The sequence below is a fragment of the Anopheles funestus genome, chromosome 2RL, assembly GCF_943734845.2.
Source record: "Anopheles funestus chromosome 2RL, idAnoFuneDA-416_04, whole genome shotgun sequence".
NCBI classification, from domain to species: domain Eukaryota; kingdom Metazoa; phylum Arthropoda; class Insecta; order Diptera; family Culicidae; genus Anopheles; species Anopheles funestus.
The window spans coordinates 62,511,356-62,799,713 of NC_064598.1; the positions used below are offsets into that span (position 1 = coordinate 62,511,356).

General features: G+C 40.3%; 19 protein-coding genes across 31 annotated transcripts; 8 read left to right on the forward strand and 11 right to left on the reverse strand.

The window, feature by feature from the left end:
- Positions 1–14,946: 14,946 nt before the first annotated feature.
- Positions 14,947–16,750, reverse strand: LOC125775131 (FK506-binding protein 5-like). Its single transcript, XM_049445643.1, has 2 exons — positions 15,410–16,750; positions 14,947–15,303 (listed from the first exon to the last, which is right to left on the reverse strand). The coding sequence occupies exons 1-2, from the start codon at positions 16,584–16,586 to the stop codon at positions 15,167–15,169; spliced, it is 1,314 nt and encodes a 437-aa protein (XP_049301600.1). The 5' UTR covers positions 16,587–16,750; the 3' UTR covers positions 14,947–15,166.
- A 633-nt stretch (positions 16,751–17,383) lies between these two features.
- On the reverse strand, positions 17,384–24,414 carry LOC125775123 (protein bangles and beads-like). 2 transcript variants are annotated; one of them, XM_049445626.1, is made up of 3 exons: positions 23,766–24,414; positions 17,771–19,633; positions 17,384–17,679 (listed from the first exon to the last, which is right to left on the reverse strand). In XM_049445626.1, the coding sequence occupies exons 2-3, from the start codon at positions 19,629–19,631 to the stop codon at positions 17,606–17,608; spliced, it is 1,935 nt and encodes a 644-aa protein (XP_049301583.1). In that variant the 5' UTR covers positions 19,632–19,633; positions 23,766–24,414; the 3' UTR covers positions 17,384–17,605. The 2 variants fall into 2 exon arrangements, with proteins under 2 accessions (XP_049301583.1, XP_049301582.1); XM_049445625.1 differs by having other exon boundaries at positions 23,488–24,413.
- Positions 24,415–25,835: 1,421 nt separating this feature from the next.
- On the reverse strand, positions 25,836–29,982 carry LOC125775121 (SWI/SNF-related matrix-associated actin-dependent regulator of chromatin subfamily A containing DEAD/H box 1 homolog). Of its 2 annotated transcripts, none has more exons than XM_049445623.1 (6): positions 29,422–29,982; positions 27,503–28,950; positions 27,287–27,433; positions 26,898–27,203; positions 26,280–26,781; positions 25,836–26,189 (listed from the first exon to the last, which is right to left on the reverse strand). In XM_049445623.1, the coding sequence occupies exons 1-6, from the start codon at positions 29,483–29,485 to the stop codon at positions 26,056–26,058; spliced, it is 2,601 nt and encodes an 866-aa protein (XP_049301580.1). In that variant the 5' UTR covers positions 29,486–29,982; the 3' UTR covers positions 25,836–26,055. The 2 variants fall into 2 exon arrangements, with proteins under 2 accessions (XP_049301580.1, XP_049301581.1); XM_049445624.1 differs by having other exon boundaries at positions 27,503–29,173; positions 29,422–29,981.
- Positions 29,983–30,275: 293 nt separating this feature from the next.
- LOC125775133 (glycoprotein-N-acetylgalactosamine 3-beta-galactosyltransferase 1-like) lies at positions 30,276–36,443 on the forward strand. Of its 2 annotated transcripts, none has more exons than XM_049445646.1 (6): positions 30,276–30,686; positions 31,792–32,403; positions 33,382–33,780; positions 33,853–33,991; positions 34,067–34,445; positions 34,516–36,443. In XM_049445646.1, the coding sequence occupies exons 2-6, from the start codon at positions 32,385–32,387 to the stop codon at positions 34,810–34,812; spliced, it is 1,233 nt and encodes a 410-aa protein (XP_049301603.1). In that variant the 5' UTR covers positions 30,276–30,686; positions 31,792–32,384; the 3' UTR covers positions 34,813–36,443. The 2 variants fall into 2 exon arrangements, with proteins under 2 accessions (XP_049301603.1, XP_049301604.1); XM_049445647.1 differs by lacking the exon at positions 30,276–30,686 and adding an exon at positions 31,352–31,675.
- Positions 36,444–45,884: 9,441 nt separating this feature from the next.
- Positions 45,885–73,792, forward strand: LOC125775114 (dual oxidase). The gene is made up of 13 exons (XM_049445602.1): positions 45,885–46,837; positions 60,930–61,013; positions 67,697–68,251; positions 68,330–68,733; positions 68,805–69,082; positions 69,159–69,326; positions 69,399–70,368; positions 70,441–70,644; positions 70,713–71,022; positions 71,090–71,213; positions 71,281–72,364; positions 72,441–72,569; positions 72,634–73,792. The coding sequence occupies exons 1-13, from the start codon at positions 46,747–46,749 to the stop codon at positions 72,760–72,762; spliced, it is 4,530 nt and encodes a 1,509-aa protein (XP_049301559.1). The 5' UTR covers positions 45,885–46,746; the 3' UTR covers positions 72,763–73,792.
- A 10,048-nt stretch (positions 73,793–83,840) lies between these two features.
- LOC125766137 (dual oxidase maturation factor 1) lies at positions 83,841–106,185 on the forward strand. 6 transcript variants are annotated; one of them, XM_049431816.1, is made up of 10 exons: positions 83,841–83,954; positions 85,272–86,016; positions 100,324–100,532; positions 102,068–102,125; positions 104,154–104,508; positions 104,577–104,788; positions 104,866–104,945; positions 105,003–105,124; positions 105,200–105,430; positions 105,505–106,185. In XM_049431816.1, exons 3-10 carry the CDS (start codon positions 100,368–100,370, stop codon positions 105,545–105,547), a joined length of 1,266 nt encoding a protein of 421 aa, XP_049287773.1. In that variant the 5' UTR covers positions 83,841–83,954; positions 85,272–86,016; positions 100,324–100,367; the 3' UTR covers positions 105,548–106,185. The 6 variants fall into 6 exon arrangements, with proteins under 6 accessions (XP_049287773.1, XP_049287772.1, XP_049287775.1 ...); XM_049431815.1 differs by having other exon boundaries at positions 83,864–83,970; XM_049431818.1 differs by having other exon boundaries at positions 83,869–83,941.
- A 640-nt stretch (positions 106,186–106,825) lies between these two features.
- On the forward strand, positions 106,826–122,077 carry LOC125766105 (tyrosine-protein phosphatase non-receptor type 14). Of its 2 annotated transcripts, none has more exons than XM_049431744.1 (7): positions 106,826–108,629; positions 116,550–119,914; positions 119,978–120,196; positions 120,332–120,508; positions 120,588–120,747; positions 120,815–120,978; positions 121,076–122,077. In XM_049431744.1, the coding sequence occupies exons 1-7, from the start codon at positions 108,545–108,547 to the stop codon at positions 121,202–121,204; spliced, it is 4,299 nt and encodes a 1,432-aa protein (XP_049287701.1). In that variant the 5' UTR covers positions 106,826–108,544; the 3' UTR covers positions 121,205–122,077. The 2 variants fall into 2 exon arrangements, with proteins under 2 accessions (XP_049287701.1, XP_049287702.1); XM_049431745.1 differs by lacking the exon at positions 106,826–108,629 and adding an exon at positions 112,688–113,681.
- A 1,074-nt stretch (positions 122,078–123,151) lies between these two features.
- Positions 123,152–124,272, forward strand: LOC125766141 (30 kDa salivary gland allergen Aed a 3-like). The gene is made up of 4 exons (XM_049431826.1): positions 123,152–123,320; positions 123,400–123,693; positions 123,751–123,923; positions 123,994–124,272. Exons 1-4 carry the CDS (start codon positions 123,212–123,214, stop codon positions 124,189–124,191), a joined length of 774 nt encoding a protein of 257 aa, XP_049287783.1. The 5' UTR covers positions 123,152–123,211; the 3' UTR covers positions 124,192–124,272.
- Positions 124,273–124,627: 355 nt separating this feature from the next.
- On the reverse strand, positions 124,628–128,376 carry LOC125766117 (ATP-dependent zinc metalloprotease YME1L). 2 transcript variants are annotated; one of them, XM_049431787.1, is made up of 8 exons: positions 128,110–128,376; positions 127,411–127,975; positions 127,030–127,339; positions 126,622–126,935; positions 126,147–126,537; positions 125,912–126,077; positions 125,656–125,839; positions 124,628–125,578 (listed from the first exon to the last, which is right to left on the reverse strand). In XM_049431787.1, the coding sequence occupies exons 1-8, from the start codon at positions 128,146–128,148 to the stop codon at positions 125,250–125,252; spliced, it is 2,298 nt and encodes a 765-aa protein (XP_049287744.1). In that variant the 5' UTR covers positions 128,149–128,376; the 3' UTR covers positions 124,628–125,249. The 2 variants fall into 2 exon arrangements, with proteins under 2 accessions (XP_049287744.1, XP_049287743.1); XM_049431786.1 differs by having other exon boundaries at positions 126,622–126,938.
- Positions 128,377–129,229: 853 nt separating this feature from the next.
- Positions 129,230–150,924, forward strand: LOC125766104 (protein MON2 homolog). The gene is made up of 8 exons (XM_049431743.1): positions 129,230–130,567; positions 143,481–146,345; positions 146,410–146,835; positions 146,911–147,659; positions 147,738–148,160; positions 148,244–148,735; positions 148,801–148,883; positions 148,952–150,924. Exons 1-8 carry the CDS (start codon positions 130,448–130,450, stop codon positions 149,191–149,193), a joined length of 5,400 nt encoding a protein of 1,799 aa, XP_049287700.1. The 5' UTR covers positions 129,230–130,447; the 3' UTR covers positions 149,194–150,924.
- On the reverse strand, positions 149,979–154,127 carry LOC125766121 (translation factor GUF1 homolog, mitochondrial). Its single transcript, XM_049431792.1, has 3 exons — positions 153,430–154,127; positions 151,585–153,358; positions 149,979–151,516 (listed from the first exon to the last, which is right to left on the reverse strand). The coding sequence occupies exons 1-3, from the start codon at positions 153,480–153,482 to the stop codon at positions 151,391–151,393; spliced, it is 1,953 nt and encodes a 650-aa protein (XP_049287749.1). The 5' UTR covers positions 153,483–154,127; the 3' UTR covers positions 149,979–151,390.
- Positions 154,128–154,211: 84 nt separating this feature from the next.
- Positions 154,212–161,214, reverse strand: LOC125766108 (cullin-associated NEDD8-dissociated protein 1). The gene is made up of 8 exons (XM_049431749.1): positions 160,416–161,214; positions 159,751–159,920; positions 158,866–159,532; positions 158,530–158,788; positions 157,061–158,462; positions 156,105–156,994; positions 155,878–156,024; positions 154,212–155,774 (listed from the first exon to the last, which is right to left on the reverse strand). Exons 1-8 carry the CDS (start codon positions 160,449–160,451, stop codon positions 155,629–155,631), a joined length of 3,717 nt encoding a protein of 1,238 aa, XP_049287706.1. The 5' UTR covers positions 160,452–161,214; the 3' UTR covers positions 154,212–155,628.
- Positions 161,215–161,482: 268 nt separating this feature from the next.
- LOC125766151 (Golgi phosphoprotein 3 homolog sauron) lies at positions 161,483–166,901 on the reverse strand. The gene is made up of 4 exons (XM_049431844.1): positions 165,868–166,901; positions 164,666–164,912; positions 163,889–164,064; positions 161,483–163,761 (listed from the first exon to the last, which is right to left on the reverse strand). The coding sequence occupies exons 1-4, from the start codon at positions 166,069–166,071 to the stop codon at positions 163,513–163,515; spliced, it is 876 nt and encodes a 291-aa protein (XP_049287801.1). The 5' UTR covers positions 166,072–166,901; the 3' UTR covers positions 161,483–163,512.
- Positions 166,902–167,202: 301 nt separating this feature from the next.
- On the reverse strand, positions 167,203–168,182 carry LOC125766157 (uncharacterized). The gene is made up of 2 exons (XM_049431853.1): positions 167,960–168,182; positions 167,203–167,746 (listed from the first exon to the last, which is right to left on the reverse strand). The coding sequence occupies exons 1-2, from the start codon at positions 167,972–167,974 to the stop codon at positions 167,255–167,257; spliced, it is 507 nt and encodes a 168-aa protein (XP_049287810.1). The 5' UTR covers positions 167,975–168,182; the 3' UTR covers positions 167,203–167,254.
- A 1,744-nt stretch (positions 168,183–169,926) lies between these two features.
- LOC125766140 (probable ribosome production factor 1) lies at positions 169,927–171,227 on the forward strand. Its single transcript, XM_049431825.1, has one exon. The coding sequence runs from the start codon at positions 170,055–170,057 to the stop codon at positions 171,186–171,188; it is 1,134 nt and encodes a 377-aa protein (XP_049287782.1). The 5' UTR covers positions 169,927–170,054; the 3' UTR covers positions 171,189–171,227.
- LOC125766153 (methyltransferase-like 26) lies at positions 171,215–172,154 on the reverse strand. 2 transcript variants are annotated; one of them, XM_049431846.1, is made up of 2 exons: positions 172,005–172,154; positions 171,215–171,959 (listed from the first exon to the last, which is right to left on the reverse strand). In XM_049431846.1, exons 1-2 carry the CDS (start codon positions 172,114–172,116, stop codon positions 171,286–171,288), a joined length of 786 nt encoding a protein of 261 aa, XP_049287803.1. In that variant the 5' UTR covers positions 172,117–172,154; the 3' UTR covers positions 171,215–171,285. The 2 variants fall into 2 exon arrangements, with proteins under 2 accessions (XP_049287803.1, XP_049287805.1); XM_049431848.1 differs by having other exon boundaries at positions 171,215–171,925; positions 172,005–172,152.
- Positions 172,155–174,681: 2,527 nt separating this feature from the next.
- LOC125766126 (uncharacterized) lies at positions 174,682–176,735 on the forward strand. Its single transcript, XM_049431801.1, has 3 exons — positions 174,682–175,593; positions 175,664–176,159; positions 176,231–176,735. The coding sequence occupies exons 1-3, from the start codon at positions 174,923–174,925 to the stop codon at positions 176,645–176,647; spliced, it is 1,584 nt and encodes a 527-aa protein (XP_049287758.1). The 5' UTR covers positions 174,682–174,922; the 3' UTR covers positions 176,648–176,735.
- Positions 176,736–176,858: 123 nt separating this feature from the next.
- LOC125774927 (trypsin 3A1-like) lies at positions 176,859–179,012 on the reverse strand. The gene is made up of 2 exons (XM_049445298.1): positions 177,700–179,012; positions 176,859–177,665 (listed from the first exon to the last, which is right to left on the reverse strand). The coding sequence occupies exons 1-2, from the start codon at positions 177,948–177,950 to the stop codon at positions 177,029–177,031; spliced, it is 888 nt and encodes a 295-aa protein (XP_049301255.1). The 5' UTR covers positions 177,951–179,012; the 3' UTR covers positions 176,859–177,028.
- A 10,013-nt stretch (positions 179,013–189,025) lies between these two features.
- LOC125766135 (lachesin-like) lies at positions 189,026–240,935 on the reverse strand. Of its 2 annotated transcripts, none has more exons than XM_049431813.1 (11): positions 240,799–240,935; positions 238,277–238,586; positions 227,365–227,471; positions 224,259–224,475; positions 221,635–221,793; positions 221,192–221,320; positions 203,264–203,414; positions 202,986–203,128; positions 193,216–193,371; positions 192,818–192,922; positions 189,026–191,984 (listed from the first exon to the last, which is right to left on the reverse strand). In XM_049431813.1, exons 2-11 carry the CDS (start codon positions 238,380–238,382, stop codon positions 191,902–191,904), a joined length of 1,356 nt encoding a protein of 451 aa, XP_049287770.1. In that variant the 5' UTR covers positions 238,383–238,586; positions 240,799–240,935; the 3' UTR covers positions 189,026–191,901. The 2 variants fall into 2 exon arrangements, with proteins under 2 accessions (XP_049287770.1, XP_049287769.1); XM_049431812.1 differs by having other exon boundaries at positions 238,277–238,680.
- Between the last annotated feature and the right edge of the window lie 47,423 nt (positions 240,936–288,358).

Consider the following 288,358-nt stretch of genomic DNA (forward strand, 5'->3'; position numbering starts at 1 on the left):
TCCGCGTGCGATAATGATGAAACGGTGTGTTGAATTTAATATAATGCGCATATGTATCGTTTTGGAACTTTGTGGCAATTCTGTTTTCCAAACTTCAAACATCAACCAGTCTAATTTACTAATTGAATTGTAAATTGTACACGTAATAGGCAAAAAAGCACATCATCCAGAGGCTGTGCGTATTCTACAACTTCTAGTACTTCAGCTAAAAAAGACAATAACAACATCCTGAAAAGTAAATTTTACACATATAAAAATGATAAAGAAATATCGTCTGACAGCTGACTTAGTTGCAAAAGCACTGTAGAGTAAAATTAAATATAAAAATTAAAAATAAGCGATTAAATATAAGAATCCGAATGAAAAAATGGTATTCGCATTTCCGAGAAATATATTACACCCCATAGCCGCCGTTCGTGCGCTCTAACATCATTTAAAAAAAGTTAGGAGAGATGTTCGAGCACAAATTTTAGAACATTCGGAATTAACTGCCGAGATTTAACTGCGGCTTAAACCCACGACTATGAGCTTTGCTTTCGATCGATCATACAATGTACTACTAAGTACAAGAATGCACTTACCCCAAGATATTTTTGTTATGTGAAATTCAAATGTAGAAAAAACATATGTATGTACATAATTTATTGCAATACTTCCGACATTACTGATTAAAAGAGTTTTACTTACCTGGGTAAACAATAGTTTATACGCAGGACACTTTACTTTCATAAAACAGAGGAGAGCATTAATTTCGGAAAATAATACTGTTTCTTCGCGACCCCTTTTTCTTTACACATTGACATTTTTCTTTCACTTACACGCTTCAATGCACTGTGAGATATTTAAAACACCACATTCGCCTACAATGTGGCAAAAGTTTGCAATACACTAATTCATACACAGGTTACTCATTGTACGCAATAAGCATTAAGCCCACTGAGAAATAGGCATCAATTTTTGGCACCATAAAAACAATCACCACTTGCAATTTGTTTTTCTATGGACAACGGATGAGAGCCGTTTTCCATATCATGTACCGATTTTTTTTTAAATCTAAATTTTATGAACTACTCGAAGCTAGCACGGAGGTTACGGAAAAAACAACCACCACAAGTTTATGACAAAACTCGATGGCAAAATGCATTAGACAACACAAATACGCATAATTTGTAAGCTTCCGCGCATCGTACACGCACTGATTGTAAATTTCCTCAATCTCACACACGTACCCTCTGGCGTTGGCGCAGGTAAGCGCGAGATGGAAAAAAAATTGTTATCACTTAACCACGATCGGTGTTTCATCGGAAACTACATTTACGACTTATTAAATCCGAAAAACGGTAATAAGGAGGTAAACACACTACCTCACTACACCTTCTTCAATTCATTACGAAAAAACAGGTGGATTAAAAATGAACGATAATAATTTTGCATTTGCTTCGGAAGTTAATACTGGTACTCATCGCGAAGCAATCTTTCCACCAGTGGAATAACATATCGACCAATAACTTGACTGTCATGGCGGATTGCTATCGCAACGCATCACATTTTTCAACCCGTAATACGGTGGGAACAATAGTCATGGCAACCGTACAAATCGTAAGGAAAACCTCGAGCAGTAGATAAAAAAATGGCGAATTTGTATCGGGAAAGAAATATTTTTTCCACTGCGATCGAAATAAATATCTACTGCTTCGACCCAGTAGATACACAGTGGAAAGTTAATTTCACGTGGAGATTCGAGAGCTGAATTTGTTTTAAACGAATTTTTTATGTCCATTCTATTGGAAGCATGTAAATTTCAACGTAACTAATTAAATTTACATTTAATTAAAAATTATGTTTTAATGTTAAAGCGACCACGGGTAGATTTTGCTGCTAAAACAAACAAAAAATTGTTCACAGGTTTATTTAACGTTTTAATAGTCAAGGAAATGAGTATGTTCCAACGATAAGGTCAGTTGTTTCACCATTTATTCTAAGGGACTACCGAAGGTTCACAGGCAAAAGCGGGTTTTCGTACAAGCGGACCAAGCGGCAGCGTGGGACCCCCGTCTTGAAGAATCCTCGAGCTCAAGTATCAAACGAATTGGTTCTGGTCAGGGGCAGATTAAGCTATACGGTTAAGAGCGATAACTGAGAAGATGCTTGGGGATGCGTATGTCATCGTATTTTTTTGGGGGAGGGAGGAGAGAGTTAATGCCTCAAAAAATTACTCCCATCGCCCGGTCAGCACTTTTGAAATTAGTTCACTACGCGGTCAGTATTGCCAAAATGTGGCTTCTCGCGAACGGATATAGTGGACGAATGCCAAATAAACCTAGTTGATTGAAATTTATCAACAGCGCTACCATCTTCAGTTTTGAGGCCCCAACTTCCATTTAGCTTTGGGCCTCCGAGAAGCTTGATCCGCAACTGTTCACAGGCACAATGCCTATTTATTGCGCCGTATCGATGATTGAAGCGAGTCTAGCCGTTTGCGCATTTGCCTACGGTGTCCTGCCAGATTTTTCCCAAGATTATCACTATCACTCATGAAAAATAAAACATTTAACTGATTTTAATGCACTTTTCCGAATCATTACACGTTTTCTTCAACCAACTAATGTCGTAAAATGTAAACATGTAATTGCAAACTCTAGATTTCACAACTAGCGTAGCTACTAGATGGGTAGATACATATTGGTTGCTTTAATTTTATCGACCCGAAAGTGAAAAGCGTTCGCGATGCCATTTCGAGTAGATAAAGTTATTGGTCGATATAGTAAAACCAGTGGAATTGATTCCACTGTTTTTAACGACTGCTTTGCCGATACCAGCCACTGTTTGTGATTTTTGGACTGCTTGTGGTTTTGGTATTGAAAACAACACATCGATCGAAATGAACAGGTATCACGAGAATATACGCTAACACAAACCAAGCCTACGTTGATAAATATTTTGTACACGTGCAAAAGAAATCTTCACTGTTTAACATCACATAAACACATGAAGGACTATCCATTCTTTATATGGCATAAGATCCTTGAGGAAAGAATGTAACTTTTAGGCACCAAAAGCAAACAATTACATATTGCAAAATTTTCACACATTACCGTATGTCTTTTTTTATACTTAAACGAATTGCTGTCCGATCGCTACTGATCACAATTTGTCCTTTTCTCATTATCATTATCTCTTCTGCTTCGTTATCACGACACACCTACACAACTATAATTGACGAAACGGTTGGATGTGAGCTTCTCTTATTCTCTCGCCCACACTTCGCTCCTCCTTGAGTGACGAATGATAAAAGATCAATCATCAAGATAAAAGATCAAATCCGATCTAACATTTATGGCACGGAAAATGTAAAAATATAACTCCTTTTTAATAACATAAATCACTACTATTGTGATTAGTAGGAAAATGCTTTATAGGGGCCATTATGCGGCAATGAATTAATTAGAAAAGGGCCCCCTTAAAAATGAGATAAAAACGTTACTATTTTTTTTGTTATAATAGTAAACGAGGATAATGTCATTGGAATTTTTTGTCAATTGTCAAATTTTGTCAATGACAGAAGACAGTCATGGACAGTGCTGGTAGTGTTATTTTATTCCTTATTTATCCAGCCTATATTTTGAACGACTTATTTTTATTACTTTAGCACCATTTAAATGTGTCATTTAGATGACGCAGCTTAATTTATTCTCCACTATAAAGCGTTAGAGCACTAAATATCAACGAAGATCATGAAAACAGTCCCCTCATCGATTTCTTTCTGATGTCGTGATCGTATGGTTAGTGGACAATGTTTTGGAGTGTGGTTGGCATCCAAACACCGAAAATCTTCTCGTCGATTTGTGCGAATGGGATGGTTTTTACCTAATGAGTTGTGATCATCACAGCTGACCGCCTGCAGGCGCCATATGTCCTTCCACGATTGGAACATACGGTCAAAAGCGAGGAGCTCGTGAGTTTAGCACAAAGTTATCATAATCGTTAGCTGCTGTTAGTGGTGGCAAAAACGCTAAACACCATCAACGAAACGAAACCTGTCGTTCTGGAACAAACTGTTTGCGATTGGTGACTGTTTTCGGATCGATTCGCTTACCCTACCGAGCCACAACCACCAGCGGCGTTACGAGCTTTTCGTCCTGGTTTTCACTAATTCAAACTATCCACAATGAAGAGCTGTAACAAAGGTGGAAGAAGACACTTGAAACTGGTGAATGTGAGTTTCGCAAACCCGCTCCAAACCCCATGATGTGTGTCTTCGCCGTTAAAGAATTGACGCGTCGAAGCACGGCAAGAGACGCCAACCTTTCCGCAGCGAATATATGTATCGCTTCTATATAAATAACCATAAATATAAAAATTCATAACGAGATCTGCGCATCGTAAAAAGCGAATCGAAAGCTCACATAAAAACAACCGCCAAAATGCCACTTAGTTCGAACTCCTATCGTGTGGCGAGCATGTGTGTGCACCATTTTACCGCCACGTTTGAATCAGCTTGTGCCATTTCTGCATTGCTGCACACTATTCTTTGCAAAAGCCACCCCGAGACCACTCCCGGGACAATTCGCATTTGCAGAGGAAAACAAAAGAACCTTTGTTTTGTGCGATGAAATAGATTGATGGCGCATCACGAGCACGCTTCGAGAAAGGGGAAAAGCGGAAAAGCAAGGAAGCTGCTTGGGTGCAGGACTAGAGCATAAAACATAACAAACAACCCGCCATGTTCTGCGCATATCATCGTGTTACGATCGGTGGCGAAGGAACAACATTCGTTACAAATGTTTTGGAGCCACCAGCAGAACGATTCTGCAACGCTAGGTACAACGCCTGTCGGGAAAGGGAGATAACGCAGGTGGAGGAGATTGGACACAGTAAAGAAGGACACTCACTTTTTTACGGATGCTGCTGACGGATGGCGATGCAACGATGCCAGCCGGAGAGGAAGTGATTTCGCTGTTATTGATTTCGATTTGATTGAAAGTTGTTACGGGTACCGGCAAGAAACTCAACCCCCAAAACCGGACGTCTGGGAAACCTGAGAAGGTTCCATTCCTTGGCCAGTACGGTAGGTTGTGCATCCAAGCAGCAGCAACCACCCTTCAGCAGCATTTCGTCAGCTTCTCGCACTTTCGTTCGAAACAACGATAGAAGGAGAGAATGCACTTCAGCAGCGTAAGTTGCGCTAGAGTGGTCGACAAACGAGAGCATGGTCGGAGTGTCCTGTTGCTTCGGGCAGGACCCATCTTGTCTCTTCGAAAGACATTTCGTCTCCCAGTGAAGCAATCTGCACGGTGGACCATTATTCATCAAACGGCCAGAAACTTGTGACGAAGACGACGGCGACGATACGGACAGGTCGGTCATTTCCTGCAAATGGGCAATCGTGTCTTTGGAACGAACGGTTTGCACATTTGTGCCTTGACTGGACATTGTACACATGTTGTTGGATTGCCCACATAAGGTGGGCCGAAAGGAGTTTGTGGTTGGATGGTAAAAAGTATAAATAACATAATAAAAATCGGGTCCAATTTTTATCTTTTTGAAAGTTCCGAGAAATTATTGAAAAACTGGGAATATTTTTTAATCCAGCTGAAAATAAACGCGTCCAAGCGGCTGGGCAGCATTTGTAAAGCAACGAACACGAATAGAATAAATAGACATTTTTTCAAGATTCTTCACTGCTCGGAAAAGGAATTAGAGCTAAAAATATAAAATTTTACTTTTAGTACGAACAATGTTTTAGGATTATGGTTATTATAATTATCACTAAGATGTTTTTGAAATCGTTTGTTTCATTCTGTATATAATTTAGTAGTAACTGATAAAATTTCGAAATCAATTTTTGTACTGAAAATTTGTAAATACTGATGAACAATAGACCTAACGTAGCTAACGTAGGGCAGTATAGTTGCATATAGTTAATTTCAAAACATGTGTTGTTAATAACTTAAAATTGTTGAACAACAGGTCGTACTATACTCGAGCAGTACAATCGTACCCTCTAGGGGGTCTTAAAATAAAAAGGATGAAATCGTACACTGATTATGGTCACACGAAAAGGCGAATGAAGCCGACTCAATAACGCAAGCGAAAACACATAAAATAAATGTATAAAATTAATGGTTTCATTCTTTGGATTGCCTCTGAGCTCCAACTGGCTCAGGCAAAGTTTCAACAAGCTCAACACTCAGCGGCGATCCACGAAAGCCTCCAGTAGCTTCACATGTCCAACACTAAATGGGCCTTGGAATGTTCGAATTTATTATCGCACCTTTTCGCAATGTTTGCAAGATTGGAAGCGATTGGCTTCAAGGCGTTCCGCTTCTCGTCAATACTCAATACCATGGGGTGCTTAATGTTGCTAATGTGTAGAATTTTACAGTTTCGTTTTCCAAAGGAAATGTATTGTCGTACGAAGTATTTAGTTTTGCTCCAGTTTTATTACTTCATTCAATGTGGAGGACATTCTAGATACCAGCCTAAAATAAGTGATCATCGAAATGTCCTATGAGAAACTCGTAATGGTGATGATGATGAGGTTGCAAACTATTGAATCGATTAAAATGAATTTCATAATGGGTGGTAAAAATCCGGATGGTTCTGGAAAAGAGTTTGAATTTCATGCAGTCTCAATGTCTGCAGATTGAAGCGACGAAAGACGATAAATGTATTGTGAGCAGGGCTGAGTTGCAGATAAAAGACAAATAAATCAAGGAAATACTATCCCTCTGATTGAGTAGTAAAACTATCACAGAATGTCAGAGAACAAATCCTTAAAAGAACAGCAATGTAACTTAAAACAGAATTATTAACAAAGGATTCCTTCGCTACGAACATTCACATTTTCTTGCATTGTTTGTGTGTGTGTTTTATGGAAAGGCGTATTGTCGGTCATCAGGAAATATAAATGCGAAAACATGCCAGCATAACCATGAGTAACATATGAACGTGTAAGACGTTATATTATTTTAAAAAAATCAATTACCCAGGTGGCCTTTGCTTCTTTTTTAGTTGCAATTTACAATGAAGAACATAACATGACTTCCAGCATCTTTCATTTCGGGCTTTGATTCAGAAAAGAGAAGATAAAATCAGGTTAATGAAATGTGGTAATAGGGAAAAGAAAAACACATTCAGTGTGCGATAACTAATTAAATTCGAATTAAGATCGATGCTTTTCGTTCCACCGGAATTTAATAGTTTATGCTTGTCTCTTCATTTTCTTCTGCACAGAATACCAATGTTTCATATTTGTTAAATGCTTGTGGAAATTGTCTGCGATAATTTTACAGCAAGTACAATTCAAAAAATATAACCGATGCACCTTATTTTAAATGCAGAACAGACATTGTATATAAAAGCAATTTGCTAATTTGTTACATTTTCAATTGAACCATCGGTGAGGCCGGTTCTAATCCATTCTGGCAGCAATGCAAATTAAATTAAATACCTATAATCCAACGCACCGAGCAAGTCATCAACACTTCAGTTTAGCTCATTACCTTCACTCTCGCTGCCACCGAAGTTGTGCAAACAGAGTGTCCAACACTAGAGAAATGTTGATTCAAAGCCAAAGAATAAAAAAAAATCACTTAGAGCGCAATTTATTGGTCAAACCGGGCTCGAAGCGGTAAGTGAGCCGAACGAAATAACAATTCTTATAAAAAGAAAACAATTCTTCATTACAGCAGCCTTGCAGCGAATTGACGGGCCTGGTTGGACATTACCTTCCAACAACCTGCCAACGCTTTCTTCTTTAGCTTTTTCGCTGCCCTCGGATATCCCACGGTTACAGCACGCATCCGAAGGGCCCAGACCTTTAACCGTCAGTTGTTGCCTTTTGAACGCAGTAAATCCCAACGTTCTGCCCGAGTGACATGAGAACTTTTAGCAGGTGTAGACATTTTTTTATGCTTCTCCCGGTCAAACCTCGGACAACAAAATAAGGATCACGCTAGGAAATCTAAACCGCAGCACTATTCCCCTTATAAACATACCATACCATTCTGAACGGTTTAATTTCGATTTCGAAGGTGAACCCGACACATAAGGTAACCTCGTGCCAGTGTTGAAGGAAGCGAAGCAAAGGGAAAGACAAAATCCTGCTCCTTAGGCACGGTCTAGCGATGGGCAGAGATGGATCTTGTTGTTATTTCCTTTTTTCCCGCACAGATGAAACCCGAACGCATAATAGCGATTAAACAGCAAAAAAACTGGAGAAACAGAGAGAAGAATAAGAAAAATTGAGTCACCTGAAGGCGCATCGAAAACAACAAAGTGTGAGAAGGATCCAACGCAACGGATCATCAACAAACGATCAGTAACAAAGAAGTGAACGCTTTTTTATGTTTGATTTTTATTTGTAGCGAGGAATATCGTGGGCTGGAGACAATTTTTTTCGAAAATCTGGTTGGATATTGAAGTGAATAGCCTAATTAAAATGAAAAAAGTTTATGAGAATATTTTACTCCAAAGAACAGGGTGCAAAGTTTAAAAAACAATACTTAAATAGCCATCTACACGCAATGACACGTTACAGGTTGTGAAGATTAGTTAATCTATTTTTTCTCAATACCAAAAACACGATCATACTGATAGCTACATGCATGCCATCACCTTTGCCTAAAAATTATCGTAACTTATCCTCAATGGGCATTTTTGTTACCATTTTTTGTTCACAAAGTTCGCTAACAAATAGCTTAAAAATACTTTGACCTTTTTTATCCAATTTCACTCTAAGCATGGTTAAGATGGGTTTGGCTTTTGATCGACATTTTCCTATGTTGATGGGTACTCTTCGCTCTACACAAGACTATCCTGATCTCTCGTTTTGGTCTGATGCGCTGTTGGGTATTAAATTTGAAACATGTTTTTACCGAAATCCATCCTACGCCACCAGTTGGCTGTGGTTTAAGCTGCGCCAGTGTCGATCACGAATCTCTCCCCAGAGATGGGACGAAAGATCCAGGTTTGTCGCAGGACCAGTTATTGTGAGTCCTAGGATTCAGGGTCAGTGCGGAGAATTCGGTGCGTTGGCGAGAAGTGAAGTGGAGACGAATGTTGTTTTAATTGGGCGTAGGAAGAAAAACAGGACTCGCAAGGAGGAGAAAAATGCACCGAAAAGTTGTAGAAATATGTGAATAAAAGAGGGAGAAAAAAACGGTTAAAGGATCATTTGGTAAGGGAACTGATATATTCGAAATCGGGAGGGTACGGTTCGCTCGACGGTTTGATTCCAAGCTTGCCAGCCGTTAGCCGCTGGTGAGAAAAGGAAAGAAAAAGGATGAGGATACCAGACAAAAAAAAGTCCAGTGGCATAAGAAGCTAGAGGAAGGTGATACAAACGAAAGAAAAACAACCACACCTTGTGGGAAGAAAAAAAAGCGTTACCATGGTGGAGGAACTTGACCGGGATCGTTTGCTCCGGTGTATTTGTTGTGCAATCGATCGCATGCCTGCATCACCGAGGACATTCATTCCCATTCGCCGGTGGTGTTGCTGATGATTCTCTGGCTAGACGGTTCCTTTGTGTAGCATATAATTTTATGATTTGTGTAATCTTCCCCGTACCATTTCTCGATTTGTCGGATTGCTTTTCATCGATCTTGCTCTCGTGGTACATTCTATTGGGTTCACCGTTTCGGTGGTTCATAGCAAGTTTTTAAGCCACCTGTGCTACCAGGTAATTCTGGTTCTGGATAGGATCAGGCTCGGGTGGGAACGAGTTTCGATGGGAATAAAATGCATTCACAGCTGTGAAGTAAGCAATTAACCTTTCCGGTGCGTTTACTCTTCTGTCGTAAGGAAGAAACAAATGAAATGTATCGGTTCAGGTGTGATTTGGGAGGGTATTTTCCCATTTCAAACCCACAACTTCGTTCCAAAGTAAATTTATTGCTCTACGCCATTGAAGACCGTTAGTGTAGAAGCTGATCAGTGAAATCGAATAGAATAACCATATTTTCGAATAAACCTTTGAAAACAATTCAAATATAAGCAAATATTGCCAACACTGTTGCTTGATAACAATTGTTTTTCCAAAAGCGTCTTGAACATAAATTGTTACTTAAATATTCAAATTCATGTGCTCCGAATCTTGCCACACTGTTTAAAATGTGATTTAAACTATTCGTTTAGGCTTATGTTGTGGAAGTATATATTTTTCTTATGCTAAGAGAAAAAAAGAAAAAAATGAAAAGTTATGGTAATTTCTTTAAAATGGGATTTAAAATTTTAAAATTTTGATGTTTTAATGTTTTGGTCATGTTTTATATATCATCTCATATTATATTAATAAAAAGAACTTAACATAAAGCAGATGAAAATCAGATCTAAGATAAACATTGAACAAAATGCTTCTTTAATGTTTTATACAAGACATTAATGTTTATTTTATATTTCATGATTACGGCGTGAAATGTACGTATGGTACATTTTATTTAATATTTTTCAACTGGGAATAAATTCCCAAAATAATATCTTCCTTCCGTTAATATTCAAGGTTGGCACACGCTTGTTGTAACGCTGCCTCGGTAAAGATTGAGTTAATATTGTCTGTGCCTGTTTGGAACGATGAGTGACAGAATAATTTCAAATATTTGTTCCATGCAAAACATTTATAGCGTAAGCATCCATTTACCACCCGGAATTTCACTCACTCCGAGCACTGCAAAATGGGCGAAAACTCGTACGAAGAAAGGAATTTGTACGATTCGGTGTATACAGACCAAGAGTTCTTGGGAGAAAAAAAAACGTATTACATTCGACCAACAGGAACCCTGTCACACTAACAGAACAATTACTAGCTAAAGCTTGGCATGCCATAAACAAGCGGTAATGGGTGACCCCTTACTGTAGCTCGAAGGAACCATGTGATGAGGTTCACTATTGTAAGCCGTATTTCAAAAACATCTCGCAAACTCGCTTGTATCGGCCAACGTCCGAACCCCAAACAACGCCGTCAGCAAATGCATCCAGCCAGCATCACAGAGCGGCCAAGGGTCGTCCCACGCGCTCGCGTTCCGATCTCTGCGCCAAGAGCTGCGGAATTGAGACGCGTAGTTTCCCAGCGCGTCACGCGTTGAGCTAATGACGACGATGCAACAGTTTCGCCTTCATTGACCTGTTTTCGTATTTTTCTACTACGTATTCTCCTCTCTCCAGCTGGAAACGACCGTCCCGTTTCGAGTTCCGACCAGCTGCGCGCAATGATTGTTTCCTGAGCGCTACGTCACCCTCCGCGACACGTCGCTCGCAAGTGTCAGATCCCGGGGTGGAACGATCGCCGACAAGATCTACGAATCAGTCTATTTCCAGCGGGTGTCATTTGCATGTAAACAATCCGCAACGCACCGCAATCTCTACCGTTCGGCTTGCTAGTCCACTGGAATCTCCCAGATGCAATCTGCTTCCATCCAAATCAACTGGTGCATTCCTGCCGATGCAATCAACGGTGTGGATTACATCAGTTAAGCCGATGATTAATCTGTTACAACGCTTATAGACAATTGAAACTAGATCAGAATCCCCGAATGCATGCAGTTAGTGCAATATGGCTGAAGATCCACTCAATCATTCGATGCATCCTACGGTCAGTAAACGCAAGTGTTGTGGAAGCCCTCCTCCATGCATGCAATCGATGCATTTACAGATTAATGCTAATCGTAAACTGATAGTGTGGGGAGGGGCAGACTACTGATCACTCTTGTAATGCCAGATGTTCTGCGACCCGGCTGGGGTTGAGGTCGTAATCGGTTAGTGCAACAGGTGCCTACGATTGCATCATGCAAATAGTAGCAAGGCCGAAGGAACAGCGAGTATAAAATATGGAACTAAGCAAGGACAACAAAACTGGTGCATGAGCGAATTGATGAGGATCAGTGTATACTCATAATAAAGCTGATATTGGACGTTGGTATTACAACATTGTTTGCTGCTTGTAGCTACGGCACTAAGGAACTATTCGAGGGTCCTCCAAAGTGGGCAATATGAAGGATAACTTGGGATATATTTCATATGGTGTTTTTTTTTTGTTGCTTGTTAAGAACGGCCAGGCCGTAGTAAGACTTATTTTATCACGAGGCATGATAGTCAGTCCTTGCTACGGGTGGACTGTCCGGATGAGATTTGATACCCAACCCAGCCGTGTGAACCGGCGCCGTTTATCACATACACTACCGGGACGCCCCTTTCATATTTCATATTTTATATGGTGTTAAAAGACGTGAATTACTAAATATTCAATACGACAGTATACTAATGTTATAATTCCAAAGAAGTTATAATTCTAATTATGTTGACTGCTAACTTGACAATACGGCCCAATGCCGGCATTATTGATAATAAAGTTTACTACTAACATCCATAAACTCACTATGAATGTACTTCAGGTGCGTAAGCTTGAAGATGAACAAATAAATCTCTGCACACAAGCATAACAGGCGGTTGGGTCAAATGAAAGTGAATGTGCAATGAGGTGGCGAAAAAAACATCATCATCAGACGACGGTTGGGAACGCCGGCATGTACATCTTTGTCTTCACTTGCTTCGGATTGCGCTTGGCTCGTTAAACGCACCCGATGGCGCAGTTCTAGGAAGTCTCGTCCCTGTAAGCAACTTCACGGCAGAACCTCCCATTCCCATTCGGACGTGCCGTGGTCATCTGTTTCAAACACACCCCGAGGCGCGTAGATGGCGCCATCTCCGTCAAGTGCGCACTAAGTTACGCTCCTGGCACAGGCGGCTCATCGATTACTGCGGCCCAGTGCGATACGACATGGTGCAAGTATTTGCGACAAGTTCCGTGCAATTGAAGCGCAATTTTGCACTTTACCGCGTTTCATACCAGACGAATCAAATCAGCGACCGGACCGGCTGGTCCGCAGGAATGAACTGAACCGAAAGTCAAGACCGTGCGACTCCTGCCGCAACTGCGTTTGCGCGATGACATTGACGCTCTCCTGGGAGTTTTGTGAGCCTGTGCGGACAATTTCCCGGAATAAATACTCCAAGTACCGGCAGAATCAAGTGTACAAAATGCACGGGCTGATCGCTGATCGGAAGTGTAGCAACGGTGCGAAGGGTGCAGGCTTACTGCAAGTGAGCATTTGCATTAGGAATGCATCGTATGCTGGATGAAGATTCGGTAAGTAAAAGTGTGTCTGCCGCACCTAATTTGTACGCCGGAATATGGAACAATGCAAGCGGGAAAAATTTTGGTACATTGTACGCGATCCAAAGCGAATGTGAAAAGAATGTCGTCCAGTAGAAAGGATGCTGGAATCACATTTGAAGGTAACTTTAGATGAGTTCATGAAATGTGATTAATGTATAACCAGTTTTTTTGTTTCTTTAACTAATTGGTTGTAGTAATCCAAGATTTTTTTCAGAGGTCAAGCATCTTAGAATCGGTTCGATAGAAACTATTTTATAAAGTGATAATAGTGATACCCACGGACTCACCTTCATCGTTTATTTGATTATGTATAATCTTGTAAAAAAAAATGTTTGCGTTAAAATTTTACCTATTAGGGATCTCTTGTACGATCGGCTTGTTAAATTAGCTAGGATTAAATCAATTTACAAATAGATAAACACTTGAAACAAAAGAGGTTACATCGTAAATGAGAATCCAAATCTTTTAACCACAACCAAATTGTAAAATTAAGTAAATTGTACAATATTTTACAGAGCTATCATTGATCGAGCTAATTGGTGAACAAAATGAAGTAGCTTGAGACATATAAATGCTTTAAAACTACACATATTTGTATCATTTTTTGTTTGTGTTAACAATTATTTCATTGTTATCTTTTCTGTTAATAGCCGTTGTATCAATTCGAATAATTTTAAATTATTCGAAAATTGCAAAAGTGATGTAGTTCGATTATTTCTTTAAAACCAAGTTTTAAATTAAAAACTATAGTGGATTAGTAAAAACAAATAAAAAATAATGAATACAATTATTTCAAGTACTTTTTTAATAATTTATCTTGTGTTTGACATGCTTATACGGTGCAAGGATAAAACCATACCGATATTGGATTGTGGCCGAACTGTATAACACTCATAACACTGTTGCGCCTAACATTATGCAACACATTGTTCACAGTGCATTGTGATCAACTTCCATACACATAGCTGGTTATGCTCGATTCAAACAAAATTTTTGAGAAATTTTTTTCCTTCAAACCACAAACATAACTATTTGATTTTATATTGTTTTAATTTTTAATTTTTGTTATTTGATTCCGTTTTAGTTCACTTCTGAAAGTGCCAATTTAAACTCTAAATGCATATTTAGTATGTTTAATTGTTTATTGATGTAAAAAACTACTATCAGCTTTCCTTGTTTTCTTTGTGTGTTTATTTGAAACCAAATAAATTATTAATCAACCTGAAATCGTCATTTTTAGTCATTCATTAGACAATAAATTAGAGAAAAAAGCATGTTCTTTTTTTATTCGTGTAGAATGGCCTGGCCGTATTGATTAAAAAAACTTCTTATTAGCAGCGAAAATTCAATTAAGGAAAATGGTAAATCGCAATTTCGTGTTTTCCGACTCATATACTGTGCGCTTTTAGTTTTAACCACCTTGTTGCCATTCTTCGGATTCATTCAAGCAATACATTCGCGTAATTTGCAGATTGTTTATCTACAAATCCAATTCTAGTAATATGTCGTTAATAGCAATACGGCCAGGCCGTTGTTTAGGAATAAAAAAATAGGTCGTTAATAGCGTATACTGTTTTGGAAACTGCAGTACGAATTCCGACGTTACGCCTGCAGAGCAGAAACATCGACCTCCCATGACTAATGCATTCTTGGCAAGTACTCAGCGTAAGTCAACGACAAAACCTGTTCTTGACCGCGAGATGCTAATGTGACGCATGACGGGTGTTGTGGACTAGTTGTGCATGTACAGTTTATCTTAGAACCAAAGCTTGATCGATTGTTTTGCTGTTTATTATAATCGGTGGCTCTTAGTGATGTATTTCTAAGCTCAATCACAGTATGACCAGCTGAAAATTGCTTGTCAACGGTCTATTAAATATATCCAAAACGTTATCTCGCTGCTGTTTGGTTTTAGACTGAATTCCGGGATTTCCCTGTTATTAACGGTGTTCGCTTAAAGGCCAACATAGAAAGCGCAGAGAGCACGCGTCAATGCCAAGAGCTGCGGTGAAATCCATGACCTTGAAAACCGTCCGAACCGTGGATTTGATAGTGTCGCTGACGATCGTCACGATGCTGCCAGCTGGAGCGTTGCGGAAAACCCTGATGTTGCCATTGATCGTAACCTGAAAATGAATGAAATCAAAAGCAACAAACGAATCTCTTTAATCGTATCCATAACTGACCTCGTCCAATCTGAGAACAAGTGTCACATACTGAACAAAATTTTACCTGGGAATCGCTGTTGACCGATCCAGGGCAACTTTTCGATTAGCAAGTGTAACTGATCCTTCGTAAGGGAAGGGCCATTAGTCGTCTGTGTGTCATTTGGATCTACTTTCAACTGCACTTGATCGTCATCTTCATTACTTTCAACCGACTTGGAATCGTATCGTTCCGGCAGCGTAGAGGGCAGGACCGTAGAGTACTGAGGTGTGTTGGGTTTTGGAGGTTGTGGACGAGGTTTCTCATCCCTTGCTCTCGATCGCTCCTCGTTTGCCAGATCGTGTATAAATCCATCAACATCCTGAGCGCGATGGTTCAAGTCCTTGTTGGATTCGGTTGTCGGGAAGCGCAGTTGACCGATCCAGGGCAACTTTTCGATTAGTAAATGAAACTGATCGCTGGTAAGGGGAGGACCAGTAGTCGTCTGTGTGTCATTTGGATCTACTTTCAACTGCACTTGATCGTCATCTTCATTATTTTCGACCGACTGAGGTGGGTTGGATTTTGGAGGTTGTGGACGAGGTTTCTCATCCCTTGCACTTGATCGCACCTCATTTGCCAGATCGTGTATAAAGTCATTAACATCCTGAGCGAGCTGGTTCGAATCCTCGCTGGACTCGGTTGTGGATTGATCTTCGTGTTCTGGAACCACGATAGGATTAGTCGTTAGTTGCTCTTCCGAAGAGTTATTTTCCACCGAATCGATCGTGGGTGCTGTAGATGCTTTCGGTAGGAAGGTCGTCACTTCGTTTGTTGTTGGAGACGTAGTAGTAGTGGAAGTTGTGGACGTTGAATCGCTGGATCTTGTTGTGTTTTGCTCATCCTCCTTAGGACTATCTGTTACCGGATCCAGCAGATCATCTTGAGGATCTTCGGTTAATTGTTCCTCTTCCGGATAATCTTCAGTTACGGGAAGTTCGTGCTGAGGATCTACCGTTGGTAGTTCATTTTCAATCGGATCCACCGTCGCTTGCACTTCGCTCTGTTGATCATCGTCATACGCTACTGTTTGTTCTTGTGCGGTGGTAGTAGAAGGGGAATTTTCCACGATAGGTTTCACCACGGCCTGGAGTTCTTCATCGCCCAGCAGAAAGTCAATGCTTCGTTGTGGCGCAGATTGTATTCTAGGCACAAAAGCACTGCACAACAGCACTAACCACAACACCAACACCGAATGGTTCATGATCACGTCGACTAGGTTCGTACTTCACACTGGCTTGCTTGCAATCAGAAGTCAACGCCTTCACAAAAAACACCTTCACAGCTGTCTATTTCCTAAGCGCGTTACGAATCGTACCACCACCGATCACTGGAACCGTTCGAGTAGATTTGATCGCAGAGACAGGAAATGCGGCACGTTTTTATAGGCAATCGTTAATTTATTCTCGATCGAGCAAAATGCGCGACGAATGCTGACGATTACTCATTTACTAGAGCGCTAAGACTAGTGAAGATCTAGTGAGCAGCACTAGACAATGTGATTACTTGTGGCTTATGAAAATCGGAGAGATACAAAAAAAGAAAAAATAAATTGTAGGACAGTTAATTTCTAGTCATGATTCTTGCATAATCAAATCATTGCACATTCATCTAAATACAGTTAAATACAATTGAAATTATAAAAGCAGTATGGAAATATTATTTTTGTAATTCAACGAAAAGTTCGTCACAATTGTTGTAAACACGAAACAAACTCGTTATGAACATCGCTTAATCATTCAAAACATGTTGATCTCCCACGGGATATAGGATCTCCCACTTTTTGTGATAGTTACATGGAAACCATTATACGCTGATATATTGCTCTCAAGACATCGAAGTTGCATATTAATTGTGATATTGTGCCTTTTGAAGGGCGTTGCGTTGCTATTCACGTACTAGAACAATTTCAGAATCCTACAGGAACTGCCATGTCATGACAACAGCTGTAGGAACAATGCATCTGATTGATGTACGAAACAAACCGACAGTACCCGTTCATACATGAAGATTTCGAACAATACTTTATTCGGCCTGATGATGTCACCTTACTAAGCTATCACTTACGTCCTATGGTTTAATCTTACGGCCTAAAGACGTTAGTTGGAATGGGCATCACCGGGAAGTAGTCGGCATAATTGACTCCTCGTTAGTGTGATGCTTCCTTGAGCTGCATTATCTGCAATTATTGGCGGTAGCAGCTAACGGCTAAACAGATTGCTGTTATTCGTTGTCACTGCCTTGCTTTCGTTGCGCTTCCTGCAGCTTCAAACGCTTGCTGTATCCTTTAAGGTTTGCTGTTGAAAGACGCAAGAACAAACACAACGATCGTTAACAGCTGGTGTGCATTAAGTGTGTGTGTTTATTGCACTAAAACGGTTTACTTACGCGGAACCTGTTTCTTGGCCTTCTGCTTCGCCGGTGTTGGAACGAGCTCTGGTTCCGTGGTAGTAACGGGGCTGACGGTGGTGGTGTCTTGTTCCGTGACGCTGCTTACGGTTGTACTGATACTGTCACTCTGATCCTTAGCGTCTTCCTTGACGGTATCCGAGCGTTCACTTGCACCCGGCTTAGAACTCCCTTCAACGGCTTTTGCCTGCTGTTCCTCTGCCTTTGCTGTCGTTGCCGGCTGTGGCAGTTCCTCCGATGGAACAGCCGAACGAACTTCTGGCGCGGGTTTGTTGGCTAGTGCTGCGTTTACTTCTGCTACAGTAACTTTCTCGGTAGGTTTATCAGTGTTCTCAGCCACTGCAACAACAGTGGTTACGTCTTCATCCTTTACACTTGGTACCACAACTACGACGGTTTCAGTAGTGGCCGATCGTGCGGAGGATTCTTCCTTGCTGACATCGACAGGTTTAGCTGTGTCTGGTTTAGTTTCAACAACAGCTTGCACGCTCTGAACCACACTCGGACTACTGCTGGTCACTTCTTCTTTGCGTGTGGAAGCTTTCTCCTCAGCCTTTTCATCATTTTTTACTACCTTTTCAGTTGTGGCAGAAGGAGTAGTAGTTGCCGCTTCCGTACTTTTTTCTTCCGCTTCCGTCACTGGGACATCCTTCGGGAGCACTTCCTTCTGGTCGGCACTCTTGCTGTCAAGCTGCACCTCTTCCTGAATGACTGTAACGTGGATTTTGGTAACGGCTGGCTCTGCTTCAACCGGTTGCGATACCTTCAGCCCTTCTACAATAGGAGCAGCACGGACTTTGGTAGGCTTGGCTTCTTCTTTACCCTCGGTTTGTGGCTCGGGATCATTGGCAGTCAATGTTGGTTGCGTAACGCCTGCAGCAGTAACGGGTACAACCTCTGGTACAGCTGCACTAGATTCCTTAGTCTCTTCGACAACTGGTTTCTTTTCTTCCGCTGGCTCGACGGCAACTTTTACGACTACCTGATCGGTGACCTTTACCTCTGGCTTGACATCTTTCTCAGTTTGTTCCACCGGGAGAACGCTTGTTGTAGAACGCGCTTGTGATGGTTCTGGTTTTGTCTCAGTTTTAGGTTCCGCGGCCAATTTTCCAGTCTTTTCTTCAGTTACTGCTTTTACTTCGGGAGCCACTTCCACCGTTTGTTCGTTCTTTTTTACTTCTACAATTTCCTCCTTTTTGTCTTCCACTTTCACATTCTCAACCAACTTCGCTACAGAATCTTTCTCTTTCTCCACAACTTTCGTTTCTTCCTTGACACTCTTCTCAACTGGGGCAGTTTCCTTCTCCATCAATTTAGGTTCGACAGCTAAAGTCTCGGGAACAGCTATTTTCGGTTCGGCAGCAACAACAGATTCCGTAACTTCAAGTCGTGTTTCATCTTTGTTCGTTACAGTTGTCGGAACAGTCTCAGTAGTAGCAACGGTGACAGGAGCGTCCTTGGGTTTTCCATCTGTGGGTTCTTTAAGGGGAGCAGACTTCACTTCCTCTACTGGAACAGCCGGCTTTGCAACTTCCGCGTTAACTGAGGCTTTCTCATTCAACTTTTCCGGGACAGTTTTTAATTCCTCCGTTTTACTTTCAGCTGGTTTTACAGCTTCCTTGGTTGCTGTAACCTTCTTTTCCTCAGCGAGATCTTTGGATGATGAAACTTCCACCGGGCTGTTTACCTGTTCGGCTTTAGTTTCTATGGGCAGGTCACTGGAGTGCTGTGCAAGTGCACTGTTTACAGGGTACACGGCAAATACTTCCTCCTTCGGGACAGGAAGAGCATAGCACGTGGCAATAGCCACGGCTGTTGCAATCACCAGGCAAAGCTTCATGGCTGAAAGGGGACAAGGGAAGCAATTAAATAGATTAATCAAACAGAGTAGAACCTTCCATGCTTAATAGAGGGTGCACTTCATTCATCTTTGAAACTGCATTAAATCTTTGCATCATTAGTGAATCATCATTCCGATGACCTACTCACAATCACGTGCATGCTTAGGAAATCTAAATTTAAATCGATCGTAATATTCTCTACCTTATTGACAGTATTTCACAAGAAAAGCAAATCAGAAATTCGATGTGTGCGGTTTGTGGACTTAGCGACAACTCAATATTTATTCCATCCGATCGAAACGGACGTAAGCGGTTAAATTTACTCGAAACGAAAATAACTCACAAGATAAAAGATCGACCGTGCAGAGACAGCTGTTGAGCCTGCATATGCTAATTGGATTGCTATCTGCAACCCGTCAACATTAGTCACATTCTTCTGGAGCACGCGAAACCTGTTCATGTTGGGCTCGACGCAACAGTGGACGAAACTGGCTTCTGCACATTCGCCATACACTTTGCCTGTCACCATTAGCATTCACTGTCAGGGTGCTTAGGCGTTATGAGATGAGGATCGTTTGTATTCCGACGTACGGTAACGAGATGTTCACAGCATCTCCAATCCGAAGTATCTCCTACCTAAAAAAAACATTATCGTAGCCTCCCTATCACTGGCCTTGGCCTATAATTGGTGACTTATTTTCACAGCGGTACTTTGTTCGCTAAAGTTCACTAGGGGGGAAGAACCTCTTTGGAAACAGGTTACCAGCTGTTGGATCACTATCCCATCTACATTAGATGCAATGCCGCAAAACTCTTGTCTTTAAAGAGGAAATAGGTGTGGCTCGGACCATTCGATTTTAATGACGGAGGGTGCTTTGGCGTGCTTTTTTAAATATCTAGACGATGATGTTTTGGATGACAGCATAGCGTCGATTATGCACGGGCCAGCTACCGTTGTAGCTTACGGTGGCATAAGCGGCATATGAGAATTGCCCCGAATTAGATACCCCATAATGGCCAACCGTATGCTCCACCCATTCGAATTGTTTTGCGATACTGAGAGTGAATGTGAATCTTCCTTTCTACTGGGGCTTGGTTTCTACGCGCATTGAGCCCCTTCCTCTCAACACGTAACTGCAGTGCCGGTTCAGAAGAAACCACACACCACCATAGAGAGGTGTGTATAAGTTTAAAGTTTTTTTTTTCAATTTCACTTCAGTTCAAACCACCTAACGGTTGGGTTGGCTGGTACGAATCGGCGTCACACAATTTGTGAGTGATGCTGCCATTTACGGGGCAACACGCTAATTACGTCGCGTTGCGCGTTTGATCAATTTGTTATTCGCTGCCGTAGAGAGTTAAATGCCCAGAACGTGACGTGCACTGGTGATGGGAATAGCTAGCGGCAAAAAGACGCATGAGGCGTGTATGTGTGTATGTGGGATGAGGTATGTTATGTTGTTTGGGGTTGTGCAGACTGCACCGATTGACCGGACCACTCACCCGACTGCCGTGTGCATTACGTGTGTACAAGAAGAACACCCAAGATGGGCAATGTCTTGCCGAGGCTGCTGCAATTGCAAAGCACCGAAATCAAAACGAGGTCGAGCGAGATGGCGTTTACCGCTGCGCTTCGAATGGTTTCGGCACTAATGGAAAATCGTTTGGTTTGGCACTGGAACCGGCCAACACGGCCAGCCACCATTCGTCGATCAAAGGGACGGCGGTGACCTTAGAGACGGTTCGGTTTAGCACTATGAACGGTATAGTACAGGGTACCCGTGTAGCGTGCCCATGCCCCAAACGATCTCACTGCTTTGTCGATGGACAATGGGTTTAGGATGCAAGGGAAGGTTACGATAAGAAATTCCATCCGACCAGCTTCAAATCTTTCTATCTCCGTGAATGCCATTCAGATGGTTTGAAAATGCAACGCAGTACGTTCCACCGATGCCCGAGAAATGAGACCAAACTACGGTGGTTGGGCGACCTTGTGAAGTTCACAATCGGAATTCATTAAACTTCACTCGTATACGAACTTCTGGCCTGTGACTCCAGCGTCCAAAACATGGGACAGGAAATTAAATGCCACACAGAAGCTTCTTGAACTTATTTATACCATATGAAACAACTCTGAGGAACCGAGCTAATCTTATCGTACCGTTTAGAAATGATTCTTTTGTTCCGGTTCGTCGCTTACGTTGTGGATCACGCCAAGCACCGCGGATTTGATCACAGCCGGACGTTAGAAGATTTCACTGATGAACTCCTCTCCCAAGACCCGTGCTTAAGCAGGCTATAATTAATGAATTCCCAATCCCCAACGATACCATGTTACCTAGCTAAGAGCCTCTATATATAGAGGTTTTTTTTAACAACCTCACGGTGGCCTTCCCATGGGTGGCGTGGAGGACTAATTAAGTATGCAGATTTTTTCTCCACATTTTTCGAGCCCATTCTTTCGATGGAGCCGAACCGTAACTTCTTTTCTCGCACACGCCTGTTTGTGTGTGTGTGTGTATGGTTTTATATGAGTACGCGTCAAATGTGCCTTTGGGTTTGGGTTTTATGTATTTCGGCAACCACGCGAATTGTTGTTTGAATAATAATAATCACAGGAAAAACAACTCGTGCTGCCATTCTTAGTTCACCGCCAGAGCCACCGAAGCCACGATATAAATGGAACCAAGCAATCATGTTCTACAGTGGGAAGACAGGAATTTACGATGCTGTTTTTTTGAGTGTGTGTGGTTGGGATTAATGTTTGGTCAAACGCCTGGTCAAAAAATTCACAAAACCCAACGAACCGTATCAAGCAAACATTAATTTTCAAAACGACAAGAAACACAATTTCCTGTTGGTGATTTTGAGCAAAGCCCGACTGAGTTTTCTTTTACCTACAACAAATTAAATTCATAAGAATTCATTCTTTGTCATGAACTTTGCTTGTGTGAACATTTTGCTTGTGTCAACCAGAAGGGTATACCAATGAAAAACAATATTTAATTTAGCATCATAAAAATATTATTAACATTCCGTAGATACAACAAAAATCGCTTTCAATTTCTTTTGCAGAAATGCATCACATGCAATAATGAGATAACTTGAGATAAATGATAATAAAAAAACATGATCATCCCATCAGTACCACTTTCACTGACACTTCCTTGCAAAGCACACGCGATACGATGGGACGATTTCCTTCTTCCAAAACAGGTCATCAGGCCCCGTTTCCATCGGTGCCTTTGCGTCCTCGACCCGTTCGATTTCCCTTTCGATGACCCACACTCGGCACGACCATTAACGCGAGCACACACGATGATAATGGAGGGAAACATTTCATAATTTCTCCGAATCCAAACGGGCCGCTCTCTGCGGCAAGATTACGCAAGGTGCATCGCGTCCATCACAACACACAACACCAAGCGACGAACCCTCGTTTTGTGCAGGTGTGTCCACAGTCACCCAAACCATTCGACGGAAAGCAAAAGCACACACTCCCTGAAGGTTTCAATCAAAACCTTCTGCCTGCGAAACAATCCAAATAGCATTGGAAGGATCGCGGGAACAAACGACCAACAAAAAAAAAATGGATACCACTAATCACTAACCATGTATCTTCGATTGAGGTCAACATGAAAACAATCAACAGAAAGCCCCCTTGTTGACTGATTGCTAAAAATATGATCGGATTACGGGTGGAACAAAACCAACCCCCCGGCAAGGTGATTAGTTCAAGTTTGCATCCGCGCGGTATTACCGATCGGAATGAATTTAACGTCGAAGCCCTTCATACATTTCAGGGGCATTCCTGGGCGGACACACAATACGAATCACTAACCGACTAATGCCTACCTGTGCGTTGCAAGATGCTAAGGGCGCAAGGTTTTGTATTGTTTTTACGCTCGGTGTTTGAAGAGCAGGTTTTGCGCAGATCACGATCACACTGTAGATCAACTACTACTACAGACTACTAGGGCTTTGAACACCAGTCTATGGATGTGAGATAGAAAGAAAGAAGAAAAAACAACAACTAAAACCTGTTCTCCAGCGATCTACTACGCCGAACTGAACGTGCACCACTATTTTCTGAATGAGTTTCAAACGCACACGCACCACCGTCGAACACTAACCCTCTGCGCGTAGATATACACAACGTTCCCCGATGCAGCCGGATGGGCTCCAGCTGTTTATGCTACGGTCACTTTCGATGGACTAAACCTGGCACACATCTCGTGTTCAGCTTTATACCAGCCCCGATCTTGCTCCCTTCTTCGCTATGTTGCTTCTCTGTTGCTTTTCTTGTACCGATGGAAGGGGACGCAGGGGACGATGTTAGCGCAAGGCGGAAACCAATCTCTGGAGGAGACAAGATTTTGGCAAAACACTCAAATGCAAGATCTGAAGAAGAACATTCAACATGCGCCGCAGAAAACGCACGCCAATAATACCGATCGTCGGGCGGATGCGACCCTTACAATGGTAGAAGAATATTTTCCCGTTTTTTGCATTGAGAATTTATATGGGAGATTGAATCGATCGAGCTTTTCGTTGAGTGGTTTCTAGAGCATCCGCTGATTCTTAACATATTTGTTGTTGTATAACGAACCATCGCAGATCGCGAACATGTTTGCTCTATCTAATCACCATTTTCGTTTTTGCAGCGAACGTTTGTAAGGGGTGTTATGCATTCTAAAGGTAGTTGAAGATCTTCGAAGGCTTCAAAAACCCCAAGGCTGTACGATGGCGAATCCACTCCTCATCGAGTACGCCCCGGGGTTGAGAGCGAACCCAATTAAAATGATTCCTACAGCCATTTCGGGAGCCATTTGGGCGATCTTCAAGACACGAATTGGCACTTCGTTCGGTCGAGAAGCGAAGACGACTCGTGAGGCGTCTTTGTACATCTCCAAAGTGTGGGTCAATGACACCTCTTTTAAGCCATAGACAGAGAGACCCGCGAAGACTCGCACGAGTAATCGAACCATTCTGGCAATACGCTCTACCCGTCACAAACGAACCACGTGCGAGGGGCAGCAACGATGGGGAGGTCACTAGCCACTGGTTGATCTTGAACTTGTTTGTTGGCGGCTCGTGAAGAAATTGGACAGCGCCGAAACGGAAGTTGACAAGATACACATAATAATGGCCATTCGGTTTTCATCGTTTAGAAGCCCCAAAGGGAAGCAAAGACGTGAGAACAAAGCACAGCGCGACTGGCGATAGCGCAATTACAAAATGTGGCTTCATCTTCGTTTCCTATGGGCGAAGGCTTTTTCCACGCGCTCGCATTGAAGATTTTGACCATTTCCTGCGTTTTGCGAGGTTAGATCGCGTGAGATCAATCTGGGATTGCTGGTAGTAAAAGGATAGCATACGCTGGATGACCGACCGTCGAGCGATCTGGGAACGTTGGTTTTGATTTTTTTTCTTCTTCTTCTTTATTATGCTGGTTGTGCAGGGAGCGCGAGCTAATATATGCAGCACGATGCTATAACACGACTCCAGCGCGGGAAAGAAAAGCGAAAACATAAAACATTTCGCATTAATAACTCCGCTCGTGTTTGGTGTTTTTGCTTTATGGCAATCATTTTTTACGTTCCGTTCACGTGTCTTCAAAGTGATTGCAGAATCCTTAACATTTTAACCTAAAATATTGATCAAGTAAAATTAGTGATAACTTTACCGTACCCAGGTTAACTCACCTAATTAATCTTCATTAAATTGTATCTAATTTTATAACCCATATTAGAATTGCATCATTAAGATTGTGCTTGGTTTTATTTCCGCATACCCTTTAGAGGCAACAATAAGCATCAATCTTTTTCGTGCCTGCTAAATATTCAGAGTACATATCTGCATACCCACAAATCCCCAACGAACTGTTCAGTCAAAGGCTTTCCGTACGGCCTATTAAGCCACCGCAAGGTTATAAACTTTGACTGACATTTGCTTTTCCGTTATACTCAAACAGTATTACCTGCAGTAGATCGTACCTTGAAATCGATCGATATGTTTACTCACCCCATTAATAGATTGGATCATCGCTTTAATTTGGAAATCATTTCGTCACATTCCGTCTCTGCACACAAATGACAGCAAAGCCAAGAAAGTATACTTGCATTTCGTTTTCTTAACAAATGGTTTACTGATATATTTTTTTACCATTATTTAACTACGCAAAACACACATTCTCCCATTCATTCGATCATCGTATAAATATAGCTTATAAAAAAATGTATTCTTCAGAAATTAAGTCAATTCCGATTACACACATTAGCCGAGCCGTGAACTGTTGACGTTCATTCGTAAAAAGATACTTACAAGCATCTACTGGTTATTTTTTCAACAATCAATTTAACGAGGTTCCCGCCAACAAAAAAGGTAATTCTAACATGAACATTTCTTCCATGCGGGAAGTAATTAAAACTCCTCTTCCATCGGTTTTTTCATGGGAGATTCGTTTTTCAGTATTGTTTCTGCCTTCTTCTCGTCCATGCTCAGCGCCATCGTTAACAATCCAACCATGCATTTGTGATCGTCCACCGGATTATTGCCTTCAATCGGGGTTAAACAGAAAACGAAAGATTTAACCAATGAGGAAATATTTAAAACAAACCTCCCCCTGTTGGGGTGGCTCCACTTACCATTCTCCACAGTAACATCCTTCTCCAATTGTAATTTCTGCTGCGCAATCGTTAGCATGCCTTCCTCGATCGTACCTTCCGATACGAGCTTGTAAATCGTAACGGGTTTCTTCTGACCCATTCGATGAGCGCGATCCTCTGCCTGCTTGTCATTGTACGGATTGAAGTCAATGTCGTGTATGATTACAGTATCAGCCGCGGTCAAATTAATGCCCAAACCACCCGCCTTTGTTGACAGCAGGAATATGAAAAGATTTGGATCTTGCGTGTACCGATCAATCAGTTCCTGGCGCTCGGTGACGGCCGTCGCACCATCTAGTCTCAAGAAACCGTACTTTCGAATGTGTAGGTACTTTTCCATAATATCCAGCATCATGGTAAACTGGCTGAAGATCAATACACGATGCCCTTCCTCCTTCATCTTCGGCAATAATTTATCCAGCTGGCGAAATTTTCCCGAAGACGTAATCAGCTTCTCAGGTAACCGCAGGTCATACAATGTCTTGAAAAACAAAAATTACGGAATGAAAAGTTTCTTGCATCCATTCTATAATTTCGGTTCGGACGATCAACGTCTTATCTAAACGTGTTTTATAAAAGAAATATTTCATAATTTACCGTATATTTGTCGCGCATTGTGTATAGCTTGAAGTCGGATAGGTATGCAATGTCGTAGAAAATTTCATCAGCATTGTTACCTTTATAGTCCGGATCGGTTGCTAATTTTCTTGCAATTTGTCGCACATCATCGTCGGAGTAATAATACCTCAATAGCAAAGGATGATTGGCCAGTTTTCTTAATTCCATCATGATGGACATTCCGCTAATTTCCGTATTTTCCTTGATAACTCCAGTAGCCTTTTGATACTCGTTTACAACTTCATTATATTTCTCCTTTTGTGAGTCGATCATGGGCGTTTTAAGCTGCAATTTGCATACGTTTAGTTTTCCGTAATTAGGTCCTGGTTAAGGTTAAATCCGATAGATCACGTAGGATATCCACTTACAATAATGTCCGTTTTGGGAGGCAGCATCTGTAGCACATCCTGTTTGAGACGACGGAGTACAAACGGCTTCATTATCAATTTAGCGCGATCAATTTGATTTTTTTCAAACGAAGTTAGTTGCTCCTCGATATCACCTTTGGTTGGTTTCTGTAACAAAAAAATATTCGTTTACTGATGCCAAAAAATCTAGTATGTGAACATTTTTAAAATTTTTACCTTGCCCTGAAACATTGCTCTAATATCATCCAACTTGGTACCGATTAGCTTGGGCATTACGAAACAGAGCAACGACATGAGCTCGAGCAGATTGTTCTGTAACGGTGTACCCGTCAACAGGATGCGACGCTTGGCATTAATACGCATAAGATTTTGGTATCGCTGCGAATGAACATTCTTCAGCATATGTGCCTCGTCGAACACAACGTAATCGAACTGCGTTACGCGCCACATTTTTCTCTCTTCGCCCGATGCACCCATCATGTGGTACGTAGTCAACACGACGTCTACCTCGTTGATGCCATTTTTCGCCCAGTCTACGCGTATCATACGACGATCGGCTTGATTTCCGTAATATTTCAATATTACCAGTTCGGGGCACCATTTCACAAGTTCCTGCTCCCAGTTGTCCATGGTAGAAGATGGAACCACCACCAGAGACGGCCGTTCTTGATGACAGTTTTCTTTCAACCATGCCAGGAACGCAATGATCTGAATTGTCTTTCCGAGTCCCATTTCGTCGGCCAGAATTGCGTTCATATTGTGGCGGTGCATGATGGTAAGCCAGTTCAATCCAACGAGCTGATACTCCGCTAATTTCAGTCCCTCCCCTATATTTCCCGGCTGCTCAACCAGCGTGTCGCCAGACGCTATCGCTTCCTCCAACTTTTTAACAATTTTCTTACACTTTCCCATCACCGCTACTATATTGTTCCGACGCGTTAGGTACTCTTGCGTGTTGTTCAATATATCGGTTTGCAGGGATCTATGAGATTTCAATTTTTCTACCAGATTTTTCCAATCCTTGAATGGGCGTAATTCTAACAAAAGCTCAATTTTCTTCATCGATAGCGATTTAACACAATCTAACTCATGCAATGCAGCAGAATTGAGAAATTCTAAAACGCCTTTCCGTTCGCCCGTCAACTTTCCATGGCTATACCCTCCGTGCCCATCGCTATCTTCATCGCTATCGAATACGAGCTGTGTAGGACGGTCCGAATCGTAATCACTTTCATCTTCACTCTTGTTTGATTCTTGGACGCGTCTCTTTTTTGCGTGCCGCTCATTTTGACCAGCTCCATTCTGAGCCTTTGGTTCAGATGGTGCTGGTTTTACGGGTGATGGGCTTACAATAATTTTGCGTTTGAAAGCAGATTTCTTGAGTTCTGCAATTGCTTTGTCGACGTCCCATTCGTTGGACATTAAAGCTGTTTGTAGCAACATTGCATCAATTTCCATGCATGCGCGTCGAACTGTCTGAAGTCGCAATTCTTTCTCTTTCACAGTTAACGCAGCAGCAGATGTTGTGGTCCCATTGTCTTTTACGGCTCCCACGACCGGGATCGGTACAGGCTTAATCGGAATAGATGATGTATCGCTTTCGCTGTCACTGTCTCCCATCATCTGAATTCGCTTCCGTCCAGGAATAAGAGACAGTTTCGAATCTAAAAAATCGCAGTTTAATAAAAAAAAAAGTTAGATGTAGAAGGAGTTTTTACGTGTTTCTGTTTTATGTAACGATGTGCAGGAGGGATTAAGCCTTAATATTGGCCTATTAGAATCTTGAGCCGCACATAGCAGGAAATTGAGCCCTTGCTATGGAATATGATCGATGCGGATTGGGTTTGATTGAATGTGGCCGCTACATTTAACCAACTTAATTTTAAACTGAAAAAAAGACAAATGAATAAACAAATTATCTGTATCAACGAAAAAATACGGATTTTCCACTCAAATAAAAATAATATCAAGTTACCAAAGTAATGCAAAAAACCAAAAACGATACAATTCTACCATGTTTTAACTGTTTTTAACATAAACAGCTAATTTCTGATTTCGGACAGCTCCTTTCCATAAACATAAATATATAGTAAACCTTTTCACATTACTAGGCCAGCACTCCCACACAAGCCTACCTGCGATTTCGGTACCATCCTCAATCCCATTCTGGGTACACTTTCGAAATCCTCGTAGTGACATGATCTTGGTTGCCGTGGCGACGATGCTTGCTTGGCGTGCTTTTAGTGCAGGTGGTAAAACGTTTTCCGTAGCACGTCGTTATTCCGCCAAACGTCTCTTTAACCCGCACACTCCAATGTTTCTGAGCACAAATATTACCAACACAACAAGAAGCTATGAAGAGGAAACGAAAAAACTCTCACGGACCGAAAGCCCCAACTTTACATGGATTGTAATCGGTTCTTTCGTTCATAACATTACATCAAATGAAGTTAATACACCAAACAGTGATTGTACATTTACACAAGAACTAAATTTACAGAAAAATACATCAATTCACTTTTTCTTCTCGTACACAAAACGCAGCTCGATCTCGTTTCACAGCTTGCACCAACTTTTTTTTATTCGCAAAGCCGACGCTTTTTGACAGCTGATCGTCTTTGGTGGTGTGCGTGAGCTTTTGTAAACCAATAAACATTTTAGAAAGATTACATAGAATACGAACTAGCTAAATAAATAAAACAATTGTAATAAAACGAGAGACCTAAAAATAAACATATTACAACCAAAACATGTTAAACAGTCGTTAAACAACCTTAAAATAAAGGTTTAAAGATAAAATAAAATACTAGTAAATACGATTAGGTTGTCGTTTCGGTAAAACGATTAGGATACATTAAATTAAGATCACATTTTGTACATTGTTCCCATGATAATTATGCTATCGTAAGAAAAGCATAATTTTGGAATTGAAATCAAAATTTCTGTTTGTACTGAGAAAAGGGTCATGTCTTTCAACACTCGAAGTAGTGTACCTTAAACCCATAGCGCTGTCAGCCGGACACTTGGAATGACAACTGAATTTGGTTTTGTTTCTAATTTTTTTCTTGAATCGGCAAAACCGAAGTTGTGTTGTGTGTTTTTCGGAGTGCAGCTGGTAGTGGCTCTTTTTCTTAATATGATCGCTTAAAATAAATGGTCTGATCAACTAAAACGTGAAGAATCTTTCCGAATCTCATACGTTATAAGAATGTTGCATTCGTTTCCAGTGAGTGCGAAAAGTGAAGCTGTGCACAGCATCTGGTGAATGCATGGGCGAGATTGTTGGTCATATCGCGATTTGGCTTATCACCAACGAGCTTCCTGTGCCGCTGCTAGTTGCAAGGATTGTTGTGCAAAATAAAAGCTAACGACAGAGTCGCGGTCCTACGTAAGCTAGATAGTAAGTTTGTTACTTATTGTGTGGTATTTATCCTGAGTTAAATGAATCCTTGATTAATGTTTTCCCGAGTCTGGTTCTTTCAATCCCCTGGATGCTCAATTAGCCTTTATTGATCCAAATTGATGATGCTTGAAACATGAAACCTAAACTGGCACCAGCAGCGTGTCGTTTCCGGTTGAATTTGCTTGCTGTGGGCAACAGTTTATGTTTAAAACGTTTTCTTAACTTTGTCCAACTGTAGGATTCGTACTGTTGTGTTGCTAGAGGGTATTTTTCATAGTTATAATCACTCACCGTATATGTGTAAACAATGACTGTGTGACCGTTCTTCCGGTTTGCTTTTACATATATCAGAACTCGCCCTTCTGGACATTGGATAATTAATAAACCAATTGGCGTTACTTTCTTTCTTAATCTCAACTGATTTCAAAACAGTGATACATTAATGTTTATGTTGAGTGTTTTTGCTGACCCTGATGTTTACGACTCATCGTGGGTGTTCCCCGCTTATTAAGCTTCGGTGACATCCGCATATCACTACGCCAATCCAAGTGTATCGATTTAGAGTTGAAAGTTATGTTGTGAAAAAATTTGAAAAATTATCTCACTGAAGAATTAATGACATTACGATCAGTCGTTAAAAGTTTTGACCCGAGCTAGAACTCGGCTTGGGCTGTGCTAGAGCTGTTAATCCACACCGCATTTCAATGATTGTAATTTCCCGCTGGTAGCCGTCTATGTATCCGGCATCAGCATAAACCACGATCGCAATGTTTCGTCTGTCCATTATAAGTGAACAATAGTTCACCTGCATAAATTAGCATGTTTGAAATTTATCGGATTTTTACCCTTTGCTCGTTCCCGGTTTCGTAGTCAGTTCAGGCAGAGCGGGTGTACAGAAATTATTTAATTTACATTCAAAAAGAACTGCGCGATCTGGTCTACTTCTATCAGCAATGGTTCGTTGGAGTGTCGGTTGGTCCACAAATGTATGTAATATTATGCCGTCATCATGAGGGTTCTGTACTATTCTTTATGATGATGGTGATACCGTTGGCATTGTCATTGATCGATATTTAATGTGTGGCTTTTATCTCATTTGCAGGAATACTGAACATCGTACAATTTACGATTGACCGTTGGTGATAGTGTACATTTGAGCTCAAATTCGTGAACAGATGGTGGATTGAACAAGTGAAACACGTGTGGAATTGTTGGTGTCAGCAAATGATAATAACCCGTACCGTGAGCGGGATCATTTAGATTTTCGTTTACCACTCACCCATAATTACATTACGCGATCATTCCGATCCCCTCGGTGCTAGTGTTTCTCAGTTTTACTAAAAATCTCTGTGTTCTGTTGTGTATGTAAAAAAAATATCAGTACTAGTGCATTGGTGGTGCGATCAACGGGGTTGATTCAACGAATAAGTTGGTGATATTATAATGAAATTAAGCAGTCACGCTGCCTAGTACAAGCTAGTCATTCAGTCATAATGTTTTAAACTTTTATACCGTGGTTAGTTTCGGACGCAAACGTGTGATTTGTTCTTCAAAACATAGTTTATACATTGCAGTCACGGCAGACGATCATGGCAAAATGAGTTTGCAATAAGACAGTGTTTTAACCAAAAGTTTGCTACTTGTGTTCGAAGTGGACTTATAAAGAAGACCCAACGGAAACCATTTCTCAACGCTATGAAAATTACAGATTTAGGTATGTATTCTAACAAAAATCTAACAAACAATTTAAAACTGAAAGATTTTGTTGAGTTAAATTTAATGTACAATTTTAAAGCAATGTTGTTTTAACGAAGCGTAAAATCCAAAAGTTTTATAATTTGTATATGAGCAATATTTCAGTTTTAAATTATTTATCTTAATTCAGCATACGGAAGTATATAATGATAGTATTCGTCATAATTGATTTTTGTCTTTATTTTCACTACAACCTCAAGAGGTCTTGGGGCTGTGAAGGCAATTTTCTATGATTATACTTACCCGTAGCTAGTTAGTTAGACATACGGGCGAACGGTCCGGATGGTACTTCCTCCACTATCTGCACCATCTCATGGGCCGCCTGCCTGAGTAATATCATAACTTAAATTTAGTGCAACATTTGTCACGTATGAACTTGCGATTCAATGCCAATTATTCAACTCACAGTTTAAATATTATGTTAATGGTTTGTCACGTTCTAAAGCACTTTTTCGATGCGTTTCAAACTTCTGTGTGCTGCAAAAGGCTACGATGCAGTGTGAAACTTTCCAAATGTTATCTACAAAAAAGCAGATGGTTTACTCAGCTATGTCCCACATATCCGTCTTAAATTTTGCGACGTTTACAGAACCAGATTCCAGATTGTTTATAAAACTTGGTGTATAACGTTGCAGAAAGCACTAGTCGGTACCATAGCACATGTTTACGTTACCAGTAGAAAACATTCTTAACAAACACTAGCGCGCCAGGCAAATTCTGCCTCAAGTGATTAAATTACACAGCTGCTGCCTAACCCAGTTCCTGCGTGACTTTAATATCACCTGTACTGAACCTTCGTTGTACTGTACAGTTGCTCCACATTGATTCGCCGAATTCGCGATACTTGACATGCAGAAAAGCATCCCAACATGTAGATAGACAGTTTTGCAACAAGAACAAAGTAATAATACATATGTAACATCCCCATCTATTGCAGGGCCACGAAATGGCAGCCATCCGCGGACATTCATTACGTTGCTTTTCGGCACCGTACTGGGCTTCATGTTTGCTACTTTCATCTCATCTACAACGATGCGACAACCGTGGATGCCCGAAAGTTATCGTCAACGGGAACCACCGTCGATTGTAAGTGATCCACACACAGGCAACGAGCTGCGGGAAGCAGCCGGTCCGGAACAAGATGTCGGACAGCATGCAGCCCACGAAGAGGCGCATGCACATGAGAATGCTTCGCTTGCGCACCAGTTACAACGGGAGGTGCGCGTCCTATGTTGGGTGATGACCAATCCGAAAAATCATAAGACGAAAGCATTGCACGTGAAACGTACGTGGGCCAGTCGATGCAATAAGGTGCTTTTCATGAGTTCCGTTGAAGGTACGTTTTCTTGTTGAATAGTTTTGTATTGAGAAAAGTAACGTTTTTCTCACCATGGTCAACATTTTTTAGATCCCCAAATAGACTCTGTTGCACTGCCGGTGGGTGAAGGTCGGAATAATCTATGGGCGAAAACGAAAGAAGCATTTAAGTACATCTATCAACATCACCTGGATGATGCTGATTGGTTCATGAAGGCAGATGACGATACGTATGTAGGAGTGGTTGTGTGAAATGTGAAAAAGTATTTATTAACGTGTGGTGTCTGTTGTGTTTTTTTTTTCAGATACGTGATTGTGGAAAATTTGCGGTACATGCTTTATTCGTACTCACCTAGTCATCCGATTTATTTTGGGTGCCGGTTCAAGCCCTACGTAAAGCAGGGTTATATGTCTGGCGGTGCGGGTTATGTGCTGAGCAAGGAGGCAGTAAAACGCTTTGTGGAAGATGCCATTCCTAACCCCCTCTGTCGACAGGATGACGATGGTGCCGAAGACGTAGAGATGGGTAAATGCATGGAGGCGGTAAAAGTGCTGGCCGGCGACTCAAGAGACTCGGTTGGACGAGGAAGATTTTTTCCATTCGTGCCTGAGCATCATCTTATCCCAAATCATGTGGACAAAGACTTTTGGTATCTGAAATACACGTACTATAAACCGGATGAGGTATGGATACACGAAACACAATCAAATGAAGTAAGCTGCTACTAATAACGTTTTCTACTTTCTCGCACAGGGTCTTGAATGCTGCTCGGATAACGCCATCTCCTTTCATTACGTGTCTCCTAATCAAATGTACGTGCTAGATTACCTGATTTATCATCTACGGCCGTACGGCATTGTTGGCCACTCTCAACCTCTACCAAAGAAGTTCAGCCTTGGTGATCTTGTACGGGTAGATGATCTAGGAAAGACCACCACGAAACCATCAAACAAGCAACAACGACCGAATAAACACAGCGGTCAAGCAGAGAATGAAAATCAGAAGGACGTTACGTTTAGTGATACTGAAGCTAAAGAACCAAATACCTAATAAGATCTAGTTATAGTGCTAGGTTCCAAATTGTATCATTAAAAGAGATAAAGCTAGTGGAACGAATTTGCACCGCGTGTGTAAAATAGAGATAAGCGACACTACTTGCAATGGATGATTGATATGCGTGAATGCGTGATTTGAAGTGGTTGCGGTGAGTGAATGGGAAAGTTGTTTTTGCTTAAAACAAAAAAGTCATTTCGTTATGCAAAAAATCTTTTGTAAAACAAAGAATTATACAAATGGAAAGAGTCCTCAATATTCGCAAAAAATATCATTTAATTTGCTGACCGGTTTTTTGTGTTTCCTAATAGGATAATTGCTGTTATCGGTCTCTTATCACCATATTTTATCAGATTGCTGCGAATACATAGATCGTAAAATTGTATCAACTGCTATGAAATGATAGTTTAAGTCTTCAAATCAATTCAAACATCTGCGAACTAAGTCATACCACTCATGTATACCCCCCACATCAGTAGGGTATCTATCGTTAGCTAACTCTATCTAATGTTGTAGTCAATCTCATTTTCAATTTTCGGCATTTAGTATGGAATTTTCAAACGAATGATGGAATATTTGCCATCCATACAGTTTTGTTCCTTTGACTAGACAAGTTGATGATTATTTTCAGCAAGACTTTTGTAGGTTGCACGATAAAATGGCTTACTGGTTCCTTTTCTTTTAATCTTTTGCGTTCTGCGAAACTTCCAATGTCCATTACCAAATTGTTTACAAACATTAGTATATGAATCTCGAGAAATCTCGAAACGATAATGAGCATAACCAAATATTATACTTAAGTTTACATTATGGAAACTAATCTAATTTACTTTGGGGCATCCAATATGAATTATGTAAATTACCTGCAAAATATGTTGAAGAGATCGTATCATACGTCTTAGTCAGCTGAGTAGAACCACTATGTTTTTATATTGCATTACTATGATATTGATAGGTTAACGAATGTGCTCTCATGTGTTTAATTGCTTATAATTTCTTTATCTTTATACTCTTTGCTTTTTTGTAGTTGCATACGATCGTATATATCTTAATGATCAATGTGACTATTCGTGTTCTATAGGAAATTTGTTTTTCATTTTTGTAGTTGTAGTACAAGTTGCTATACAGAATGGACTCAATTTATGTCCTACAATACTTCGAAATCTTTACATCTTTCATGATATGCATTCATTCCTCAACTAATGTATATCTGTGTAAAAAGTTTTCTTTATGTTTGCCACAGTTTGTTGTAGTGTCATCATTCGATCTCATACACAAACAAAACCAAGAAGAAAAAAAACAGCAAAGTTGCCATCACATTCAGGAATATTAGTTATGTTAAGGATAAGATGTTTCTTTTAAAGTGTTCGTTTTGTTTTACATGTTTCAGATAAAACAATAAATCAACACAATGGAAAAAATGAATAGCAAAAGTGACGATTTACATTAATGTACGAAGGTTTAAAAAAACGAAGAGGGATGTGGATTAATCATCCCGAAGAATTATCAAAATACTCCCTGAAACAGAACAAAGCGTAGCTGTAAGCTCTGACGCATGGCAAAGCATATTAACTTGAATAAAGTAAATTATCAAATACTAAAAAAAGGTCGCCTATGGACAAACTGAACGATTCGTAAATCGTTGCCTATATTAGCTGCCGTTACATCCGAAACACCTCAAGCAACGTATTCCACAATTGTGTTCACCTCCGTTAGGTTAGTAGTTAATGGTACATTCGTTGTAACGACAACGTCGATTAACACTGCAGACAACTCGTATATCACCGACGGCGTACGATTAAGTGACGGCCTAATATACAGCAAAAACGCAACGATTTGTGAGTTGGGTCTGGTTGACCAATTGCCTGGAAGCCCTAACCGCAAGGAAGAATAATACAAAGTGCGAGTTCGTTCGCCTTCTACTGGACTGAAACATAATCGTTGGTGTTATCCATCATCACAAAAACAAAAAAATATCTACAAACCATTTTTGTAGTATAAGGTTTATGAAACCTAACTTTAAAATTTTGCATTTAGCGATACTTAAAAGAAACCTGTATGCTAATAGCATAATGCATGCGTCTAAAGGCTGGTCAGTACAATAAAAAAAACCATTTTTTTAAGCTGGTGGTCTCAAGTTCTGGTATAAAATTTCGTATCGCTTAATAAAAAACGAAGTGTATAGCCCAAGTAAATTAAGCATGAGTTCAATATTTCGGTATCCTCCTTGACGAGATTTTTTTTTAAGTTGTATGATTTTTAGTTTATACTGCTTTAAACTCAATAAAAAATGAATCGTTTTGCATATAACTTTGCAGAACATACTGTTAATCCATCCCTTGACGTTTTTTAAGGCTGTATAGTTTGCGAACTGTAAATTCTTCTATCATAATATTTTTAAAATTGTGACAGTCGATAAAACTTCGCGGGCGATCACTTGATGTGCACATTTCAATCATAAATATTCCTAAATCCAAGAATTGCGGTTACATTTAAAACACACAAAATTGTCCCTTTTTGAGCACCCGATTCATGTTCATGTTCATTGTATCTCACGGATAACTTACGGATCAGTTGTAGAACTGATTTTCTCGGTTTTTATCATATTGTTGTGACTCAGTAAATAGTGATGGCCAAAATAAAACGAATAAAATTAGAATTGATCAATCGCTGCATGATCCAATTTCGCAGCGCAACATTATTTTGGATTTTTCTAATTTAAGTTTCTTTTTCTCATTCTGCAAAAGAATCATTTTTGCGTGTTTCCTTTTGGGAGACATCGATATCTGCTGGTGTTGTAAGTTTAAAAATATACATTCACCTGTCGTTTGAAGCATAACATTTCATTGCCGGTAGATTCAACAACTGAGATACTCACTCTAATGAACGACTCGCATGCGTAGCTCTCAGCAGCAGCAATCAACACGCCAACCGGCTTAAGTCTAAAAAATCTCCTATTTCGTGGAGGTTGCTGGTTGATGAGTTTCCCTATGTATGCGTGTGTGAACCTGCGCATAGACTTAGGCCGATCGCCTAAGTACTCGAGTTTCTCAAATAACGAGTCTCACGCACTTTATTCTCTCCATCTCTCAGCGGGTGAGCGCGATCGTACTCTGCGAGTGATGCGAAAAGCACCCCTAAAACTAGCAACATCAACGAAGCTGGACCGAAGTCTTCGTTAACATCTCGGTCCGTTCGGTTGTGCTTTCGCTTTTCTTGGCGACTCTCTGATCGCGAAACTCGACAAAAGTGTGCGCCCGCGCACAACTGGCACCAATCCGCGTCGACCGCGCTAGTGCTGGTGGGTCTTGTTGGAGGGATTTGGGGAGACGTTGTGTATTTTTTTTTACTATCGTCGTATTCTCGTTTTCGTTGTTTCGTTTGACTTTGCATCGATTGAACGCGCAACGAGTCTAAGTGGCTGTGCCGAGAAGAAACCGTGGAGTGGTTTTTGGTGGTACCCCGTGCCTATACTATTGTGACTGTCGCAGCAGTCTCCATCGCCGTTCCGTTTCATCCTTTCCCTCATGTCTTTTGGGGAGGTCGTGTGCATCGAACATCTCCCAAACTTAAGTGTATGTGTGGTGTGTAGAAGAGTGCCATTTATTTGCCTTGTGCTCGTTTCTGGTGTTGTTTTTTTGTTATTTTCCCGTTACCCACCATTCGGTGTAACCCGGGACACCCCTCGGGGGCAACAATTTCAAGTGCTTGGGCTGTTCGCTTGCTACGATTTTTGCGACTGAAATTAAAAGACAAAACGATCCGGTTTACAGTTCCTTATTCGTTTGAAGCATTAAGGAAGCTGCACATATTATTGCTAATTGCCCAAAAAAACCCAACCTTTGCACTTCGCACAAATAGCTCCCATTCAAATGTATACGCAAGTTAAGTTACTTTAGATACTACCATCGTATTTTGCACCCTTACACAGAGGTAGTCGATCGCAAGACCGCGCTTGAACAGTGTGCAGCCATTGGAAGCTTTCGAAAGTTGATCGTGGCGTGGTCGGGATCGTAAATGTTTTATTTTATTTCTATCGCTTACTTGCTGTCTTCCTATCACATTTTTATCGATTGAAAGAATCCTCTAATAGCACTAAAGGCACCTTTTCTCCGTGAGCCATTTCAATTTAGTGTTCATATTGGTAAAAGTTTCGTACGTGGAAGGTAAGAAAGAGAGACCGCATACCGCGTGTGTGGCATAGCTTACTGTGTTACTAGTACTGAAAAGTGAAAACATTCCCCGCTCGATACCAACACCACTGCAGACGAGCAGTTTGCATACACTATGCGCGATGTTCCCCTTTAATAGCGCGCGTTAGGTGAGGTTAGGGTTTGTAGCTGTACCCGGCGTTCAAGTCGTTTGGGTTTCTCTCGGTGACGCTGCTACCCCGCGCTGGTGGCATACTTTAGCTCGATTAAGCAGACGAGCAACTAGCTGATCGTACACGAACAAACCGATAATGGAAGTTAATCAAAACTCATCATCATCGTCACCGTACAACGCCACCTTCGACTGCAATCATTGAGGTTGAGAGCGTGCGATGGAGGTCGTCCGTTGCGGTTAAAGAATTTCCTCCTCTTCGGTATCTTCCGTTCAGCATGCTTCCATTGCCAGCACCGTGCGACACCGAGGGCACAAAGAAGCCGCATTACATAATGGCAATGCGACCGGAGATAAAGCGCAACGCAATGTGAGTATATGTGCAATAATTAACAAACGAAGACACCCTAGCAGCGTTGGTTTCTACCATCGAGTAGCAATTCTTTCGCATCCAATTGTCCTCCAGCGTCCGCACCTTACCATCCAAAGGTTTACCGTCTCACCTGGGGCACGGTCACTTTTCCACCACAGTTGGACTTTTCATCGACGCCTCATCTTTGGGTCGTTCATTGAACACGCGACTGACCGACTGGCCGGTAGTGAAGGCTGTGAAAAAAAAAGCTCGCGATACTATGTACAGGAGGGGTTTAATCCCCCACCCCATCGTCACCCTCATCTTGTTCGTCTTGGCCACCCTACCTTTGCGGTGATGATGAAACAATGATGAATTGCAAAAGACTTCTGTTGTACTGTTTTGGTGCCTGCACGTCTTGTGCGCCTTGCACAGCAGTACACGCAGATACGGAACGGCAGAAAGTGGCACCCCTGTGGCACAGCGTACGACTTGTTCGCTCACTCTCGCTCTCGTGAAATTGAGCTGTATATTGCAGTTCTTTTGCAGCGAGAGTGTTGCTCGTAACGGAATGTTGCTGGTGCGGTGTAGTAAAGCATAAAAATGAGCTGCAGAAAAATGAAATCGAAAGTACTGTGCCACTCAGATGGTGCTCACTTCTTTCCAAGGAGCTCAGGTTCGCATCTTTGCAAGATCCGACACACCGCTCACGCGTGCTGTGCTTGAAGATGAGAAGCTGTGAATAGAGAGAAATGGGAAGCCAGAGAGAATGAGAAGCGTTCGTACGACAGCAGGAAGTAAATGGCTAGAGAGGAAGAGAGTGTGCAGGTTGTTGGGGTTGAATTTTTGTCACAAAGGAATAAAAGACTTCAACGCACGAACCTGCAGATACGTACGGTAAAAAAATAAGACTATTTTACCATAAAAATTCTGTAAGTTGCTTTTAAATCCTAGATTAATTTTATCCTTGTTTGATTTAGTAAAATGTGTTGAAACACTGTTGTTTGTTGAGCGTGTTTCCGGTTTGCATTTTCAATCCGCTAATATTTTAAATTAATGTAAATTACGAAAGTGCCAAAAATTTCAAATACTTTAACACTTCTTACGATGTTACAAAGTGATGTAAGTTTCATACAACTTTGTGATTTGTTAACATGGATTGTTTGTTAACATATTAACCTTATTTTATAAATTGTCATCTTTTTCCCCGACTATTTAGAGTGATATGAGTATAGAATTTTGCAAACTAAAACATTCTTAAAGAAAGTGTTTTTTTTTTACAACCATGATTTGCTCATGCAATGTGTCTGGAGAATTCGCTCATCCGGAGTAAATGTTTGTTTAACCGAAAGCGTTCGACTTTACCTTTAAAATCGTGATTCACATCACGAACGAACTGTAACATTAGTTGCCGTTGATATCACGCATGCCGTTGTTTGCCGTTTCCTGATGAAAGTCAGCTGTGAGCCGTGGCGTAAATTTTACGTTCAAACTCGCATACCACTAGCAAATGAAAAACGCTCACAGATACAGCTTAAACTACCTACCAAACGGGTTGCTCGTGGGAGTGCCAAAGCGAGTTGAAGCTCTTAATCATAAGACCCAGAAGGAGATACGCTCACGAGCTTGCTGGAGTGGTTTGCGATCGGCTGAGCCATACGATCGTCGTGTTGGTAGTGTCTTCTACATGCGCGTAGTATGCGAAAGCGTACGTCGCACAAAGCGTGTGTGCAAAACGGAACGTGAATGTGGTTTTTTGAAAGTAAATTGCCGCTACCGCGTCGACGTGTCGCATGCGAGTCGATGATCCAGTGATCAAGTGGCCGGTTCGGCAACCATGAAATAGCATGCGCAGAAGGTCGCCTCGTCGTCGATCAGGCGAGTTTGGTCGCCTGTCGATCATTAGGACGAGCTGTGCGCGATTAGCGAAACATCTTCTATGCCGTTAAGCTTCCTTCGTCCATGAAATATTGTACATATCGTCCCATCAATTAATACAACCGTGGTTTTCGTTCATCTGGTAGACAACCTGCACCAGTGACCCCTTTTCTAGTTTTTGAAGCAGGTTGAAGTGTAATGTTTCCGAGCACGGCTACCATTCTAAGTAAATGTGGTCAGTTACTTACGCTCACGCACCATGGCCTAATGCATGTAAATTAGTTTCCATTGAACCTCGATTAAGTGGTGGTAATTTCAGAGGTATTTTATCACCAACCAGATTCCACTATTTCGTCCCCCGTAGGCATATTACGGTAGGACACTTGGACACTTGTTCAATGAAGGCGGGACGAGTCCTCAGAAGCGGAGGGAACCTCTTGTACCTGTAACGCATAAAAACAAAGTGCATTGGTACAAATCCAAAATGCGTGACAAGTTGGAAGAAGCATGCCGTGACACACGGTACAGCCATCAACAATACCAATACTCTGTCTAGGCTAGACTGGTATGAAAACCAGCAGCCAGTATGAGCCAGTTGGCGCAGTAAAGTTCAAGAAAAATGTAATTGCTTGCCAAATGAGTCAGTTGAAGGTTTTCATTAGGCTACTACGCGGTGAAGTAGCAAATAACCAGGAATCTGGAAATGCGTGTAATAAGTGACACGGCTAAGCGAACTATTTTACTTTTTATCTGCCATCGAAACTTAATATCCCCAGTGTGGTACAAATATTCACCATAATGTGCCATTTTTCACCCACAATTGTTTGTTCTATTGGTTGTAAACCTTTCCCCGAAATATTTACAATAAATTTGTCATGCTTTGAAATGTCTTTACACGTGAAGGACACCCCACATACTCACATAGTATACCGATCTTTAACATCTGTAAAATAGGCAAACACGATCGACAAACTATGCGAAACGGATCTGTTTTGTATAAATACAATGTAGCTGACATGTCTAGTCGCTGTTGTGTGTAACGATCGTTGTGTGTTACGAAAGGTGTTATAATACTGCTTGAAACGATTTGCAGTATATCTACGCAATCTGACCTTACTGCCAATAGTTGAAACTGTCCGCAAGGACGAAGTTATTTGTTCGATACAGAACAGATCCGCTTAGACACGCCAGATCCCTGGGTTGGCCCGTGATTCATAGCTTCACATTCGTTGATGAATCAGAATATTGAAATATCGATCATGATCGTAAAAAATCGAACAAATCTCCGTTCAGTTTTGCTTGACAAGTGTTATTAAACCAATAAATTAACTCGTAAATTTTCTTTTGAGATTAATAATTTTGAATAAATTAACCAAGAATAATAATTGTATTAAGCAACATCTGTTGAGACAATTTTATTTTTACGGTTTATTTTACCAACTTAAAAAAGTTCTATTTGCAAAGATTTTTTGAATAGCTTGAATATTCCACAAAAAAGACCCCAAAGAGTTCTTTAAGCCTTCCTTCCCAAGACTAGTATCATTTAGTGCATTGTTTGTTCATTTTTTTACCCTCTCGGTGGAGTACAGTTTCGCCTGTAGCTGTTTACGATAGGTAGCTTTGTTTTATTGGTCTGTTTGCTTGGTTCGAACTAAAGCCTTCAGTCCGGATAACAATCACATCCCAGACCTTGGAAGACGAGTCGTTTTTCAGTGCTTTCCATTGCGCAGCGATGATTTGTGCTTTGTTGATACTGAAAAAGTGAGGTAATTTTAATTGTACTTCAAACAACATGGCCAAAGCAAGCAAGTTTGCGTTGTTATTTTTAGTTATGTATGAAACATTTTGTAAAATTATTTATCAAAATCATTGGTTTTTAAAAAGTTATGGTTTTATTTATAAACTGGTTGGTGTGTATTATACAGTAAAATGAATCGTAATTCTATCTCAAGGAACTACTTAATGTAACAAATAGCTATACAATCGATGCATTGATTCATTGCGGCAAGTATAAGAGAAATGGCTACATTTCAGAATGATGAATCATCAAATGGGCCGTACACGCATATCTGAATGTATCATTCATGGCACGGTAACACAAAACCATCAGTAGCACACGAAAGACTAGAAGGCATTAAGCGACGAACCTTCGAATGGATGAATGAAGAGACATTTATCGAAGCGTGTGTAGTACTTCTATCCTCCTGCGAATGAATCCTTTGCCAGTATTAATTGGTTTATCCAAGACCGGCTGGAGGTAAATATGTATTTCGTAAGCAAGCGTGTATAGAGTTGTTCACCTACACACAATTCGCGTGACAGACCATTGCAATAAATTGCAATCGCGTGGCTTCTACCTCGTCCCACTCACGGTTCATCATTTCGTGCGATGCATACTTTTCTTGGCAAGAGCACTACTGGAGCATTTTATTCCTTGCGCCACAGTCATGTTAACAAAACGGTAATGAGAATTTGAGAATGATCTTTTAATAAATTCTGTTCCCAACTTCTGGAAAAAACGACATATTAAGCAGTTTTTAAGCTTCAATTCAATTTATTTGTAATTTGTCAATTCAATTTCTTTATCTATGTTTTCTTCCTATCGGTTTGATTGATTTAATCTCTATTTATATGAAATTGATTGAAAATTTATTCGAATTCAATTTAATGTTTCTATACATTACCACACGACACTAATAAGCACTTTGGACATTTAAAGTTATGGAAAATTAAAATTTAAAAACAAATCAGTCTACAGAACATTGGCAAGATTCACAAAAGGTTGTCAGTTTGATGGTACTCAGTTCAGCACTCAGCCGATGACGATGATGTATATCATCAATGCATAATTTAAACCATAATTACCATAAACATTAGATTTTAAGCAACACGTCACCCGCCCTTTTGAGTTGTTTATGAGAGATGAATAATTTGGCTGATTATAATCACAAAATACATTGCCGATCTTGGTATTGGCTAGGCCGGATTCATGTGCTTCACCATTCATAATGGATGGTTTATTGTTTTCTTCGTTGTTCGCTTCGCCGTGGTATATTGTAACCAATTTTGGAATCCATCTGAAAAAAGTGAAACGATGGATAAAGCATCAATTTACCACACATCCTTTCAATTATTGCGCAATACAGTTGTCAACCGCGTGTCTGACGATGCGGTACGTTCAAAGTGCTTTTCTAACGACACTTGAACTCGTATAAAACCCTGATTACCTCATTCCGACCCACGGCATAAACATTGCACATGGTCATGCGCAGAGCCAGACAAACCGAACGTTTGTCTATGTCGTGTTGATGCTTTTTCATGCATAAGTGCATCCTCACCACCTGTAATTGTGGATGGATCCGTAATTATACATGTCAATTTCGTTACGACCGTAACGCAACTCGGTGATTTGTTCAGTTATAACGCCTCTGCTTAGAAAAATTATTTAAAATGTTGATTTCATAAAAAAAACGATTCAACAATAAAAACCACCGAAACAACAAACACTAGCATCTAATAAAAATAGGTGACTTGTAGAAAGCTAGTTTGAAGCGGCTTGTGACAAAAAAGGAAGTTTCGTTAAAAAAATTAGCACTTCAAATGAAACGACGGCCATCAGTGCTATTGGCCTCGGGCTCAGTGCTGTTGTTGAAAATAAAGGACAAGATATGTGAAGGATTTATTATATTTGCGATAGGCTCGCAGACATTCAGTGAACCGTGGTTAGGCTTCAATTTCCTCTATTGACCTCGGTGATTAGAAAATCTTGCCTCAGGTGTACATACAGTGAGGCACAAGCAGAGGCACAATGAGATTTGACTCGTGGCACTGAGTAACAAAATAAAAAAGAATCCAATTGATCGACATAATGAATTGTTTAAAATGCTTTAAACGCAATTAAATGCATTATTGTTAATATATTTTTCTACAACGTTTTGTAAATTATTACCCTTAAAAATGCTGCATACATTAAACAAGTTTGTGTAAACTTTTGTACTTATTCTATATTGTTCGCTTTTCTTTCTTTCTCAGGTATCTCCATCTGATCATGAGCTGTCGGTAACACACAAAATTTTTCATGTGTTGCTTTCCTTCTTTTATCGCAACACACCAAAGGTGTTCCGAATCGTGTCATCGACGTGCGGCCTTGATATAAATTGTGCGTCGTCTAGTCCGGCTGCACCTGTTGCCTGCGTTGTTGCTCCTTGTGTTGCGTGTTGCCATTTTCCTCTCACTTACCCTTGGTCTTCATCGAAACAACGAAACAGCTCGAGTCCGTGTTCACCCGAAATCTAGGAATGCGCATTTTTTTGATCACCATAATGTTTCAGTTTCTTACATGTTTGGCTTCATTTCCGAAGTGTTTATCACGAAGTTGTTCGTTCGTCAGTATCCACGATACATTGGAATTTATATGATGATTTTTTTATTCATACAAAACGGTAACTTTAAAAAAGCGTGTTTTAAAATACACAGTTAAAGTTACGGATAATGTGAAACAAAAAAAACAGTTGCAAATATAAATCACGCTAATGTAAATTAATCACCTTTTAAACAAGTTACCAAGATTATCAGTATAATTATTCCTGTCAAATCAACGCTTGTTAGTAGTTGTGTGCACATCCGACAATGGACCGCATTTATCCCTTACATACCATTTAGATGTGCATACCTTTAGTCATTAAGTTATTAGACGCAAGCAGTGTAATTTTTATGGTTGTATGTTATTTGTAGTTTGTGTTTCGTGAAGAAAAAGGTGACAATTGCAAACCCACAATTTACAATCTGCAAGTGACGACTCTTACTTTCTATTTCACAACGATTGGTTTGATTGCCTTACAGTAGTACACCCTATGTGTTTTAATCCGGTTAGCTTACGTCGGGAATAAAGGTGCAGTAAATCGTACCGACGGTAGTGTTACTAGCGGTAGTATTAGTGCGAATGTAGTGTGCACGAGCCGATAAAATTCAGTGCGTGATAAGTGTGTTCAGCGGCGTTTTGGCAGCCATCATCGCTACCGATGTGTTAAAAGTGAAAGGAAGAGCGAAATAATTTGATCACGGCCCCGAAAGAGGAAAGTTAACGCTTCCTTTTCGCACACCGTTTTCATTGTTCAAGTGGTGTAACATAAAGGAAGCCCCAAAAAAAAAACATCACCGATTGCATCAAAACCCTACCATCGAGCCACAATTTGTCGAGGGGTTAGCGAATTTCGACGTTAAAAACAACCATTCCGCAGGTGGTTCGATACTGCTGGTGGAGTAAAATTGAAAAAAGTCAACGAAATCGATGCTGCCAAACAGTGAACAAGAGCAAATGATCCTTCTTCAATGAGAGCAGTCCCCGGATCCGAGCAACTGAAGCAGGAGTTATCACCATGAGGACCCTCGACCGACCAGCAGCCAGTCTGCTTTGGTCAACATGCCTGTTGGCCTTGCACTTTACGATACCAGCCACCGATGCCGCCGGTAAGTGTTCCACCTTGCAGTTTATTTAGTTCGAACGATTTTGGCCACCTTCTGTGGTCGTAACGCGTATTAAACCGCTACCAACGTACAAGGATTATCGATCCGTACGGTCGGTTGATCGTCTGTCGGTTCGATTACGGCAAATGATGCAATTAGCTGAAAGTGACATTAATCGAAACGAAATGGTAGTTAAAGTGCTTGCTGACTGTTTGTACATCGACGAGAGAACCAAGCTTGGTGCCATTGTTGAAATCGAATTTACGCACAAAGTTTTAACGCACACTCACTCACCCAATGTGTATCGTTTTAACGCCGACAAGTTTAACTTTTTTTCAATATCAGTGTGTGTTTTCAGATATTGCTTTTTGCTGACATTGATAGCGCATTTTTTTGTATTCACAACCAACCAACCAACTTGTGTTGTAGTACTGAATATATTTAAAATAAAATTAATTTAATGATCGATAAAAACATGAACCTAAAACAAGCTGCTTCAAGGTGCACATTTCTCATTCATCGAAATGTCTGGGAACATTACACTTTTGACAACCGTGATTTTTTTTATGATGAGAATGAAAAGGCTTACACTACGGTTGTAAAGTTAAATTTGGCAAATTGGATAAAATTTCATTGCGTTATGAAATTTCGTGCGCTTTCAATTCCATGTGTGCATTTCTTTCATGATCAGAGCTTGACATTTACCAGGATATTAAAATCTACCTTCGAATGAATGTTTCACATTTCAATCTGAAGAAATATGAGTTATCAGCAACCGCCCAACACATTTTACCAGTCAGTAAAAAAAACAGTGTTATTTATCGTCATACAGAACTAGTTGAAACAATTGACAACATGCTCGCTCGTTAGTGATTATAGATTATAAATCATTTGTGTTGCAAAAGTTCGCTTAATTTATTCGTTTTCGCATTTCGGAGTTGAAAGTTCATTTCGGTATTCGTGAAAAGTCATAATCCCCTCCCTGTGTGACATATGATCCAAAGAGTAAAAAGATTTCTGTAAGACCTTTTACGCTTTGTTTCAGAACATCCCAGTGTATGTAAAGTACATTTATTTGCCTTGCATTTACGATGCATTCCATCGCCGATTATCCCGGATGTGTACGGTGAACGTTTTTTTTATCAAGATGGATTAACCCATCGACGGCAATTTATGTACTTCTCGTATTCTTCTGATGCGTGTACGATTGCTTTATGGAAGGCTACCCCGTCTGTAACTGTCTCTCTCAACAAGAAAAACAATCGAAACCAACTACTAGACTGTCGTACTGAGCAGATGTTCGAAGTAATCGGATGCAGTGCCTTTAATCGAACTGCATTGATACATGGCTTGGCAGTACAACAGACAGTACAGATATTATGCAATTGTTCAACAATGTTCCTTCGTCAACAGACAGCTTTGAACATCATTGTACTTATCGGAAACATCGCATGTCATCGTTGCACGTTGGTTGTATTTAATATTAATGCACTTTTTGATTCGAATTAATTGACGTTTTGTTGTTAATTTTCTAGATGATTCGATCATCAGTTGTCCTTCACAATATACTTATCGTGTAAAAATGCTTGGCAAAAATGTGTGTTTTTCTTTGTTCAAAAAATCACATACAACAAGAAAGTTCAAAGTTGCAACAATGTTCGCTGCGACGATCGATGATGCATCGATCCGTGGAGAGACCTGCGTCGGTGCATGTCACCACGCAGTAAATCATCAACCCCATGTCAAATCGAAACGTTCGGTTGGTTATGCATACACAACGTCCATTTTGACCGATGGCTATGCAATTTAACACCTTGTAAGGCACAAGCCACAAGCGATCTCGGCCAGCGAAAAGAGAGCTAATTAAGGTTTGCAATCGCAAATAAACGTCGTCAGCTGTTTCGCACAGTGTACCATCATTCTGGTGCGTTTGGCGTTCTACATATAGATATAATTTGAATTCTAAACGACCGGTGCGGACGAGCATCATTATGCGTCGTCTAATGGGATCCCATCGTTAGAATGTCGCTGCTGCTCACGTTTGTTGACACCTTCGTCATTTCGATTCGCCGTGTAAGAAGGGATCAGTTGCACTGCGCTCGGGGGGATCGACTTAAGAGACTTTTGTAATAATTATCATTAACCGCCAATTACTCACCATCAAGCAGTGCAAACGTGTTTAAGCTATGATTTATGGAACTGGCTTACACGGCTACCTGGTTTGCTCCAAGGTTGACATTGTTTAATCTGCAAAGGAATCTTACGTTCGGAATGTTAAGTAGCATAACGCATCGTTTACATAGGAAAAGTTGTGTTTCGACTATGGAACGATATGCGAACATATTTGCAATAGTAAGCTTGCAGTTTGTTCACACTGTTGTAATGCTTACTTTGAAAAAAAGTTCTTTTTTAGGTAATTTTTATGTGATGAATTTCCCAGTCGTATTGCTTGGAGACTGGATTTTAAAGGTTAAACTAAATTAGAGAAAAATTCAGTTCAAACTCGACCTGCGATTTAAAACGAAGATGATGCACGGATTTCCGTTGCCCGAAAGAAGGACATCACTTCGACTGGCCGTGACAATAATAACTACCTTTCCAACGTAGCACAGTGTTCAAGCTAACTTGAACCGGATGGAACAAATGGTCGGAAGAGGCTTCGGTGAGGTTTAGAAAATTTATGCTGAACAGCTAGTGAAGAAGCGTTTGCTGCTTCTGCTGTAGCTGATACTAAGTGTGATGATATAATTGGGCAGATATCTTGATTCGTTAGCTTCCAGCAAACTGTAATCGATCCATGTGAGGAACGATCAATCTTACTGACATTCACCGACTTATGCCTGAGCATTAATGCAGATCTGATGGATTGCTATACAGCAGATTGGCGGCTAATTGGGAACGGTACTGGAAACGGTTGGCCGTACCTTCGAATGCTTTGTCCCGTTGTTGTTGTCTAACGGTAGGGTAGAAGTCCTTCGACCGGAAATCAAACCAACCAAATTCTAGAGAGCCTATCACAAATCTTGCGATTATGATCTACTCAATCGGTCGTGAAATGAAACTGAAAGAGATCTTTGCAATTTCCTGGTTGCAGCTAATCATTTCGATCAACTAATTGGTTCCCACCTGATTTTGAAGCTGCATTAAGCATTACCCTGCTGCCTAAGCTATTCAAATGGAATAGTTTTTTGTCTTCTCTCTTACACCAAACTGCAACTCATTTGTCTTCATTTGCCTACCAACATTTCCCACGCTGTACAGTGCTCCATAGCCTTGATCAAACATTTTTGTGGGAGCTCGGTTGGGACATAAATACTTCACTTGCTGACCACTAAACCGCATACGTCATTGGTAAACGCGCATCCGGATCGATGAAGCTCAAGGCTTTGGACTACAAGACAGAAAGCAAGGAGTTTGACTATCGTCCGATAGTTTGTATCTGAGCATTGACTGATCACGACAAGGACACGAACAATGGCCAGCTTACTATCCACATGTGATTAATACAACTATTAATCTACATTACGAATGCGTTTTTTGTTAGCTTTTACCTAATGAAAATTACAACGCGTTAGTGTGAAGCTGACTAATACGTTACATGAAAAGGCAAGGTTACATGTATATGTACTGTTGTGTCCAAAACACGATACTCGTATTGCGTTGTGGTAGATGTAAACAGATAATCGAATTCCTAAGGCGTTCTTTTTCGCTTTACATGATGTACTGTGTTTATTGAAATCCTTGTAACAGCTTTTCCTTAATGATTTAAGCCGCCTAAACTGATGTGGGATACTTCTTGAAGTCTTGATCTAACATTCAAGATAAATAGCACATTCAAATTAACGTTGATGAGTGTACACTTAGATAAAAGGTTAATACAGATCATTTCAAAAATATAAGACCACACTGTTTGTTGTGGTTTTTGCATTTTGATATTTGAAAAAGTAGATGAGTTCATAACGATGTCCTAATAAAGCATGTTGTCTTTTTAATATGTAGTCTAAGGCTGCTAATATGGTTTAGCGTATGTTGAAGGGCAACGAAGCCAATCCGTCGGACATCATGTTATTTCATTATTACATACATTATTTATACATTCTTACATGAACATGTCCTAAGTAAATATCGCACTGTAATGTTGTTAAGAATAAACAGTACATTTTCACATCAAACACAAAATATGCAGATTCGAAAGCTATAATTAAATTTATTCCATCCATTGGCCTTTCACCAGAGCATGTCTAGTTTTGAACGAATGCTGCAACGAGAGATAAAAAAGACACTTAAATATTTAAAATTAAATTGAACACTTTATTAGACTTCAAACATTTTTTTTTTTTTTTTTGCTCGGTTAGAACGGCCTGGCCGTATCAAGACTTATTTTACCACGTAGCAGGATAGTCAGTCCATGCTACGGGGGGACGGTCCTAATGGGATTTGAACCCGGTCCCTGCCGTGTGAACGGGCGCCGTTTTTCACATGCACCACCGGGCCGCCCCACTTCAAACATTTATATGAAATTTAAATTTCATATGATATAAATAAATGATCGCAAGTTGATCAAAACTCTTGGTACTGGCGAACCACACCGTTATCAATTTTGGCTTTGTATTCATATACTTTATTTTAATATCATGTATTTTTGAAGAATACACTTCTTTTCATGTATTAAGTACACGATCTGTTATGATTCATTACATTGAACAATCCAGAAAATTTCAGATGTCCTAATGTTTTGAAAAGCACTGTAAAATCTTTGTTGTGATATATTTTGATGACGACCCTCGAACTGGTCGTCAGAAGACCATCCTATGGTCATTTTTCTTCGTCTAAACTATCGTGAGCAAACGGCAGTTCAGGGTCATGGCTACAACAGTGTGACTAATCTTGGTTTCTGAAGTATTTACTCTAAATCCATCGATACTTGAAGCGATCAATATCAGTAGCTCGTCTTTGAGTTGAAATTAGTTTGAGTGTATGTCTGTTTTACCTTCTTGCCTTTGTTATTACTTTTCATCATTGCCCTTTAGTCCGATGGTGCATAGAAAATCACAAAACCGTGGACAAGATGTGAAGGTTACTCCGGTGGCTTGAAGACGCGTTGTCTGCGGTATGCTGCAATTGTTTATTCAAATTAGTTGCACATTCAACCAGGCCACATAAAAAGAACGAATTGCCAACAGCACGTCACGAAGTATAGAAGCTTTGCAGAACGGCTTGATGAATAGCATTAATCAATGAAGCTTCTTCAATTCTTACTTCTAAGGCAAAATTTAACGAAGAAATAGAATTGGTGGTGAATAGTATTCGATAAAAGAAGCTTACTAAAATGTGTCCGAGTAAGATTTTCTTTCTTACCGGTCATCTATATCAGTGGTCCCCAACCTATGGTCCGCGGACCACTTGTGGTCCGTGGCCTAAGTAGAAGTGGTCCGCGGAAGAAATTTTCGATCGTTGGACCGATTATTTTAACACTTTTCGTTTACCATTTCAAGCGTTTTTACGTGACGAAATCATTCTACGCTCCTCGATGTGTTAGATTGTGGACAATTATAATTTTTACTAATGTTTTATTTCAAAAATCGGCTTAACAACGATATACATACATTACGAGTCCGTTCATATGCGGCACATGTGGGCCGCGATATACTTATGTCGAACAAAAAGTGGTCCGCGGTACTAAAAAGGTTGGGGAGCACTGATCTATATGACCAAATGTTGATAAAATCTTTACGTTTCCATAAAATGGGTAAATATTTGTTTATCGATGATAATCTTTTATTAATATATTCTCCCAAGGTCAATATTACCATAGAGTCAAGTTTGTTGTTTGTAAGATTTATGATAGTTCACCGAAACTTTAGAAAGCACCTCTTATGGTTCGTTGAGCAATTAAAATTTCCGTGTAAAGTATTCACGGGTTTTCAGATACATTAAATATATACACCTCCTAACATTTAGGTATTTTATTGAAAAATTTAATTAGTTAGGTTTTTATTTATTTATTTTAGTAAATTGTTATATTGATTGCAGTTCATTAAAGTAAATTTAATATTCACGTTTAATTGGCAATACTCTTTGCGTAGAGCAATCTTTTCCAATTTTGATTTTTTTCCTTATTCCTTCATTGTACTTCGCCACGATCTTTTATGTGTGCTTATTAAATTTCCTGACAGGCTCACTGCTCCGCCCAATAAATGAATACTTAATTATACGACCCAAAGATTAGCTCTGCTCATTATGCTATCCTGTCTTGCGGGAACGGCTTAAATCTCTATCCAATTAAGTTGAGCAAAAAAGTGCCCACTCACTCAGAAGTTTCGGGCATTCGTTTGGGATTTTTTTTACTCCAAAATAAAACACCACTTATTGAATTATTTGGACATGCAAGAAGAAGCTGACCGAAAGATGGAAACAGAAAAGACCGGTGTATGGTACGAATAACAAACACGATTACAATGTCGACTTTAAATTTCACTCATCCATGCGAATCGATTCGTCCATTAATAGAGCAAAGAACCTAGCCACGAGTTGCCAGTGTTCTCGTCGAATAAGACAGGGTGACCTTGAGAACGTTTACTAGAGATGTACATTCCATCCAGTCGATCCTCTCGACACAGGGATACTGGAACGCACGTTTGAGAACCGTGACCTGTCAGACAGGATCGTCCGTCTTTGGTTAGCCACATCCGGGCTGGGGGATCCGAACCGGATTCGCACGAATATGTATCGGCATCTCGCACGTCGAGAGTACTTAACGCTCATTCCTTTTCGTGTTGAAGCGTGTAGCACGTGTAAAGTTGGCGCTGTTTGTTGAATAAAAATAATTGAAAACAAAACAACAACAAAAAACCCACACAAACACAGCACACCACAAACGTTTAGAGACCCGACAGCATTAGCGAAACACCAACGAGCACATTGGTTGATGCGCCAAGATGTACACGATAAACGTGCACTTGCCAGTTAAGGAATTGCATAACCCGGGTGCACCGGATGGTGGCAAACCGACGCGAGAATGCGCTGCCATTCCGTGTGCGCGTTGTTTAATTGTGGCGATGAGGTAACGCTCAGGGAATTGTTAATATCTGTGCAAGGCTTTGCGGAATATCGAATATGCGAATACGAAACAAAACTGAAGATATTGGACATTCCGTGAATTGTTTTTGCCCATTTTGTATGAACAAATACAGATTCAGGTGTAATTAGCAAATTATCTGCACCTGCTAACAAAATAGCAAAACTGTTGTGCAATCGAGAATTTATATAGTTTTTTTTGTATTCTAAGAGTCATGGTTTCAGTATGGACTCTTAAAACATCGATTGCGTTAATTCCTGAGTTCAACACTGTTTAAAATTCTCAACACTACGTTGTCAGTACAGTTGGCCGTTAAGGACAGAAAATTTTAAAAACATTTTATACCTAAATTAAATTAAAACTTTTGTGAGATAATAGTATTAGGTATATTAATGAAATTTATGACTTATGATAGCGCAACTCAAAAACCATTCACATTTAAATGAAATTCACAGAAATAAAAGTTTGCCGAAGGTGTCAGTAAAAAAGTCAAAAGCTCACTGACATTTGTAATATTTGAAAGCTTTCTTAAGAAATACGAGTGAAATTGTACATCGTATTAAATTTTTAATGAACAAACGTTCAACACAATGCTTATACACTGACTATTTGGAGTAGATGAAGTAATACAATCATTTAAAGATTCATAGCTACACAATGGCCACAATCTACAGACTTGAAGAAGACAGTAAAATGACAAATTCAATCTCTACAGCAGCTGTACATAAATGCTAAAAAAAAATCCATAATGCTTTGTCTTTTCTTTTTGAACTCTGTGGTGTTGGGCGGCTCTAAAGTATTTGTCGCGCATCGTCCGTAGCTCGTTAATTACTCCTTTTAACGATTGTCTATGATGGCTATAAAATAAAAAATAAGAATCTTATCTTGCTCTATTCTAGTGTGGTATGGCACATAAACTTAAATAAATCTTTTTGCATGAGTATGGGATAGAACGTTGACAAATTTTAAGTAATTATTAGTAAAAAAAATGTGTTAAATTAGCATTATTATTAATAGAAATAGGTCGCCCTTCATGTACCAATAAATAATATACCCTAATGCAAAGCGACATTTCGATCGTAGCATTGCAAATCTTCAGGACATTACCACTGACGGGATTGCTAATAATTACCGTTCTCGCAGCATCCATCTGTGCCACCTGCTGCACATTTTGGCCTTCAGATGGTTTTTAATTAACTTCGTAATGCACCACCATGTCCGAAGCCGTGCGCAACTGGGAGCTTCGTTGGAATTTGTCCACAGTTATGACAAGTATCTCGATTAGAGGTATTTTAACGAACGCCGGTCGAAGGTGGACGGAACCGGATCTGTTCACCTAATGGTGGCACATTTTGTCTGTATCCCTTTCCCTTCGTCTGCTACCGTCCAATGTCTATATATGGAAGTGTCATTTTTTGCCTTATTTTTTGTCTCTTTCTAGACAAAAGTAGACTTCTACGTCTAATTGAATAGAAACGTAAAGCTCACCGATTCAAACTGGCGGCACATAAGATCTTTCTATTGCATCTTTGCACACCGCAAATCGAACCGTTGAATGCGTTGCCATGCGTGAATCAGGTAAATCGAACGCAGTGGCATACTGTACTGTATTTGCGAACAGTTGTGAATGTGCCCCGTTCCTTTACGTGAATACAGATCACTGCAAAGGCGCGCTGACCTATACCCTTCGGTGGCACTTTGTAAGCTGAGCTTTTTCGCTATAAAGCATCACCTTCCCAGGGCCGTGTAAGGGACCGAGCTATAAGTGAGTGTTGGCATAAAAAGCATTCACCACACTCCTTTTTACGAGACCGATTTAATGGTCGCACAATAATAAATGCGCTGAAACATATTTTTTTATACCACCAGCTATCCTAATAATTGAGACATAATCGTTGATCTTAAGACGCTTCGGGGGGTGGTTTGAGTATGAATTGGATTTATTTTATCGACCGGCTCATAATGATTAAGAGTTGAATCTTTATGATTTCTTTCGGATGGTGGAATAACGAGAGAGTCATCATTTAGCTCATACCGCAACGTCGTTTTTACTGTATAGCCGTTATTTATTTATTTTTGAACTTTTGAGCTTTTCGAGCCTTTTCTTTTATATTTAGAGACAATATAAAAATCTTATCAGTAACATAATAGTTTTAATAATAATTCGATCATGTTAACAGGCAAATATTAGCTAGGTTTAAATTTCCCTATGTTCAACATCAGTATTTATAAGATTACGATAAGAGGTCTGGGCCTTCTGTGTTAAATAAAAAAACATCGAAGTTCTCGCCATATGCAAGATGCTATATGGGACCATCTAAAAAAAACAAATTTGCCGGCAAGATCCATCAACTCTCCACCTAACGAACTCGTCCAGTACAATAGCCATTTACGTCATAATGTTGGCCACTTCCAAATACAAAGAACCGGACCTTGCGCATGTGTGTTCTGGGTAGCTCTAGGGGAAAAACAGTCGAAAGAAGGCGGGTTAAAGCACGTGTTGATCTTTAACACCTCTCGTATCTCGTATGTGAAAAGTTATTTTCATCAATATGCATTCTTTATCCTCTAAAAAAACCGCACATACTCATGTAGTGTATGGATCTACTTTTCCATTAGATTTTAGAATGTATCACATTCCATCGTGGCAGCTGAATGTGCGTCCTATGATGTTGGATTGAGTCTAATCATCGTCATAGGTCTTAACGGTTGGTATGGTAGCACGCGACCACCAAACCACTCGATCGACGGAAACAAGCGAGATGTAGCTATTGTGCGAAACCGTTGAGAATACGTTCGCAATAGCTTCGTGATTGACGGCAATTCAAATTTTATGATACGCGAGATACTTCAATCGTTTTAGAATTGTACTGTGAAGTTTGTGTTGCTCGTTTCCTCATTTCATTCTTTGAGTGCCTGTTGAATATCGTGGGATTGAACACAAGATTTATTGTTCATGTTTTTCCGCCTTAATCTTTGATTGATTTCCCTTCGTAATGGCGTTTGTTTAAAAAGACTTCTGCATTTCGATTCTAGCGCCGAGCAATATTTGTGTAAAAAAAGACATAAAACTAATTTTATAACCAACAGTACTAATACTTACGGGTGGTCCGAATGTTATCTGTGGATTCTATTCCATTTTCGAGGAATTGAAAATCTAGCTGGTAGATCCTAGAACCCTTTAGCATTGGATTGACTATTTTCTTCTAGAATTTCGCTGCTTCATTAATTTCGCTGTCAAAAAACACCTCATTCGAAACCTATTTTGGCTATCTTCATTATGCCTTTTACGATCGTGTTACAACCGTTGAACGACCAACACGTCGTCCAATCTGTAGCACCTGATCAGTCATTCTTTGATGAATGATCACAACACCAGAAAGCTTTGCTTTCGTGACCGGTCACTATCGTACGATCAATTTGGAACGTTTTTCATGTTTTCACCGCGAGGTAGAGAAACAATTTGCGCTATCGCAAATTATCCCCGGTGGCAGGCGGAGAAAACAATCAGTAGATATAAAATAAACTGGTTTAACATGTTCTTCGTTCGTACCGAAATTTTCTGCCACATCTTACGCACTAAAACGTTCCAACAGATTTATTCAATTGGTTGGTGGGAGTTGCATCGTGAGCCTATGCCTATAACACTGCTCCCACGCTATGTGAATCACTTGTTCAGCGTTAAACTCTCGCCCACTGGAAATATGGTGTTGTCTACTCTAGCTATTCATCTCAATTTTAAACACCATTTCTCCATATATGAGACAATACAAAATGAAGGATGTAATGCGTGCAGAATAAAGTTTCCATGAGTGATGCTTTGCTTGTTTTGTGCAAAAAAGTCTTCTCTGTCGGATAGACAACAAATTCGAAATAAAATAAAAAAAAATCAATTATGTAGAACTATTATGTGGTTCAGGTCGATATACATAGCATATAGTATCGATCCATCTGTTTCAACCAGCTAGCCTGGTTCGTGACGACGAGTCTGAACTCGTGCAATTATCGCGTATTAAGTGAAAGGCAAATCTCGAACCAGAACCTGATTCCATGTTTCATTTGACCCTTGGAAGCACGCTGTGTGGATGTCCACAAAACTGTACGTAGTTGGTGTATGCTGCTGCTACCAGGATCGTGTCGCTACGCATGCAAGAATGACCCGACCGTACATTTAAAAATGGTTGAAATCGTTGCCCCACGGAATCCGGTGCCACAACTTGTCCCCGATTCTACACGCCCAATCACTTGACAGGCTTCCAAACTATACCCTAGATTTGCATGCGTACATCGAGGTCTGCGAGATTCGTCCACATGCAGAACTATTCGTCTGGACCGTACAGGACCAGATGCGGGACAGGACCTGTGCCATTGGTGTTCGTTAGTTTACTAACTGTTTAATGGATATAAATCAACCGACACGATCCAGCGCGCATACTTGCGTGAATCGATTGGAGTATTCACCAAATACTCGGTACCAATCCAATAGACTATTCCTGCCTTACTTATTGGAACGTGAACGAGAGCCAATTTGGAGCTGCATTCGTAAAACCGAAAGTCATCATAGGAGAGCCTTGTTTGGAACGAATGTTCTGACAATCTACAGTTGATCATGTGAGCAGTACAGTAGACTGATATTTTTTTCTTTCTTTACTCACAAACACATTGAGGGCTTGGGGCTATATTATTCGTAGGTATCTATCACTAACGATGGGAGGACTTGCTCGCGGTGATGCCAATTTTAAGGTGTGATTTTGGATAAAAGCCTTCAATCCTCGCTTCTCACATAATGCCGGCGTGACAAAGCGAATGGGAGGAGATCACTGGTGCGGTTGGATATGAGCGAAATTGATTCTTAATTGTTCACCGCCAAATGAGACACTGTTGCCATTTTGATTGTGTCAATATATTTGCCTAACAGGATTTATAGCAGTTACGTTTTGGTTTCGAATGTATCAAAATATTTTTAGTGTTTTTTGTTTTACATACATTGTTTAGGTTGTTTTATCAATTTTTCTTAATTTCTATTAGAACGGCCAGGCCGTATGACTTTATTTTATCAAACTTATTAGCAAATAATTTAAAATTACTTATCCGACATTTAATGTATTTATTTCAATTTTTAGTACTGATTATTCCAATAGAACATTTGTGACATAACCTGAAGAAGCTATTGTAAATTTATTAATTTAGCTGATGGATCTCCAAATTACGGTCCGAGGGTGGCGTCTGGGCGGCCCTTAATGTTATATTCAAAAAAATGGCAAAGACTCTGTCTTCTTTAAATAAAGTTTCAATATTTTCCTGATGATCGGATTATTACAATAAAAGCTTATAAAATAGCGGTTCATAATAATTGTATTAATGTACTAAATAATATGTTTATGGACATTATTACCACGAGAGCAAAGCGAAAACAATTACAATCATCCGTGAAATAGTCAAAATGGACCATTTCAAACTCAAACAAAGTCTGCAGCTTCAAAACCAAATACCCAGTAACGATTGTTGTCGATAGATTTGAGACATTTATCGCAACAAATCTCATATACGACAAAGTGTTTAACAGTTATTGTGTCCCAAACTGCATGTTGCAAAGAAATTATTCTCCAATTGGTATTATTTATTTCCTTTCTTAGATCCTTGTGATTGCTCTTTATCCTAGCTGTAATTGCTCTAATAAAAGGAATTCGTGATGTTGTGAGAAACTATGAGAATTAAAAAAAATATTTGTTTGCTACAGCAATAACTCAAAATTAACTTTTTTTTTTTTGATTGCGTCGATTTTAACATCCGTTTTATTTCCTTTGTGTAAGACGAAAATCCTCTCAAGTCAACGGATACATTAATTCTCACGTCTGTGGAACTGCTACTAGTGTGCCTTATCCCGGATATTACATACTGCTAGGTGGAATACTTTTTAAACCCCGGTAGCACCTAAGAAGGTATAAATACAAAAGTCGTAATTAAGCCAATCCAAATTGATCCGCCACACGAAGTTCCCAAGCACAGTACCAATGCTTATACCAGAATATTTGCAAGATTTTCAAGCGTGTCTTCAGACGGTTCGCCATTGTTCTTTTTGTTCTTGCATTATTTTTTTTTAAGTTTTACGATTTCGCAAGCCTGGAGGCTTAAGATAGTCTCACGAAATCTGTCGTGTTCCATCTGACTAATCAAAATTTATCCCACCTCAAAGAACGGAAAGAATTATTCGTTTGTCCGAGGAACGAACGTGCCCGGTGATGAAAATGAACTTAAAAGATCTTGTGCAAATCAAGCACACCGACCCAAAGCCCAAATCCCGAGGGCTCACCACAGATGAGAGAATGCTGGCAATGGACACATCAGTGTGAGGTTATTAAAATCCGACTACTAAGGTCACCCCTAACTATGAAACCGGCCATCTATGCTAAAATCCAGTAATCGGACCATTCAACCTTTTCGGACGATGAGCGGTCAAAGTTGGGGTTACTCGCTCACTGTTGCGAAAACATATAAACTTTAGTTTGGAAGATTTACGATCAGATAATGCGAAACATTAATCAACCGATATCGGTGACATGGAACAGTAAATTGTTCCTTTTGTGGAGACATTGCCAAAATATTATCCATTCTCTGCACACCTTGCACATACCACGGCGAACGATAAGACTCGATCCCTTACAGAGTAGGATTAGGTTTGGTAGTTACGTGTGCTGAACAATTTCATGTTTACTGCTGTAGCGATGAAGATAAACTGCTTATACGACTTAAGAAAAAAAAGGATATTTTTCCCATATTGAGTCATCGTGAGTGTCCTGAGTGTTGCTCAATTCGCAAAGGTATTACCCTTTCCTTTCACTTACCTTGACCCGTTCTCACGATCAGATGTTGATCGTCGGGTTTACGGTAACCTAAGTTTTAACCAGCAGCCATTTGCATGTCGTACCGGCTACATCTCGATCGAAAAATCTAAACTGACCCATTCTGCATAAAAAATGTCTCAATTTCATTATGTTTCCTTTTTCTCGTTTTCAGAATCCAGTTTGATGAGCCATGTCGAAAAACAGCGCTACGACGGATGGTACAACAATCTGGCCCATCCAGACTGGGGAGCTGTCGGTAAGTAGTACGCGCACCACCTTTTATTCATAATTTTGTGATTTATCACACACGGCTAACTGACAACCCGCACGTAGCGCAATCACAGCGGGGGTTTCCATAAAATTGCCCTAAAATTGTTACAAAAAAACACAGATACACCCCAGTACGGACTTATCGTCCGTTTCAGTACAAACATTCCGTTGACAGTTTGGCTTGTGCACTGTACTTTTACGATTCCCAGACTTAACAGGGTGCTTTCATATGCCTGTTGTGAACCGTAAATGCAGATATATTGCGGTATGTCACAGAGAATTGTACAATTTTCGTAGCGATCGCTCAATTTTTGAACACTCCCTCTCAGCGGGATATCTGCATTGAGCTGTAAAACCTCCCGCGTAGTTTCGAAATGGAGATTGGTCCGTAAATCCGAATATTATGTTTGTTTTATTACATTTTAAGCCTCGTTCACTTATATTCTCAGGTCTCCACTTTTGATTGGAATTTTCGCTGATCAGTTAATTCGCCTGAATGTAGATGTAAATTTTAATTATTTATGATTATCGGTCATCAATGTTGGGCGAGGTAACACTGATCACGACAATTGATTGCATCGCGCTACGATGCGGGCACTTAAATTGTTCTCAATTTTCCCATCGTTTCGTCTGACTAATTAGTAAACGTTGCCGTGTAGTACTTTTGTACTGGTCGCAAGTCATGTATGTGAATATTTTGTTTACACAATGAAACACAAAATCCGGTAGATAGTGTGAAAATAGGAAGGCTCGATTGTGCTGGTATCGGAAACAGTCTCTCGCACAAATCCGATACCAAATCCCATCTATACTATTTTCCTGTAGCAAGTACTGACTATCTGGATAAGTGGTAAGATGAAGTCTCGTAAGCCTGTTATTTACTGAATCTCAAAATACTAAAATTAAGCTCAAAAACATTCCTAGCTAAGTGATACAATGTTTTTTTATTTATAAATATTTAATATTTATAATTTTATTATTATGATTTTTGCCCTATTGTCACCACCGCTTGGTCTAATATTTAAGTAAAACTATATGGTATTACAATTTTTATATTCAAACAAGTAATTAATATTGTAACCAATGTCATTAAATCAGGTGTCTCAAAACCGTGCATCCAGGTAATATAGTTGAAATACCACCACAGTCTGGTAATCAGTTTTGATAATAAAAACTAGTATCAACGTCTGAAAAAGAAAATTGTTTTTCTGCTCATTTCATACTTCTCATAGTCATACCACACATAATCGATTAACCCATTCGCACAACAAATCTTCGTCCATCCACTACTAGCACAATACTAGTGGCACGTGAGCACAACCCACCGGCAAAGTCACGCGACCTGCATGTGCATGATGCCCTGCAGTGTAGTGCAAAATGTAGCAAAAATGTTACCTGCTGCTGCCTCATGCACACCCTCATGTCACAAACTTCGGTCCGTTAGCAAAGGAGTTGCTCCAAACCATGCATCATTCGATGCCATGCTAGTCACCGGCTGTTTGACGTGCAGGTTCGATCAGTTCAAACGCCCATTATACTTGGTAGAGTACGAGGATCGAAACGGCCAAGCTGTCTGAGTGTATTTATCGGGGGGGGGGGGGGTTAAAATTCAGTGTGACTTAATTGGATTAAGCATACCAACAGTGCAGTGGTTGTTAACTTTGTCTCTATCTCTAAACCCTCTCTTTTACGCGCATTGACATTAATACCCTTGGTGCATTCTTGGATCCGTCTTCTGCTACGGACCCCTGGACAGCTTTTAACCACAGCTCTGCAGGATAGATGAATGGGTGGATGGATGGATGGATGGATGGATGTATGGATAGATGAATGGTTTGCCTTGATATGGTGCACCCTCCTTAGTGCACTGTGCTGACTAGCAATGGGACGGTCCATGCTTCTGAAACTACTGACGCAGCAGGAGGTACCGGCACTAACAACGTCCTACGGAGCTCGTTTTGTTTTGTGATCGGCAACAGCGGCAGCTACTAAATTATATGAATAATACCTCACAGCGCGTGCGTGTTCAAGCATTGGTGACACGCAGTCCTAGTTTTGATGAATGGTTCAAAACATTGTCGAGGCACCTGTCGCAGGGATACATATTGACGAAGGAATTTAAGCGAAACAATAATGTATATATGATATCTATACGATGTTTTGTTATACATTGATAGTACAGTTATATGGCAGTATTTGTATTTGGTCTCATTACGCAAACGTAAACGTAATAAATTTGTTAAATTAAATTTCATATTGCGTACAATAAATTTTTATTCATGAATATTTCCAAACTTTAAAGTTATAGACAACCATGTTATACAAGGTACTGTGATTCAAAGCAAATTATAATGATATGATGTTCTTCACTTCCACAAAACAGTAGCTTAATTTTATACGAATATCGAATATAATATAACAAGTAAATCACGTAACGTACTATCTTATAACATCCTAACGTATTATCTTATATATGGGCGACCCGATGGTGTGTGCGATAAACGACGCGGGTTTCACACGACAGAACTGGGAATCAAATCGCATCCGAACCGTCCCCCCGTAGCAAGGATTGACTATCCGGCTAGGTGATTAAATTATGTGTAGTAAGCCAGCATTGGTCGGCATGACATTCCGAGGTCATTAAGCCTAGAAGAGACTATGTTATAACGATCCTCTTCAATACGCAACATAACTATCTTCTTCTTGACGTTACGACCATTTCTCATGCCTGCCATTTCTGGCTTATTACATTTATTTTGAACGTAGTCGGTGTAAGTTCTTACTATGCGGGATGCGGTATGTCCGGATAAGCTATGAAACACCATCGTCACTATTCGCCTACAACTACCTGTAACTATACGAATGTTATTTTTAATTAATCTTAGAACTTACTCATCGGCCACTACATCCGCTTTCCGGTCTATGCCCGCAGAAGTCCGATAAATCCCTCACGGTCAATCACCGTCATCATCCAATCCGATATCCACCTTTCTGGAGAACGCATCAACTCCATTATTCCAACTCTGGAATAATATTATAGGGAATCCTGCACTGTTTTTCCACACATAAATAGCCAAACATTCTTCTGAGCTTTCCCTGTGATACCCACGTTTCGCCAGTTATGGACAAATTCCATTTGGGCAAGTCCATCTGGTCCAAGTATTAAAGTGATGACAGGTGTTTTGAGAGTTACTGTTTCCTCAGACTGTACCTTTTGGCAGCCAACAACCTAACACGTATCTCAGCATCACTGTTGTTGTCGGTTCTGACCTTTCACTCAAGATAGTTGAAATTTTGAACTACTTCAAAAGTCACCTCGAGGTGACCTATCTGTACATCACTCCTGCGTAAGTCTAGATTAGTTAGCAAGGCCGCTGATGGTGACATCATCAATTTGTTTTTTGCCTTGTTTATCTTAAACCCATGGTTTTCAGTAGTCTGCACTATCTTCTGATAACCATAACCATAAAAGAGCCGTAAACCATTTATATATAAATATTTCATCAGTGTTTGGCAGGATCTGTATTGACTTATAGAAGATGGTCCACGAAATGTCCACCTCTTAGTCGCGGTTGACTCCTCTCCTTGGTGCAGACATTTCGTGGTAACAAAGGGTGAGAGTTTTCCATCCATCAACACCTAACAGGTGACGTTGGTTATTATCATTCCTACAAGTCTGATAAGCTTGGCCGGGATTCCAAATGAGCTCATTGCTTCGCATAGTTTTACCCTTCCTATGCAGTCTTATTCAAGATCTGTCGCATGGTGAAGTGAAACTGAGAACCCATAGATAAAAACGATTTTGAACGAGTTCTGAAGAAATGTGTGAATAACTTAATAATTTAGAGATAAAGTATAAACTTGCAAAAATAAATAATATACGTATTTTTTATATATATAATTAAATATAGATAAAAATACATTTTGTTTTACTTTTAGTACATTACAACTTTTAGATTTCATTATCTTCTTCTTCTTGGCTTTAACGACCTTACAGCAGGTCACGCCGGCCATTTCTGGCTTACTAGACTTATTTTTACCACGTAGCCCGATAGTCAGTCCTTGCTACGCGAGGACGTTCCGGATAGGATTTGAACCCGATCCGACCGTGTGGACTGGCGCCGTGTATCACATGCACCACAGGGCCGCCCCACCCCCGCAGATTTCGTTATTTTTTATGATTTTTTGTTTTTGTTACAGGGAAGATATTTTTAAAATTCTTTGTATTCCAATTTCTTGTATACGGATAAGAACGGTCAGGCGATACATCTTAATAAAAATAATATTTTAACTTTGAATTGCTGTTTAACGTGCTAATCGCGAAATGATGAGTGTTTGAAACGATCATTGATTTATTTTTTGCTAGATTTTTTTTTTATGTACAACGTTTTTAACAACCATCACTACCCTTACAGTGACCTTGCTTTAGCAGATCTTAAAGGTTTAAGCTCTTAAGCGAGCGAATTCCTTTCCTGTGTGATGCGGTTGGCCGGCAGCTCCGCTCATCTGGATAGACGTTCAAATTCTGCACCAAGCTTATTGCATTATGAAACAATTCACCCGGTCGCAGTCATTTATAAAAGTCTGAAAGAAATAATTGATGGTCTGCTCGTGGCTGACCTCGAAATCAAATTTAAGCTCATGTTGGACGTGCAACCGATATGACTGGTTGCATGTAGATGTTTTGTTTTGTACTTCTTTTTTTTTAAGCAGACAGCTTTCTCAATTCCTTTCGGCGGGACTTTGTGCTAAAATGCTTATTTCCATCCAATGATCAATTTACCATCTTGTGTGATCGTATCGATTTCTTCTCACCGTCAATCGACAATACAAAACGTGTCTTTTTCTTTTCAGTTGATTGCTTCCATATAAAGAATACTGTATTGCCAAAAATGGTATCAATGCATTGACTGCAGTTTCTTGAGTAGATGAAATAGTTGACATTTTTATTTCTATTGTGTTTCGTACCTTATTGGATAGTTTTGATGGATGCAATCAAGGTTCATTGCGATCATGAAAAAAATCCTCAAAAATACTACAAAAAATCTTCTTTTGCACTCTGTCGTTGTTACTGGCTTTTACGTGTATATGTAATTTGAAAAAAAAGTTTTTTTTTCGAAAAAACTCTCACTTGTTTTTTTTTATTCAAAATTAAACATAACACTTGTATGTAGTTAGATATTTAAAATTGTTTTTGCTCCTCAATTAGTGAGTTGTCATTAAAGTTCATCCTGTTTAGTGGACGATAAACATGCATTATGCATGTTTGTTACGATTTTGACCCCTCAGGTGCCAATTTACTCGCTCGAAGTTTAATTATTTTTATCACCTTGCTGACACATTCGACGCTAATCTACGGCATTGATCTAGATACCTGCGTGTCTGATAAGGCCAGCACTATTGAATATGTAACAGTGGCAAGAGTGTAGAAATTATACGAGAATTTATATCGCGGTTAGAAAAAAACGCAAGCCACATACACATGTTCTGCATTACTCATTTCCTTTTTCTCCATGTTTCAATGTAGCACGAACGAGGTGTGATTAATGCAGCGTGTTTTAGACGATTATAATGAAGTACCATCATAAAGTTTTTGTGTATAGTAACAAATGTTGACGGAGCGGAAAATGAAGTTGTTTATGCACAATAATACTTATACCATTGGTCCACACGTGTTTCGCTTAGAAGTTATGACACGAACTTACAGCATAGTTTTGCATATGTTCTAGCAGATTTACAACACCAATTATCGTTGCATAGTTTAAGGCTGTGTTCACCGCGACGTCGGTATCTGTTTTCTTTCCCCTTTTCTTGGTTTGTTCTAAACTGTTCTTCGGAAGTTTCCCCACGTTAGTTACATTTTGTAGAAATATTCAAATTATGGTCCGAAAACAGACAGAAACGCGTGTCATACCAGCCATAAAGTAAAACCCACCAGGCAGCTTAAAAATCCAGGAGCCAGAGTGCATTTGCACTTTACGCTAATAGCACCCTGTTGCTTAACCGAACCAAAGTGCCGTCTCCATCATCAGCGGAGGAACCGTTAATGGACAATTTAGGAATAATTATTATTTATGAGCTTGCCATTGACATTGAACAGCTTCCGTTTTGAACTTTTTGCTGCCTCGCCATCCTGACGGCTTCACGCTCACTTAGCGAATGTCAGCCACTTGCTCACTTCCATAATTTCAACAGCACTAAAGAAATCATCATGCATTAAGCAAGAACTATCCCTTAAAATATGCTAATTAGCGCAAGGTACAAGCAATTAAGCTGAGCGTTACAGGGAAAGGTGATACAAATCGGTGTTGCAGCATTGTTTTGTATTTTGTGAATGGTTTTAGAAGTAGTTACGCTGGTGTTACCATTCTACGATTTGAAATGGTTGGGAAATATGCCAAGAAAAACGATTTTTTATGTTTACTTTGGCATTTTGCTAATTGCTTAATTTATATTAGATTTTTGCTTTGATAAAAAAGTAGTAAAATCGTAGTCAGTTTTAGTAATACAGTCACATTTGTATTTATGGAGACGCCCAGTACTAAGAAAAAATTTCATAAACATGAAAAATGAAAATTAATATGTAATTTAAGTAAAATTGTATTTGATGCACTTTATTTAATTCATAAACTTTTTTTATTAATAACGTTTATTGTTTTATTTTTACAGATAATCACCTGACAAGGAAAGCCCCATCGGCGTATTCGGACGGTGTGTATGTGCTGGCAGGTGCTAATCGGCCATCGCCTCGCAAGCTCAGCAGACTGTTCATGCGTGGCACAGATGGTCTGCCATCGATGGAAAACCGTACCGCTCTGCTGGCCTTCTTCGGTCAGGTGGTGACTAACGAGATAGTTATGGCGTCCGAATCGGGCTGCCCGATCGAGATGCACCGTATCGAGATCGAGAAGTGTGACGAGATGTACGATCGAGAGTGCCGCGGTGATCGATATATCCCATTCCATCGTGCGGCCTACGATCGCAATACGGGCCAGAGCCCAAATGCGCCCCGCGAGCAAATCAATCAGATGACGGCTTGGATCGATGGAAGTTTTATCTACAGTACGTCGGAGGCATGGCTGAATGCGATGCGTTCGTTCCAGGACGGTGCACTGCTGACGGACAAGCAGGGTACAATGCCGATAAAGAATACGATGCGGGTCCCACTGTTCAACAATCCTGTGCCGCATGTGATGCGAATGCTTAGTCCGGAACGACTTTACTGTGAGTAGCCTAAATGCTGTTCAATTTGTTAATCAAATAAACAATAAAGTCTCTTTTTATTCTTTCAAAAATCAACAGTACTAGGTGATCCTAGAACAAATCAAAATCCAGCCCTACTCTCTTTCGCCATTCTTTTTCTGCGTTGGCATAATGTTGTGGCCAAGCGAGTTCGCCGTCAGCATCGGGATTGGAGTGATGAAGAAATTTTCCAACGAGCGCGCCGCGTGGTGATCGCTAGTCTGCAAAACGTTATTGCCTACGAGTACTTGCCTGCGTTCCTGGACAAGGAGATACCACCGTACGATGGTTATAAGGCGGACACTCATCCAGGTGTAAGCCATATGTTTCAGGCGGCTGCATTCCGATTTGGACACTCTTTGATTCCACCAGGACTGTTTCGTCGCGATGGTCAATGCAACTTCCGTCGAACAAATATGGACTTTCCAGCTCTTCGACTTTGTTCTACATGGTGGAATTCTAATGTATGTTGGTTATTCAACAAAACAAAACAAAAAACTAAGTAGTTCTCATAAAATTGATTAACTTATTTCAGGATGTGCTGGACAATACGCCGGTAGAAGAGTTCATTATGGGTATGGCATCGCAGATTGCCGAAAAGGAAGATCCTCTACTGTGCTCGGACGTACGAGATAAATTATTTGGTCCGATGGAGTTTACGCGGCGAGATCTTGGCGCTTTGAATATTATGCGCGGTCGTGACAATGGGCTTCCAGATTATAATACGGCACGTGCAGCTTACCGGCTACCGAAGAAGAAAAATTGGCGTGACATCAACCCACAAGTGTTTGAGCGGCAGCCTGAACTGTTGGAGTAAGTGTATCACTGATGTCAATGTTTACGCTGCAGAGGTTTCTTTATAACGCTTATCGATTGCTTAATCCGACAGGCTGTTAATCAACACGTACGATAATCAGCTGGACAACGTGGACGTTTATGTTGGTGGAATGTTGGAATCCGATGGAAGACCCGGTGAACTGTTCTCAGCCGTTATAATCGATCAGTTTGCCAGAATTCGTGATGCCGATCGGTTCTGGTTTGAGAATGAAGATAACGGGTGAGTAGTGTGTGTAGTGTAATAGCGTATTTCAACCGTTAATATGACATTTGTTTCAATTGATTATTCTAGTATATTCACCAAGGAAGAAATAGCCGAAATACGGAAGTTTACGCTTTGGGACATCATCGTCAACAGCACGGACATCGAAGGGGATGAAATTCAGCGTGATGTTTTTCATTGGAAACAAGGTGATCCTTGTCCGCAGCCTGAGCAACTGAACGCAACTTTACTGGAGCCATGCAACTACCTCGAAGGATACGATTACTTCTCCGGTTCGGAGCTAGCGTACATCTACTCATGTGTCTTTTTGGGTTTCGTGCCCATCCTATGTGCCGGTGCCGGATACTGTGTGATCAAGCTACAGAACAGCCGACGACGCAAACTGAAAATCAAACAGGAAGCCATGAAAAACACTGCCAACAGTAAAGTGTCCGTGGAGAAGATGGTAGCTCGCGAGTGGTTACATGCAAATCACAAACGACTGGTCACGGTGAAATTCGGACCAGAAGCGGCAATCTACACAGTCGATCGCAAGGGAGAGAAATTACGCACTTTCAATCTGAAGCACGTCGATGTGGTGACTGTGGAACAATCGCAAGAAAACTACAAGGCAAAGAAACCTTACATTCTGCTCCGTGTGCCAAACGATCATGACCTGGTGCTGGAACTGGAATCGAACTCCGCTCGCCGGAAGTTTGTGAAAAAGCTGGAAGATTTTCTTGTGCTGCACAAAAAGGCTATGACTTTTGTTGAATCGAACCGTGATCTGATGCTGGCCAAGGCCGAAACTCGTGAGCGTCGTCAGAAGCGACTTGAGCACTTTTTCCGCGAAGCTTACGCACTGACATTTGGTTTGCGGCCAGGAGAGCGACGTCGCCGCTCGGATGCATCGCTGGATGGTGAAGTAATGACGGTGATGCGTACCAGTTTGTCGAAGTCAGAATTTGCAGCAGCGCTTGGAATGAAACCCGACGATATGTTCGTTCGGAAGATGTTCAATATCGTTGATAAGGACAAAGATGGAAGAATATCCTTCCAGGTATGTGCTGTAAGATAATATGCTAACTTAAAACGTAACTTTCAACATGGATGTCGTTGTTTGTATTTTAAGGAATTCTTGGAAACCGTAGTACTGTTTTCCCGGGGAAAGACTGATGATAAACTAAGGATCATATTCGATATGTGTGACAACGATCGAAACGGCGTGATTGATAAAGGAGAACTAAGCGAAATGATGCGATCTTTGGTGGAGATTGCTCGAACAACGAGCGTTACTGATGAGCAAGTAAACGAACTGATCGACGGCATGTTCCAGGTATGGATCCGACGGCAATATTTGATTAAATAATTGGCCATTAACTTTTACTTTTTTTATCTCCTCAGGATGTTGGTCTAGAGCACAAGAACCATTTAACCTACGAGGATTTTAAGCTTATGATGAAGGAATACAAGGGTGACTTTGTTGCGATTGGATTGGACTGCAAGGGTGCTAAGCAGAACTTCCTCGATACATCCACCAATGTGGCTCGCATGACGTCGTTCCAAGTTGAACCGATTTCAGATTCACGCCGTCACTGGGTACAAGAAAAATGGGACAGCTATACGACCTTCCTTGAGGAGAATCGTCAAAACATTTTCTACCTTTTCCTGTTCTACGTAATCACCATCGTATTGTTTGTGGAGCGATTTATTCGTAAGTATCACATTCGTTGCTTTGCTGTTTATTGTTCGTAATCATTATGCCTTGTTAAACTTTTCAGATTATTCATTTATGGCGGAGCATACTGATCTGCGGCATATCATGGGTGTCGGAATTGCAATAACACGAGGATCTGCTGCTTCATTGTCATTTTGTTACTCGCTTTTATTGCTCACGATGTCGAGGTAGGAATGTCAATCATATAATGATGTATTATTACATTATGGTAATAATCATTTTTTTCGTCCGCAGAAATCTTCTCACAAAGCTTAAGGAGTTTCCCATCCAGCAGTACATCCCGCTCGATTCGCACATTCAATTCCATAAAATCGCAGCCTGTACTGCGTTATTCTTTTCGCTGCTGCACACGGTGGGTCACATCGTGAATTTCTACCACGTATCTACACAATCGATCGAGAATCTCAAATGTCTCACGAAAGAAGTGCATTTTACGTCCGACTATCGACCCGACATAACGTACTGGCTGTTTCAAACCGTCACTGGCGTCACAGGGGTAATGTTGTTTGTTACCATGTGCATCATATTCGCTTTCGCCCATCCAACGATTCGCAAGAAGGCGTACAAGTTTTTCTGGAACGCACATTCCCTGTACGTGGTTCTGTATGCATTGTGTCTTGTGCACGGACTGGCACGCTTGACCGGTGCGCCTAGATTCTGGCTGTTCTTTATTGGGCCCGGTATTGTGTATACGTTGGATAAGATCGTCTCTCTACGCACGAAGTACATGGCACTGGATGTTATTGAAACCGATCTGTTACCGTCGGACGTTATCAAGATTAGGTTCTACCGTCCGCCGAATCTAAAGTATCTTTCCGGCCAGTGGGTGCGGTTATCATGCACTGAAATAAAGCCCGAGGAAATGCACAGCTTCACGCTCACATCGGCACCGCACGAAAACTTCCTCAGCTGTCATATCAAGGCGCAAGGTCCATGGACATGGAAGTTGCGCAACTACTTCGACCCGTGCAATTACAACCCGGATGATCAGCCGAAGATACGCATTGAGGGACCGTTCGGTGGGGGCAATCAGGATTGGTACAAGTTCGAGGTCGCTGTTATGGTTGGCGGTGGTATCGGTGTAACGCCATACGCATCGATTCTGAACGATCTTGTGTTTGGTACCAGTACCAACCGGTACTCGGGAGTCGCCTGTAAGAAAGTGTACTTCCTGTGGATCTGCCCGTCGCACAAACACTTTGAATGGTTTATCGATGTATTGCGTGATGTGGAGAAAAAGGATGTTACAAACGTACTGGAGATCCATATTTTCATCACTCAATTCTTCCACAAGTTCGATCTTCGAACTACCATGCTGGTGAGTAATAATGGTTTACAAACTTTCTGGCATAACTGGAAGCAATTTCTTTTGACACAATCTTTTATTTTTCCAGTACATTTGCGAAAATCACTTCCAACGTCTTTCAAAAACGTCCATGTTCACCGGGCTTAAAGCGGTGAATCACTTCGGACGTCCTGATATGTCCAGTTTTCTCAAATTCGTACAAAAGAAACATTCATATGTGAGTGCATTTTGTCAATAGTGTAGTTAAGAGCATTAATTATATCTGGTTCTACCAATTGTAGGTGTCCAAGATCGGAGTCTTCTCTTGCGGACCGCGGCCACTCACAAAAAGTGTTATGTCGGCTTGCGACGAAGTGAACAAGAGCCGCAAATGGCCATACTTCATACATCATTTCGAAAACTTTGGGTAAACAGTGAAGCTTTTAGTACACCGTCATCGTTCCGTCCTCATTACAATATCCATAAGCTATCGGTTAACCATTACGCACATACACATTCTCCAATCGATCAAAGAGGAGATTCATTTGCTCACTGTAATTTCGGAAGCAAAAAGTGGTTTGTCGATTATTTTTATGTTATAGTTTCGAGTGTTTGTCTGCGTTTATGATTGTATGTGAAGCTTTCGGTGGGCTGCATCGTTAATGCGAACGATGGAGCATAGCAAATAGCAGTTTCAGTATTTACAATATTCTCGTTCGATTACTGCCCCATCAAACGAGTCCGTTTTGTTCATTTTAATGTTAGTTGTAGAACGTCCAGCTTTTGATCGCAACATCTCCAGATCACTGCCTTAAAGGCATATTTATTCCACTTCCATATGGAAGAAAGTATGAAACACTAAACATAGCTACGAGAAACTGATCAATAGTCCATTCAGCTCACCAACGGCAATCATTTTGATTAATATGGTTTTGTCCATTCGAAGTTCAACAACAAAAATTAGTAATAGGTATCTCTACAGGCGTATGCTGCATACAGATCGATACAAGCAATATTCACACGGTAAAGTACCATTTCATAATGCGTGATATTACATATACGAATAATCGCAACTATTTGCTAGCATAAGAAAAAGATTGGGCTAGTTTCGGTTTTGTTCGCAGGTGGCTTCTATTAGGAAAAGTTTCGCTTAGTGCAAGTAATTGCTGTTCTAACGATCTTACGCTGGTTTACGTTTATTCTTACCAACTGCCAGAATATGTACCTTTTGCGTGGTTTGTACAGCTTGTCACAGTACAGTGTAGCCGTTTGGGTTTTTGTACCGTTTTATTTTCGTCAATATGTATGTTGCTCAAGCTCTTTTATGCTGGCCTTTATGGAATAAGTCATTGCTGTCTTTGGCAAATAAGTAAACAAACAATGTAAATATGCATTACAATCATTGCTGTATTTATTATACTGTGTACACAACCGATAAATATAAGCATTTCAACAACAGTACCATAAGAATTATTGTGTTTTAATAATTATTTTCTTTTTGGTGGTAAGTTATCACGATTTATCTTGTGTAAAAAGTGTATTTTTGAGAAGCGAAATGTTGTTACATAACAATGTAATAAATACTAAATTGTATGACGAAAATTTTTTAAATTTTCATAAAAAATCTCGTTACTTGTACATTCACAATCTATCTCCTCTGATCATGCTCAGTATATTCACGATATTTCCCGATAATTTTAAGCATATTTGGCATCACTGTTCAAAGCTCATATAATAATAAAGCTTTACAAACTTGCAAAAGCTTCTCACTGCTTCTCACCTACTCAGTGAGAAGATCAGTCAAGCTAAAGTGAGAAGAAGTTAGTCACGGGTGTGATCTTCTCACTAATAAATAAGCACAATAAAAACTATCTTTCCTCACCCATAATGCTACTAATGCTATCACACAACAAGAAAGATTAACTTATTGAACCTTCACCCTATTTTCTGTTCATTTGACATTTACTGTTGTACATTTTTCTAACTTTACTAACGATTGCATTCAACTCAGCTACATACTCTGCCCTACGCCCGATGATGCAACATAATTATGTCGCGATGAAGAAACCAACCAACAAAACCATACACTTAGTGAAGCACTGTGCCCTTAGGCCCAGGAATTTGCTTCGCTACTGACTTGAGGCAACAGGGAGAAACACGTGCTCATCGCGAACCGGCACGCAAAGGGCTTCAACCGCATCAAACTTATTTTGTACCCAGTTAGCCCTAGCCATGTACTTTATCGTACTGCCATTAGTTGCAACCATCATCGCTATTAACGATCGGTCGGCATCAGCGGTCCGGCCGCGACATGACAATCAACAGGATCTATCATCTATTGGTGCATCTGTCCTAGCTGACATTTCGCTCATGGTTTGCGACTGGAATGCTGATTAAGTGTGATATTTGATCTTTCTTAAAATATCACACCTTTCGTTCGTATTTGCAATAATCAACATTCTAGAAAAACAAATTCACAAAGAAGCTTAAAATTAAAGGTAAAATTAAATTTTTGGTGTCTTCATTTTTTTCATATTTTCCAAATAAATGGAGGATATCTATAACAAATGAAGGACACTCCCTATTCGGGATATTGAAAGGCACTTAATCAGCAGTTCAATCAACAATCATTGAATATAACGGTCGGTGTATTTATCAACTCGATAAAATCTTGATCTTCGTGACCGTTGAAAAAAAAGCATCATGACTATTTGCATGAATGCCCCAAACCGAAACACAATGCATTTTGCAAAAAGCAACTTTTTTTTGCGCTGTACAGCATAACAGTGTCTTGATAAAAATCTTCACGTTGTCTACTGGTCTTCGTCTGTGGTATCCATTATTCAATATGTTTTTTGATTCCAATCACAGTTTTAATTGCTGTATCCGGGGAGCGCGTTACATACATACAATATACAAAAAATCTAATCTTCTGTTGAAGACGATCTGTGTAAGAGATGCTGCATTGCGCCATGCAACAACCACTCGTAAAGAGTATTGAGGGCAGCAGCAGTTTAGTGGAATTTTATCACACGCATGCACATACATATAAGGTAGCAGAATCTCCGACATCATAAGCCGTACTTCGCCACAGCATCGTTTAAGAGTTAAGAAAAAGATGAACTTAGCAGTCCCGGTCAACTTGCAGTAAATAAATGTAATTAATATTGAACCGAAGTTTCGTTCGGTCTCTCCAAAGCCAAGCACCAGTCGCGCGAAACATCGGGAACTGTGCACACTTTTGCGTCGTTCACAATGAAGTGCCAATAGACGGCTCAATGTGAACATGTCCACCCGGAGGCAAAGGAGCCACATGTCAACTAGCTTCATTACTATCGAACATCAGCCTATCAACCGTTGGCGCATCATCTAACCTGTACGGTGGGTACGTTCCATGGCAACCCTGACCTCCCGCGTAACCGATGGGACACGTAAAGTTGTGCCACCGTACGGTGTGATGAGCTTCCATCTCTGATCGAATCACTCACTGATTGACCTCTGGTGAATCGTAGAAGCAGAGGTTTCAAAGAACAAATCTGGCGAGAAGCATAGACCGTATGTACTATCCGGTTTTAGAAGTGCCTAGGTGTCATAGGTTTAGATTTAGCATAGTACACATCATTCTTATTAAGTTAACTTATTTTAAATCTTAAATAATGAAATATATCCGTCACATCCATCGTGAAAGAAATCTCACTCACAAAATGAGTTGATGTGAGAATCGTTTAGCTACTGGTGAAATGTAAATATTGATCGATAACGTTGATGCTAATGTTGGTAAAGTTGAAGCATCATCCCTGCGGTCATCGACATCGACATAGCATATTAAATTAGCAAACAGATAATTAGTTTGTTAAATATTTTCTAGGATGTTGAACCTTAAACTAGTGTTTATTCAATTGGTAAATAATGAAGCTGAGAAAGTAAAAGTCTTTTTTTAGGGGGATCAACCAAAAACAAGAAATAACTTCTTCCAAAGCATATTGTTAGCTATAAAGCCAGCTTTCACCAACATTAAGCAATTCAATGAGCTCAACTTCGATAACACAATTAACTTTAATAGAAATAGGTCCTGCTTTGAGTGTTAGTGTCTATCTAAAATGGTTTCTTCACTTGTGCTTACAATTAAATTTAACTTAGTTTTGGTGAGTGTAGCTATCATAAGAATTAAGCAACTTGTAAAGAAATTCTGTACTGGTAGGCAACAAATGACAAACAAATAATGCCATTTATATCCCATACCAATCTCATCTACACTCATGGACGATTCAGCGCACTAACGAACCACACGTGCTTGACAGATGGACGGGCATTAGGACATCTATAAGCTGTCTCCCGGGAATCAATCAGACCGGTATGATTCCCTGCCTACAAATGATGGCAGGAGCTGTACCATTGCCTTCGGTTAAACGTTTTCATTGCGCAACCATCTCATCCTAAAACGTATGTCCGTACTGATCGGTACTGATCATCATCATTGGCATCACCATCGCATCGCTCATCAGACATGCGTTGATTTGCTTGCGATGCCGCACTTACCTTCGCATGAGGTTTGATGTGCTTTTTTTCAGCCACCACCAAATTCGTGGCTTGTCAAGTGGTATGAAATCGAACCGTGCTGTCAATAGGAGCTTTTTGTTACGATCATTCGCCATGATCGAGGTACTGTTGATGAACCTGATTTGATCGCCACCTCCCATCTTAAGCAGGGGCGTTTCATCTTCGGTTACAGGTTGATTGGAACGACTTCAAGAATCGAGACCTTATACATCGTTCGAGCGAATCCTACGCCCAGTATATGTGCGAGAGTTAGACGATCGAAATCGTTCAAGTCGGGAAAGAGTTAGGAGGCTGAGGGGAAGATTTGAGATTAAATTATTTCGCGAGTTCAACGGTCGCTCAAATCCGGTTTGTGTGTGAATGTTTTTTTTTCTTTTCAAATTTTACCGATGAATTATATCCATCAAATCAAACCGGCTGTTGCATAAACCACCGCTCATAAATCATTTGCCCAAAAATGCTCCAAAAGCGAGAGATGATTCTATCTTTTTGTGACTAGAATGAACATTCATCTGGACTACTTCCAATCCTTCTACATCTTTTGTATTACTGGTTAAAAGACCCAACAGTAGTCGGCAATCTTAATATCTACCCAGCAGCACGTCAATTGCCCACGCGATACTTCAAGCGCAAGGAAAGGGACATGTTGAGTTTCCAGCATTAAAAGCCTCCCTCAAGGAAGCCTTTCACTTTGCCGTTTTAATACACAATCACTTGTATAAAAACATTTCCTTCGGCGCAGTAAAGCGTTTGATTAAATTCTAATGATCCGGTTGACGGCGTACTGAAGTAGTCCAGTCTATTTTTTGGTTGGTGATTGTTGAAAAAACAACCCCGCGCTAACCTAAGAACAAGCTGATGATAAACGCGATACGTCGTTGCTATCCAGGAAATCACTCGTTTGGTTCAATGTCGGTCAGAACGGAACCGACCGCAGTGAAGCGAACACGCAGGCACGTTGGTAGATCGGCTTGAAGGAATTTCTTAGGTTCAAGGACAATTTGTTTCTACCTTTTGCCTGTGTGCCTTTTGCCGGTTTACCAACTACCGAGGCGTAATAACTTCAAAGACCAATGGAGAATATGAGATTGTTTCCATCCCACTGAATGAAGGAAAAGAAGCAAAGACGGAGGTTTTTAAAATCGGTAAACATAATAATTATTAGACATAAGATAAATTATAAAATTTTAAAATTAATATAAATGTCGATTATGAGCATAAAAAAAAGTTTTCCAGTTACTGGATAATTTTTTTTCAATGTGCGTGAAATTAGTTGAAATTTGCTTTACTTAGCACGCAACTCTGTTTATTTATTAAAAACCTTACCAATCAATTCATAATTTATAGCTTAAATAAAGGCGAGAAAACAAAGAAGACCAATTTAAACACTTCAAGCCCTTCCCTCTAAGTCAATTTTATCCCTTCGTACGATCGAGATGTCTTTCCAAGTGTAACGCGGTTGCTTACGGCAATGCTTCCCATCAGAACACCATGAGTCACCAAATGTAGAATGAAGAGTAATCAAGCTTACTTATCCTTCGGAATGGAACGGAACCTACGTTTGCGTTATGTTGCCCGATAAAATCAAAATCCACCGTGACGGGACTGAATTGGATTGCTGTACCGGTCGACTATGCAATTGTGATTCGCTTCCGTCATTCTAACGGTAGCGCATGAGTAGGAAGTGTTATACTAGAATGAGTGCCGTTTGCAACTATTCAAGCGTAAATAGCTACCGCTTGTAGTATTTACATTATATTTCTGCTGGAATTTATTAATAATTTTATTGACTTGTAATTATTATAATTCTTTAAAAAATTGCTTTCCGGTAGGACACAGATATCTAGACAAATTATCCAATGATTATCTTATCTTCAATCTTTTCTTATCTTCAATCGATGCACTTTATCTTTTGGTGAATTGTAATGAGCAGAACAATAGTATAAAGAGTAGGCGAATAGAAGAAATATATCAGGGACAATAGTTTTAGGAAGACAAGAATAAAAGGAGCATCGGATGAAAAATTAAAAATTAGCAGATTACATCATATTTCTCTAAAATGTATGAAATTTCCGAAGCATGTGTTGTATATAAACGTTTACATGCAATTATTTTATATTTGTACCTTTTTCCAGAAAAGTATGACTTATAAACAGTTATGAGTCTGTAAAGTCAAGGTAAGTCAGAAATGGCAGACCAAGACCTTTTGAAATTGTAGAGCCTGAAAAAAAGTAGAAGAAGAGGAAAGAGCTAAATTGTACTATTAATCAAAAGTTTGTGAAGATATGATAACAAAAATATGACATATTCTTAGCGTAATGTTAAATAAATAAAAAACAAAAATATCAACAAAAACATTTAAAAACACTTCGTTCCATCCATTAAAGTTTACCCTTTTCAGCATATAATTGAAAATAGTTATATTTTCGAGTTATTCAACGGTTAAGTGCAAACCAACGGTAGTAAATATGTCGTTAAATTTTGCAGTGATTACGTATCTGGTGTCACCGGCAGCACTGGTCACTGACAGGTTTGTGAATTTCTCTCGCAGTATACGATGTTATGGGATTTCATTAAAAACTTTAATTACCGCATGATCATCACCAGTTCAGTGAGAGCTGTTGTCATATGGCCCCCTTTGGAACCATTGGCCCACCTTGATACGGTGTACCACCGGGAACAACGCTGGTGGAAAGAAATCTCTCACCATCTTTTAAAATGCAGTAAAACACCCCAGTCCATGGTGCGAAAATGGTCGCATCGGTGCAATGAACAGCCCAGCGGTGTTTGGTGATGTTTCCACTCCATCTTAAGAAGGGCTCTCCAAAATGGTTTTGACCACTGGTGGCTTCCAGCGAGAAAGAAAGAGAGAGTGGATATGAAAATGCAACACTTTACTAAAAAAAAACAACATTCATCCCCAAACAACCTGCCCAGACGCCAAACAAATTCAACCAGCTTGCGCTTGAGACGGGCACGGTGTGGAGATTTTTATACACGTTTTCTTCACGCTTGCGCAATAGATTGTGTCTTGCGCCCCAATGCGCTCGAAGAACTGAAGATGAAGAAACTCCGGCAACGCACCACGGGATCTTTTCTCAGCCCGGTTTAACTAGTTTTGGGGGATTGGTGGGTAGCGTTTCCCAGGTCGTCATCGGTTCAGGTTAGGCCGGTGAGTGTGCTAAATTTGAAGAGTGCGCCGCATTTTCGTGCATTCGGGCCCAAGGTGCATGCACCGTTGCATCAGCTAAATTTACGTGCCTCATCTCGAATGTCGTAGTAGTGACTGTTTTAGGATAGGTGTGTTATCATGATGCCCAAAGCTATTGCTTTCTGCAGGGTGAAGTATGTGAAAGCAATCTTAAATACAATTTTCACACAAGATGCCTTGATTGAATCCATACTATTTGTGAGAGATTTTGTATTCTACATTGTTTACACAACAAACTTTCACTTTACTCCACCGATAAACGTACCGTGTGGTCTTGCATATCATCTCAAACTGGACGAACACAACGGTGTTTTTTTTCTCAGATTGAAAGTAATCCGAAGAGAAAAATAACACTACACTTCGTCTTTCAACAATTCTTGACATGGTCGTAAACATGTTTCTAATGCCAACAGCCGATACTTTCATACACCAAGCCCGGAGATAATGTAAAGTGCTAAATATAGCTCGATAGATACGGTGTGCAGATAAAAATAAGCTCCGTACTTGGTGAGTAGGCAGCTTTACTTGATAGTGTTGCAGTAAGAGACAGCATTAAACACAGCAGCATGGAAACATTTACTTATCGATCGTTTCAATCAACCCGAACGGTAATCTAGTATCTTATACATAGGAAACTTATATAAGTTAAATAAAAAAATAAACCTAGCCGAGATACTTAAGAAATCATCAAATAATATCTATTGCTTAACAATCCTGTGTTAGCAAATCCCACCTAAAATTGGAAGCTTTTTCTGATAGTTTCAGTTTTGCAGAATCATATCCAATTTACTTTTTGCTTGGTTCATAAAGTTCACCTTCAATGGCCAATAGAAAATTGCCTTGTTCCCATGCATCAACTGGATCATGTTTGAAGCATTCCTGACCATTTTCTCACGTTGATCCACGTCCATCGGCAACGTGACAAATTTCAGCAACCGAATGCGATTAATATTGCCACGGATCTCACCAGCGAACCTGGCGAACCTTTACCATATTACTTTTAATGAAAACATATTGCGGTATGAAGCTACGGCACTAGCGTCAATATCGCTCAGCGGATCAACCATAGCATCATCTTCATCATCATGAACATCATCGTCGTCATTTTCATCATGTGGTTGTCACGTTTTTTAGTTTCGCTGTCGGTTTATTTCATGTTTTCCATCATCACCGTGAAGCATGTGTCTGATTCTAGAAGTGTTTAAAAACGTACATAAAACAACACTCGCGTTGTTGATGCCCAAGGACAACTATCTGTCTGATCGGGATTTAAGTATAGCTTCATTTAAATGAGTTGGATTCGGATTTATTCCATGAGCAAGCTCATCAAAGTCTACTTATAACATGAAATCGTTTATTTAGAAAGCACATTTATAATGTAGAAAAGAATATTCCTTTTTGAAATAATAAGTGCTTCTAACTTCATATTCCACAGATATACGCATGAATTGATGATGAACACATCACAAACTAACTACAGCTGATAGTTAAACACGGCACTTGTTTCCGCTTAGAACTGAATTGATTACGGTACACTGCACCTTAGTACACCTTTCTCCATACGCCAGTTGTATCAAGGTTTTGCAATCGAAGTTCAAAGCCGTTCATAAGTGCGTCTGGCCCTAGGCAAGGTTTCAGTGGATCTCCTTGAATTGGAACACAATCTACAGTTGCTCGCTTAACTCCGTTCGAACCGTTCAAATCAGAAACTGCAACCGTTCGCTACTCGTGATTCGCGATCGACACGAGTATCGCCATTCACTTCGTAATCAGCCGCGGGTGTAGATCATCTTACACATGCAATCAATGCATGCCAGTGCAGATAAAATAACATGTTAATCACGTGCAAAGGGTGAGCTAACGCTATGTATGAACAAAAGACTTCTACGCTTCCCGTACTCACGTAAGCGACGAACCTCTCTCTATACATCGTTACAATATACATGTTCTATATATTATTTCGTATTGCAGATTTTATCATATTTGCGATGCAATAATTAATTTGTGGGCTTTGCTTTTATACAAATCGTGGAATAAGAAATTACTTATCAAGCAACTAATGTCGGAATTGAAGTTTTCTTCAACCATCTGACCTTGAACGTTCCATACGATGTTTTTGTGTAGTCTTCATCCTCGTGTTTTATAGACCAATCTTTACACTCAGTATACACATACCATTACCATCAAGCTATCGACAAGAAATGTGTCTTGTGCTTGGTGATCGCGCTTGAGTAAAGTTTCCCATTGACCATTGTGCCGGGTCATTGCGGTGACCAGTGAAACGTGACGCAGAGTTCAAAAACCAAGTTGAAGGACGCCAGGACTTTATTGGCCCATTGGTACAGTAATGTGATACACCCAACTTGTTTCCTTCTTTCGAAAGCAGAGTGTCACGGAAAAATGTCGGTAAACGACAAGGACACCTGTTGGAAGGTGTGCTCGCAAACATATCCTTTAAAGTGGCTTCATTTTTCGTTTCATAACTGCGGACACTGTTGTGTTTGACACGGAACATTATAAATTGAGCACCACATGAATGCTAAGGAGTCTTAAGCAATGTCAAATTGATTGAAAAAAATAATCAAAGCTGATTAAGTTGATAACACACATTCTTAATTGATTCATAAAGCCTTTTACGTGCAATGCTAATTATACATATTTGAGATGCTCATAACAACTCAATTTGAATTGAGATGCAAAAAAATTCAATACTTTTTTTTGAATGTACCGGTAGCACAGAGCTCTATACTATTTAATATTGAGTCGAAAATTTTTTGTATAAATTATTTTTATAAATGAAAATTTCAGGTGTACAGAAATGTGATATTAAAATATAGTACCACTTTTGTTTAAGCAAAAATCTTGTTATAAAAAAATAAAGTAAACTATCATCAAACACACCAAGCCATACTCATTTACTCCGAACAGCATTAACCAGTTCTCACCGTCGATTTCCGACAACATTGCTCATCTCAGTGCTTACGCTCAGTGTATAAACATCAACAAACACAGACGTGCAAAAGACTTGCGCTCCCGACAAGATCGAAACCCCCTACGGCAAGGGCCACAATACCAGATTGTGACGTCAGCGAATTACTTCTTCGAACAGAAACCTGCAGCACATTCCACACGCGCAAAGCCCCAAACTCAACAACAGAGCACGCGGAAAAGCTTTCCGTTCCAGGCGCCTCCATCGGTGTAGTTGTATTTACCCCACACCACTACCAACACGGTCGCGTACGTTCGTGACCGATCGTGACCGAACACGGATGTAGCCGTCGCCGTCGCCATCGTGATCATCGGCGGTGTCAGCGGTAGCGTTGGTGGCGATCTTTGCACGTTCACTTGGAGTAGTTCCGCAAATTCCCAGGACGCACACCACGTACGACGGGGCAGGCTCCAATTGCTTTGTGGTGTGGCAGGCAATAGTAGTGGTGATGCTTTTGCCCTGTCGCGTCGGATCAACTCGGGTCGATCACGCACTCGGCCGCTCCACAGACGATATAGCATCACTAACACTTTCGTCTACGGTACGCAGCACGGTGCGGACGTGATCTTTTTCCGCAAAAAAACAACACCGACAACACGCCGTACCGGGGATTGCCGTTACCACCATCGGTTACGTTGACGGTCTCCACCGTAATCGCAACCAATGCTACGGACGACGAGCGTAGAGCAGTCGGATGGCGGTTGTAGTTGTGTGGTTTCGTGTCGGTTGTTATTGCTGGTGGTGGATCGGGCCGCTCTGAGCGTGAAGTAATATTCCGCACAAAACATTTCGTTCGAGATGGAGCATATTTCAGTTTAAACAGAACATTCGCTTGCGTCGGAAGCAATCGGTGTGTAGTTTGGGTTAGTTGGAGTTTAGGTTTGTTAATTTTTTTTGCATTGTGTTTTGATAGCAAGTTTTGTTCATGATCATATGGCAATAGCAGTGAAAAACGAAAGTTCGGATACGTTTTGTAAATTGTGTAAATACGATTTGACACGATAAACTATGATTATTTTTTGTTTTACTGATTGATAACAAAAGTGTTGAATGCTGTAGTGTTGATCTATCTATTGGATAAACGTTGCGTAAACATTTAACTTTTTGAATCACAATCTATCATACTTTCCTACCCACTGGATACCATTCCACTGACACACTTATTTCCGGTCTGGTGCACTCTTCCGGACCAATATTCCTTCCTCGATGCAACGCGGCCACTGTAACACGGTCCCGCTTGTGCGGTTTTTATCATCCGTACGTTCACTTTCCTTTATCCGGTTTTCCGGTGATCACTTTCCTGCTTACCAGACCGCTCATAGATTCGCTGGCGATTAAATAATTTCACCAAACGATGTAACATTGCGTGCCAATCATGCAAAGCCAACTTTAACACAACCGTGGATCGGCAAACCCGTTATATATTACTCAACACGGCCAGTTCGGGCGCGCAATTTGTCTGATTTCGATTTTCTGGCTGTTTCCTTTCTCCGTTTTCCGTTAGCAAAACAACTAAAAGGCAAACCAGTGTGATAACTCTGTGGCGGATGAGGTTGCTTTTTATCTTTCTACCACCATTCTGCTTGGGGAGTTGAGACGAAGAAAGTGAAAAAAGCATAGCTGAGAAGGAAATGAATATCATGCAGTGACGCGTTGTTGTGGGGATGAAATCGAAAACGTGATCATAGAAAGTGAAAATGCAAAAGATATGGGAAACCATTTCGGTAGGGAGCTATGTGTCAAAGATGATGCTACGGCTGTTGGAATATATTACGTGAATGAAGTTTGCATACTGATCGTGTATTGTTGTATGTTCGTGTAACAATATTAATTCAGTTTTGCACAGTGAAGTTATATTACTCCTTCACATTTAAACATTAGTTCGCATTTAGATGATGATCCACCATCTTTCAAAGTTATGTACATAATTAGGGATAAAATTAAGCGTTAGCAAGAGTCACTTCACGACTAACTCTGATTAAAGTTATTGCTCTCTTTATGTGCCTCTCTCTCTCCTTCTCTCCCTATGTCTGATCTGAGACCGCAACAGGTGTTTAGTAAAATAATTTGCGATCGTGCGTTTTAATGTGTTACCTTCTCATGCCAGCATCCAGCACGGAGACAAGTGAAAATTTGTATTACTTAAGCTTATTTTTACTCCGTTTTTTTTTGTTTTTTAGTAGCCAAAATAAAAGTGCAACACAGCACCAGTGAACGGGTGTACGGTAAAGTGAGACATAAATTAAACAGATAGTGAACCAGCAGAGAAAGCACGTCTCTAAACACGAGCACAAGTGTGTTGATTATGTAAACGTGATTCCAGCACTGTAAACGGATTTCAGGAGGTTGATTTGTGAGTGTCGTGTGTCGTCGCTGTACCTTGTGTGTATCTTCCCGAAAGGTAGCTGTAGCCTGCACCGTGTAGTGGTAGTTTGTATGAATGTGCGCGGTTTTTTTTGTGTAAGTCGGTATCACTTTTCAACCGTAACCAGTATCACCGCATCTCCGTCGTAGGGGAACACACATACACATCCTGGAGATTTTCTTTTGCGTTTCGTCCGTCACAAAACAACCTCAGCACGGCACGGCTCTTTGGAAGTAGACAGAAGAGTCCTCTTGGTGCCCGTGAGGTAACCGATTTTGTGACAGAAAATCTCACCCAACTTATCATTTGGCACGGTCTGTGCCAGCGGGCAAACGGTCAATTATCGCAAAAGTGTACATCGTTCCCGATCGGTTTACAAAACGGAACGAGCCACCGAGTGAACGACACGGTTGTTTGATGATTGAATAATCTCACCGTTTGAAGACGACAGCCACAGCGACGAGTCTGACGACTGCAGGCAACTTCGCTCAAGTTCCCAAGACGCAACGTTTAACCGGCTGCAAAGCAACACCGTCAATTCATCTCAGCTACAGCGTGTGGTGAGTAAATGTTCGCTTTTGTTTGTACGCCATAAGCACAGCGCTCTAGGGTCGCCATTGTGTAGCGTTGCTTCTTCGAGTGTTCGAGTGTTGCTGTTTTGTGCTGGTAAGCAGCACGTGCAAGGCGCCAATCGAGAGAATGGTGATGCACGCGATTATTTTTCCAGATATTATCCTCCCGTGCAGTCGGCGCCGGTTTAAGGGTGAGAAGGTGATATTAATTATGCGATCGAGGGCTCTTTTTATCTAACGAGCAATAAATGAACTTCAAACGCAGAAATACCGCGTCGGTACAAAAGATTCGGCAATGGCGGCGCCGACTGCGCGTGGGTTGACGTAACCTCAATGCTTTACGAGTGTTTTCTTTACAGCTTGTCCGAAGCTGTCCTACATGTTTGTTACTCACTACATCTGTTCGAGTTGCTCATGTACCATGAACCGTACAAAATGGTGCTGTGATCGTATAGTGCAGCAGTACAAATAATTTAATCGTTTTACTATGCGTGTTAATCTGCCTACAGGAACAAAATGATGATCACTTGTGCTAGGAGTGATGATGATCACTAGGAACAAAATGATGATCACTTGTATTGAAAAAAAAAAAATAATAGAATGATTTATGATCCACACTACCAGTTTGGGCTAGATTGGAATAACGCCAATTGAACGCTTCCTCGTTTAGTAGCCCTTGGATTAGCAAAGCTTTAAAGCATTCTTTTCTTCATCGCTACTGTACATCACTGTTTCACCACACTCACACGCCGTGGGGAGGAATTACTAGGGAGCAAGATGTGTAAAGCAGAATCGTTCACGCCACATTTACATCAGCTAAAGGTTGCGCCGCTTTGCAAAGCTTCCTGCCCGACCGGTAGCTCACGCGGCGTTTGCAATGCCAGCAACTCGAAGGTGGCGGTACTAAATCGCACGTAGAGGCGTTAAGAAACTTTCGTGCAGTGAGATACAACACACTCGGATGCGGGTATATGGCAGGCACGGAAACAACACATCCATCATCATTTCACAGATAAAGTGTAAATGTGGATGGGAACACATCATGGAGGTGGAATTAATATTCAGTGCATGTTAATGTTGTGTTCAAATTTCTTTCCCATTATTTTTTCACCGTGAGTGCTATTGCGCCGTTTAACAAAAGTTTTTTTTTAATAATTGTTTCAAATTTCAACAACAAAAACAATTGCTTCCAGTCCTATAGTGTTCAGCAGCACACAAAAAACTGAATTGAGCTCGAATTTGCATATCCAGCAAATTCAGTGTATTTAGTAACTACCAAACAGAATTACTCATTACTTTTTCATATTTTAAAATTAATTCACTTACGCATCCAGGTCAGAAAAAAAGAGTTCTTTGACTTAACGATATTGTTCGATAACTAAGAAAGGAATTGACCATACTCCTTGGTTCGTAGCAAGTAAACCCTTGAACTGAATCTCTTAGAATTTACTAACGATTTGTATAGAACGGAACATGGCGAGACAATTGTTGCGCGCTATAATCTTTAATACCTCGCCTAATCTATCATCACTGTGTTCTGTGGCACACTTCGAATCCTTTCCGGATCAAATCGTCGTAATGCCAATAGCTACAACTAAAGTAACCATGCTCACAGTAGCCGTGTTACCCTAAGTTCATGATTAATTTTTCTGACCCTGAGCTCCAACTTCAACCGCGGGGGGAGGCTTTTGTTCGTTCGCTTCCCTTAGTACGGCCCAGGGCTAAGCCATCGGACGTACGACCGAAGCGAAGATTGTCCACGTTGGAGTGTTTCATTAAACTTTCAAATGAGACGTCTAGTGGAAGCTTAATAAGCACCACGCCGGTTGCAGTGACCAGGAGTTGCTGGAAAATGGTAATCAACCTAGGTGGACAGAGTGGCTTCTGACTTCTGGTCCCGCGTATGTCTATCGACCTGGGTCTATGCTAGGATTGTTGGGGTGATTTTAATTGAATTTTTCCTGCCGTCTCTCGGTTCCCTCACGTCACAAACAGTGGGCTCAATTAGGAAGAGGAGTTTTTTTTTCAACATTTCCACTACCGTTTGCCCAGTTGGACATTCGGAGCCCAAGCAGATGGTAGATGGTTTTACGCTCCATGCGCGATTTGTTTTGCCCACGGTTGATTTTCAACACTTAACAATCGAGATGGTTGAATGTTTTGCGTGTGCTGTTGCTGTTTGTTTGTTTGCATCTTCCAAGCACACGCGTAGTGCTGTGTACAACGACGTGTTTAACAATAGACGACAAGAACTTCACCGGCAAAGCCGGATGGTGGTCTTCTTTTGCGCGCAACCACAAATCATCGACGGTTTCGTAGCCCATCACAGCAGTTACTTCTGGCTGAGTAGCGTTTTAGGCCTGATGGTAAATGATGGGAATCTTCTGCTCAAAAGACCCCGGCATAGATTCAATGGCTCTGACTGCACATTAGCACCATTTTTCGCGAACAAAGGCTTTGCAGAAATTGGTGGATGTCGCGAGTGTTGTTGGCTTCTTGTTGCGTTCTTGCTGTTAAAATATTGCATATTTTTTCTCGTTTTGAATTTATGATCTAACATTAAAGTGTGAAAAACATACATCTTAGCGTAATTCATCATATGTTTTGTGTGTATAATTTTACCACGTCCGCATTCACGACTTGCCAAATCAAATTTTATGGTATTATTATCCTCAATCTTCTTAGAAGGTATGAATTTTGAAAAGAATCAAGATAATCCAAGACCGATGGGCAAGATTTATTTGAACCTCGAGTACAATAAAAAAAGATCGTTACCTATGGAACGGCCGTATCTCAATAATATCATCTTGACCGAAGGCTTCTACCACCTCCAACCAAATGACCTTAGGAGCTGGTATGTTTATTGAAATGTGTGCTGCCTTTTGCTTAGCTACAGCCGCACAAAATCGCATCGTTTCGCATCCTCACGTAGGCTCATCCTCGAAGTTCTAAGGGACAAGCAGAAACATAAACGAGCGCGATTTACAACAACCGCACCATGATGTGCATGATGAAACGTATAAAAGAAGACAAAATCACTGTAATGTGCAACCGAAATGGTTAGATGATGACTTCTCGCCATGCCGTTCTCGGCACACTTTGGAGCAGTTTCCGAACGGGCTCATCAATAAAACATGATCCACGGAAAGCATCTACGGGTCCGTTCCTTCATAAGTACCGGTCCCTCGGGGCCTCCGGATCCGATGTGTTTTTTTCCGATCCAAGTGGTGGCCAGTGTCATGAATACATATTTATGCAGATTCATGTCTTTAAACACCAATCAAATCGGGGTTCCCCTCGCGGCTAACAAATGCTTCTACACGCCTCTAGGCATTCGTTCCGCCGCATCCAAACGGCGGCATTGTGAGGTGCAGACGCGAGATTAATGCTTCTTTAAATTGACATAAAACTAATCTCGCATTAACCATGATACCATTGCCAGATGTATTGGTGTGGTATTTTTTTTTTTGTTCAGATATTGTCCAATTAAAGATCATGATTTGAAGTTTTTGTTTTACTGTTTCAAATATTTAATTAGTACTGAAGTACAATACGATAAATTTTAACTTCTTTCTGTAAGTAACAGTGAACACAAATATCTGGGGATAGCATCAAAGGTAATGTCACGAGTTCATTACACCTACAAGTGCAAAAATCCGCTATGAACTAGGAGCGTGGTATAACTGTTTCCTGCTCGACGCGTGAAGTACGTTCAACTGCATCCGAACGTGAAGGTTAACTTGCCAAATTTACCAAACCATAGCATGATCGGAATCTGTTGAATCAATTTAGCTTGCCGAAACGGTTGGGGGGTGGATTCTCAAACACTCATACCTGTAAACGCATAATGTACGGTGTCTTTTACACACGCGGTTCACACATGGAGAATAAACAAAATGCCACGTGAGGAAAATGGCAACATTAAGGAGCAATACACCCTGCAAGGTTTTACGGTGGCTTCCACGTACAGATATTGGTACCAAATTAAGCATTTTATTGTACCGGTTTAATGTTGTTCCAGTTGTTGACACCTCTTTTATGCATCGTTACTTTAATTCTGTTTAAATTGCTTTATTTATAGTGGACAAAATTGTTTCCTAATTTTTTCAGAGAAAACCCTGAAAATCCCAATAATTGTACAACAGAATGGGAAAAAAGGCTAAATTTGTGTATTTTATTGCGCTTTTACATTTCTCACTACATGGTTCATTAATTTCGTATCGTAAATTTGTCATACTTTACCACTCCATTAACAAGTTGTTCAGCAGTTGTTTTGTAATCACTTCTTCTGTTGTGCATGTAGTTAATGGTATGTGTGTTTGTAGCATTTTTTCATCATTTTTTATGGTAACACATAAATATTTGTCATTAATATATTACCCCAAATTTGATTTTTTCAAGTTGTTTTCTTGTTTGGTCAAAAATTCCACGTTGTGTTAATTGTTGTTAAACGTTAACGGATCATGTTGTCGTAATGGTTTCCCCCGATTTCACTTAAACAAATTTCACTATCAACCATTCCTCGATCGATCGTTTCTTCGATTGTGCGCGTAACGGTAGCGGTTGCTCCATTAAAAGTTGATCCCTCATTAGGGAGTAATACTTTGTCACCGATTGCAACTTTATTTATCGCCATCGAAAGGGACGGTTGTCTCGGTGGAACATTACCGTAAAATCAGTCACCCAAGATACCGTACGACATTGGTGTCAGCCGAGAAATAGCAGAAGAGAAAGAAACGTAGCCGAGTTGTCGAGCAAATTAAACGACAGTGTTTGGTGGTGCACGTTCCGGGACGCGAATCATTTTCGTCAGAAGTGAGAAGAAGAAAAAAGTATTAACCGGGCAAACGGGCACATAAATTAAATCGCTGTCACGATCGGTACGAAAAATAAGGATGATTGGTCACGACCGATGGATTGCGACAGTGTGAATGCAGCCCAACTCGATGCGTTTCGAAGATCGTCTCGTGGTGCGCTAGTGACGATGGGTTACGTTTCGGGCCACCGCTAAGGAGAGGTTCTTTCAAACCGTCCCAACCGAGAGCGCGGGGAAAGTTCGCGGCACTGGGGAAAGATAAAAAGCTAGTGAGCATCGCTCGACTTTTTTCTCCCCGAGGTGAAGTTTAGTGCAACCAGACCCCGTGCTCTCCAATTCGAACGCATTGTGTAACTGCAGGTTTAAGCTATCGCTCGAAACGCAAATGCTCGGGACCCAAAGTGGCGCCATCGATTTGTCGGTCCAAAGATGGCTTACATCATACATTTCGCGACCAAATCTAGTCCGAACGGGTGCCCGATTGCATCGGCAGACGAGGAACGCAGCCGCAGGGCCAGAAAAATGAATCGATAATTAATTACTTTTGTTTGTTTTGCCTCCGATCGTACGCAACCGAACAAATGGGACCCTAATTTGAAGCGATCAGTCCACGGGGTGCTCTAAACCGCTCGAAAGCACGATATATCATCGCAAAACGATAAATGGCCGGTGGAGATGGGTGAGTCAAATTATTGAACCTTCTGCTATTGGGACGTGGCGATTGCCAACTAAAGTCGAAATACCATACGTTCAAGAAGAACTAGAAAACAAACTTCGTGTGATGCTATCTTTGGAATGGCTTTGGAGCTTCAAGAACACAAACGCAAGAAACGACCCAATCGGTGTAATGATTTTGTTTCACGACGTTTGTTGAAACAGTTTCTAGCGTCAATCTTTCTCCATTAGCTGGTGGCAAAGCATCACGATAGAGACGTAGCTATAGCAAATGAAATTATCAGCTGTCAGCCAATTTGCTCCGAAAAGACAACTAATCGAAGGAATGGCAAATTGAGATTTCCACTTAAACATAGCAAAATACGTGGTGTCAGTACAAAACATGTAACCTCACTTCTGCAGTAGAATACTTGCAGAATACTGTTGCTCAGTGAATGTCACAAAGATAACATGAAATTAGAAAATTGGGTAGAGTTGGTTACTAACCATCGTCTATTATTAAGTCATGGGCCGAGAATCAGTGTTTTTTATATGGTTATAAGACATCTTTAAGTCGTTTGATGTTTTAATCTTAAACATTACTCAGAGATTTCCAGTACAAGTCCGGATCATCCGCATAGCTAGCATGATCTGGCTAGCATGATCTTAAAGTAAGATACTACCATACTAAAGGTTAACATGAATGACATTTGCTGGAATTTTTAAAGAACTATTACTAATATTAAATTGGGAGTGTTATCGTGAGAAAATAATAATATTCTGTTTACTTTTAAATTTTATTTGGAGTAATTCTTGATTATCGAACTCCTGAACAACAAAACGATGATAAGCTCAAATATTTCATAAACTTTCGTAATTTTTTAACCGCAAATTTGTGTGTTTTCGCAAACGAAAGAGTTTATAATTTCTGATAAAGATTGTACAATTTAACTAATTATTTTCTTTTACAAACGAAATAAGACTTTGTTTATTAACTAGTGAAGAATATAAACATTGCATAAACTACAGTGCCAATACCGATGCCAACAGGTTTCATACTTTACGCCATCTACCGTTGGCCGGAATTGATTCATAACTCATAAATGACAGTGCCACCGGTTTCCGTTTCGTCTTGCGCTGTGCATGTCGCCTCGCATAACAAAACCGTAAATTAAACTCTTTCCCTTTTGCACTTCCCTCAGAGGAGTTCGGTTGTATTATTGCACGATGGCAACATATATTTTCGCCATGTTCCATTTAATCTTTTGCAACTCACAATCAAAGCTCACCGATTGTCGTGGGGTAGGTATTTAAGCTCTAAGCTCTGTTACTTCAACAATGCCACCGGAATGGTAGCGGCACCACCAAGAAATGGATACGTGTGCACATTACGATCGAACGGGCGAACATTCACCAATTTGCTAACCAAATAATTTATACACTTCCCATTGAGAAATATGCGCCAGAGCTCTGATGGTAGCCCGGGAACACCGTGCATTGTGAAATCAGCGTGTCCACGTTTGATTGAGGGAACGTCGCGACTGTAAAGATTGTCGTTACGATCTGACATTTCACCCCACGGTCGGATTGACTGTTCTGATTCGTGCCGAAGGACATACGCTTTGAAGGGGGTGTATTTTCCTCCCTGTAGGAAAATCTCGTTTCTCGATACAAAACTCTAACGGCGAGCGGAAGGCATATACAGTAGAACCAGGCAATTATTGGATGAATATTGTATACTTAAGTTTAAGGAGAGTTGTTGACACGATCGCCCATAGCCCTCTAATGCCGTAGATACACCGGAATTAATATTTACAACTGCTGCTCGAATTCCGTTGCGTCGTTCGACCCAATCCGCATCATAAATCATTATCATTCCCATGAAACATCCAACGTCCAGTGAGCTGTCGGCGCTAGAGAACCGCAATACGAGCTGCGCCCCAACACTGGTTTGAAGGTTAAATGTGTATGTCCGTCCGTTTGCCCGTCGCCCGTTAAGAGGAACGTTGTGTTTTTTTTTCGTTGTACAATTTTTGTTAGGGCTCTCGATCGGTAAAGTGATTTGCTGTCGATGGTTACTGCGTATGCGGAAATATGACCAGCACGTTCTCTCGCAACGTACCGCTACATACACATAAGAAGAACACGATCGATGTGAAGTAGTTGTCGCTGCGAGGCGTATTGTAAAATTAAGTTCTAGATAGTCCGAGCATGTCGGAGCGTAAAAATACGCCACTGAGCCATGGTTTTTATGTACTAATTATATGATTTATAGCTTTTTTAAATAGCAAATTAAAAGTTAATTTTAAAATTTATACAAATAACATAGTTTTTGCTTAATTTTTGCAAGAGTTTAGACAAGCTGCATTAAAGGTGTTCATACGTTGATTACTTTGAAACTAGAGAAGGTAGAGAAAAATCGTTGCTAAGATAATTCAAAGCTAGTTTTTAGTGTTTACAATCTTTACTCTAACATACCGCTAGTAAATGAGTATGCTTATCGTCTCATAACTCACATACACCCTCAATCTTAAATCCATCATCCGTCCCACCGGCAAATAAAGGAAATAATTAGCAAGTGCTGGTGCATCGAGCGTGAACGAGCACATAGAACGCAACTATTTAATCTTACGACAAAATGTGTGATGCACCGCACCAGTCATCCTAGGGACAGTGTGCATATGGAGGAGTAGTGCATCTGCCACTGCTGGAAAGGGAAATGTCAATTAAAAACCTTATTCTTCGCCTTGCTTAGTACCGGGCATTAGGTTCAGTGGCAATGGTAACCGTCCTACACTACTAACACACTTGCCTCGCTCGATGATATAGGAAGCAATTGGAATAGAACCACATGTGGTACCCGGCCTGTGCACTTAGTGTTTTAAGTCCCTCGCCCTTCGGAGAGCTTTTCCGTCCGGCGATCACCAGCTAGGGATAATTATGAACCTGTATTGTGCCGTACACCGCTAAGTACTCTGGTTCAAGCTAACTGGCAGCGTTCAGCAGTATCATCGTGTCGAATCGATTTGTGATTTAATATTACGTGACTGTCCTTCGCTGATTGCTGTCGTTTAGTGGCAGCTACCGTAATGCTGCAACCCAGCCAGCTCTGCAGCTGGAACACGTACACGTGTATTTGTTTGCTTGTACTGTGCATTGATAATATGGGTGACGATCGTGGCCCAGTCGAAGGTTGCTGGTTGGAGTTCAAGGTTTGAAGTTGAAACAAATGGTATCACAGCTCGTTTGACACTTTGTTTTATGCTGTTTGTAACTATTTTCGCTCGATACTACCCATCATCATCTAACAAGCAAGTCCCGCTTTCGATGTATAATTTTTCACTATTCTGCTTAATACATTTGCAAGAAATTAGAAATCAATCAACATTTCTTGAGAATACAAGCAATAGTATAAAAACACTGTGTTATAACCTTTAACAGCTTGCAACGCTTGACACACTGCAGGTTTGCAAATGAGATGGCGAATAACCCCAAAACATATGCACAGTTCGCATGGGTACGTTCTGCTTGTATTGGTCAGATGTGTCACAACAGCTCGGTGCGTTATTTCCTGCTATCACCTCAACATTCAACCACCGGTATGTGGTTATCCTCGACGAATGTCAACGGCGCCGGTAGTCACATTTTTCTTTACCAATCTTCCCCACCGATCATCGCCGGTGCAAGAAGTAGAAAAAAAAATAACCAAACAAAACCTACCGCGGATGCAATTTGTGTCCTTTGCGTCCGTAAAAGGAACCGATCGTTAAGCGAGTGGCAAAAAAACCGGACACCATCGCATCGCTGAAGTGGCAAAACCCGCCGATGGCGGTACAGTGTGTGACACATGACGGTGAGTTGTTTTCGTCGTACGCAAACGCAACTTCACAGAATGACCCGATATCACCTCGAGACGCACGTGTAAATATTCATAAATCCGGACAACGCAATGGTGACGCATACACATCAGGGACATGATTATAGCGGACTGAAAGCATCATGTACACGATACTGGATCAGCAAACGATAAAACAAAACCATATCGCGCAAAGTTCAATGACAGCGAGGTTACTTTTATACGCAGCTTTACTATGCTGGTCAATTACAAATAAATACACAACAGTACTTCAAACAAATGAAGCTTATCCTCTAGAAACATCTTGTGAATTCGATGAACTTTACCGTAACCACAAAAACACCAACAACATCTCAATCATCCGTCCAACATCCTGTCAGACGATTTCGTATTGTTATTGTATTTTGTATTGTTATAAGCTTAACTTATTACCATACCGAACAGGCAAAAAATAGTAATCAAGAATACTTCATCAATCCATCCAACGTGTAGCCTTCGTTCTACTGCCGATAAGTTGCGAATAACCTTGATAATGTTTTCAAACTTTATGCTTCCATCATCCGCAATATTTGAAACTGGCATCTCATTGAGCAGGCAACATATGAAGGAAACGGATTCATTGCAAAGAGAATACAAGCGATAGATCACGTATCTACGTGAAGGGCCGTTGACTCAGCATAATTCTCATTTCTGTTATGATAGTGTATAACAACTCTCAAGAAAATACCTTTTTTATTCAAAATCATCTATTCAGGATCAATAAGTCCATTTATGTTTCATATTACACTTCTTAAGTACGTTTTTGCATTTAGTAAATAAGAATGAAATTTTTAAAATATTATTATAAACCTTTTTTATGCAATAAACATCAAATAATCCTTAACAATTAAAGCACAGCATCTCAACCTAAAACGCAAAATAGCATGCGATCTTCGATTGTGATAAAAATGCATTGTTTTTAATTATTTGTTAAATATAAACTATTTAACTAATATTTAAATAACTTTTAAGTACAAGGAATGGTGCGACTTCTTGATAAGTTTTCCACATCATAGGATATGTCCATGATTCATTTTAAGGATCTATCTAATAGAATAATCATTAGACCTCGACTCTGTATCACGCCTAGTCTGTACAATTTCTGTTCTGCTGCACTACAAATAAAAAATCATTAGACAAGACGCGCTCATCTTTAAATAGTGGGTCTTTATTGCCAAACTAATGATCCCAAAATTGTGCAAAAGTCCACTGATTATTATAATAACGATTCGTTTCAACAACTTCTTGTTTAATTTACAACGCAAAGAAATGCCCCATGTGTTAGCATGGTTAGTCACCGACTCCATTTGCTTTCGATCGTGAGCAATCGTTCAGCCTCACGATAGACTCACATCCACCTGTTAAGAACAGTTTCGCACTTGCCATTTTGGTGAAATAAGTTACAAAACATTTTCTATATGGAAGGAAGAAGAACTAATCTGGCTTTTGCCACTCAATTGCACTTGCAAGCAATGTTCACGCAACAAATGCGGGTTTAACATTGTCCGGCAAATACACATGGTTGCTGTAGATCGCTTTGTTACCACAAACTCACAAAAGGAACTAAATGTCTGCAAATTGTACGGAATATGCTGACGATTGATTCGTAACTGGACGCTCATTTTCCACCTGACGACTAATGCTTCATCATGAGTGATCGTCGGTGATCGAGCTTGAGCTACTTCCAATGATACTTGTGGGGAAATAAAGGGTAGAGTCGTACCTTTGACTCAACCATTGAAACGTAACCTTTACTCGAAAGTTCAACATCATGCAATGAATTGGGTTGGAAAATTTATGTACGTCCGGCGTTTTCTTTCCTCTCCATGAGAGCTAAAATACATGTCATGATTAATATCATGGTAGCACATGATAGTTATTATTTTACAAGATTATGTAACTTGGCCTCTTTTCTCACTCCGAATCAGTCCACGGATCTAACCAAATACAATCGAGATGCTCAACTGGAACGCACAGGGATATTGAAGGTGTCAGAAATATTAAACGATTTCCATTTGAGTGAATTAACTAATTAACTAGACAGTGGCATGTTCGTAGGTCGTCATTCACACGCCGGGCAGCAAACAAACTATCAATCAGTAAGCGTAACAACGTTGCAGGCGCCAACGATCAGTGAAACAAAAGTGCAGAACCATGACATATGGAGATGCACCTCTTTTGTGCGCCTGCCGAAGGAGAACCTAAATTACATGATTGAAATAATAATGCGACCGTTTGGAACTTCTTGCACAATCATAAGCGGTGTAATAAGTTATAACGCATTATTTGCTGTTATACATTTCATTAAGTTATTAAACATGGTGCAATGCATCAATCATCCATTTTTTTTGGTGAATGATAGAAATATATATGAAGCAAAAAGGGAAATAAAAAGAAAAAGGTACAAATTTATAATATGTTGTACAGATATTGCAATAATTGCAAAAATTCCCAGAGCAAGAGAGAGCAGAGCAGAAGTTATGGCAACTAATCATTTTACTACCATTGGATGACCATATCGTAACAAGCGATTCTTGTTCAACAAAGCTACCGGTTTTTAGCGTAACTAAACACAATCAGTCTTTGCAGTTTTTGTTGTTGTAATGCTCATAAGTATGCTCACTCACCTAAACCTAAACCTCATAAAGATACTGCAATTGCAGTTAGCAGCCTTCCCTTAGTTCGAGAATGCATCTGTCGTAACGCAACATGGACACATATATGCACCTAACAACAGCACAGAAACAGCATCCAGCACTGCTCGGTAGGAAACCAGTGCCGCTTTTCGGTTACGGAATAGTTTTGCAACCTACACACCTTCAAATTAACCCACCGGCAACATATGCGTCACAAACATTGTGCACATACACACACACACTCACGGGACGGTGTGCAATTGTAACGTATTCAATTGTGTACACGAACTAGCCGGAATTTGGCCACAACCGGATGGTTAGGTGCATTTTCGAATGCAAATACCCTTCGTTTTAAATTTTGCGGTTCAAAGCATTCATGGTAGTACCATTATGGTGGTAGATTCGTGGGAGATACTTAACCCACTAATTGTAGTTAGGAAGAATTGATAAATAATAACTAAAAAAAATTAACATTTTTTGGGGGATTGTATTGAAATTATAAACATATAAAATAAATAAAAATTTCAGTTTTAACACAATGAAACCCAAGATCCTCTCCACAGCATAATGTGAACATCTTTTTACACGCTTGTGTACTATATTTATGGTCCCTAATGATCGTTTCTTACACTTGAACATATCACGGGCATATAGACAAGTGCTTCATGCCTTAAAGTTTTGGACCGTGGGCGGTTACCGCTTTACCACATCAGAATGTAAAAATGAATAATGATAGTCGGGAATCACTCTTCACAGAGGCGCACAACTTGGCTTAAGCGCGTTAGTGTTGAGAGACGTTAGATGAGATAAGTGAACATCTAATAAATGACTAGCATTTCGGCGCATTGCTTCATGCTGCTTCTCAATTATCATGATTTCGTTGGTGTTACCATTTACGGTAATGCTACTTCTGTATAAGAAATTGTATACCTCCTCGGTATCTTTACAACTGGAAAGAAATAAAAAATACTACCGTGAAACAAACAAATAGTTACAATATTCAAATTTTACAGTGTGTTACATTATTATACGATATACATATGTATTTTTTTAGGAAGTGTGGGAGATCTTGTTCCAAATATTTTTTTTTGTTTTCAAATTTTCAAACACATTACATTTCAGCTATATTTTGAATAATGTTTTTAAAAATGATTTTATGTCACGAAAAATATAAGTTTTGATAGTGTTTAAATAGTTATGTTGTGGTAATTATTTATTATTATTATTTAACTACTATTTACCATGTACTAATGAAAAAATGTATGAAAGGCTAGTAATAAAATGATTTATATTGACTATAGTTTTCCTTAATTTAAGTAAGTAATTGTGAATCTATCGTTTGTTGTACAAAGGATGTAAAGACATCCTAGAAACTGGCGCAAATGCGAAAAATAGCTATTCAAAATGCTTCTCAAATTTTGAGGTCCAAGAAGTAACAATTTATAGCAAAACTACAATGTTATATCAAATATGACAAATTACAATTATACAATGTAAAATCCAAGATTTTTTTTTCAATTACAGTAAAGTATATCTCTATGAATATATCTTCTACATTCAAATAATTCGATTCTACAGTGGAACTAAGCTGATTAGACATACAACAAATATGAGCAGATTTGATTCGTTTTTCCACAAAACATAGAAAATTATTTCTTTAATTTTCCCAACTAAAGAGAGGAATCGTAACTTTCTATTTCTGTTTCTATTTCTCCTTAACAATCAATTTTTCGCAAATAAATGTTATGCACTGTATCACTAGACCAACTGTCGTGAATGGCGTAAAGTTATACTAGTTTCACGCAATAATATATTATCGTTTCTCTTGGTACTTGGTTTAAATAGTACTACTGTTGTCACATAACGCAATGCGTTGGGCAATTTTTTCGATCACTTTGCCCAAGGGGTTACATTTGCATCTTCTGTTGAGGTAGGGAAAACAAAACCAACAAAAAAACGACTTGGCAGCCACTTTATTCCAAACGACCAATTATATTCGTCTCCGTTTAACTGTCCTCACCGTGCCAACCCAAGTTGGTCACATGCCTTTTTTTTGCTGCCGGTTTTTTTTTATTCCAGGTGTGAAGCGTTAGAGCCACCGGTTGAGTAGTTCTTCCGGGTTATTGTTTCACGGCTGGTGTCATAATATGTTAACACTGGCTCCGTTATCTAACACGCCACCCCGACGGCTGTTACAATTGTGGCGGTGTTTTTGCTTTGTTTGTTGAATGCTTCGTTCGTGCTTATGTAGATTTTTAATAAACGTTCTCTCTTGTCATCTTCTCGTTCCACAGGTTTCTCCACCGACACGACATTCAAAATAGGACCTTTTTGAACAATGAAGGGTTGGTTTGACGCGTTCCGCGATGACGGAGCGCCAACGCTTTACTCATTCTCGAACCGGACCCCCGTCACTGGCGATGTCTCCATCGTGGCAGTTTGTGTACTGTTCGCCACCGTTTATTTGGCGTTTCTGGTCATATTTCCCGGTGTAAGGAAACAGGTACGTAGTGTGGGGTGAATTTGAAACAGCATATCTGAATCATTATAGATCGCTTGGAATTGATAAAGTTAACGATTTTTTAATATCATACATAACAAAAAAGCATACACAAACATACGAAGTTATAGCAAACCTCTGATTCGAATCTAATTTGAAGCAAAAATATGCTCATTTTTTTTTATTTGATATCTTTTCCATTCGCTATTAAAGGCAACAGATCGGCCTAACGTAAATAATAAAATAACCTTAATAGTTTGTAAAACTATGTTGCAATGCACATAGCTACTTTCACTGTTCATGTGTTCAATGTAATGGTTGCTATTTCGTAGTTGTTTAACAACATTTACATATTCAAATTCAAATTTGCATAGTAAGCGTAAAGATGTGCTCAATGCTAGGTTACCAAATTGAAATAATGAAACGAAAAAACAAAAACAAATCAATTACTCAAATAAAATCGCAATCCAACGCACCATCAGCTAAGCCGGTTTGCGATCTGCTGGTCCAACATTTGAAGTTGTAAAATAGGTTTTAGTCAATGTAAATATCTTGCACGGAACGGTCATATCACAGCATCGCACGATCTTCTCTACCGTACTTGGGGCTTTCACACGCTCACATCCCGCTTGCAGCGTGACCGACAACTAATGCAAAGTGCGACATTGCACCAGCGCACAACTTCACGGTGGTCCCAAAGTGCGCCCATTTTGGGAAGATAATTTTATGCGTTTAATGAGACACGGTATAAATTCATGTCAAGAAATTATGACCACCCTTCCCAGTTGTGCCGTTCGTCGGGAGTTGCGTTGTCCACTCCACGACCGACCGTTGCGTTCATTGAGGATTACGAGGGGTAACCGATCGATCTCGTCCGGTGGTTGCAGCAAATGCGTGAATTTCGGCACGTTGTGATCAAACCTCCCACCGTTCGGCTACCGATTGGTTTCGCACTGACCGACCGATTCGATCATGCTGCGATTCGTCTCCTGCTCAGTGATTTGCACCCTCGGCGTATGGCCGATTGATTGATGGCCGATAAATTGATGTTTGCAAACATTTGTTAACATAGAAAGCAGAAACGGATCATTTCGTAGGATTTGTTTCTGTTTTACTTACACTCAGGCATACACGCGGTTTCTTTCGCGTTGGCTATTCTATTCCCGGGGAGAGAATTTTCAAACGGGTGCAAACGAGTCCAGGTTAAAGGCTGCCCACTGTAAGGTTGCGCCAAATTGATCACTTTGGTTGATTTATTGCACGATTAGAAGCTGCAAACGAGAAACATACGGGTTAAGTGATTTATTTGTACCGCCTGCCTTATACATCGTGAGCCGTACGCGTGTGTGTGGGAAGGTAGTGTATAATTTGTAGCTTACAAAAATGCCTCTCATGTTTGTAATTAGTAACATATGTAGTAACAATCGAATATTGTATTGATTAACTTCACCCGTTTCAAACACCAGTTGAAACTGTTTAGCTTTATGTTTTGAGCCATTTTAATAATAATTTTATTCTTTACTTTTATTTTTTTACAGAAATTTACAACATTCACCACCGTTACGTTAAGCCTATTTGTTGGACTAGTCATATTAGGTATGTGTAAAATGGTGTACTAACTTTATTTCTTTCTACGGTATCTTTCCCCTTAAACATTTCATTTAACTCCACTGATTGATCCTGCACATAACAGTGAAAATCAATGAAAATTTTAAATCAGAACAACCTATCACCAATTAAAAACAATCAACAAAAAAGTATAAAAAATATAGCAATTCAAACATGATGTAGTTTCAATAGCAACTAGCAGTAAACATAGCCTTATAATTATTATTTCTGATTTTGAATCAGACTCTGAAGTTTAAAGAATTTAAGACTCAAACTGAAGAATTGAGTTTGTTTTGTTCTGTACGACTGTTACGAAGAATGACGACTCTTTAAAACATTGTTAAATGTCTAACGATTGCTGTTTCTAAAAATGCTTATGGCTATTTATTTCGAAATCTTCATAAGTTTACAAACAGAGATTTCTAAAACCAGATTCATAAGTTTTAAAAGAATTTATGAATCGCAGAATAATAATGTCATAGGCAGATTTTCTCATAAATTAACTGAGCAGGTCTTTTCCACGGAAAGTTTCTCAAGAGCGTAGATACCGAGAAAATACGAGAATAGTTTGCCAATTTAGCTTTTCGCATAACTTTTAGTTATGGTGATTCACGTTTAGTTAAGTGATTCACGAATCTTTCTATCTAGTCTTAGATTAATTTATGAATCTTTTTATATTAATGATATTTAACATTCATAAAAGTTTTGAGATTAATTAGTCTTTGGTGATTCAACCGAGTATGCGTGGAATAAGGCAAAGAACAAGGAAAAATGCTTTGCGAAAATTGTACACTTCAGCCTTTCAATACAGGCTGACAATACGGCTAAATGCCGTTATAATTAAATATAAATAAATAGTTTTTGATGATGTTCTGAATTATACAAAAATTCAACATATGCTTCCATTTACTCTACAGTAAAGATTGATTAGTCACAAATCCACTTTTTTTCATTTCCATCAAATTAGTAAATAAATCTATAATCCCAGGATTGCGTGCAAAGATAAAATATGTATATTGAATTAAAAATTTTGATCATGAAATGTGAGACCTGAGAGACCAAAATAAACAAATCGGCAATATAATTTATTCATTAGTTACAAACAAGCTTTGTTGCCAAAAATATGCTTTCCATTCATACGCAATTCTAATTTTTTAAATGATTGTTCTTTGCTAGCTTGTACAGCTTACCAAACGTAAGCGACTGCTGTCTCGTGCGCAATCAGCTCATTAAGTTGTATTTTACTAAAAATGTTATGCGAACTTTACAATGGAACATCTTGTTTTGGTCTGACCATCTTTTTGCTAGCCATGGTTAAGCATTGAGCATAAAACGAGCGTCACTTCCTCTGGAGCGATCCATGCTGCCTACAGTTGTGCAAACTGTACCGCACAACGGACAAAGGCACCTTCGCTGACCATGCTTAAACCGTTTCCTCTACTAGCAGTGGCAGCAGCAGCAGCACTATTCTATGCCCGGATGTGCGCTTTTTCGCTGGATTGTGTTACTAGAGGTCTATGCGGCTTAGCTGGGATTTGCAGGGTTTTTTTGTGTTTTTCTTTACAGCTCAAATGAGTCGTCAGTTTTCTTTTTTGTGTATCCTTGCTTTTTGCCAAAAGAAGCACTCAAAAGTTATATATTGCTGTTAATGAGCTCAAATAAAATCTCCTACATCGGGCAAAGGAAGTGACTGAATTGGGTCCGCAAAAATGTACGAACACAAAAAAAAGGTTCATCAGCAGCTTAGCAAGTTTTAGCTTCTTTAACCCCACAACCAACCTCCGTCTTGGTATCGACGGACCGGAACAATCAGCTTACAATCGCCATCACAGGTTGTGGCCATTTCCACACGAAGGTCACAGCACCGCCATCGTTTCGTTTGGCACTAAAGCACTAAACTAAACTAACTATGATCTTAATTCCTCATCTCTTCCTTATGCGTTTGTTTGTTTCGGCTTCTTCTGCTGTACTTCTTGACCGGCTGACATCCCCCTTCGTAACACTACCGATGGACAGTAAGTCGTCTTGGCTCCGGCTGGCATGTAGCTCAATCGACAATCGTTGCACCGTACCGTGCATTTTCCCGGGAGAAGCTGCCCGCCCGAATCGGTGCTCACATTGGGCTGATGCACATCAACATCACACTGACGGCGCTCCCGGTCGGTAACTGGACACCGCCGGACATTGATTTCAACGAACGTTTCAGCTGGAATCAGGCGAATGACATGGGCAACTCGTACCGCGATGCGCTACAGCGTGGACTGCCGTATCCGATTCTGACGGTGGCAGAGTACTTCAGCCTGGGCCAGGAAGGGTTCGCCTGGGGTGGACAGTACCGTGCAGCAGGATACTATGCAAGCATTCTACTATGGTACTGTGCTGTGCTCGTAGCGTGAGCGCTTTAGCGTGACATTAAATTTGCACTGCTTCACTTTCTAGGGCATCGTTTGCCGCGTGGCTTTTGATGAATCTGCTGCTGGTCGCGGTACCTCGCTACGGTGCCTATACGATGACCCTGACCGGTGCACTGCTGATAGGGGCCAGCATCGGTTACAGTTCCATGCTACCGAAGCGACCGCTGACGATCGTTATCGAAGGTGCACGAATCGATTTCCATCTGGGGTGGTGTTTCTATCTCGTACTCATCGCAGGTAATTCGACATTGGTCCAACTCGACCATGAGGATCCGATTCATCAGAACTTTTATGTCTGTTTTCTCTATTTTCAGGCGTGCTGTGCTTTGCGATCGGATTAGTCATTTCCATTATTGATCTTGTGTGGCCCCATCGATTTTCTACCATCTTGGAGGTAAGAATACGACACTTTGTTGAAGATCGTATTTAATACCGCTTCCCTTAATCGCAGGTATACTATGACACACCGTACGATCGGCACGTAATTCTTGAAGAGTCTCATGACGTTAGATATCGCAAACGCAATAGCAAAGGACTAGAGGAACCACCAGGTCTTGGATCTCGTATCCTGAGGTAAATATATAGACTGATTTTATCTTACCAACGATAGGGGTTTGATACTAATCGTTTTATGATGATTTCTTGTAGACGTCTGTCCTCCAAAACTCGCGATCAACATACCGATAAGATGGGTATCGAAAACCGTGGATTCCAGCACGATGTTCCCAAATCACCGTGGCGTTATCCATTCCGGCGGGCTCAACAAACCCCTCCGCAAGGTATCCAGCGTACAATTTCGCAGGACTCCACATCTAGTATTGCGTCTGCCGCTGCCATGTCCCAGTCGCTCCATAAGGTGGCACTGTCGCGAATGCTACCGTAAGTGATTCGTGCTTTGTACAACCAAAACGAACTGAATTTATAACTTTTATTTTTTGGTTCTGATTTTGCAGGAAACCTCCATTGGAACGTACCCGTGAAATTTCCAACTGGTAAAACCAGATAATATGTACGCCATGTAGTGTGTGAATAGTGATCGCACAACGCGCACCTTGAGCCGCCCTGTCTCGTGCGTGATGATCTTTTTTTGTGATATTTGTAAGAGTTTATACAAAACTCCCACATTTAGCAACGATGAGTCCCAAGTATTTTAACGATTATCTTTTATAAACACATTTCATTTTCAACGCTGTACATGGCCAGATAGCCATTAACATTTACAAAACATGCAGGCGCTAGTGGATTCGGGTCCATTTCGTAGGGAGCTCAATACATAAATAAGTTTTATCCATAGTCTTTGACAAATACTAAGACAAATGATTTTTCTAAATCACAATTGAATCGTAAACGATAAGATGGAACGTGTAACGCAAAACATAGATGCGAACCCGAATGAAAGCAGATCAGTTTTAAGTTATTTATTGTTCCTGTACCAGTGCTAGTGACGTAGCAGTTTCCATAACGCGTACCAACGCGAAACGAAGTGCTTATAGCGCTGATGTATGTTAATCATTGCATTGTAAGACCGGTTTGTAATAATTTAAGGAAGATTGTAAACTATTACTTGACGAAGAATCTGTGACAACGAAGAATATAAATGGACAAATGGAATAAACGTTCAGATTTGGACAGAAGTGGTATACTTGTGTGTACTTGATTTGCGTATAGAACTACTAGTGATGAGAAACAAATATATCAGCAGAGTATACGGATATAGAAATTTCTTCTAGAACTGCAAAAAAATTAAAAATATTGAAGAACACAAGGGAATCCACAAACTTGATTCATGGCATAACGATCCGCTAACGTCTGCTATATTTTATACCGCATAAATATTATTATTTATTTTTTATTGGTAATCCACCCCTCACCACGAGACTGATCAGCTAGATCACTAATCTTATGTGGTATTAGCGGTATGTATTGATGGCGACCCAAAAGAGCTTCTGTTGGCTGCTCTCGTGAAACAGATATTTAATAAATAGCCCTGTACAACACCAGTTTTTTCCAAATTCCAACGATCTAACGATGTACAATCAATATATATTTTAATGTAGAGTAAAGTCGATATTTTTTAAAATTTTGCAGTAAAAAGATATCTACTGAATAGCTGTAGACCACAGATCACATGGCTACTTCGAAAATGTTCAAAATTACGTAAAGGCCTATTCAACGGACATAAAAAGCTTTTTGTTATCTGGGATTTCGAATAGAAAGCGTTTTCGAATTTCCACTGCGAAAACGTTACATGGGCTGCTAATGTCATTTTGCTTGACCGATGATTTACCACAGTGAACACAACAGCAAAACAAAAAGCTGTGCAGTTTGAAAATCACATTTCGCTTACACGGATGGTATTAATTTTAGAGAATAAAGTTGTTAAACGTATCGCTTAGTATGTAGTGCGTGTTGTGTAGTTCATCTGACCAAATAGATAGTGCCGATCAATTTTCATTCGATATCACCGTTTACGTTTACGCACCGAAAAAAGAAGACAACGAAGAAGTTGGTTGGTTTTGATTTGTGGTGTGCCGCGTCGTTCCACCCTGTTTGCATAACATTGCAGCGTACGCACTAAGCGCTACGTCGTCCGGAGTGATTAATTTTCGCTGCTATTAGATTTATTTGATTTGCGTGTCTTGTTCTAGCAGTATGAGTGTGTGCATGGTGTAGTTTGTTAAATGTTCCACCGCGAAACAGAATCTGTGTTGTAATGCTATGAGCAGCAACAGTCCTCCTTCGCGAATGAGTGGCGATCGTACACCACGATCGAGAAGAAAGTTGCGACGTGATACTTTGTCTGTCCGTGTGTTCGTTCGTTTGATAAATTTAGAGAAATCGATCGCCGTACCGTGATGTGTTTTTTGCCTCCGAAGTGGCACACGCTGAAAGTAAAAAGCTGCTCCAAAGTGCTTCCGTTTGCTTCCCCAGCGGTTCTGATGATCAAGCAATTTGCGGGGAAAAATGCTTCGTACTGAAGCGGAAAAAAGAAGCCTCAATGGAATGTGGTGCCTCTTTCTTTGACGTCCGAATGTGTCCCTTTTGCAATCGACCGTAAACATCACCGAAAAAAAAAGGAGAGCATTAAAAAAACAGTGCCATTCACACAGGTCCACACCGTCCGCCAGCCAAACTAGGTGTCTGCGTGTCAAACTGCAAAGTGGCGTTTTGGGCATTGGAAAATTGTTTCCACCGTCGCCGTGGAGCCGTAGCGGTCGCGCTCAAATGCTGCCGATGTTGAAAGTGAAGCAAAAATGAAGTGTAAATGCAATACCGCTGCAATAGCTGTCGTGTCAAAAGTGGGCAAACCCATCATCGTAGTAGCATCGTCGTCGTCGTTGTCACCGTCGCCATCATCGTCGTCATCGGTGGTGTCAGCATCAATCCTGCACGCCGGTGTAGGAAGCTCGAAGCAAGCGCATAGGTGCGTGCGGTAGCGATCATCCACTGTGGTCCATTTCCCTCACAGCACTGCACATGCACAGCATCGGTCAACGATTCCATTTGTAGTGGTGTAGGTGATGCACTAGCAGTACCGTCGTTCGTTTGCATTCGAGCAGTGCGATTAGATTTAATTAGCTACGTATTGTATGGATTCGTCAAGGCAAAATTTGCGGCGATAGTGGTGCAGCCATTGGCATGCGAAAGTAGAATAAATTCTGGAGAAACACACCATCGTTGAAGTGAATTTAACGTCGAAGGTTAATGTAAATGCGCTTGCGCTTCTAGCCATTCGGTCATCGTTTTCAACCCGACAAGATCAGTTTCTGCGTCAACTGTCGTAGGAGTGCGAAAAAAAAGAAAAGAATTACGACCAATCACCATCCCAAGCCAGGGGGCAGGGTAACCAGAATCTGAGCAAACGGCGATCAAACGATCGTACACTGTGTGTGGGTGAGCAGCAAAAGTTAAAGAAAACTAAAACAAGTAACAGAAATCATCTGGAAGTGCGTGTATCACAGCATACGGAATACAGTCTACTACGAACTCAAAATGCCTTTCCGCCTAAAGTTGAAAAAATCTCGCCATTACAATGTCATGTCCAAGAGCCTGTTCGTCATATCCGTCGATCATTTGGGTGAGTAACTAATTGTAACGTGTAACGTAGCAACCGGTTTAGAATTAATGGATAAAATGTAGTGAAAAATAATAGTATCAAAAACTCGATCAAATAATATTTTGGTTTAGTTTAAAACATGGGATCGGATAACTATTGTTACATAAACATCCGGTCCCCATCGAACCAACAAACAGGTGAAATGAAACCTGCACGATCGCGAGGGAATTGTCCAGCGCTATTTGAACATTCCGTTGTATCCTCTGCATGTATGTGTGTGTATGTGTGTGGACTAGGGGGATGAGAATCAATGAAACTAAAACTGCCATCATGCAGGGGTTGACATTCCACGACGCTGAATAACAAATAGACGTCACCGTATAATATTAGTGAACTTGGTTCGCTGCGTCGCCTACCTCGATTACGGGCTATGTGTTCTCTGGAGATCGTTCGCCACCGCCCCGTCATCGTCCAGTGATTTCGATGGGGAAAAGTTGTGTTTCGAATAGGGGGTGAGGACGTAGGCACGTAGAAAGAAGCAAAAAAAAAACAATAAACAAACGCAGACAAAGGTACATAAACCGTGTCTGCCCGGTGTGTGCAAATCAACCTGCCAGAATTTTCTGCCCATTGAATGTCGTTAGCGGTAGTTGCTGGTTAGTAATAGGCATCTTCATCAGCACTCTCACGTGTACGAAAAATGCATATTAATGATAAATTTCTCTACTATCGTTCTATCAATCATAGGAAAAGAAACTGAAAAATAGATAGAAGCAAAAAATGCTTTGGAGTATTAATTTATAAATAAAAAAACATTTAATTTTAATTATCCTAATGAAATCATTAAGCGAGAGATGACACCTTCTGACAGCTTAATGCTTTTGACTTACTTAACTTACTTTTACTGAACATCATGCAGAAAATTTTGATCATTCAATTCCAGTTGGACTGTGTCAAGACTCATACTAAAATGTAGAATTTGTTTTAACTTAACTTACTGCATATCAACACAAATATACAGAACACCGGTCATACCGGTTATTATTTTTCATTTAATTAATTTCTATAGCTCATTTATTCGTAGTTGACCATAGATATTCATTGATATAATGGAATAATTTTCGTTTCAGTTAACTACAATTTAATTTAATATTTAACAACGTTAAAGAAAATAGTTTTGAATCCAACAATTGTTTGCATATATTTATAATGTTAACAAAAATATCTGCAAAATTAAAAAAAGTCCGTCATTATCTCTGGTTTACTTTATCTCAAGAAATTTGCTTAATTATGATGTGCTTCAATCACACTCCACAATGGGTCGTCTGGTGTCTTTTTGAAAGGACCAACCCACCGTAGCCTGACGAGTCGTAATTCGTTGCACGATAGTGAATTCAGAAGCGATTTAACACATCCAATTTTCGTGAGTTTGATAAAATTGATGAAATGCTATTTAATTAGCAAACTAGTTAGGAGGTGCGTGAGAAACTGGTGATGTCATATTAACGTTATTTAATGCTGGTTGTGCAAAATCGATTAACTCTGCATTTTTATTTAAGCAATATTTGAACTTAAATTTTCTACAATACCTAATCTAATTAGGTTTGTTATGAAATTAAATTACTTACAGTATTTGATGTTTCTTCATATTATTAAAATGTATAAATCAAGGATTATACATTTTTATTGTTAAAAATGTTTGCTGCTTTGGAAGAAGTTAGTATGCAAAAGTAAAACTATTGTGCCGCATTATATTTTTTTTATATAATTATAAAACAGTACACCGTATTGTTTCTGATTATGCCAGATAAGACCTCCAGGCTAGCACAGCATACCTTACGCCTGCAGATATATTGCCCAATGATCTTCAAGCTATCAACAAACCATGGAACGTAATTTAAAGACGACATCTCTTTATGAGACGGTGACAAGATTTGCTTGATTAACATCCTTTAACGAAACGACAAGTGGCAGACAAAGAATGCGAAATGATTACACCACCTTCCAGCGGTCGTGCAAATGTGGTACAAACATGAACAAATATTTACATCCAACGGTATCTTACAAAAAAAGCTCGACCATCTATCTCACCTCAGCGTTGACATTCATCCACTGTGTTATCAAAGCATTCTCTTTCGTCAGGCCTCGTTTGTTGTATGTTTGATTGCACACATTTGATAACAGCACGCAATGCACGAAGAAGCATTCTGGAAGCTCAGCGTCACAGCGAATTGCGGTTAGATAGAGATGAGCGATACTATTCTTTGCCGGTAGGAAAACGCCTATTGACCCGTTTTTGCGTTGTTTACATGTCAATAAATTCGTATTCCTATTTTTTACGATATTTGGTGTTTGATTCACTGAATGTGATGTAGCTATTAGTACTGGAAATGAATATAACATTCAAATATCTGGTTAAATTAAACAGAAAACTGTTGACTCATATAGCATCGCAGAAGAGGGAACTTCAATCAATCTGTCCATGGGTGTATAAATTCAATTTTATCGCTGCCAGTTCAATGGACAGAAAAGGCAAAACTTTCTTGGTGGCCACTTTCAGCATCAAGTGGACCGCGTCTTGTACACCCTCTGACAACCCTCTGATGCCACTGACACCTACGCTTGGTAAAACAGGGAAAAACAACTTCTCCGTTGTGGCGCACACGGTGGACACCCCACCGTTTACGTAGTGGCGGCAGATACCTTAAGTCGTACGTCTTCATCGCCTTTTCGTAGCTCGATATCGAGGGTGCTTTGCTGCGATGCCTCTCACTGTAAATGGGGGAGGGTTGATAAGAAATGTAATACCTCACTGTAGCCTACCTTGCTGGGCCTCAGATTCACGTACTCGCCGAGCGACGTACTTTGTGCCTACCCGATGGAATGACTGTGTGGAATGCGTGACGACAAACGCATTCAAGGAACTGAACTTACAAAGCTTCCGCACGATGTATAGCGAATGCAGCTTTCCATCGTGGTCTCCTTCTTCTTGCATTGGTAAATGTGCACTACCACGTACCTGAGTCACAATGATGTCAAAGGATTGTGCGAGAATTAAGGAATTTACCTTGTCTGATAGGAAGTAATCGGCTGATTGAAAAGTGTGTAGGGGTAAACAAAAACCAACATAAAATTTTAAAACGTTCAATACCCAGGAAATATTCAATTTTGTTCCAGAGATTATAATTGATAAAAAATTGATAGATTTTTGAAAAATTTTCAAATTTTTGAAATTCATACCAAATTTTAAAGGAAGGAATAAACGAAAAAAAAACTTAAAACACCATCTTGTACGTCAAAGGCACGGTTGTAGCATGATCTTCACCTTTAAGGCTTCAGCTAATAAGGGTATCACATAAAACTATCAATTACAAAGAGCTTTAGTTTTTATTGTAAGTTCAGCATGTTTGCTTGTTCTCAATCGATCAAAACGTTTTCTCGTTATCGTTAAATGTAAAATAATGTGTTTGTAAAGTAACTTAATGAATCTCAATGAGATATCGGATTGAGATATTGTTAAATAATGTAAAACCAAAAAATCACTTAATCGAAAATTACCCTTAAAATTTAAATCTAGGGGTAGTAGTATACATACAATTGTAACGAATAGAGTTAAACCGTTTAATTATGGATCGGTTGAGTTACGCAAAAACAAGTACATGATGAGGGTGATTTTTTAAATATCAGGATAGAATGGCTACTCCAATTTTTTTCAGTATTTTGCATTTTTTTTCCATAAGGAACGGTCTGGCCGTATTGCTAATATTTTGCATATTCATAAATAAGAAATTATTAGAGATATAATAGGATTTACCAAGTATTGGTAAATTGTGTTACACCTTACGGAAATGTTTGTCTAAAATCATTACACAGGCTTTCGAAAATGTGTGTAAATATTTCAAGAACAGGGATTTGCATTGGGATGAATTTATGTTTCTGTTTATTACTTTCTAATTTTTAGGTTGATCGATTTCAACTGTTACTACATATTACTGAAACCTTAGAAGAAATAAAATAATATTATATTTCTTATTTAAGAGAGAAAAACAAATTATTTTGAAATAAGAGGATCTAACTAAAGAACGATCTTTAGTAGCGCTTATAATTCGAAACCATCATCACCTACGTTTAATTTCGAAACGGTAATTTGTAATTTTGTAAGAAAATGTTTCGTTCTATCCAAAGATAATATTAGATCTTATGGTTAAAAAGCATTCTTCGAAATGAATGTCTGTTGTTTGAATGCCTAACACTTATCAATTCACTGTTTCAACTGTGACGCCCGCAATCGGATGCTAGCAGTGATTGAGTGCGGCGAGCTTGGTTTGGCTGGAGCCTTACATTTTCCTTCGTGAATGTGCGTGATAACTGTTAGTTTGGCCTCAGCCGACCACTGGAGAGATCGGTCGAACAGAAGTTACCGAGGTGGTGTTTACCGTGTTTTTTGTGCGTTTCGTTGTTTCATCACCAATACCACTACAACCGCTTGCCCACCGGGTGGGTGGATGGATTTCTTTCGCTTCCCAGGCGGGCGTATCTTCCTCCGATTTGCCGTTGTTACTGGTTGGCGCCGATTGGCAAGTCAAGTGGCGTAGAGCAGGTTCTCAGTGTAGTTCGCATCGTGGTAGTAGTTGCGGCTTTTGGTGCGTTACATCCGCCCATCGGTGAATAATTCGCACGTGGAACGTGCTGTTGTAGTCGGACCGGGAATCCGTGGAACGGCTATTATTCCTCCGGACAGCGTCGTCACACCGTATATGCCGCGTATTTTAATGATCACCTCCGTGTGGTATACTTGAAAGCATTCGACGATGATGTCATTACGATTGAAGGAACGTTAATTCTATCGAAACTGCTACATCCACTGAGCTTGATCAGTTCAATTTGCGTACTACGATCGACGTTCAACGTGAACGCCGCGGAGATGTGTGTTTAGTGAGTGGGTAGTTCGTGTTCGAAATAGTGTTTGCTCGGTACTAGCTGCATCAGGGGAAAAAGGTTTTGCAGTATTCATCGTGGACGTACAGAAAACCAAACCACACAACATGCTCCAGTTAGTCGTTACCATTTTAAGTAAGTGTGTTAGCCACGAAAGCCAAATTTGAAGTAGTGCGAAGAGATCTTTCATGTTCGGTGCCCTTGAGATCTTAAGCTCCATTAAGCGCTCCTGTCAGAAGGTTTTTTTGGGGGAGTGGGGGGGGGGGTTGTTTGCTCACGGAATTCCATTCCTTTCGACCTGCGGGTGAAACACAGGCGTAAAATAAGAACAGATTTTATTTACCTCAAATATTGTCCATTGCTCATTTACAACCGCTCTGCTGCATATCAAGTAGGGGGAGGATAACAAATAAGATACTGTCTTCTACGATTTTGTCTGAAGACGCATACCTTTTGCCGGGGGGAGATTATTCAAATTTACAACCCCGTACGTTTTTTTCTGTACGGTATGTGATTGTGTTGGTGAGGTAAAGAATGCGGTGATAAGAGAACATTGGTGGCAGTCGCTAATTTGTCATAGACCAGCCGCGTTTAGTGAAAAACATTTTTTATGGTTAAAGGTGCGATAAGTAAACGCGTGAATGAGGTAGAGGAAGCGCCCTACAAAAATTAATGGAGCTTTTGAAGAGAGCCGAGACCCGCTTGCCTCAGCGGTTGATGTTTTTAGTAAATGCGCCGTGAAAAATGGCGTTCCAGGTGGAAAATGTGCTTTCCGATAAGCTCTCGCGCTTCGTGTTTCGTGTTCCGAAAGGGGGCCAATTTGTGTGCCGGTTTAGCATCGGTAAATAAAACCGAACGGTACCGCAGCGGGGTACGGTCTAAAATTGCACGTGGAGGTGTTTCGATCAACCGGTTGAAAATCACCCCTTAAACACGTACCATAAGGGCATCGTCGGCATACCCGGAAACGGCCCGAAAGCGGCCCAATAGTTACCAGAACCTGTCTGTCTGACAGGAAGTGACGATGAAGCTCGTGCTTTACGTCGAATGCTTCCGTCGATAAGGGGGAACGCTGTTTTTGATTCCACATTCCACAATGGCCTAAGGGTGTAAACTGGGTGACTGGATAACCGCATCCCCCTTTTCGCAAAGCCACATAGACACTGTCCATCAAACGCACGTACTTGGGGCGGTTAAACAATCATTCCTTAATTGTTGGTATTGTGCCCATCAGCCGCAACCGATCGCGCCGGCAAGGTTGCCCTTGAACGGGAGAGAAGACTAAACACTGCAACTCTCGATCAGGGCTGCTTTTGTTTCTTGTTGTGAGTCAGCAAAAGTTGTCATTGCTGTAATCGTTGATGAATTTGCGGTATGTTTGATGGAGGAATCTCCTTGCGTGTTATGTATTGTTTACCTTTTAGTGGCCATTTTTGTGGCGCTGCCATCAAACGTGTACTACCGCATTGCATTTAAAAAAAACAGTGGTTTAAGCTGAACAATGGTATTTGTGTACTTTGTTGTGGTTTTTTGTTACATTTACAGTCGTTTAACTAAAATGGCGATTAAGAAATGATGTAAAATTTATGTACGAAGTTCAACAATTAAAAACCCCATGTTTATCGCATGATTGCTAATGTGTTTTTCAATACGATTTGATATCTTCTTCGATCTATTGTCAGATTGTGAGTGATTGGTTCGTGATAGTAAAAAAATCGATCATAAGCTTGTTTTATCCTCCAAAGTTAGTTGTTATATTTTCTACTTTACAATTTGTATTCCTTTTCTACTTCTGGACAACAACTCTCAGAATAGCAAGATCGATGATGACAGTGCGACATCACAATAGGTGTTAGGTTAATATTCATTTTCATAACACAAAAAATACCTGTAGATTTGTCTGTTAATCGTTGTTTATTTATTGCTAAACATGCGTTTTACGTATGTAAACACCTTTAAAAGGTAATGCGTAGAATTAATTAAAGGTCGCCTGGTGGTTAAGCGATAATGGCTTTGATTTCTACTGCAGGGGTTCGATTCCAATTCTCATAAATGGAATTTTCAACAAATTTAAGCTGTGCAAAAAAGTTTCCAGGGGTTTCCTCAAAATTTGATACATTGTGTAAAAAAGATATTTTTTAAAAAGGATTTAAGGTTTGTTAAAGAACTGTTAAAGGAAGTTTAACAATTTCCAAGTTTTCTGGCATGATCCAGGCGAAAACAAATTCTTTCCCTTGAACACAAGAACGAATCGAGCCAATTAGTGATTCTATGCACTAAAAAGGCTCTATCTCTAGTAAGAGTGTTCTGCATCGATAAATACTAGTAGCGGTAGAAGTGATATCATGTCTAATCTATAAGGAGAATAAAAATGCACAATCCTCCAAATAGTTACTAACCGAAACAGCAACATGTAACTGATCATTGTCGTGATGGAAATTTGTCTAGTCTCACACTCGACTGTTCTGACTTACTGTTTATCACAAATGATTTGACCATTCAGACGCAGTTCATAATATATGACACCCTTCTGATCCCACCTTTTTTCGATTAAACATCTTTTGTTACGTATAAGGTTATCATATAGTATTTTGTCTTTTAAGTTTTCTGAAGCAAAATAGAGCCTCAGTTATCTATTTTTTGAGGAATAATATTAGCTCTTACCACAAATGATGTATTTTTGCTTAAATGCCGAAATCAATGCACAAATACCATAACGTGATATACCATGATGTGATGTTATTAAAAGACATTTAAACAAAAAATATGCCCAGCACAGTTTGAAATTGTTTCCGGTAATGTACAGGTGGCGTAAACTTTTGTGGAATACTGGAAATTTACTTACTGGAGAAATTATCGAGGATCGCTAGGATTTGACACTAAATACCTTAAACCATAACTTACTTCGCAACTTTCTAATTGTTTGATATATTTGTGTTCATTGTCGTTGATTTCCACCATTGCCAAGAAATTAATTCGATTTTCTTATTTCCATGCTTTCAGACTCATCTACCAAGATCGACTGCACGCTAAGCTCGGAAAGCACCGGCCAAGAATGTCTGGAGAATGTATGTCAACGAATATCGATCCAACAACCGGAGTTCTTTGGTCTCCGATATGTGGTCAAAGGCACGACCGATGAGATGCGATGGGTGGACCTGGAACGTCCGCTCAGTCGTCAGCTGGAGAAATATTCAGCCAACTCGAAGATTTTACACCTGCGCGTGATGTACTATGTACTGTCGGGCGTCAGTTTGATACAGGACGAGGGTACGAGAAACTATTACTTCCTGCAGCTGAAGCACGACGTTGTGGAGGGTCGCATCAATTGTGATCCTCGGCAGGCGGTGATACTAGCAAACTACAGTCGCCAGGCAGAGTATGGTAATCATCAGGATCGACACACGGTTGAGTACCTCAAGACGTTGCTGTCCTTTCCGCATGAGATGGTTCATGCAAACCTGCTGGAAGCACTAACGGAACAGGTGATCCAGCAGGCACATGAACTGCACAACGTAACGCAAGGTGACGCAGAAAGTCTGTACATCTCCGCTTGTCAGCAGCTGGACGGTTATGGCCAGGAAACATTCACAGCGAAAAACGAAAGCGGGCTGGAGGTCATGTTGGGAATCTCAGTGTCGGGCATCATAGTCGCAAGTGACACAAACAAGTTTTACCCGTGGCGTGATATTACGAACGTGGTGAACCACAAGCGTGCGTTCAATATTGAGTGCACAGTGCCACGGGAAAGCGCCGGATTCACTGTGGCAGACGTTGCTACCGGTCGTTACATCTGGAAGCTGTGTGCATTGCAGCACCGATTCTTCGTCACGTACGAGCAGAATCAGACGCAAGCGAGCCAAATGAACCTGAATCTGTTCCAGAATATGGGTGACAATTTGAACGACAGTCGGGATGATCTGTTGAGCGAACAGCAGTACATGCATGCGCAGCAACATCAACCGAGTCCATCGCCGGGAGGATCTCAGCCTCCGTACCAGGGCTCGATGGGGACGACAAGTTGGCCAAGTACACACGAACTGGCATCGCATTCGTCGAGCATGTGGAATAATGCGACCCATCAACAGCATGCAATAGTAGACACACAGCCCGGAGGCGGTGGAGGCGGTGGTCACTTATCCTCTAGCAATATCACAATTGCGACCGGTGTTGGCGGAAGCATCAATAATCTCAACAATCTCAATCCGGTAAATATGATGCAGTCGTCGCGTTCTTCCGGGCTCGATATGAACCTCAACTCGACATCCAACACCACGGTACCGTTGGAGTACTCGAACCAGATGGGTTCCAACTGGGGTTTAAATCCGGTCGGTTCAAATGCTTCGCTGATAAACCGTGCCCAAAGTTCGTCTTGTTTGGATTTAAGCAACAATAATCTAACACCCGACCGGGATCGGCTAAAAGCGCTCCTTCCGACTTATCGACCAGCGCCGGATTACGAGACAGCTATACAGCAAAAGTACCGTTCAAGTAGTAACGATGTGCGCCTGGTTAATGGGAATTTACTGCACCTGTCCGCCTCGCAAATGCTCGCGGCACAAGAGCAACAGCACCAGCAACAGGTAGCACCAGCAGGACATCATCTCGAGTACGGAATCACCGGTAGTCAACCGGATGTGTCCTATTACGGACAGCATTTGCAGCAACAGCAGCAACAGTCAGCCACCCAACAACAAGTTCACCAGCAACCATATCCAGATGTAACGCATCATACAACGACTCACATAATAGGTCCACACTACTCGGATGCGTCCGATTATGGGTTGACGCACCGATTTAAAATGATGCGACTGGTAAAACCACCTCCGCCATATCCCGCCAATCGACTCAGTTCGACCTCAACGCCCGATTTGGCTTCCCATCGGGCACTGCTCGGACTGCGCAGTGCTCAAGTGTCCGGTTCTAGTCCCGATCTAGTGTCAACGCGTCCCTTGATGAATCATCATCATCATGCGGCACATCTTCCACACCATCAGCTACAAATTGCTCACCTTTCGCAGAGCGGTGGTCAAGTTTGCTATCCTGGCTTAGCGACTGCTGGCAATACTCATGCACAGCTGCATCATTCCCAGACGATGCTACCACACGGAACGTATGAGAATTTAAACTTTATGGAGAATCTAACATCAACAAAAGCTGGGCTAATGTCGGCCGCGAATCAAGCTGCTCCGGGTAATGTGTACTATTATGTTCCGGGAGGAATGGAGCATATTTTGCTAACTAGTGGAAGTGCACCGGGCGGTGATAGTAACAATCCGTCCTACCACACTACTGCCAATGGTCATATCGGATTAGCCCCGAAAACGCTGCTGAACCGATCATCTCAGCATATCAACGGATCGATCGAACCTATTTATGAAAACGTTCCACTACCCTGGAAGGATGACAACGAAGCATTGGGAGAGGTACGAAACCGAACTGCAAGCGTTCAGTCAGCTCCGGGAGTGCAGCATCAACCGACGATGCGACCGATGCCTCCTACGCCACCGCAACCACAAACGCCAACTAGTACCAGTGCACCGGTGAGTGGTCTAGATGGTGGTGCCATGTTTAACATTCAGTCTCAGGCCCAACAACCGCAGCAACAGCTACAACACAAGCCATCTGTGCAGCAACAAACACAGGAACAGTCAACAGGACGCCAGCAACTGATACAACAGCGAGTTTCAGAAGCGGGAGGATCAACCACATTAATGGGTCCACCGGCGCCTTCATCAGCCGATGTTCCAAAGCACCAAACCAATAATCATTCAGGCAGTATAGACACTCAGCTGAACATTTCTACCACGACGACAACAACGACGGCATCGAGTGGAACAACGGCACAATTGGGCAAGGAACCAACAGCTATAAATCGTTCACTTTCATCGAATAATGTTCTTGATGCTTCACAACTCTCCAACTACACACTGAACGAGACTGTCCAGAGCGGTAGCGTTCGCAATGGGCACAACGATTCCGGCATCAGTTCAATTACGGGATCGACTAATCTTGGAGGTAGCGGTGGTAGTACAACTAGTCGTAACACTACTCATAACAATAGTTCGGCAAACACTTCAACCACTACGACGTCATCCGTGAAGGAAACGAAGCGAAAGCGCATCTGGGAAATACTCGGCGGTCGATCGAAAAACTCCACGGACAAGCAGAAAAGTGCCACCCTTGGACGGGAGAAGGATCGCAAAAAGAAAGGCTCCGTAGAGCCCAGCGTAGATGGCAGTGGAAGTGGTGGAAGTGCTAACTCATCTATGAATGAGGGAGCAAACGGTGGACAGCTACGCCATCGTTGGTCAACGGGATTACCAAGGTTACAACCATTGCCGGCAAATATTAGCAAAGAGAAATTGGTATGTTTGTCTCATATTAGCAAATTGTCGAGCCTGGCATTTAAATCTTTCCTCTTTCACTAGTGTTCGCTATTGGAATCGAAACTGGCGGATCCTCAGCTGTACTGTGAATTTGAGCGCATACCTAAGCGTAGTGAAAGCGCCATCTACAACTGTGCCTTGGCGGAGGATAATAAAAATAAAAACTTTGATTCATCCTTTCTGCCGTACGATAACAATCGAGTGCGATTAACACCGACCCGGGATAACCGTATGGGTTACGTGAATGCTTCTCACATAACAGTAAGTGCATCAAATGATTCTTTTAACAAATATGTTCGCAATCCCGAACACACCGATCGGCCCGAGTTGTCTGTTTAGGGCTACAATGGTTAATTAAATTTCTTGAAACTAATTTGTTTATTTCCTATTCACTAGAGTACGGTTGGTAACAAGCAAAGGTTCTATATTGTCGCCGAGAGCCCGAACGACACACTGACGACCAACATATTCTGGCAGTGCGTCTGGGAGGCGGATGTTTATTTACTGGTGCAACTATCCAAAGAAGTTAACTATATCCCGCAAACGAGTGAACGCTGCTTGGAATATGGGCAGGTAAGTAATGTTGCTGCCCTCCCTATACTAGTTTAAAAAGAATCATTTTCACAATCGTTATTTCGTCCACGGTTTACAGTATCAAGTATGGCGCGAATTTTCCCAAGAGACCGATCGCTGCACAACGAGCAAATTGCGCGTCTACCACACACAAAGTCGTCGTTATCGATCGGTGTGGCATTTGTCGTACACGGAGTGGGCCGATCAGAACTGCCCAGGCGATGTTGGACATTTTTTGGGTAAGAAGAGCTTCTTTCTATAAAATCATACGATACCCTGGTATATTCGAACGTTTGTTTCATTTAGGATTTTTGGAAGAATTAAACTCCGTTCGGTTGGCCTCAATTGCGGAGGTTCCACCATCGCACAATACCAATCCGCCGGTGTTAATACACTGCAACGAAGGTGGTGGACGAACGGGTGTGACATTAGTAGCGGACTTATTGCTGTATACATTGGATCATAATCAGGTACGTTAATAGAACGACGATGAAACATTTAAAAACTTGACAACCAAAGCGTAGTATTAAAATGTTTCTTTCTTTGTCTATTTCCTTCCATTCACAGGACATTGACATACCGCGATTGATTGGTCAAATACGACAACAGCGGGACAGTATCATACCTTCATTAGCGCAGTACAAATTCATCCATGCACTGCTGATACACTACTTAAAGCAAAACAGACTGATCTAAGGCTAATGATCGAGAAACACACTGCAAGGTGCTATGTAAAAACTATGCAAGTTTTGGTTATTTTTCTGACTGTTTCTAATCAGATCACTTTTGACGAATATGAGAAAAAAAAGAACGAGTGAAAAGATCAAAGCACTAAATTAGTAGGTAACGCAAGTGCCTTATTATTAAAAACACGCCAAATCTGACCGGTAAAGCAGCGAGCAATACCCATAGCTACCAATGATTGTACTTGATCGCAAATGTATTTGATAGAAAGCACAAATTAAGTGTAGTGCTCTTACCAGCTGCAGGCAAACGGGCAATAAATCAGCAAACCTATGATCAATGCGAACGTTAGTATTAGTTTAGATGAAAATGATGTATTATTTGATCTTTTAAAATCTTTTAAATTAACAATAACGAAATCCTACGGTACTACGTGGAAAGATAAAATGTTTTAGCTAGCTAGTATTACAATTCCAACTACTAATGCAATTACTTTTTGTACCATCTATGTCAATAAGCGTATCGTGTAAAAGAACGACAGAACGACGTTATAATTAAAGTTTAATTTCAACCACCAGTATAGAGAGTTACTTTCGCGTCAATAATGTAGAAATGTGCTAAATTTTTGTAAGACTTCGTGTCGTAACTATCGTGGAAAGTAGGGATAAAAGGGGTACGAGAAAAAGCAATTGTTTTAGATGTGCAAATGATTAACAGGATAACGAAAAAGTATTTCCTTCGCTGTATACATGTAGGTGATTATTTATGTGTACGTCGTTATGTGACCACTAGTGGCTGTATTTTTATAACTGTAGGCAACGATTTAAGCAATGTAATAATGTAATAAAATTTGACACCATGCATTCATTTGTACTTCTCGCTCAATGAGTTTGTTTTCACATATTGGGCATTTTTGAAAGAACGATTTGATTGATTTTTGTTTTTGGGTGGAAAATTCAAAATGAATTTGAATAATTCAATTACCTGCTTTCTCTTTCCTAATTCTCCTAATTCTCTTTCCTTCATTACCAAGCTTTTGTTTTCAATTGGTTAATTAACCTTCAAATTAGGATTAATTGATCTTTTATTGTTGGTGCAAGAATCCACGCAATCAGAAACATAAAGTTAGGTTTGCAAAAAAAAAAATACTCCAAGAAATGCTATCCTCGTATTTTGAATCTGTTGCTTAATTATCAAAACCCATACAGTCCATTCAGACGTCTTTTCTTAACTTTATTTAGGCTTCAACAACACTTTTTTCTATTTCCACAGTACAAAGTAGCATTACATCGTTACATTCGGTTTTTGAGATTCAAAACGTGTTTAAAGCGATTTACATCGCATATTTATACGATTACTGTTTTCCTGTAAATCATGTGTAAATCAACAATCACAAAATGCAAATGGAATTTCGCAACTTTGGATGCGTTATTTAGCATAAGCCTCTCTATATATCGCGACACCGGCTCCACACGACAGCACCGGATATTAAATCCCATCTGGACCATATCCCTGTATCAAAGACAGAAATGGCCGTCATGACTTTAGAGGTTGCTAAGCCAAGAAGAGCGAAATATATCGCGGCGGGTAGTTTTGAATGTCTCAATAAAACGTATTTTTTTCTCCAACTTCGTTAACGGTTTTGTTTAATCCTCGAATATTTGCCATTGGGACTAATTTCCAGGGATGCGGTTAAAACGACTAGCCAATATATGTAGTAAGTACAAAATGTTATACATCTTGCAAATCCATACAACATTATATATTACAATTAAAGACTTTGTATTCATGTTTTGCTTGAGTCATCAGTTAACACAAATCCTTCCTCCTGTTACACCATATGTGTTTAGCAATTATTTACCAAACCAACGGTTGCATTTGCTTTACACGTATAAAGCTGTACCAACATTGGCAGTTTCTATCATGTATGTAGGACTTTTTCCACATATAAATACTAGACGATTGAAAAGCAAAGATCATCAGTTGGATTTAGTTTTCCATCGTGTTAGCAAATACGCAATGAAGTCTTTGCTTCTATTAGCCAGCGTGCTTTGCCTTGCGCTCATCGTCTCCGCTCGTCCGTCCGATGAGACTCCCGATCAAGAAACATTAACCGAGCTAAGCGAAGGTGAGATGAAACGTTTGCAATCGAAACCGTTTGGCTGATGATGATCGATTCTATTTCCACTGTGCCATTTCTACTACAGACACTTCGGCAGACGATACACAAGAAGAAGAGACAGTAGACACTGGTGCTGAATCAGATGCAGATTCTGAGTCAGGTGCAGATGCTGAATCAGGTGGAGATGCCAGTGAAACAGAAGATGGTACTGGCGATTCGGAAGCATCCCCGGATGAAGAACATACTGATGAGAAAGCAAGTGACGATGGTGAAGGAACCGATGATACAAAGGATGAAGATACCGAAGGACATGACGACGCTAGTGAGGAGGGAGCTGATGGAGCAGATGCAGGAGAAGATCAGCAAGGCGGTGGGGAAGGTAAATATTTGAATACGTTATATTTAAAAATGATTTAATGTTCGCGTTGCTTTATAGGTGGTGAAGAATCGCCCAGAAATACTTACCGTCAGGTGCACAAGCTGCTAAAAAATATCATGAAGGTTGGCACGAAGGACAAATATTTGAAGTCCTTCGTGTTGGCTCGTCTGCAGGAGCGTTTGATGAATCCAACAATCGATCTGATCAGTTCTGTTCAGAAGTATTCTAAGGTAAGTTTTATAGATCAGCGATCGTTTGATAGTATTGTCTACATTAAGCAAATCTTTCTATCTCTTCCAGATTAAGGAATGCTTCAGCTCTCTGGCAAAGGATGTGGATTCGCTGGTGAAGGAGTCTGATAAATCTTACGAAGAGTGCAGCAAGGACAAGAGCAATCCTAACTGCGGCTCTGAAGGCACTCGGGAGCTTGATGAAGGACTCATCGAGCGAGAGCAGGAGCTGTCCGATTGTATCGTTGAGAAGCGCGACTCCGAATGAACCAGTCAGCCATTAACAAATGCCTTTTACGATCGTGAGAGAGATTGTGACTTATGCAATAAATAAATGCACTATCATTAACTGCTGCTCGATTGTCTGATATGCACTGACTGATGATTTTTTCTGGACATGTTTATAAATGTGGAATACCCTTACTTACTTATCAGGTATGTTAGCGGTCTTAAGCCTGTGGTAGAAGTGAGTCAAAACGTTGTCGCTCATCGTCCTTCGTCTATTTCAATGTCGGACTCTCCTATCCATGATCCATGACTAACTCTGCTGAGCCTGAAGTCCAGGATGGTACTACCTATGTAAATAGCTAACGATCTTCTGGAAATATACATAATTCGATGTGATGGAATGCAGCGTCCAAAGTATTAACTTCTATCAGTATTACAATAGTTTCGTGAACCAATAAAATCTAAATAAACGTCTCTATATTGATAACAGTATTTTATTTTCATTTCTAAAGCGATACAAAAGCGCGTGGCCTTCTTGCGCTCAATTTTCACTTTCGAGTTTATTTTTCATTTTTTTCCATCTGCTACCACATTCCTGACATTAGGGGCCGTCGAATATTTTTGATGAAGCGTGCAACCTAAGAAATAATATGTATATATACACACGCTTGTATATATTTTTTGTATGTAAGAGTTTATAACTTCACATTCGATCGTTAACATGTGATCTACCGTGTTCGTTTTAGATCCTTTTTTTTCTCTTATTATTAACATAAGTCGTATTGTAATCGAACTGTATCATCAAAGGGGTGCGAAACTGCACAGGTAGGAGAAAGGGCGGGAGAAAAGATTTGAAGCCTTGGTTCCTAACAAAGAAAAAACCTACTCTCTTAAAAATTCCATTTACGCATGTGTGTTTAAATGATCCATCCGAATCCAAGGGGATGAATTATATTTTCACACACATTCATGCGCACATATGTACCATGTTTTCATCCGTAAAACAATTTGCCTTGTAAACCTGTTCGTATGTGCGGCCATCGAGAGTTCACCGTACCTAGTGTTCGCACATTATTGGAACGTATCGACATTCATTCCTTAATTCTCATCAGCTGCCAACTTTTCACCGCCCATGATCGCTTTGATGTCTTCCGCGTCCAATGTTTCATACTTAAGCAGTGCTTCTGCCAAAGCCTTATGCTCCTTGGCGTGTTGCTTCAGTATCGCCTTTGCACGTTCGTAGCTTTCGTTCAGCAGCTTCTTGATCTCGTTGTCAACGCTCTCGATCGTTGACGGTGAGAGGACCTCGTTCTGTCCGAAACCTTTCGGACCCTCAATCGTGCGTAAACCTACCCTCTCCGACATACCCCATTCCTTCACCATGTGGGCCGCAATGGAAGTGGCTTGCTTCAGGTCACTGCTGGCTCCTGTCGAAACGGTTCACCAATGTTAGAACATTTCTTGTTTGCTGAATGTTTAAACCACGGATGGGAACGTTACTCACCGGATGTAATTTTATCTGCTCCGAAAATCAATTCCTCCGCAGCCCGACCACCCATCATCGTATCCATCATGGCTAGTAGTTGTTGCTTAGTAACATGATAACGCTCTTTCTCCGGTATATAAGCGGTATGTCCGAGGGATGGACCACGTGGCATGATTGTTACCTTGTGAAGCGGATGTGATTCCTGTAAATGAAACAAACACACAAAGGAGTGTTAAAATTTTCCCTCGGAAAATATGAACGAGTACTGACTGACCTTTGTATAGTAAGCAACTATGGCATGTCCACCTTCATGGTAAGCGGTAATTTTGTTCGCTTCCTCATCCGGCAAGCGTGACTTGCGCTCCGGTCCCATAAGTACCTTGTCGCGTGCATTTTCCAAATGTTTCATCGACACAGTTTCCGCTCCATCGATTGCCGCACTAGTGGGTTTGGTAAATGGATATCATTTAGTAAATTTTGTTTTGTTCAATGCTAATATTCGTTCTTACCGTAGAGCCGCCTGATTAACCATATTTTCAATGTCGGCTCCAGTGAACCCGGTCGTCCCCCGTGCAAGCTGATCTATGTTGATTTCACGGCTAAGAATTTTGCTCAAATAGTAAGTGAGAATTTCCTTCCGGCCGGTGAAATCAGGCGTCGGAACGACCACCTCCACATCAAATCGACCCGGGCGCAACAGTGCCTGATCGAGATCATCGCGTCGATTCGTTGCACCCAGCACGATCACACCCTCGTTCTGCTGGAATCCGTCCATCTCCGATAGCAGCTGATTGATCGTTTGGTTCGCATACGGATGCAACACCGAGTTGGTACGCTTCGCACCGACGGAATCGATTTCATCGATGAATATTACGCATGGTGCGCGCTCCTTAGCGGCCTCTGCAAAAATCACACACGACATGGTAAAGTGTAACAAAACACAGTATGTTGTATAACAACATAAATACAAATTTCTTTACTTACTGAAAAGATCCCGAACACGTCTAGCTCCCTGTCCAACCAACACTTCATCAAACTCCGGCCCAGCAGCATGGAAGAATGGCACTCCTGCCTCACCGGCAACGGCACGGGCAAGCAGCGTTTTACCCGTTCCGGGTGGTCCAACCAGCAGTACACCCTTGGGCAGCTTACCCCCAAGGTTGCTAAATTTGCCTGGGTTTTTAAGGAATTCAACCACCTCTTTCAGTTCTTGCTTTGCTTCGTCGCAACCCTTAACATCCTCAAACGTCACGGTAATGTCCTCCGGATCTACCTCCACCTGATTGCCAATTTGTATTCTACTAAAGAAATCAAACGTCACACACCGGTCAGTAGAACTGACGACGACTCCCGCGATGTACGATCGAGCCCGAGCGCACCGACGATACATACCTAAACACGGATCCATTTGGCGACGCAAACATGCTAATGAAAATGCCGATAAACACGACGATAATCAGAAGCTGCTGAAAGAACTTCAAATACTTCATCGCCTTGCTAGAGCGGTTTTGCTGATCCGGATGGGACGCAGTGAGGTAGCCCTCAGCGAAAGCAATCTTCAATCGCTGTCGCTGCTCGTCCGAAAGCATCGGATCATCGGTCAGCAGCTTGTTCAGTGGTTCGCCATGTGGCGGTGGACTGATCGTTTGTGCCGAGTATGCCACCGGATCGTACTTGTGCGAGATTGGCGGTGGTGGATTTCCTACAAAGCAATAAAAACACCTTCATTGTTATCGAACAGCAAGGAGCAAGTAATAGTGCAAAGTTTCTTACCTAACGCATCCTTCATTCTTGTATATAAGGCCGGATTGCGTTTCAGTTCGGCGTTTATGGAACGAACCGTTTTAAAACCACGCTGCTGCGCAAAGTTCCAGTTCGTATGCTGTGACAGTAGGCTTCGGACAATTTTCTGCACGGATTCACCACTAAAGCAAATTTGTTCGCTGATTGCATCATGCTTTCCTTTTTTCACTTTAGGTGTAACGTTTAAACTCCAGGGCGTATTTTCCTTTATACTGCCCAACAGTTCCACCTGACTGAAGTGCTTCAGAAGGTTTCGCTCCAGCCGGCGGGGTAACTTCAACTGGTACAGCTCCTCCGACGGCACTTGCGCTGCCGTAGCTGCCGACGGAGTGCACTCCACCGAACTTCGGAACGCATCGGTATAAAACTGAACAAGCGACTGCTTCAAGCGTGGCACAAAGTCCTGCTGCGCTAGCTGAGATGCTGCTTCCTTTCCCTGCTGTTGTTGTTGTTGCTGTTGGTGATGTCTGTGCTGCTTCTTGAAGACAATTGTACTGTGTCGTGGCGTAATTTGAGAAAGGTGGAACAGTATTTGCTGCAAAGTGGAAAAGTTGAAATCAACCTAAATCAATACCGATACCGATTGGGATGGCTGACGTGCATCTTGCGCGGATTTGCGTAATTCCGAGCGCTGGGAAGAGAGGAGAGCCAACTCCTAGCACACCTTACCCGCGTACTTCCGTGCTGATGTGTGTTTACTGTAAACATGCTAGCACAAAGTAGTGTTATCAAAATGGATGCTGCCCGCTGAAATCGGTCTACACAGCACGTTTAGCGTATTAATGCCACCGCACGGGAATGGTGCAAAGCGTTTGCTACTAATTGTGCCAACGATACTGCACTGGAACGTTGATATTTTGTAACTTTTTCACGCAATAATAAGCACAATGATATCTGCTCGCAATAGGACTGTTGTATAATTTGACATTTCTACTACGTTCGAAAAATGTCAACGATAGCTCTCCCTTTAGAAACGGCATCTTTGGAATTATAAGTACCCAATTACCAGTTTTAGTCCATTTTCTGAAATCTCATAAATCAATAGCAGAGCGTCGATTATCCGTGCCCTCCGGAGATAAACGGATAGATAATAATAATTATAAATATACCTATTTGTATTTCTTTATAAATAATAGTGTGTTAATGAATACTTTGTGGATGTATTTCGTATGCACCATTTTAATTTAATATTAAGTTAAAAAAAATCTGCAATTTTATCTTAATCTGAAAAATATAGGATCATAAACTATTGGATCCTCAATTAACAGTCTTGAAAGCTGTCATCTCCGAGGAGCACCAATAATCCACGGTGGAAAGGCAGTCGGGTAATCGACATAAGATGTCGAAGATGTTAATTTGTTAAGGTGCGCTTTGTAAACTAAATATGTTCTATTTGGTCGAAATTGAGTCAATTGTATCATTTCCTATTGAAGCTTTTATTTCTTGTCATCACCGGTTTTTAGTTAATATGCCAATTCACCTTTGGAACTATCCGAGCTGTACGGATAATGGGACAGTCGGATAAAAGGTACCCGGATAACCGGCGCTCCGCTGTATTTGGAAGATTCAGAGAGGTTTTCTTTTGCTTCTTAAGAACGGTCAGGCTGTATCAAGACTTGTTTTACATAGCCGGAGAGTCAATACCTGCTCCGGGAGACCGGGGTTTCCAGATGGAATTTGATACCCAGTTCGGTCGTGTGGAACCAGCGTCGCTTATCACATACACCACCGGGCCGTCTCTATTCAGAGAGGTTGAGTACTCTGGAACGCTGCTGGTATATTAAATAAATTAATTACAATTTTAGAATTGTTATTTATTAGAAAAAAAACATACCGTACGTTAAACCGAATTCAACCCGTCCAAATTAGATATAGAGTTAAATATAGAGCGATATCCAATAGCCAAAGTTAGTAAATAATAATTGTAAAATGTCAACACTGAATCCACTTTTGGCAGTTTTTCTAACCCTACCCAAAGCTTCTCTAAAACATCCAACAACTGAATTTTCCATTCAGAATACAGGGAATTAAATTCAAAAATGCTGCTTGGGTGCTCTCTGTCGACCACTTTTGACATAGTGTCAGGGTGACGTTCTGTCATGACAGCACAGCAAAATATCGAACAGAAAAAAAAACAGTAGAAAAAATCTTTGCAAACGATTTGGAAGAATGATGTGTACACATACGATTCACCATCAGCGCAACGCGCAGTGAAAAATACACTAGTTCTGTGCTAGATGCCGTGTTGGGAACGAAATTTTCGTGTGTGAGGCTGCAGCAGGGCCTATTTTAATTTGTGCTGTTTACAGATCGTACACGTCCGCCCACCCGACGGTCATGCTGTGAAGAATCGAAGTTTCTGCATGCAACGTATGCACAAGTGATCGGTGCATTCTGAGTCGGTCATTGCAAAAGATTTGCCGATAAAGCGCATCTTTCGTGCGTATGTGTGGTGAATTGTCGCTAGAGCAATTTGTATACGGAAAAGTGTTTCGGATGGTTATAGGCAGCTATAAGCCCGTAGTCAACATGCAAAAAGATTATTAGTTGTGCTTCTACGTGGCCTGTTGAGGAATTGATGAATGAAACACTTCTCAGCGGTTTCGGGTGCATGTGTGTGCATGATTGATGTGTGAAAAGGTGGTAAAGATGCTGCCATGTGATGAAGGTTAAGCCACACTGTACCAAGGTTGGATAATAATAATCGTCGCAATAATAATCCCCCCAAAGTGTTGGCCCCCCATCGAGTGTTGGAGAGCAATAAAGCGAGAGAGAGCGAGTAATAGCGGATAGTAAGGCAAAAGTGTAGTGTTGGAAAATCCTCCTTACGTAAGGTGGTAAGTCAATAGTGCAAGGAAAAGTGCAATATTGAGCGGCAGCTGATATCTTCAACCGCAGCTATACCCGGAGCTATTTACCCGTTTACGACGACGTTTCGCTGCGGGCAAGGGAGCGATAGTGGAGACGATTGGTTCGTGAACACGGCGCGTAATTCACACGCATCAGAATGTCGTTCGTCAGCGGTACCACCGACACCGAGGCGGCACAAAAGTTTCTCGAGGTGCTGCAGAACGATTTTCGCAATCTTTCGCTCGAGACGAAGAAGAAGTTTCCACAGATCAAAGAGGTAAGTGTTTTTAGGTTGTGTGAATGTATACGAAGATGTGGTTTCCAGTGTGCATATTACACATTACTTCATCCTCTTGGTAACGCTGGTCCCAACAAATAAACCACGACAATAAAAGAAGACGTGCCACAAAAAGCAATATCCTTTCCAAAGGCAACATCACATAGGTGGATGGGTGGTGGAATGTCTCTCACACACACACACACACACTCCATTTATCAGCTTCTTCCAGGCGTCGCCTAGCGATTGCGACCGAAATCGACCGTTATTTCTGCCTATCCATTATTAATCATCGTAACACGACACTTGAGCAAACTGATAAAATGATAGCGCGCGTTCCGCCGGCTCAGTTGTGTGGGTTTACATATTTTTGGTTTTCTTTGCGTTCAATTTTAACAGAATCAGCAAGAGCTTGTTTAAGAATGGGCTAAACTTAACGACATACGGCTTACTATTTTTTATTTTTATCGCGAGCCTAGTACAAACGCATTATACGCTTAAAAATTGCATGCTACTACTAAATTTGATGTTCGACCTTATCCTAACATCATGGTCCATTCGACATCTTGGTGCAAGTGGAAAAAGATCATATTTGGGTTTATGCTAAAGAAAATTTATATCTTATTAAAAAATTTATATTATCCATAAAGGAAATATTCACTTAACACACAAACAAGAGGACTTTGAAAAGCCAAAATCCAAGTCCAAATCGCAATCTAAAATTTGAAATGATGCTTTTGATGAAAATTTCAAATAATGAAAAATGGCATAAGTAAAAAAAACTTTATTTGGCTGACAAATTTGTCAGTGTTAAGTATATAAAACAAAAAAAAATCAAGTTTAAAACAAAAGCACTTAAAGGAGAGGATCCACTGGTGATCGAGAAAAACGGGGTCCCGATTAGAAAAACTTTATCTTGACTTTGATTATAAACGCGATTGTACATAGAAAATTTGCGTTTTTGCGTCAGCAGAAAAATTGTTATCTTCGAAAAAAAGCCTTTGTGCAACAAAAATTTGAGAAAATTATTCGATTTGTTTGAAGACGCACACGGTATATCTCCCTTTAAATCATTTGTGTAAATTAACTTTCACCTCGAATTGCGATTTCTCCCCATCTCTCCTTCACTCTATTTCTCTTTATGGCCATTACATTGAAGATACTGCTGACGATGATGATGATGATGTCGTCAACAGTTCATTTAACGGAACAGCTATGATGGCGATCGCAATGGATGTTAGGTTGTGTTACTTAAACCGCTTATTTTTCCCCAACCCTTGCTGTGGCGATTTTTCACGAATTATTTCACTACAGATCAAGGGGTTGTGTTTTTTGAAGTTTGGAGGCATACCATGCCCGAACGATGGTGGACCAATTGCGACAAAATGGAACTTTAATCGAATTATTTAACACAACACACTGCAGAACAAGAATGCCAGCGTGTGCGATAACAGTGTGCAGGGTTCGGTAGGATTACAAATGAAGTGACCGCGGAGTTTATCCGTTTTCCGTTACAGTTCATCCAGGGTAAACGGCATGTGCGGCTAATTAAAATGATTATTTCAGTTAAAATATTTAACATTGCGCCCATTTGGTGGGTGGATTGGGTGAAGGTATTTTCCCTCGAAAAAAGGTCCCTTATTGTCTGCGTGTGTGTTTCCCGCTGGTCAGCAAAATTTCTCTTTCTATTCCGGATGTTTTTGCTGGTACGGCCACAACGGAACCAAAGAAGAGAGGAGACGCACAACAAGGGGTATCAAAATAATAGGAACATTGTTGAGCATTATAAATTAGATTTATCCCAAAAAACGACCTTCCTTTTCCAGCTCATCCTGTCGTTCTGGGCTCTGTTCCCTTACCCTAACAGCGAGCAGCATACTGTCGACCGAAAGCATCCTTTTTAAACAGTTTAGCAAATTAGTCCACCTTCCAAAGAGCGTTGTTCTATTTGCTGCAGATAATAGGAAATGTGCAGTCGTTTCCTTCAGTAAACTGATTACTGTTCCAGAACGATTCAACCGGTACTTACCAAACGGTAGTGTAGCGAACGGATTAAATCCTAGTCGGCCTGCGGTTCAAAGTCGTTCAGACCGTGTCCACTACTGCAAACAAGGTAATCTAATTCAATATTTATCCGTCACACAGCAGCTCTCGGAATGCTTTCCAACGGACATAGTGGCGTGGGTAGGCCAAATTTTCAGAGGCTTCACAAATTGGTTGTTGAAAAATCCTCCCAACAGTAAAAGGATTTCTGGAGGAACCCAAATGTTGATGGACCAAAAACTTTAAATTGGTTAGAATACTTTCCACCTCGAAAACGTTGGTGCACGTCTTAAGACCACTCCAAATTCGGTTCAAAAGTCGACCTCGTTGAATGCTATGTTAGCGTTTAATTCCCGCAGTTCCACCCAGTATAGAGTTCTCTTCAACGACACACACACACAAGATCAGCAATTAATTGATCGGAATGGCCCAGAAGTAGAAAGTGAAGTGCTCTTTATGTAAACTTTAAAAGAAGAAGAACATTTCGGACTAATTATATGAACTGCACGAAACGACGGCCCCCAAGCAGAATGAATGGTCACAGTTTGCAACCAACCGGCCGGCATTTGCTACAATTTGATTGCAATTAATTATTCAAACATTGTTGAAATTGTTCCCTGCGCTCGAAAATTGTTCGCTTCGTCTAGAAAAGTTTTCCTTTTTGCCTTGTTATCAATGAAATTTACTCTGTTGGTTTCATGTGATGTGGTGCTGTTTGAAAGGCAGGAACACGGTTTGACTATTGCTTGCAAAAAGAAAATTGAAAACAACAAAACAAAAAAAAACATACCAACAATCCTCTCAAAGTGGTGTTACTGTATAGGGCCATTGAAAGTTTAAACTCCCATCGCAAAGATGCACAAGAAAGCTTGCCCATTAGCTTTGGATGCACATTAGATGGAGTAAAGTTGGTTTGTACAGGTTTTCTTTTTTTTACTGTAAGAAACTACCGTGCCAACAATCTGCCATTCAGAACAGTACAGTGAGATGGAAAATAAATGAGGCACCTACAGCATTTTACGTATTTTTGTATATTAAGGATATATAAAAAAATCAATTTACAAAAATTTATGGTCAATGTACCTAAGCGGCAAGAAAGATCTTTTGCAGAGTTGATGTAATTATTTATTTATTTTGTATTTCATATTCATTAAAATGGCTAAAGTCTGAAACACGACCCCCCCCACTCACGGTCACTCATCTGCGTGTCAATTTTTCGTACAGGGTGGTTCGGAGACTATGCAATGTGGCCTGAATTTGATTTTTTTTACAATTACTATTAAATTGTAAGGAGGTTTTCGCATAGTGAAAAGTGATTTATTCATCGAGGAACCAAGTTCCATACGCTGTTTGTGAAACCGTAAAATTTTCTCATTTTTGGCCCGAATTTGCCCCATAGCTCCGCCGGTATCCAAAATATCGCCACACTTTCTTCTGGCCATGGCTAGATGGCACTTGTGGCTAGATTTCGTCCATGCACCACTAATCGCTACCATGTCTGTGGCCGGAGCTATTCGCGAAAGCTCCAACGGATCGCCAATCTTTGACCTGTGGTCGATAGATGGCACCAATTGCTAAATTTTCTTCTTCGACGGCCATGCCCTCAGGTGTCTGTGTCTCGAAACATAATTAAAAACACGCAACCGATTTCGAACCAACCTGCACGAAAAAAAGTCACTCAAATGAGTGCCCGTGAGTGGGGGGGGTCGTGTTTCAGACTTTAGCCCTATTCATAAAGCAAACATCAATAGTGTTCTTCTTCGTTTAGGTTTTCTTTATTTTCCTACGTTGTGTCTTATAATGGTTTCCTTTGCCGTGTTACAATTAGTGTCAAAGACTCTCCGGCTTGAGCTCAAAACTGATACTGAAAACTCATAAGCTGATGGCCCCGAGAACCCGGATAAACCGTTCCGCGCGGATTATCGAGTTGGATCCACTTCGAGCGATCCTTCAAACTCGATCCAATTTGAAATACCCTTTACTAACAAAATAAAATAAACATTGGATTTGAATCCAAACAAATAGAACACACTTAAAGCTCTTATTAGTTCGAATGTTTTTTTTTTCTTAAGAACTAGGGTAATGCACAGTGAGTAAGAGTGAGTGAGTGAATTAAATCCTGCAAAGTAGTTTATGGTTTTAACTCAGCATAAAACGAGTTTTTATGATTTTTTTACTCACTTCATTACGTTTTTACTAATTCACTCTCTGTGCTGACTAATGATTGACTCTTTTGTTATTTTACTCATTCACTCTCTGTGTCCACTAATGAATAACAATTTAAATCCAAAAAGAGTAACAAAACACGTACTAACTTTTATTGAGTGAGTATAAACGCTAAAGAGCAAATTAATTAATTGGCACAGAGAGTGAGTGAGTGAAAAATAACAAGTAGTAATTAAAGCATTGGGTTAGAGTAATATTTTTTATGACTCTCAAAAGAGTGAGTAAAAGATTCAAATCTTTAAAACCATTCGTTCACTCTGTTTCAACTCACTGAAAAGAGTGAGAATTCTCTTCTCATTTAAGAACGGCCAGGCGGTATCAAGACTTATTTTATCATGTAGTACTTGTTGCGGTTCGGATGCGATTTGTTACTGTTGCTATCGTGTGAACCGGCGCCGTTTATCTCATACACCACCGGGCCGCCACAAATTCGATTGTTAAAACGATAGAAAATTAAAAAAAAAGTTTATAAGTATGATCGGTTTATGAATTTAGTTTGATAATGCCGCTCTGGTTTAAGTTTTACTTTTTAAAAATATCATATTTTTTTGACGATTTTTAGAATTGATATTTTAAAAAAATTTAGCACAACAAGGAGTTTTATTAGTTTGTGAAAACTATGTTGTCGCTCCATTCCAGTTGATTACAATCAATGGACAGAATATTTCGCAGACAAAGATAATTTCCTGTCCGTCACTGTATATACGAAAAGCACAGTTAAAGGAGAAACTTCACGTGTAATAATTTATTTTGTAGGGCATTATACAAAAACCGAACCTTCGCATTGATGCTGCATGCTGAACCGGAAATAAGTATCCTTTAATTCTTGAAAGGTTTAACGAAACACAACACCATCCTACCCCAAAAAAAACTTCCTCATCCGTATATTGAGACGGTGACAGAACCTCCACTGCCAGGGTGACAGAAAAATGCTTATAAACCGCAGTATAAATAGATTTTATTCGTCTCGCCAGCATCGAACATCGATAGAAAGCCACAAACGTCAAGCAAACGAATGGAGCTCTTGGCTTTTATTTAATCAGATCTGATGCTCCACTGCTAGTAGTATTATTTCCTTTGCGGTAAATCTCGCTTCTCCAGCTGCTTTCCTTCACTATTCTGTAGCCTTTTATCCAAGGGACAGCAAAAGTCGAAAATCCTTCCCACGTTCCTTTTGACGATAGACCTGCTTTTTATTTTGAGAAGAAACAAAGCACCGTCTCTAGGAAGAAAGATGCCCGGAGATGCTTTAACGTCCTGCTTATGAGTGTGCTGGTGTGCTTGGAGTTTGTGCCTTGGGGATGAATTGGAGGTGACCATTCATTCGGCGAACAAGACATGATTTTATACATAACATATAGACGCTCACAAATCCCTCCCGGTCGGTGAGAAGGAACTGATGCCACAGATCATTTCATGTGTCTACAGCTGCTCAGGATTTGTCACGAAATGTTTGCCGCTGGACTCCGCCAACATTACGTTTGCTCCGGTGTGGCACTGTTCGGCGAGAAATATGGCAAACACTTTCTCGGTCAGCCTAGCTACAATCTTCCGTCGGTTTTATCTCGTCCTGTTTGTCAGTCCTTTTTTGGTTAGAAGTGTTGATTTTGAGGTTTTATTCCTTTTCCCCTTTTTTGGTTGGGGGGTTTGTCAGTTTGTCCGCAAAGGATTTTGCGGCTGAGCTGATTTACATGGTTTAGCTTTTTATGATTAGCTTGGCAGAAAACCATTTACTAGGGAAGGTTATGCATGATATATTAAATGCGTGTGTTAGCTGCCCGAGCCGTGTCTATTAATCTGTTAATTAAAACGTGTTTTTTCCCCTTCAACATAATGCTCTCGTTAGTCATTGTTTAATCATGCAAATGTTAATTAAAATTTGCGTATGAAGAACGCAGTATTCCTGTAAAAGGAATGACCCATTAGCACGCTCTTATCCATTCAATATGTTATTAATTGTAAAAATTGTGCAATAATTTGTTGTTACCTGGCCATTTGGCCAATTGCAAAAATATGTTCTACGCTATTAAACAATGATACGTTGTGTTTGACAGCTTTAAAATGAATTCAAACTCAAGCATTGATTCCATCTGCTATCTATGTTATGAAGTGCACAACATATTGTAGAAGATAATAGCTTAATGTTACATCATGTTTGTATGTTTTATGTACAAAAAATAGCGCGATATATTTTCAGTGGTGTTGCCTTATCTAGAGATCCAGTGGTATGGTGTAAAGAAACGCTTATCGTTTCTTATTTGTATTCTTTAATTAGGTTGGAAATAAAATATTTATTTATTATTACAGATAATGAAATTAAATTAAGTGAGATTTACGCATACATTATGCCAACATTATCATCAAATCATTTTCTTCATCATTTTTTTATAAAGTTCTGCAACGCAAGGAAAAAAGAAAAATAAGCAAAGGAAACATGTATTAAAATTCATAAGTATGCAATCTAATAAAGAAAATTTCTCATAATTATATAATTTTAGAAACGACGACCTGCAATTTTCCGTTTTGTTAAATACATCTATTTTAGAGTTATACATATAATACTTGCTCCATTGAAAAAACGAGAAAAATTAGACTGAATTTACAGTTTGAAAACTAAAATAAAAAATCATAATTTGTTGCTTAATTTCTCCAACATACGCAATTGATATTTTGATTTCGTAAATGAAGATAATTCTTAAAATCCTATGCTCAATATTAATTTAATTATGCTTTAATATTGTGTTTACTTTTGCCGTAATGTTAATATGTAAAGCCAATATTTAATTATTTCGTTCTGGCTATCACTTTTTCTGCCGTATGCCACCACTGAGACCAATACCGATTGAATTACTTCAGAGTGGCCCGCTGGTGCTGGGATCATGTTGATTTGTTAATTGTCCCCAATTGCCAAAAAACCGCGTATATGTGGTGAACGTTACAACTTTCGATAATTCCCACCTATCGTCAATCGACAATTGTAGCAACCGACCGACGGCTTTATCATATGTCTGATACATTCCTCTACCATGGCATGGCATGATTTCAAATGTTTCGACCCCCTCACTACGATCATGATGGGATTTCACATTCGTTATAATATCAGCTTATGTGCCTTTTTGCGAAATTTTCACTACCATAGTAGAACCATCTATCCATGCGTTTTCCAATGAAACGGACGATTGACTCCACATAGCACTACAGTTGAGATGTAATGCTTCAAACAGCATCCATCCGTCTCTTTACAGCCTCTTTACTGTTGTGGCTTTGTGTTGGCTTGTTTAGTAATAGCATGCGGTCCCGCAGAGGTGTGAGCGTTTAATTAGATAGCACCCATGCTCGAGCTAATTCCTAGTACTCTACCCACCAGGGAGCAAGCGAGAAAACAATGCACCACAACGAAAGGATGTCGTAATAAGCTGTTTTAGCAAACCGCACAAAATTTGTGTTTGTTACCGGTAGCGGAGCTGTTATCCTTTGAGGATGAACTTTGGCCAAAAAGGGTGGCATAGAACGTGCCTAGCTGATATATCGTGGATCATGATAGCCTTTTGTATCATGAAACGATTATGATATCAGGCCATAGCATAGCTCTATGGCATCGAGACATTTTTCCACGAAAAGAAACATTCTGTCGAGAAATTTTATGTGTAGGTATTTTGTTTTTTGGGAATGACTTTCAAAAATAATTGACTATTATTACTGCTGAATGATGAAAATTTTACGAAATTAAAAAAGTTTTTCACATAACTCAAAATCAAGGAGAACAGTGAAAATTGTTTGTGTTGTTAAATTAATATAATAAATCATATATTTTGGAAGATTCATTTCCATCATCAATAATCTAGTCATGCATTTTGTATGTATTTTTTTCAAAATTAAATATGAAAACTTTGTAAAATATTTACTAACCTTCTGTATAATCTACCAAGAACAGATGTAACGTTTGTTTATGAAAAGTTAATGTGAAATGTTATCATTAAACTCTTCTAACGTTGTGCATTCGATAAGTTTTCCATTAATGGCCATTCTTTACTGTGCCAAGCATTACATTAAAGAATGGTAAACCATGGTTTTTCATGAACCTTCCAGCGGGCTCGATTTCTCATGGGGTTCTTTTTAATTACGACAAGTTCCTGCACCAAGCTGGTAGCTTAGTATGTTACAACTTTCGTTCCGGGTGGAAATTTGTGCTTTTAACGACGTAGATTACAGAAGGTAATGCAACGGGATGTTGAAATCGTACGGACATTGTTCAATCCTATACTGCCACAGAACCTTGATGCCTCTTTGCCATCAAGCTGAAAGCAATAAATTAGGGTGCACGCCAAACGCGGCCCTACGGTTGTTGCAGCACCGGACGCGTGTAAGCACTGTAGCGCCAGACATACATAGCCCTGATACACCACAACACATTGTTTATCACCGATTCACAGGTGCACGATAATGGTTGAGGGAAAAATCATAATCATCACGCATATCGTTTCCGTCCGTGCTGGGCCCGGGGTGGAGCAGGTGGTGTGGATACTGACAATAAAAGGTCCTTATGTTCCGGGACAATCGATTACATTCGTCGTAGCTCTACATAGCGTTACCGTGTACATAGTAAAATACGACCGGAAGAGTTCTTGCCTCGGTGTATGTATTGTGTGTGTTTGTATGATCTTACAGCGAGAAATAAAACTTGCGATGCTTTGTTTTGATAATTTCGACCGGAAAACGTGTGGCATTTGTATTCGTCTTTTGAGTTGTGCACTAGAATCGGGACGAATAAAAACGAAAGGTGACTGGCGCTGGTAAAAGGGGTTGAAGCAATTAAGTGCTACCATCTGCACCAACCATTTCTGGGTGAAACGATCCGGAAAAGGAGTCTAATGAGTTGTGCTTAAGATTACTGATATGAAATTGGCGACAGCATGATGGTTCCTTCGCTTCGAGTCACGTCAACCCAACCGAGATGCTGAAACGTGATCATGCATTAAGCGGAAGGTGAATTAATCATATAGAGCTGAGTGCTGGCGGGTTGGCGGATTTCTTTCGCTCCAAATAATCCGTCCACTGCTAAGGATTAATGTGAATCTCCTTCGGGAGACGATTCCTTGGTGTAAGAAAATCGTTAAAAAAACTTTGTCGTAAAGCACAAAGTTTATGTAGGCCTTCATCTACGCTTACGCAGAAGCGGGCATGAAATACCCATTCTTTGTGATTCTTTGTTAATAATTTGTTCTTACTAGGGAAATCTTACGGAAGGGAAAACGAAATCCTTCAGAAACTGTGCTAGAACATGCTAGTCTGCTAAATGCAAATGCTCATGGAACCGCCCACAGATATGACTGCAGTGAAATGCATCTGCCTGTAGGGAATAAATAAATGATTTATTAGTCAATTGTATTCAGCAGTTTGCAGTAAATGTCTCAACGACACTTTCCGCATCATTTGAAACGAACCAACTATGAATGGGAGGTGGGAAGTACATACATTTGAATGAAAGAAGGACTCCCCAGCCTTCCTCAACAAGGAATCGGAAAAGATCTGTTTTATTTTCGAATATATCCTACACCTGGCAAAGGTATACTATGCGGTTCTTTTGTCATCTCGTTTGGTTCTATCTAGATGCATCGTCAGTGAGTAATAGCCTTTCCTATCCGGACTGGTCTTGTAGCAAAATGTCATTAGAATCGATTGCAAAGTTTCAAATTTGTCATTCGATTTGCATAATGTTTCCTGCATGTCACAGTTGTACAATTCTTTCTACTTTGGGCGTTAGAAATTGCCATAAAAATATCATTTGTCATTTACACCAATCGGAAATCGGATACCAACATCTTTCAGTAGTCCGTTAGGCGAGTGTTTGTTCAAACCGAAATGCTTTTCAAAATAATTGATCATAGGTAGTTTTTTTCAATAGTTCAATACACTTTTTCTTCTATTCTTTATAACTAACTAAAACATGATTTGTATCTATACCTTAAACATTTTGTTTAATTTTCAATGAAAAAATATCCCTACAGTTATATTACATACTCTATAGTATAGCCATGTTCATTATTAAATATAATTAAATAGAGAAAAAATAGTATAGCTATTGCCAAAAACTGATCAAAACCTAGTATGAATCGTGGAATAGACAAGGGAAAAGGACTGGCAGGACCGTTAAAGGTTCTAGAGTCAATTAAAAAGATTACTTACCTCCATACTTACTTGCTTACTTACTTACTGACATACTTATGAGGTGCTACAACCGCTTCGCGGTTCTGCTGTAGGAGTCCTCTACACCGCTCACAGTCGTCAATCCGTTATCCCGTCCTTTCTGGTGGACGCATAAACGTCATCGCTCCTTCTGAGTTAGGGCATAGCACGCCTCCTCTGTCCATGCGGACTACGTGAAAGGAATTTACGGGCTGGATCGTCCGGTGTCATTCGCATGACATAACCAACCCACCGAAGTCTGAAGAGTTTAATTATCTGTACGATAGTGTTTTCATAGAGCTCGTGTAGGTCGTGTCCATTGTTCTTCCATACATACTGGGCCAAAAATCCTTCTGAGTATCGTCCTCATGAACGCGGCTAAGAGGGTTTGGTCTGAGTTTTGGACTGAGTCCATGATTCACAGGCGTATATGATTGCTGGAACTTCTACATATGTGCTTTAAATAGAGTAGTTTTCTCTACCTTTAGAAAGACGGGTTGGCAGCCAGTATCTTAACGTGTCAATGTTGTTGTCGGCGATGACCTTTGACTCAAGATAGGTGAAGTTTCGAAGGGCTTCAAAAGTGCGATCATATATGTTTGCGTCACCCCTGAGTAACTCAAGATTCGTTTGCAGTGTCGCTGATGGCCACCATCAATTTAGTTTGTACCTCGTTTATCTGGAAACCGATGTTTTCTACCGCCTGCTCGATGCTTTGGCAAGCTTCTGCTACATCCATAAACCAAAATTGTTTATGTTATCAGCTTATTCCAGGACCTGTATTGACTTATAGAAGATGGTCCCTGAAGTTTCGCCCTTCTGAGTTCCGGGTGGATCTCTATAGCGTTAGATTGAAGAGTAGACAAGCGAAGGGTCCTGAGATTTTTTCATTCTTCTTGTGACGTTGGTCATTCATCATTCTTACAAGTCTGGTAAGCTTGCCCGGTATTTGATAACAGTTCATTACGGCGTATAATTTTATCCTAGCTATGCTATCATTTGCGGCCTAGAAATCAACGAAGAGAAGGAAGAATCTCCGCAATCTTTTCCAAGATCTGTCGCATGGTGAAGATTTGCTCATAGGTTGATGTTCCGTTTCGCAATCGACTGTGATACTTTCCAACTATACCTTCTACGAATGCGACAATGCGATCTTGTAGTATAAGGGAGAATATCTTGTAGGCGATTTTGAACACCGTAATATCATTCTAGTTTGTTTCCATTCTTGTAGATGATGCCAATATACCAATTACAAGGCATCGATTCGCTATTCCGTACCTTATCAAAAATTTTAGGAATCAAAAGAGTATTGGTTTATAAATTAAATTTTTATTTATTTATTTATATTTAATTATCATGGTATTTAGCCGTATTGTCAGCCCGTGTTGATATCCGTGTTGCCTTATCCCGGCCATACTCGGTTGCTTCATAAATTAGATATTCAACAGAACAATAACGATTGTACATGACATGAATGACAACAAATTATATTACATTTTATGCTGAAGAATGAAAAGAAGGTGTTGTAAAATACATAAAAATGTAATAAGGCAGAACAACTGTTCGCCTTCCATTTAGCTTCTCTACAAATCATTAACATAGCTGAACTACATATAGCACTATTGTTATACTACTTCATGTTAGTATTAAAACCATTGTTTTCTACAATCATTTGACACATTGCTCCATTAACGGTTGAGCAATTGAAAGCGTTTTAACTCTCTACCTTTGTCATGTATGAAACACTGAAAAACAACAATACAGAGAGAGTTGTTATAACTGTATCTTCACAAATCTCAAATCAGTGCATCAGGCTGTGGAACAGGGTAGAAACATTTTTCCACCCTCAAAACAGAGCATTGCGGCATGTCGCAAAAAAAATCTGTAAATGCAACGAACCGGCGCGCAGAGACATCAACAGTGAAACACAGTTCCAGCCTCACCGTTTGTCATCGGATTGAATACTTTTGTTTTTCTGTGAACGGTACTGCTTCCATTGCCGGTTCTATGCTGCTAAATCTTCTATAGAGTGACGAACAAACAGCCACGATGATGCCACACACTATGGTCTCGATTTTTGTGTGGAGCTTATACGCTCCACAGCTCCTCGCTACTACGTAACCTTTTTTTATTACGCTGTACTGCGGCAGATCTTCATCCGTTCATCGTGCGGTTTTACGCTGACAGGAAATTCATGTTGTATGCTAATTAAGCGGCCTGGTTGTTCTAGTGTTAATCTTGGCTATTGTTGCAACCACCGCCGACACCGACGGTGTGCGATTTTTATCACTTGTTTTCCATTGTTTCTTGACGCCTTTTTCCCCCCATTTCTCTAGCTGTATCGTCTATGTGACAAAATTTTGTTTTAATAGACACTGTTTTTAATTCTTGTCTGTTTTTTCATTCTTTTCTTCTTTCCATTACTTTCCATTGTGTCACGCCACGCTTTGCACCCCAGTCATGCGAGGAAGCGATTCTGAAATTAAAATCGGCAGGTGCTAATCCGCAAACACCTGTCTACTATGTGGTCAACCAGATCCTTTATCCGCTGGTGCAGGGATGCGAGTCAAAGGATTTGAAAATAATCAAATTTTGCCTCGGGATGATGCAGCGGCTCATCACACAACAGGTGGTGGATCAGAAGGGTGCGCGCTACATCACCGACACCCTCTGGATGCTGATGGAGAACGGTACGGAGGAGGTGAAGGTACTGCAAAGTGTCACCCTTCTGCTCACCACAAACACGGTCGTGCACGGAGAGACGCTGGCAAAAACGCTGGTCCTTTGCTTTCGGCTACACTTCACCAAGGACTCGACAACGATCAATACGGCCGGTGCAACCGTGCGGCAGCTAGTCTCGCTTGTGTTCGAACGAGTGGTCGCCGAAGAAGCGGAAGCAGATGCCAACCAGGACGAACGACGTGAGGTGAACCTGGAGGAGTTGAAGCTAGCCACGGGGGTGGCACCGAAAGGTTTACTGCCGTGCGCGGCCGATGCATTTTTACTGTTCCAGGATCTGGTGCAGTTGGTCAACGCTGACCAACCATACTGGCTGTTGGGCATGACGGAGATGACCCGCACATTCGGGCTGGAATTGCTCGAGTCCGTCCTTACGCAGTATACGTCGGTGTTTTACAGAAATCCAGAATTTAGCTTTCTGCTGAAGGAGCGCGTCTGTGCGCTGGTGATAAAGCTCTTTTCCCCCAACATCAAGTACCGCACCATCGCTCCACAGGCCGGTGTAGGCGGAGCAGGAGTACAACCAGGCGGTGGTGCGCCGCACGACAAACCGTACTTCCCCATCAGTATGCGGCTGCTGCGTGTGGTCTCGATACTGATCCAAAAGTATCACAGTCTGCTGGTAACGGAATGTGAAATCTTCCTATCGCTTATCGTGAAGTTCCTGGATCCGGACAAACCGGCTTGGCAGCGATCGCTCGCACTGGAAGTGCTACACAAGATGACCATCCAGCCGGAACTGCTCATTTCATTTTGTCGGTGTTACGATCTCAAGGATCATGCGACGAACATCTTCCAGGACATTATTAACTCACTCGGGACTTATGTGCAGAGTTTGTTCATCAACCCGCAACTGCTCAGCGCGTCGCTTGGAACCGGTGGTGTCGGAGGAAGTGGTGGCGGTGGTGGCAATGGAGGTGGTGGAAGTGGCAGCGGGGTCGGAGGAACATCTGGGCAGCAGTCGCAGCTAATGGGCGGTATGCCGGTAGGACCGGGAATTTCTCCACAGCCTGGTTTCATTTTTCGTGGCGTGTTCCTCCCGCTAGTGGTAACATTTCCGAGCGGGCAGTCGAAGTCTACCTTTCTGGAGATGCTGGATAAGATGGAACCACCACCCATCCCGGATGGGTATGGGATATCGGTGGCGTACGCCTGCCTGCTCGACATTGTACGTTCGATTTCGCTTTCGATACAGGGTCCGTCCCAGCTGGGAGAGGAAACCCCGGCACCGTATATGCAGCGCGTGAACGAAGCGGACAAGGCACTGCACATTCAGCTGATACACTCAAGCTGGCTGGGATTACTGACGGCGCTGGGTCCACTGATTGATGCCGCGACGGATGAATCCTCCACAGAGAGCGTGCTGAAGGCAATCCAAAACTATGCGGCATTGTGTGGTCTGCTGGAGCTGCACACGCCGCGGGATGCCTTCATTACGGCGCTTTGCCGTGCCTCGCTACCACCGCATTACGCATTGTCGGTGCTGAACGTGAACTATCAGGGTAACGCGTTCAAATCCCACATGCGCCTGGGAAGCCAGGATATGACGGCGGCGGGCATTGGCTATCACGGAGGTACCTACGCGGACATCGATCAGCAGCAGCAGCAACGGCACCCAGTGGTGGCCGTTGGCACGCCGCTCCCAACGTCCTCACTACCCGTCGGTGCCCATCAGGGACCCGTACTGTTGACCGCCAAAAATCTGCAGTGCATGCGCTCGGTACTACATCTGGCCCACTGTCACGGTAGCATTCTAGGCAGCTCGTGGCACATTGTGCTCACAACGTTGCAGCATTTAGCGTGGATCCTCGGTCTGAAGCCTTCTACTGGTGGAAGCTTGCAGGCCGTTCAGAAGCCTCCGACCGACGCGAACTCCATCACCCAAGTCATGACCGACCTGCCGGTTCTATCGACGATGCTGAGTCAGCTATTCGAATCCAGCCAGTATCTGGACGACGTCGCACTGCACCATCTCATCGACGCGCTGTGTAAGTTGTCGCACGAAGCGATGGAACTGGCGTACAACAATCGTGAACCGTCACTTTTCGCAGTGGCAAAACTACTAGAGACGGGTCTCGTCAATCTGTCCCGCATCGAGGTGCTGTGGCGCCCGTTAACGAACCACCTGCTGGAGATCTGTCACCATCCGCACATTCGCATGCGAGAATGGGGCGTGGAAGCGATAACGTATCTGGTTAAGGCCGCCCTGCAGTACAAGTACGAGCGACCCTTGAAGGAGAATTTAAAACTGCAAACGCTGTTGCTAGGACCGCTTTCAGAATTGTCGTCGGTACCGCACGGTGACGTACGCCAGCGCCAGCTAGACTGTGTGTTGCTCGTTCTGAATGGTGCAGGAGAAACATTATCGCACGGTTGGCCGCTAGTGCTGGGTATTATCGGTGCCGTTAGCGACCATCATGGTGAATCCTTGATCCGTATCGCATTCCAGTGCTTGCAGCTAGTTGTAACAGACTTCCTGCCCGTCATGCCCTGGCGTTGTCTACCGTTGTGCGTCAACACAGCGGCAAAGTTTGGTTCGCAAACACAGGAGCTCAACATTTCGCTGACCGCCGTTGGTTTGATGGTAAGAACAAGATGCCCGCATCATTGGTTCATCCGTATTTCCATGTTTTCCCTCCTTTCTCTAGTGGAATATTTCAGATTACTTCAATCAAAATCAGGAGAAACTATCGCAAACCGTTTGCGATGATATGTCGGTGCTACCGGACTTCCCGGGAACGTTAAATATGCCCCACTTCGACCGTTTGTGGATGTGTTTGTACGCTCGGCTCGGTGATCTGTGCGTGGATCCACGTCCAGCCGTAAGGAAATCTGCCGGTCAAACTCTTTTTTCCACCATTTCTGCACATGGTGCTTTATTAAACCCGCCAACCTGGCAGGCCGTCCTGTGGCAGGTGCTGTTTCCACTGCTGGATAAGGTACGGGCACTTTCTAGCTGTGCTAGCAACGAAAAGGTCGACACCAGTGGAAACATTCTTATTCATCATTCGCGTAACACAGCCCAAAAGCAGTGGGCCGAAACTCAGGTTCTCACACTGTCGGGTGTGTCGAGGGTAAGTCGAACGGTTAGGAGAAGTTGTTACGGATTCGTGTGTATTTGTATGCTTTTTGTCATTTTTTTTATGTAGGTATTCAATACGAAGCGTGCGTTGCTACAGATGTTGGGTGATTTTCCGCGAGCTTGGGCGCTCTTGTTAGAATTCATTGAAAACTCAGCGCTCAGTAAAAGCAACGAAGTCTCACTAGCGGCGCTTAAATCATTCCAAGAAATCCTCTACAACCGTCCTTCAGCACCATCTGCGGGTGGAGCAACATCCGCTTCAACGGGTGGTGTCGGAGATGAAGCTAGTGCGGTGCGAACATCACCAGCGGCCGCTGAAGCCGACATTTGGAACGTAGCGTGGCGTGTTTGGTTAAATATTGGTGCCGAAAGTACTAAACCTCCGACGCTTGGTGATCTCTCCGAGAAGGGTACCGGAGCTAGTGGCAATAACGGCAGTGCCAGTGAGGATCTATACATCCCCAGCCAAGCCTTCTTGACCGCCTTGGTACACATCTTTCCGGCACTGTTTCAGCATATACGGGCGCGTTTCAACAGTAAAGATCTAACGCAACTCTGTGCAGTGTTAATGAACGCTGTAGCCGTTCCGGTGCACAGTGATTCGACGCCTTACATTATGTCCACCATTTCGGACTCGCTCTTAACACCATTACACGACGGTGTGCTAGACTGCATGGAGTTGCTTCAGAAGGAAGCCATCCACGGTGGTGGCGGTGGCAGCGGAATAAAAAATATGATATCGGCCATTTTTAAGCAATTGTTAAGTTTCAGTAAATTTGCCTGTGCTCCTCCGAGTTTTGATCGCATTGAAACGCGGTAAGATGATATGTTGCTGCTGTAGGTTAATATCTCCAACGACGGAGTGTCTTACGTGTGTTTTTCTTCCCGTGATAGGCCTCTGAAATCGTCGAGAAGCGGGAGTGGTGGCACGGGCACAAACACTGGAAGCAATAGCACCGGCGGTCTCATTCACCCCGTTTCATCCACAACCAATGCAAACGGCGTCGAATGGGTCAGCATGAACTACATTCCGTTCGGCGAGAAAGCGTTGACTGTTGCCGTAAAGCTTTATCAACAGACGGCCAACGATGTGGCGGTGATTGAAGGGCAGATACTGCACGAAATTATCAAAGCACTACATCTGCCACTGTCGCTAAAATATAAGTGTATGTCCTCGAGCACTTGGAAGTTGGCTATTTCTAGCCTGATCAGTGTGCTGCATACTGGGTTGCCAGTGGCACGAAAACACCCAAAACAGTTTGCCTCCATGTGGAAAGATCTAGCAGATACATTGGATCAGTTTTTGTTTACGAAAAGGTACGCTTTGCTCCAACATTTCGCAGGTTATCAGTTTCAATGTTTTTGTTCTTAATTTAATGCGATCGTTAATTCTATTGCAGCATTTGCATCGTCGAGGATCGCGGACTAGACGAACTTATCTTGGACGAAACAATCGATTGTCAGGTGATCGAGCTGATACGCGATGAAATTCTCCCATACAGCCAAGAGATCCCGCAACAGTTCATCTTGGACGCGGTCGTAATCTTGAACAAGGGTTCTATTCATTCGGCAACGACCGGTAGCACACCGTTTGCTGGCTGCGAAACAGAGCTTAAGTTACGCGAAGAGTTCGCAAAGACGTGCTTCGAAACATTGCTTCAGTTTTCGCTGCTGGACGACCGTGTCGGTACAGCGGCTGCCAATGCGGTTGACGAAAAGGATACTAATCTGGCGAACAATAACTCCACCTTATGCGACAGTCAGGGCAGTAAAATGTCTGAGGGAGGTATTGCGGGACAGCTAGCGATAACGGCACTGCTGCACCGGTTCGAGGAGGTTCTTAGAAAGTTCAACGAAGACGAACGGTTAAGTGGCAAATTTCCTTTACCAAGGTATGGCTAGAAATGTGAACCATTTATAGAACCAATCAATAATCCTCTGTTTTCGTTACTTGAAGGTATCGTTTATCGGAAATTTCGTTCGTGCTAAAAGCCGTCGCTACTCTTGTGATATCCATGAAAAAAGCACCTCCTGCTAAAGGTGTGTCCTTAATTGACTATGTAAATTGTTTCCTATTTACTAACATTTTCATATTATTCCAACTGCAGTTGGTACTACCGCCTGGGAGCAACTGATCAGTCTATATCCCTATCTGGTCGATTGTACAACAACCAGCTCAGCAGAGGTATCTCGTTCCCTTCGTGAGGCGTTGTTGCAATACTGTGATTTGCTGCGACCTCCGTGCACTGCTGGTGCGGATGCAAACGGTCACACTGGATCAGGACACAGCAGCGGCCTAACCACCAATAACAATGAAATCGTGAACACAAACGGTATCAGCCACTGTTAGCTGATGTCCAACACCTCGTCCAGTTTCTTCTTCCTCGTGTGGTATGATTCGGGTTTATTGATGAAGTTACTGGTCTAGGTTTGCAGTTTTTTTTTGCAAAACGGTCAAACGCCGACTGATTATTGGCCAACAGACACACACTCGCGCAATGTGGACAGTGAAAAATATTTACTTTATCATAAATCTGATCGCCATAAACAGCGAAGAAATTGTGCCGACAAATGGTGACGTATTTGTTTTTCGCCAATCGTATGATGAGAATTATAGAGCAAGTAATGTGCGAATAAGGAATGTAATTTGTTGCAAAGAAGCAGAGAGCAATAGAGAAATATCGATGCACTTATGAAACAGATATCTATTTTCGTTAGTATTAGCATTATTCGTTCATGCCACTGTTATTAAAATTGCAATTACATTTCGTTACAATTTAAAGGCACTAACGAGAGGTTTGCAAGTAATGATAAATGCACGGAGCTTTTGGAAAGCAAGTTTAAGCGACCCAGTTTATCATACTTTTATTATTTACCGTAGCTACCGATAAAGCCGGATTGCCGGTCGGAGTATCATGCACAGTTTAGTAAATTCGAAACCATTACATCCGTAATGCCAATGCCGATAGGATTATCCCTTACCCGTTTCATGCAGCAGTTACGCAGTAAAGTATTTGTCCTTACCATCATATCGATACAATACATAATTTACTTCAGTAGCGTAGAAAAAGTTCTTGTAGTGTTCTTGTTCAATTCATTCATCCGTAAGTTCGCATATTGCACATTTTCTTCTACAAAAAAAAAACAATATTCAACAACCATACATTATCAAAAAAGATATCATCAAAACGAAAACCTCCACAAATTAAAACTATGTCAAGCAACAACAGCTTTCTAACGTTCCTCGTTCCACACGTTCCAGTTAGCATTATTAGCATATTAGCAGCACTAGCACGATTTAGCATGCTGCAATGTACGAGTTTAAATGACTAGAAGGAAATACAAACCATCTTAATATGATTGCCCAACATGTTGCATTCGGCTGTCTTATGTTGCGTGAAAATGAAAGAGAATTAGTTCACTAGTTTTCGATTTAAATGCTTACATTCAGAACAAAACCATGGTGCATGGTTAAAAGTAATACTACTGAGCAGAGAGGGGCAAAACGAGAGCTAATTGAAAAACGATCTGCCACAAAAGTTTGGTAGCTGTAGGCCAAATCCTCGACCTGACAAGATTCCTAATCTTTTACCCGCACTTAAGTAGTTGTTAAGGGAGTAAACCGGGCGAGGAAGTGAAATCATCTTAAATGGTTGTGTTGTGAATGAAGTGAATAAAGATTTTAAAAAATCACCCCCCTAATTACAGGTCTCGCTCCAAGTGTCGTAAAATATTCGAATGCAAACCGACAGTCGCCGTTTTCTGAGGAACATACAAAAAAGCAATTCCCCACCCTTCCTTTCTTCCCTTTCTAGATATAAAAAGCTTCTTCGTTATTGCCAGCCAGGAAGTTTAAGAGCGAAATTTTACATTCAGAATACAGGTGCATGGCTGTCAGTAGTTGAACAAATGTGTCGTAAATTCATATTTAAAGCTACGGCCCAGCGCTCTATTCAGTTTTAGCAAAAAGGAACCGAGCTATTCCGAGCTGGCGATTGCTAACTCGAATGGAGGAGTTTTAACGAATTTACATTGAAAAGGTATCTAGAATTCAAATAAAGATTTATTAGCGACAACATGAGATCACTGTTTTCTACATACATTCATTCATCTGATGACGAAGTCTTGAGTTGAGCATAAGATCAATATTAACAGCTTTTAACTGCCACCGAATCGTCATGGTGCAAAATCATGTTTTTTTGTTGTTAAAGTGGTTGTACTCTAAATTATTGTCGTCTCAAAGTCCAACAGAACCTAAAGCATAATATTACAGCACGTATACACGATGACGTTAATGGTAACGACTAATAAAGATGGATTATGGGCGGCTCGGTGGTGTATGCGATAAACGACGCAGGTTCCACGTGGCAGGACTGGGTATCAAAACCCATCCAAACCGTCCCCCAGTAGCAAGGAATGACTATCCGGCTACGTGGTAAAACAAGATTTGATACAGAGCCTGGTCGTTCTTAAGAAGCAAAAACAAAAAATAAAGACGGGTGTATTCTTCTTCGGATGTTTGCAATCAACTTCAACATTAGTTTTAACTACCGCTTCAGCACATTTATAAATGTATCCCTAGGAACATTAATGTTAGCAATGGACCTCATTTTTTTCTTTCCCTCAGACTGTTGCTTGAGTAACTTCATTCGTCTGGTAACATCTCCGCCATACTGTACAACGAAAGCATCTTAAGTTAATTAATCGCATCGGAATAATTGGAAAGCATGCGCATACATACCAGTTTGGCCGTTACATCCTTCCGGTACGCTTTTATAGTCTCACGGGCCAACACCTTTCCACCGACCACCGCCTGGATAGCGATCTGTACCATTTGCCGAGGAATAAGCTCTTTCAGCTTAAGCACCAACTGGCGCGCATGACTCTGGGCCTTGCTGGTATGCGTGATGGTACACAGCTCTTCGACCAGCTGCCCGTTCAGCAACACATCCATCCGTACGATACTAGTCTCGACATAGCCATGATCCTCGTAATCGAAACTTGCGTAACCCGAGCTGACTGATTTCAACTGATCGTGAAAATCTAACACGATCTCGTTCAGCGGCATCAGATAGGTGGTCATGATACGATCATTATCGATATTGATGGATGTTTTCTGAACTGACCGTCGCTCAACACACAGCCCAATAATGGCACCGACACAGTCCGTTGGTGCGATAATTGTACCCAACACATACGGTTCGAAATACTCGTCGACCATCGATCGATCGGGAAGGAGGGCAGGATTGCTGATGTACACAATCTCATTACCGCCGTGTGCCGCTATCGCTTTTGTTCCGCTCAGTTTGATTTTGTACGTAACCGATGGTGCTGTTAGGACGGGTTCGGCATCGTACTCCTGTTGCAAACGCTGGCTGAAAACATCTAAATGCAACAAGCCCAGAAATCCAAGTCGCCATCCCTGTCCCAGCGCGGGGCTTGAATCCGGCGTTACGGTAACGGCCGAATCGTTTAGCACTAACTTCTCGATGGCACTTTTCAGCACGGGATGCTGTGTCTGATCCGGTGGATATACGCCCGCAAATACCATCGGCTGCTGTGGTTTGAAACCCGGCAATGGGACACATGTTTTATTCCTTTTCAGATACAATGTGTCACCGATTTGGGATTCCTTACTGGTTCGCATGTTACATCCGAGCAGACCCACCTGTCCAGCCACTAGTCGATCCACTTTCCGTTCATCCGGTCGAAGCAATGCCAAACTTTTCACCTCGTACGCTTTGCCTGAGTGACACGATACGATTTCCTGTCCGGTGGTGATTTCGCCGTCCCGTATGTAAATTAGATTCAATGCCCCTCGGTACTTATCGAACCAGCTGTCAAAAATCAGGGCACGAAAATTTGCATCACGATTAGCGTTCGGAGCAGGCAAACGATTGACAATGCTAGCAAGTACCTCGTCGCAGCCAGTGCCGAGCTTAGCCGACACTTTCAGTACCTCGTCGGGATCGATGTCAAAGAGCGTCAGCAACTCATTACATACCGCCTCCGGGCGGGAGTTTTTGAGATCGATCTTGTTCAATACTGGCACAATGACGAGCTGCTTCGAGCGGGCCAGATGATAGTTCGCTACTGTTTGTGCCTGCACGCCTTGGTTAGCGTCGACCAGTAATATGACCCCGTTACATGCGGCCAACGATCGGGACACCTCGTTCGAAAAGTCTACATGACCGGGTGTATCGATCAGGTTGAGAAGATACTTATGGCCCGCGTGCCGATAGATAAGCGAAGCCGTCTGTGCCTTGACCGTGATACCGCGTTCTTTTTCAACTTGCAAACTGTCTAGCACTTGCTTATTGCTCGAATGTTTCGCTATAGTGCCAGTCATTTCCAACAAACGATCCGCAAGCGTGCTCTTTCCATGATCTACGTGAGCAATAATGCTGAAGTTGCGTATCCGAGACACCGGTATCTCATCGTACTCGATGTCGTCAGACAATCGGCAGGATGTTGTGTGAAAATAATAATGCTGAACGCCGGCAATCAATCTCCTCCTGCAAGAGAAAACATAGCTAAAAATGAAACCTGAAACTATTGCTAAATTCGGGGTACGGTCCTTACTTACCGAAAATTCACACTACCAAGTGCGTAAAATAAACCAAACTTTATTAATCCCATTATTGAGACGTTCTACACATCATAGTAGCGGGGAAATAGTGCAAAAACACACATTTCTATTATTTACAACGGATGTTACACAACTATCATCCGCATGCCGACAATAACACAAATTCAACCATTGAGAAATGTCAAAATCACATGGCATCCACGCAAGTGCATTGTGGGCGCTGTTTGAATTGTTTTCTGTACTTTTGGCAACTGGTGTGGATTGTTGTTTACAAAACGATCACACATGAATTGTATGGATTTTTTTGTAGTTCCTCATGAACACACTACTCTTTTTAAATGTCTCGGGAATTTATATTAGACACAAGGGCGGAATTTACTACCAGGTACTCTCCCGATGGAATTATTACACCGATCATATGGGATGGCATTCCAGCCTGCGAACCCTTATTATCCCTTGGTAGAAATAAGCGCCGGAAACGTTTCAATATCTCTATCATCGATTGAGCTCGACCACTTCAGAAGCCTCTATGGACAAAGTTATAATGTTCCGAAAGCCCGTACGCACGTGATGATTTCTTGCTACCGTTCGTGGTTGCAGCAGACTACAAGGAATAACGAATTAAATACGTGAACACATACCAAAAGCTTGTAAACAGGATTACAAACACGGAAAAGAGCAAAAACCAAAAATACTGCGTTTGATGATTCATTACACGACGTGTGGTAACGTTAATTTCTCACTACTCCTTTATGCGTAACAAGAAGCATTCCAAACGATTTTTGCTGTCAATTAATGATGTTCATTTATTCATAATGTTGCAATCAATGTATTCTTTTTTCCATTTTTCTTGCCAGTAATTTGTTCCAGTATCAACCGGAAATGATCGAGTCTTCGTATAGTCTGATCTGTACCACAACACTTCCACAGCAAGGCGGGATATGGGACAGACGATTAATTTGTAATGTTACAGTTCGTTCAATTCGCAGCACCCGACATTTCGAAACGTTTTAATAAGCGTAGCACAGACGTACGTATATTTTTGTCATTTTACATAAGAAAAAAAGTAAAATAAGATTTCAAAGCAACAATATATGAAAGGTCGCAGTTGTGTCGGTTTGTAAATGTTTTATCTTATTATTCTTTCTCATCCGATCCTATTGCGATTCTTGAAATAAAAAGCCTCACTTTTGACATGGTGCAAACAGCAAACTAATTCTTGCATATTTTAAAGGTATCAGACAGCTCCTTCCCTGTACGAATACGTATATGTATGCCACCGTCGGAAATTTTGCATATTTCATGAACCTTATCCTCTAAATCGTTTTACTTTACCGTATATTAGGGCGCTGCATTAATGTTGATCGGTGACTTATTTGTTTAATTGTTTGTTCTACTATTGAATTGTGCATGTCTACGATGATTGTATGGACATTGCGGATATACCATCCATAAGATGCTTAGTCTAACGCTTATCCGTTAGCTAGTGCAAACCTCGTTCAGGGTACCGGTGTAACAGAAAATCATGTATCAGCAAACGTTCGAAACAACATTTCCGATTCATGCACTGAATAATGATGGTAAATTAAAGATCTTGAAGCTTCGCCATTTCTTATTTGGAAGTTTTAATTTCATCGATTTCAAAGAGATATGTATGACCTTAAGAATAAAATAAAAATCGGAACAATGACAAAGTTCAACTACTGATGATAAAAGACATATTGGAAGTAAATCAAGCACAAGTTATAAGAATCCATTGCGAAACGTGATATTAATTTATCACACCTTATCCGCGAATGAAATGAAGAAGACGTTTATGGCGACACCTTGTAGCCATTCCGATACACCATCATCACGGTACCTTACCAAAACGCTGGTAAAAAAGGACAAATTGTTTAGGCTAATTAGCGCTGTTCCATAGTAAACGACAAAATGATCAAAATTAATGCAAGCACCTAACATGTTGTTGGATGATCGTAGTTTGTATTAAAGATTTACAGAGGATCCGGGTCCGGGATCATCTAAAAACACCCCACTGCAGTATCGCTTAATACCACCAAGGAAAGGATGGCGAAGGGAAAACGAACAAACAGGATAAGGAAACGGTAAGCGACCAACATGCAGCAAACAGTGAGTTACACTTAATCCTGACTACTTATGTTCACCATCCACCTTGCGTTTCTTTGTCCTTTCCACCTAGCTCTGATCCATGGAAGAATCACGCCCATCGATATTGTTATTAGTCTGTCCGGACGAGTCCTTTTGGACCGATTCGAGAAGTGGCTGTAGCTCGGATGAACTGCGGATCAGAATTAAAAACTCTGCCAAGTATATATTTTTATCTGTAAGCAAAAAGAAAGCATCACAACAGATCAGCAACAATTCTTTCCATAGTTATTGGGGCAACACGTGCGTCGATGCTCCGAAAACGTAAATTCTACTTACCAGCCTTGGGTATTTGTAGCAGAGCAGCCACTGCGCGTAGCGCAGATCGTTTCAATTCATCCTGCTTTTCGTACTCCTGTTTCACCGAATTGGCCTTCACTTTTAGCGTACAGGTAGCTCTAAGTGGTTCTACGAATTGATCGAGTTCTGTACAGAAAAACGAAAACACAAACAGGAAAAATATAATCAACTATTCAATTCGGCTTGAAACCACATCCGAAACATACTTTGAAGCACAGCATTCGGGCAGAGTGCGGCCAGCCGGGCGGTCATGAGATACGTGAGCATCTTAATATCATAGTGATCGCGTAAGCCCGCCTGCACGTGCTCGAGGAATTGCATAATGTCTACACGATCCAGTCCCTGTTCAAGCAGCGTGTACATACACTCGAAGGCCGCTTTCCGGATATCTAGCCCATCGTCTACGGTATGCTTGAATGGGCCCATTTCTACCTCACGGATCAGTTCCTTCTTCACCTTTGTCTCCGAGTAGAGCTGCGGCAGTAGTTCGGGCAGTAAATCACGTACCAAGCTTGGCTTATTGTGAACGGCCGAGTTGAATGCGACCAAAGCTACGCGCCGCACCGACGGTTCCGGGTCTTGCAGGGCAAACAAGAACTGACCAATACATTGCCGCAGCAGTGGATCGATCGGCTGGGGCTGGTCGGAGATAGTAAACTTGATCGCGGATACAACGGCGGTACGCATGAGGGCACTCTCACTTCGCAGTGCCATCTGTAGCCGTGGTAGCAGTTCCTCCGGGTTAACCAGTACAAGTTTACCTAAACATTCGGCCACCACGTTTCGTGAGCCTTCCTCCGAGCATTCGCAGTGCTTGAACAGCTGCGTCCATATCGATGGAACTGACGGCAGTAGCTGCTCGAGACCGGCCTTGCTGGTCGACAGCGACGAAATTACTTCTTTCAGCGAATGTAGCAGAAGGTATTGGCGTTTCGGTTGTGCCTCGATTTCGTTCAGTATGAAGGGGAGATAGTGATTGAGATTACCGACAGCGATCGCACCGAGCGCATGGCTTGCCGCTCCCTTTACGTCCTCGGACGAGGCTGAGAAACAGTTCAAGATCGTCTGTGCTAGCGTATCGATGGTGTGCAAGTTACTGCAAAGAGGCAATTTGAAAACAATTAGTTCATCAAAATAAACTCCCGCATAACACCGTACTTACAAATGTCGTCCAATTTCTCCGATAGTTAACAGATAGAACATGAGATGCGAGTCATTGCGACGGTTTTGTATCTCTCGCAGAAACTCCCCTGCCACCGTCAACGCCTCGTTCGGAACCTGCAGCGTCAATGCGGCAATGCATTTTGCCAGCGAATGGTACGCTTGCTTGTGCAGAGGGCTGCCTCCGTGCTGTTGCTGATTGTAAACTGGGTTCATTAGCATCGCAAGCAGATGGCGATAGCTCAATCCTGGCAGCTGTGCTTGTACCAGTGCCTGGAACAGCTTCAGCGTACAATTCAATGCAGTTCCTTGAAGCAGCGGCGAACGCACCAGTGTCATCACTTCTTGTAGAATCTGTTCGTGAACGCCTACTAGAGCTTCCGGCTGCTGGCGAGCCACGGAGGTGAGCAACACGAGCGACAACTGTGCAACGTGCAGATCCGATTCGCTCAACAGTGGTGGCACCTCTGCCACGGCACTGCGCAGTAACATTGGATCCAGGAATTGGCTGTAATGCGTCACCAGCGTGTCAAGCAGCGTGAGCGAATTGAGTTTGAGCGCTCGTTGATTTTTGCGCAGGAACGATCCCAACACTGGTATTACTTCCGCTATGATTGGACTGAGGTTAACGCGCAACGGTGATGCGGCAATCATGGTGAGCGCTTTAACCGAGCTCAGTCGTGTCACTTCATTCCGCAGACGTTCCATGAACAGTGGCAAACAGGTGACTAGCTCCGGCTGCAGCACATCACCCATATTGGCAATGATCTGACCCATGCAGGCGATTGCCCGTTCCTTCACCTCTTGATCGACCTCAGGTGAACGAAGCTTCTGCAATGTGCTGGTGTACAGTTGACTCACGTACGGCGTGAAATCGAACGATGTCTGCATATCGAGTGGCCGTATTACCTTCACTAGCTGCTGCAATACGAGCAATGCTTCCGTAGCGATTTTATAGAACGGATCAAACACTGCGTTTACCACGAGTGGAACGAGCAGTTGTATGTGTGCGTGGAACACCTGTGGATTGTGACCGACCAGCATGCAGTACACAAAACCAAGCGCATCAATCTTCATGTTAGAAGTCGAGTTTTTGTCATTCAGCGAGTAATGTATGCCGTTCATCAGCTGATCGATATGATTCGAAAGCGCTCCAGGCAGTGCGTTTAACAGTTCACGCAATAGCAGAAAACAATCCTGACGAGTTTTGACCGATTTTTCGCGCATTAGGGGTTGTACCGCCTTCACTATCGTTGGTACCTGATCCGTTAGCATACTGATCGGGCCAGGAATCTGCTCCATAGAGTCGGGATCGTGTCCAATATCATCGCTCATCGGACGGGTCGATTTAAGCAACGCAATATATGCGTGGAAAATGTCCGATTTGACGTTTTCTTCGCGCTCTGCGGGAAAAATGAGGGTTGGAATCAAATGTCGGTTATAACATGTAATCGTTTTCATTTATATTACCTTTGAAGCGTGCGATAAGCGCCGGGGAAAGGGTTTTGTAAAATTCTTCCAACAGCTCGTGACGTGTTGAGATGACCGACTCCAAACACTTGGCAGCTGAACGGCGTACCTTCCAGCTCATATCGTCATCGTCGCTATACTCTTCACTATCGATTTCTTCATCGTCTTCCATCTCCATCGAGGTACCACCATCACCATCATCTGCCTCGTAATTGTAGTTTGGATCATACGTGATGTACTTGAGGCAAAGATCAACGATCTGTAAGAAAAATTAAATTCAACCGTTAAAAACTGTTTTCATTTAGATAATTTTACAAACGGTGGGAATTCATGTACCGTGGGTATATGCGGTATGATAGCTTCCGGACAGCGCTGCACGAATGCCTCACATGCCTGCAGACAGAACTCGCGCAACTCGTCGTCATCCCGCAAACTGTACTGGTTAAGCAGGAACATCACGCGTTCAATGTGATTACACAATCGATGTCCTGCCTGCCGGCAGATCGCAGCCAGACATTGAATGTATGTTCGGATGGTGCCCGGATTCTGGGGTTTCTCCAACCCATCGAGCAAATGTTCGATCACCTTGTTGTACGCGTTGTTATTGCAGGTGGTCAACAGGTGCGACAGCGCTACTATCGTACGCTTGCGAACGGCTTGCCGGGCAGAACCAAGTTGCGGAACCAGCGCCTTCAGGATGAGTTCGTGAAAGGGAACAAGTAAGTCGCCGAAGCGTGACAACAGATCTGACAGTATGTCCAGTGCTTCGAGCTGCACCGAAACGTCTTCCTTTTCAATCGCCACACTAAGCTTGCCGGTGATACGCTGGCAAACGTTCGGCACGAGCGAATTGGACGATTGCGGCAGCTCCGATATGACCGTCTTCAGCCCTATGCTGGAAATGTCCCGCAGCTGTTCATTGTTGGACACCATGTTGGCGCACAGCAGATCTACTATCGTTTCCACTTGATTTTCCTTCACTTTGTTTACCAGTGGACCAAGACTGCAACGAATCATCAAAATGGTTGATGTTTATTATATTTAAGTCATGTTTATACGTTTAAATGCATTTGCACTTCAATACCATTTCCATCTACAATGGCTTCAACTACAAATACCAATGGTATCCCATTGAATGGAGCATTGTTTTGATGATTTGCAAATACATACACTGGTGCTAGAACATAACCTCAAACGTAAGCAAACGGGACGGATACGTACCATTTGACGGCAAGATTCTGCACTTCACCATTCTTGTCCTCCAGCAAACGAAGCACCATTCGAACGACTTTCTTCTCCGATTCATCATCCAGTTTGATGCTGTCCTTCTGTAGCTCCGTCATCAGATCGTTAGTGGCCATGAAGCGAAAGTCTTTATCATTGGACGTCATCTAGAGTCCGGGAAGGAAACCGGCAAGAGGGGAGATGGTTGCAAAAAAAATGTTCATTTTATGAAAACGGCATGGCATTCTACGATTATCGCTACATTTGTGTGATTGCATTTAGCAGGACGAAGTTTGGGTAAATTATTGGAAAGCATATTCGTAGATCATTGGTTACACAGACTGCTAGATTTTGTTATCTCATTGTGGATTGAATTGTCAATGTTTTTGCCAAAAGGGGAAGAATAAAATAGCACACGGAAGGACAGTAGTAACGGTTTTTTGAAGGACTTTCCGCTTTCGTCGATAACAATCGACCTATTCTTGTGATACGCACACATTCTCCTATCGTTTCGAGGGAAAGAACACAATACGGAATCGATGCAGATCGTGATTCTAAATGCGGCAGTCCGACGGTGTACACTTTTCTATTGTCCCATTCTGTTAGGGCATTTCTTGTGAGTGGGGCATTGAGAGACATATTTTCATTTGCAAAATATTCACCTTCTCCAACAGATTTGCTATCTGATAAGACGCCATTCTGATGAGCGTTGGCTTATCCCACACAGGTAGCAAGTAGAAATCAAACTACGAATTGTTGTTGTGGCTGCTGAAATCACACGCAACGAAAAACACACGGTGACACTTTGTGTGATGATTCGCTATTCGCCTGACCGATTATTGAAGGCTCGTAGCGTGTGTTTATTTTGTAGAAAACACAAATATCCTTTAGGAAGAATGCGTTTTAACTGGAGACAAGTACGTGTAATTCACACTATGAGGCGAGCTCGATTTCTTTCAGCCACAAGAAAATTTCTGCCGATTCCCGCAACGAAAATGACAACTACGCACGCACACACACACACGTGCGCGCTCACACTCCTTCAATCGTATAGAACAATTGTGCGACACGAACACGACTCGCTATTTCGGCGATACGCGGCCTTTGCGGCGACGACAAATTGTGCAGTTTGCGAATGATTTACTTCAACTCGCGTGTACAAAGTTCACAAAGACGGGCGGAATATGTCGAGAAGGAAACGAACTCGTTTTCTTTAGATTTGCTTCCTCACTGGCTGATCTTGCTAATTTTCTTTCATGCACGCACACACTACACATACGCACACAAACACACGCACACACGTCCTTTTCGTTTCGTGACTTTCAAAGTTAGTTTAATCGCAGGTTGGACCATCCATTGTCATTTGACAGCAGTGAAAAACTAACAACAGCAAAAGTGAAGTTTATGCTCGGAAACAAACGGATCGATGAATTATTGCAGATAGAAGAACGAATCCGAAGATAAAAAAAGTTTGATGCATTGTTCTCAGACGATAGCGGTCTTCCCACACGCGAACCGGTACCATATCCCTTTCCGGACCGTTGCACTGTTGCAAGAACTGATTAGCCTATTACGTGGTAAAATATAGTATACTATTATTAAGCCATTTTGTGGACAGTATGACCCAGCAGGTCGTTACGCCAAAAGGAAGGTTTCAAAAGATTATCCGGGCTTAAGTTATTTTTACATTTTTTTTATCAAAGCTTTAGTAACTATTTACACACGATAGTTTTGTTAAAGATTTTAACCAATTTATACTTTTATTTCTTTACATATCTTGCTTTACTTATTTACTTTAACAATAGGTTCGACCTACGCCGTCTGTTTCGCTATGTACATGTTTTTCAGTTGTCTATTTAAATCCGTTGTAATTTAAGGAAAAAGACCCATTTCAGCGCGGCTTGTGTGTTGCCGCGCCTCGAACTTCAGATTATGCAACTTTCAGATTGTTTGATTTCAAATTTCGAAAGCCCTTAACCGAAACGAATGAATAGCTTCCTTACACTATTGCTACATATGTTAATTGTAGAAAAACCACTTAAATAAAATTTACTAAAACAACGAAAAACAAAATTAGAAAAAGTATCGTTTTATCTCTAAACACGATAGTGAAGAATGTTTCGTACTGCTTTACATTTAGTCAACTCTTGGGTCCTAGTTTTCGATCCAGTTTCCAAAAAAAGCACATAATGCACGCTTGCCTGGCTGTGTGGGTTTGTGTGAACCGGAATTTACGTGATGTTAAAAATCAATATCGTATTTTTCTTTGACTTTAGTTGTGTGATAACAATTTCTCTTCTCAACGCGATCGCATTTTGCCCTACAGCAACGGTTAGCTATGCTTCTATTGCTATAGATAGGTATTTTGAAAATGTTTAACTAGATAAGTGTTAAAAAATGTCCCTACCTTGGATGTTTGATAATTTTCTTGCCGGTTATTTTTCTTTTGTTTGTTTTACGTCTATAAAATCAAGTTTACAAACGCAAGGAACAGAACGGATGTTCCATGGACTAAAGGACGATTATCACGTGTACGATCGAACATTGAAATCGCAGTACAAGTTGCTTGGTTTTGCTGATTTATATATCTATGTATGTGCTGCTTTCCTTTCGGCAAATAATTTGTGGAACGTTAGGAAAGTACGGAACTGAAATGTTTTTCTTTTTTCTTCTTAATAATAAACTTTTACGCAGCTAATCAAGCAACAGTAACGAACGTTTTGAAATAGTGTACTAGTTTCAAAAAAAAAAAAACCAAACAAAGTTAGGAAGATGATATCGTGAAAAGAATAACATATCGTTTACCTTGACTATCGAATGTTTGCTGGTATTACTTAAACTGTGTCATCTTCTTTCGTTGCGAAATTGAACTACCGTTTAGTGACGGTGTGTGTATGCAAGGCTTGGCTAGTTTCTCTCGAGATGTGGGAATACTGCACCAACATGATGATCAGTTTTGTTTAGTTAGAATAGTTTGCATTTGTAGCAGTTTTTTTCTTCTTACGAACACTGAATGTTGAACGGATTTTAAGTGCTTGTTTTGTTTATATGATCGTTCCACGTGTACCGGAAGGTGTTACGGCACGGCAATTGCTATCGCTTCTTTATATTACTTCCTGTGGTACAAGCGTGTGTTTCGAAAACGATCACAGCTTCTCCATAATGCTCTTTCTCCCTTGCTGTTATCTTATCGCTATCGTGCTAGTAATAGATGCAACAAAATTTCGTATTAATTGCACCATTACGTTGAAAAAACGACTAAAAATCACATTTCTATCAAATCAATTTTTTTCTCACATGCACTTGCAATTCGGGTCGTCGTGGCAAGGGTTGTGTTAATTTTTGTTTCCTGCTGTTAGTTCTGCTTGCTAGTGGTCCCATCTATTGGCCACAACTAGGAGTTTGGGTTTATGTACTGCATACACGTCGGAAAACGTTGGAAACAAACATAAACTGATCGGTGCACCTTCCTTCTCCAGAGCACCCTAGCGTCCACTCCCGCCGCATCTTTTTATCCGAGGAGGATTTGCTTTTTCTGCATGTACCCTCCTCATCGTGTGCCACACTCGTAGCGAACGGAGATCGGTTTTACAGTGAATGAGGGCTATTGTATACCCAAACGCACATACATTGCCATCGTTGCCATTGCATTACGGTGGTGAAATGGTCTGGTATTGCTGTTCTTTCCACCCACCCAACGGCATGTATGTGTACGCGCGAATTATTGCGTCTAGGCAGAACTAGGAAGGGTTGCTTATCTTACTTGGTAAAGGCCGCAAAGACGGCCCAAATCACTTCGTTGGCGTTCGATTTGGAGGACTCTGTCTCGAAGTCAAGATCGAGCAGTTCCCTTACCCGTCGCATCGCCAGTTCGTAGTCGTCGTCGTTGAGTGGAGCAAAGGCGTTCTCCAGCACGTCACTGGCGTGAGCCAGCAGTATAAGTGCCAACATTCGTTTGCCAATCCGTTGAGGATCGTTGACCCACTTTGTTAGGACCGCATCCTGTATCTGTTCACGTTCAGGCATAAGAAAACAAAAAAGAGAACAACATTAAAGCATCCGAGGCACGTTTTTGTTCCAGAGACGAATAGTTGCCTTGCCTCTCTGAAATCACACACACATACACGATACATACCTTCTTCACCAACCGGCACTTGATAACGTTATCAGTTAGGGGATGTGTCGTCATATCGAAGAGGAGAAAATTTTGTTTCTCCGTCGTTAATACACCCTTTTCGACCAAATTCTTGGCTAGCCGCTCGCGGACGTTTTTCAATTGATAGCGTATCTTAAGCGGATTCCATGTTTCCCCTGTGAGGCGGACAAATGGAGTAGCGATTAGTAGTATGCTTAGAAGGAGGAGGTTGTCTATGTATAGAACCTTTCATTTTCCAGACAATTCTTAATTTATTATTATTATTATTTTTTTTTGCTCGTTAGAACGGCCTGGCCGTATCGAGACTTATTTTACCACGTAGCAGGATAGTTAGTTCATACTACAGGGAGACGATCCGGATGGGATTTGATCCCCAGTCCTGCCGGCGCCGTTAATCACATACACCACCAGGCCGCCCCTTAATTTATTTAATTAATTAGCTTTTAATTTATTACCATCAATTTATTGCATGACATCAACTGATGACATCAACAATCCTCCAACATTTATTCTATCAAGAGAAATACCCCAAAAGAGAAATACCCCAAAAGAGAAATACACAGCAAAATATTCATAACTATTATTTCAATGAAAACAGTAAATCTACCACGTTGTTTTCATATAAAATACACGACATTGCGTGTGCATTCGATCGTTCGATACTCTTATCAGATAGCAAAGATAAAATGTAAACTACTGCTAACAATAACTTCACCTAAGAATTGGCTTACGGTGTAAAACTCTCCGGCAACTTACCGCTTAAATATTCGATCCAACTCTGAATGGTTTCCGGTGGGTACGTTTCTTTAATATGTTTCAAGGCCTCATCGAGCAGTACGTCACCGGTTGGTGTGTCGGATTTGAGGATAATTTTCCGCGTGCACAAACCCTTTCTTCGCATACCAGCACGCTCCAGTTCGATGCGTCCACGGAGCCCCAATTCGATCAGAATGCAGCCACGCAATCCGCTCGATATGCAATCGTTCCAAAATGATGTGTAGCCCTGTTAGAAATACAGAAAAAAAACGATCGTTACACAAAAATGGTTAGTATATTTTATTTCACCATAGGTACAACAATAATTTGAGGATCTGTTTTAAACGGCGTTTGCAATAATGCTTTTTAGAGACAGCAGATAGTAGTAAACAGTGTATCAAGGTAGACCGTGTCTAGTGTACATTTGATGTGACAAAAAGGTTCCATTTACGCAAGAACGTTGTTTACCTGCTGAATACCGAAGTAAAAACAACGCAAGGCACGTTTCACCTCATGAATAGACTATAGAACAAGTCAGATAATTGTTTTATTTTATTTGCTTAAAAATGTGTCTGAAATTTGAAGAGAATGACATGCCCCAGTGTAGACTGTTGCCGGAGCACAAACGAAAGTAAACCAAAAGGTGTTTTTGTGCAAAAAGAATACATCAATTTTGATAAAAATCCCCTTTTTTGTAAATCGCTGCTTCAAACAAGGTGAGCAATGCCACATTGGGTTTGCTGTAATGGGGCTATTTTCAGTGCGATAACTACGACGACAAACTAATAAACATTATCATTACTAGTACGACTGACAATCCGGTACGTACGCAGTACACCATCACTTTTGTGTGGAATTATGTGGAACATGAATTTAGGAACAATCGACTTCGAAAGCGTAACAGCAGAAAATTATCACGAATGTTGCGGTTATGCCACTTAACGGAGCAAAAGATTTGATGCGGAAAAAAACTCTGACCACTCATTTAGCAACAGCAGTGATTGCCAAGGAAAAGATACATGTATTGCTTCTCCAGGGTCACCATCGTACACGTATAATGGCGTGTATGTGTGCATGTGTTGTCCTATGATCTTGGAATGCATTTCAGATACCAATGCTTACTCACTAGACATTTTGTATTAACGACTGGCGGACCAGGCGCTCATTGTCACCGGCACTTTGCGGTCCGTCCGTGTTCTTACCTCCTTATCTTTTAACCCAAGCAGCAGCACCTCCTCCATCAATGTTAGCCGCGTTTCCTTGGAGTCGCAGTCTTCCATCTCGTCCTCCTTGTCTACTTTATTATCTTCCTGATCGGCATGATTCGCCGCGGATGAAGATGATCCTCCATTTGATTCGGTGTCGCGTGCTTTTACACGTCGCACAAGCCCGTCAGTTCGATTCATCGTTTAGCCCGTTGCCGTTTTAGGCCGCCGTCCTCGTCGGTATGTGATTGTTTTGCTGCTCTGTGAAGAGTAGTCAGCCTCCGCTGGGGTTACCGACTGACACCTGACACAGTGGTGGTGGTTGGCCTTTCCTTGCTCTCTACCCTTTTTCCAACCTATCTGCCTGCCTTCCTGCCCCACCCACCCGGTACCACTTTAATGTACGTGTGCTATGTACTACCGCATATACGATGACCGTGGACACACGCTGATGATTGTTACTCGGTCACAAACAAATATGCACACATACACTTTTCCTACACACACACACACGCACGAACGCACTAAACTTTCTTCACTTATTGGATCAATGTTTTTCGTTGCTGATCGTACATACTTTAAATGCCCAGAACAGAATATGCTTACAGCTGGGTGAGAACCCGAAACAGTGCCCTATATCTTCACCCCCTAGCGCAATGTAAATGATTCCAAATCCGTGTTTCGGGAGCTTGTTTCAATGCTGGAGGAGGTGGTGTTGGAGCCCAATCAACGTCGCACTTTGCGTCGTCGTCGTCGTTGTCGTCGTTTGGAGCCCCTTGGCAACTTTCCAGTCCCCGTGGTGCTCTTTCTCACATCAGATCTGGTTCCTTCGCTGTAGACCGAGAATCAGCGTTGGTCTATCTACACTTTAATATTGAAATAGCCAACCGAACAAACGGGAATGCATTAACGTACCGCTCTGTGAGGTGAAAATAAATAATATTGCATTCACTATTGGTAACACGAAACACGGCAACGATGACGACTGCTGCAGCAGCAGATAGGAAAAAACATGGCGGATTCGTGGAACGAATTGAATGACAGAAGCTATCCGGAGCTGCCTTCATGATGACATTTGTCGTGGCAAGAACAAGGTAGTTACAACCAATTTCATTTCCATACCTTGATACATTCCAAAAAGTAAACAAACTTTGGATGAATTGTAAACTGTTGGCGGCAAAGTTTCGAATGAGTTTCAGAATTCTGTGACTTTTTATAAATACCTACCTAACTTATTACGTTTGGAGTTTGCACAGTTTTATTTCAGATTTGCGGATTCACACTAACGTCATGCGTATTACGCATCAAATCCGGGCAATACAACTAGCGCTGTACGTGAAAAGGTTTCGAATTTTATTGGATTTAATAAAGAAACAATAGCGTATTATGTTTCATGTTCATAAGTTCGTTGATTCCATAGTAAATATTCAGCTAGCTTTTCGATAACCTCCGTTTTGAATTGAGTATACAAAGCGGGTCGAAAATTGCGACTTTCTGCAGCGACTGCCTGCCAAAACATAAGGTTAGTATCGGCTTGCTGCTCAACTACCATCTCAAATGAATGTGTGATTTGCGTGAGAGCTCGTAAGATCTTTTGTTTGTATTCTAGATCCAGTCCATTAGAACGACGGATTGCATTTTGTATCGCCGTTACCCGTTGTTCTGCAGTTTTCCGTACTCTACGTCGGGTTGAAGACTGTCTATTTGCGTTGTTAACTGTAGGCCTCTGTGCTCGTATTGGCCGGCGAGGGGCTATGTTCACGTTATTATTTGCCATCCCTTCTGCTGATTCTAATAGATGACGTTCTGCCGATTCAATTTGTTCCACTCTTTCTCGTTGATCAAGCTGATTTTCCTCTTCGGGTAGTTGTTCCACCTGCAACAGCATAAACATATCAATGTATTTACGTTGTTTTACATCTTTCCTCGTGTATTGGGCAAGTAGAACTTCATGAAGATTGACTGCACTGTACAATAGTACTTAATAACCTAAACGCAACTATGACAAACACAATAACCTATATCTTTGTAAACAATGAAAAGACGGAAATCCTACATTCCTGTACGGAAATTACTTGTAAATGCTTACCTCATCTTCAACCATTTCTTAACTGCAATACGAACAATGAAATCTGTACCAGAAATGCAGATTTCTACTACTATTCCTTTCACATATATACGGATTACGAATAAAAACGCCGGGTATACAGATCTGTTGAACGCACTTGGTAAATGATTTTAGCGCGCAGCTGTTCCGTGAAAACCACGACGCTAAGGACCCTGTAAACAATTCGTAGCTCATTTCGTACAATTCCCTACTGTCAAACACTGAGATCCCCCTTGATAAAATGAGTGTCGAAATGTATGGGGCTAAAGTCTGAAATAAGGACGGCTAAAGTCTGAAACACGACCCCCCCACTCACGGTCACTCATCTGCGTGTCAATTTTTCGTACAGGGTGGTTCGGAGACTATGCAATGTGGCCTGAATTTGATTTTTTATATAATTACGATTAAATTGTAAGGAGGTTTTCGCATAGTGAAAAGTGATTTATTCATCGAGAAACCAAGTTCCATACGCTGTTTGTGAAACCGTAAAATTTTCCTCATTTTTGGCCCAACTTTGCCGCATAGCTCCGCCGGTATCCAAGATATCGCCAAACTTTCTTCTGGCCATGGCTAGATGGCACTTGTGGCTAGATTTCGTCCATGCACCACTAATCGCTACCATGTCTGTGGCCGGAGCTATTCGCGAAAGCTCCAACGGATCGCCAATCTTTGACCTGTGGTCGATAGATGGCACCAATTGCTACATTTTCTTCTTCGACGGCCATGCCCTCAGGTGTCTGTGTCTCGAAACATAATTAAAAAACACGCTACCGATTTCGAACCACCCTGCTCGAAAAAAAGTCACTCAAATGAGTGCCCGTGAGTGGGGGGGGTCGTGTTTCAGACTTTAGCCATAAGGACCCCCCTCTCAATTTTACATACAGGGTGGTTCAGAGGCTATGGAATGTGGCCTGAATTTGATTTTTTGGCTAAAGTCTGAAACACGACCCCCCCCCACTCACGGTCACTCATCTGCGTGTCAATTTTTCATACAGGGTGGTTCGGAGACTATGCAATGTGGCCTGAATTTGATTTTTTTTACAATTACTATTAAATTGTAAGGAGGTTTTCGCATAGTGAAAAGTGATTTATTCATCGAGGAACCAAGTTCCATACGCTGTTTGTGAAACCATAAAATTTTGGCTAAAGTCTGAAACACGACCCCCCCCACTCACGGGCACTCATTTGAGTGACTTTTTTTCGTGCAGGGTGGTTCGAAATCGGTAGCGTGTTTTTTAATTATGTTTCGAGACACAGACACCTGAGGGCATGGCCGTCGAAGAAGAAAATGTAGCAATTGGTGCCATCTATCGATCACAGGTCAAAGATTGGCGATCCGTTGGAGCATTCGCGAATAGCTCCGGCCACAGACATGGTAGCGATTAGTGGTGCATGGACGAAATCTAGCCACAAGTGCCATCTAGCCATGGCCAGAAGAAAGTGTGGCGATATCTTGGATACCGGCGGAGCTATGGGGCAAAGTTGGGCCAAAAATGAGGAAAATTTTACGGTTTCACAAACAGCGTATGGAACTTGGTTCCTCGATGAATAAATCACTTTTCACTATGCGAAAACCTCCTTACAATTTAATAATAATTGTAAAAAAAATCAAATTCAGGCCACATTGCATAGTCTCCGAACCACCCTGTACGAAAAATTGACACGCAGATGAGTGACCGTGAGTGGGGGGGGTCGTGTTTCAGACTTTAGCCCAATTTAATAGTAATTGTAAAAAAAATCAAATTCAAGCCACATTGCATAGTCTCCGAACCACCCTGTACGAAAAATTGACACGCAGATGAGTGACCGTGAGTGGGGGGGGTCGTGTTTCAGACTTTAGCCCATCTATTTGCACGAGCACTCAATTTGTTTTTATCTCACACATTTGCTAGCTGGACATTGTTGCTAGTGGGGAACGCATGACTTGGTCCTGTTTGACAATCATGCTGATTGTCAAAAGCGCTGTCATTCAGCGGTAGCTTAAAACTAGAACAACAACAAAACGTGGTCGCCAAAAACCGTGTCCCGTTCATATCTCTGGAGAATTATCTATTCGTTTTGAAGAAATCTGTTGAAAATGTCGAGCGACGATAGTGATAGTGATGTGAAAATGGAACCAAAACCTTCCACGTCGAAAACAGGTGGCAAGAAAAAGGATGGCGAAAGAAAACCGAAACGCAAACGTATACAAGACTACCTGGATGAAAAGGCAGCCCGTGAAGTAGCAGAACGTGCGGAAGAGATGCTGCGTTTACGCCGTAAACGAGGCATAGCGGATGACGAAGATGATCCACAGGAGACAATATTCCCTATGATTAATCCGATAAACTTTGTGAAAAACAAAGAAATTCGTCACAAGCGTTTCAAGCGACTGCAGACCATGAAAAGAAAGGAGGAAAAGGAAAACAAGAAGACTCGAAAATTGGAAGGCATACCGTCCGCTCCGACCCATACGCTCGAAACATTGCGAGAGAAGGATGCTACGATGGTAACGAGCATCGAAGCCGAAGATCAGGAGGAAGTGATGAACGATCTGGCAAACGATGAATTTTGCGAATACTACAAGAAGAGTTATAAACCGAGGGTTATGATAACGTTTAATGCAACGCCGCACAATGCAACGCGCGAGTTCGCTTCCCTGTTGCGCCGAATAATCCCGAATACGTCCACATTCCGACGTAACAAAACGCAACTGAAGCGGGTGTGCCAAAGCGCGATACGCGAAAACTTTACGGACATTTTGGTAGTGAATGAGAACAAAAAGAAGCCCGAAGGTTTGCTGCTAATTCACCTTCCGGAAGGCCCAACGGCACATTTCAAAATAAGTAACTTCAAGGGTATGAAGGATTTGAAACGTAAAGATACGGACATTACGTTACACCGACCCGAGGTGATTTTGAATAATTTCACCACTCGCCTTGGATTAACGATCGGTCGCATGCTGGGTGCTTTGTTTCACTACGATCCTGAGTTTCGTGGGCGGCGTGCCGTAACATTTCATAATCAACGAGATTACATTTTCTTCCGACATCATCTGTACGAATTCGATAAGAATGGAAAACGTGTAAAGCTGCGAGAATTGGGGCCACGATTCACACTCAAACTGCGATCCCTGCAGGTGGGATTGTTTGATGGCAAATGTGGCGATTACGAATGGATGATTACTAACAAACGGCACCAGCTGGAAGGCCGGCGAAGATTTTTCCTGTAAAATAAAGTATTTCGCATGCGTTGGATCGAAATCGAGCAACTTTTTTGTGTTCATTGTTTTTTTATGATTAAAATTGGATGCTATTCGCCCAGCAGTTTTATCCATTCTTCCAAATCAAGCATTTGTTGTTGGCCGGCAGGTCGATCACTTCTTCAAGTGTGATTCCCTTCTGAAGTGCCATTTTACACAAATCGTTCGTATCGCGTATACCCCATTCCGGATTCCGTTGTTGTAATGATTCGTTAAAGCGTACATTACTGTCCGGTGAGAGAATGCCGTCCACGGCATACGGTCCGTAGGTGATCAACAATCCGCCTCGTTTCAGAAGTTCCGATGCGTTGTGAAAGAGTCCCTTGGCGCAGGCTATCGGTGAAATGTGTAACATGTTGATGTTAAGCATATAATCGAATTGGTTGGCACAGCAGCGTTGGTTAACGTTGGCCTCGTTCTGCCATTCACTGCACGGTTGTGAAACATCGATGAAGATCGGACAAGCAACGTTCTCCACTCCCTGTCGATATGCGTCGATACTGCCGAATAACGAGGTATCGAATTCCGATGGTTGGAAAGTGATATTGGGGAATTCTTTAGCAAAGTAAGCCGCATGTAGTCCCACACCGGAAGACACTTCCAACAGTCGTAGATTGGGTGCGGTCTTTGATAGCACTCGTTTTAAAACATTTAGTATCGGATCTTTGTTTCTTTCGCCGGCTGGATTAGTTATTCTTTTCATGATGCTGAAACATGTATATAATGGAAGAAAATGATACCCTCGTCATGCTATATAAAACAATGAAACAAATGCCTGATATTTACCTGATAATCTTGTTAGCCAGGTCGAAAGAAAAGAGAACAATTTGTATGGATGCTTGTAAACATAAGGAAGGCGATGCGATTTGAAGTTAGCTTGACAACTTTTGGCTGCCATTTTTTGTAAACAAAACCCATGTAACCTTCCGGCCAGCATTGGTCACGCACAGCGGAAATGGTTCAATTTAAATTTAAGCAATATTCATTCTCCCAGCACAGGAATTATGCGATGAATTAAACCACGTTATCGCATCGAATCATTCGTCCGTTGTCAAGAATTATTTTATTTTATTATTGGATTTCCAACGACATTTTTTTTGGCATACAATGCTGTCACTTAAAATGACAGCATTGAGCAGTACACGAACAATATTTGGCTGCGTACGTAGCAGCTAACGTGCTATGAAGTACAACCGGCGAAGATACAATACACGTGTTTTAGAAATTGTTTCTTTTCCTGAAACGTGGATAAAATGAGGCAAATAATAAATGCAAATCAATTATCTCAAACTTTTTGTTGTTTGATTTGATATATTGTGTAAACTTAAACATAAATAAGATATCCTGTTAGCAGATTAAAAAGTCCTAATTAAATATTGTGAGTACCGTTCCATATGCCTCAAAACTGGAAAATTTTGCTGAAACGAAGAAAGCATTTATATAATTCCAATTAGGTACCTATAAGAATTATTTCAACTATAATAGTAATATTTGCTTTTTGTTCGGAACAACAACCACTCACAGGGGCGGCCCAGTTTTGTATGTGATAAACGGCACCGGTCCACACGAAAGGACCGGGTTTCAAATCCCATTCCGATCATACCCCCGTGGCAAGGACTAACTATCCTGCTACATGGTAAAACAGGTCTTGATGCGGTCAGGCCCTTTTAAGCGAGCAAAAAAAAACAAACAAACACTCACATACTCATGTTTTATTTGATATGGTTTTAGTTTTAGTTGTGTCCATCAAATGGACATATGACCTATAACCATTTAAATAATCAGTAAATACATTTTCCGTCTTCTTTTCTATGGCACTACTTTATTTACCCATAGCCGAATCGAATTTGATACACTTTCCTGTTCAGTAAAGACCGCACCGCATCGACATACACCACCGTTCCAATACATATTCATCATATTTTCGTTTTTAGTTTTCTTAAAAATATTTTGTACATTTTTCAGTTTTGCTCAATGTGTTCCCCACATAGTATAAAACAAATGTAAAATTTACTTACAGTAGTTCTTTGTTATTGAGTCGTTAGTTGAGCAATAATGCCACTTTGAAATGATCCATATTAGCAATATGTTTGGTTCAATCGGGCTTGGGATTGGATTTGCTTGGGTGTATGCTTCGACCAACTGCACTAGAAGCTGGGTTCTGGAAGTCTTGATCGCAGACTTCTTCCTTGGTTATGCACAAGCTGGAAAGGTGCCATCTGTCCGTCATGAGCGTCATCTATTAGAATGCAAATTTCATCCCGTAGATGTGGTGTTACTCCAACCCATTTTCCTATCGGAAAATGTCTGGATATGTGTGCGTGTGTGTGTGTGGAGGTATTTCGAAAGATTGTTCCTTGCATACCGCTTAGCCACAAGCGCCGGGGAAACGATGTTTGCGTATCAATCTCCTACCCTGGTGATGACGCTCTACGACCAGGGATGTTGCTAGATGATACAAGCTGTAGGTCGACGTACCCGGTGGCGTAGCTCAATTACCGAAAAAGGAACCCGGATGTGGTTTGGTTAGGACGGAAAAGCGAAGTACGGGTCAGCCGGATCTCAAGGTGAGAGCGTTTGAAGTGAAGTGTAGCCTTACAGAGCGGAATCGGAGGCGGAGTGTTGGATGGTTTCCTTACCGGTATTGTTGATCTTGGCCGGCCGCGATAGGGTGAGACTGGAAGGTGAAACAACATCATATCATAACCGGTGAACATCCTAAGGGTGTGGATGTATAGACAGTAGAAAATGACGCCTACATAGTTGAATTTCGCAACAACAACAACGAGCGAGCTGAAACACTAGAACACTGCAAACAAGCAACACTGCAAACAAGCTTCGCATTATTCTACTTCAACATCATCATCATTGATAACGAAGCGCCATAACGAAGACAAGTGGACATGGTTCGATTCCTTCGATGGAACGTTCAGCCCAACTCCGATGTTCCAAACTTCCATTGGAAAGCCGTAACTAATAACTTCCAGTTTGCCGTTGTGCTCTTTGGAGCAAAACGAGTGTGAAAGTGCCGGAAGAGAGTGACGCTCTATGTGTATGCATAACACGTGATTTCTTATTAAACAACAACACATGTATGTGGGATATTAATTTAAAATATGGCATTCAATATCAGTAGCACGTGGATGAGTGGCAGATGTTATGGGCGAAATCATCAGACGGTAGGAACAATTGGTTGTTTGCGTAGGTACGAGTCGTGTCTTACTATGTTCGAAGGTGAAAGGCTAACCTTTCGCTAACTGTGTTGGGAATAGAATGGAGGAATGAGTTATTTATTTTTGCTCCACGCAAAAACCAAAATGACAATAGAATCCGCAACGGGTTTTTTCAAACAGAAACAAATCACTGGAAAAATTTATTACTAAAAATGAGCGCAGAAAGCATTTTTCTCACAGGATTTACTCGTAAAAGGACGAGCAAGAAAATGCTAACCGAATGTGAAATTTTGAGTTTAAATTATCATTTGAAATACAACGGAAATTACATAAGTTTGTAATGGCAGCAGGCCTTGCATGTTGACAGCGTGCGTTACTAGGTAGTGGACTTTATTCAGTGGGTAACGATCTTAAACATCCGGTGTTAGCAGGGTTGTTGTGAAAATACATGTTATATTCGTGTTATGTGACCGAAGAAACGTTTGCCGATAACTTCCGGAATTATCCTAGCAGTAGCATCATCATATAAAGATGACTTCTTGCGAGAAAAAGAAACCATCAAAATTGTGTCGTCGTACATATTTTCTGCAAACAGGCACGGCTCCTACAATTTCCGAAATGGCCAACGAACTGGGTCCTGATTTAGCGAGCGTTGTAATCGGGACCTTACAGCCAAGCCAACAGTCAGCAGTGCAACCGGATTGCATAGCCTTGCCGGATGGAACGTCTCCATCACACGAATCTGACACAATTCGTGGACAGATACACGAACATATACTTCAGATTGGCGGTAATATCTCACACCGTGTGGATGGCTATTGGAGACGACGATTGAAACAAATTGCCGCAGCTGGTATCAGTCCGGATGAGATGGACTTTTTAAATTTTGAGTATAATCAGAAAATTAACATTGCAAGGGACGAAGAGCGTAAGCGTTATGAGGCGTTATTGGAAAACATGGAAAAAATGCTTAAGCAACAGTTTTGGGAAGAGAAGGGTAATCTGCATCGTTCATACGCCCAAGCTAGACAGGTTTGGGGAGAATTTGTGTGTCGCAAGGTACGCAAACAGGCCAAGGATATGTTGTGCAAGATTGCCCGCTACTATCGGGAAAAATTAAAGCGTGAAGTAACCAGCCGTATGCAACTGGAAAAGAACCGAATCATAAAGGAGATGGAACAAATTGTAAAAACCGCCGTAGAGTAAGCATGATGTAGTTAATAGACATTAGACATGGTAATTTAACCGATGTAACTCTTATTGTATTTTCAGCCAGCAAAAACGTATCGACGATCGAGCTATCCAATGGTTGGTGTATCAGTATGAAGAGCTTTTAAAATTTATTAGTGAATACAACCAATGTCTGGACACGGTTGAAATGACGCGAGAGATTTGCCGGCTGCATTTCGGTCAACAAGAATGTCACTCTACGCAGATATCTGCAAATTCTTTAACATTTGAAGATCTGCTGGATCAGCAAGAGTCGAACGGAACCAGTTATGTTGTGAATGATCTTGAAGAAGACATTACAATAGCTTCTACAAGTTTGTCGAAATATAATGTATTCGTAGTTAATCAATGTTTGCCGATACCAGTGCCTGAGGCGACCGTTTCTGATGATGAAGAGAATGTGTCGACTACAACGGTGGTAGAGCCTTTGTTTGATCAGTTCGGATACGAAGATAGTGAAAGTATCGGTGAAGCAGACAGCAATGCGTCTTCACTTGAAAAAATAGTAATCGGAGGACTAACATATGCCCAGCCTAAAGTAAATGGCTTGCATTGTTTCGCTATTATTTTGATCGCTGCTATAAAATTTTATTTTTGTATTTATTTTAGTACTACAAGAAAATCTATAACGATCTCTTTCATAACGTTGATATGAGCTGGGAAAAGATAAAGCCTTCAGAAACGAGCGAGGAACGAAACAAGGAAAATTATTGTGTTCAGGATAAAAGTTCGAGTGCCAGCAGCGAGCGAACGAAAACAAGTGATTCTCAATCCATTCACAGCGAGCCTAGTTATCGTGAAAGTTATGACCCAATCTTGGAAATAAACGAAATACTGGGACTGAAAGAAGACGTGCAACTGTCGGAAGAAACGATCCTACCGGAGGAGTTTGGTGAATTGTTTGATCTTTCTAAATCTGACGAAGAGATCGCGCTGGTCGCGGAAAGCTTTGCTGCGCAATACATTCGTGCCACTAGCGATGATTTTGAAGCAATGTTTCCAAAAAGTAGTGATGTGGACTCCTGATAATGTAGAAATGCTATTGATATTGGATTGATTTGGGTATTGCAGGAATATGTAATAAATTACATAATTCTTACGAAAAGAATTACTTTTTTGGGATATTGCAAAATCTATTTTCCCACTACGTTTTTGGGGCTTGCTTGATTTGTACCAGACCTTCTCTTGATTTGTACCAGACCTTCTCAATGTTTAACAAAATTTTGTGTTTAATAATTGCATTCTTATTGGAAAGAGAGCAATCATAAATTGAGCAGCATATAGCGACCTTCACACGTCATATTATTGCATTCTGCACAGTTTTCGTGCTTCGGTAAAAGATAATCCATAATGTCGGGCATGTGTAACTTTTTTTCGCTGCTAATCCCGGCTTAAAATGATTCGACACTAAAAGGCTTCTACTTCGTCCGGTGCTGCAGATACACGTTCCACCTGCAGCGTTCGTTCGATCCATTCGAATGCTGTCGAAACCTTTGCGTAAACTCCCGGAAATCCCGGCTCGGCACATCCCTTACCCCATGAAACGACACCAGTCAATTGACCGTCACACACGAGCGGACCGCCCGAATCTCCCTGGCAGGAATCCTTACCTCCCTCGTCGTATCCCGCACATACCATGCTTTCGGTGACGCTTCCAATGCCTTCGTACACTTCGCTGCACTGTCGATGGTTGGTCAGGGGAACACTGGCAGCCCGGAGAACGAGCGCTGATTCATCCGGATTGTGAGTATTACCCCAGCCGGAAACTTTACACAGGGTACCATCGGAAAGTTCACCGTCACCTTCGCTTTCGGACGGTCTACGCAAACGTATCGGCTGAACCGATTCGCTGAAGCTTAACGGTCGGTCCAGATGGAGTAATGAGAAATCATAATCGCTCCAAGAATTTTGCTTCGGATGTTGAAGAATCCGCCTCACTTTGATTGATCGGCCACCATCGTTTACATGAGTGGAACCAACATGAACCCAAAGGCCAAGAGCGTTGATGGTTCTGAGACAACACGGAAGGTGTGAATAAAAAAGGCCAAATATGTATAGTTTGGTTATAGGATTCTTACCTTGTGCAATGAGCGGCAGTCAGTATCCACTGGTCGTCAATAATAGATCCCCCGCAAAAGTGTCTTCCACGACGTAACGACACCTGATATGGAAAATCACGAATGTCAACCGGAACACCGCCGACAATACGTTCCTCGTTCGAACAATCGTTGACCGGGGTTGATGAGTTTCGATCGTCCGTATAAGTAGGAATTACTCTTTGGCTAATGAGTGCCGCCACTGAATAAACAATTTTACAGTAAGACTTCATTCTGATTGTTGTGCTTGGTTGTATCGAGTGAGCGGTGTTTTTATATACCACGAGTATTATTCAACAACTTCTGTCCGCGGGAGTCATTTCTGTTGATAACTAAATTAGGGCAATCGTTTAGGCCAAGTTTACGTATGGTAAACACTGATAGTTGTATTTTGAATAATTATTTTAGGTATATCGTTCCACTATAAACTGGCTGATAATTATGTGTTTTGCATGTCGTGTTAGTGACCTATCTTAAGTGTAATAAGTGGGTTAAAAATTAAATAGAATATTTCTAAAAAGGTTTGAAACAAACCCACTCGCGATCGCCTTGGGGTCCGACGTTCAGAAGGGCCCCAAAAACGAGAATTTAGATATCCGTTTGAGAATGTAGATATCAGAAGAACGGGTTGCACACTCGCCAATATGATGATGGGGAACACAAAGAGGTCAATTCGCTAAGAAATTAATAGGCATATTCCTGTTGCAATACTTTCAGATTTCAGAAAACTCCCTCCACTTGTTTGTCATCGTCGTGTTTTTGGAGGCTCCGAAGGGCGATAGGGCCTCCAAAAATGAGCTGCCCCTCCTATTAAAATCAATTCACACCCCGATCAATGCTTTCAAAGATTCACCCTCCGCGATCGGTGATAATAGACCGATGCAAAATAAATCACCCTGATGTAAGTACCTTTGTTAAAATCCTCTTTAGTTTTGGGGGGCAAATACCATTCCGCTTTGGGCCTCCAAAAAGCTTGATCCGCTACTTTGCAAATAACACTATTCTATTATTGCATCTGCCATCAATACAATGAATTATTTAAAAAATACGATTTTTTTATTCGTACAGAACGGCCCTGCAATTACGAAATTTTTATTTAACTTTGAATTGTAATTTAATTATTGTGGCAATTAGAGTGGCGATGTTTGTCTGGAGTTATTATTTTAGTGAATAGAACATTTTCTTTCCTTGATGTCCCCAGATATTCAAGAGAAAGTATATTATTTTAATTTCTCTGAACATGTTGATACATATTAAACTTCATCCGGCCAGTTCCTACGTGGGTAGGACGTTGTATCTAGGGCATTGAAATTTGTATGATGTTAGAAGAGACATTTTAAATTTGTTACTCAAATACATATTTATAGAGTATGTTTTTCGTTTTTTCTTCTTGACCTGTTCAGGGTCGAGCACGTCGTGACGACATGGCCATGTCTTCAAAATTTTACAGGAAACTGGGTCCAGGACTGCAGTCCTCAATCCGTGGCTGCAGCCGAACTTCGACAGGTTCGACTCCACCTGATCCAGCCAACGAGCTTGTTGTGTTCCTCTATGTCTCGTGCCGAACGAGTTGCTGACGAGCACCTCCCTGGGGGGGCATGAGTCAGGATACCTGCACCGGCAAACAGCTCAGCTTGCTCGTGGTTCATTCTCCTTCTTCACACGCCATGCTTTCACAGACCGCCAATGATAGTCCTTAGCATACGCCGTTCGACTCATACCCGTTAGGACTCGCCATATACTATAGACATACTCGTATAGACATACTCGCCCAGACTCATACCCGTAGAGGACTACCGGACGTCTCAGTGTCGGATATATCTTGCGTTTCGTGTGATGCTGGAGTTTGTGGATCCCGTAGTAGGCACGATTTCCCTGAACAGTGCGCCTTCGGATTTTGCTGCTCATGTTGTTGCCCGAAGTTACGATCGTACCAAGATAGCAGAACTCTTCTACAATCTCGAGATCATCGCCGTCAATTGATACTCTGCTTCCGAGTGGGTCAGAGCCTCCAGCAAGCATGTACTTTGTCTTCGTCGCATTGATCCATAATCCAATTCTATCGACCTCGCGTTTCAGTCGGGTGCCGCAGATGTCCGTCCGATGATGTCAATGTCACCCGCGAAGTCAAGAAACTGGACAGAACGGGAGAAAATCGTAGCCCGGATGTCGAAACCCGCTCTTCGCATGACACCTTCCTGAGCAATGTTAAACAGTACACAGCAGAGTCCGTCCCCTTGCCCTTGTCCATTGTTCCATAGTTCGGCCCGATCTGTGTACTACGTTCCTCTCGGATAGTACTCGCTTTCACTCATCATCAACCCATTCATTCCTTTGGTTACGTGTTATGTGGCCGACCGAACGGCCGTGCTGCTGATGGCTTGCTCCATCACACGCCAATGGTCATTGAGGGACATCGCCTCAAAGGTGTTGTCCTACGTCAGTGCTTCCCCAAGCGCGTTCGCGAAGTCCCTCGCCACATCAGGGTGCCTCAATCGATCTATGTTGAGCTTTGGGGTGGTCTGATAGCGCCGCTTATCGGCTACACACGGTTTCTGGCGTAACTTAAACATAACCAGAAAATGATCTGAGTCGACGCTTGGATCCCTATATGTACGTACGTCGAAAATATCCAAGAAGTGCCTTCAATCGATGAGACGGAATAGTCACAGAATACGTCTGCTTTGGTGATCTCCAGGTGTAGCTGAAGCGAGGTGCGTGCTGGAAGAAGGTGTTGCAAATGGTCATGTGCTTGGAGGAGGTGAAGTTTACTAAACGAAAGCTATTGTCGTTCGTCAGCTGGTGGGCCTTGAAACTTCCTATAGTCGGTTTGAATGCTTCCTTCCGTCCGATCGTTAATGTCTCCGATGACGATTTTGACGTCATGTTGTGAGCAGCGGTTGTACTCCCCCTCCAACTGCGTATAGAAGATCTCCTTATCGTCATCGGTGTTTCCAACTTATGGACTATTGTTACTTTTGTGCACTTAGTTATATTTTGCTTTTATTTATAATTTACACATCTCGTACGTACTTCCCCGAACTTCACCAGAATAAAAAAAGAGCGTGAAATTCACCTTGCGCACACTTTTATAGCCTGTGCTGAGTACCTCGCCTGGCACTCTCTAACTTGTGAGTTCCTAACTACTTAACGAAAACTATTACAGTGCGTGGCTGATATGACGCCACAACACTATGCACATTAATAATGTTTAGGTTGAAGGTCCATGCACGAATCATTCGGGTGTTGTGAGGGATCTGCAGTTCCATCCAGAGGCGGATTTTCCTATAAACGTACTAAGCGGCCGCTTGGGACCCCGAGCTCAAGCACCAAACGAATTGGTTCTGACCAGAGGCGGATTAAGCGGTACGCAAACTAAGAAGATGCTTGGGGCCCCGTGCTTGCCCCCCTTGCGATCAACAGCAGTAGTGGGTTTAACGTTACGCGAACTAAGCGACCGGGGATCCCGTTCTCGCAAGTGTTTAAAATCAGAACTATTTTCCCAATCCAAGCATTTCGCAGGGGCCTCACTTGCCCGCTTGGGTACCCCCCAATAAACGTCCGCTTAGGGCCCCCAGAAGTGTAAATCCGCCACTGATCTTCTTCTTCTTCTTGGCTTAACAACCTTACAGGTCACGCCGGCCATTTCTGGCTTACTAGACTTATTTTACCACGTCAGCCGTTATAGCCGGATAGTCAGTCCTTGCTACGGGGGAACGATCCGGATAGGATTTGAACCCGGTCCTGCCGTGTGGACCGGCGCCGTTTTTCACATGCACCACCGGACCGCCCCACTGATCATCAGCGTAATTTTAGGGGCCACAAGGAATGGCAGTCATAAAAATGACTCCTCCCCGGTCAGCACTTTTAAAACCAGTTCACACCCCGGTCAGTATTTTATTTTCTTCGATCGGATATAGTGTAGCAATGTAAAATAAACCTCGTTGATTTAAATTTATTGGCAGTGCGACCATCTTTAGTTTTGGAGCCCCAATTACCATTCCGCTTAGGGCCTCCGAGAAGCTAGATCTGCCACTGTTTTCATGTCCCGAATCGTTGTACTTGTTTCAGTGCGTGGTTCGATATCTGTTTATCCGATTCGAAATGCATTGATGATCGTTGCGGTTGTATTGGGGGTGACTTCTCCCCCTACCCCCCTGTTATTAGTTCTTTCTTCTATTCGGACATTAAATTAAAAAAAAAAGAAAATTAGTATTTTCTTCTATTCGGAATTTGTTTGAAGAGTGTTTTAGCTCAATTTTGGTTAGCCGCGCGCTTCTACACTTTTTTTAATTTATTCAAATATGTTCCCTACCTCCTGATGTGTTAAACTCTTCGACAAGTTAGCAATAGGAATAATAAAATTGTTTCCGTTTCCGTAAAGATCGAAGGACAGAATAGCTCAGAAACTAAGATGCGGCCATATCCATCGTCCAAGATAGCCGATTCATGTTGAACCGATGTTTGATCCGCACGGTAGCAATAATTTATCGTTTGCAGTATCATTGCCCACAACCTCAAACAATTGCTCATCCTGCTGATAGGAAGAGCGTTCCACGGGCGCCACTATTGTTTGTAGTTGTTGCCACACGAAATTGCACTCGAATGCGATTTGTGAATCGATGCAGTGTTCAATGGGCGTCCATATTTGCAACTTGGAGCATCCGGTGGGAGAACGATAATTATTGGTGTCAAAATTTTCATCTACTCCGCGCTCACGCCGTGTTGTAGAATGCAGTGCCATTTTTGTTGTCACCATCACATTTCCCTTTCTCTGCCGTTTTCGGTATACCATTGTATTCCATTCATTGCAGCGGACAGGCAAGCAATGTTGCGGCCGGAATTTCCTTTTGATGGTGCTGACAAACCTTTTCCCCGGCATTCCCCGGCATCGGCAAGCAGTAATAGGTGTTCGGAACGGTTGCTGCCATGGAATGAAACATCGCCGACAGCGACAAATGCAATTATGCTTCCCTTGTTTTACTTGCATCGTTCGAAACGGGGGTGGTGGCACTTTTCTGTGGTCGGATCCCGGAACGGGTACCGTCACTGTTTTGTCTGGGACTCGAGTTTCATCCAATTATTTGCTCATTTGCAGATCTTCCATAAATGCATTCGTTCGACGCCAGTTTTTCATCACATCTCCCATCTGTCATCCCTGTTCTGCACTGTTGTCTCTTGTGCAATTGCGGTCATAGGCGCAGCGAAACTGCGTGTTCGATGATGCACTTGCACATTGTCGTTGGTTGGTTTTATCGTTCGCAAGCATTTGGTACGCATTTGGTGTCTGGTTTATAGCAGCCATGGTCAAACAAATTTCAGGGTCAGTCGTTACGGTGTAGGATGGACCGTTCAATGTATGTGTTAGTGTGTGAGGATAAAGAATGGGATGATCGTTTTCTTCATAAAAAGCGTTGTACAGGGAATTTATTCATTAGATAAATCTTCGTTTCTTTCGCTTACATCGTTAGAAATATTTTAACCACGATTGCGTACCGCTTTTGAAATGTTGCAAAGGTGAAATGATTATATTCACAGCATGTCCTCCATGTGATGTTACGAAAACATTGAGGCTGGAAGTGAATGATATTTCTCAAATTTCGCATAATTATTCGAATATGATGTGGTTGTAGCGGTTATCGAAACGTATTATCGTGTTGATGACAATGTTATTCTACGGCCGACAGGAGCAAATTTCGATAAAGGTAGTTGCGTTGGACCCTATCGTAATTTATAATTTTCTGTTTGAATGGATTCGATTCCTGTTTTTGATAATCGCTCATTGCCACTGGACTCAATCTGCTAGGAATAATGCAGCAGCAAAAAGGCTTCCTGAAGCGTTATCGGTACGTTTGCAATGAAACGTATTTTTTTATTTTTTGTGCTTATTAAAGAGAACTCTACTCTATACAAAATTTAAAAAAAATTATTTGCAATAATTTCAGTTGAACTTTTTAAGATAAATGCAACTTTAAATCCTATTATCTGGAAAAATGAATAACTGAAGAGCATTAAAAAACTATAAAATGATCCATATTAGCAATAATTTTATTTATAAAATGAAATAAAGAAAAATTATTTTGTAATAAGGGGAGATACGAATAAACGAGTTATAATTATTTTTTTTGCTTCTTAAGCACGGCCAGACCGTATCAAAGCCTTATTTTTACCACGTAACCGGATACTCAGACACTACGGGAGAACGGTCCGGATGGGATTTGATACCCGGTTCTGCCGTGTGGAACCGGCACCTTTTATCACATACATCGGGTCGCCCCAATTGCCTTATGTAATTTGAATATACGGAGTATAAAAAATTTAACTCGGCCACAGGACACGAATATAGCGAAAAAAGGCAAACTAGAGAAGTAAAATAATGTTCCTGTTTTCCTATGCAAAGAATTATTTTCAAAGCTTTGATTTAAATTAAAATTATTGAACTTTAGGAATAAGCAGACGTATAATTTACATAAACGTAAAAACAATTAATAAATAAATTTTGCTTTTGTTTTAAAATGTAGATTTATAACATTGAAGCATGTTCGAAAGACATTGTTTTTTAAACATAAGCTTATTTTAAACATCGTTCGATACGAAAATGTATAAAAGCAAATAAAGAGAAAGGAAGGTAGCGAAATCTTGTTTTTCCTCATGATTGGATTGCGTTATGTGTATCGAGAGCATTTTTAACACCATTTTCCACATTTGAAAGTATTGTTTTCCTCGAAATACATAACTTTGTGAAAGGATATCATTTGTATGAAATTTTATGTTTTTCAACACACGTGACCTAAAATCCAAAGCTTGGCCAATGTTTGTTACACCTGTTTTTTCCAATATTTTTCTAGGCTGAAAGGCAGAAGATATTACTATGCAATAATAATATGATTGATATTTTGCATGCATTACTTGTCCCACAATGGTAAGGGAACTACTGTACAATAATCTTACAACATGCTGATGTCGTTTCACTCATCGTACGGCCAGTTTTTCATCGACCTCGAAGCGCCTGTGTTTTAAATTAAGGTTGATATTAGAAAGACCTAAAGTAGGACGTAGCACAGGATGATGCATGTTCAGGACTATCAGTAAAAGGCATATTATCCTTACTAGTCTACTAACTGAGGCTTACTGGTGTGAGGATTTTAAGGATGCTCTAGTTACCTAGTTAAACCTGGATTTAAAAAAACCGATCATTGTTATACATATATCCTTGATATATCCTCCACTGGAAAAAGTATTCGTTCAAAACCGATTTGCTTTCGCTTATTTTAACATGATATCAAGCTTATCGAGAATATTATCTTTGCCATGGCATCTTTACAATATTTTTCCAGATTCTCTAGACTAGCTCCAATGCTGATTTCAGGCAGCACGTTAGGGCAGTAGCATAATGTCCCTCCTCTAATTTATTATTCATGCAAACTTTTCCCCCGCTTGCTACACGACCAGTGACTGACTTTCGCTTACTGACTGAGAACATTTTGACACTTGCCGTGCCTCAACTAAGGCTGTAACGGGTACTAAAGTGAATGGACAAAAAGGGCAGCTACCGAGTAAAGGAAAAAAAAATCCAGATGAAAAGCCACCGTCAACGGCGACACTGTTTTATTTATTCAGCGCAAATTTTATTACTTCTGTCGACGGGACTTGACTGGAAGTGCCGAAGTGTGAGGATCACTTTGCTTGATTTCATAATGATAATGACCGTCCGTAAAAGTATTTCATGGATCCTTCAAATTAAAAGCATATTATTTTAACACGATTTATACCGTCATGGGCATTCAACGAAGTGGAAACGCTGTTGCACGCTGTATGTGTGGTATGACGGTGGTGTTTGGTTGCAAGTATACAAAAAAAAGATTTCACTTTACTGGCAGGTGCTACTCATTATTTTGACCAGTGCCAGGGAGTCAAGTGAAGCGAGAGAAATGATATAATTTATTGGGCACGAACATTTACCCTATACGTACATACGCTTGTTACTGGTGTCTTTTCGGTGATATTCATGTATGAAGATATTTTTTGTTAATGTTTTCTACAGAAAAGGACATCTTATTGATATTTAAAATCTGCATATAGCAAAAATGTTCCAAAATATAATGTAAATCAAATACAGTGCATGCTAACAAAACAAGTTTTGTGTTAAAGCAATTTTTTTTTAAATAACTTTTTTAAATAGTTTACATGTTTTATGTAAATGAATTATAAATAGTTATTTTGTATTTAATTTAATTTTGTAAAATTATTATGATTCAATGTGATAATAGTAAAAATAAGTTTGAGTAAAAAACTTTTCGCTAAATTCACTCAAACGCTTCGGTTGGTATCGATTAACACGATAAGGACAAAGTAGCGCATCGAAAACCATTTTGCTTGACCGAGAGGAAGCAATGGTGAAGCATCGGTAACATTTTACCAGGTTAAGCGCTGGTCATTTTTCCATCCTGCTGACTTTTGAAGGCAATTAAATTTTATTTTTCACTTTAACACATTCTATGATCTCCTTTTCCGCTGTGAATCAAACGCTGGCCGGATACATAACGTTCGTGTTCGTCCCGTCTACGGGTACAAAGTTTTTTTTTTTTTACTGTTATGTGCAATCATTTCCAGCTGATTGTACTATGTTTTTGGGGTTAAAAATGAAGAGAAATGGTTTCGTTGCCTATTTCAACGATTATTCGTAAAGTTCCACTTTGTGCTTTGTGATCTACGGTGCAAGCGAAATAACGTTTCAAACAACGATTCACTGAAACTTTGAATTGCTTTTAAACTCTTCAATCAAACAGTTTTGCAATATTGGTCGGTAAGAATATTTACGGTATTGTTTAAACTGTTTACTGTAAACATTACTCCATGTTAGAAAATAATGTATTTTCTAAACATTAAACATCATACAACGAACGATGTGAAGCGAACATTAGTTTAAAAGCGGATACAACAGAGGGTCGGACGGGAAATTCAACCAAAACCAGCGACACTAATGTTACCACCGGTTGGGTGTGAAGGACTGTGATGGGTTGGTTGGTCCGTTGACGGCTACTGTTAACACCAAGGCAAAGGACAACACAGTCGAGGCGAATCGTATCGGCGGTGCTAAACACAGTGAAGCGAGGTGTGAGTGGTAAATAGTTTTGAGGTTTTGAAATTAAACCAAAATAACGTCGGTTTGCGTATGGAAAGTGTTTTAGCTGCCGTCATGCAACGGTGTGAGAATTTGTCTGCGGTTTGAAGTGAGAAGAGCCGTCCGGAAGGGACGTGAACACGCCGGCATATCTACGTACGTACATGCTCAACTGTGGGCTTTTGGTGAATGGATTTCAGCACACATGAGCATGTGTGTATTGAAATGGATGCGTCTGAGTGAGTTTATTTTACATTCTAGCCCATTCTAACATCCCATTGTTTGCACACAAACGCACAAAAAGCTAGGCGCCTCCATCGTACGGTGGTGGGATGGAAACCATTAGAAAGATTTGTTTCCATTTAATTTTCATTGTGCTTTTTTACGATTCTGTTTCACATTCCGTGTACAATTTTTCTTTTGTGTGTGTTTCCATATCGTTTTTACGATCAATTTGTACCGATCAAATACTATACCAAGCATCTTTTTGCAATATTGAGTTGAGATGATGGTCCATTAGGCAAAGTCATGTTAAATTATCGCTGATGTCAACCACAAAATTCAAACATGACAGATATTTCTACATATTCTTGGAATATGAGAAGAAATTACTCACCTGATTTGTTTTTCGAAAATGTTTAAATTCATGCACTTGTAGCTTGGAATGGTCGTTTCCCAAGTACGATAGGCTTTTCTTCTTTACATCAAAATATGGTAATAATAAATGAGAAATATGAAATTTTCTTAGTTATAAATGCTTTTAAAATTATCAAAATTGTTTTCATAAAATTATCTATTCATTTAATAATTTCAATCACTTTTCTAAAGTTAATAAAAACGGACCATTATATTGTTAATAAAAAATTCTTTCTAAGTATTTTTTATTACAATTGTACAATACTACTTCGTTTTCTGGGTTATAGTTGTACAAATAAGAACGATAGTTATATTGTATTTTATTTCAATGACGATTATCACAGAAAAGATTTTGTGAGGATTAAATATAATAAGTACAACGTAGCCACATCAAATGTTATATCCATTAGCATTTATTGACCTTGCCATGACAAGAGATAAATCAGAAAAGGCTTAACACATTTTTCCTAAATCATGCGTGAAACCTTTTATGGGAAAAAATTGTCCATTTGCTTTATTGACATAATTCTCCCCCCTTTTTTCGTTACAGTTGGATTAGATATGATTTTGTGACATAATCTTCCATACCACAAGTAATAGCTTACTAAACATGTTTGACAGTGCTAAGATTTGTTTTGCTTTAGTAAAGTGTAATCGGCTTTGATCGGTGAATTGAGTTATCTTGATGTCGGTTTTATCGATGGAAAAGTCTAGCTGTTTCATATTTTCTGTTAGATGTTCGTTAATATACCTTTTCATGCTTTCCATGTTACTACATTTGGCAAATTAAATGTACAAAGTATAAGTGATAAGAGAATAATTTGCTTTTGCTGAAACAAGAAGGATATTAATATGTTCATTACAAAAATATCAAAGAATTGAAATAAAGATGTTACTTTGAATATTATTAACAGATGAAACTGGGTATCAAATCCCATCCGGACCGTCCACCCTTGGAAAGAGTTGACTATCCAGTTACGTGATTAAAATAATTTTTGATACGATCTGGCCGTTCTTAAGAAGCAAAAAACAATTATGAAATTTGTGGGAATACTTGTGATATTTTGTGACTCATTTAATGTAAGCAAGAAATGGTAAAATTTCGTATTCTTCGCATCTATTTATTCAGTATAATTTTACCAAAAATAAAAAATAAACACATGAGTTATTTTAAATATTTCAAAAAAAGATAAATACCAATATGCTATGGTCTTCCAAATAGTGTAAGTGATATAGCGCCGGTCTTTACGCGACAGGACCGATACCAAATTCCATCCAGACCTTATTAAAATCGAGCCATCGGATTAAGAAAACGGATACGGATAATACAAAGGCAAAGAAAGCAAGAAATTTTAGGGTAAACTCCTCTTGATGTTGTAGTGGTACAAAAAAAAATTAAATATTATACCTTAAGGAACTTCCTTCTCATCGAGAAGTAATAATTGGAAGCATTTAAAAACCAAAATCTTACCTTGGGAAAAGCATCGCTCTTTCTTAACCGATTTATATTCGGATAAAAAAATCATAGAAATCAATCGTCAAACACCATTTTTATAGATAACCATTTTTTACTCAAAGCTTTTATTATTGGTTTTGTATTCTATTTGTTCAGAATCCTTGATAGCAATGCTCCGGTCGCATACGGTTGTTTGATGCGGGAGCGTTTCCTGTGTTGGAAAATGTGGTACTAGTATAGTTTGAATTTGTCTTTACATTCTTTGCATACTATATCTTAATCGTGATAGTGGAACATTTAGCCGTTTAGTTTGATTGCACATTGATTCCTGGCGTGATGCTGAATTAACTGTACAAACAATACGCGTACTTCAGTGTTGCAAAACAACAAAATCAAATGCCAATAATAGTAACTACTGTGGTCCTACCGGCTTTAACTTACACTTGGTTTAGATATACACATTTAGGATAAATTCATGTTGTACGTATATCTCGTTGTTGGACTAATTTTTCGCATTCATGCGGTAACATCGTTGTCACTAAAATGTCTTTTTACCCCATATTAACACACGCCATAGATGCAAAGTACAGTTTGCACGTTCCGAATCACACACACGCACACACACTCCGGCCAGTTGCGATTATTTATACAATTCCCTTAGATTCCATTCCAGTTCACCTAATGTCACTTACAGTCTAACAACATAACAACAATCTGTCCACAGAAGCACTCGGGAGAAGGGGACGCATTTTATGAAAACATTACATGAGCGTATGAGTCGCAATTTGGCACATTATAGCATACACTTGCACATTATCTAGCGTACAGGTCAGTTTTTATGATATCATGATAAAAGCAAACTGTGCTTAGTTCATTAAGTGTCCTTACTATCAACGCTTTTTCGTTTGCCTCATAATTAAACATTCACCATTGCATCTTGTGCGTGTTTTTTCCCCCACAACTGTGCAGCAAAAATCGTATATTATAAATGAAATAAAGATGTAAAAATATCGTAGCATATTTGTGCTGCTTCGTATTGGTGGAAATCTTTGGTAGTTAAAAGCAAAAAGAAAAAGGAAGTAAAATAATCTCGCCCCAAAGAATTTCCTTTCTGAACATGACGGTTTTTGAACATTTCTCCTTGCCACCATGTCGCGCAAAAGTTTTTCGTATCTCAAAGTTGGGTCTACGAATGGGCAAATGGTTGGATGATTTAGTGCTTGGTAGGAATTCCTTTTCTGCTTCATCTTGCATCTTTGCTTGCCGCGGAAAAATTGGTGGCCAAATTGTGGTCGACAATTGTGGGGGCAGTTGCAAAAGAAATCCAATTATCGTCCAACGAGTCATTTCGAATGCACCGTTTGGACCGATGGGGACACAAAAAAAGTCCTAAAAATCGCATTCCATTTGTTTCACAAGTGCATTTAAGGAGAAAGAATTTTTCCCTCGTTTGGAATTGCATCATTGGTTATTATCTGTGCGTTTTTTTTTATTTGAGCCTTTTGCTGCCCCATGTCCTTTTAGGAGTGTACGGCCATACGGGCGATTTTAATGAAAGTTGGTATGAGATTTGATTTTGGAAATCTTGAAGAAAAAATATTTTTACTTCCCAAAATATCCACCGGGCAAGAAAAAATTAATCTATAACCTTTTCGTTTAGTGTGTTTTAAATTTTAGTGTTTAAATATTGGTACAACTCGAATGCGCGCAGTTCATAAAACGATATTACACATGAACTTTAAACAACTCTATAAACTCTTCTTAACAGTTTGTGCTAATAGAAACTATGCTTCGAATCGGCATTACTGATATGTGGGCATAAATGCGCTATTTCTTACGTCTTTCTGTGTGTTTTTTTTTCTTCTTAGTTCTCAGTCCGATTATGTAAGCTTACATATTTATACAGGTAAGGTCCATGCCAATTTTAAATAAAACGCTTCACGATTATATTTCTAGTGAAAGAATTTTACCATTTTACGATGTTCCCTCATGCAAATGCTCGATGTTTGCCTCTGTTTCACTTGTTCGACCGTCTACTTTAGAGTTCTGAAACATTTCGGAGCATTTTCCTTAGATAAACAGAAGCGGTATTTCATAATGCTTGCTACCTCAGTAGATGCTTTTCTTTAGGTATAAGCTGTGTTCCCTAGTCGAAAGTAAAGCAACCTTTACAATGGAACCGAACAACAAACATAAGCTCAATGAGTTTTTTTTTGTCTTTCCTTACGAAGTCTCCTGACGAAGTCAATTGTTCGAGCCCCGATGAAGAGTTGTTTTTGTAGCTGATAAATTTAATTAAGAACGCCATTCCTAGCTTTCGCGAAGTAGCTCAATTTGGTGCTACTTACTACGCTTCTTCCTTGTCTTTCCTGGTATACGGTTGTTGGTACAGTGTGGCCTTCGAACACATACAGCCAGCTCATCGAATATAGGGTCGTGTCGTAGGTAAATGCTACTGATGGTGCAGTTGTCGCTTGAGGAGATATGCTCTAAGTCAAGTTTAGTAACCTGCGATACAATTTCACACTACCTGATAGATTGTGCCGTTGTGCTATCTTCTCAATTGGCTATAAGTTGCGTGTATATGATGTCAATGACTTCTCCATTATAATATATTTGTATAATTAGTATATGTCTGTGTATATGTATATATATATATTTGTCATTTAGTATATATATGTTTATAAACCCTGCATTCAGTTATACGTGTTGAAATAGTTGTTCTTTTGTTTTGTGTTAGCTGCGATTGCTGCATAATCTTTCCGCTTTACTTGTTACGATTTTCTTTGCCCGTCGGTAGCCAAATTGAACATCGGAATGTTAAGCCATTTTTTGTAGCAAAACATTTTCTATCACCTTTGCTGTGTGCTATTGGGTTGAAGAGCAGGAACCTATCATGTTACGTGTTCACTCGGCTGTCAGTGCATGCGCGCTACTCTTAGTTTACAGGATACATTTTGATTTCTAGTTATTGTAAGCTAATCCTTGCCAAAAGTAGCATACCTGTGCTAAAAATAATGGACAGAATATTGCGGGTAGTATTGATGGCACCTGAAAAGTGAATAAAAAAAATACAATACATACAATAAAATATTTGTGAAAAGTGCAACTCGAGATGGGAAACCGTTACAGAAACAGGTAACAGGTGTAAATGTGGTGTAGTTTCAAAGTTACTGTTTTTCGTTAGTTGCTCATTTGTCATTGCGAACACTACAGTCCGTAACATAATTATACAAACTTAAAATATTGTTTTGAAAGTTGAATATTTTTTATCCATATAGAATGGTACGGATGACTGACTATCCTCCTACCGAAAAAGACCTATTGAGGATATTAAAAAGGCTCTTGAAGAACAAAACAGGCCAATCCATTATTACAAAAATATGGAATCAAAATATGAGTTAATAAGAAACAAATAATTTAACAACACTTTAATAGAAAATTAGGTCTACCTGATTCGGCGTTGTAATAAAAATTAATATTAAAATATCAAATTGAAAACAAAAGGTAAAACAATATATCCCATCTAGGATATGCAAAAATTTCATGTTAGAAATCCTCAATCCATGTCGGAGTTCCTCAAACAAAAAAGTGTTCTACATTTAGTTGTAATATCTGAGATTCTGAAATGAAATTTTGAATAGATTTGAAAATAATGAAACATTTTGAAGAATTAAAAACCGATTTTCGTTTAACAGTTATTTGATGGACTGTTTTAATCAAGCATACAATTAATTTTTTGCTTAAAAAGCATGTAATTGAAGGCAGTTATGTATCTCACTTTTAAATAATTCTCAGCATGTTTGCAGTTAAGCAAGAATAGCTTAATGTGCGCTCTGTTAATCGTTATAATATCGTAATAATTAATCAACAAAATAACATACCTTGATTGTTCCGATTGGTTTCTGGTGGCCAATAGATGATATTTGTGTCGAACGACTTTTGCTCGGATCGATCAATTTCATTAAGATTGGAAGAGTATTTAGAGTCTGTGCAGGATAAAAAGCAATAGAAAATGAGAAAAGTGCAAAGCAAAAGAGTAACAGAAGTTTAGCAAATGCTTGTCCACTAGGCGTTGGGCGAATGGTATGGTCTCTTGGGCTCATAGAAAGCATACATGGAACCGTCCCGTCACAAATTAGAGTGAGATTTAATTCAATTACTTGCTCATCTGTAAGGAAAGCCTCCAGCCACTAAAGACTGAAACCGTTTCAGCAGCCAGCGCAAGTGCTTTGGTCCCCAAGCTGACCCTCTAATGATGCTTCACTTTGCACATACTTACTTTTATCAACCACGTGCCCAGAATAAGAATTCGAGTGCTGTCCACCGTGATGATGGTGAAGACCACCGGCGGAATCGTTGAGGATCCGGTTAGACCAAAGGTCGGAGTAGGATTCTGTTGTCGGTGGCCCAGGAGAAGTGGTTGGTGGTGTAGACGCTGCAGAAAGATAGAACACATATGAAGATTTGGACACAACGCGTACGTAACAGAACGTTAACGTGTAGGATTGAAAATGGGAAATTTATCTAGCGGAGGGAATAAAATGGTAAAGGTATTTATCTTTTTGTTAAAGTTCATATGACCATTTGACAAATAAGAACCGGATGGCTAAAAATGAGGCCCACTTATGTGATCAGTGAATTGTTTGGGAAGGCACTGGGTTTTGTTCGTTTCAAGTACTCTGAAGAGGAACAAGGTTTTGTGGAGCGGTTTTTTAGTTCATCAGTGTAAGCTAGTTAATTTGATATGTTCTTGACGAAAGATCTATTGTAGTTAAATTAAGCAGTTATGTTAACTTTAGTTTACTGTGGGGAAGTCAGATAATTCAAATAATGATCATATTGAGATAGGTATGATTATCCGACTAATGGATGATACTTATTAAAGGTCTATTTAAGGTTCATGTTCGATATTGGAAAAAAATATAAGACGCCTGGAAAGAAGGATTTTACATCTGGTCTGTTGGGTAGGAAGATATAATTTAAAATTTGTTTTAACTTCTCATTTTTTCTGTTTACAAATTTAGTTAAAGACCTTGACGGAGTAGCGATTACTAGACACTTGCAAGCGTTCTACGGTGATTCTGATATCTGTCCTGGTTCTTCCTCCACCTTTCTGCCCAAGGTTCGGTCAGTTTAGATTGTCCAACGAACAATTTTATCTCTTCTTCTTTTCCAATCCATATCGTCGAGAAGGCCGTAGCCTACAACTCACAATCATAGAATCGAATAAAAAGTACTGTCACAGATTCATACAATACAAACCACTTTCTTCTTGTCGGGAATATGGTTAGTTAATGGTTATAGTTCGATTGAAATTTCCAATTGATAAGTGAGTAAGTGGGATTATTTTTGATAAAATCAGGAACAAATCTAATACATTTGTTATGCAAATTATTAATTAGATATGAACAAATAATCAAAAGTAGGATCATTAAGGAAAAAGCCTCAATCATTCCTTAAAGTTCCTTTGTAGGCGCTATAACTTTGACAAACGTGGTTTAAAATTGTATTAGTCAGTATTTCGTAAGTGGAATTTATTTGTTCTGGTAGACCGTATAATAGAAAGTAAAACACAGATTTGTCCTACACACAACATTTGCTTGACAGTGTGGGATGTATCAGACTTGTTTTATGCAAATACCCCAAAACCGTAAGTGCATTACGATGGTATTAGTGACGGGTCATTTCCCCCCTTCACGTTATGCTGTCTCAGTGCCGGATTAGGCAGCATTATGATGTTTCATTCTTCGCTTTGTTTGTACCATCTACCTTTACAAACTCAAAAGGGAAATTCAAACATTTGTAAAGGAAATGGGAATGTCTTGAAAATCGTCCAACAAGAAAGAAAAACAACACAAACACAGAAAAAGAATGGCCGTTTCATGGAAAAAATGCGGGACAAAGTTCAACGGAAATACAAATGATCCATCCATCCATCCTAAATGCTTTGTGCGGTTTCAAGGTGCACGAGTGTATGCCAACGGTAGTGGCGCAGGAAGCGACTGGTAGCATCATTTGAATTTCCGCTTACGACGATATCCTGGTCCGGAGATTTGTTACGGCTCACCGGGTATGATATCTTATTTTATTTATGATTGGTTTTCATCGGCTAGTGATGCTGCTATCGTAATGTTTTTTCAAACCGTGTTATTCATCGTTTCCTTTTTTCGCCTGCGATACCACCCACTCCACAAATATGGCTGATAAGTTTGGCTTGAAATTTAAAATAACTCGAAGTTATTACGCTTAAGAATGGTGCTCATTTCTGGATGACTTTTTGGCCATTCCACTGACATGACACTACCGTGTTATTTGAAGCATAGTACATTGGCAACTTGTTATGGAAAAAATTGTCATCACCCACCAATAACCGGTGGGACGGCGAATGGTTCAATTATTTTGCCATTTTCGCTAATAAATCAGCCGTCGGTGACTTGCTTCTTTTTCGGTGCTATTTGACACTGTCTCAAATGCCGGCCCCGTGCAGCTGTCGCAAATAGAACAGAGATGATGACGATGACGAGGCTGATAACAATCCCATCTCGTTGGTGCCGATGTGTGGGTGAAATGGTTCGCTTTTTCGACTGGCTTTTCACACCTTAGCGTCTAGGATTCAAATTGTGTTTTTCGTCCAGCTCGTCCCTTTTTTCTCGTGCTGGGCGAAGATTGTGTAAATCGTTCTAACATTCTGGTTCGTTTATTTCTTTTAGTTCGCGTTTTGGATCATCTTACCAGACTCCGGTGTACGGTTGAATGAAAGATGAAAAATCCACCGTTCCAGTGTGGAAAGTCTCGCTGCAAACCTGACCGGAACTGCTTCCTCCATGACAAGTTTCTACACTGTTCCATTGCTTTCCACCCACAGTCTCTGCTCATTGATCTTGCAAAGGTGGAGGTTTCGTTTTTCATTTGCGAGGGTGAATGGGGTCTTTTTAAGGTATTCGTTTCAAAATTACCTGCGTGTAGTATACGAAGAAGGAGGTTTCTGGTCTGTGTGGGTGTGTGTGTTTTTTTTTATTTCACCCACGGCACGCAGCATTATCCATCGTCACCAGGCGGGTGTGGATATTCGGTAGAATATTTATAAGCTAACCGAAAACCAGCGTTGTGTTGGTGTATGTGTGTGTGTGTGTGTGGTTGGGGATGGATAGCGAAAAAGAAATGCCTGACGCTCGGATGCTACGTCCGGAATATAAATCAACTCCCATCAAGATGTGTTTTTGCTGTGCTGTACGGTAGGTTTGTGTTTGGGAATTCGTAGCAGAATGTTATTTTTTGTACGTTAGTTCAGTGCTTCAACTAATCGCTGACTCCTTACACTGTAGTTCGTTTGATTGGTAGCCTTATGAGGTTTGACGTGCCATTTAAGGGTGGTTGTCAACGTTGTGAAGGTGTTACATGTTGCAAATCCATTGTAAATAACGTTTTTGGTATGGTATCACATTTCCATTGAAATTATTGATCGAACAGCTTCAAGGTTTATGGTTTAACCATCAACTAATTTAATAAACAACTTTATTGGGATAAAATAGTTCTTTTTTGTTAAAATTATCTTTAAAGTTCTTTGTAAAACATAAAAAAAAATTTACATCGAGCTTGACTAACATCAGAGGGGTTTCTTCTTAATGGTCTAATGTCAAAGTGGTTATCCTTTTTCCCTTTATCAAATCCTTCACTGTATCTTTCATCTGATGGAGAAGTTCGTTTCGGAAAAGATTCCACGAAAGGTGGGATTCCAACGTATCTCCAAACGTACGGCAAAACCCACAGCAATCAGCGTCAAAAGGGAGCTACGTGGAGTGTGTTTCAACCCCAAAAAGTAGACAGCTGTCGAAACGTAAGAGGAGGTTGGTTTTGAAATTATCGACGGTTTGACGCAGTGAGGCGAACGCACAAAAAAAACCTACGAATCAGCCAGTGACAGCTTGCTAGTCGAAAAGAACTGAAATTATCCTTTCGGGTTTGTATTGTTGTGCAGCAGTTTTTCGGAAGATGGGAAGATACTTTCTTGTAGTTTTGTGTGCCTGTGTTTGTGTCTTTTTTTTCTTTCTTTCTCGGTTTCGTCATCCCGCCCGTACACTGGGTGGAACAATTTGAATAAGAAAGAAAAATTGCACCCCTTTCGAGCATCTGTGCCGAACGACTTTTGACCGCAGCTCAAATTACAGTGTAGCTAGCAGCTGGGCAAAAGGCAACCCAGGGTACACACCCATTTTCTTAGCTGTTGTGTGTTTGGCGTAAACTTTGGGTTTTTCGTGTTTTGTGCTTGAGGCCATGAAAATATCAAAGTTTCACTCGTTGCTTGCAAAACAGTATAGCTCAGTGTCGAGTAGTAACGCAAATGGTGCTGGTTATTAGATACTTGAACAGAGGCAATCACGACCCATAAGCATTGTAGCAAAAAAAAGTATTCCATTACAGTCTTTAGATGTGTTGCCTTTCGGAAGATGATGAATTTTTCGCTCGTAAAATTTAACTTCATACGATGGTGTAATCGCATAAATCATAACAAATCATTTCGTTGGTTCGAAATGGAAGACATCTGTTTTTTTTTTCTTTATAAAAAAATGGTTTTATAGAACAATTTTCGACGTATTTTCTAGATGTTTAAATACCATGGAAGAATTTAAAGTTACACTCCATATGAAATATAATAATGCTATATAATGCAAATATTCTTCAGTTGTGAGTATCATGATTGAAGGGTTTTTACTTTTATTCTCGTTATTGAACAAACTTCAACTTCTATCATTGAAGTTTCAATGGTTCGCTATAATAGATAAAAGTAGTTGTTTTCAGGGTCGTTATATGTACCACAATGCTGCAGGGTACACTTCTCATTATCGATGCTAGTGCTTGTTACCACTGATAGATGATATGGTGCTGACTATTTGGGGAAAATAGTATATAGACGTACGGTGGTGCAATTTGAACAGGCTGCCGCATGAAAATGGTGCGTAGACTCACATGTAAAATATTCAAACAAAAAGCCATGAAGCTAAAACGCATAAACTATGAGAGCATGTTCATGTGCTTCTGTAAAATGTTCCTAGTAATCATATTACCCAGGCGATGAGCACGAGCGTTCCGAAGACGAAACCGTATTAGTTTGTGGTAGCGTCAAGATACCAAACATTCCCACTAGCACGGTACTAACATATTTAGCTGCACGTATAATGGATTATGTTGTGAGTAAAAATGTAATAAGGTCAATTAAATAGCAACAAACCATGGTGAATCGCGCTGTGATTCGGCCATGCTATGAACACTCTGGTGACGGTCTTGTAGCGTTGAGAGCCATGAAATTCCCATGAACTTCCACTACGAAGTAGAATATGTTTAACTATTTTCAATGGTTATACCATACAGAGTAAATTGCAATACACTTTAGATGACAGCATAGTTGCAGTTATGTTTTCCACAACATGTCACTATCGGCGGTTCTACATGACGTTACATGCACTTGACAATTTTATTTTTGATACGCTACCAGATTTTTGAAGTAAATTATGTGGTAATTATTTAATATTAATTAAACTACTAGTAAAGTAAAGGAAATAATTATTTTGTACTATCTTGTTCTCTCTCTCTCTCTCTTATTATCGGTCCTGTGTTGTGGAACCGATGCCGTTTATCACATACACTACCTAGCCGACTCTACTATCGTATCGTATTAGTAATTCATAACTTTTTTCTGAAACTCCAAGATGTCGTTTACTAAGACAAGTACAAGAAAGCAACACTCTCCATTTATCTTTTCTGAAATTAAATTTTAAAGCTATTTCCAAGCAATCTACGTCTTCCAGGCGCATACTCTCAATTAATGACTTTTCATATTTGATGACTAAATAACAATATGTTCATTAACGTTGTGTTTCGTAGCCGAAAGGTAAAAAAACCCCGGCGGTAAAAAACTCATACCGGGAAGGGGAAAAAAAATCTTGGTTAGCGGAAGCATCCTTTGTCAATTCAATAGAATGAGTTCCTTTGGGGTCGAGTAAGTCAAGAGTGATAAATCATAAATAAGAGAGCGACTCTCCAGGCGAATTAAACCAACAAGCAAGTACAAAAAAAACTCTAAAAGAGAAAGTCAACTGGAAAGGACGCTATATTAAGCAAAAGGGACAAGGGCTATCAGAATAGCAGCGGTAAGTATAAATTTCCATCGAGTTGTTGTAGACGGGAAGCAATGGACGAAAGGTGAGTTCGTTGATTATGGTTCATAATGATGCAAAATAAGGTGTTCATTCGACCGTCATCGGTGTAGGCGGTCTGTCATTCTAGGCGATGAATAGAATGAGGATATTTTTTTATGGGGAAAGTAAAATTTACTTACAGCTATTTTGAAAGTGTGAGAAGCGAAAGTATGTTTATGCTAGATTCAGATCGTTTCTGATTTATTTTTTGTTAGATTTTTTCAGTTGTAGGAACAGAAATGAATAGAAAAATTATCTTGAAATAAATAATAAAAACAAACAGATAATTTAATTTTTATATAATCACACCAAATGTTAATGAAAATTATACTAACAGAAGATACTATAAATAAACACAAAACGGTCGACTGTGTAAACTGTCACGTACTTGAAAGAATTGGAATTATGCTATCAATATGCCAATGGTATTTGAATCAAGTGCCAATGCCACTTCTGGCGGACAGAACAGCAGAAGCCTTTATGCATAAAACGTTTGAGCAATTTTTCTTAAAACCCGACATGGCCACCACAATTTCTGGGGAGCTTGAAATGTTAGACTCCTTCCATACCCGATTATTCATACATTTCTGGGTAGCAAGAGAGAAGATTGCGATTCCGTCACAGATTGCAGGCAGCCCAGGAACGAAACGGTGCAACTCACCGGAAGCCTGGGTAATGCGCTGGAAAAACATATTTTTATTGAAGCAAACAATGTACCGTACAATGGTTGAATGAAATATGATTATTAAGAGTAATAATGGAGCACCCAGACGACGACGACGACGACCAAGATGACGCCGACGGAGACGACGGCTATGGCGATATGGCTATGATCATGACGATGATGATGATGATGGTGATTTTGAGTGTAGCCAGAAGTGGGTGGCTCGGGGAAAATGGATGGCCGCGCAAAAATAACTAAAGCACGCTTCGTTTGAATTCCGTCCCATAGGAAGAACGTGGCAAATCCTGGCGAGGTGGCACATTTCGGGTGGGACGCATAGATTTTCGCCTCCTCTTTCTGTGCCAAGCAAATCAACGATAAAAAGGCCATCGGATGACATTCTTTTCGCGGGTTGTGACGGTTTTGCGGTTTGCCAGTGCCGAAGGCATTGTTGAGGTTTCACAAACAATGACTTTCGGTGGCTAACTGCCTGACGATGCTTAAATTTGACAAAATTGTGTGTGTGTGAGAGTGTTTTTTTTCGTAGAAAAATGTTTTTGTGTACTTCCCGTGCTAGGTAACCGAATGCTTTGTTTAGTCAGGTGGGTGGGGAAATTGTTTAGCGGCAGTTTTAAATTATGTCGCCATAATTAATTGATGCTGTCCAAAATGGTTTCGATCGAATGAGAGAAAATGAGGAAAGAATGAGAAGTTTTGATTGCAAGTAAATCATTTATGAATTCCTTTCGTTTCATGAACGTTGTATGTCCTACAGCTAAACAAGCAATTGCTTGTTCGTTTGAATCAACTGTTGATAAATTACGGAATTAATTCATTTTTTCAACAAATTATGAAGATAGTAGGGCTTCGCATACTAATAGATAAGTGTTCTGTTAACATTTCAATTTCGAATTGCTAAAAATTGTCAACAAAAATGGAAACACTTGAATATCCTCAATTGTTTACTTTTGCAAATCGAAAAAAACAGAAAAATTGAATAGTCTCTATAGTACTCCCAAGGACTGAATTTATATCGTGATTGAGGAAGGTAAGTCATGTAGGGATGTAGGTATATTAGTTTCATTTCATATTTTTATAGTGAGTCAACTAAACATTGGCAATTGGAGAAGATTTATTGAACAGCAGGATTTGCTTGAAATACTTTCTGCGACAATATTCAATCATTAGTGTAACATTGAAGAAAATGCGAAAGATTTAACAAAGGCTAAAATAGAACAATTTTTCGGATGCTGTAGTGTCACCACTTACAGAGTATGTGATAAACGACGCCATTTCTGCACGGCAGTACCAGGTTTCAAATTCCATCCGGACCGTCCCTTTTAGCACAGGGGTTCCGGCTACTTGGTAAAACAAATCTGATAAGCCAGAAATGACCGGCCTGACGTGTAAGGTCTTTAACTCAAGAAAAAGAAAAAGTTTCACTAAATAGAAAAGAAAACGCTAATATTAAAACAACGACAAAATGTTTTATTGAAGTTTCTGGGGAAATTATAAGAAAAAAATGTTTTTTTTTTCCAAAAATTGTTATAAAAAAGCTTTGCTTTGAGGAATGGGGCATTTTCGCAATTCCTTCTATTTTTTTTTGTAATTTTTCATGCAACGAATAAAGTTTATTGTACACATGAACTTTACTCCTTTGTTGTTGAAAATTGATAGATCAAATAAAATAATATGTATGCATATGAATTGCACACGTTATATGCGTGTGTCTAACCAAGCCCATCCACTGGCCAGTGTCAAGTGCAATTTGTTTTGTTTTCACATTCGGTTGCACTCGAAAGCAAACTGCCACTTCTCAGACACACCTTCCATTGCATAAGAACACTCTCAACATCGGCACAAGAGAACAAGCTGGGAGGAAGTCACCAGGCAGAATCTTTGATATGAACAGGTGAGCTACCTGTGTACCAGACCAGACCTGGTAGTACAAATCATGCTCGCAAGAGCTGGTTTCGGCATATTTGGTCATAAATAATGATGTACCTCTGCGCCTCGCCTGTTCATATTTCCTCGGAAACTGATTTAACCTATGGCAAATCTCGAAAACACACTTATATGCACGCATTGAGGGTCGGTAAACGAGCAGTGAAGCTACCTTTTGTGTTTTTGTGCTGAATAAATAATTATGCCAGGTCTAGAGCGTAGAAGCATTTGCATAGGCACTGGCTTAGTTTGATTGTTCTCGGTTTTGTGGAGCTGGACCGGGAGGCATCTTGGGGGGGTGTAGACGTCGGGAAAGATAATCTAAGGCTCGGATGGCAGAAAGAGCATGCAGTCGATGTTTGTTGCATCCAGTGCTTCTGGAAGTGACTCGAACTCTACAACAGGACCATTTTCGATGGCATAACTTAAGCAAGAAGACCATTCTTACGTTAAGATTCATTTAAGAGCATGATTCCAAAACCATCCCACTGGACCATTCCGGAGCGGTAGGATAATTTTTCACAGAAAGCGTTGAGTTGGAACTGTTGTGCATCTGCAAGTCATCGTATGCGTCCGATGCTAGTTTGCAAAAGCGATGGGAAAACTTAATGAAAACAATCTCCGATAATGGTTTGCTAGCGGTAGCTGAAGCATTTTACATTAAGTTCCACCCGGGGTGACTGGTGCACCAAGCAGCAAAAGGTGTCAACTTTCCGGCTAAGAGGATCCTAATGTTTTGAGGCAGACGGGAAGCTCGGAAGGAATGCATTTCATAAAACATAATAGCTTCAATTATTGTACGCTCAATGACAGGTGTTTGGGGCCCGGGCAAGAGTCCCGGCCATTGTGCAAGTTTTAATTTATGATTTAATAAGTGTAATTAAAACTGTCAGCCAATAAACGGAGCAATGATTTATGGCACAGTGCTGGTGAAATGCAACAATGCGTCCGCTGCTTATTAGGACGTGTGTAGTGGCTGTGTACGCTCACTGTGGGTATTTCGGTTCGTTTTTCAAATGATGCTGTTAAGCTTTCTTTGGGTTGGGAACTAGGTAGAAGGAAAGCATTGCTCGTGGCAGCTGCCGGGTGAGTTGGTTATGATTTCCGAGGTTTTGACAATAAACAAAAACGTGACACAGTCTCGCCTAAGACTAATGCACGTGTGCCGATTACGAATGACTACTTATGGTGTTTCGTTAAGCTTACCACACGCCAAAAACACGTTAAACATGGTGTTATACTCACTGTAAAGTCTAATTGTTCCATCCGTTTCGCCACGGGGATTCTTGGCAACACACTTGTACGTTCCGTAGTCCGTCTGCTGTATGTTGTAAATGTGCAGACGCATGTGCGTCTTGTAGATTGGCATTCCTACATTCGACTCAGTTCTTGGGTGTTGGAATGTAGAAGTGAAAGATAACAATAAACATTAGCTAGTAATAGGAACAGCACGGGTAAGATGCGACTATTGCAAAAGTACCATATGTTTCGTGAATTAAAAACCATGAACCATCGTAACTTACCTGTATTTCTTAGAGTCATGAATCATGTGACCGTCCTCTCGCGTCCAGTAGTTCAACGATGTCGGATGTGCCTCGGTGAAACATTCCAATGTCACGTTGAAATACAGTGGAACTCCAACCAACTGGTGCGGTATCCACAGCATCGGTGGAACTGAAGTGGACGATAGAAAGAGAGATGTATGCAATTTAGATGGAAAAATGCGAAGCAAGTGTAAAACAATTTATGGAGCACCATTGCTGATCGTTGTCAGAGATGAGAATGTTTGTGGAGGACATAGTTGTAAGTTAGTCCACTGATTTGTTGGTAGCATAATTCAGTGCTGAAACGGGCAGCGGGTACAACATCAATAAGCTCGCCAAGTAATGCAAAAGGTGTTGTCGCTTCAAAATGATGCGCACGTTCATCAAATGCATCAAGCTAAGAGGAAACATAACGGATGTTGTGTTCATATTTCAGATTCTTTAAAAAGTATCATTCATCCTTGTCGTGATGGTGGGTACAGATAGTGGTGGTTTTGTTTTTGGTGGTAGACAGATATACGAATAAATTGATGGCACTGTTATTTGTTATGTGATACACTTTATCGTTGATGAACATCATGTTTTTTATTTACTTTTTTATGGAAATCTTTTTGACTTGTAATCATGGAGAAAAAGCGTAGATATATCATAATCTTAATTTTTTTTGCTTTTTAAGAACGGCTAGGCTGTATCAAGAGATTTTAATTTCACTAAGATGAAAAACGTTTATTTTTAAATTGATTTAAAAAAAACTAATACAAAACAATAGTGCTCTATTAACTTGTTAAGCACCTCGTTAAACGGAAGCTAATTGGCTTTGACAAGTCTATAAAAAGTTCGGCAACATGTCACCCAACACTAGTGATCCCGCATAATAGTGCTTAATAAAGCGTGATGATTGATTAATTGCAATTTCCGCTTCCCATCTCCCCGAGCTATAACGCCGAATGTGTCAATTAGTAATCGAAGCTCCAATCAAAATGGTTAACTTCCGGTTCGTGCCCAACCGGTTCACAATTTATGCGATACCAGGTGGTAGCTTCAGGCGTGGTTCATGCCGACAATTTAAATGCTCTGTACCATGACTCGTATGAACTTATGCGAGTGAGATTATTCGGCTGTGGTTGATACCGTTAATCATACGGGAATGTGGTGAAAAAGATCGTGAAATGAACCACCAGCTAGGGAAAATGCTCGCTTATGAAATGAGCTTCCGGATGGAGATTTTTCTATTTTTTGTGATGCTACACTTTTATTTTGTAGAAAATAAGAAAGTGAACATGAGTTTGTGAGCTTCTTTTCCGCTTTTTTTTGCTGTCCCCAAAGGCCCTGTCCACAGTCAATTCCATGGTTGATGGTTCGGCAGTATGCTGGAGGTTGTGCTTGCGGTAGTCGAATGAATGAATTTTTAATGCCATCCACGTATTTTATTACTTCCGAAGGGGGAACGAAGAGATGGTCTCGGCGGATCCGGGACTGTGTGATGTAAAAACGGAAAACTCCCCCCAAACTCGTATTTTTGCACCTCATTCGTTAAGGGTTAAGGGCAGCAAGGATTTAGCGGCGGTGGAAGCTGAGCACAGCGAGATGTGACAGTGTGTACATGTACCAAAGGACATGATGCCATGGGACACGGATGGGAGCGTAGACAGTAAAAAATATTTTCAAATAAAATCGAGTAAAAACTTGTTAAAGTATTCGGTCGTTTTTATTTGGCGCCATCGGCGGAACGTTTTTCGTGTATTCTTTATCATTTTTTTCCATTGGATTAGCACTTGTACATTGTCACCTGCAGGCACATTCAATGGCACTATTGTACAGAAGTATTCTCTAGGTACTATTTGAGAGGATAGTACAGAAAATTTAAATTCAGCATAAATTCACTTCCTGTTCCAGATATGGCAAATATAAACATCTTCCTTATATGAGATATTCAAAAGAAAAAAAAACATTTTTGGCAGAATAGCAAGACATGTGTAGAAAGAATCCAACCGTTTAGTGAATTAAAATCTGTTCATTTGTTTGTATTACCGTGTTCACAGATTTGTCTTTCCACAGCAATAGCATGATACCACGTCGAATCACGAGGCTCACCTAAGTGCAAAAACAAAAAAAACCACTTGCAACAGTTCTCAAATGAAACACGGTCATAAAGTGGGTGGTAGAATCGTAGCAAACGGTTTTAAAACGTTTTTGCTTGGACTGATATTTGTCTTTACCAATGGACAAAGGGGTTGATTGCATAGAGGACGTAAATGGAAATTGAATTTAAATAAATCCACCTAACCAGTGCCGGATTGTAGGCGTTCGATGGAACGAACCAGTGTCGTGATACAAATTCCACCCGTAGTAGTGTTGATAGTCTGCAAGTCTCTCCAGACATCGCCATATGGTGAAATGGCAGGTATCTAGGGACACGGACCATAGCTATGGCTAGTCCTGTACAGTATGTCATGTAGACGATCATGAAGTGAAAGGTTAAATCTGGTGTCGAGTGGCTTTAGGAAGGTGAGCTGATACGGTTGAATTGATTGGAATGTTAATAGCAATTCGTAGCAGGAGTACACTGATTCCACAGTTGATTCATTGATTCCTGTCGATTAGGTGATGAAAAGGGTTTTTTTACTATTGACTTTTAATGTTAGCAATGCATTTGTATTTCTTCTTTTTGTTTCTTTTTTACTTAGTTAAAAATATGTAAATTTTATTTCAAATACTAAAATGCATATAAAGCGATTACGTTAAAAACATTCGTTGGAAATAAAGAAACAAAAAAATAAAATATTAACAAGCTAACACTCCACAATTTACCTTTTCAGAAACAAGATAAGTGTGTTAACAATAAAAATGGTCATTCCATATGAACGCCACATAATCGATTTCCACTATCTCATGCATGTCAATTAGTGGAAAAAGTGATGAGAACTGTTATCCTAATCAAATGTGTTGGGATAGAGAGAAAGGAAAAGAACTTATTCAATAGCCAAATAGGACACTGTAAAACACTGCCGGACATAAAATATTCTTACAGACGTTGGAAAGATAATTGTACACATTTGAAATTGTCTGACCGATATGGAAAATCGGGAATATTTTTTTACAGTAAATCCCACAATTAGTTTTTTCTAATGGTTCTATCGGAATAGTTTTATACAATTTTTCGTACTTATTTTTTTCAGTTTTTCTCATGGATATTTATGATATGTCTAATAATTTAAGGTAATAACATGTTATTTGTAACAACAAACTTCAAAAAATGGGCATTTAAATTGAATGATTTAAGATATGGTTCATAATTGAAAACATTTTTATATATTCTTATCTTTTACTAAACCGATTTTACACGTCCACTAGTACATACTGCTTTACAGTTTAAGCATTTATTTTTTTATTTTTCTAGGCTTTATTTGTATACGTCATTTCCAAGGTGTGTCATTTAGGAATAATATTTGGGGTTACCCCAAATTAGCTTAAGGTTCATCATTCCATCAATCAGTAAACATTCATGTGCTCTTTGTGTGTAGCGTACTGTGCTACACTAAACACGTGGAAATAGATTAGAAAATAGTTGCCCTTGCCTGGCAGCTGTAGAGAAATAAACGCTGCTGATCGACACCGGTCTAAGGCACAATCGTTATTCGGCAGCAGTATACTACGGTGGGCAGAGTGCCAGAGAATCCAATGCAAAACGAACAGAAAAGAGCACTTGGACACAATCGATATAAGGTATAGTTGCATGGTTAGGTTAGTTATGGGAACAGGCTGAAACAGGCTAGTATGAAGGATAAAGCTTAAGCCTGACAGCGCAACTGAGCGAATGTTGAACGTGTACGATGGGAAGCGATTTTTCGCTTAAACCTCTCTAAAGATAGATGGATCGCTCGATTCGGAAACAGGTGCGTCGAATGGCAACCAGCCATCAGGTTTGAATCCTTCACACCCTCGACGCGTCCGTTCTACACCAGGATTCTACGGCATGACTGTGACGTAGTGGTTGTAGTATTCGCCAACCGACACATTTCAATGAGGAATGCGACCGCAGAACGTACGCCCGTATCGGTCGTACCGTCACGCCACGAGATCCACATCCAAATGGAACTCCTACCAGACACGGTTTGAACGCGTGTGGTGTGGAGTTTTGTTTTTAACCTCCACCTCCAAATGGTGCCGAAAGCCGTGAGTGGTGAAGTTGATGGGAGGCAGAAGCCGTTGAGTGCTTTAATGGCTTGTTGGCTTAAGGCCTGTTTGAGAATTTTCGCAATGTTCGGAGGATAAATCAAGCTCCTTCATTCGTCAAGCTGATGAGCCGTGCATGGTGTAAGGTGATGCACGTCTAGTGCGAAATACGGCAAGTAATCGAAAGAGTACTTTTTATGTTGTTTTTCTGTTCAGACACAAATCCTCAACTGTGGCACGATATTCAAATTAGGCTTTTGGGTTTAGAACACAGAACACCGTGTCTATTGTTTATACGACTTTCAACACTTGCCGTACTTTTTATGTCTTAGAACGTTGTTATTTTGTAAATCTCGAGTAAAGTTTTTTGGGTTTGTTATCTTTTATCTATTGTGAAGCTAAGTGCCCTTTTTATTAGTTAATATAAGTATATTTTTACCTCAAATAATTTATAAATACATGTACGATTGTATACAAAATTACAACTTTAAATATTAATTGCAGGCAAATCCTTTGATAAGCGAAGTACAAAAAAAAACTTCAAACAGAACGAAGAAATATTATTGCACGTTTGTGTTGTGCACTGCAAGTTTCTATCCTCCTCCATTACTACGAATGATGTAAACGAAATTTAAAATAAAACGCTCTACAAGATTCCGGACATGTTTTATGTTTCGTAGATGTGTTCTGTGTTTTTTTTTTCGCTCTCTTTGCCTTTAGGTTTACGTTAAAGTTCATGCAATTTCTTATCCCACTTGCCCTTTTCTATTCATTTTCCCTCCGTAATGGTTGGTGTTAAAAAAAACTTTCCACTGGCTGGTTTTGCTTGTGGATATCCAAAACTTCAGAAATCAACGGTTTCTTCAGATCTGCCTCCAAAGGCAAGCATGTTCATAAATATTTTATTGCTTCCTCGTCTCTTGCCGTGCGACCGAGAGCTTTCGGAAATTGCTGAATCTTTTCATTGCGTTCATTCTGGAAGATGTAGAATTTCGACGCTGTCCAACAACCACAGCTTGAGCAAATAGGATCTCTTCAAAAGTTGGATTTTTTCTTCCCTGCAGCGCAAAAACTTCATCCTCTCCTGCAAATCCCCGAGCAAAGATGACGATGGGGACGGTTTACTGTGTACACGGTGGCTGTGTTTCTCTCTTGATGGGAATTCAATTTGTTGGGCGTGATGATGGTTGAGTAAGGGCATGTTCGAAAAGATCCACACTAAGAAGGACAGTCTTGCAACGAAAATCGGACAAAATAGAAGGGAGAAGTACTCGTCCAGGATGCTCCCCAGCGGAGATGAGGGAAAGCGTGTGTTGCGAACCCTCTGGGGTCATCAAATCAGTGGGAAACGGAATCACTCGATGTGCCGAACCGAAATCCTTCGTTATCTTCAAGGATGGAGTCTGCCTCTGTTCAAGCCGTTTACGAGCGAGGAAACGCTTTAAGTGGCCACATCATCAACACTTTACGGTTCAGCGGTTGTGTATACCCGGAATCCTTCCCCCAGGGCTGGCCTCTTTGGGTTTGTGGTTTTGTGGTAGTAAAATGGGCGCCTTTATAGCATTATTAAATCGATGACGATTTGATTTTCATGAGACACTTACAAGCCTATCGGATTGTGCCTTAATTGTGAAAACGTCTGGTTCGCTGAGTTCGAGCATCGTAAATATGTTTGGATGAGCAAGAAGAACATTCTTCGTATGTCTCGAAACGGGAAACACGGAAAATTGTTCTTAAACTAGGTTAACAGTATTAGTTCTTCCCATTGTCAAAAACAGGCTGTGCGAAAACGTGGCGTTTGGAGCAAAACGAACACTAGCAGCAATTATGCACACAAAATAATCCAATGGAAATGGATGCCCCGGAGCTTGGGGAAAGAATTCGTCCATTCGTTAAGAACTGATGAAATATAAAGACTCTCGCATGTTGCCGTGCTGTATGGATGCTGTAAGAAAATCAGCAAAAAGAACAAGTTGAACATAACATAAAATAGCTCTTCCGTAGAAACAACGCAAGAGAACCGCGGCAAGACATCCGAACTGTACCGGAAGGTATAATCGTGATTTTTCCGCGATCTCGTCTGTTTGGAAACTTAGTTTCATTTTTGCTACGGATGCCTTCCGGAAATGGGAAACTTTTAGCATAATTGGAGTTTTATGCCGAGTGCCACTTATTTCATTTAGCATTGTTTTAAGAATAATCGGTACGATTTCTTGCCTCCACTGTTGCTGGTGCTTTTGTGCAACTGTTCATGTTTGGACATTTCAGCGAAAAGAAAGTCGAAAATGCACTAGTATGAATAGTACATAGAGGTTACGGAATTTAAAATACGCTCAACTTGATGAATATTTGAAATTGTGAAATTGAAAACGAAACGTATTGTAAGACATACGAGAATTGATGGTTTAGTTTTAATCAGCAATGTTTTTACTGGCGAAGCCGATACAGTGTTACTAAAGCAGATTTACAAGTTCGAATAAATTAAAGATAACACATTTGAAAAACAAAACTATTTTAAGTTGCTCTTTTTAAGATTTAATGGATATTTTTATGAGTGTTGCATTTTATACATAGAGTTGTTTTATTTAAAAAAAAGGGATCTTTCACAAACATTAAATTTTAACAAAAAAATTTCATTTTACAGTAGTTTTTTTTCTTTTGACTACTAAATTTCGTTCAATTTTTAGTTATTAAATTTTTAGTCTTCATCTTTAATATGCACTATTGGAAGACATTTCTGTATAAATGGATTGTTAAAAATAAATAATACAAGTGCAGATATGTTTTTAAAGTTTTTTATGTTTGAGAGTTTATAATTAAAAATTTCTTTAAATAGATATTTTTACAAATATTCTTATTTATTACAACGTACTGCTATAATTTGAAGTGTGAAAATCGCTATTTTTTTCCACACACTCCTGTTTGATTAATAAACAATTTGAATGCATGCGTTTAAGTCCGTAACACAGAAAGCGTATTTTTTTCTTTGAAAACCCATAACATGAGTTGGCTCTTTCGTAGAAGGAAGAATAAATGAAGATATTACCACATGAATTCTTACGTGACGTCAAGATCCTTAAAGCAACGGTCCTACCAAATGGATAAATCTGTCTGTCCATCTACGTAGAGTGGTGCAGTATGTATTAAATACAAGATTAAAGAATTTTCAACGCTCAATACTACCGTAAGTTCAGATTAAAGGAAAAATCAACCGCAAGCAGTAAGACGATGTGTTGCGCAAATACATACTTTTGAGGCAAACTTTACCGACCCGGGGTAGCAGATGGTCCGTGTGACCTGCTTGCTTGGGTCGAACAAACAGCCTCAAGGAAAGGATGGTGATGATGGTTGAGTTTTGTTTCACGGTAGCACACAGCCATCTTTCAGTGGTGCAAGCATCACAGTAAAAGCAAAAGATGAATCAGAAAGTGTGGCAGAAAACTTTACATCTAAATGCTAATATTTCCGGTGTGTCACAGCGGTGTTTCGTTCATGCTGGTATATCGGCCGATTGGTCTGATGTGGTCGGAAACCTCAGACATTGACACCAAGTTGTCAGCAGTCGCGCTACAACGCAATCCGGCAAGGGGCGTGGAAATGTGGCAAGAAAAAATTCTTAATTTATATTCAATCATATTCCCATGGTGCGTTCCTACACCGAACGGTCGTTGCCGACATGTTGCTCGGAAGTGGAAAGTTACTTTCGGAAGTATTCCCAATCCCAACTGCGAACCAAGCGAGAAACATTCCCACTCCCGTTGGTAGCTGATTTTCGATGTGCTTGCTGCATAATTTGCTTTTAATAAAATTGTTAACAAACATAGATCGGGGACTGCCGATGATGAAACTGGCAACGGCACGATTGGAGCACTGTGTGGTTACGCTGTGCGATGGCGGGATATTGGTGTGAATGTGTTTAGCTTTCTCTCACTTTTCCACCGGAACAAAAAGCAAGGAAGGAAGGAAGGAAGGAAGGAAAACATAAAACACTTTCGGGCACCACTTTGTCCCTGCGAAGGACAGTCGATCCCTTAAATCGTGCCCGACGGTGCTAGAAATGGGTCGTATTCAAATTTGCAAACACTTGTCTTACGGGCGAATCGGGGACACCTTCGGGATGTTTTGTCGGTACTGTTTGCTCAACAGTTGGTCGGTCGACGGGGTGATCGTTTTGTACGAGTGCTATAACTGTTTGCCAGGTCATGGCTTATGCAATCGGGCGTCGAGTGCTATTGAACAATTTCCTCTACTGTCCCTCGGGGGTTGGTTTGTTTGATTGCATACAGTTGTTGGTGGCGTTTGCTCACTTGTTGCATGGTTGATGTTTACTCACGGGTTTGGCATGATGTTGGCATATTGTCACCATGGAAAAGAAACCGTTCGGTTGGCCAAACGCCTGAGTATTTATGGAAAACGTATGGTTTTGATAGGCAAATGTTTTCCTATGATTTATTTAGTCAAGGACTCTCATGGGTTATCACATACGAGGCATCAAACATGCTTAATTGAATTCGAATTATTTATTTACTGCTCTTTTAACGATACTTCCGAACCCAAGCCACCATTGTTGAATGGAGATTAAATTTTAATATAATGCACATAGTTGACGGAGACACAGGTGAACTTTATACGGTAATGAACTTATAAATTCTTTGGTTGTATATGATAATACCATTATCATGATGTCTATTGTTCAAATTATTTAAATAATATCATATTAAATAGTAAACGAAATCCTTTGTATTGTGGTTAAGCTGAATCATAAAGCATTTTTTACAGAATTTACAGAACTTACATATAAAGGTATGTAAGTATTAAACAATGCAATTTTGTTGTTCTCATTTTGATTCAAATCCATTAAAAAGAATTGTTTTAAATCGATTTGCTTTACTTTCTGTTTTTTTTCATTCATGCTTTTACAGTGTTCATTCATGCTGCAAGAAAAGAACCATTTATCATTTCACTTTATCGTTACCAATTGTGGGCTGTCACTTTCGATTTGGTTCATTTATGGATATCAGGGGCTTTTCTTCTTTCGCACAAAAAAAAGATAAAAAAAGGAATCACACAACACACAAACAAATGATTTTTATCGTTGGTCCATAAAACTGTTTGACAAAAATCCACTTTTCAAGCCACAAAAATCTTCCCCACCGCTTTTCTCATCATAACGAAAAGCCACAAGCTTTCCTCATGCTTCTCTATAGTTTTTTTTTGTTGCTATCTTCCCAATGGTTTTAGCGACCCTCTCTTCCGCACGTTATGGTGGTTGGAATACAAAAAAAAAACGGGGGAAACACAACTACCGGAACCTCAAACCACCATAACGTTCAAAGCCGACATAAAAACCGTCAACCAAAGTGGCAAAATCATGGTTATTGCGCCCGCCACAGACGATTCCAGCTTGGCAAGAAACATCCGTGTTCTTGGTTTTTTTTTCTTCGTTATCAACACTTTTCCTCCAAAAAAGTTCATGCTTTTGCGGGCAGGAAGTAGTAACTGGTTGTTGGTGTGTCGTACGTTGGGGTTCTGAGAAGTGGTGGCATATTCTTTGGATTTCTTCGCCACTAGTGCGTTGGCTTTCGAGCGTCGTGCTGTCGGCATGTTGAAGCTAATCCAGATGTATAGGAACGAGCATGTTGTGTCGGGTAGTTGTGCTAAGAGCATCGGAAAAGAGCCAGTCTCGCACCCTTAGGAAGGTTAGCTTCGGAATACATCTGCCTTGAACCCGTCACCCGGCACCATGCTGGATCCTATTCTGCAACAACTTCTACCGACTGTTTTTAAGTACATAAAATGTCATAATATATTTGCACTCTGGGTTTTGGAGATTTCACGCTCGCTAGTAGACACAGTCGGTAGTGGATAACGATCAGGGTAGGTTTACTTTTGGCGGTGACGATCTGTATGTGTGCCTGTATGTGATTGTAAACATAAACACACGTTCCGCTTTCGCTGAAAGCAAAGCCCCTCACACTTGACAGACAGAGTCGAGGCAGACAGTCCGGGCAGACAGACAGATCTGGGATGTTGATGGTGACTTCCTTAGCACAACGAGCGACGGCTAAGTAAGGACGACGTTGACAGGAGGGATTGTGTTGAATGAAGTTATGACGGGATGGGACAAATATGAGTCAATTTTCGGCCTTGGAGTGGTTGAAGTTCTCTTCAAGAAGAGATGCGCACTTGCCGTAGAGAATGAGTACTTGAGATATTGTTTCGGGATTAGGGCAAAGTTTTGAATAATTGCTCAAACACTTTGGCACGCTTCGGGGGCGTGATTAATCTGTTGAATGTATTAGCATTAGAAAGCCAGCAAGTTGTATCAGCATAATGGAAGTCTAATTTATGTACCTTAGGGGTACGCATTCGCTTTATTCTAGTTTTTTGGGAAACCGAACAGTTGTGCGTTCTATATTAATCTTCAATTTTAGTATTCATCCGTTGATAAAGCATGTCAACGTTTTTATTGTGTTTAGCGTCATGTTTTGTTTTCCATTTGAGCAGGTTTTCATGTGCTTTTATTTTACAAATATAAAACAAATATAAAACTATGACTCAACTGTAGTCTTAACAGTTATTGGAGTCATTGTAATGGCCAATCTCTCATACAAACCAGTTATACAGCTTCCATCGTTGATAAGCTAACTTTTTTCCCAAATGCATAGTTGATGATCGCGGGATAGAACTTGATTATGTGCGGGTTCTTCCTTCATTCATTATTTCTTCAGATGTTAGCTAACGCTAACTAGGAATGTAATTAAGGGCACAGTTTGATTGGATTTGATTGCAGGAGCGCTTTCTTTAGTGATAATGAGCGTCTTCCTTGAATGGTGAAGGCAAGCTAGCTAATGGGTGGTGTGCCAGAATCTTCTAATTAAATCAACCCTATTGCCATCCGTGCGCTTATAGTATAGGTAGGTGAATATTATTTACGTTAGCTTCACACTTGGGCCTCGGGAATAAAGTTCCGTGTTCCGTCATGTGCCCTGGTGACTAAATGGGAATCTCATATTGGAATCTACGCACGTAGCACGTTCGTGGAAAAAAAGTTTGCCCACCAAGGGAAATTTGCCCTTGCCAAAGGCTTAAGTCCGTGACGAGCTACATCTTTTTGTGGATGCTGGAATGCTGGACAAGATGGAGTTTGCTACTGCAAGAAATCCCTTTTTGTTGAAACATTAAGCAAAACTCTTTTCATCTGTGGGATGTGCTGTAGTGTAGAAGGAAAGCCGAACGAAAGCGCTCAAAAACATCACTTCGAGGGTGCAGAACATTGTCCAACATTTTTACCGCACGGCCATTGTCTCGCCTGTGTCATCGGTCGAGAGTGCGAGAGAAAGCTACTGCAATTCATTGCGGAATTTCCATGACCATAGCAATCGGAACCATCAAGCCTCCCATGGGGTTTGAATTGTCTGTTTTCCCAGCAGTAGAGCACGAGGCGTTTTCACTGCTTTCAACAAGGCCACCACCATCACCAGCACCACCACCACCTGGCAGTTTCTACACAGTGTTGATTTTATGACTAGCATTAAAATTATTATGCGATTCATTTTACGATTATGTCTACATCGTGCAAACATTTTCGTGGTCGGATTTCGGTGTTTTCACCCTGGCTGGGATAATGATGAGGGATGAAGGCGTGCAGCTAACAAATTTTACATTTGTTTTTGGTCAAACTGTGCCTCCCGAACAATCGCTCCCGCCAACGTGATGTCCTGTGGGAGATGGGGCCTGGAAACTCGTTCCTTAATTTTACACCACTCAAACATTCGCAACCGCGTAGATGTTGCGAGTGGTCGGAATGGATTGGGAATGGGCTCCACCGGCTTGTTGAAAGTTGTTTTTACTCCCTCGCCGGAAGCTTCCTCGGGTTTGCCGGTTTTGACTTTCCCGTTTTTGGAGCGGGGGATGGTTCGTTGTTCCAGGCATACAAAAACGAGAATCAGAAAGGTAGGGATTTTTCCGACACATCACCACAAGGTATGGCGTGTGGACAAGCGAGACTAGAGAGCGGTAAACAGTTTGCCCGGACGGTGAAACGAGTTAGCCAGAACCAAATGGAACAAATTATTGTAACGGCCATTATGTAAATTGAGGCTTAGACAGTTCGCGCTTACGACTTTGTCTGCCACTCTTTTTGGGAGCCACTTTAGAGACCATTGCGATGGAATGATGGGCGTTTTCCGCGTTAGAACTTTGCCTTCGCGAGCTGCTCGGCCAGTTGTTGCTGGTCGGTAAAGAAGGTAATTAGTTAAGCCGATTTCTAGATAGCACAGTCATTTGGTGGTCGGTGGAAAATCTGTACCAACAGTTAATGGTTGGTGTTTAGAGCCAGTATTGTTTTTTGCATCCCAAAGTGCCAATAATCTGGTGCTGTCGTATTACACCGAAAGGGGGACTTTTTGAACGACATTAATCTTTAATATCATTTTGTTAAGAGGTGGCAAAAAATGCAACAGAAGTTGTTATACTCAGCAGATCATTGTGATCTTAAATTGTTGACATAAAGTAGTGTCAGGGTGAGGATGTTGGAATCGAGAATAAGGTGATAATTATTCTGTTTTGAATGGGTTGCAGTGGACGATATTAAATATCTCGATATTAAAAAAAAAAGTTAGTGATATTTAACGATATTTTAAAAAGTTTAAAGTGCTGTAATATACAGTGATGTAGTAATTAAATATTGTCAATGAATTTCTCCAATTTTAACTGGGAGTCTGGGTGAAGAAAATTATTGTAGGATTATAATTGTAGAGCCTGCGAGAACCTGCGAGAACTTGGGGTATATTAGAATATTAGGAATAATAACTTGGTTATTGTTGTACTATTGTTAAATGAACTAAACTTAGGTTAGGAATACAACTTTTCTAATTCTTGTGTTTTGAAAATACAGTCGACTCTCCTACAACGTCTTTAATCCGTTCCAGTGTTTTAGTCGTAATACCAAAAACTCCTTATAAGGTCCATCCTTTTCAAAATAATGGTCATGCAAAGCACTTAGAAATTAAACATTCAATATTAATTCATAGCTACTGCAAGTTTCAGCTTCGACACCCAACAGCAAAAAAGAGTTCTTGTTCCAGACCCAAATGTTTTACTAAATTAAGCTCGTTAAAAAGGGAATTTTAACAGCATTGAGATTTACTATTTTTGCTAATAAAAAATTAATTAAAGGGGTTATAAGTAACTAACTAAGTAACTCGTTATAAGTAACTTGAATTTATAACAAAATATTTGAACAAAATTTTGCCTTACTATAACAGGTCACAATGGATGAAACCATTGCTGTTCTAATAATGTCAAAATGTATACACACATCAAGCTTTCGTGCCTTAAATTTCGATAGCTTAAGTACATGCACGGGACATAAACATAAGACACTCTTTTAGTATATAGAGCGTATATTTATCTGTTATAAATTCTTCATCTTATTCAACCTGGGATCAAAGTACCATCAAACGGATGGTAATACATCACAACCATCTTTGCAATTCATTGTGGCGGACATCATCTTAGCGACGGCGATTGACGACGTTTGAAGTGCCATTTAATGGGCAGCATCAAAGCAGCACTAACCGAGATGTGGTCAGCTGCTGCGTTGGGTTCGCTAGCCTAATCTTGCCATATTTGTACAAGCGTACTTGAGCAGCATCCTAAGCAGGTCGTTCGACCCTCGACCTTCCTTGGGGCTAAACGTTGTTCCGGTGAATGAGTTGGTTTGGGTCATCTGAGCTCGGCTGGCCATCAGTAAATGATGATTGTCTTCATTAGCAATAATCGTTATCCCACCGGTAGAGGATATGCTGCATCATCAATTATGTTGCCGGAGGATGTCGATTGGCTCCTGATCCTGAGCGGGCCTGTACATTGGCCTGTATGCGGGGAACAAGAGGCATGAGATAGTGTTCGGGAAAGAACCTTGCCAGTAGTAGCCAGGCTACAACATCCCATCCATGTGAGCATCATGGACGTGCTAGAAGCCAACCGAGACACTGTAGGGGTAATTTTCGACACCATTTAACAGGTTGACTACACGATCAATGCCGGTCAACCTTTAACCGTAGACATAGTTGACCAATGTGCAATCTCTATATCGGGATCATTCCAATGGGTTGAAAGCGAAAAAAATCAATTCACAACCTACCCACATGCCAATGGATGTGGTGTACGGAAGAAAAATGGCAATTTATTTGATTGCAACCTGCTTCCTGTTGGTTCTACTCTTCCTTCAATTGTACTTTTGTGTTCTTTTGCCTGAATTCTACTTACTGCTCAGGTCTCAATCAAATGTTGCCTTAAATTGTGTAATTTAGATTATTAGGCCACTGATGCTGGCAACATGATAACGGCTGCTAACCCCGCACTCGGTTGCTAAACGCAGCCGGGCATCAAATCAGCGCATGGAATACCGGAAAAGTCTATTGGCAAAATTTCTTGCCATTCTTGCTCCGTTCATGGTTGTCGTATCGTTTCCGGTCCAAATTCGTTTGTCGATATCCTTCCATGGTGGCGTAGCTAGTTCGCTAACATGTATGCCTCACGTACACCTCATCGGAAGTGTCGTACCGGGGCCAGGAAGGCCAAAAAACGCCATGAACTCGGCGCATTACTGCTCAGACAGAATGTTCAGAAAAGCCTTCCAACAATACGAAACGAAAGAATCTTCCCTGGCTAAGCAACATCGTAAGAAGACAACGGGCACTTCCTCCTTCGTTTAGTCCCTTTTGTGTCTATCCTCGGGCAGGTTTGACCGAGTAGGGTGTTGCTAACGACGGCAAACACCGCACTATGGTGCAGTTGATTTTACCTCAAATATTTATTTTTATTATTTCGTTCACACCTTCCCAATCATCCGTTCAACCGTGAATTGGACCATAGACCTAACGAAAAAAGAAACCCAGGGAATGTTCTTTTAGTCGTTAGCTTGTGGTGATGTTTGGGGCAGGAAGGAGGATTAGGGTGGCATTATTGAGTATCTTTCGTACCAATACCACGAAACAGAACTTCCACAGCAACCACTTCCACTGCGAGATTCGCATAGACGCTGGCAGTTTTGCCAAAGTGCTCCAGGGTATAGAAAATTCGGTTCCGTACCAATCCACACCAACTTAACGCTTGATCCTTTACCGTTGGGATACTTATGGTTACGGGTGTTGAAGTGTTGAAGACTTTCGTTCAAGAACATGGACAGAGGAATTTGGAATGATGTGATGTGTTGCCTGTACAGGCAGATCAATGAAGGGAGAATTTCCCCCTTATCCACTTCTTTGACGCACATGTGAAGATAGCTGCTGTAAGTTTGTGCTTGTGTGGCAACAGTAGGTAAAAAGAAAGGGAAAAGAAACGACCCCTGAGGGGAGATCCGGAACAGGATCAGCCTTCAATTCTTCAAGCAGTGTAGCTTTAATTTTTTATCCCATCATCATGTAATATTGTCCTGTTTCCGGGTTTTCCTTCGTCGTAGCTATGGTTCCGGTCGTTGGCAGCGGTTCAGCAACGCCGTCAATGAATATCGACAGTTTACTTGCAAAAGGAAGATATCGTAATTCAGGAGCTATGTTAAATTCGGCAGCCAAATCACACAAATGTAGGTTTATTCACACCAAATCTTTCCCACGGTGGCATCTTTATGGTTTGGGTGATTTTCATGTGCTTGTTTTTGTGCTTGTGTGGCAACAGTAGGTAAAAAGAAAGGGAAAAGAAACGACCCCTGAGGGGAGATCCGGAACAGGATCAGCCTTCAATTCTTCAAGCAGTGTAGCTTTAATTTTTTATCCCATCGTCATGTAATATTGTCCTGTTTCCGGGTTTTCCTTCGTCGTAGCTATGGTTCCGGTCGTTGGCAGCGGTTCAGCAACGCCGTCAATGAATATCGACAGTTTACTTGCAAAAGGAAGATATCGTAATTCAGGAGCTATGTTAAATTCGGCAGCCAAATCACACAAATGTAGGTTTATTCACACCAAATCTTTCCCACGGTGGCATCTTTATGGTTTGGGTGATTTTCATGTGCTTCGTCGCTGTTTTCGTGATCAATGCGCGCAGCTGGCAATGGGATGGTATTCGATGTCTCTGGAATCAAACCCTATACTATGCACGCGATTCGAAACATCGCCAGCAATGATTCCCATTTTTCTTCGATTTCCTTACGGAAGATTTAAATTTTTCTTTTCACATTTTCATTCCACTGACGGCGTACGTTCAAGAAGCTTTACGTAAAATTGACAGACCGAGTATTGGGTTTAGTGAAACGAGAGAGGCTTAAAGTGAAAGTGGTGACTTTAATATTGAAACGCGTTCTTGCATCGATTGAGTTGCTTTTTATGGTACCATTTAGCGTGTGTCATCCTTCACCGACGCCAAAGTTATGTGGGGTATGGGATATGGTGGATCTTTAATCATGTGTAGTTTGATTGATTAAAACCATCGATTGGAACTAGGGTAAATGCAGATGGGTTCAAAATGGTAACAGAGACATAACAATATGCGAAAGTTAAATTTATATGTTAAAAAATATTTAAAAGAAGCAAATAAAGCATACTCTATGTTGTAGTTCTGCAAGGAGGAATTACCTTGAAATGGAATGAAGGAATTAATGAAAATTAAATTAAATTTATTAAGGAAGCAAGTAAGTAAGTAAGAATAAATACAAATAAGCTTGGTTGGAATCGTCTGATATGATTAAAGCACACAACAGTCACAATAATTAGAAAGTTTTCAAAGCTCAGTTAATCCAACAACATATATGTTAAAGTAAACTGTTTACCAACGTAAATGTGAAATATTTTTAGCAGGACGATGACGTGCTGTTAAGCCAATACAAAATAGCTTCCACATGTAGTTTTATAATAATTTGCTCGAATTTTCAGTAGTGTAAGCAAAATAAATATGTATTTTTAATTAAAATCCAATGAAACCCGTTTCGGTTCTTCTTGAATGGCTAATCAATTATGTAAACACCAATATAAATGTTATCAGCAGAGGAATGGTAATTTCCACAACGTGCAATCCGACGGTTGTTGAAGAAATGAAATAACAAAAATAAAAGTAAAACCCACCATAGACGATCGGTTGCTGGAATCGCTTTCCGAACGATTGACATAAGCTACCGGGACAGCGAAATGGAAGCGCAATATAAAATTCAAATTAATCCCCGTCAAAATCACCTATCCACTCGTGGTCAGAGGACCGGCTAGCTTGTTGGCACTGTTGTGCTAACAACGTGGCTGACACCTCTAATGGTTTTAAGTAGCTGATCCATTTCCAGCTGGGAGGGAACGGCATTCCTTCACCAGCGTGGTCAACACACCCCGCACGATAGGGAAAATGGGCGATTAGTGTTTTTAATTTCCATACTTCCAGGTTCAGGATTAAGGCAACCGCATCGGAATGGAATTATTTCCGAACGGTTGTTGCTTTTTTCGTTATACTTTTTTACTTTTAACGAGGAAAATCACATTCATTTTGTGTGCTTGTTGCTTCGTTAGTTGTTTTTGTTTTGTTCCTATTTTCGAAATCGCGTTCCATGTTTTCCACAACCCCACGTTGGCTAATGCAAGGACGCCTGTGTGTAATTTAATGGTAAATGTAAATTGGTTTTAATTTAAGCAGTTACACCACAATGGCATTCGACAACGACAGCAGCACCGGTGTTGAAGGTGCACTGTGCACGATTGAACAGCATGGCCAATGTTGCATGAAAGTTATCATGTTGTGTGTACTTACAGTCAACGCTGACTTTAATTCGCTTTGACACCGTAGGCGGCACACCGTTCGATGCAATGCAGAGGTATGCGCCCATGTCCAGGCGGGAAATTTTCGTAATTTCGATGGAATTTCCTTCCCACTCGAGTACTGGTGCGTGAGGCAATGGCGTAATGTTGGCATCAACGGGGCGTCCGGTTTACCATTTGATTCCGCGTCGAAGAGGGTTTGGGAAAGCGTGGAAATGGCAAGAAATTTATTAATGCAGACGAAAGACGGCGTAGCCGATAGCAGTGCGACCGGTAAAACCGCAAGTGTTCTTGGGATGATTTCTACCACGTATGGAAAACGGACCTCTTAGAACGACTGTAACAGTGGGTGTCCCAGGTTTACTCGTGATATTTGGAGAGAATCTACGCTGACTTCTTCTTCGTGTGCGAGAACTGAATGTGGAATACACTTACCGTTTAACGATCTATTAATGGCTATTTTAGAGTTGTCGTCTCTCTTCCATTTTACTGTGGGTGTTGGACTACCCGTGGCTCGGCATTTAAGCGTCACGTTTGAGCCTTCCCGGACGATAACATCGCTCGAGCTCAGGGAGTCATCGATGTTCGGTGGTACTGCAAAAAATAAACGAACGATAGAGGTTTAGATTTACAATGAAAACGTTGTAAAAAGTTTTGTACTATAACTGTGCTATTTGCTGTTTGGAAAAGTTTCATCATTTTTTTTACAAAACTATGAAGATAGCAAGCATGATTCTAAATTAAACTTATTCACAAGAAACAGTTTGTTTATGAATATATTTTACATTTTATTCTTCTAACGAATTTCTATTCACAATTCCAAACTTGCCCGAAGCATTCTTCAGTGAACAGTAGTCGCACAATAGAAGCAACAATTTCTGTGGAAGAAACTTATTTCTTATGAACGAAAAATAATCCTTACCAAACTCCAGGCAAAGAGTATGACAGCAAGGCGTGAACCATGTGTGTCAGAATGGACAAAAATGAAGTGTTGAATGTTTTGCAACTCCTTTTTCTTTTTGGTAAAGTTTTGATTCACTGTTCGCTTTCATAACGTATGTCCTTAGTGGTTAGTGGTAAGTGTTTGGCAGATTGTATGAAGACTCGTACATTGCTTTTGCTGATGTTTTCCGGCTCATGGGGATTGCTGATTCCAAACATATACACAAAAAAGGAAAGCCATATGCAATGAAATGGAAGAAAAACACCAAACATGCATTTTTCAAAAACAGAAAAAAAACACAGAAACATCCCCACAGATTGCGCTAAACATTGTTCCTCCGTGCATCTTGGCGGGAGGCAAGATGAATAAGGAGCTTACTCGTGGTACCACCTTGGGCCACCATGATTGTTTGTATCGGCTTCACGCTTAAGGGAAATGAAAATAAATAAATGTTTATTTTAAAATTGTTTTCATTTCCTTCTTGCCCACAAACCCGCATTCGTTTCATCCTGAAGGCAGCCCAAGGGCAAATTCCTTTCGGATATCCTGTAGGTTGTTTTCGCTGACTCTGTTTCGCGTGATTTTTGTGTTTTTTTTTGTTTGCTTCGATTCACCGTTTCGGCAGCAGTTCTGGGGGATATTTTTCTTGCATCAGCTACAGATTGCCTTCGCTAAGCGTTTAGGTCACATCCTACCAGCAATGCGCTCATCGTCAATCGTCGAAAGCGACGAAGACAGACGACATCTTGGAGGCGTTAGGCAGCTCGTTATTCTGCAACGATGCCGTGTCCTGCAACGCAGGGGAACAAAACACAACAATGAGTGTACGGTAGCAAAACAGGTTCGGTGTATTTTATGTATCGGATGACGACGGCCGATGATCCTAATGTGATTTGAATTTAAATTGATTTCCGTTCTTCATTATGCCTATCGTTTTTCATCTGGTGCAAACGACAAAAGTGCAAAATCGAATCACTTTCTTGCGCCAGTTGATGCAGCGCTACCGGATGATCGGATTTGTCAAAAGATTCTGTGGAAAATGCTAGCAACAAGGAAGGAATAAAAAACGAGCTGCATGAAGCATGCTGAGCACACAAAAAAAACGAAACAATATGAAGAAGAAAAGTGTAGAGACTTTTTGCTTCATCGACAGGGTTTGCCGCGTAAGCAAGGAATCGAAATTGCAAAGTCTTGTGACTGTATGTTCGTACGGCGGAAGAAGTACAACCAATGGTGAAATGCTGCTACGGTATGCAAATGCAGTGCAGATTCAATTTTTCATTCTTCGATACTATGCAGCACCAACTATAGGTACCGAATGCTTAGCCGAATGCTGATAAACAGCTTTGTTCCCGTCGACACAACAATTATCGTCTGTTTATTCTGCAAGGAGGATTATTTTCACAATTAATCTTCGGAAAATCCTTCTGTAATGTCAGATATCGTTTTAACAGGTAATTTCCTTCGTTAAATTCAAGAAAAGCTATTTCACTTGAAGACGCATTTTTAACATTTTGTGTTAGAGCAGTTGTTAGAGCAGTGTAGAAGATCAGTAACAAATAAGTTATAGAATATATTTTCGTTGGTTTTCTCCTCTCAATTCGCGATATCGTGTAAAATAAATCTTCATAGTGAGTAGAACATGAGTAGAATAAGTTAATTATCGTCGTTTTATCACACGACAGTCGTCGTTACGTTAAGCACGACGCAGGCAATTTATTTCAGTGCTAGCGAGGAAAATTTAATTTTTCCCTCTCGCCAACTCCTGATTTTTACAGGTGCTAACGAAGCTCTATTCCGCTTGTAGGAAAATCACAGTATCTAATTCGATTCTAACGGTGCTAACACGCAGCAGTCGCTGATAGATTATAGATACGAGCCAAGATATCGATTTCCACGAGGAAATTGTTGGGTGGGGTGTACTAAATGGCTTTCTTCAGCCCGCGCCGTAGTGATTAGGGAAACGTTCGTTCGCAATGTGATCACGTACGAGTGAAGAAAAACTGCAACCTGCACTTAAACAAAATGAGCACGTTTGGTGGTTAAAGGTAAGAGTGTTCGCGTTAGAAGTGAGAGTTTTTGGAAAAAAAAGTTTTCAACCGACGAATGTACTTACCGACCACATGCAGATAGCCAAACTGTGTCTTTGCCGTGACTGTGTTGATTTGGCACATGTAGCGACCCTTGTCCTCTTCTTGGACGTTTGATATGTGTAAGAACCAGGTCTTGTGTTTGTCATGCTTGTCGTGCGTGACGCTGATGCGAGGATTCCTTGTGATTACATGATTATGTACAGTAAGGATCGCGGATTGCTCAAAGTGCATCCACGCTACCTGTAGTAAAAGGAGAGAAATGGAAGTTTTTTTAGTTTTGCTTGTTTTTTAATAAAAATATTCTTCGTTAGTTTATTTTTTATTAGATATTTTTAGTGTAAATTGGTGTGTAACTTTATGTATTTCTTTTATTAAGAAAAATTTGATGGATTTAGTTACCTATCTTGAAATCGTTTAATTAAATTTAGAAGAAAATCAAAAAGTTTATTTCCTAAAATATATCATCATATATTTTCAGTTTAAAGCATGTCCACTTAACGTTGGCTCTTAGTGACTTTAACTTGGGCCTTAAGCTGAATAATCAGTTCTATGTTTTTCACGATCGGGTTCCGTAGAGATTTACACTTAAGCTGACCTTATTGGGCAGTCGGACATTACTGGTTGTTGGATATAATAAGTACAAATATGTAGGACTGAACAATGGGAGAATTTGAAAACACTATCAACACTGTCAAACACAGATGTCACCTGCGAAAAGAGGCTCCAAAGTGGGTTTGAGTCAAGATTAGAATTGGGCAAAAGGTAGAAACGATAAGACGTGAGATAAATCAATAAAACGGAAATCACTGAGGAATTTTTCAAAGATTATGTAAAAAAAAACTTGCAAAATAAAAGTGTTAGTTTATTCACGGAGTTTATTTTTGTAATTTGTTTTACCTAAAGTTGTTCTATATACTCCAATCAAATGCAGTAAAATTATAAATAGACATTTTTTATCACATTTGTAATAAGCTACATTCTTGTGTTTGTCGAGTTTCGTCAAATATTAAATAAACATGAGCATGTCTCTTTCGCTGTATTGTATTTTTATCCACCTTCAATGAATTATTATATCCTGTTTCCCACAATTTCACAGTACGAATTACTATTCCTCAACAGATTGAGACATATTCGACCAAAGGCAATACGATAGATGGTCCTTTACTGAGAAGGTCTACTTGCCGAGTTTGTGTGCTTTGCAATTCTTTGCGTCCTTGTGGAATATTTTCTCAGCTGGTCATTCGATTATTGACAAATTTGTTCTTCGCTTAGGCTAGACGATAGCCGTTAGCCGATGGCATTCGTGCTCACCGAACATGTAGTATGAATGGTCGAGGATTATTGTGTATGCTTTCCAATTCTGTCTTTCGTAGAAAAAGCTATCCTACCGGTTCATAATCCGATCTGTTACTGCCAACGGTAAATATGTAGACACAGTGGGAGCTTTCGTGATTGGACGTCTTCCCTTGCGAAGGTCATGATTCGGTGCAATCAAAGATGCTGATCACCAGGGACGAAAAGGAAGTTCCTTCAGGAGCAAGGTTTTGAACGAAAGGAATTGTTGACTTTTAAAGTGTATAACTTGGCTACACGCATAATATGTTTAGCGGTTGCGGTGTGTGGGTTTGTTGAAGAAATGTTTACCACTTTCCCGTTGAATGATGCCACCCGTGGGCATTTAATCATGGGGGGAGATATGCGCGATATTCCCAACCCATGCATATGTGGCATCATTCGTTAAAGTGAGCTACAGTTGCCAAATTGCTCCTGTGATCTTTGCTTGCGGCATAGGGAGTATTTTTAAACATCAAACCACTCCAACGTAGCAGAAGAAAAGTGCTATAAGAATCATGGCGTGGTTTAGCTGATCCGTATAATTTACTTTCACCTTGATTTTGGGTCTTGCGAGAACTGCCCGAATCGATACTGCGTTCAGATCCTGTATCTATCCTTTCTCTGTCCAGACAGGATGTGTTCGTGATATCATGTAGCGAAACTGGATTCTTTTCATCTTCGTTGCGTAGTGGGAGAATCATGAACGGGATATGAACTGACGGTGAACAATAAGACCACCGAAAGTGCACTCGTTCGTGGAGGAATTTATTTTTTATGTATAGATTACATTTTTCTGCCATACTGTGTTGTGGATATGCATGGGGATAATACGGAATTTTTATGTTTACCCTTGATGTACCCTCTTAGGCCTTGTAGGACTTTTCAAAGTATATTTGTAAGCGGATACGTAGGGTAAACATTTACCATCATCGCATTAAAGTGATGCTACTGTAGGTTACTTAATTTATACAAAAGAAATTTTCTATTTATTTAGTGCACAATGGATTTCGCCTTATTTTTATACAAAACTAGTTGCAAACTTTAACGAAACAAATGACATTTTCCACCTCGCTTTAAGATTTGTAAGAAAATTAGAAAATAATCTTATAAAATAGAAGAAACCCCTTCAAAATGATGTTACAAACAGAATCAACCAACAATCACGTATTATTCGAGGTTTCCTAAAGCAGTACGAATAATATCGTAGCATGATTTGACGATCATCCCTTCGCTCTTAAAGTCTCATGAGATAGATATGCCCACAATATGCTCGCGTTCCGGTCGGAAGGGAAGATGAAATCCCAGACTGGTAGAATGCAAATAAATGTGAATTTTTATTAGTAAAATATTCATGATTGCGTGCGTTTATCTGCACGGTACCCGACACCGAGTGAAGAAATAAAACGTGTTCTACGCGCGGGAGTACCACGCATTGGGGTAAGATGCCAATGGGCACGATTAGGAACGATATCTTTTTATTAAAAGATAACAATTTTAATAAAACCAAATTTGCACACGTTCCGTGCGTCCGATTGAACCGTGATGTACGATGATGGTTCGTGTTTGCAAACACGCCGTTTTTGTTGTTTGGTGTTTCAGTATGGACCCCGTTCGGAGCAAAATGCGCGAACGCATGTAGAACACGTGCGAAACATAAATCGCTGTAATTTCTACAACACTTCTGCAAAACGATACATTTATTTGATGGGCATTGTACTAAATGATCATCAGTGGCAATGAGCATCGTAATGGGTATTGTAATGCGATGTTTGATTACGCACAGGCGTTACTTACTTTGTATGATCCTAGATTTTTGACGGAACAAGCCAGTTTGACGTTCCGCCCGGCAGGCACTGTAACATTTTCTATAACATCCGTAAATTCTGGTTCCTCGACGACAACTGGAAAGAAGAGAGAAAAATAAAATGTAAGCATTACAAAAATGTTTTTTTTTTATGTGAAGCTTGTGAGAAAATCATACAACTTTATCAACTTATTTTTTTAATATTGCATTTCATATAATTTTCTCTGATTGAATTCTAAAAATTCTATATTTTACAATAAAATGTATACAATGTTACGTTGGTTTTCTTCAAACTACAAGAAGTATCTGAAAGGCGGTAAAAGGCAAACTTTGGTACGAAAAAAATCTAAAAATTTAATAACGACACTTTTCTCGATTACAGTTTGTGTTTTTTCCGACATCACCGGAAACGCACTATTTTTAGTTCCAGATAGCAGTTTTTCTCTGTATTAATCTCACCAAGACACTTTGTCGCTTGCAAAACAATTCATTTTACTTTATCGCGAACAGCTTCTGACCCGCTTTTTTTTTAGTTCTTTTCCTCCATCGTTAGTAGAGATGTAGGTGTAGCTACGCCTGTAAGCCTGTGTGTTTGTTGACTGAATTTTGGGTGGCCAGCCCTTACCCAACCGACGAGGATTTTACTTTCGAACTTTCGATTCCAAGGGGTCCGCTTGAACGCTTGCCAACCGGTTCAGCTTTTCCGGCGTTTTGTCTTTTGTCGTCGTCGTTGGCGCTGGGTGGTTGTCGAAACCGCATTGCCGAAGATAAATGGCTACAATGGTTATCAATTTCTTGAAACCCGATGCAGACGGTTTTCTGCACGGGAAGATGGCGAAGGTGGCTTCGTTGGTTGGCGCCAGGCCGTGGTTTTGTTTCACGGATGACACCCGGGAGGTGGCATTTCGGTTCGCCAAACGGTTCAAGATTCTGTCGCCGATGGCGATACAGCATCGCGCTAGTAAAGAAAGATGGTCGACACTGTGTTTTTTTTCCTCATCCCGATGGAAGTTTAAAAGTGCTGATGCCAGACGTACGATAGTGGAAAACATGGTCTTTAGTGAGCGCAGACACTTTTTCAGCTGGGCTATGAATCGGGCGAAAAACAAAACTAATACGAAAAGTGCAACCTACACTTCCGTTTTCCGGCTCACGGCCGTGGCACTGTACTGTGACACTGTCGGTGCCAAAAGTCATCCGACTTCAATTTTCTTATCGACCACACTTGCCTGGCTCGTAGAAGAGTAAAAGGAAGAATTAAAAACAAAAAACAAACGGCTTCCACATTGCAACAGTGACAATAAAATATGTACAAATAAATATTCACCCAGTGATAAACAAGTGCGAAGGTCGAAGTTGTCGCGTTTTTCACCGTCAGTGAACTGTAGTATCCGTTTTCTGTACTTCACTTTGAACTCATTCAGAGTAAAATCGATCGGAAAAGGTACGTTTTGGGTACGAACGATAGGAAAATGCGGGTTGCATGTATTTATATTCATTTAGTATTCGACACACGATCTTACGATTCGTTACACCTTGCTTCATGCTGTAATAAGCTTCGGAAGATGGAGCCTTTCTTTAGCATACTTTTTAACACTACAGAAAGAATGCATGGTACACTGTAAAGACCTAGTGAGCTCACTATGTACAGATTTTAATGCTGTAAAATTGATATTGATATATTCTTATGAGTTACCAAGAGTGATGCTTCCGATCCAATGAAAAAAATCACATAAATTGGCCGATTATTATGGTTAGTTCTGAATTTCCTCTGGAGATCTGGATCTGGAGCCTGTGTCCAGGATCGCATAAAATATTGCTTGATGAATTGAAACGGAATTTGAAAAAAAATTGTGTTTCAGAAATGTTGTTGAACTATATATTTGTTGTTGCCATCACGTCGATCCAAGTTCGGCTGCCAGTTGTCTTGTTCGACATGACGGGAAACAGCTTTTCCTGCGTAATATAACAAACTTCTGCCTTCGCTCTACACAACTGGCCGGGCAACTTCGGTTGGTTAGCAAGGAGTTTGTCTTAGGATCATGTCGGAAGGACACCGTTGAAAGGGTATGGCCAGATCAAAACGAACAGCAACGATACGGTACGATACGTACTACCAAAAACGTGTAGCTGGAAAGAGAGAGGTTCTTCGTTTTTCTTCTGATGATGCATCAGTTTCAGGGCCAATAGCATGAGGTGCCTGCCTTCTGAAGACATTCCTAAAGACGCTCTGCCTGGGAGTTGACTGTTGGGATCGTTGGAACAACGATAGAAAGACATCCGGGGAGCGCTTTCTGTGATGAAATGTTGTACGTGCCTTGTCCGTATTGTGTCGGTGTCGATTTTCTGTGATGGCAGACTCGTCCTGACTGGAGGACATCCGAACATATCCAGGGTGGTATCAAGGACGCATGACGCTGGGACTACCTACACACTGAGTTGAAATTGAATTAACGGTGTTTTATCGCTGTTGCCAATTGATTGTTGTTGATAAACTTGACTTTTGGCTGATTTTAAATGAAATTTCATCGACAGCAGTCAGTCAGCACAGCACGGAACAGTTGTACGGCAAACCCGAAGTGCTATGAAAGTGTCTCCTGGGAGCTTGGGTTTTGCAACTCGTTTGGCTCCCTCCATGTGCCGAAAAGTTTTTCCTCAATCGACGAATTTAGCGTAACTTTGGGGTGAAACTCCGCCGCGAATGAATACCAATGAATGCTATCCAAATACGAGCGATTACGTGCTCTTCATTACTGACAGAACTACGGGGACTTTGGTAGCAGCATCACCGATATGATGTAATGCCAGTGTGTGAATGTCAGTTGCAACAAATTGGTATTACACAGATGCTAAAAATCATGTTTCCTCTTGATTAAGGGGTTTGTTTGACTTTTGCCTTGTAACTTGTGATTTGAAGCTTCATAAAATGGGGTTACAGTGTATTTTAATTTCAAATATGGCGAACACAATTGAAATGATAAGATGTGTGCATTGAACAGTAACGAAAAACAGTGAAAATTTTGAAAGAAAAATCTTTTGGAATACTTAAAAATGTTACTGAACCCAAAAAAATCAACAAATAGGGTAGCTTGAGAAATGAAATCAATTTGCATACATTCTGCAGTGGCATAAATTTCTCCGTGACGGAAAGGTCAATGTTGAATCTGTTTCATTTATAGTTGAACTGTGTAACTATTGGTTCAAAGTTTGAAATGATCGCTCTAAATTATTTTTGAAAGAAAATAATAAAAAATAATTTGTTGTCAATATGCATCAGATCATTTTATAAAAGCATAATTCCTCGTAACCTTTTCTGTATGCTCAATTTTCTAATATGATACGAAAGCTTTAGGATTTAAAAAAACATTTAAAAATACTATAATCGTTTAAAGTACATATTTTGCTGCAATATGTTTTACATTGAATTTTTTAGACGATCACTGTGTCCCAACGTTACATTTTCTTACAAACAAATCACTGACAAATCGCTGCGAGAATTCTTTTCCACTGTTTGCAAAACGTAAAACAGAAAAAGCTGGTGTAATCCGTAACAAAAGGGAAATAAGTGAAAAGTTGCTACCGTGCTTCCTGTTTGCTTTGGCTCGCCTCAGGAAGGTGTTCGATAATTATAACCGGAAGTCCCATTTCTATTCATCAGCTGAACGTTGACGTTGACGTACTAATTAACCAATTAAATCTTAATTACATAAAGCACGATAATCACGTCAATGTAGCGCGAGCGAAAGCGTGCAGAAAAATGGTTTCGGTCCCATTTGGGGAAGAGTGGTTTCCGTTACGACACAGCGCGCTTCTGTTGTCTTGATTTTCTCCGATTACCCTTGTCCGAGGTACAGCAAGCGTCCCGCAAAACCGACAATGAATGCTTTGGAAAATCAGGATATCCTTCATTCCCTTTTCCCGATGTTTCTGCTGTCGTCAGGAAGGACGGTTTATGGGTTTCTTGTGTCACAAAATGATACACCCGTGACTGGTGGCGTCAGTGTTGAGGTTGGCCCATTGATGTAATGTTTACTGTGGCTTAGCGGATTGGCACGCTTTTCCCAGGGATGGAACTGGGAACGATGTGAAAATGGGCGGTCACAATATCTGAGCGGGTGGTTCGAGTAACAAAAACACTCTAATTGAATGTGCATAAAAAGTGGAACCTAATTCCCAACGAGCGTTTCCCGCCCTGAATGCGAGACCCTTGTTTTTGGAGCAACAGAAACAGGAACTTTGGCTCGGTTCACGAACTGCGGTGTACGGGAATAATTTCTGAAAGGCATTCGGGTTTCTGGGTTGGGCGGGGTGGCATTAAGATAAATGGTTTCCTGTTTCCGTACAAAACGATAAACAAGAAGATTAGGTGAGGCTCATTTGGTGGTTTTTTGGTCGATCCTTGGATAAGGTTTCGTCTGTTGAGGAGATCGTTGAATGATGGTTTTGTCGTGGTCAGCTATTAGTTCCGTGGGCGATTTGCAGTGTGAAGGAGCAACTTTGATAAGCGTGGGAAATTCGCTGGTCGGTTGATTAATTCGGATTTATACTGGTGTCAGAAAAGTATCATTAGTTGTAATGGATATGATTTGGGATGAGACAATTAAATGTGGCTTTTGCTTTTGTTCATAGAATGGATAAATCACATCTTTGTAAGATTTTTATTGTTTGTTGCGAGATATTTAGGAGATATTACCTTTTTTACAGTTTTACACGTCAGGAGCTGTACCAAATACCATTCGGATCAAAACGTCATATGCTTACTCTCCTCGTATGAGTAAATGATGTCAAGGTAAGTCAGGGCTCACCGAGCGGCTCGATGGTGTACGTGATAAAGGGCGCCGGTTTCACACGACAGGACCGAGTATCAAAACCCATCCGGACCGTCCCACCGTAGGAGGATTGACTATCCGGATACGAGGTAAACAATGCCAGAAATAACTGATATGATCATGACCTTTAAAGATCGTTAAGTCAAGAAGAAGCAGTTAGTCAGAAATGACAGGGGAAGATCTCTTCCTTTTTTAAAACTTATATATTTTTTCATAGACCAAACCCGTCGATTCTTGCGTCCAAAAAACCTAAATGTAGTTCATTGTTATTAACATTATTAAACTTCGAACGATGGAAAGTATTTAATAGATTTAGATAGTATGAAATAAAAATTTCATACTTGTAAGATAAAAATATTGACGTCAGAAGTTTCATGCCACATTTCTTTATAGCCGCAAGCGACATGTAAACTTTAAAAAACATTCCGAATTTTTTATTTATGGCCGCCAGAGTGAACTGCTCCCGAAAACTTTGTAAATCGCTCACTAGGCATTAGTTTAGATTACATGCTGAAAGCTTACTTTAACATAATCGAATGTATTGTTTCCATACTTTCTTTTTCATAGACTTTGTAACAATAAATACAGAAAAAAAACCTAAAACCATAAAGTTCCATTAACTCCATATGTGGCTATGATCAACGATGTCGATTTTTTTTCTTAATTCCAAGTACCTTTTATAAATGAATAAATAATTTTTATTAAATCTTGCATACCATTTACTTCCAAAACAAATTGCGACAAAATTCGGTGGTTCTGTTTTGGTTGGATGAAAATCTGAATAAGTTAAATGAATTTTCTTTTATCGGTTATCTTTATCGGTGTTCAATTTGATAACGTTCCTTCAAGCTGGCTCTGAATGGGATGCATTCAGCCTGGTGTTGACAGAGCACACAATCGGTTCATAGCCGTACTGAAAGAGGTATATGCAAAGTTCATTCATTACTCTAAATGACTGGCTACACACAAAAGCAATACACTCGGCGTCCCGCTGACCAAGGACACAACAAATCCATCGTTCGCCATCAATTTATTGCTCCTCTATCATTGTCCTGCCGGCAGTGACGTACTATTTCATTAAAATATCCCAATGCCCAAATGGGCCGGGTTTCGGCTTGCAAAGGAAAGTCCTCAGGGAGGGTCTTTGATTATCCGACTAAATGTTCGGTAGCCGGAAAGTGTTGGAAAATCGTTGCTCCTTTGTTGACGCAGGATTCAAATTTCTTGCACCACATGGCCAGTTTTTAGCTGGCTGCGGCTTGTCGAGCGATGCCATTTGAAATCAATTACCATGTTCGTTGCCTCCTTTAGCGACGACGGTCGATGTGCGTTTCCTTTCCACGCCAAAAAGCACCGTCAAAAACGGGTCCCCGCGGTGATGATAGCTGTGAAACACTCGACTGACATTGACACTCGTCTCCGTTGTCATTTCGGGAAAGGTTGGGTTCACGGGGGCTCGGTTTCGCACGTCTGGACAAAGTTCATATTCGTTCATTAAGTTTGTACTGGTTTTTCCCGTCGGAGTCAATTTTGTCACCCGGTTTCCGCCGGTAGCGCAACCACCGGTTGCTGTCACAGTTTTTGATTCGCAACACTTTCGCAGAGGACAACACGAAAATTGGAGCCGGTTTGGGAGAGTGTGCGTGCCATCGCAGCCAGACTGGCGAACGGGAAAAACAATTTACGGACGCCAAATTAAAAGCCACTCCTGTGAATGGTTTTAATCATTTAATACTCCTGGCTGTAAAATTTAATATTTTATTAAACAACCAATGCATTGTGACTGGTAGACACATCGAGAATGGGTATGCACATGCACTGTTCCGTTGATGTGTCGGTGTTTTTTTCGCTCTGTTTTACGGGTGTTATAGGATGTTTTGTTTCGTATGGGAGCTTATGTTGCCAGCGGCTGAAAGATAAATGGCATTGTTGGTCAGGATAAGGCTTCGGACGTCGGGAGCAGTACGATAATTGTCCGCTTTATGTTTGAACCATTCTTTAATTGTGAGTGTGTGTTACACCTTTATAACAAATCTCTCTTGATTGTTAAAATAATCCCACAATTTGCGTAAAAGTATGTACTGAGAGGTAAAGAGTATTGTACTGGCGATTATAACCAGTTGAGGAGATTAATTTAATGCTGCAATTGTTTTCCAGTAGAATCGGTATTTTTTATTGTTTGAAATAAAAAAATAATATTTACAATGCGAATATAACAAATATATAAAAAAAATGTATTTAATTTTAAATATCTAGCAGTCAACCAATATTATTAATACTTATCTTTTGTTTTTTGCAAATTTTTAATCATATAACTTAATGTTTTAATTTTTCTTATTTTTTATTTCTTAAGTGCTTCGCGCATATTGAATTTCAATTTCTTACTTAAAGATTGTATTAACAGAAAACTTTTAAAGGTTTTATATTCTTATCATGAAGCATACAATAGGGTTCCAACATTTTGTCACGCTTGCTAATTCACTTCCCGACGATACAAAGGCTACGATAATTATTTGCACAACTCACGAACAACAAGATATGGTTCCTGTCGCAACCCTCAACAAGATCGTATTGCTTTCATGCGTACAGTATAATGTTAAATTATGTAGAATTGCTGAAAACTCGGAATTGGAGCGACAATCCATCTTTCCTTCAAAATAAGCACCACTTGTGAAGCTCGAAGTCGACTAACGAAGCATGCCGGAAGCATGCCGTGTGAACCCATTCAACCCATTCTCGACCGTTTTCGGGAATTGCGAAAACTCATTAGAGATTTATGGGATGTGATAATAGATAATCAAAGTTATGAATAAAGCATATTAAACCGAGTTCAACCTATGGTTTACCGTCCCGGCCCGGGGAAATCGCTGACAATTGCCATGAAAAGCAGCAGGAAAGTTCGGATGGAAAACAGATGATCCAATTATGCTTATCTCGGGTGTTATATCATACCCCATTGTTTTGTGGGCGCTATCAAGTGAGATGCGCGATATCATTTGAGAAAATTCATCTCCCATTTGAAGCTCGCTTTGTACATTTGTACGTGTGTTTTTGGGGAAACCAAGACAATCGCTATGCAAAGAACGATAAACCGTGGATAATACGTGTAGTATTGAAAAGTTTACAATTAATTCTGTACGAAGCTCGGGGAAACAATTCATTTGTGATTTGAAAAAAAGTAAACGATTTATTTATGATTCATTTGGCAGTATGTAGAAAGAAATTTTAAGAGAATTCATTACTCTGTTTTAGGACGTTCACTGTAAAGTACTGTCAAGTGATTTATATAGTTTTTTGTAACATACTATACATTTCTGCACATGGAAAGTTATTAATCGTTTAAAGTTAATTGAATTTTCATCATGCAGCAGAATTTCGTTATTCTTACGAGATGTTTTTCTGAACAAATGATCATCATCATTAAACTATTTGCATCCCATCGAGCATGCAATTGTTTGCACAATACAACCTTTAGAGAGTTTGGTGCAATGTTGAAATGAAACTTAACCCCAGTTGGCTTTTCAGTCCCACGGTCGGTTTCGTTTGTAATGTGATTGTGGTTGTTTGAAGATTTCAAGGAATTTGCTCCATTACCATACCTACTTTATCAAAGTAGTCTTGAAAATCGAGACAGAATCCGGGAGCAGGATGATTAAGACAGAGTTTTGTCGTTCGATCACTAGATGTGACCACAAGAATGGGGTTGATTGAATCATCGTCTCTTGTCGTTGTATCCCAGGTCTACGGTTGAGTGCATGGTCACGGATTGAAACCATGTTCTAACATAGTCAAAGTGCACGTTAGGATCTATCGTGGCATAAGTACTAAAATCAACGCTGAAGAGCTATGCTGCAAAGGATGTACCGTATCATTTTACCCCCAACAACACTACTAAACGGCACCAAATGGACACTGTCTGTAACGAATGCAACATGCTTTAAGAGAGCTTCATGTGCAAAAACATTACTTTTCGAACCGAAATTCGTTCGAAAGAAAAACGATGCCCCGGTTCGTGAGACCGTTCCATGTACAGTTTTCAATGTTTCGTAACAGAAGCCGCATAGAGACGGATCACCCATGAAAGAGCGTCCCCAAAAAAGCCACATGTTGGTGTGTCGTATTTATGTAAAACATGACCGCATAGCATCGTGATAATGCTACCGCACACCGTGCCCAGTGTTGAGGGTGCCGGTGTGTACAGCAGAAGTCTAGTACGTGTCCTTTTCGACACGGGATTTCAGTGGTACCGGCCGGTATCGTGGTGCCGAACATTGGTATGCCAGGATGCCCCGTGCATCAAAGGACAGCAAACGTGCAAGGAACACGTCATCATCGATTGAGCGAACGCAACGTATGTTACTCGTAAGCGGTGTGGATTTTGTTTGCATTTCTCGTAGTACCTTTCCGTGGTGTGAGCATAATATCCAAGGACATATGCCTACGGTCAAGTGGATGTCGGTCGATGTGGCTCTTTTGCAAGAAAAAACCCAAAACCGAGAAGAGCGTGGTGCAAAATCTTCAATGCAACACTCGTGGTGTGGTACGTGAAGCGTAGGTACGTCGACCGCACTATTTAACCGCATCTCGATACGATCCTTCACTGTGATGGAAGGAAGTGATGGAAGTGAGGCGATATCGTCGGCTGTGTGTGATGACTTTTCCATCGACATAACGATTGCAAGAATCGCAGTCATTTGGGTCAGCTGATGGCATGAGCGAATGCTTATGATTGACGAAGCGTGCACGGGATTGGATAGCTGCTGTGTGAAAGGATAATTTCCAAAAAAGAGGACAACCCTTCGATGCTCCGTGCACGTAGCTCCGTATGGCCGTCATGCAAAAGCCATCATGCGTAGCAGCAACGGGCTGAAGGTATATTGACCGGCACATCTGATTATTATCTATTGTGACAAGTGGCCACGTAGTGATGTCCTTCGTAGGGGTTACTAGAGTTTTTGCTGTGGTTTCGTTTGTGGTTCAACATAGTGTAGCGTCGATAGCTATTAGGAAAGGAAACAGCTGGTCTTGATGGTGTATGAGCGTTCGTTGCTGTCAAACATGTTTATTTTGGGTCTGGTACCTACACCAGACCATTCAATTCGGTCTCATTATTTGAGAGTAGCAGTAAAGTACCAATATTGGATAATTTTATATCTTTTATATTAAAGGTTTGTAGATCCGAAATTGAAAGTTAGTAACTTAAAATAAATAAAGCTCTTGCGCAGTTCGTTTGAAAAGGGTGTGGTCTCACTATTTAAAAAAAATAATAGAATTATATCTCCATGAAGGTCAATAAGTCAATAAAGAAAAATGTATAATAATACAAGCAAAACAAAAATTATTTCGTCAATTGAAATCAATTACTCCACAATATGTATTAATTCTTTTTAAGTGTTATACAAACAATTACTATAAAAATGGTTACAATAAAAGTGCTATAACTAAGCTATAAAAATGACTTCACGATATTAATCGTTAACCGTTAACCGTGGAAACTAAAAAAAACACGTGCGTGTTTTGCAATCATTTCATTCCAGTACAATAAAGCGTGAAACATTCTTTGAGTATTTTTCACAATTTTAAACTTTGCTATCTTTCCAATTGTCAGCGGCAGCACTGATGTTTACGAATCTTTACGCATGAATAGTGAATTAAATGAGCATCACGGTTAAACAGTCATTCCGCCGCATAATTATGTATAGTAATTATTATGCCAGCGATAATTTTGGTTGCTTCACAAGCGAAGGTACAAATTAATGTAGATTACATTCGAAACGGTTCACAAATGCGTCGGCATCATCGACTCCCCAACATTGACTGTTCGGTGTCTTCGAGTGACAGTAGCACCAGTTTGTATGAATATCAAATGAGATTCTCTTCCTTCGGCAAACGGGGCCGGGTTAGTGTAGACTGTTTCCCGGTTTTTCTCAACCGGTACCGACGGATAGCAGTCTGCTCCCAGCAGAATAATTACAATTTTGTTACCGTTCCGGGGCCATGTACCGGAAAAGCGTCTCGCCGCAGGGAAACTTGTCGAAAATTACAACACTCGTGCGCCTTCCGGGTCACTTACCGTTAGTTGCAGGTGCTGTCCCTGTTTTGGTGGTTGTGTTAGAAGAGACCCCCGACGTTGCTAGAAGCATGAGGAAGAGGGCCTCGAGTGTTTGTAGGCCGCTCATCAGCTGTTCAGTGGTAGTGCCCTTCTCATAGCACGATGCTATCGATCGCACCCCGAGCCGGTTGTTCCGGTAGTGTCGCTAAACTTTTGCACAGATTTGTGGCCACGCGTTGTAGGCGCTTTAAATATACGTCACTTTTGGGTGCTCGACGTTTTGCACCACAAGCACTTCACTTTACACAGAACACAGAATTTTAAACTTTCGCTGCAAACATGCCGGAGAACACTTTAAATCAACCGACGTAGCAACGCTTTGGGGCCGCAATTAGTATAAAAGGGGCTTAGGCGTACGCTGACAGCTGGAAGGTAGTACAGCAATGGTATTAGTATCTTAAACTTAACGACTCGAAGTATAAAGTAGTGTCAACTCGAGTCGATTTTTATCCCCTTGGGTGTCCATTCGAGTGTTATTGTTCGTTTTCCATTAACATTTTTAGCTTCGTTGAGGCAATAACGATTGATGTTTCATTTTCCACTATTTTCCATATTTTTCCTACTTTTTCTTGTTTATCTTGGAACTTTTTATGTGATTTTAAAAATAAAATGTAACTTTTAGGATGTGATGAATGAACCAAGAAAAGGGTTGTTAGAGAAGGGAAAAAATATTTACAGCCATTGCAAACTTATTTAAGAAACTAAATTAGTTAGTAAAATATAAAAAAAATGTTTAAGGCTATAAGTAACCTTGAGTGTAAGTGATGACTGTAGTATAAAAGAAAAATATGGTTGTAATTTGTACTGATTTTTTTTATTTATCCTTGTGTTTGTCCACGCACTTGCACTTGATAACATGGTATTGATTAAATTTGATTTTAATGTTATCATTTAATATCATTCATTTATCTTTTTTATTATCTGAAGAAGTGTCAGGCCGTATATTTTGCACAGATTAATTCCAATAATAATGCATTTGATACACTATGTTGGAAATAAATTGCTTGCAAGCTTTGTTTACTAAAAAACACAGATAAATAATAAACAATATTAAATATTCATAGAAAATTACCAAAACTTCTGAGTGCTGACATTTGAATTAAAAAAGAAAACAATATCTGTCAACAAATAAATATTCATAACCAATTTCATCAGCCTCCAATTAATTTGAATCTATGCCATTAAGAGAAAGAAATAAAATCAATAATTCGCACTACACCAGGCCCGTGCGTCATCTAGTTTCCCACAATGATACACATAATTTTGGTGTAATTTATTTCAATTTACTGTCACATGTCGTCTCGCGCCGAAAAAAAATAAAGAATTAATTGCACAGCTTGATTATTTGCTACGTCCATGTGTCCACGTGTCCATGCTTTTCCTCCGTAGCTGTCAACATGGCCACAAACCACGGTCAAACCGAAACGGCGCAATTAGGTTTTACAACAAATTTTACACCCATATTTCCACCACCGACGCACACTCATTTCCGGATGCGCATTTCCGTGCGCGCAGTTCGCTTGTTGCCGCCGTTCACTCGTATTCGTGGATTAATTAGTTCAGACGCAATTGCTCCAAACCGGTGGGGCCAACGTTGACGTGTGGCCCGTTTGCTGTTGTGGGTTGGCATTGCGGTTTGCGTTGCTATCGTACCGGACTTTGTGCCGTTTACTTTTTGGCTCCGATCGGTTACGATGAGGTTTTTGGGGTTTTGTAAGGGAAACACGATTTGCCACACTCTTCAATCTGCTGCAAACACTGCTACACATGCCAGTTTAGTATCGTTATTATACGCACACACACACATTGATGCAAATATAAATATCCAAAAATGTACACGTACGCACACACACGCACACACAAATATAAGCTTGAAAGAAGGTGGTAAATATTTTCCCAACATACAGCCATTAGCCCAAATCCCGATCCATCGTTACCGTAAAACCGCTTCATCGAGGCTATGGCTCACGTGTTAAATATTTGCTAAAAAACTTAATTAATTACAACCGACACCATCACCAGCGACGTCCTTTTTACCACAGTGCGATCGATTATGATGGAATGGTTTCCGGTTTCGATTTAGCTTGCAGTTGGTTGGTTAAATTGGGAAGGAAATGTTTTTTTAATGATAATGTGGTAGCTTTTCAAGCTCACTATAAACATGTGGTTCACACCAAACACAGGAAGGACCGTAGCAAGGACAGGGAACAACGCCTTAGAAGGGAAGTACGCATATTGTAATACGATGCCAGAAATAAACTAAGGTGCGTTTCGTACGATGAGTTCATTAGGATAATTAGATTGGTCTTTTATTGAAGAAAGCTGAATTTTGAACAGGCCACCAATCTACACCCGGCTACACGCGGAAACTTCCGTTGTGCTCAAATCTGCTTAATAATTGTTCCGTTTTTTTGCGAGCCTTGATAAATCATCTGATTGCGTGGCTTCGATTTGAGGTGCGTCCGACGCCACAAGCAACGAACCCTAGTAGCTGATATGACGAAGCAAACTATTGCTTTCAACCGTATTAGACTTCCGGACAGCGCAACGTTTTTCCGAACTGTCGCTGCGTGTATCCTGTTGAGTACTGAACACGCCAAACCAAGTCACCAGCCGTTAAACGCTAGCACCATCTGCTAACGCGCTACCAGCTGAATGCACTGCATCCGCTGCAGTGGGCGAGTACGAAAGGATGGAGGCTGCAAGCGCGCGCCTGTGGTCACATTTCTCGTTCGATTTGTATGCAGCGGGTGGAAATTTATGTCGGCGAGCAAATTTTCCCCAGTCTCGCTGGGAGAAAATTAAGGTTCGGCAGCAGTTCGCAACGGCGCTGGAAGGGATGAACTTGGCACGGTGGGGGTTGCCAACACGAACATTTCCGAGCTGGTTGTGCTTTCCCCTCCGTTTGCGTCGGTGTCCTTTCGGTGGGGTTCGTTGGTGTTCGGAACTTTCGATGACGGTACTGATGCCGTCCGGTGATGATGGAAATGATAACGACGGCAGTGATGATGATTTTGCCGAAAATGATAAGGGTTTCCACTGATGGTGAACCTTCGGATCTTGACGTTCGTTAGTAAGGATAAGTTGTTTACAAGCGAATAGATCTTCGTCATGAGCACATCGTTCTCAACTGGCGAAACACTTCGAACGGTGACGAAGGATTGAAAGGTGATCATATCTGCTATTAGGTAACAATGATTTTTTGCAACTTACGATTGTAAATGGAATATGTACCGGAAGTTGAAAGTTAGTTATGTTTTAAAGTGCCATGATGTAAGCAGCGTGAGATACGTAGAGATTTATTAAGCTAAGGATTGTTCAAGTTTTTATTACTGTTTATATTTTTATATAAATACGTGATATTTGGTTGGCTACAACAGAATATTGTTTAAATCGGCCATAAAATATGTATGAATGTCCTAGTAATGGATAAAAATGAATAAAAAAAAGAAATGGTTATGTTTCCATGTTAAAACACTTGGTACAAGCAGGTTCAGAAATTAATTCCCATATTTCTATTTATCAATTTACAAATTCTAAAAAGACCTTATTTCTCAATTCGTTAAGATATATTTGAGCTATACATCTTCTTGATCGCAAAATCATTTGTCTTTTTAGTTTTTTAAACAATTTATAACACTTATTCCATAGTTTCGAGATACGATAAAATCTGTAAGTAAAAATCATATATTGGGATCATCTTGAAATTACTAAAGATAGAGTCAACTAGTCACGATAGAACACGAGTTGCTGGGTAATTTTGAATTTTTGTGTGTTTATTATACCTGAAAATTAATAACCTTCTTCTTTTTCTTTCTTGGCTTAACTACCTATGAAGTCACGACTTCCATTTCTGGCTAACTGGAATTATTTTACCACGTAGCTGGATAGTCAGTCCTTGCTAGGGGGGACACGTTCCGGATGGGATTTGATACTCGGTCCTGTCGTTTTGGTCGGTCTGGTGTCGTGTCGGTCCCCCGGAACATTAATAACCATATTAACGAATGAGCAAGATTCATGGCAACTGTACTTATTGTCACTTCATAGTTAATATGAGTATTTAATGATTTATTTATGTATCTTTATTTATTACGGTATTTTGCCGTATTGCTAGCCAAAAAAGGCTGATGTGTACAATTTTCACAAGGCATTGTTAATGTTAATGTTATTATATCACCTGAAAAAATGCCATTTAATATATCATGCTGCTGATGTGGTCCCTTCACTACTATATCCATCGAAGATAAAAGAATGTTAAATAAGATTTAATTTATTTTGTACTTAGATATTAATTAAATTTTTAAAAACCATCTTTATTAAATGTAAATAATTATAGCAATAAATAAAATATTTATAGTTATGTAAATAATAATGTAATTTCTCAAGACGCATGAGAAATGCAATCTTGAGAACGTTCACAAAAATCACTGAAATTCTAAATTGACTAATAACACATATTTATTAAAATTAAATAAATTGTAAATTGACTTTAACACATATTTCACTAATTCCAATATTAACCCTTCGTAAAACTGTCCAGCAGTGAGTCATGTGATCAGTGGCAAAATAAACAAAACAATCATTTACACCGTAGTGAGCTTAATCAATTAACCGTAACGTTTTGTGCTTGCACCTTTCGCCAACATTTACTGAAATAGTAAACATGTAGCTGAACATTTTATCATGCCAATTGGGAAAGATCATTCAACGTAACAATGACATAGATTATGTAGTACATTTTCACTTTCGCCCTTTCGTTCGTGTGTTTTTGTGTGGCTGCCCCGCTAAATGCTATGTTTATACGCAATTTGTCAAAATCATAACAGAATTTATTATCTCAAGAAGCACACCCTCGGAAGCCGGCGTCGTCGGCGTGCTCCATCGATAGCGGCGGTGCTCAAACGAACAAAAACATTCTCGAGCAGATTGGGAGGGTGAACAGAACAGAATGCCGAAAAGAACAACTATAAATCAAATTCAACCAGCATCGGCTTCTTGGAAGCTGTGTTCCAGCCGGATGGAAAGCACACTTGTGGTACGGTACGCTGGGTGCTTTTGCTTTTCCGACTTATGCCAGTTAAGGTACCGCATTTGTGTATCTCCTGTTTGTGTGGGCACAAGGAAACATTCTTCGATTGTTGAGGAAATAGAGGATGGACAGTTTGCCGGTGGGTACAGGCCGGTGGGAAAATGTTCCCAAACATACGCATAAATGCTACAACGGAAGGATGGTTGTGTAGTTCTCCCCCATCAAATGGCGTGTCCATTCGAACGTGTACACGTGTTCCAGCAACAGAATTGAACGTCTTCGTTTGCCTAAGCCGCAACTTATGCGGACTGTGGATCCAAATGCGCTCTGTTTGGTTTTATACATTCTTCCCCAAAAAACCAATGTTATTGCTTGTCTCGGTGCGGGCGCTCAAGCGTACACTCTGCATCACAAGAAGGTCAGCATAAAGTCAACCTTCCTTTTTTGGCCATACGTGTGGGATACGCATGTTTTCGCCGAAGGAGACGTTTGCCTTCAAAACGACATCATTCATTTTATGGAGCTACCCGCTGGAGACGGGGAGCTCATCAAAAAGCAACAAAGAATGGAAATCGTGGTCGAAGCTAAGTAACTCGATTCGAAAAACGTTAGTTTCTACAACAATAACAAAAAAAAGGTATCAAAAAGCATTTTTTCGTAGCAAACCCTCCGCCCGTTTTTCGTTTTTGCTCAATTTTCGGTCGGTTTAGGATATTCGATCCAGAAAAGCGACCGGAAAGAATAAAAGGTTAAACTTAAGATTCATCCAACAGATTAGATTACTAATGCGATTCAAATCAAACGCGCACGAATATGGCCAAACGAAGGCCCTCCATTTTCTGGCGAAACTGAAGGAACCTACTGATCCGCTATTGTCGTCTGAACCCTGCTCTGGGTGGAAGTTTTTATTAGTTTATTTGTTTGTTATTAGTGCTGCACGTTGGCAAAATCTTCTTCGTCAGTCAAATTTACAGAAACCCCCGATTAGCAGGCACCGGGTTAGATAATTGAATTGTAAAACTATTTATTTTTATGTGTTGTTGCTTCATCGGATTTTTTTTCCAAGAGTTTTTGAAGAGTGTTTAAACTTGCTGATGTTCAACAATGATAATGTTTGTCTACAGAATGGTTTTTGTGCCGTGAAATCCAAGACTCCGTTTTTCCTGCAAAGCGTTCTCGGTGGGAATAAACCGAATGGAAGTGCAAGATGTTTTATCTCTTCCCTATCGATCGTCTCATCTAAATGGTCGCGAATGGTGGAAAACTATTCAAAACAGCAATTATGGAGGAATCTGATTTTCTGTTATGAAATGCTTTTATCAAGATTTTTTTCTCTGAGGGTTTGATTACTGGTCACATGGGAATTCATAGACGAGGGCAATCGAGATGAGACTGCTTCGTTCATATAAATTTTTTTTGTAACGTTAATCATCCTCAGTCTTGTTCATAAGTTATGGAAGGGCTTATACGAGTGGATAGTTGTAAATTAAATTCTGCATTACTCTATAGCTAATGATATAGATTTTCCTGTGTTTGTGTCAACAGCATACGAACGTTTCGCTCACATGTGTTGACCAACTATCACCCTTGCCGTGTGTCCTTCCCAATGGTCGAAGTTTTGTTTCATTTCATCATTAAATGGCATGTGATAAATAAGTTTTTGTCATTACGATTGGTCTACTTTAGGAAAGTTTCACGTCCGGCAGCATAAACTTTGCCTTGTATGAGTGTTTAAGCTACGCCGCAATCGCATTCACCAGCACTTGTGACGCCAACTCAAACGAATCGTGATAAGGTAGTGTTTTCGTCTAATAGGAAGGCGACCATGAACATGGGAAGAATGCAAAAGGGGAATTCAACAAATTAGTTTTGAAATTGTGATATGACGGTTTTATATTATAATAATTTATTTATTAAATATGATCTGTAAGTCATACAGTTGCCCTTGTATGTATTTGTTTTTATTTTCTGTTTACGTCTTCGTTGATCCAGCTAAGCTTCGTCTAGGTTATAATGGCGTAGCGAAGACCAGAATCCAAGAAAGTTTTTTTTTATTTAAATTGCATCTTAATTAAAACATAATACATAACTTAACAATTGTCATAGATTAAATAAGTTGGATACATTTATAATTTTGCATTCCTTATCAAGTTTTTTTTGTGTAAGACAGAGTTGATTGGAAGGTTTTTGTTTATTCCTTTATCAACAGAGCTTTGTATCCAAAACTTCTTGAAGATATTTTTAGTTTTATCATATATTGAGCATTTATATAACACATTTGTCGTATTGAATTCAAATTGTTAAGAATATTTTCAAAAAATTGTGTGTACAATAGCTTCAAGAACACAATGCAAAAGTAACGCAACAGTAACAGATTTCTTCAAACGGTCTTATCTTTCATTCATGAAAGACTTTTTTGCGTTTCCTCAAAAGGAAGTTGACAGAACCTGTTTAACATAGCGCCACAATAGCCTAGAAGGAAAGGCATTGCGTTCAAACAAACGGCTCGAAGCTAACCGGAAAGTAGCGAAACATGAATCAAATGTGACGAAACAGCGATGCAGAAGTATTTTATTCGTCTTGTGCCGCATTTGAAAGTGGCTTTGATTAGACGAACAGGTTTTAGTGCAAGGTACGATAAGCACGAGCCATAGTATTTTCGCGCATGCATAAAAATGGGAGAAAAAATCGCAAGAATCAAGCACCGTGTTTGTTCCGAGAAGGTGTCCCGGAAGTTGGAATTATCGTGCGGCACTTGGTGAATGGTGTACGAAATAACGATAAACAACTAACAAAGAATGTCAACCGTACGACTGACAATATTGAAGCTTTTAAACATCCTGAATAGGGAATACGGATTTCCGGCCTTAGGGTTGCTGCTCGGGAGGAAAGTATATTCTTCCATTCGCAATGCTTTAAATCATTTAAGAGTGTTATTTGTTATTTAAACATCAAATTTCTTTTCTTTTTTTGAGAATAAGAGATACTATATGAAACATAAAATGGAATAAAACATTTAAATTTTACAGATATTCAAGCATAATATTATGTTCAGTAGTGATGTAAGTATATTTGTGCAAAGATTTTTTATGTGAGTACAAAATCTGAAATACAGTAAATATTTATTGGCTTAACTTAGGCTCATCAATGTAAGTCTTTTTTTAAACCTTTTACTTACTTTTTTGTGTACATACCGTAACGCTTGTTCACTCATTGACTACATGAAAAGGCAAATGTGTAAACAGCTGATTACGAGAAACCAGACCAACCGGCTGAGTTCATCCGCCATAACGAGAGTCCCGAGGGGTTGCTGAAGCATCAAGGGTGTGAGCATTATTAAAAAAGCTCATCAGCAAATCGCAACAATGGTTCATCGTCATTGCAGCATTTTATGCCACGCTGCCATTTTGACCGGCCTGCTTCCCACGGGAAAACGCCGGCTCACTGCGGAAAGGGACGCTGAAGGTGATCCTTGGAGAGATGTGCTTTGGAGATGGTTTGCTGAAGATGTTACCACGATGCAGTACTACTTGGGCACTAGTGGAAAGCATAATTCAGTGCTTGCATAGAGCATAGTCACGGCACGGGTCGAAAACCTCTCTCTGTGCTCTCGAGGAAAGGAGGAGGAAAGCATCGACAAGAAGCTAAGTAGACAAGGCGAGTGTAGTTTCGTAGCTGGATGCTTGCCAACGGCATCCGACACCGGAACGGCCATCAGAGTGTGTGTGTGAGTGTGTTTTATTTTTTACTGTCCAAAGGCAATCGATGCATCCGAGAGACACGTGAAAAACGCTTGCAGGCAATCGGGACCCTACGGTAAGCAATTGGTTACGGCGGGTGCTTAAGGGCCTTTCGCTTCATCGATGGCAATGAAGCTTATTCTATCGACATGCTCACACACAGGACACACCTGATTGTTATTCAATAAGCAACTTCGATGTCTGATCTGCTGCTTCCGCTCGAGCAAGCTTCAAGTGGTAACTTCACAGAAATAGCAGTTCCTGAGCCCTGCACCATTCCCAGGGACGGATTGTAGCATGCAGCTGTATCGTGACATAACCGCAATCAAATAGCCAGCGGCTTTTTGAAGTACTTCGCGAGCCGCGAAAACTCACTAATATTATCCTGCTGCTAAGGGAACCGTAGCACAGCCGCAAGATTTAGACGTTATTAGGAACCGAACGAGTGAACGATTTTTTTTTTACCAAAAATCATTCTATTGCACTGCAGTAATCGGTGTGGAAAGGTTCGCCAAAAGTCAATCGGTTGCGTGGACTCCGAGCTGCTTGTTCCGGGTAATTGCATTAACAAAAAAAAAAGAGGAAAGTTCTATGGCGCACTTTCCAGCAGTGTGTTCCACTGTACTTCTAAGGTTCGTGATTATCTTATACATAATTCATGAAGACTGCAATAAAATTGGTAATGCACTGTTTTGTTTTATTTTTTCGTGTACCTACTAGTCACAAACGAGGTACGCTATACGTGACTAGCAATTGCTTGCTGTGAATGGGTTCGGAAACACATTCGTTGAGGGCAATATTTGTTGCTGTTTAAATAAGCAATTGAATTAAACTAATGTGTAGTTATTAGATGGTACTGCACTGCATTACGATAATAGTATGTGCGTCCGATGATGTAGCACTTTTGAAACTAGTTTCATTGGATGTCATTTCTACTGTATGAAAAAACAGCAAAATTATTTATTGCCATCAAAAACATTCAGAATTTTTCAACAAAATTCAACATTTTAAGATTTGGTTTTAAATAAAAGGCTTCAAATTCCTGCTTTGATTTCTAGCATGAAAAAATTACCATGAAAATTTTTTAAATTTTCATTTTAAGCTTTTGGTTTCGTTTACACCATAATTATCGCTGCCGCAATCATCGACTTTTTTGTAGAAGTTTCTTTCCGTCCACTGTAATACCTTACTAGGGTTTTAGTACAAATTTTGTTTATTGCGCTGCGGTTATTTCGCTTGGACAACAATAACACAAATCCTGATTTAAGTTGTGGTGATGCACAGATAGATGACCACACTTTTGAAGTCGTCTAAAACTTGAACTGTCTTGAGCCAAAGGTCATCACCGACAACAACGTTAATGTTAAGATACGCGTTAGGTTGCTGGTTGCCAACCCCTCTTACTACAGATTGAGATAACTTCTGAACGCAAAACACCGCGACAATCGTAATTGGGATGTTGTAGAACCTATATAGTTCCAGTGCTCGCTTACGCCTCTGAAACATGGGCTTTGTAAAAAACTGATGAAATCGTGTTAACCGCGTTGTAGAGGAAGACGTTCGAAAGGATTTTTGGCCCTGTATGTATGGAAAGACATTGGATGACACAGCTTCTACAATGACGAGCTTTATAATGAACTCATTATCGTACAGTGAATTAGACTCACCAGAATCTGGTGGGCTGGTCATGTAATTCAAATGGCACCCAGCTCGTAAAGACCTTTAACAATCCCTTTTTTGTGTCCAAACTGATCTATGTATGTTCGCTAGTCGTGATGGTTACGATATAAAAAAAATGCAAGACCCAAACCTGTGAACCTAGCGGTGGGTGTACTTTTAGCCATACTTGTAGCGATCGTATATTTCAAGATCGACTGCATATGTTTGTTTTTTTTACAGATGCACCACAACCAACCGTGCCAACTAAAGCTACAGGTTAATGTAAATGATAGCATGCGGCGAACCTGCTATAGAGAATCGCGCAAACGAGTATGAAAAACGCGGCAGTTAATATTTAAAATCCAAATTTGTTAGCAAACCGACAAAAATTGATATAGAATCACATACAATTGATATGGAACGTTAAATTGGCTTTCTGTTTACACATGGGAGGTTTGATCAGTTGAGATATATCTTTTTTATGAAATTTTAAACAAAACGAAAGTAATAATACTCAGACAAATGACTTATCCGTACCATCTCTATGGCCTGATCATGTCAAAATAGGGAGGAATCGAAAATCCTTGGTGCCAGATGAAAAAAATGCGAGCATGAGGGAAATTAAAAAGATGTTCAGATATTTGGCAGGATTTTAGAGGCCACAAGGAAGAGCAAACCCCCTACAACAAGAAAGTGAAGAGGATCTTTCAAATGGGACATTGATAGTAATAAACTTAGTAAAGCTCCGGATCGGATTTAAATAGTTATTCATCAAACAAATCTGATTTGGTGATTTTTTGCAGTCAACAAAATGCGATCGCCTTCAGTTCTTACAGTGAATTATCCTTCAAAACCTCGATCGGTTATCTATAGCAAAGTATTTTTTTTTACATGCATGCATTTTATTTTGGTTTTTGTAACATTTTTTGTAAAAATATTTTGCTTGATAAAGGAGACCCATAAATGTGATATATTTATAAAATATTCCATATGAAACGTTATTAATTTGAACATCGTCCTAAAACAATAATTCATTTCATCTGCCAACCCAACTGGGTGGGTCATCATAATTAGAAGCCTACCGACTGATTTTCAAAGTAAATTAAAATAAATGAGATCAATTAATATAATCACCATGATGCAGCTGTTAACCAAATTTCCTTTGCCACTCGATTTCATCATTTTCTACAAAGCAAATTAAAAATTTATGCAAAACATGATTTATCTTTCAAGCAATCTTTGCTGTTTACTCTAAAGTGGTACCATCTTTAAAGCATCATTAAGCACTGCTGTTCGGAAGCTTTTGCTTAGGTTTGTGGTGCGAAACACACCCAAGCGTCAGTACAGTACATGAGTGCAAATTTATAAACCAAGCATCATTTACTTTTTACACCCTCGGGTGATCCGAACCCCGCACCAAAATTTGTTAGATGTATCGTGACGCGGCACTCATCACGGCGCAATCTGCATTTCTAACACAAATTCTCATGTGTAGTGCTCCTTATCGCATAAAGCTTGATTCTTTTCCCTGCGGCGCCCGGTTTCGTACTGGAATAGGAAACATTAGGAATAGTCTTACGAAGGTTTCTTCTTTTTTCTCCCTTATATTGGCTTTTACAAGAAGCCAAAGTTCAGCGACCACAGTTTCTGTGAAGGTTGTGTGCATGTGTCTGTTTGTGTGCTGTAGCTCATTTGCTACGAACCGTAACTAACGATGCTCAAGCGCGATCTTCATCGCATCGGCGAAAAACTTACGCGGTCACGCAAAGCACACGATATGGCTAAAATGGTAGGAAACAAGGCAAAGATATCGTAACGTTTCGAAGCATTCGAGATGTACAGACTGCCTCGAGCCATTGCTCGCTTTTTCACGACCCAACTGCTACTGGCCGTTGGAAGCACGAGTTTCATACGCTGGATTTAATTTACAGCGCACCGTTACGCGTAAAGATCGTGTTATGACAAGCACGAGGATAGTCAACGAGAAGCAGGATATCACGAATCGACGCTCCCACAACTCCATGCCGGTAGATTGCAGACGACCAAGGCGGCATTGCTGAAGAAATGCTGCTGCAAAGCTTCGACTTCACCATCCGTTCCGCCTTCGGTGGGCCGTGTAGCAATTTTTAAATCTGTATTCAAAATTCGTCCCCATATCCCGGGGCGATCGCAAACGAAATGGTAAAACTTCACTCGCTCATCAGCCAAATGTCCTACCAGCGATGAGACGCAGGGCGACCTCTGGGTACACACCTTCGCTTGTAGTGATGGCGGTGGCGGTCTTTTTAATCTGTTTTTGTGGAACACATTTTAAGAGCGATGTTTAAACAACCATAAAAATTCCAACCAAGTTCATGGTACGGTGCAGGTACCCTTTCGATCATGAGATGCTATCGTGTGTTGGTGTAGTTCCTTCCTGGGGTATTCGCCTTCAGCGGGAAGCATCGTAGCATCGTAGGTAACAAATTGGTAGCTGTCGATATGAAATTATCCAAAGTTTCAAACGATTGGTATCAGTTTTCCAATCAGTGAAAGTTTATGAAAAATGGCCCTGGACAATTAGCAACACAATCTTGCTTTTAACAATCGTACGCTTGTGTTCTCACCGTGACAGGGTGAATAAAAGATAGGATGAATTTTTGGCCGGATGTATTTTTTGTTTGTTTGTTTACTATTTACTTTCAAAAAGCCATCCCAATTTGCTACCTTTAAGCTTTGGCTACAAAAACTATAAAGCTGTCTGTTTTGTCCTCTTTTCGTATTATCCCGTACGCAACTCCACGTCCCCTTTTTGGCGCAGCAACGAATTAACCTCTGTAGTCATTCGTCACAGGACGAGCAACCTTGCGACACCCTGTCAAGGAGGCTCTCACACTGCGGAAGCTATCAAATCTCCTCTCTTTCAATCTCCTTCTCCACCAATAACCCAGGATATTCCCCCCATTCCATCCTCGACCACGCTCCTTCACCATTCACCTTTCGGGGAGCAGCCAGATCTGGGTTGCGCTACCGTAATGAAATTCAAGAACATGTTTCGGTTGAAAAATGAAAAATACGATTAGATGTAGATAAGGCAGAAACTCTATATTATAATAAAATATTTTGTCGGTGGCCCGTAGGCGCTTTTATAACACGAAAATATTATAATTTTTCGGCATTGCCCTAGTGTTGTTGCTGCTGGTGCTGCTGGGTGGCTGGGACAGTTACCAAAACCTTCGGCGCATTTCCGTGTGGTCGTGGAGGACGATACTGGTGGATAAGGTTGTCGTACAGTTCTCCAGTTTCCTCGTAGCTTCTTCCTGCCGTGCCAAGGGCGTTTTCTGGCACCAGCGCTGGCTGGTCGTTCCTCGTAATTCCCACGACCCCGGCTTTATTCCACACTTGGAATGGTTTAGCTTGCACCCTCCGCTGCTACAATGAGTGTCCCAGATTTTAGCTCTCGTTTGGCCATTGGGAACTTGCACCGGGCAAATGGGTAGTGAGATGTTTTGGGCACGATACCGGCATTCCAACGATGCCGGAAAAAAGGTGACGATAGACAGATTCACATCGGCGGGAACCCTTGGCACACCTTGCGCTATGGCCGTGTGCGGTACATTAAATCGAGCATGTGTTTGTGTGTTGGGAATGTTTTGGAGTTCATCCAGCTGGGTTTAGTGTTTGTTTTCCTTAATGGTATCCAGGTGGTATCGCAACATTTTTGCAACCGGCATTTTTCGGTGTAAAGTTTGCTGTTTTGAAAGCAAATTTCGTGTTTGGTGCTTGTTTGGTGCTTACCGAACCTTACTTTACGGCATTTACCGAGACCGGAGCGTTTGTTTCACTTTATCGCTAACCGGCTAGAAGCGAATGCTGTGCGGGATGCATTGGAAAGTTAAACACAATTTTCGGTAAGTAATAAAAACTAAAGTGAAATAGAATACTTGCACTGTGCGTTATGGTGCTGTATTTTTCGAGGAAAGTTATGGAACCTCATTTGACCTGCGGTCGCACTTTTTGTGTATCGAAGTATAAAGTTACAATTAATTAACGAATCTAAATATGCTAATACACACTCGGAGGGTGAAAAGTTTTGTGAGAAATACACATTTTAAACCTCAACATTAGATCATTATGCATTACCTGCATGAGGGAAATATAAACACGAGTGAAACTTACTGTTGGTTTGATTTTACAATGAAATATGGATCAGTGGAATCATATATAAATATGGAAAATTACTAACTTTCTACTAGCTTGCTTCTCAGTCCTGTAAATTATAGAAATATCCTTTAAAAATTTTCAATAAACGTAATAAAACCAACCGAGCAACGTATAAGTTTTAAAAGTGTATGATATTGTGCTTAACGGGAAAATGAATGAAACGCAATTTAAAATCTCATTTAAGTCAGTCGTAATTTTGACGCTAAAATGAGTCAGGATTAGGGAAAATATACTGCCAATAAAACCTCCTTCAAAATTGAGCAATGCATGTGTGTTGGATCATAAAATTGACGAATATTGGCTAGATTGCGAAATAATAATACTCTTATCATATCAGCGTATGAAATTGGTTCTGGCCGGGGTCTCCGTCTGAGGTCTGAAATAATAAAATACGTTTTTCTGTGTGGCGAAGAGTTCTTGGATAGTTGCTGATGAGATTATTTACGAATAGCGTTCCTATTGATTCGAGCAACTCCTTCCCCGAAAGGATGCTCTTGTGCATGCTAAGAAATCCAATATTCCATCGTTTTATTTGGCGAACGGGAAAGAAACAAAAAAAATTGCATTTATGTACCGAAGGGAAATTTTAATCTAACGTTTCATTGAGAGCATGTGCGCCACAAACTGCACAAACAATTACTTAGAATAACAAACCAAGCAGTGAACAGTTGGGTGGTAAATTTATACGAACACCGCCAAACGGTTTAATGGTGGGTCGTGGATGAACACCACGACTGTTACTAACCCATATGGATCAATTTCATGTTCACAGGCAACGCACAGTTGGCGAACGTTTCGAACCGATTGATTTAAATCGATCCTGTTTTTGGGGGGATGAGAGTGTAAACTCAATGGGTGGACGCCTGGACAGTTGATTGCAAAACCCACCACCACAAGCGATACGACGATCTAGCAGGGAACTGATTATTATTGCAGTGAAGTGCAGCGTACAGGCGGTCAGATTGCATGACCGTAGCGCGCGGGATTAAAACAATATAAACTTCGCAGGGTCTGTAATCGTTTGCAGACTATGATAATCCCTAGTGTTACTGGTTGCCTAATGATAGAATAATATTATCGTGTATATTTCGCGCTCGAACATCAATGTTTGTACCGTACATGTTCGCTCGTATCCTAGTGCTTTTTTTTGAGTGTGCTCACAAATATTATTGTTGGCCAAAAACAAGTTCGGCTGCCGAGCTAAAAGCAGAAAAAAATTATCCGTTTAATTGCATTTGGGAGTAAAGTTTTTAATTAGTTTGCTTTGCGAACGAATTTGAGCAAATTTAGTGAAGAATATAATAAAAAACGTGAAAAAATAAATAATTTAATTTAAGTATAGAGTAGTCTGTAAAATATAAACTAATAAAATTTATTATCGTTTTAGATTTAGAAAGATAGATTTTTTTTTAAATTAACGATTAATGTGAAATCAAAAAATAAATAATTATTGATTTTCTAATGATGCATGACAAGACCTGAACAAACTCGATCGATAGATACTATGATCACTAATAATTTGATGTAGCGATTTGGAAGTAACTGTAACTGCATTGGGAAATTTTATTTTAAACTAGCTTACCCGGCAAACCTAGCTTTGCCCTTTAACATGCGTTTTGCAATTAAAGCAAACATTTTGAGTGTTCATCCTTGATTCGTATGGTATTATTAGAGTGGCGATTAGAGAATATCGTTGATTGATTGAAAATTCTTAAATAATTGGCATTCTTAATCCAATTCATATTCCCAATCAAAGCAATTTTTCTTCTTTTTTGTGGCTTTTCTTCTTCTTTTATGCTACTTCAGAAGGCATTTCAGGCTTTCTTTGACGATTGAGATTTCATACCATGTCCTTCCGTGTAAGGCGCCGATCCACATGTACCACTGAGCCGTAAATCACTAAACTGCATTTTATAATTATTCCAACACTTGCTTTTTACTTATTTATCACTCACTTTACGCTTTAATGAATACAATTGCACAAATAAATCGTCATGTGTACCTACTTTGATTGATATATTTGTTAGAACTTTTTTTTCAGTACCTAGTGTTCAACATTATTCGTGTTGAAAAAATGGCTATGCCTACTTGATAAGTCCCGTAGGAAAAACAGAAAAGAACTCATAATATTAGCCAGAGGCCACCTAGCGAAACGAAAAATAGCGGTAAACCTATTCTCATACCTAACGAACGTTTAGCGAAAATTTCAAACAAATCGGTTCAGCCGTTTAAGAGGAGTTTGCACACTAACACCGCGACACGAGAATTTTATATATATAGATAATTGTAAAACTTACAGCTAGATGAGTTTCATTCGTTTACAATAATTAATTTTCATTCTTTTTCAATTTTTCATAAACGAAAAAGTTTAGTTTTTAAAATATTTGTTGAAATATAAAACAATATTTTTTTCCTATAAATCGCCAACTGATACATACATAATTCCAATTTTTGAAATACTTGAATGTATAAAGCCGAAACGCAGCTCACAACAAAACTAAATAAACAAAAATAAAACGTCAACGACATGTTTACAAAAGTTATGCCAATAAATGTCAGACTTCTTGCACCTGCAGCGAAAAACCCAGGGCTCTCCTACCACTGCCAAAAATGTTCAACACAGGCAAACCGTAAAGAAACACAGAAAACCATTAAGATGCGACTGTTCACGTCACTGCCATTAACTAAATCGTCGCCGGGTGCTGAACATCACCCGGTTCTTCGATTGGCTCTTCAGCTAACGTGAGTTATTCTGCGGTTTGCTCTAACGGTGGCTAGCTGCCACCCGTTCCTTGTACCAGCATCTCGTTTGGCCATTTACGACCACCCACCACCCCACCTGGAGGCTAAAGTTTAACTCATTTTCGATAATAATAATAATTATAACTCCGTTGCCGCCTGCCGCGCAGTTTAACTTATCATTTGCCGAAGGAAACATAACTAATTATGCTACAGTTTCTTTCCGGCACGATGGATGCCACCGTTTTGATGTTTCCTCTGCTCCAATATCCTCTAAACCAACCCTTTACCTGTACTTACCGTTGACTAACCACACTTCATATCTACACCTTATTACTGCAAACGGGGATCGTCGTTTTTTTGTTTCTTCTCTCTTTCTCTCGTCTTCCCTCTCTCTCTCTCCCTCTCTCTCTCTCTCTCCCTCTTTTCTTCCCTCTCGCTCTCCCTCTCTGTCTAGGATTGTCCATAGAGTGGGCAGCTCTTTTCTTTATGTGCACAGAAAACAGTCAATGGGTGACATTCCACGTAGTTTGAGTTTCAATAGCAAAAAAAACGAAACCTTAGAGGCACGCCTAAAACATGGGCGATGGAAAACTTTAATCATTAATTAAATTTTTTATCTACGAATCGACCATGCGACCTGTGTGAGAAACAGACTTAAAGAAGGTGAAGAGAAAGCACGATAGTGATACTGCGAGGCCAATTTGTGGTTTTTATAGTTAATTTGGAATCGCGTGGACAAACTCGTTCCTCGTCATGAATTCCTCTTTTGCGCTGCTGTGTTTGAGTGCGCTGTCTTATTTTCCCATTCAAGCTACGTTGGAGTTCCTCACCTTTCGGAATTTCTTCACTCATTATATATATCCCTCTTTCTTCCCACTCTCTCTCTCTCTTTGTTCCGGATCGCAAGTCATCGTTAAAATAATTTTATAATTTTTAAAAACATTCATAACGAAACTGATTTACGAACTTTACGCGTTTTGCAAAACTGAGTATAGCGCTTGAAGCGCCGGGACATTATCGGTATCGTTTGGGAAAAGTGCTCGGTTGAAAATCCCCTCAAGCATGTACACAGAACGATAGCTCCCAAAAGCGTGTAGATACTTCGCTACGACGATGTGCATTAACTTACTTCGATGGTTTGGTTGGTTTCAACCAGTCGCCAAACGACGACTTTTAATGCGCTAAAGTGCGAGGTCAAAGCTTTGTCGGGGGGAGACGATGGGCGTTGGTGTTGGGATGCTATTTTCCCGCGAACCATCTTGTCAGAACAATCTTAATGACGTAGCAGCAGGCAAGCAAAGGGTTAATTCGAGCCATTAGAATCTTATGGGGTCGTCAAATTGGGGGATGGAGTTAAGATCCAAAAGTTGGTTGATCACCGAACTATGCGGAATTTATGGACCTTATCAGGGAAGTAAGCAGAGGCTTTTTTCTGATTGCACTTTTTCTTCCGCTCAACGAATGATGAGTGGCCATTCGGTTGTTTATTCTAGGTCAGGGTAAGGAACAATTAGTCAGAGGAAGAACAATTACGGATTTCTATTTTAATTTTGAATGTTTCATTTGCTTATCATTGATGTACGTTTTAAAGGTAATATATAAACTGTTATACAAATTTCACTGCTTGCAATCCAGTTCATGAGAAAAATATATTTAAAAAATGCATGTTAAATTTGTAAACATGTTTAGAGAAGATTTAAAACAAAAGATGTATTGCATAGTACCTAAAGTAACCATATCAGAAAGAAAAAATCCTCTACCAACCGGTTAAACTTTTCGCATTTTAAATGTCAACTTGTACCTTCCATTGGATCACTTCCATTTCATATTCCTCCCTTCATCTGTTTGTTGACCAACAATGAATCTTTGGTGCGCATTGTTTGGCCTTGTCTGGTCAGTGTGAAAGTTTGACCAAAAGTTGACACCGATTCCCTTCCGGATGTGCAAATAAACGCTAAACTTCATTCCACAAGCACCACCAGGCATACCAGGCGCTTGGTCTGGGAAACAAGCGCCTGAATCGTTCACACTCACCAGAGACCATTCTGTTGCCGTAACAAAACCACAAATTGGTCACCCGTATTTGTAGCATTCAATGTTCGTGCTTTCATGTTCCGTTTCTACTACTACCCGTATGGCAGCAATTGCACCAAGGATGCAAGGACCGTGTCTGGTTTGGCTTGATGGGACCGAAACTATCCGTCAGACTATGTAGTGGCTTTCAGAGATTTTGGCCGAGAGATGGCTAACTTCCCGCTTGGCTGGGACGTATCTGACTTATCCCATTGTGCCCAACTCATAACGTTCGAATGTCGCCCGAGGGCGAATTTGATTTGGTCTGCAACCTGTCTCGAAGCGTACGGTTTGAAAGTGACACCGGAGTGACTTTTAAGATGCTGACTTGCGGTTGTCTGCTAGTGTTCCGAAGGCTATAAGCTAGATTAGGTATCGTCAGTGTACGTTCGAAATGGAGACGCCTGGTACCTAGTTAGCTGCTACGCACGACGAAATGGAGACGCCTGGTCGTTGATCATATTGTGGCGCGGAAATCGAGCACAAAAGCAGCGTGGTTTGAAGAATGGTTGAAAGTATAAAAGAACGACTATTTTTAAACCGGCTAATACGTTTGATTTATGTTCTCATTTATATAGTTCTCTTTGCGATACATGAAATGCTTTTATTGCAAATAAATTATTTTACTCGATTTTTTTTTTAATTCAGAACGGAAAATTTTACGATTAAATGCATTTTGTAAATGATTGCTTCATTTTTCGCTATGAATAAAGTACACAAACGAATATTCACGCGATTGCCTTGAAATGGTTCATAGAAGGTTTCTTAATTTTGTTAAGCACCTTTTTAGCCAATAGGTGCCATCAACTGGAAATATGCTTTTCATTGCTGTAATGTACTCAGGCTCAAACCTTCGCCCATTCAACACCTTTCTAAGAATGTGCCTTTTGCTTCTACAAAAGGAACCCACACACACAAACCGAAGCCTGTTTACCCATACAATAAGTCAACTTCATTTCCTGTCGAGCGAAAGAATGTATCATCAGCCAGTAAAATGATGTTATTTCACCACCCAGTTCACGAACGTTTTCCGCTTCAGCTGTCCGTAGCAAGGGAGATTTTTTTTTGTTGCCATTTTTAGTTGGATCCTAGAATGTTAGAGAAATTATGTTCTGTACGATGTCGACGTTTCGCTCATAGTGAATCATACCAATCTTTTTGCACGGTTGGACGGACGAGTAGCAGCACTCGCTAACGCCAACGTCAAACTGAGTCGATCGCACCTTGATTAGACTGCTTGACTGTCAGCCAGCCATTCAGGTAACCAACGAGGTGTCAAGAGGAACATAAAATCTGAGCTGAACATCGAATTTTCTTCGTACTGCAAACCATCAGGAGAAATGTTTATTTTAAGAGTTGTTCATTTTATTCTTGTCTTATGCGGTATGATGAAAGGGGATCGTAATAGCATTGCATAAAGGAAGTGGTTTAAAAATTTACTTACAGGAAATTTTATGTATAAATATGCAGGGCAACTATCGACATACATTTTTGAGTAAGACCTTTTGTGTTATTTATATTTTATTTTACAATATTATGACTTCTGCCGTAGTTTCAGTAGCGATTGTGCTGAACTTGATTAATTTATTGATTGAAACATGATTAAACTATATAAATTTCTTACTTTGGTTCTAAATGGTCCTTAATGGTTTTGGACCTAACAAGTATTAGTTAATTTTAATGCTCGAAACTTTTTCCATTCTTTCTACTGCAATAATACAGCGAAGCTATCACTTTGAACAAAATGCAGATGCTTTCCGTTCAATTGTTCATTTCTTATCTGAAATTCCAAGCATGTCTTAATGTTTATGTTGCAACGAGGGTTAATGAACTCAGTTACAATCACAACTAATTTTCTGCCTCACTGATAGAGGACATTTTTGTCCACAAACTGCTTGCTTCTTGGCGCTGGTTTCAATTTTACTGATGCCCTTGACATGGTAGTATCGAACAATTGAATCTAATGGCAGATATTACTAAGAAACTTAAAAGGCCATGAAGAATTAAATTACGTTATAAAGTTATGTTTATAATGTTGTCCTGAAATTTCCGTGCCTTTCAAAATTAGTACAGCGACGAAACAATAGAAATGACAAAGATGAGTATCAAAAGTGCCTAAAGCAAAAGAAGGCTTGAAAGAAACGAATGGCAATAACGTTTAGTTGCCCAATGACGTTGAATGTTTAAAGCAACAACAATATATCTTTTTATTGGAATTTATCCTTTGGGAAAATTTGCATAACTAAGATAAAGATACAAAGCAGAAAACGAAAAATCAGTCTTCAAGCAGTCACAACAGTTGATTGTTGTTGTGTTTTGTTATTATTTGTTTGCTTCAAGCTAACTGAGCGTTTTTTGTTTTACTTTCATAGCCAGCGTACGTTGAAAACCCATCTCTTTCTTTCTCTCTATGTCTCTATCTCTCTTTGTGTTTCTCTGTATTTCGCAGTCTTGCAGTGGTATAATTTATTTCAGTCACACTTTCCATGTTTCCGTCCTATTCCGAAGGTAATGCTTATCGTCTTGGTTGGTGTGGTTTTCTTTCACAGTAGTAAATTTTGTTTCCCAAACTTTAGCCCGAGGTCCGAGTGCGAATGTTTTACACTTGCTCAAAATAAATGTAAAAACACAACAACAAAAAATCCAGAATCTTCCAAACTGGAAACAGCGAAAGCGAACACACGCGAATGTAGACTACCGTTTTTGGCACTTCCAGATCGGTTTGGTTTTGATCTCACCCGGAGAGAGTAATTAAATTCCGGAACTCCGACGAAAGAAAACAGAAGTTCTGTAAAGGTGCACCGACTGTGTAGTGCTGTCCTACAAACTTCGTAGTCAACATGTTGGGATGGCGTCTGGATGCAGCAAAGTTAACTTACCTCGTACCATCTGCGTGTGGTTGTCGCGAATATTCGCTACCAGCTGCCTTCACTCAGCTTTTTGTTTGTGAAATTCGCAACACGAAGAATCAACGAGTTAATTTTAATTTTCGACTTTTAACCAGACCTGCTTGAGACAATTGCGCGACCCGGAGAAGATAAATAAAACAAAAATCAATGAATGAAAAACCAACCCAAAAAACAACAATTGTTACAAAAAGGCAATCGAGTTAGTTAAGTTTTTAATAAGTTTTTTTTTTAACCCAAATTGTGCGATTTTTGGTGCTTTTTAAACTTATCTCGTCAAAACAATTTTCTTTGGTTTCATTTCTCATGGTCTTTATACGTTCCGATTCTCAACGATCATTGCCTTCGATGTCTAATAAACCTTTTATTTTGATGTTTTTCGGAAGCTTTATTAAGGATATAGGAAGGATATTAACTCGAGGATCTATTTTATGTGTAGATTTCATCCTTAGCAAAGAATATATGTTTGGTCACATGCAACTGATCGATTGACCTAAGGTAAGAAACATCTGAAAATTACGGTCTCGTTGTAAATAACATTTAAAGGGCAATAGAAGCATATTCCGTTGCTTCACGATCAGGTTCATTGGATGGAAATGAACCCATCCTTAATTGATGAGGAAGTGGTTCCACATGCAACAGTGAATCGATTCGTGCGTTACAACATCTCCCATCATTCATGTTCAATCGAAGAAAATGCTACAACATACCAGTGCAAAACATTCTGTCATCAGCGAAGGAATTATATCGTAACAAAACTTCATCTACAACAATCTTCCCTTTGGATCGTACACGCAGGAACGAGCAGCTTCGTTGCCAAACCTCTTGTTGATCAGCAGCCAATGAAGCTTCGTTAGGAACGCCGACCAATTCCTTTTGCTACGTTCGAGGAACATTTTATTTTCGGCCAAGAGAGTATGGTACCATTGAGAGCAAAGTCAAAAGAAGTCAAACTACTACCACAGTCATTCTGCAGTGTGGGACGGGTGCAGGTTTTTACTTAAGGGTAGCGGTAGAGAAGGTATACGGACACGAAATAGGACGAAGGTTTTCTTTTGGTGCCTGTCATCATCCCAAGGACGGAAGAGAAAAAGCGAAAAGGCAGCCGAAACACCAGTCCCCCGGAAGGGGAAGCACTCTGCACATTTAGCACATATGAATTCCGGTCATGATTTTACTCTAACGAGCCTAGACCACGTATTAATTTGTTTTGTTTTTTGTTGCTTCGCTTCATTTTCCGTTTCAGTCGCAGCAATTGGGAACGGTGAGCTCGTGCTGTTTCGGTTTTTCCATCAATTCGAGCATCTTGTCGGTGTTCCATCTGTTGAAATTATGCTTTCCGGCCATGTTTGTGTCAGCTTAGCGCTCAGTTGTCACATTTTTCTGACACAAACCTGCACACTCACACATATCGTCACCAGCATCCGATCCTTGGCGCTTTGGTAACTTGCTTCCCATTCTACGGACAAACATATGGGAGAAATCAGAAGGAGCGAAAGAAGGGCGAAAAAGGGAGGGTTGACTACTACTGATGGAAGGAAACCAGGCAAGCCACGTGCCAGTAGTAGCGCTATCTCAACGGTAGTTTGCGTAAGTTTGATCAAAAGATCACGGAAAGTGTGCAAAGAACGGAAGGGGAAGGCGAAACCTTCAGAATGGCTGTTTTTCGTGCAAAGTTTGCCTGTCACGGTTCGTCGTTATAAGCACAGGTAATTGAAATCATTCTGAAAATATGATTTATTCATATATGTGCCGTCCGTTAACGAGTCGGTTTTGAGCGCAAAATCAGAAGATTGTTTGGGTAATCATTGTTTAAAACAATTTCTACACATGCAAGTAAGGTAGAAACTGTTGATTTACCGTTTTAAAAAAGTATGAATACCTATTGGAGCAATCATTTTTTATTTTGTTTATTAAAACTTTCTCTCTTTTCTGTGAATGGATTCGCTCTAACGAACTCATACTCGATCAGTTTTGAGCACACCTTCATCATTATAGCATTCAGTTGTTAAAGACACTTATCAGTCACTTAACACATCGTAATTTTGCAGTTTCATGAAATATTATCATGTCACTGTTTTTGCTGAATAATCGTAAGTGTCAAGCGTGTTTGCTCGAATACGGAACTGCTTGAATTAGAATCGAGTTCGACGATGGCGGGAATGATATAAGGGCTAACTGGGGAATCATCGTTCCCTTTTTCCAACATAAACGTGCGCGACAAATATTGGAAATTTTTTAACGCCACACCACACGCCATACCACCGTGCAATCACCGTTAAGAGAACAAAATGTAGTTAAGGAAACGCTAACCGTCGCAAGTTAAGTTATTTCGGAAAAAATACGCAAAGATTTTATCGTACCCAACGCAACACATGTGTTTTCAAAAAGATCAGATCCTCAAAATGGGCTCAGAATAGTTTACGGCGGTGAAAAAAGGGAACTATTGCTGTCACCCGAGAAAACGGGAACAATTAACATAATTATAGCGGTTATGTAGTGTGGTTTTATTAAACGAAGAATTAAAGCTTTTCTTTTTATAATTCACGAAGAAGCATTTGATTTGAGCATTTAAAGCATTTTAGAAGCTTTACAAAGTAAATAGAGCATATTACTAATTATGATTGATTGTATCGTATAAAAACATTTTATTTCGTATCGTCCGTTAATCTTGTTAATGAAACGATTGATCTGGTTGAGATTTAATTTCCAGTATCTTTATGTGTCATCCTGAAACTACTAAACTGTTTGATTGCAGCACTAAGTTTATTTCGCTTATGTTGAATGAATTAACAGTACAAATTCGTGTTAAATGATTGCATTAATATACCAAAAGAATAACGGTTAAACATCAACTAGGACAAACACAAAATGCTTGGCATACAATATTTATTTACATATATTTACTTATTCTAAAATATTCAAATTCAATAAAAATTAAACACATGTGCACACAACAAATAGAGGAACTTTTACAGGCAAACACCATTCCGATAGCTTTACATCCATGGTCATTGTTGGTTTGCCATACCCAACGGTTGATTATCCAAATCCAAGTAGTCCAAAAATGATCCATTCATCGAAGGTGTCTAAGGTAAATATCTAAAAAGTAGGATAAAATGATAAAAAAACAGCAACAAACGCATACACAGCCTGTCCGTAGGGTCTTTGTGATGATGGGGAAAATTATACTTGCCACGAGTTTTCCCCGAAGAGATCCACCACCCACGGGTGAGTTTTGTTACCGGCGGTACTAAAAGTTGCCATCGTCATCTGTCGTCGGTGACGACCCAATAGCGATGATGGTGGCTTAAGCGAGTAGCGATCGCAAATATATACAGGGTTTATCAGGTCAATATGGCATCTGAAAGGCATAGTTCGCCGGCCAGAACATGTATTTCGTTTCCTGTCAAGTATTTCATTTGCCTCAACATGAAAATCCTGTTGCCCAATATGATTTTAGAGATTATTGCTTTAGCTTTTTCACCGGGATTGTTGCCTGCTCCTGCTCGTTATTTGTACCATATTTTTTAATTTATTTTTCATGCTTTTTTATAGTTTTTTTTAATCAAATCATATCATTTAATAAAGGGAGAGGGCACAGCTTCACGCTGTTGTGCCATTTGAAGCAGAATTTGTTAGATTCATTAAATTATGAGAAGTTTTATTCATGAACATTTCGAAAACATGCATGTGTATGTGTAGCATGTGTCAAACCGAATTCGAGCAAAATGTAAACAAACAAAAATTTAGCATGGTACTTTTTATTCCAGCAATTATATATTTCGAATAGATGAACGGAGGAAGTACAATTGCATTGCAAAAAATAGTTTATTAGTTCTTTTACACTACGTACACAATATCAAACCGTTTTATTGCATTCTACGCTATTACGGGATTGTTAAACCTGGCACTTACATATGTTTTCGAAATGTTCGTGATAAAACTTCTCATAATTTAATGAATCTAACAAATTCTGCTTCAAATGGCACAACAGCGTGAAGCTGTGCCCTCACCCTTTATTAAATGATATGATTTGATTAAAAAAAACTATAAAAAAGCATAAAAAATAAATTAGAAAATATGGTTTAAATAACGAGCAGGAGCAGGCAACAATCCCGGTGAAAAAGCTAAAGCAATAATCTCTAAAATCATATTGGGCAACAGGATTTTCATGTTGAGGCAAATGAAATACTTGACAGGAAACGAAATACATGTTCTGGCCGGCGAACTATGCCTTTCAGATGCCATATTGACCTGATAAACCCTGTAATGCAGGTAGGAGCCCATTCGAGGCCGTTTATTTATTAAAGATTACTAGAACTGGGTAACGGTTGGGGAATGGTCGATTGTTTAATTTTGTTATTTTTTGGTTCCTTCGTGCGACATTTTTGCCTTACATTTTTTTTTTGCATGAAAAGAAATCCTCCATCTTCAATCATCATCAACCGCTGCGTCAAGGTGACTAAGAAATGCCGTTAGAAACAATATTTGAGTTGTGAGTGGTGCTAACAATAGAAATCACAGAAGAGAACAAACCGTGATAAGAAAACATAGAAAATAACGAAAAATGTCGGAAGGACACGGACCACCTCCTCTTCCGCTGGTTGCCCGCAAGGTGCACGCGCGCGTAGGGAAAATGCTAGAAAATACAGCATTGTGAATGTGATCCGGCAAGTGCCTTGGAGGCGTATTCGAGACGGTAAAGTGAGCGTTGATGAAATTGAAAATAAATTTTTAATTTCTCAATTCAACAGCGGTGGTGGTGGTCAAATATCTGGTTCAATCTTGGTAGAGAAAAAAATTGCCAAGGGCACGCAGCTCCCTTGTGTCCCAGCCGGTTCAGCGCAAGAAGGTGGCACAGAAAGGGTCGCTGGTCAATTATTGGCAAGCCTCTTGGGAGTTCTTGCTGATTTTATTAGACATAATAAAATGATGCAAGGTAAACGGTTCGAGCGATGGACTCCGTGACTATTTCATGTACAGTTGAAATGGTTGATGATGCAATGGTGTGATTTCAAGGAAATATTCGTTATAATTCGAATAAAATAAAATAATGATTAATACACTACAAAAGGTGCACGACAGGAGCGGGTATCAAATTCCACTTGGACCATCCCTTCGTAGCAAAGACTGACTATAACAATAAGTGTAGTAAGCCGGAAATGGTCGACATGATCTTATAGGTTATTAATTCAAGAAGAGAGAGAGAGAGACAACAGAAACCTAAATACATACAAATGTAGAAACTGATAAACTAATTTCATAAATAATAATTTAATTTTGTTATGATAGGTTTTATTAAATACATATACATGAGGTAGATCTTACAGTCTTCAAAAACTCGAATTTATATAGCTTACTTTAGTTGTTATTCAATAGTCATTTTATTATACATGGTAGAGTACATCGTCTAGGAGAGAAATCGGTCCAGCTCAAATAAAATTTATTACTTTCTTTAGTGTGTACGTATCAATGCAAGCCCTGAATGATAAGTCATTCTGCCGTGTATTGTAAAATTGACATCTAAGAATAAAAAAACACCCTTCTGAGAAATGTTAAAATATTAATTCGAATACTGCATTATGATTCAGAACTACTTCTGTAGTAATATTTGAATGGACAGTCTGTAAAAATAGTTTTTTAATATACTGATGAAAATTGGAAATATATTTATCAATTAAATTTAATTAGATTTATGACCAAAAGTACGTACAAAGTACCAAGAAGTTGCACCAAATTAGACTTACATTCGGCAATTAAAAAAACAATAAATAGTTTATAGGAAGGTTAGTCGATGCAAATCTAATGATATTGTTGTTGAATCCTGAATACGATTTGACTCGTTTAAGCCTTCAACGACGTTGTTGTATAAAATAACAGTGTAATAGCAACACCATTGTTAACAGTTCTATATTTTGATCAATTTTTGTGAACTATGAAGACGGAAGTATTGTTAATTTAATGAGTCAAATTGAACAACCTTTACCAACGTTTGCGTTAATTGCTTGCTGCTTCTATTCAGTACCCAACATCAGTACCCTGGCAAACGTTGCTGAAAGTATGCCACAAGCACTCGAAGCGAAACATAAGTGGTGGCCTCTAAAATGAACAAACCAGGTGAAAATTGTGTTGCTGCTTTCGCCCTAAGTACATGGCACAGTCCACGGTGGTTCGACAATTTTTGTACACCGGATCGGGAGCGCATTTTATCAGCCCGCATGGCAACCCCCAAAACTCGACGAAAAGAAACACTCGATGAATAGATCCTCCAGGGATTGCAATCTTCCCGCGGGCTGGCCCGAGTCTCTTGAAATGGTCGCATTTAGCCATGTTTTTAGGAACGGGAATGTATGGAAGTTTGGGCGTAAGCGTATGAAGTGGTTTATTACTCGCAAGAAAATGTTTAATAGAGTTCAACTGTCAGTGGAGCATAAATCGGCCTGATACCGAGCCACGCGAAAGTGCGTTCGAGTGATGTGGCCGCGCAAAGGTGTACGGAATCGGGAAGGATTTATGGTGCTCGTTGGAAATTTCGATAATTGAAAAGATAATTCTTTACATCAGTGGAACGTAGACGGACCGGGTACTTCAATGGGCTTTACGTGGCACTGAATGTTACGCAATTTGGTTGCGATTTGAAAGAGTTCCGGAGAGAATAGAGAAACATAAATAAAGGCAAATTATAGAATATGCTGCCTGATTTATGATTCGATGCTGTGATTTACGGCCACCACCAATAGCTACAAAGTTCCACCTGCCGTTGTAATAGCTTGTAAATTACTGTGAGAATTGAATATTACTGTGAATTTGAATAGCTGGCATGAGATAGCTTCACTTTAAAATAAATAAAGTCTATAACACGCTCATGTTTATTCATGGTTCATTCACGTTCAAGATCCGGGCACACTTACACAGGCATCATTTTTCTCCTGTAAGCATATGGATTACTGTTTACTTTGCGTACTTTCAGTTGACATAGTGCATGCATTTTTGGCTTGTGCCATCTCATTCCACCGCAGAAGGTCAATCTTGGGCGACATGGAAAGAGAGCTTTCTACGAGAGCTTTTTTTCGGTATGATTAATGTTACAGGTCTTTCAACATTTAAGTACGCTTACACAAAGAGGCCACAAAAGGCGGGAAAGAACACATCCAAGAAGCATTGTCTTTTTTGGTTGTTGCTAGTTGGGCCATTTAAACGAAGAAACCCGAACAAACAATGTTTTGCTAGAATCATGTTGCGTAAAGCCCTTTCAAAATTATTGCTTCCGTTATCACATCGCATTGCGAGGTGGATTTAGATTTTTGATTTCAAAGCCCAAACCTGACCCGACCCCTAAAATGCTCAACCGTTGTTTGATGTGTTTTGAATTTACAATAAACGACATTCAATAATGGCAAACCGCAAAACAAACAAAAGGTTTGCGCTATCATTAAAAGCGGTGCACTCGTGAAATAAATCTAGCAAAAAGAAATCGTACCGACAGTCGAGAACAATGTCATCATTTTCTGTCGCCTTCGGTTTCGGTACGATTCGCGCAAACGTGCTCCCCATACTGTTAGACATGCCGCCCGCAGTTACAATAGGCGAGAAATCATCATTAATTATAACGACTTAAGCCATCTTCAACGGACCGCGCCGTGGGGTGCTCCCGGTGTCTTTGTGTGCAGCATACAGAGACAACATGCAATTTCTGCCTTTTTCCCAATCGGCAAGGAAGTGATTTTTGCTTTTTTTTAAAGTTCTGAAGCTGCAAACAAACAAACAAAAAAAAGGTCTGATAAGCGCAAGCACACCGCGGGGCAAGTACTATCGCAGGTGCAAAGGCGTGGTGGTAGTTGATTGGTGCAAGCGAACGGGGTGAGTGCATTTTTCCGAAAGCATTCTTCACCCCACAAATGCTCGAATATGCACGAACAAAATCACGCTTGTCGCGTCCCTGGAGTGCGAACCCATAAATCTTGCGCCCAACTTGGATGACACGTGGGGGTTCGTTCAGAAGCGCAAATAACACACTGTCAAGGCTGTTGAAAAAGACGCTTTTTCTCATCCACGTAAGGATTTCTTCATGTTCCGTACGAAGAGTTTAATGTTATTTGGTAGGAAGTAATGCGGAAGAGAAAGCGAAATATATGGCTGTTGACAGATAGTTAACAAGTTATGACTGCCATTTACGGTAAATAGTGTCACTAATGAACAAACGAAATTTTTATGAATGTATTGACAATATTGTAAAATATTTCATAGCTAATACAAAAAAAGTTAAGAGCATTCATATATCATCAATAAACTACCAAAATTGAATGATTAACGTCTAAACTGCTAATCGTAATACGCTTCAATTAACAATGCATTGATTGCTTCCATTGACTAACGACCGCACATTTATCAATTCGGTCACCTTCTTTTCGCCTTCTGCAGAGAACACTCTCTCCGCACATACTATCACAACGGCACATGAGCATCTTTCCTCTGAGCTGTGTTCGATGTGTTTTGTTGTACTTATTCACACCAAAGAGACCATTAAGGCTCCCGATGACTTCTTGGCACCGATATTGAAGATCGTTCGGTGACTTCGTGGACATGTTAATGCAACCGGAAAACACTTCAATCATCTAACGAGTTGATTCCCCATCTTCGGTAAGTTATCCGTAAATATATCCGTCCAGAAATCGAACCTCATCAGAACCGGTCCATGGGTGCGGGTGAAGTTGTCAGTGCAGTTTTGGGTTTCGGCTTGAGAGACGCTCGGCATTCAATGCTCGATGCATGTGGTGTGGACTAGGGAAAGATTTATGTCCCGTATCGGAAGGCCATTATTCATTCGCCTGGTCAATGGAAAGCCAAACGAGAATATAGTTGAGACTAATAGTGGACGGAATATTCGTACAATGTGTCAAGTTGTTTACTGTCAAAACGACCGGCATCGGGGTGCAGATTCCGGAGCATGCAGGCTCCAAAGCCAAGCCAACTGTCGCCCATTCAAGAAAACCGGCACACAACCGTACAAGTGGATTTCTTTCGCCTTCATTTCACTATTTCCCAGGAGTTACTAAACCTCGCACAAAACGAAAGTGTGGCAAATGTGTAGGAAAACATTCCCAAAAACTGCTTCGGAAGGCGTCACCCTTCTTGGATGAATTCAAGGCGTATGCTGCTTCTGTCAACCGTCTTTACTCCGGAAGCAAAACTCCGCAAGCACCAGCATAGTGTTTCTTTTCTTTAAACCATTCACCAGCCACCGTTGGCTCCGGTCGCTTGCAGCTTGGGGAAGTGTTTTTCCCACTTGTGTGTTTGTGAGTGGAGTGTTCTTTTTTCTTCTTCTCTCTATTTCCACGCCGCCCGGTGAACGGTGTGAACATGTTGTCAATGAGTATTACACCTGTGATTGGCAACCGGAAATGATATTTTCACCGTGACCATCGTGTAGCTGTCGAAAATCTCACATTACCGCAAGGTATGGCGGCATTCGAGTGATTCGATTTCCGTGTGGGGCTCCCGGTTCCCGGAATCGGTTGTGAATCGGCTGGCTGGCTGGTGGCTATAATGGTGAAATACAATCGTAATTAAATTTCTGTCACCATCCGCATGATACGGTGCATCATCATGATTCGATGGTGACACGGAGACAATGTTTAAAATTAGTTTCGGAAAATTGATATGGATGTGAGATTAGTTATACGCATCGTTAATCGGCTTTGAAGCGATATGTTTTCTAGTAATGGGGTTATTTTATACCGTATCCTGTTCACAGTTTACAGTGGCCTAGCAGTGCCATCCAACGGGAAGCTTGTTGAATTAGCAATAACAGCGTCATACTGGTCGAGTGGCTGTGCAGGAGCAGATGGTATTTGTTTGCCGTGAATAGATAGATGTATTTCGAAACGATTTATGTTTTCCGTCGCTTAATTCCACAATTTTAGAGCTTTTGTACAGTGCAGAATGGTGTAGAACACAATTCGATAAAGAGCACTTCTAGCAAATAACACATTGGTGGATAACACATACAGAGGTCTTCAGTGAAATAGGAATTTTAGAATACTTTTGTTTTATTTGTATAAAATAAACGTTTTAGTATTGAGTGCCTTTTTCTGATTTTCATCCGATTTCTCCACTTTCTCGGCTTCACGGATGACATTAACCTCATCAGACGGACATCTGCGGCGGTGTTCGTGCACCCGTCTGAAACGCGAGTTCGATAGGATTGGGTTGAATAGGATGAAGACAAATTACCTGCTTGCAGGAGAGTCTGACCATGATAGAGCCAGACTCAGAAGCAGAGTATCAGTTGACGGCGACGATCTCGAGGGGAAAGTTCTGTTACCTTCGTACGATCGTAACTTCGGATAACAACATGAGCAGCAAAATTCAAACAAACTCCTGCGATCCAGAAAACTGCAGCAACACACGAAGTCCTCTACGGTTAAGAGTTCTGGACTATGCTAACGGAGGACGCCAATGCACTCATCATTTTCGAACAGTGGATGCTAAGGACTATCTTTGGTGGTGTGTGGGAGCATGGCGTGTGGAGAAGGAGAATGAACCACGCGCAAGCTAAGCTGTTTGGCGGGGCAGATATCCTGACTCATGTCCCACCAGGAAGGTACTCGCAGGAAGGCACGAGACGCAGAGGATAACAACGAGCTCGTTGGCTGGATCAGGTGGAGTCGAACCTGTCGAAGATCGAATGCAGCCGTGGATGGAGGACTGCAACCCTAGACCGAGTATCCTGGAAATGTATTGGCGACCTGGCCATGTCCTCGCGACGTTCCAAGAAAAAGAAGTATTCTGACCATTATTATCAAGACCACTAAGAGGTTCTTCCTTTTGTACCGGTAATTCTTTATGTATATCTGTGTTTTATTTGATAAAGAATGCTTCAGTTAATTTAAAAAATAGGCTGGAGTCTGCGATCTTCATCACGTACCCCAACCATCGTATCCTGCTGGTTTCTGGTTGGCATGGCTTCTGAATTCTGGTTAGCGGTTAGCCGCAAATGTTAAAGACCCGTGGCTATCGAATACATCAAGATGCGGTATATGCTGCCTATAATATCATGGTGGACTTTCCTGAATCGTAGGAGATTGTGAAGTTCATATTAGGCAGCATTGCCCGTAATAATACGCCTCATGATTTCGCGGTTTGGTTTACTATTGCAAGTACTGACAGTACTGACCGTACCAAGACAGTAGAACTCCTCGACTACCTCTAGATAGTCACTGCCAGCTGATATTCTGCTCCTGATATCCTGATTGATCCTCAATCCTCATTGTCAACGCGAGAATGTCGGTGTCATCCACGAAACCAATGGATTGGAAAGAATGTGTGAAAATCGTGCCCGAAATCCGCACTTCTTATGACACCTTACAGAGTTACGTTGAATAGCATGCAAGAAAGTCTGTCATCTTCCAACAGCCCCCGGTGAGATTCGAATGGATCTGCAGCATGTACGAGACTCTCACTCTTCTACTACACTCCGACGATCGTAGCCCTCAACAGTCCCCCTAGCTTCCCAGGGAATCCATGGTGCTGTATGATGTTCTACAGCTCGAACGATCTATGATATTATAGGAGTGCCCGATCTATGTTGTATGTGATACCAGAGCCATAGACATAGCCAAAGTGTCCCTTACTATTGGATCATTCCTGTAGCAAGGATCCGGATGAATAACCTAGCGTTACCTCGAAACCGTGGACGACTAAACCTGCAAATTCTAGCTATCGCCACGCAGGCACTGCTAACCAGCATGTATGTCGCGGAAAAGGAGTGTCTGCCTGTCGGAGGCCAACAGATGTCGTGCGCTGGAAACCCTCCCAACAACTAGCATACATCCCGAACACAATTCCAAACATTACCGCCCGAGCAATTCGTCGGATACCAGTTGAGAGGCTTCCTGACTCGAAAATAGAGCAGAAATTGAAAAAAAATAAGCTGGCGACTAGTTTGGGCCAACATTAGTTCTCGACATTGGAACACAAATTTATTTTGTGCTCCAGAGTGTAATCGGCCTGGAATACTCTGCTGCAAGCAATCCAATACATCGATCCCACCATTACTCCTTCATTCCTGTCCCTCCGATTCCCTATACTAACGAATATTAGTAAAAGTAAGCGGATCCAAATCCTACGTTTGTTTGCAAAGTACATATTCCACATTGTTGGATCACAATACTGCTGTGATCGATAAAGAAGTCCTTAAATGTTCATTGTAGCTTGTGTTTTTGTTTTTTCCTTTTCTTTTTTGTTCTATCTATTTCTATTGTAAGCTAGTACATAAGTTTATTTCTCTTTCTTTTCTTTTAATAAAATATTTAAAAAAAAATCTATGCTGACTTCACAGTTTTATTTCAGCTGTCTGATGTCCCTAGTGACTTCGTCCAAGGATGGCGGGAGCTCTTGGTCATTGTCACGTCGTCAATACTTCGTTGACGATAATGTAAATCAATTACGAAGTAATTACGTTACGTGTTAATTACGAAGTAGTGTGCTAGAAATAAATTGTCATTTACAGTCACTCCAACCACAAAGAACCCATTGTTCTTTCTATTTACATATATAAATTATCAACAAACCTCTTCTCTTCTTCTTTTTGGCGTAACAACCTCTGAGGTCATGCGTGCCATTTCTGGCTTACTATGCTTATTTTACCACGTAGCTGGATAGATAGTCCTTGCTACGGGGAGGCGGTTCGTATGGGATTTGATCCCCGGTCCTGGCATGTGGACCGGCGCCGTTTATCACATACACCACCAATTTTACACACGCGTGTCTGAAGGCTTTGTTTGACCCATTATTGCTTTTTTATTAATTTTTATAAAATCTTATCATCATCAAGGATCATATTGACAATGGTTAGTGACGCTTATTAAATGTGACGTTAATAGACAGGCTAACAGGAATAACCACCGCTGTACATTCACGGATCTTATGCATTTTATAGTATTTTATATTGAATATCAGCTTCATTTTTGTTTATATTGCTTAATCTATGTGATTAAAATAAAATACGTTTTATTGTTTATTATTCAGCTATGTCTTATTTTAACATTTTCAAAAAGTTTTCTTTTTTCTACTATTTCTTGCTTCTACGAATGATTAGAAGAGACTGAAGGATCTTTACTAAAATAAAGGAATCATTAAATCTACATGAAAAATATATTGCAAATTGCACAAAAACGAAAAACTCATTTTCCATATGAGCTAAAATATTGCTTATGTAAAAAAAACTAACAAAACTAACGATATTATTACAAATATGAGAACATAATTTCTTGGAAAAGTATTAATATCTAACATCTGCATTGCCCAAAAACAATACAACATCTTTCCTTCTTGGAAACTAAATAATTACACTCCCAATGCGACTTTGTCATAAGCTTCCTTGAAATAATCAACAGTTTGCTCACCAAGTTGAAACAGTTGAAGCAAGAAACCTCCATACCGGGAATCATAATGATGCGGATAAACTGTTAAGCAACGAAGAAAAAACAAAGAAACAGCAAACTTTTCTTTCGCCTCGTCCATTCGTGCGTTTGCCACGTAAAATGATAGGGCCACATGAATATTACTACTATTCTGCTTCTTATCGACGGTATGTGCCTGGAATAATAAGTAAAAACAAAACTGTCTCCAAGCACTGGGGCCTGATCGCTCTGCCCCATGCCCGAGATATGCCTTTTCATCCTGACGCAACACGCAACTCGTTTGCAGGGGCAAATCAGCATCGCAAGTGTTGCTCTCGTGCGAGAATAAAACCGAAAGGTCGATTTGGAACATGGGCGAATGTGTGGCAAACCGACGAAAAAATACCATATGCGGTGAATGACTTTTCACTTTTTAACTGTTATGATTCTTTGATGGCAAATAATATTCAGGACTCGTTTTTGGTTTCTGACTCGAGCGATCATCCAAGTAACCCATGCAAGTCAGTTACCGTTTTTTTTTTGTTTTTCGTTGTTCTTTCTGTAACTACCTACTGTTCTTACTGCTTCCGAAAACTACACCCCACCATCGCTGCAACGTTACGATTCACTTTCGCGACTGGGGTTTAAGATTGCTGGGGTTGAAATTCGGTGTCGTCTTAACTGGGAGCTATGTAGGATTTCCGCAAAGGAACCAAACAGTCACTGTTGAGTTATCTCGAATGCAAAGGAAATGTTACAAAAGCACCCAAACGTGGCTAAAATTATAGAACGAGCTGATGCCGCTCTTGGCCTGCTTTCTTCGATTGGAATGACATTATTTGTTGTATTTTATGGAAAAAGTACAGCAAAACAAAAGACACTTGCGTACAGGCAAGAAGGTCGTAAAAGATAGTGGTAGTTTCACGAAGGTACTTTTGTGAACTAGTTCTTTTTTGCCTCAAGCAGCTACTGATGCTGGCATTTCTTTGTAATTGAGGAATATTCTTATCTTTATCTTTTAGCTTTTTTTGTTACTTACTTCAGTTTTTTAGTATTTTATTAAATGTAATAAAAATATATGTAGATATTTACATTTTGTTTCTATTTGTTGGTTCCAGGTGAACCAGCTGAAAGTTACTGCTTGCAGTGTTGCTGTTTTAATTATTAGTGGTAAAATTAGCACTGAGATTGACTATTTCTATGAGGCATGTGTATGTGATAAATGACACCGGTTCCACACGACAGGACCGGCGATAAAACCCCATTAAGACCTGTAGCAAGAACAGACCAACCGGCTAGGTGTTAAACATATATGTAGTAAGCCAGCAATGGAAGGCGTGACTTCAGAAGTTGTTAACCCACGAAGAGATTGCCTAATTCTGAATACCAAATCGAGTAATGTGTCACTTATGTCAGACATGAGCAATCAGAGGCAGCATGTGATCCTCCAATAGCTCCATTATATCAAATTTTATTAGGATTTAAATCTCAAAATACTCCGTTAATAAAACATTCAAAAATAAGAAATAAGGAGATTAAAATCATAATTCACTTTTCAAGAATCCAGCAATGCGTCTAGTCCGAACCAGGCCGGAATGTGGTCCGAAGTTCTAAAAGGTTGCTCATTGTTGGCTTATGTGATGCAATATTTGTAAGGGAAGAGTATTTTACTTAAGGGATATGTGAAAGGGAAGAAGATTTTAAAATTTTATTATGAAGTACATCTCTATGTTTTATACTTAATGTGGCTCTGAAATCTAAAAATGTTTAGTTTGACCTGCTACATTTGACTTTCTTTGACATTATTCAACCGTAGGTGGACAGTTAGTCGATCAACAACAGGTTGTATATATAAATTAGGTTTTAAAAGACTCCCACTTCTACGCGTGTTCGAAAAGGAACGCACGGTTTATTATAACACATCTTAAGGTTTAATATCATAAACCAATAAAACCAATAAATGAAGGGTTGGGAAAAATATTATGCCACTTGAGCCTACGGCTTGCCAAAAACAAAATACACAAAAAACCGTCTATTTTTAAGCGATAATGATAAAACGTTTATTACAAATTTACTTTAAAGCGCGACTGAGCCGCATATCCTACAAACTACTATAGAATACTATAAAACATATTTAGTGCAGTTGATGGCAGTTGAAGCTTTTTGCACGATGAAAGAGAAATTATTCAATTTAACTAAATTACGAGAAAGTTGTTTTTACAGAATCGATTGAATAATCACCAAGACTGCACGTAATAAAGAATCGTAATTCACTTTGGATCCGTCAGGAAAGATTTTATTTTGTTTATAGAAAGAATAGATCGTTAAACAAAAGTCAAGTTTTGGCCGCTCCACAATAAGTGCAGCAGAAAGTAGATACGAAGATCATCTTACTAAGAGGTAAGAGTCATTTTGAAGATCCGTCATCAAGAGCATAGCAGAGCTTCGTTATGAAAATGATATGAATGAACGAAGAATAGTTGTATAAGTTTAAGATATTTTTTTTCGTAGATAACAAAGCTTATCAAGGTCGCTAAATATTCTTAACAGCGTTCCGAACTGTTTTTGACTTTGTTACAACAGGGAATATTAAATGTGAACATTTAATTCAAAAAAAATTTCTTTAATTTTTTTATGAGAAAGGAGAATGCTTCCAGATTTACGTTATGTTACGCCAAGGGTGAGTTGGGGGTGGGGGTCATCAAGTCGCAATTTTTGCGTTACGTAATATTTTAACCATTTCTTATCAAACTAGTTAATAGGCCCGGTTACATGGCTACACAACAGATCTACGTAATGCCGAGGTATGTTCTATGGAGTTTTCGTCACATGTAGTAGAAGTTTTTTATAATGCTGGAAATGTTCTGATGTAATTACGGCTTACGTTGGCGATACTACGGTACTTACAGTGAAATCCAGCCTTACAGACTGAACATTTTAATTTACATCGAAGATTAGGTGAATTTCATCTGCTACAATCAGAAGGAAAAATAACCTGTGACACAATTTTTCATCATATCGAATGATTCCTTACCCTTCACCGCGAGCTCCTAATAACCGATTTGAGAATTATTCGTTCGTTTTGAGGATTTCAAAGTTTCAAGCTCCGTCAGAATTTCTTTACAATAGTTTTGCTACAATCGCCAAAATAGGGCAAATCCAAACATTGAAGATGTTGATGGAAGGCTTAGAAAATTCTGTTTAAAAAGCACATTGGGTCTCTTTAGTTTTGGTTTTATGATGTGCCATTGTAAGATCGATCACGGAAAAGATATGCTTTCGGAGCGCATGACATGTATTCCGTTTTCTACAACCATTAAAAATAGTAAATTGTTGAATAAATTGTCTAACCAAATTAAAAACTTCCTTACCCCTTACCGATAGCAAATCAGATCAGTTTAACGCAGTATATTAATGGATGTTTTCACTGTTTTATTCAAAATTTGCAGTGGTCAATGGTGGCCCGGTGGCCCGGTTGCCCGGTTGCCCGGTCCTGATAATGTTATCACCATCTTCACCAGTTATTCCTTTTCTCCTGTATGGGCATCACCATTTACTCTTCTTCTTTTTTAAATTCACTACAATTTGAAGAGGTTATGGCCAGCCATTGCTAACTTTCCTTGGCTTTATTAACCCGTAGCGAGACAGTCTGTCCTGCGTACGTAAGTTTAGCCGGGAGGGATTTGATCGCCCGTTCTGTGGTGTAGACACCCGCGCCTCTACCATTCAGCAATTCCCGCTCAGCAATTAAAAATGACAAATCTTCGTTGAATTGCTTCAAATTAATATTCTGCTGTTAAAATGTAGTTAATTTTGCTTTCTTGAACTTTTGCTTATTTTCACTTGGCCAACACACTCTGGAAACCGCACCAACTGTACCATTTGTTAAGCCAGCCTACTAAGGAATATTTAGCATCGTCCTACCGTAAACCATCGTTTTGAGCATTTGATCGTATCGATTAACATTCCGATAAGTTGAAGTAGGCTTAGATTTGTACAACAATCAAAAAACGACACCAATCTAGTGAACATGCAGGGTTTGTTGATTGAGCTTTCATATTGGGCAAATTATAGTTTTACAACGCTGGCTTAGAAAAATAACTATACCAACACTGCAGTAACGCTGCGTTACTGCACGAGTAGAATTTATATAGCGATATTTAATATAATAGCTATTTACTTCCAAATGTTTTTGATCAGAACATGGATTTTTTTATTGTATCTGTCCCTGTTAAACGTTTTATGTTTTCGTACCAAAACGCCATACTTTCAACTAGAACGAAGTTCACGCAAAATCAAAAAGAATTATCGTGCCTGTTATTGCAATCGCATTGAAAATTAAAACACATAAAGTTGTGTGCATTTGTCATCGATAGCACCAGCAGTCAATATTTGCATATTGGCACCTAGTAATAGATTCGCCATGAGAACTTTGCCAAACGCCAAACATTTTTTACATGCCAATTGCAAAAGCAGGAGGCTGAATGCACATGACGGGCAAGGTAAGTTAATTAAAGAAATTGATATAATAAATTACCACGCTTGCTCATACCGCAAAAGAACGACGATCAATTTACGGTATGAAAAGAGTTGCAAAACATTTAAACCAATTCAAATGCTGGCCATTTTGTGGTTTTTCCCTCTCAGGAGGAACGCAATCGGTGTGTTGAAGTTTGCTGGAAGCTTTTAATTTGAGTGCACCTGCTTGCACAATTGCGTTGCGTGTTGGTTTATGATCTAAATTGCCGAACGTAAACCCTGGAAGTTTATTGGTGGAAAAGTTGTTCCGACATGTTTACAATACCGTTGTTTTCAACACTGCATGCCATTTTATTTATTTTTCTCATAAATTGGAAAACAAAGTTTTAAATGATTTGGTTATGTTCAAATAAAATTGGGCATGCTTCATACATGATTTATAATACGAGCAGGGCGATTGAACAGATTGAATTGCAATAACATGAAGTTAATTTATTACCTCTCACCGTAGCGTTGGTTGGTTTAAGAATGTTCAAAGTATGAATGTTAGATCAAGTGTTAAACGGTCTGGTGACGTATGTGATAATGGCACCAATCCAACACGATAGCACCGTGTGTCAAAGCCCATCCAAACCGCACCCACCCTTACGACCGTACTCTGTGGAGGTTGTAGGTCAACTGCAAAAAAATTATTTCAAGTTATCTGATGCATTTTTTTGAGCTTTTTGCCATGTAGAAAAATTATAAAAGTAATTTGATTTCATTTTAGTCATTATTGAACTGTTAAAATAAGATAATAAGACAACCAGATCATAAAACGAGTTCTTGTCTTGATGCTCGAACAGACACACAGGACAACTGAAAAATTATCTTAAGCATGTTTTTAAAATATTTTTTTAATGATTATTATGGTAAAAAAAAGATCCGCCGTCCGATAAATGCTTACGAAAGTATTAGCAAAACCGATGTTACTGATGGACACACATGCATATCTTTTCCTTCAATATCGCAGAGTAATTATGCGCAGAGTAATTAACAGTAATTATGCTCTGTTAAAATAATGGATGTAACCTTAAAATGACAAGAGCACTGAAACCGGAAATAGCAATAAAAGTGCGCTACGTCCCGGAAGTAAACATTCATCAATTTTCTGAGCAGTTTATATACATATACCAAGTATGCTGTTCCTACTAGTCATGTTCTACACAATACAGCTACCGACAGCATAAGATCATTTAACGAACAAGAAACTTATAAGGTAATTTAACTGCTCTGAACACAGACAGTTTAACATCTCTAAACTTTGGTAGCTTTTATTATTATTCTTGCTGAATTTTTCGTACTACATCGTGCGCCAGATTCTGCAATCCGCCGGAAGCAGTGAAATATTGAGAATTTATATTTGAATAAGGTGACATTATTTAATAATCTGCTCAAATTTCGAATTCGCATCCGGCGAAGTCGTTTGTTTTAGCGCTTAGTTCCGGCACAAATTATGCTACAGAAATGTCGGAGATACTTTGTACATGATTATTTTTAGCTAATATTTAATGACTACGACAACAATTTTCTTTTACATAAATCCAAAATCAATTTTGTATGTGTTGTAAAGTATTTTAATTGCGTGTTTATGTCTTGTGAGTACCATACCTAGCAATAATTGTCATCGAGTAATGAACGAAAAAGGCGTTGCTGTAGCCGCTGACCACGAAAATATTGATGATAATGCAGCCGAGCTCGTTTACTGACGCATAATAGTACGTTTGTAATGTAGAAAAATAGAGTAAGTAACGAAAAACTTTTACACACTACAAAGAACAGCACTCGAGAGTCAGTGCAGGCATCCAATTATAGCAAATGGTAGAACCACTCAGAGTTTTGAATCCCCCGAACGTTTGCCCTTTTTTGTGGTCGAATGCTCCCGAGACCAAACCGCAAGATCTATGCGCCAAAGACCGTCGAAGATGGTTTCATCGCTGCAAATGGTACAACAAAATCAGGGATGCATCGTGGGCTAGAATGTACATTCAAACCTCAATGTACTGGGTCCGATTGGTTCTGGGCTGAGTTGCTGGACGTTGAATGTCTCGATTGCGTTCACTCCGGCGTCTCCGGTTTCTTTCTATTTTTCGTGGAAGTTCTACCACTCAAGCTGTGGAAGTCAGACAAATTTTGTGCACTCTGATCGGTGCGTTGAACAAACCACAGTCTCTTGAGAAGTCTCAAAGAATGTTTTCAAGTATCTCATTATAATTTTTGCATACAATATTCCCACCGGTCAGGTAGCTTCCAGATAGACATCCAAGTGACCGCGTAGGCGAATTTGAGGATGATACTGACCGCATTCATGTTGATAAAAATGTTAGGCAGAGCTATTTTTTTTACGAAATTTCTTTCGAGGTATTCATTCAACAGGAGTGACATTCAATCATTTTTATTTCCACTCATGTCATCGATGTACTAAAATTCGAACCATGTTGATGTATATGGACTTTTTCTTTTCACACTTTTTCACACGCTTTTTCTTTTCATAATGAATTTGATTTCTCTATTTTATAACATTACATTGGTTATTTTTTATTTAAGATTTGATCTATTTCATGCATCTTTAATGTATTCAAACAGTATTTTATAAAATGGTTAGGGACATATAAACTTGCTCTATATACGAGAACTGTTACTAAACACTAAAGTTATTACTTTATAAAATCACTTTGAACATGATTTCTTAGAACTAGTTGAACCAATGTGTGCAAATTATAGTATATTTTTTTTAGTTTATATTGAAATAATTATCCATTTTTTCCAAGAAAATAAGAAATTTATAACAGCAAAATTGTAAACCAACGCACCGCTTCTAATGATATCGGGGGAGCCATTCCCACAACATGTGCTCATTATTTGACGCGTAACTACTGTTGGGTAAATTGCATTAACAGTTCATACTAATTATTTTTACGAAATTTACCGAAATACACGCATAGTGCTTACTGCGCGCTGGTGCGTATGGTACGTTTCGGGCAACACGCACAAATTGCTCCGAAAATGTGGAAATATATTGCTTGCACCAAAATGGTACACAGTTCGCATGCCATACCGACGCTTGATCTACGCAGTGATACGGTGGAAAATCGGTGTTTTCGTCGTTTCGTGTGTACGGACAAAGCGGTAATTGCATCGTGCTTATCGAATCGTGAAATAATGAACGTTTATTTTACATCGATTAAACTCCATTTCCATTATCAAAAGATAACAAAACAAAGGCCCTTGCGTCATAACCATCGACGTCGTCAGTGCCTGTCGTTTGGCGCACGTTGGATGATTCGTTTGGCAAAGGATAGCTCAAAGGAAACGCTCCAGACGGTGGGATCTAGTTCGTGTTTGGTGCAGTTGGCAGTCGATGTTGTACTTCGCGATCGGTACTAGGAACACACCACAGTGGGGTTGTAAGGATAGCACATAAAAGGAAATGATTTAGCAGGAATTTCCAGTGGGATGCATTAAGAAGCATGCACGATCGACAAAATGTGAAATATAGCAAGCAGTTCGAAACCTGGGAAATCTAACATAGAAATTTATAGTCCATGTCAAGGATATTTCAACAACAGAATGGCTGCAAACAGAATATAATTCTGCAGAAATATTTTGACACGAAAAAATGTTGTGCTTAGATAATTATTGTTAATTTTTTGGTAACAATATAAGAGGGAATTTAATAAAAATAGTTGTTTGCATCGTGTAAAATGTATTTATTGTTAATTGTTGTGGAATGAAAAAATAAAATTAAGGAATATGTTCTGAAGAATTACATCAGCGAAAAAAGATGCTAATAAAATATAATCTGAAGAATGAAAATGACTGATCACTTCAATGCTTATTTATATTTTAATTATCAATTGCGCAAATGCTGTCGTAGAATATTAACACACAGTTCAGAAAAGTTGAGCGATGAGGACAATAAGACATGCTAACTCTAGGGACTTATACATTGTGGCACACTCTATAATGTTTCGATATCATCTCCAAATCGTTACATCAAACGTTAGTATTAAAAGTAATTATAGCCTTTCCAACTCCCATTGTTTGCAGCTTAATGTCGTATTGCCTCACTTTAAAGCCACACAAAATACCGATTAAGAACGTTTTCGGGAAATTAAAACGCGTAAGCACATTATCAGTTGAACTCTTCATCCTCACCAAAAGCGATACGGATGTTGTATTGCACGAATCCAAACAAATGGCCATATGGAAGATGAGTAATTATGCTGCTTAAATGATTTCATTGGTTTCATAGCAGCATTGTTGTCATTATCGGCTGTTATCTTTTCGCCGAAGCTCCCGTTTCATCGGAGTGGATATCATTTTTGTTTTGCTTTTGTTAACATTTTAAGCGACTCGTCATTTTTGCAATTTAAATTCAACACCAACATTACTGTCCGGTTTGGAAAATAATCGAGCGAATAGCAAATAGTGATGGGCTTCAGTACAACTTTAAGCTCAGCCCTTGAACCCTTAATTTGACTCGATGAAAATGTGTTGGAAAATAACCGCTATCATGTAGCCTTTTTACCTTTGGTTGGTCAAAAAGTATAATTGGTAATACACGAGCCAACAACATGTCCGGTCGGGGTTAAACTCTCTGCTCCGATGCGAGCTACCATCATTGAATCGTTGAACATAAAAACCCTAACAAAACAAATGTTAAAAATAGTTTTTCAGTTAGTTTTCCTAAGACCTTCAGGATCAATTTTTCAATAACTTGCTAACATATCTTGCAACAGTATTTATGAAATGCTTGTTTACTGCTGACCGTACAGCAACATCATTTAAATTATCGACTAGCAGGCATGTAAGGTTTTCCGAGATTTCGTAACACGGCACCTACATGTCCTACCCATCCTGCCCAAATCCCACAATCTCTTTCGACCACAAAAACCTGCCCGTGACAGATAGTGTTGCCCATTGTTGCTGGTTTTCTGGGCCGCAAAGTGCCTCCGACTATTGTTTCGACTCGCAATGATTTCGTTTCGTTTGCTTCATTGACGTTGAGGGTTGAGGGTCGGTTGGTCGGTTTTTCGGGTGGTTCCGTTTTGAAGGAAGGGTAATTTGGTGTGTTTGCAATTCAACGATGCACAAAAACCAACATACCCTTTCCACCGGCTACATGGTCGCACGCATAACGCCCGAATTCGTTTGCAACGGCACGAGTTGTATGCAGTGGAGTAGCGCGACTGACAAATGGGCCGATGATGAGAGGCAAACCGGTGGTAATGGTGATAGTGTGGTCACGATGATGGTAAATGCTGAAATGGTTGATCCTGTTCATCCCATACGGGGTTGCAAGCCAAACAAATGCGTTTACATCACAACAAAATGTGCAATGAGGCATAAAGTGGGAATCAAACGGTTCAACTGCAGACCGTCGCATCACTGTAAGCTATTCGTAACCAATGCCACAAAAAGCTTCATCAAAAAAGGGAGCAAAGCAGAATGTTTCGATGCACTGAAGGCTTATCTAATAGCCACCGAAAAGATTCGTTTCCTTGGCGTAGATTTAGGTTTGTTGTTAGATCCATAATTAGTGGCATAATGTACAGATATGGTTGTGAAGTCATGAACATATTACCTATCATTTGATGGCATTTTTTTTTATTTTAATAATAATTTTTAATTGATCAAAAGCTACGAAGCAATGTCGTTCATTAGGTAAAAAAGAAAAAAGTGTGTAAAACTAGTTCAAATGTAATTTCATTTGCAGACTCTCCTTTTACTATGACTGACCTTGACATGATGAGGTTCAAACGTCAATTCCGTCTCGGTATTTCTGTTTGCCTTTGATCACTTTTAGCTATGCTACAGCTGGTCGAATCACTAACCATTCTGTAATGTTTCATATTCCATCATTTTAGTATACGGCCTGTTGAAAGCGTTAGCAGTCACTCGGATGCGCACTTTGCATTTGATGAGTTTTCGCATGCGATCGAACAGTGGATGTTGTTTCGATGGATTCGACGATTGTTACGAGACTCATTCGGTTGGCTTTAATGCAAACTAGACAGTACACCATCATAAACATTAGCAACCGTCGGACCAAAGGACGGATCGGGATATAATCCCGTAGAAGATGATGGACGTGGAATGCTGGTGAAGCAACTTGCCACTGAATCAGCTTTCTTGTGCATTCATCAAGCGCCGAAGGCTTGTTGCAAGATGTTTGAATCTTCGGCCGTATTGCATGCATTCATCGCATCGATCTAGCATGATGTATCTCTATTGTGCGGCAGAAACATACATCATCAGCCGGTGTATCGTGTATGGGCTGCGAGAAAAACAAGACCTATCGATATCGAACCGAATGAATATTCATTAAGCAAGGCTACTGCACCCAGCAAGGTTGCATATTTCAATTAAGTTCAAATCAAATTAAGTTCTCAACACCACCACTTCCCAGCCCATACAAGTTTCTCCTCATCAGCACATCCAAGAACACTTGCTTAGTTGGGGTTTCACAACAACACGATACCCGGTGCCGGTCGCCCATTCTAAACCATTGTTGCTGTTGGTGGTGCTACTTCTTGAAGGTATTATGATTGTTATTAGATTTAAAATGAATTATAAATGCTGGCACCTCTGTAAACCATCCTCTAAAGTTCTTATCACGAGCATCTGCAAGCCACACGCTACGAGCACTCGTCACAGTGTTGTGATCGATGCAAGTTTTGATCCGTTTTAAAGGAAATCGGTGGGATTTCTTACCATTGTTTAACTATTACAAGTGTGACATAGTACTCGTTATGAGTAAATAACTTCGATTCCAATGGGTTACTAAAAAAACGGTGCACGTTTTATGAATTGAAGTAATCGTGTAAGAATATTTTAATTGTCAGTTTCATTATTTACCAGTAGGGCAGAGAACTTTAAAATCAGTAACAGTGTTCTTGCGTGATATCGTTTCTTTATATAGGCTTTAAGTCTGTAAGAGTACATTCGTCCCTAGAATATTGTCTCTGTTTTAGCTTTTGTAAAAATTCTAACAATATGAATATCATCGTAACTATACTTCAGCCTATAAACTATACAAAAAAAGTATACTTCAGCCTTTTAAGGCTGAGAATACGATTAAATGCCGTAATAATTAAATATGAATAAAATGTCACAGTAACTTCCAACGATTTGCTTCTTTTTTCCTTGACCTTGCCATCATTTCTGGGTTTCTTTCACTTTATTTAAACAAAGCATGAGAGTATGCGAGAAATATCCAGAAGGGATTTCGCTCCGATCCAGTAATGTCAAGTAACTATAACAGTTGTTTTAAAAGGAATGACAGAAAGCTTTTCAGTTTTCTTTTTTTCGTTTGATTTTTAGAAATTTTTGTTATGTGTTTGTACAATTATTAGTTTTGATAATAAAAAATAACTGGAGCGGCCCAGTGGTGTAAACGGCGCCGGTCCGGGGATCAAATCCCATCCGGACCGTCTCCCCGTAGCAAGGACTAACTATCGTGCTACGAGGAAAGCCAGAAATGGCCGGCATGACTTCAGAGGTTCAGAGTTACCCCAAGAAGAAGAAGAAGAATATAAAATAATTAAAACACATTAGAAAAGATATTCCTTTTTCATGTTTAGAAGATTAGTTGCATTTTCAAATAGTTTTATTCGAAGGATCTTAAATTTTACAACAACTACATATGTATAAAGGGGTCCTTGATACTTCAGCATATATGTGTAGAAGATACTTTTTTTAATAAAACCACGGACAAGGCTGCTGATTGGCTGTTCCTGGCTTTTGAATGATACGTTAGGTGATCGAATGCAGGTAACCGAAACGATACGAGCCGGATGTGCACCGTCAATTAACTTAGTTTACCGTCTGTCTGCCGGGTTTGTCTGTCCGTCTGTCTGTCTATCGGGCTCACGTTCTATCTGTCTGGCAGTTTGTCACTCTGTTTGCCTAACTGCAGATTCTTCCATTCTATGCACCACAGCCAGATGCATAGTTCAGGCACGATCTTAGAAATGGTGAAAGTGAACCACCAATTCCAACCCAAAACTCACACCTGACCATCCTTACCCGTCCATTAATTCGCCACTGCTGTTGTCTCCCGTTGTGTCGCGTGGGCAGATGAGATGAGCTCAGCAGCTTACTATTTGCGCTGGTTTAGATTCAAATCGTTTCTTTTATAACGACACACAGAAAGGTAGGTAGTTCGTACGTGCGCTGCATTCCGAAAAGTGCACTCGTTGTGTTCTTTTTTTGGTGGTATAGCATGATGAAAAAGAGTTTTGTTAAAAATAAATGATTATTTCACCGTTTCACAATTTTCCCGTACAGTTCTTTTGCTTTTCGGGCCAAATGTTTTATTTCGAATACAGAAATTTGTAATCACAATTTTATACAGCAACATCGATAGATATTCGATTGAAACGATACAGTTTAAAATTGTTCATGACAGAAGTTGTCAAGTAAAAAATTTACTCTCAATGTCTCAATCATGCTTTAAACAGACTCATGTAAAAAGATTAAAAAATACACAACCAAATCGGATTGTTTAAAGTTAAAATCCACCATTGCAAACGATCCGCAGAATTAATCCACGGTCATACTGTGAAAGGGAAACTCTCAGCACATCTTCTTCGTTTTTCCTTTTCCACTACCAACAATCATAACCCAAAAAGCCACACCGTTCGGTACCAACTGTTCGTATCCGTTTCACCCATTTTCCATTCATTATGCATTGCGTATCGCACACGGCCAGTGATACGGGCGGAAAGCGGAAGTGTATGAATTTTAGAGTAAAATCATTAGCACCGGCCCATGCCAAAGTTGACTGGACCGTTGCGTTACCGTGAGGTGGAAAATGACAACGGAAGGCAGCATTCTCGAGTTTCTCGCGCGAGCGTATCACACCGGGGACCATATTTTCCAGTGAATGGCCAAACGGGAAACGCATACCCCATTGCTATCGGATTGTCCATTTTTTCTCTTTTGTTTGTATTTGTTTCAATTGTGTGCGGGTTTTATTCGTGCTTGTTTTTTTTTTGTTACCAAACGATTTGACTCGACTTGCGGAAGGGTGATCTATTACGCGCGAAGGTTCGTGTTTTATCATTTACGAGTTGTAGTACCAGTGGGACTGAGCGGTATGTTACGAGTGATGAAAAATGCCCAAATATAGCCTTGGTGATCCCTTGCTGGCTGTGTGGCGGAGATTTGTGAAAGGATTTCGTGCTTCCGGAGTTGCTCGCTGTAATCGATAATCTGTGACATTGATTCAAATTGTAGTATCGAATTTTAGGCTCAAAACCGGTACGGAATCGGATGACATTGTGCTACTGCTTGGGTTGGGGAGAAGGTCGTCGGATATAGCCCTTGTATAATTTGTGTCTAGATGGTGGTTGCTTTTGATGAACATGTAACTGGATATATTTTTATTTAACTACCAATCAAATACAAAATGTAACAATTTCTAAATGATGAAGTGGTTTTATTCGTGACACGTCAGCAACGAATGCAGTTCCAACAAGTTTTTTGTATAAAATTTTTTAATATAAAGTGCAATCATAATTATAACCGAATACGTCCATGATAAAGCAAATTAAAAAGAGGACAAGTTTTGTAGTGATTTGTTCTCATTTCAGCCCTTGAAGGATTACAACACGCTTGCAAAAGCAGGCATTCTCAATAATGATTAAATAAATCAAGTTAATTATTATGATGATAATTCAAAATTCGTTTCTACTTACTTTAAATTTATGACTCCTCCTGTATATTTATTCAAACTTTTTTTCCACCATTGCTCCACATTG

Bases quoted from the DNA above. Each gene is read 5' to 3' on its own strand.
- LOC125775133 (XM_049445646.1), top strand. The intron at 33,781-33,852 runs GTACGTTTTCTT...AACATTTTTTAG, and splicing joins TTTCATGAGTTCCGTTGAAG to ATCCCCAAATAGACTCTGTT. The intron at 34,446-34,515 runs GTATGGATACAC...TTTCTCGCACAG, and splicing joins CGTACTATAAACCGGATGAG to GGTCTTGAATGCTGCTCGGA.
- LOC125775123 (XM_049445626.1), bottom strand. From the start codon at position 19,631: ATGAAGCTTTGCCTGGTGATTGCAACAGCCGTGGCTATTGCCACGTGC. The intron at 17,680-17,770 runs GTAAGTAAACCG...GTCTTTCAACAG, and splicing joins GGCCAAGAAACAGGTTCCGC to CAAACCTTAAAGGATACAGC.
- LOC125766108 (XM_049431749.1), bottom strand. From the start codon at position 160,451: ATGGCGTCTTATCAGATAGCAAATCTGTTGGAGAAG. The intron at 158,789-158,865 runs GTACATGAATTC...TTTTTCTTACAG, and splicing joins TCATACCGCATATACCCACG to ATCGTTGATCTTTGCCTCAA. The intron at 156,995-157,060 runs GTAAGTACGGTG...GCCTCTTTGCAG, and splicing joins GGAGAAATTGGACGACATTT to TAACTTGCACACCATCGATA.
- LOC125766104 (XM_049431743.1), top strand. From the start codon at position 130,448: ATGTCGTTCGTCAGCGGTACCACCGACACCGAGGCGGCACAAAAGTTT. The intron at 148,736-148,800 runs GTATGGCTAGAA...CGTTACTTGAAG, and splicing joins GGCAAATTTCCTTTACCAAG to GTATCGTTTATCGGAAATTT. The intron at 148,884-148,951 runs GTGTGTCCTTAA...TTCCAACTGCAG, and splicing joins AAAAGCACCTCCTGCTAAAG to TTGGTACTACCGCCTGGGAG.
- LOC125766137 (XM_049431816.1), top strand. From the start codon at position 100,368: ATGAAGGGTTGGTTTGACGCGTTCCGCGATGACGGAGCGCCAACGCTT. The intron at 105,125-105,199 runs GTAAATATATAG...GATTTCTTGTAG, and splicing joins CTTGGATCTCGTATCCTGAG to ACGTCTGTCCTCCAAAACTC. The intron at 105,431-105,504 runs GTAAGTGATTCG...CTGATTTTGCAG, and splicing joins GCACTGTCGCGAATGCTACC to GAAACCTCCATTGGAACGTA.
- LOC125766105 (XM_049431744.1), top strand. From the start codon at position 108,545: ATGCCTTTCCGCCTAAAGTTGAAAAAATCTCGCCATTACAATGTCATG. The intron at 119,915-119,977 runs GTATGTTTGTCT...CTCTTTCACTAG, and splicing joins ATATTAGCAAAGAGAAATTG to TGTTCGCTATTGGAATCGAA. The intron at 120,509-120,587 runs GTAAGTAATGTT...CACGGTTTACAG, and splicing joins GCTGCTTGGAATATGGGCAG to TATCAAGTATGGCGCGAATT.
- LOC125766151 (XM_049431844.1), bottom strand. From the start codon at position 166,071: ATGAATCGAACTGACGGGCTTGTGCGACGTGTAAAAGCACGCGACACC. The intron at 164,913-165,867 runs GTAAGAACACGG...TATTTCTAACAG, and splicing joins TTGGGTTAAAAGATAAGGAG to GGCTACACATCATTTTGGAA. The intron at 164,065-164,665 runs GTAAGTTGCCGG...TCCGCCTCACAG, and splicing joins TTGGATCGAATATTTAAGCG to GGGAAACATGGAATCCGCTT.
- LOC125766153 (XM_049431846.1), bottom strand. From the start codon at position 172,116: ATGGCAGCCAAAAGTTGTCAAGCTAACTTCAAATCGCATCGCCTTCCT. The intron at 171,960-172,004 runs GTAAATATCAGG...TAGCATGACGAG, and splicing joins CTGGCTAACAAGATTATCAG to GGTATCATTTTCTTCCATTA.
- LOC125766141 (XM_049431826.1), top strand. From the start codon at position 123,212: ATGAAGTCTTTGCTTCTATTAGCCAGCGTGCTTTGCCTTGCGCTCATC. The intron at 123,321-123,399 runs GTGAGATGAAAC...TTTCTACTACAG, and splicing joins ATTAACCGAGCTAAGCGAAG to ACACTTCGGCAGACGATACA. The intron at 123,924-123,993 runs GTAAGTTTTATA...TATCTCTTCCAG, and splicing joins CTGTTCAGAAGTATTCTAAG to ATTAAGGAATGCTTCAGCTC.
- LOC125766135 (XM_049431813.1), bottom strand. From the start codon at position 238,382: ATGAGCGGCCTACAAACACTCGAGGCCCTCTTCCTCATGCTTCTAGCA. The intron at 227,472-238,276 runs GTAAGTGACCCG...TCTTCTTTCCAG, and splicing joins GACAGCACCTGCAACTAACG to TTGTCGTCGAGGAACCAGAA. The intron at 203,415-221,191 runs GTAAGTACACAC...CGTCCACTTCAG, and splicing joins AATTAAAGTCAGCGTTGACT to TTCCACCGATGCTGTGGATA.
- LOC125775121 (XM_049445623.1), bottom strand. From the start codon at position 29,485: ATGTCACTACGAGGATTTCGAAAGTGTACCCAGAATGGGATTGAGGAT. The intron at 28,951-29,421 runs GTAGGCTTGTGT...GCGATTTTTTAG, and splicing joins GGATGGTACCGAAATCGCAG to ATTCGAAACTGTCTCTTATT. The intron at 27,434-27,502 runs GTAAAAATTTTA...TTTTTGTTACAG, and splicing joins GAGCAATGTTTCAGGGCAAG to AAACCAACCAAAGGTGATAT.
- LOC125766117 (XM_049431786.1), bottom strand. From the start codon at position 128,148: ATGTTTACAGTAAACACACATCAGCACGGAAGTACGCGG. The intron at 127,976-128,109 runs GTAAGGTGTGCT...TCCACTTTGCAG, and splicing joins ATCAGCACGGAAGTACGCGG to CAAATACTGTTCCACCTTTC. The intron at 126,538-126,621 runs GTAAGTAAAGAA...TGATTTTTGCAG, and splicing joins ACGTGTTCGGGATCTTTTCA to AGGCCGCTAAGGAGCGCGCA.
- LOC125775114 (XM_049445602.1), top strand. From the start codon at position 46,747: ATGAGGACCCTCGACCGACCAGCAGCCAGTCTGCTTTGGTCAACATGC. The intron at 71,214-71,280 runs GTAGGAATGTCA...TTTCGTCCGCAG, and splicing joins TTATTGCTCACGATGTCGAG to AAATCTTCTCACAAAGCTTA. The intron at 72,570-72,633 runs GTGAGTGCATTT...TACCAATTGTAG, and splicing joins TACAAAAGAAACATTCATAT to GTGTCCAAGATCGGAGTCTT.
- LOC125766121 (XM_049431792.1), bottom strand. From the start codon at position 153,482: ATGGGATTAATAAAGTTTGGTTTATTTTACGCACTTGGTAGTGTGAAT. The intron at 153,359-153,429 runs GTAAGTAAGGAC...TTTCTCTTGCAG, and splicing joins CTTGGTAGTGTGAATTTTCG to GAGGAGATTGATTGCCGGCG. The intron at 151,517-151,584 runs GTATGTATGCGC...TTCGTTGTACAG, and splicing joins AGGATGTAACGGCCAAACTG to TATGGCGGAGATGTTACCAG.
- LOC125766126 (XM_049431801.1), top strand. From the start codon at position 174,923: ATGACTTCTTGCGAGAAAAAGAAACCATCAAAATTGTGTCGTCGTACA. The intron at 175,594-175,663 runs GTAAGCATGATG...TTGTATTTTCAG, and splicing joins ATTGTAAAAACCGCCGTAGA to CCAGCAAAAACGTATCGACG. The intron at 176,160-176,230 runs GTAAATGGCTTG...TATTTATTTTAG, and splicing joins TAACATATGCCCAGCCTAAA to TACTACAAGAAAATCTATAA.
- LOC125766140 (XM_049431825.1), top strand. From the start codon at position 170,055: ATGTCGAGCGACGATAGTGATAGTGATGTGAAAATGGAACCAAAACCT.
- LOC125775131 (XM_049445643.1), bottom strand. From the start codon at position 16,586: ATGAACCATTCGGTGTTGGTGTTGTGGTTAGTGCTGTTGTGCAGTGCT. The intron at 15,304-15,409 runs GTAAAATTTTGT...ATTCATTTTCAG, and splicing joins CGGTCAACAGCGATTCCCAG to GTTACGATCAATGGCAACAT.
- LOC125774927 (XM_049445298.1), bottom strand. From the start codon at position 177,950: ATGAAGTCTTACTGTAAAATTGTTTATTCAGTGGCGGCACTCATTAGC. The intron at 177,666-177,699 runs GTAAGAATCCTA...ATACATATTTGG, and splicing joins ACTGCCGCTCATTGCACAAG to CCTTTTTTATTCACACCTTC.